Source organism: Rhinolophus hipposideros, assembly GCF_964194185.1.
Source record: "Rhinolophus hipposideros genome assembly, chromosome: 6".
NCBI classification, from domain to species: Eukaryota; Metazoa; Chordata; class Mammalia; order Chiroptera; family Rhinolophidae; genus Rhinolophus; species Rhinolophus hipposideros.
Genome location: NC_138052.1, coordinates 95652329 through 95940686, shown reverse-complemented (window position 1 = coordinate 95940686; position 288358 = coordinate 95652329). Strand labels below are relative to the sequence as shown.

Below are 288358 nucleotides of genomic sequence, written 5' to 3'. Positions count from 1 at the left end.
AGTGGCTTCCCTCCTGCGGGACCACCAGCACCTTGTCACCTATAGTCACGCCCCAAAGCACGGACAGGACAATCCCTGCAGAAAGACTCCAAAATGCTTGGAGAAGGCAGGCCATCCTGGCAGGAAAGTGAATAAACAGTTCACATTCACTAACCTGCAGAGCTTTGGGCAATTTTCCCCAAACGAGTTAATCCTCTTCACAGACCCCGCCTACCTCTCTTTGCTCTGAATTTCTCCCTTTGAAGTGCAAGAACCTAAATAAATATTTAATCATTTCTAAAAGCACGATAACTTGAACCGACATGCCCCTTATTGGCCTGTGCTTCTGGGTTTAACTTTTCTCTTCATCCCCACCAACCTGCCTCTTCAGGTTGAGGACACCTTAGAGTGGCACTCCCAGTGCTCTCTCCTGAGCAGTCTGGATTCCTCAGCTTCCGTGCTGACAACCAGGGCGGCACAGCTGTCAAGGCTTCGCCACTTCCATGTCAAGGCTTTCCTCACAGCAGAAAGCAAGTGTGAACAGATGCCAGATCCACGATTCCAAACAAAAGAGTGGAGCTGCTTGCTCCAAATCCTGCTTAGCACAGCGATGGGCGGATTAAAAGGGGGTCACAGGGAAGTCTGCTAGAACTTCCCACCCCCTCCTCTTGGTTATACCACTGTGGCTGGGGGTTTCTGTTGATCAGAAGATAGAATCTAATCCTAGGAGGTATGTGGTCTGAGACCACAGTTCCCACTCTGTGGTGACGAGCACGAATTCTGGAATGGGCTTGCCCCTTCTGAGCTGTTGTGACCTCGTCGCTGTGCTCCTGCATGTTTGCACTTGTCGGGGGGGGGGGGGCTGCAGCAGTACCTCCCCCAGAGGACTGTGACATGAGCAGAGTAGAGGTCCCTCACAGGGGCTCCCTCTGGCTCCAGCCAGGCCACCAAGTTCTATGTGATATGAACCGTGGGTTAAGCTGGTAGTCAAAAAGTAGCTCCTTAAACGTCTCACAACTCTTGTGCTGTGAATACAAGAACTATAGGCCCAGGAAGAGGAAACAGAAGAGGAGGTGGGAACTCAAGAAGAGAAGAGAATATAGAAATATAAAATGATGGGAAGGTATCAGGTGACAGGGCATCTCCTGGGCATGACTCGACCAGCCAACAGTTGAAACAAGAGGGTGGCTTCAGCATCGGGACCCCTGACATCTGCCGAATACGTTCTGGTTTATAAAACTATTTCCCATTGTCTTAGTTTCCTAGGGCCAGTGTAACAAAGCATCCCACACTGGGTGCCCTCAACAAGAGAGATTTTTTCACACCGCTCTGGAAGCTGGGAGTCTGAGATCAAGGCGTCGGTGGGGCTGGTCCCTTGCGAGAGCTGTGAGAGAGAATCTGTTCCAGCCTTCCTCCCAGCTCCTGCTTGTTTGCTGGCCATCATCTTTGGTGTTTCAGGGCTTGTGGGAACATCGTATCATCTCTTCTTTCATCTTCACATGGTGTGTCTGTGTCCAGAGTTCTCCTTTGTATAAGGACCTCCTTTAACTTAACTAATTACATCTGCAACGACCGTATTTGCAAATAAGGTCACGTTCTGAGGTACCGGGTGTTAGGACTTCAACATGTCTTTTGGGGGAATACCATTCAACCCATAGCACACTCATCCGTCATCTCATGAAGTACAAACCCCGGAATGCAGGGCTGACCCACATTCTACAGGTGAGAAAATGAGGTTTACTACCTATGGAAGGGGCTTATTTTTTGGTAACTTCTGCAGCTTCGGAAGGAAAATTGGCTATTTCTAATTCAGCCATTCTCAACATTTCTGGTCTCAGGACTCCTTTACACTCTCTCTTAATAATGAGTAAGGACCCCCTCAAAACTTTTGTTTATGTGGGTAATGTCTACCCAAACGAACTGTTTCAGAAATGAAAACTGACACATTGTAAAAACACATCCTCATTAATGTATTTAAAATAACAAGAATAAACCCATTACAAGTTAACATAAATAACATTTTTTTCCTGAAAAATAATTGTATTGCCCAAAACAAACAAAGTAGTCAGAAGAGTGACATTGTTTTGTCTTATTTACAAGTCCCTTTAATGTCTGACCTCATAGATGACTGGGGACTCTCCTACTGCTTCTGCAGTCACTCTGTAGCACTGTCACACATTGGTGGCCTCTGGAAAACTCCACAATACCATCGTGAGAAAATTAGCGTGGAAAAAGCAAATAGCATCTTCATACTATGATGAAATAGCATGCTCTCACAGACCCCTGAAAGGGTTTCAGGGATCCTAAGGGTTTCCAGAATACACTTTGAGAACCACTGTTCTAGATCATGGGCTGGCACATATGTTTTTTCTGTAAAGGCCTACATAGTGTGTATTTTAGATTTTGTGGCCCATTTGGTCTCTTTGGAGATGACTCAGTTCTGCTGTTTCACCAGGAAAGCAACCACAGGCAACACTAAACAATGGGCACGGCGGTGTTGCATTTGGCCCATGGGCTACAGTGTGCCAGTCCCTGCACCAGATAGTGGTAAAAACCAAGATGTCAACTGCTCTTTGCATGTCCACATGGCTTGCTCCCTCCCTCATTCCGGGTTTGGTCACTGTTATCTCACAGAGATCTTCTCTGATGAACCCATTGTCACATAGCTCAGCCCATCACCTGAAGCCCCGTCATTCTCATTTTGCTCCATCCCATTCACCACTACCTAATGTACTGTTGATTTCTAAGTGACTCCCCCAGCTAGAACGGGGAGCACTGTGAGGGCAGTGACAATTCATCTTGCTCTCTGCAGTATGCCTCGTGTCTAGAACAATGCCTGACAGACAACAGGCACTGAATAAAACTTTGCTGAATGAATGGACTTGCTTTTGATTTGTCTGTTTCATTCTCACATTTCATTTGCTTTCTTTCTTTTTGTTTTTTAAGTTGTGAGGATTCACACATGAAATAGAGCATTTAAGGAACCATGCACTCTTTTATGTGAAAAGCTGCTCAGTGACACTCTGGACATGTAATCTGTCCCTTGCCTGTAGGAAATTAAAATATGAGAAGTATAAGTCTAATCAGCATGCACTGAAAGCCCTGGAGTAGGAGTCCAAAGGCCTGGTGTTGCTTCTAGCCCTGCCACCCAGCCAGGGGCATGACCTGATTTTCAGGTTTCTCCACTGAGACCCAGGGTGAAAGGGTCACGGGTGTCCCACCCACATTGCTGAGGGAGGTCCAAGAGATTGAGGGATATGGGAACCAGGCTGTCCCAGTGAGAGGCGGTTCCTAGCATGGCCAGAACAGACCCGCCCATCGCTAGTCACGCACAGTACAGCTGGCACGTGAAGTGCTGTCCTGACCCATGCCTGTTGGCTCAGAAGCATGTTGAGATCTGGGAAAGAAGAAGACGCCCAAGGAACAAGGAAGGAAGGGACAATGCCAAGCACAGGATTAGCCCCAAGAATGCAGCCAAGACAGAAATTCATTGCAGCCTCCCTGGGAGAGGGGCGCAAGCAGGGTTTTCTGCCTACAACAATTAGAGCCAGGAGAGTGGCAACATCCTAGTTTGGGTCCATCTAGACAACAAGAAGAGCCCAAAATGGTCACAAAGGAGCACAGTACAGGTCCACCTCTCCAGGGCAGGCACGAGCTCAGCAGGTTCGTTCTAAGAACAGGACATCTGGAGGGAGAAAGGCTTAATCAAGGGTGTGCAGGTAGGAGAAGCAAGAGGTGCTATAAACCTCAGGTTCTTTCCTGACCCTACTCTGCTGAGAACCTTGGCCTGGCTCCTTCCTAGCCCAGCCTTGCTCTGGTGTTTGTGTTGCTAAAGAAGATGTCTGCAAAAAAAACCATGTGTGTCCTGTTCTTATTCCCAGCAGGCCCGAAGGGACATTCATTGGAAGCAGGACAAAAAAAAAAAAAAGAAAAAGGAACATCACCAGGGAGCTGTCTTGCAAATGAAGAAGGTTTTAGAGAACATTTCTCTTTGTCCTTATGAGGTTTGACTGTTTCTAAGAATGGTGTGTGTGTGTGTGTGTGTGCGTGTATGCAGGACAATAAGAAGAATCTGGCATGTCTGCCCATCACTGGTAGGGAGGTCCTAACCGTGAGCTGCCCTAGAGCGCCAGGCCTGCCCTGGGTGCTGGAAGCCTCGCAGTGTCTTCAGCATCACTGAGTGTCCAGGCAAAGGACAGACTCTTCTCAGGGATTCCTGCAGACCCAATGACCTAGCGTGGGACCTACATCAGGGGACAGAAGGGGATACACCTGGGATGAAACCTGAGATTTCCCAAACAGCAAATGGAGGATGCCAGGCATTTTAGGAAGAGGGGAGAGGGAACGGTGTGAGTGGGGATGATCTCATGATAGGAACAGGGGGATGGTTAGAAAGGTTGATCCTCGAATTACTCACAATTCATGAGTAATGGGGCCTGACCTACAAGATTTAAAGAGACCTGAAAAATGTTTGAGACCTGAAAAAAAGACCTACACTGAACCCAGCATACAAACATGGCAAATCAAAGTAATAAATGTTTTCTTAAATTGCTATACAAATATAGCTACACGTGAATTGGTCCATCCCCTATGGTCCAGCTCATCAAGTGACTTAGACAGTATATGTGGAATGGGACATGGAGGTAATTTCACCCCTCTGATAGGCGGTGGGGTAGGGGCTACAGAAATCAGTGCTCTGGTCCCAGGTCTTGGTACAGGTCCAAATGGTCAAGTATGAATCTCCCATGACTGGACAGGGTAGTACAGAGAAGTATGGCTTGCCTGGCCAGACATCTCCCGTGGACACCTGTCTTACCATGATGGCTGTGTCTATGACTTCCCATTGGGGGAGAGGGGGACATTGCCTTAATGTGGATGATGGCCCCAGGAACAGTGGGGAGGGACACAGGCCACTAAGTAGCCATGACAAAGAGACTATTCAGAAGAGACATGAAATAGGACTTCTACTTGCCTGCATTTACAATAATAAAAAGACCCTCGAGTACGGGGCTGAAGGGGGAAGAATATACCTGTGTGCTAAACATTAAAGACCTCACGCTATTTGGCCTCGTACCACCCCTGCTGTGTTCTCTGCTTGGCACGCTCTTCCCCCAACTTCTCAAGACCTCTCCTCTTCATCCTGCAAGGCCCCATATAATCACTTCTCTTTGTACCCTTTCTTTTCCTTCCAAAGTATGTTTCATAATTTGTAACTAATTAATGTCTATCTCCCCCCTGGATGGCAAGCCACGCACACAGAAGGCTCACAATGGGTACTTGTTCAATGAACAACCTTTTTGGTTAAATAACAAAAACAAAGGTCAACTGCATGTTATTCTGTAACACCACAAAACCAACAAATGTCATGTCCACTGAGTGATTACAGGCCATGTGACATAACTCAATCATGGCCTCGACCAATTTCAAGGCGTGTAAGTTCCCAAAAGGCCACAGGAAGGACACTTCCTGAAAGTCTGCTTTCTACAGAGGGAGGCATCCAGCGTGAAGGATAGACACATGGGCTCTAAAATCAAAATGTCTGGGTTCCGTGTCCTATGAGTATTCGTAGCAGAATTTTTCATCATAGCCGAAAAGTGGAAACAACCCAATGACCATGGACTGATGAACAGATAAACAAAATATGACCCATGCCATGGTATATTACTCAGCCATTAAAAGGAATGGAGTACCTTTCCTTTTACAAAAGGGATTTTGTGAACTCTAGAGTCAAGTCGATATCAGCTGAGGTCATCTTGCTCCTTAAGATCCAGGTAAGTTTGAGCCAAATGTTCATTCAAAGTCCTGTCCAGAGTCCCAGGCCCTTCCCCATCAGTGTGACCTTCCAACTCCTATTAATATTTGTAACTTCTGCTGAATCCTGGTCTTCCTTTCTATGCTCTCAGAATATTCTTTTATTTCAAAGCAAATGTAAGACCCAATCCCTGATACCACACCCTTATGGCAACTCTAAATGCCAGACTGTTTCATGGAGCAAAACTTTCATGAAGATCAAGGGTCCCTAAGGCAAGTGCTGTCTCAACACAGCGCGAAGAAAACTACTCAAAACCACACAGTCGACCCTCTCATTCCTGAAAGTCTTCTCAGCGCTAGCAATTTCTCACTTGTCCTGTGATCCCTTACAGTGACCAGTCTCATCTCTCCCTTCAGTAAACTGAGAGTTCCAAAGTAGATGCAAATAAATACGGAAATTCAACATATGATAAAGATGATTTTCAAGTCAATAGATGAAAGATAGACGTTTTAAATTAAATTATGTTAGAACAATGGACTATCCATTTAGAAAAATAATCAAATTAGGTTTGTATACTGTGTAAAATTCTCATTGTAAAAAAATAAAACTATTATATGGGAGGGATTGAACACATTAAGACACAGTGTGGAAAAAATATTTATATATCTTAGGCTTGGAAAGACTTAAACAAATTGAAATCCAGAAACCATTCAAGAAAAAGTTAACCAGTTGGACTACCCAAAAATGAAAATCCTGTCTGACAAAACATGAAGAATAGCCAAAGAAAAAATATTTGCAGCATATACAGAGCCATGTTTTAAAGTTCCTCATACTCAAGAGACTTGTAGAAATTAGCTATAAAAGGACAAATAGCCCTCCAAAACATGAATAAACAATGTGAATACATAATTCACAAAAGAGGAAATACAAATGGTCCATATATCTATGAAAACTTAAGCAGCTGTGGAGAATTTTTATACCAAAAAAATAAAAGTTTGAGCATATCTGAAGCTGGAGAGGGTATGGAAAAACTAGAACTCTCATATATTGTTGGCCAGCATGTCAGGTTGTTCAATATTTTGAAAGCAATTTGTTGAATTTATTAAAATGGAACGTGTGCATACAGTTAGACCCAGCAATCCTACCCCAGAGAATTCTAGCCTACTACAATAAGAGTAAGAATATGGAAATACATGAATGTAAAGACCTTATTTTAACATATCTAGTACCGTCTTATTTATAAAGGGTAAAAAAAAAAGCTTAACTATCAATCCACATTAGTTACTTGTATAAACTATGGTGCGTCCAAAGTACAGAATTTTATGCAACTCTTAAAGAGAATGTCCCAGGTTTGTATGTATTGACTGTAAAATTCCATAATTTATTGGCAAGTGAAAAAGCAAAGTAAAGGCAGTTTTTGAAGGTGTTAACCTGCTGCTTTTTCAGACAACTAGTGCTCTAACAATAAACATTTATTCTACAGCCACCATCGCCCAAATAAAAAGAAAAGAGAAAGGAAAAAGAGAAAAATCGAGGTAAAGAGCAACATGTCCCGTCTGATACCAAATTTTATTTTCATAAAACAAGTGTGAGAACTTATAATAGATATGTGCATATATGTAAAATAATTTCAGAAAAAAGATGTAAGAACATTGTCCTACAGGGATGACATTGGAGTAACCAAAAAGGAAGTTTCGTTTCTTAGTGTGTTTTTCAGTACTTTTCCACAAACAGTATTAAAAAAAATGCAGCCTGGAAATGGTATACAATTGTATCGATTGTATACACATAGACATCAAAGAGGACAGCTTTATAACATTTGCTAACACGCAATTAAATGAACTGGTACAAAATAAATTTGTTGCACCAGAAAGAAATTCCAACGTAACTTGTGTAAATGACAAATCAAGGTTCAGTAAGGAATCTTTGTTTTGCTTTTTTGTGCAAAGACAGATTATTCTGAACACGCTAAAGGAGAGATAACTTACCTTTGGCAATGGCTTTCCCGGCAGGCAGTTGATGCCTCCAACAAATATCATATTGGGCATCACTGGTTTGGGATAGTCCAAAACAAAGTCAATTCGTAACAACCAAATTGATGTATGGCTGTAGAGGTCATAGGCTGTGACAGTCGTCTGAAGAATCTCAGAGGCAACTTCTAAAGCCATCTTGAAAAAATGTCCACAAAATAAACGTTCCTCCAAGTAGAAGATGTGATTCCATACTTTCTCCCTGAAAGTCATGGCATCCGAGAAAGCGGAGAGATCTCTAGGAACGTAAGAAGGAGGGCTGGGGCACTGAGCACCTTCTTCAAGATAGTAGCAGAATATTCCTCTGGCGAAGACCACAGATGGGAGTGAAAAATATTTGGCTACAATTAAGCCACACGTATCAAAAGGATCTAGAAACACCGCATCAAAAGAACTCTCTTCTATATATTTTACTAATTTTGTGTTATTAAACAAACTTCTACAACGTGAAAAAAAGTATTCAAAAATTTCATTGGGTGATCTCATTAACAAAGAAAATAAACTTTTTGCCTGAGTTTCCCAATGATAGTCAGAGAAAATCCTGAACTGACGATTCATATCTTCCAGGGTATAGGATGTGGAATAAGTCTTTACTGTAAAATTGGATGACTTTCCCATGTGCCAACTCACCTCTGGCATGACTACAACCACCTCATGCCCTCTGTGGGTGAGTTTCTCCACAACCGAACGCATGGTAAACCAGTGACTCCCATCCATGGGTACAACCAGCAGCTTCCCTGCTTGGGCAAAGCCAGGTGTCAGCAGGAGACACACACACAGAGGAAGGAAGCCAGTCAAAATTGCAGGAGCCATTGGATAGGTGCAACCCAGAGCAGTTCAGCTGCTTGGATTCCAAGCTCGGGAAACAGAGTCGGCAGAAGATGTTCAGACATAAAACCTGCCCCAAGAGCAGGCGTGTTTTCATACATTTATAAAATACACGCACCATTCATTGCCAATGATTTACTCATAAGAAGATAATGAATAACAGCAATTGCTGAGGTACCTACCTCCCGGTGTGTTTTCCAGACAAGAATAGTTTTGATCTTTGCCTAGGCAGAGGTCACATGCTGTACTGCAGTGCCAGTTTAGAAACAGAATGATTAAGCAATGCTTTTGGACTCTGAGGACTCAGAAAAATAAAAAGGAAAATAAATTTCAGTATAGTTGGTATGTTTATGTTTGGAATTTGTCCCAAAGGAAAATTTGGATTTTATCCTCAGACCAGCAGGCTCTTTGCCCAGAAAGACAATGGCATCCCAGGTTCCAAGGAAAGACTGGAAACCCCTTACCACCAACCTCCTCACTGGCCGTGCAGCTGCGCTTCACAAGGGTCTCCGCAGTGCCTGGCTTCACGGCTTGTCTTGTTCCAGCTCCAAACCCTCCAAGGCATCTGAAAGGATGAAATGAGACTGACAACTCCACCTACATAGACAATTCTGGGGATGAGATGGGATGTGACTGTCATCAGTTTTAAATTGATATCCCTAGGTATGTCACATGCAATGGTGGTCACCTTCCCAGTGCTTGCCAGAAGCCCTGTGCTAAAACTCCTCTCTCTTTTCTCTGCTTCCACATTCCTCTCTTTAGACCTCTACTCTGCGCTTGCCCCAATAGGCCTGGCGTCCTCCTTCAGGAATCTATCTGTTTCCCACACTCTACCAAACACTCCTCGAGGTCAGGGGATACGTCTTCTCTGTGTTTGCACCCTCCTCTCAAAGTACCCATGCTATACCTCACACAGAGAAAGTACACAAGGAATGTTTGTTGCACTGGAGTGGATTTCACTGTGCAAGTTTTCTAGACACCTTCATGGCGGAGTCAGCGGTGTCCATTGTGTAAGACCCTGAGGAACATTTAGTCAGAGATTCCAGAGCCCATCGGGGGCCATAATCTTTGTGAGGAGCCAGGATGGCTTCTTCCAAAACACATAGACCGTTACTAGACATTGGCTCAGTCATCATCTACCTTAGTGATTGGAGGACTTTCAGATGAATGTCTGAAAAACAAAAATGGCCTTGAGTGAGCTTCCTTCGTGGGAGGCTTACTTCACGGTAAATATTAATAAACCAGAAAAACAATAGAAATTATCAGTGAACCCAAAAGCTGGCTCTTTGAGAAGGTGAATTAACTGGGTAAAACTCTAGCCAAAATGATTAGAAATAATAATAATAACAATCAATTTACAAATATCAAGAACGAGAGAGGTGGCGTTATTACAGATTCTATAGATATTAAAAGAATAAGAGACTATCATGGACAATTTTATGACAATATATTCTACAACTTAGATCAAATGGACAAATCCCTTAACAGATGCAAACTACTAGAAGATGAACAAACCAAATAGAAATGACATAGGTATTTTTTAATTAAAACTTAATTTGTCATTCAAACGTTCCCACAAATAAAACATCAAGCCAAGATGGTTTCACTGATAAAATGCTACCAAATATTGGAGTAAGAAATAATACATATGATCATTCCAGAATATATTCTGGAACACTGATCCAATATTTTCCAGTAGAAGCATAGAAAGCATCCTAATTCACTCTGTGACACAATAAAATTGGTACATGAGGCCAGCGTTGCCACATATCAAAACTAGATAAAGACATTAAAAGAAGGGAAAACTACGGACCTATACATCTCATGAACATAGATGCAAAAATTCTAAACAAAATTTTAGCAAATATGTGGTTGAAGACAGTGGCTTTCAAACCATTTGGTCCAGGGCCCACAGCAATAATTTACATATGACATAGAAATTCAGCACACAAATATGGACCTATGAATCTGAAATTAAAAGTTCCACATAACTACCTTTATCCTTAGTATGCAGATATTTTTTTATCCAATTCTATTCTATTCTCTTTCTTTTCCCTTTTTTCTCTCTTTCTGTTTAGGTATTGTTTACACCACCCTCTAAATGAATTTTATAACCCACTAATAAGACATGACCTTTAGTTTGAAAGGTTCTTGTTTATAGCATTGGGTATAAATTGCATAACAAATAGATTAAGTAACAGCATAGATAAGGAAACAAAAATACCACATAAAACTGCAAGTTTTCAAACCAGTGTTATGTTTTTTTTACCTTATGCCAATTATTTGAGGCAAAAATCCCAATTTGTGCAAAAGTAATCATGAACCTTAAAATAATTGACCCCAAATACTATTTGCAGGGGTGGGTCCCACAGAGATCTGCGGGGTTTCTGGGTAGTGGGGATGGGGGGCATCTAGGTGTGCAGGGGTTCTGTTGTATGCAGGAGGTCTGGCAACTATTTCAAATTTTAGTGAAAACAATTTTAGATGACTACTTAAAAAACAAGTGCGTGGTTTTGTAGCTCCATCCATCGCCTGGACCTACCAACATGCCCATTCTTCAACCCACCTCTGAAGCAAACTGTGTCATCTGTAGACATCTCAGTCTTTGGGGAAGCTCTTTCATATAATAACAATTCAAAAACTGTTCCCCGGTCTTAATTTATTTATTCTGACTGTAGAGATTATATTCTAATAGCATTGAGGTGCTGCCTCACTAGCTTCTAAAATGTCATGTATCTAAAACTCAGCTTTTGATTTCCTCACCTGAGCTCTTCTTCCTCTCCCAGTCTTTCCTGGGTCAGTAAATGATACTTTCACTTACTGGGTATTTTGAGTCAAAAAATGTACAAGGCATGACTCTCCCATAGCCCTTCCATTCTACTACTTTTTTCTTTTCTTCGTATCCCCTGCTGTCCCCTACAACCCAGCCTCTGGTAACCACTATTATCTGTTACTGTGAGTAAATTTCTCACCTCATATCTTCTAATATTTGCTTTATACATCTAGGTTCTCCAACGTTGGGTACACATATATTTACAATTATTATATCCTCTTAATGAACTTACCCCTTTATCATTATTTAATGATCTTCTTTGTCTCTTGTTACACTTTTTGACTTAAAGTTTATTTTGTCTGACATAAGTATAGCTAATCCTATTCGCTTTTGTTTGCCATTTGCATGGAATATATTTTTTCATCCCTTCACTTTTAGTGTATGTGTGTCCTTAAAGCTGAAATGTGTGCATTATAGGTAAAATATAGTTGGTCTTATTTTTTTATCCATATTTTGATTGGAGATTTAGTCCATTTATATTTAATGTGATTATTGATAAGTAAGGGCTTACTATTGCCATTTTGTTTTCTGGGTGTTTCGTAGATTCTTTGTTCTTTCCTTTCTTGCTGTCTTCTTTTGTGCACTGATGATTTTCTGCTTTGATTCTTTTCTCTTTATATTTGTGTATTTACTATAGCAAACCTAGTTTAACAACACCTTAAAAGGACCATACACCTTGATCAAGTAGGATTTATCCCTGGGATGCAGGAAAGTGAAACATACTCAAATCAATATATATGTGATATGTTCTGTGAACAATAAATGTGATAAGTAATGAAGGATAAAAATCATATGATCATATCAATATGATCATATGATCATTTGACAAAATTCAACATCCTTTCAAAGAAAAAAAATGAAAAACCTCTTAATAAATTAAGTATAGAAGGAATGTACCTCAACATGGTAAAGGTCACATATGATAAGCCCACAGCTAACATCATGCTCAGTGGTGAAAAACTGAAAACTTTTCCTCTAAGATCCGGAACAAGACAAGTGTCCCCATCCTCACCACTTCTATTCAACTAAGTACCGGAAGTCCTAGCCAGAGCAATAAGCAAGAAAAAAAAAAAAGCATCCAAATTGAAATGGAAGAAGTAAAACTATCTCTATTTGCAAATGGCAGGATGTTATATTTAGAGAATCCTAAAGACTCCACCAAAAAACTGTTAGAATTATTAAATAAACTCAGTAAAATTGCAGGATACAAAAATCACTTGCATTTGGGGCTGGCCTGGTGGCGCAGGCGGTTAGAGCTCCATGCTCCTAACTCTGAAGGCTGCCAGTTCGATTCCCGCATGGGCCAGTGGGCTCTCAACCACAAGGTTGCCGGTTCGACTCCCACAAGGGATGGTGGGCTGTGCCCCCTGCAACTAGCAACGGCAACTAGCAACGGCAACTAGCAACGGCAACTAGCAACGGCAACTGGACCTGGAGCTGAGCTGCGCCCTCCACAACTAAGACTGAAAGGACAACAACTTGACTTGGAAAAAAGTCCTGGAAGTACACACTGTTCCCCAATACAGTCCTTTTCCCCTTCCCCAATAAAATCTTTTTTAAAAAAATGAAGAACCTAATGTAAGCCAACAGACTAAAATCCTTGACTTTAAAAAAAAATCACTTGCATTTTATATATTAACAATGAACTATCAGAAAGAGAAATTAAGAAAACAATCCCATATACAATAGCATTAAAAAGAATAAAATATATAGGAATAAATTTAACTAAGGAGGTAAAAGATCTATACTAGAAACTGTAAGACACTGATTAAAGAAACTGAAGAAGACACACACAAAACATGAAAAGATATCCCATGTTCCTGGTTTGTAAGGATCAATATTGTTAAAATTTTTGTATTACCCCAAGCAATCTACAGATGCAATGCAATATGTCAAAATTCCAGTGGCATTTTACACACACACACACACACACACACACACTAAAATTCGTATGGAACCACAAAAGACCACAAATAACTAAAGCAATGTTAATGAAGAAGAGCAACGCTGAAGGAATCACACTCCCTGAGTTCAAACTATATAACAAAGCTATAGCAATAAAAGAAATCCATGCATGTATGTCAACTAAATTCTGACAAGTCACCAGGAATGCACAACGGAGAAAGAATAGTTTCTTCAATAGATGGTGTTGGGAAAACTGGACAGCCACATGCAAAAGAATGAAATTTGACCCTTATCTTACACCATACACAAAAATCAATTCAAAATGGATTAAAGACTTAAATGTAAGACCTGAAACCATAAAATACTTAGAAGAAAAAGTCAAAAGAGGACAAGGATTGGTGAGGATGTGGAAAAAGTGAAATATTGTGCATCGTTTGGTGCAGCCATTATGGAAAAACAGTATGGAGTTTCCTCAAAAAAAAAAACCTAAAAATAGAACTACTACGTGATTCAGCAATTCCACTTCCAACTCTATATCTGAAGAAAATAAAATCAGTATCTCAAAGCGATATCTGCACTTCCATGTTTATTGCAGCATTATTCACAATAGCTGAGATATGGAAACAACATAACTGTCCCTTGACAGATAAATAAAGAAAATGTGGTATATTTTACAATGGAATGTTATTTATTCAACCTTTAAAAAGAAGGAAATCCTGCCATTTACAACAACAGGGATGAAACGCGAGGACCTTATGGTAAGTGAAATAAGCTAGACACAGAAAGACAAATATTGCCTGATTTCACTTACATGTGGAATAAAAAAAAAAAAAGAAGAACTCACAGTAATAGGTAATAGTGGCTACCAGAGGCCGGGTCATAGGGGAAAGCAGGGGATAAGAAAAAAGTAGAAGAATGGTGGTGACCAGGGGCTGGGGGGATGGGGGGACCATGGAGAGATGGTGTTTAATGTGTATGGAGTCACAAATGTTTGGATTCACGGACAAAAGATGAAGTTTCCAATATAGTTCCAAGACTTTGATACTGGATGAGGGGTAGGATGGTGGTGTTAACAGGCCATTCATTCATTCAACATATATTTATTAAGGTCCTGCAATGAGCCAGGCGCTGTTATGGTGGCTGGGATATGCACAGGGGAAAGCCTGTCTTCATGGAGCTAACCTTCCAGTGCTCGTTCTTGATTAGGAAACGGAAGTTTGAGGAATAGCTACCCTTTGGAAGAGGGGGGATGAAGCACAGCCAACAAAGAAGCAGTTAAAGGGCAGAAAGAGAAGCAGCAGGACAGAGTGCTATGGAGTTAGGGAAAACAGTCATGAAGAGGAAGGTGCCAAGGGGGCAATGTGGCTGCATGAAGCCTGATGAGAACTGAAAACAGGCTTTTCCCACTGTGGTTTTCTCATCTAGACCTTTTGCTTCCTAGCTGGTCCTCTGTTCTTTCCCTACCAAAACTCCCTGACTGAACATTCCAGCCACAAGAACCTCCCTTAAAATGTTCCACATACAAATCCCTTAGACTGGCATTCACTTCGATTCCTGCCTTGCAGCCTCATCTATCACTATTGCTCTTCTCAATCTCTCAAACCATTAGCTGAAGTCAAAAGAGTTTTCTCCCTGTGGGGACAGAGTTCCAGAGAGCAGTTTCCAGGCTCTTGGCCTCACGTGGAAAGATGCTGGCTAGGGTAGTAGATGGCCGTCAGCTATCACTAGTTGGCCGTCAGCTGTAACCAGTTAACCAATTAGCCACTGATATAACTGCTGTGGCTGCATTGGTTGGTGAATCAGTGGGTTGGTTGGCAGGCAGAGAAGTGGACAGCAGGTTGCAGGTCGTGTGGCTCCAGTGAGACTATAGTGGTATGACTCCCCTACCTACGGCTCCGTGGGTGTTCCTTTTTGGCCTCACCATGTCCTGCGTTATGTGGGGAGTGGGACCAGAGACCCCACTTGACACCCTGCATGACACTCCCTCATTCATTACTAGATGGAGGCTGGATTGGTTAGGGGAGATGCCAGAAGCAGAGCCAAGATAGGCTATTAACACAGTTCACGAAATGTGCTCAAGTCAGCAAGAGAGGATAATTTTGAAGTATTTTTAGTATATACTTGCTGTCAGGCAGGGTCTCAGCTCCTGCTCCCTGCACAGGATATGGCGAGACACAGGAAGCAGGAGCCACACGATCCACAATCTGCCGTCAGCTTCTCTGCCAACCAACCAAACGCAGTCACGGCATTTATATCAATGGCTAATGGCTAACCCGTAACAGCTGATGGCCAACTAGTCATAGCTGATGGTCTACTACCCGAGCCAGCACCTTTCCACGTGAGGCCGAGAGCCTGGAAACTGCTCTCTGGGGCTCTGTCCCCACACTTGTTTGTGTATGCTACTTAGAGTTGGTGCAAACAACCATTGGGGGTATTATAAAGGTTCAAGGTTAAGTGGAATATTTTTCACTGAAGATACACTGAAAAATGTCTTTGAAAGTGCGAGGCAAACTTGAAGCCCTAACACAAACGTTGCTAATGCTTAGGTAACTTGGGAATTAGTCCTGCCAAAAGACAAGCGATCTTTCTCTACTGCGACTAGTCTGGGTTGCGAATAGCAATAAATACAAACTTTAAAATGTGACTGAATGACTAGCCAGCTGACGGAGCCACGGGACCCTCGAAGCCCCGAGCTGACAGGGAAGCAAGCAAGCCCTGCCCTCGCAAGGCGACTCCCCAACTCCCCCGGCAAAAGAACTACATTACCCACAAGGCCGCGCGCGGCGGGCCGGCGGCCCCGCGGGGCATCCTGGGAGGCGTAGTCCCCGCGTTCCATAAATCGCTCGCTGGGGGCTGCGGGAGACACTCCCGTGCCAATATGGCGGCGCCTACGTGGGGCGCGTCCGTTTGCTTCGAGTTTTGGCCGGGGCGGGGGTCTGGGCTTTAGGCAGTAAGTGGGGCTGGCGGCCGGAGTTCTCGGGAGGGACACGGGAGGCTTAGGGACCGTGTGGGCGGCACGGCCTGAGGAGGGCGAGGCGAGGGCTGCCCGGGGCCCGCGGCGCGCTCGTGGCGCCCGGTCGGTGGTCCCGGCCTCAAGGACCCCGCCGGGACGTGGAGGGCGTGAGGGCCTGGCCTCGCCAGAAGGGGGCCAGACGGGAAGCAGCCCTCGAGCTGGAGCTGGGACCTGCGAGTCCCTTTTCCCGGGCGGGTCCGAGGGACGGGTGGAAGAGGAGAGGAGTCGCAGTGCGGCGCGTCTGGTCCCGTAGGGCCTGTGCCGGGGGCTCCCTCCACACCCAGGGAGACCTTGGCTGCGGCCCCGCGGCCCCCGGGCGAATGTTCCCCGGTGACTCGGAGGGCGATCGTTTTGACCCCCAGGGAACCCGCTCGGTCCTCCGGCTGGGGGAGCGTGCGCCACGCTGCTCGGAAGGTTAAGTCGTTCCGCTTGGTTCATTTAAATGTCGTTATCTGGTCCCAGGAGGGTGAGAAGCTGAGATTCTAGGACGTGGTGGACGGTCCCTAGCCCCGGAATCGAGGGTTGCCTCTGCCGCCCCAGCAGGAGGTTAGACGCGGTGATGGGTGCTCTTTCCTCCGGAGTGATGGCAACGGGCCTTTTGAAAAACAGCTGTTGGTTATTGCGGGCTAAGCGCTGTGTGCTAAGTTCCTTTCTTTCATTGTGTCGTTTGACTGTTTAAGTGACCCTGCGGTGAAGGGTGGCATCCCAGCTTGTGCATAGGACACAGGGAAAGGAACCGGACCACGGTCACGCAGGTACTGGATAGTGGGGATGGAAAAACCCAGGTCTTGGCCCCTGCAAAGCCCACACTGTACACACCAAGGAACGATTTGGAATAGATAGTCCCAAGTACGAGATAGCGAGATGTGGGGGAAATTTGTTTTACACATAAACGCATTTCTATAACATGTCATTTTTCAAGGGGAGTATTTAGTGCCACAATGTTTGGGGACCTATTTGAAGAGGATTATCCCACTGTGTCATATAATCAGTATGGAAAAGGGAAGAAATTAAAGGCCAAAGCTTTGGAACCACCTGCTCCTAGAGAATTCACCAATTTAAGCGGAATCAGAAATCAGGGTGGAACCTGTTACCTTAATTCCCTTCTTCAGACTCTTCATTTCACACCCGAATTCAGAGGTATGCTATGTTACATGCATTTGATTGGTAATAGGTACCCTCGTCGCTGTGCGTAATTAATTATGCAAAATTACGAATAGACAAAGTATCTTAACAGTGTGTTCTACAGCATATGTTTATTGTTGATGTGAGACATAAATTGGTAATTCTCTCTGCAGAGAAATGTGAAGCTTACATTATCTTAAAAATATTCTGTAATTACAGTAACGTTGAGTAACAAAATAAAAATAAGGCAATGTATTTCTTTTCTAATTCTAAAATTTCAACTACAACATACAGACGGTTTTGTCATGAAGAGACAATTTTGTCACGAGTGCCAGCCTTCATTAGTGTTCTACTGTTTGTATTTTTGGTTTTAAAATTTATCCAAAGTAGTAATCACTTCAGGCAGTTACCCAAAGCAATTACATCCTGCCTTTTGGAGTGGAGAGGGGTCTTACATTATTTACACCGTCCACAATTGTATATGTACAATTCTGAGATTCAGAAAACTGACAGCCTCATCTGATCCGAACTTGTTTGGCCTCAGAACTTGACCTGATGTGAGGCCATTTATAGCCTTAATTATCTCACTTGGGGGAATAGTCTTATATTTATTACAGGAATATTAATTTCCTTGATTAGCAAATACTGTATGTCCCAGACCCTGCTGTGGATTTAATGTTAAGATATGTAACCTTTTCTTCATATTACCTTTCTAAAATCCCAAAATTCGGAATTCCAACGACCCAAGAAGTTAGATAAAGGGATTATGTGCAAAGCAAATTAGTTCAGTTTCAAAGTGGATTTATTGTAAGAATATAGGGGAATCTCCCAGGAAGCCAGCCTGACCTCCTTGGACCCTTGATTTCTTGCCTCTGTTTCTCCATGTTTTATCCTATTCCCATCCCTGTAAACTAGCTTCCCCCACAAGGGTATTAATCTCTGTATCCCCTTGATTTCAGGGTGAACATTACCTTCACATGGCCATGGTTGGGGTCCCCGGTTCTACATGGTTTTGTAGCCCAGCTCTCTAGTGTCTCCATATTCTGAGGGTAGCCAGCCTGTATCGAGGTTGCGACATCCCCCTTCCCACCACTACACATTTATCAAATCTTTGTGATGTTTTCTGTTGCTTCTAAGCTTAGAAAGACCTCCTGCCTCCAGAGATTTAGTAAATATTTACCATAATCCGCTGCCCAGGGCTCCTCTAATGGATTGGGCTGCATGTAGGATTTAAGCATGGGGCTTCTTGGCCTTGACTCCATCGCCTCCATAAAAATACCTCCCTGATGCAGTCAGTAATTCCACCATTAGAAAATTCAGCATGAATAAACAGATTCCTAGGGGGGTTAAAACTTTCCCAAGTTCTAATAAAGTTGACATTAAACGGCAGCGTGAAGTACAAAGTAGCCTTAAAAAGAGACTGAGACAGGTGGTTGGGGGGGTGGGGCAGACAGGTGGTGTTGAGTGCCTCTAAGTAAGAATACAGCTGAGAGGCCCAGGCTATCTGCCTTGGTAGCAAAGGATCTCGCTGGCCGACCACGTGGCTTGACAGTATGGAGTATGCCTTCCTTGTAAGGTTTAGCGTGATTCCTGATGCTAATTGAAGGGGTGATATAATTTGGAGAGAGTAAGGACGGGGGAGAGACATCTTGGAGCTTTTTGGTATATCACATTTTATGGAGTAGAGCTAAATCAGCTTCCATCATACTCCCCAGTTCAGTGTAGTTGAGCGCAGTGAGAGAGAATGGGAAGAGTCCTCGTGCGGTTTTTATGTTTTCACCTTTAGATTTGTAATTCATTTTTCCCCCATTCCTCCCAAGAACTCACGAGGAATCTAAGCTTCCTAACAGTAACCACTAAGGCGTAGTGGTTGTCAGTGGGAGACCACAGCCATCTCATCCCTTCTTTCCCTGGCGTATATCAGAGTTCCCCAGTGAGCCATTCCGATCTAGGTTTGAATACAGATTCCGATAGTCCCCCATTGGCCGGCATAGCCAGACACTGGATTGTAAAAACTTCTGGAGACTGTCCCTGGGTTGCCAAGTTATTTTTCTAGGTAAGATCACTACCATCTGTTACCACCCTCAACATAGGGAAGACATTTACATACCACAGAAAACAACCTGATTTCAGAGGTAAAGTTGGTCCTTCTCACGAAAGGATGGTTGGAAGCCTCACGTGTGGCTTGTAAATGAACACATGTGACATTGTCATATATTTGTGTTGTGTTTCCCAGTATGTTTCCTAATATTCCTTATGTGGCTTTAGTGACCCACAGCTATAGGCAGTAGGAAGTCATCCCAGCTTCCTGATGTTACTGTTTTTAGTTTTATATGCATATTTTCCTTTTACAGATCTTCCATACTTGGTATGACCCTCTATAGAGTCAGTGGTTAAAACTAATGTTACCAGAAAGTAAAATGTATAGAGTAAGGACATGAATATTGCCACAGTCACGTTTTTGAATCTTTAACTGATTTTACTTCCTGGTGGTCTTGGTTTTCTAAGATGAAATAATGTCATATCTCTGATTCTACTTTTTTGTTTAGAAGCTTTGTTTTCTCTTGGCCCGGAAGAGCTTGGTTCTTTAGAGGAAAAGGATAAACCTGATGCAAAGGTATTCAATCTGTGCCTTAAAGAGGTTTGGGGGAGTATTGAGGAAATGTTTTTTAAGGAAGGAATTCCTTTTTCATAGAAATCAATAATTTTATCAATTACCAGATATGATGCTTATTTTCCCAAAGTGACTTGGCCTATACCCTACCGGTAATGGAATTCTCCTTCAAAAAAAGAATTACTTTTCCAAACATGCTGCTGCTGCTGCTGCTCTATAGACAGCTCCCTCTCCACTATGCTTATTCTTCTGGTGAAGGAGAGATTTGCCAATTGGCCACACACTAGCCTATCAGAATCTCTCCTTACTGTACTTGTAACAACAACAAATAGAGACCATTATTCTTTCAGTTTGGTAGTCTGGAAATAAGTTGAGTGAGGAGTTGGCTTATTATAAGTGCAGATCGAATCCTGGCCCTCCCTTGCCTAAATATCATTCCCAAGTTTATCACTTGCAGGCGAAACTGTGCATCTTACTGCGAGTCTTGTACGATCCAGCCTCGTGCTCCTTAGTCACCTGTGTGGCGAAGGGCCAGGTTTTGTGTATTTTTTTAAATTCCCAATCGGTTGCACATCATATTCTGTAGGATATAATACAAATGTTGTGACAGTGTCGGGTTGCCATAAACGTTTCCAAAGGCTTGTTCTCACCTTAGATACTTAGACTCGGTTCACAGACCAGGCTCTGAGCAGCATCCTCACTCCGCCCAGCCCTCCCCTCCCGAGCAAGGCAGGCACTGGCTCGGAGCAGGCAGGAAGAAAGCTGTCTGAACCCCAGGGTGGGGTATTTGTGACGGGAAGATTCTTCATGGGGAGCATGTCTGTGTCAGATGTTGTAGAGAAGGAATGAATGATTCGAGACTTAAATTACTCTGTAATCACTTGGGTAGTTTATTAAGGCCTGTTTGGGTTTTAATATTGATCTGAACTGTGTCAAGATAGAAAACTCAAGAGAGCTAAAACATTTTGGATTGAACTTTCAAAGAAAAATGAATTTTAACAAGTTCAACCCTTTATAATAAGATATTTATAAACTTTTTCCTGAGCAAACTAAATGAACTAGGAGAGATGAGAAAACTGTTATGCAGTTGTTTCAAAAAGCCCCAACCAATATTGAAAAGACTTCATTTAGAAATGCATTTGTTTCTCATTTAGGTTCGAATCATACCTTTACAGTTACAGCGGTTGTTTGCTCAGCTTCTGCTCTTAGACCAGGAAGCTGCCTCCACAGCAGACCTCACTGACAGCTTTGGGTGGACCAGCAATGAGGTACGAAGGTCATCTTCTCTAGGAAAAGTTATCAGCAATCAAGAGGAAACACCGGTTTTATATGCTATCTCATTTCCTTTAATTTTGTTTTAGGGTCTCAAGATATTATTTAAATATTTACTTCTCATTTTAAATAATTACAAGCCAGAAATATAGTTTTAGGCCCTTGCTGTAAACAGGATTTTATGAATGGTTGTGATTTGGGGGGTGGGGAGAGGGTTATGGGTATAGGGAAGGATGTAAACTGATTTTTACGTCTACTCTCAGAATCTTTATGTAGTCTAGTTGAGATACAACACCTATTTCATGGAAATTATCATTTATATAGCGAACTGTTTAATCAGCTTAAAAAGCTGACTAGCAATAATTCTGTCTGCCTTTGTCACTTTTGTGTTTGAATCTGAGTGTTCTGATTTGAATATTTGCTTCAAACAAAACAGTGAAACCATCCTTGGCAGTGTCTTTTCATTTTCCCTGTCCTGCCTTTCTCCGGATTCTCTTCATTTTCTTTCTGTATCCTGTTGTAAGACTGTTATTTTTCTCTTTTGAGTTCCAGAAGGACATTTCACTATAAACAAACAGCAAACATTTTGTCACCAACAAGTAAAGGTGCTTGTCAATACTGAATGAACTGTGAGCTATACAAAATTAAACAAAAGCATGTCCGCGATTTTTTTATGGAATACATTCTTGCAAAGACAAGAGGTATGGGAGACAGAATTGAAAGAGGCAGTGAGAAGAAGAATGTTATGTTGCCTTCAACAATAAACTCTGAACTGTGGTCTTCTAACGGGAATGCTCCTTAACTAGACAGTGCTATGTGGTTCAAGTGGTAGAGCTTAGGAAGTAAACAGGGTAATAATCCATTCCCTAAACAGTGTATGTTACATTTCTGGTGTAGGGCAGCTGCTTAGGGTTAATTCCTTTTACTTTCCTTGTTTTAAACATAACTGCTTGATTCAGATATAATTCTCATGCCATAAGAGTCACTCTTTTAAAGGGTGCGATTCAGTGGGTTTTTCGTATATTTACAGAGTGTACAGCTAGCACTACAATCAATTTTAGAATAGTCTCACCACTCCAAAAAGAAACCCCAGGCCTAGTGGCAGTCTGCCTCCCCCAGCTCCTTTCTGCCAGTCCCTGACAACCACTAACCTACTTTCTAGCTCTAGATTTGTCTGTCCTAGAGGTTTCACAGAACTGGAATAATACAATGTGTCAACTGTTGTATCTAGCTTCTTTCACTTAATGTTTTCAAGATTCATTTCTGTTGTGCTATATATCAGTGCTTCGTTTCTCTTGAATGCCAAGTAATATTCTATTGGTTGTGCCACATGGGTTTTTCTTTTTAATCTAGTCATCAGTTCATGGATTCCCCTTTGTTTTGGATCATGAGCTTCCACAAATGTGCTGGTTTCATACTTCTTAAAGCCGAGAAAAGCTTATTTATGTCTAAAGAAAATCCTGCTGGGAATTCTTCAGGACTGCACCTGAGTGGCAGGCAGGGTCTCTGAGGCACCTTTGGCGAATTTAGGATTGTTTAGAAGCAGCTTAAAAACTTTCACAAGCTTTCTGTTCTATCAGAGCCAGTGATATTGAAGACATTTATATCCTCTAGTGTCTTGTATGTTAAAAACACAAGGAAAAGATCCTGAGTCCCACATCTCACTCCAGTTGCCGTCCGCTTTGTGGATGAAACTTATCTTTAAAGTTGTCTTCCCGCATTGCCTCTACTTCTGCACCTTGGGTTTGTTCCTCCGCCTCCTTTCTTGTCAGAGCCACTCATGACATCCAGGTGCCAAGTCCAGGAGACACTGCTGTCTCTCAGCGGGCTCCTAGTGGCACTCAGCGCCCCTCCTTAAAGCTCCCCGCTGCTGCTGATTCCCTAGCTCCCCAGGACCTCCTGTCCCTGCTCCCTTCCTCTGCTCCTTCCGACGCCTCCCCTTCACTCCTAAGGGTTGGTGGACCCCTTGGCTTTGCTTTCTAAGCTCTTAAAGAGTCCTCCCGTCTGTTCACAGCAGATGAAAGCAAGTTCCACTGGAAGTTTTCTCCGCTGTATTAGTCTGTATTCGTCTTGTTTTAGTTGGTCTGGATGTCAAAGCGGTAAATTCTCGTTCGTGTCATATGCTGGTGATTCAGACTATTCACGAGTCTGTCTGATCTGAGTGAGATTTCACTGTGCGGACATGGCCGGTACTTAGCGTCTGCGCTCTCCCTGCCCTGTTCCTTCTTCCTGTCTCCTCTCTGGTGGTCTCATGAGTGGTTCCCCATGAGAAGCAGTGTGCTTTCCTGTTTTCAAGTGAGTTGAATTACTTGGACACACTGAACACCGCCTGTTCTTATTTTCAGTTTGTAGTCAAAATAACAGTAGGTGGTGCTCTCTTAACCTGCCCTCAGCTCGTTTAGGTTAGTCATCCTTATATGTGATCAAGGCTTACCTTGGGATGTCTTGATAAATCTTGTGTTTTTTAACTACTATCACTTTAAAAATCTGTTTTAAAAAATCTGAAGCACAAAATTACATTGAAAAGTTACTTGTTTTATAGGAAATGAGGCAACATGATGTGCAGGAACTGAATCGAATTCTCTTTAGTGCTTTGGAAACTTCATTAGTTGGGACCTCCGGCCACGACCTCATCAATCGTCTCTATCACGGAACCATTGTTAACCAGATTGTTTGTAAAGAATGTAAGAATGTCAGTGAAAAGCAGGTGAATATGCAAGAGTATTTTAGTAATAAGTTATATGGTAAAGTGTAATACATGTCATTAAATCTGTGATGATTACCGCCTGAGGGTTAACGTGTTTATTACCAGAAATAACTGCATCCGTTTTCTCCTTTTAGTCTAGCCACACCTAAGGCGTAAGTTTATAATCCAAATATCTCCATGTAAACTGAAAAAAGCAAATATCTTAAAACAAAGCTTTACTGTTTTATTCAGTACTCTAATATTTAGAAAATAGATTTGAGGGATGTTTACAGGGAGAGGTCTGTGGCCTCATGAGAAAAACCCAATATCATCACGGTTGGTGGTTGGATTATTATAAAAAAAGTTAACTAGGGAAGTAATTAACATAGAAAATCGACAAATATCTGTAATTAAATATTGGATTTAGTTTATTAATGTCTTTGAGAAAGTTCATTTGTGTGTGCGCTTATGTTTAAATACATGTTTAAATATTATATATGTAAAAAATATATGTAAAGCTATTATAGACCTCTTGAAACTAGTGTAACCTTCAAGTCTTTGTCATAACACAGATTGCCCATTTAATCTATTGAGAATTAGAAATTGGAAATTTGTTCATGTAAATATAATAATCTCTGCTTGCTCTACAAATACGATACAGCAAATGATTTTGATTTCATCACTGAACAGTTGTCCCTTAATGAAATCTCCTTTTGTGATGGCACGAGTTACAGAAAGTTTCTGTATTTGACTATATAAGTAAAAAATTAAATACCGTTTTCTAAATGTCACATTAATTGCTATTTTGGAATATATATGTATTTTTTTTCTTTTTCTTTTTTTCTTTTTCTCTATCTATTTTTTATGAGAGTTGGGGATAAAAAGTACTTTTTGGACCTTATTGCCTGTGCTAATAGGTTTGGCCAGCCCAATTTGGAACTATTAAGATGTTGTGTGTCTTTTGAATTACTGTATGATTAACTGTAATAATAATTCACAAAGTAATTTCAAAACATAATGTATATGAGCGCAAATGAAAAATTACAGACATTAATTTTCACTTACATATATTATAAAGTTATGCAAATGTTTTATTACTTTAGGTTTCCACCATGAACTGATTAGTGCTCTGTTCTTTTACAGTCCCCATAACCCCTTTAGTGCTATTATTGCGCGCACACACACGCACACACACACAGACAAACACACAAAACCCCTATAAATATGCGTTAAACTTGTCGAATTGTGTTTATTACTAGAAACATGTTGTAATCCAAATGTAGCTGTAGAATTGATAGACTCCCATTTTGCAAAACACCCTCCTCTTAATTTTCATAAAAACACCTTTTTTTCCTGGCTCAAAATAGTTTTTTTCCTTAAAACTTCCGCAGTAGGTCTTAAACCAGCCCTGGCAGAAGCTGGGGAGGTGGAGTTTGCACTGGAGAATTCAGCCCTGCCCTTGCTCTTCTGGTCTAGGGGCTAAGACAGCACTTCTCAGTCAGAGTGTGTTCAGTGGTTTGTTTTAGCTCCTGAAAAAGCAGGTTTTATTCTACAGTGAACTCTAAGCTAGTTCCTGATGTATTTTGAGCTAAGTTGCGGTTTGACTTAGAAAGGATAATTTGGTGTTAGGGACTTCACAGTGATCTGTACCTTCATATGTACAGTGTTTTAGGAAAAATATATCTGATAGTTCCCAATATATGGATGAGTTGGTGATGTGTTTGTGAAACTTTTTTTTTAAATCTCTCATTTATGTGTATTTCAGGAAGATTTCTTAGATCTAACCGTAGCGGTCAAAAACGTATCAGGTTTGGAAGAGGCGCTCTGGAACATGTATGTAGAAGAGGAAGTTTTTGACTGTGACAATTTGTACCACTGTGGGACTTGTGACAGGCTGGTGAAAGCCGCAAAGGTAAAGAGAGATGCACTGCCTTTTCTTAGGGTGCCCGCTTAATGCTTGGTGGCTGGAAGGTCTGTCAAGAGAAGTCAGCTTGTATGAAACAGTTGGGAAGACAAACGAAGCCCTTAATTAATACTAAGGATTGAAAAGACATTTACATTATACATATCTGTATTTTAATTTTTTACAATAAAGAATTTGTTTAAGCTTTCAACCCAACAGTTCTCTCAACTTCTTTTTCTCCCAGGAAAAATGTGTTTATACTTGAGTGTTTCTTAAATATACCTGTTTTTGATGAAAGATTTAAAAAAAATTTGCTTTTTGCAAATTACCATTGTGAAGAAGGCTGTATGGTTTTATTGCTGCCAACCAAGAAACTTGTTGAGCTTCCCTTTCTCATATCCACTTTAATGCAGATGAAAGCAGATGGCGTTCTTCATTTTGCGCATATACAGTTATTTTACAGTCTGTGTGTGCACACACATGCACACGGTAAAGGTCTATGTCCTCCCTGTTTCCTCTCCCCCAGTTGGAGCAGGGAGATATATAATTTGCTAATTAAAAGGCTTGACAGAGTATGTCTGGGTTTCTTTTTGTATAGCAAAATAAAATATAGGACGAAAGGAGGACAAGATGTAAGCAACTGATTTCTTCTGCAAGAGAATCAACTCTGCTGCTGTCATTTTTATCTGCAGTCCATTTGCTGGTGGATGATATCATAGGCTCCTCATAGCATTGTAAACTGAGCATAATTCAGTTAGTGATTATTGTGCACTGGCTTGAACCACAAGAAAAGATACAGGTACCCCCCAGTATAAGACGGTTGTTAGGTTCTTTGAAAATGCCGTGTTATGCGAATCCGTGTTATATGAAACAGAACTAGTACAAAAAAGGGAATTAGGTTCCAAAAATTAAAAAAAACATACTATTGTATTTTTATAATTAGAAATGTCTTTATTAAAGCAATTTTCACCAAAAGTATAACATTAATATGTATTAAATAATGTTTTATTCGTCATCACTACTAAGTACCATAAACTGAGGGCATTTTCTTTTTCACAAGATATCTTCATCCTCTGAACTTAATACACCACGAACAAAATGGATTTAAAATTCTAATACATTTTAAAATTCTGCAGTCAAATCTGATACAACATCCACGCCGAATGAAAAATTTCAAATGGGATATCTTTTGTTCTTAAAAACTTTTATTACGTGTTATTCAGGGATTTCCCTAATTTCAAATGAGATATCTTTTGCTCTTAAAAGCGCTTATTATGCTCTGTATTGTTCGGGCATTTCTCTAATTCTCGAACCCTGTTAGAGTGAAACCATGTTATAGAAATGCCGTGTTATACGGGGATTACCTGTATATCTTTGCAGTTACTCTGTTATGACAAAGAGATAGCACTATTCCTAGAGATGACAATTACTGAATTTTCCAACAAAGGAAATGAGGATTGATTTAGATAACACACGATATTGATTTGGAGCCTGGTGATTGTAGGTGAAAATGGAATAAAAACAATAAACCCCATGCCCGTAGCTTTCATAATAGGATTTGAACCAGGGTGAATATTATATAGTTCAGTACGTATTTCCATCCAGCCTTTGCCCCTTTATAAAACCCAAAGAGGTTTCTTTTTTGCTTATTTGTTTATTATTGTATTTCACCTTTGGTGAAATTGTTACAACTACAATCTAATAAATATAAAATTCAGAGGATGAAGAGTCTTAGAAAAAGATTTAAATACATTAGTTTCACTTGAACTTAATTTGCACATTAGTAAAACAATAACCTTTTATTAAACAAAAGCAGTTATTTTCACCTTTTATATCATTGTTTTAAGTTCTTTTTCAGTTAATATGTTTTGATTTTGAAACCTTTAAATTGCCTTCTGTTGTAGTTGCATTAAATTTATTGTCTCTAAGTTTAGGTTCAGTTGTGCTGCCTAAATTAATGCAGATTTGCTTGTTCTGAGCAGTGTTTCTTTCCTCAGCCACTCAACTGAGTAGCTACTTATAGTTAAATTACTCTGTTGTGTGTTTTTTTTAGGTGTATTATTTGAGCTTGTTTGAAAATCTGCCATGTTGTTAAATTGCTTTATATCATTTAACTTTTTTCACCCACTGGATTTATGGAATTGTTTTGTTAAATATATTTTTAGGGATGTTAGATATTTTTGGTTTGGGATACTTTTATATATAGGGAAGGATATTTTTGCCCCTGCCCAACATGTGTTTAGTTCAAAGGGGTTGGGAAAAGCTGATGACTTTTAAATAAAAAGCTGCTTACTTTAGTATTTTGAATTAAAACAAAAAATATCTTCTTATCTGCTTTTAAGAACAGTAACTGTAAAGCCCCAGTCAGTGGATCTTAACATTTGGGAATTAGAGCCCTTTTGAAAGTCTAATGAAAGCTAGGGATCTCCCCAGAAAAATACATATACACATACAATTTTCATATAATTTCAAGGGTCTGGATCCATTGAGACAGGTTCCTAGGTCCCAGATTAAGAACTCCAGTAGTTGAGTAAATAAAAAGAACTGTGTCTGTGAGATCAAGTTCAGACCCCAAAGGAGGAAGGTGAAGGCCAGGCCTCGAGCAGAAAAGAAGCACGAGAGGGGGCCACCCAGTCAGCACGCTTGCCAGGTAGCTTTGATTTTAGGATGTGAACACTAAAAACATAAAACTGGGTTGTAAATTTTTAGTTGTAAGCGTAAATGGGTGATGTCACCTTTCATTCCATAAAATAAATACGTTTATATCAAGGGCTGTATTCAGTCCATGGTGATGAGTTTATGTGATTTAAGGACATATTTCACTTAAAACTGTGTCCAAAGTTGCTTTGTCATGTGTTAAGAAACATTATGTATTCTTTTATTTAACTGCATTTTAAAAACTTAAAAAATTTTTCTTTTTAACAGTCGGCCAAATTACGTAAGCTGCCTCCCTTTCTTACTGTTTCATTGTTAAGATTTAATTTTGATTTTGTGAAGTGTGAACGATACAAGGAAACTAGCTGTTATACATTCCCTCTCCGGATCAATCTCAAGCCTTTTTGTGAACAGGTTTGAATTATTTTATTTTGAAATTCTTTTTTTCCCCTCTCAAGATTGAATCTTTAATTGACTTGATTTTCAGTTTGCTCTTTGCAGAATCTCAGCCATGGCACTCGTGTTTAGAACTGGGTGATTCCTTGTTGTGGGGGCTGTCTGTCCCCTGCATTGTAGGATGCTGAGCAGCGTCCTTGGCTTCTACCTGCTGGGTGACAGGAGTGTCCTCTCCCTGCCCCCCACTCCACTGACAAAAATGTCCTCAGACCTTGCCAACTGGGGGGGAGGGGAGTGGGTAAACTCACACCCAGGTGAGAACCATTGGTTTATTACAGTCGTTTTGATTTCCAAAGTATGGATTTGTTCTCTTTGAAATAAAAATTTGTTCTTTTTGAAATAAAAATAAAAATTTAAGAACAAAATTAGAAATGATCCTGCATTAGGAAAAATTACCATTAATTGGTACTTCACTATCTAAATTTACTTTTCTTTAGATGTAATAAATTAAACATCTAGAAAGTGAACAGGTAATTGGAACTTCACTGTTCTAGAATTTGCAATCCTTAAAGACACAGGCAAGAAAACGTTTTGAAAACAAGTTAATTACATAATCAACCTACTCTATAAGCCATTTTTAAAAATTTTCTGTATGATTTCTACACATGATGCCAAGATCAGAATGATGAGACTGATGTATTTCTTATTATCATTTTTTGTATATTTATTATGACACCATTTATTAGCTAACTATTGTATTTCTATGTATAAAAGTTCAAATGGGCCTTCCTCTGCTTGAAGCCTAATTACCGAGCATTTTGGGGTTTTATTAATTACCATGTTATAAAGATGGCTCTTTGAGGCACATGACAAATCCAATTGGAGTATAGGAAAAATTCAACAGCTAAAGAGCACATTTATAAAACAGTATAATAGGTATAATACAAAGATGGGTCTGCTAAAACTCACAGACTCACTGATAGGGTCGTGTTTTCATTATCCCATAAGACTTACATGATCATAACCAAAGTACATAAAAATAACATCGTGTTGGGGTATAGTTTTCATGTTTAAGAAGCAGAATTTGGTTGGTGTGGTGTGATTGGTATTAGATCAATGATAGATAATTTCTATCTAATAATTGAGAATTTTAAAATTTAAAACCAAGTACTCAAATTTATCTTAATTTACCCTTAAATAACTAAAATACAGTGAAATTTCTTATTAATGACAGTAGTTGAAATTCTCTTTTCCCTTTGGTTATGTATCTTCCGATTTTGTGTAAAGTATATCAATGTTCATGTTCTTTTCTCTTGTAGAGTGAACTGGATGACGTGGAATATGTGTACGACCTCTTCTCGGTTATCATACACAAAGGAGGTTGCTACGGAGGGCATTATCATGTGTACATTAAAGACGTCGACCGTCTGGGAAACTGGCAGTTTCAAGTGAGCAGAGACAGTAGTTCAGAAGTATCTTTGCAATTGTTTTCCTTTTCTAGTCCTATTATTTGGTGAGGAAATCTTTTGCCATGTATTATGTATTCAGTCTGTAAAATACTTTCAGAGGCACTGAAAGTCAATATAGAGAGAAGTTTTTAAATTTTCGAAATAATTTCACACAGGAAAATAATCAGCGTAGTACAAACACTTCACCTAGATTCTCCAACATGTTGCCACGTTTGTGCAAGCACACACTGTAAACACACACACACACACACACACACACACAGAGTTAACATTATCATTGTTAGTGCTGAACCGTTTGAAATTAAGTTGAAGCCATCAGACCCCTTTACACCTAAATAATGTTTACGTCCTGAGAACAAAGACATTCTCTTATATAAGCACAGATCAAAATCAGTAACTTCAGCATTGCTCTAATGCTATTATCTAATATGTAGTTTATATTCAGATTTTATCAGTTGTCTGATCCAAATCCGTTATAGCATTTTCTTCCCCACTCTCATATCAAATCCAGAATCATGCATTACATTTAGTTGGCATGTCTCGTAAGTCTCCTTGAATCAATTATCGTTCCTCAGCTTTTCTTTTGTCTTTCATGGCACTGACCAAAGATGGTGAAGATTTTCCTCCTGTATTGTCTTCTAAAAGTTTCCTAGTTTTGCCTTTCTCATTTAAAGCTCTGTTCTTCCTGGAATGGTTTCCTATGAATGGTGTGAGATTTTTTTTCCATGTGGGCACCCAACTGCCCATTCCCATTTATTGAATAATCCATTTTCCCCACTAATCTTCAGTGCAAGTTCCCTTACATCCGTTGTTTGCTTGTGTGTGAATCCATTTGGGGCTCTTTTCTGTTCAGTTGTTCTTTTGTTCTATTCATTGGCAAACACCACATGGTTAATTTTTGTAGCTTTATCATAAGTCATGGTATGTGGTAGAACAAGGTCTCCCTATGTGCTGTGTTTCTGCAGGAGTGTTGTACCCGGCCTGGCTTTTTATGCTTCTGTGAACATTTCTAGAATCAGCTTGTCAATATTCATGACACACACAAAGTAGTGGGGTTTTGAATCTATGTATGAAAACAAGATACATCTTTTCATTTTTTTAGAGCTTCTTTAACCTCTTATAAAAAAATTTTATAATTTTCTCAAGAAAAGAACTTGCAGATGTTCTGAAGAAGAACCCTACCTACGAATCTAGTTGCAGTTATTTACAGTGGGAAAAATTAGAAGGTACTACACACCAACCCCAAACTCGCAACCAGTTTTCTAAATGTAACTGAAACACAGTAAAGTGTCAGTATGTAAGTTACAAACCATCATATTACGATGTAGAAGACTTAAAACATCTCTTCCTGATTATCAAACAGGTAGTGTTGGTAATGGATAGTTACTCACAAGTAGTGACGTGGCTTCTGTGGGTGCCGATGGCCTTCAAGCACCGCCCCTGTGGTGACATTCAGTTTGCTTTCTGGGACATCTGTGTGTTTCTGATGCTCTATAGGTTGTACTTGGAATGTCTTGAGAGATGTGTATGTTTTATAAAGTTTGGATATTAAAAAAAGCAAAACTGTTCCACCAGAAAAATGTTTCCCAGGGAGATGTTCTGTGTGGCTAGAGCTGTACATTGTATGTTTTGGACTGTTTGACTAGTGTGTTGAAATGGAGTTATCTTTGGTCTATTGGTTTTATAACCATCTTGCTAAATCTTATGTCATAGACATCTTTGGGAAAAGAGAGTTTTGTTTCATCCCTTCCAGTCCTTTGCTTTCCTTTTGCTTTATTACTGCGACTCCAGTTCTGGGTTAAGAAAGCCATTCAAGAGTCACTGTCGCTGCTTGTACCACGGGCACCCAGATACCGGTGTGCTGGGCCCGTCCTGATCAGATGGAGAGGAGCACTTCTGTCCTCCTTGGGGCGAGTGCAGCCTCAGTATTTCCATGCTCAGTGGAGCTCATTCTTATCATCCCCACTGCTCTCTTACGTTTCCAGGCCCTGTAGTAGAGTGTGCTTATTCCGTAGCGCATTATCTCCCACCCTTTCAAACAATTACATTAGCTTTATTCCACTCTCTCAAAAAGATGAAGTTGAAGCCGTGTATTAGATTCTGATAGAAGCTTGTGAACAGGACTGATAAGTACTTGTATTCTCTTCATTTATTTTTTTCTGTTTGCCTTGCCTGCTGTAGTTCTGTTCTTTTTTTTTCCCTTCTAGTTATACTTCCACGCGTTGTCACCTTTTTCCCAAAATCGCCATGTCTCTTCAGCCTTAGAAAGTGCTGCCACTTTAGAAAGTGCTGCCGCTTTGAAAGCTTACAAGCTACCAGTTCAGCCTTCGCCTCAGAGAGTGTGTCTCTGCTTTCCTCAGCGCCTGCTGCAGGTTTCGCTCAGCCAGTGCTAGATTTCAGGCACTTTTCTAGCTGGTGGGATTTATCCCCAGTCTTTTGATGTATAAAAATATTTATTTACAGTTTCATTTTCAAGTTTATCGTTGAGGTCATGGACAGACGGAGCTTCCCACTGCGGTGAGGCAGCGTGTCTCAAGAGTAGTGATTTATTCTGGGTCTTCCTTTCGGGTTGTGCTTTCTTGGACATCTCTGCAGGTGTGTGTTCCTTTCTTCAGAATTGATTGACTATTTCCTAGCAGGGCCAGGCTTTTCCTGGTTCTGTTAGGTGACTTGAGTGGGCAGGCAGGCATTCTCTCATTCTGCCCTCGTCTCTATTCTTGAAGCTTTGTTACTGTATCAAGGTCTCCATGAAGGCTTACAGAACAATCAGAAGATTGCTTTCTGTCTGTGCTTAGTAAATTTCTGCATTCATGGTTTCAGAGGAAGCACCCTGTTTGTGATCTTTTTTCTTACTCTGTTCTTTAAGAATTAGTGGCGTTTCATCCCGAGCTGCGTGGTGTTCAAATGATGATGAGTGCTTTAAAAGTTTCAGCTTCAGTAGGGCTTCCTGGACGCTGGTTGTCTCTTTCCTGCCAGAATCCTGAGCGGTCTCTTGTGCCTGGAGACAGGATTCCGAATGTTCTCGTCATAGCCAGGGGGTGTTCTTTCTGCTCCGAGTTGGATGAGTTCTTCCTTTTTGAGGAGCTGTTCTTGCATTCATGGGGTTCTTTAGTGGGTGCTGTCTGCAAGAGTAAGTGTAATGACCAACCTCATGTCATTTTTCCCTGGGTGAAAGGCAGCGTTTCAGTCTTGGTCTATCTAGAAGGTGAATCCTTGCTTGTAGAAGGCCATTAACTACTCAAAATGTGACTCGAGCTCTGGCTGCAAAGAGAAGCCTGATCTGTGCCTTCTGCTTCCTGCGGGGAAGGGGATTTGTGCTTCACTGACGGTTGGCATAACTTCTAATACCATCTTGTACATCTGAGGAAGTACGACAGAGAAGTCTTCACAACAGCTTCAGTAGGCGGCCCTGGGACTGATGCCCTCTGGACCAGCCTGTCCCCACAAGGCCATGGCTGGCCACTGGCAGAGTGGAGGAGGCCTGGGCCCCACCTATATGTCGCCTGCACCACCGTGTCAAATGCTGGGCAATGCCAGCCTGCCTTTCCCTTCCAGCCATTTTACAATTTCTTGTTCCTTAATCATAAATGTCTTTAACTGTGTTAAAGATACTATTTTATTATTCTATGTTTGATAATTGTAGTATCTAAAGACCTTGTGGGTCTGATACGGATATCTGCTGATTGTGTTTCTTTGTGACTTTGAACTGTAGGTTTGGTTGGTCGGTTGGTTGGTTGGTTTGTTTTCTAAGAACATGATTTCCAGGACTAATTTGAGGCCTGAGTTGAAAGTACCTTCCTCCAAGAAAGGCCTGTGTTTGTCTCTACCACATGCCTGGGGTCACTTCCAACTCTTAACAACATTAAAATAAGATCTTGACTCAGTGGTTTTAGAGCCTCGCAGCCACATGAGGACCTACTTGTGATTATAAATTATTAGAGGAAATGATTTCTCATCTTCATCTAGTGTTATGGTCAAAGCAAGCCAGTTCCTTGTTGTTCTTGATTGGAAGGTGGATTTTTTTCCTAGGTCATGCTTACATTGAGACTGTAGCCCTTCCACATGTCTAGCTTTTTGCTGGAGTCTATCTTGGTGGTGTAATGAAAATACATAGATTTGGTCTTTGTCCCAGGTTCCTGGCATGCAGCTCCTTGGAATTTCCTGAGGCATGTCTTCTGTTGTTCATAATAAACGCTTTTCAACCACACCTGAGTTATGCTAATGAGGTGACTCTTGGTGGCTCTTAGATACTTTCTGGGTGAGTGCTGGTCTCAGAGGAACCAACCACACAGTTGGAGGGTTGGAACTTTGAGCCCCAGCCCCTGACCTGGGAAGGGGAGAGGCTGGAGATTCTGTCCCCCTGGCCTGTGATCAGTCAGTCATGCCTACCAGTGAAACTTGGATAAAATCTCTGAAGCAAAGAGACTGTGGGAGCTTCTGGGTCGGTGAACACATCTATGTGCAGGGAGGGTGGTCACCCCAACTCCACGAGGCAGAGGCTCTTGCACTCTGCTTCCTTCCAACAATGTTGCCCTGGCACCTTCCTCTCGCTCTTGATTTATGTCCTTTAGAATAAACTATAGTCCTGAGTGTAGTAAACTCTTGAGTTCTGGGGGCTGTTCGAGGAAATTATCAAACCTGGAGTGGGGGTTGTAGGAACCTAGAATGTGCAGGGTTCCGCCAGGCAGAAGTGCAGGTAGCCTGTGCAGCACCCCATCTGTGGCTAGTATCTGAAGTGGGGACGGTCTTGTGGGACTTAGCAAAGTTAGTTAGCGTCAGAATTGAATTAAATTGTAGGACGCCCAATGGTGTCAGAGAGTTGGTTGTTGGGAAAATGAGTCATTCAACTCCCTACTTTAAGTAGGTCCTCAGGCTCAGTCTCCCAAATCCTGTCCTGTTTGAGCATCAGGGTGGAAGCTCTTTGTCAGCAAACTTGGCAGCTAGAGACCTCAATTCCTTCCCTTTATTGCCATTCTACTTGTTCTTTGAGGATTTTCCCCATGTCCTCTTGCTAGCTCAGCGTGTTTAAAAAGATGTTTTTGTTTTTTATGTTTTACTTTTGTTCAGCATTTTTCATAATTTTACAGCAGGATGGTTATGTGTCATCTGCCATGTTCTATTATTTTTGTCTTGTGTTAATTATTTAGATCTATTTGAATTTATGGTTTTAAGCCAATTTAAAATGCTTTTGCTTGATGGAATGTATGAAAAATCATAAAAATATAGCAGGAATTTTAACATGTTCAAAATAGAGTGAAAAATTGGATGATCAGGAAATAGAAGGGAGTGTTTAAGCTGAGCTTGCAAAGATGGGTAGGATTTTATTACGGCAACACAGGTGAGTGATGATAAAAGAAAATGTTTTGAACTGAGTAATAATGAAAACACAACATACCAGAATTTGTAGAATGCAGCTAAATTAGTGCTTAGTAGGGAAATGTTGGCACTATGTGTATGTTGTGCTAGAAGCTTTACTTATCTCACAGTCCTGATTTAAAGATGAGGCCAGAGAGATTTAAAAAAAAACGTGTCCAGAATTATTCAACTAGAGCTGGAATTAAAGCCAGGTCTGATTCCAAAGTATATACAAATTATTATGATGTTTTTATTGTCATTTCTCCATGTTGAAACCTCCATAGCACAAGCATTCCTATTTTGTTAACTACCTTTTAAAAGATTAGTGATAGAAACTTTTTTATCGTTTTCTTTCCTAGGAGGAAAAAAGTAAACCAGATGTGAATTTGAAAGATCTTCAGAATGAAGGAGAGATTGATGATCCACTGATGATTCTAAAAGCAATCTTATTACAGGTAGAGAGAGCGCATGTGTGAGAGAATCTGTATCAGAGATAATAAATGAAATTTAGTTGTGTGTGTGTGTATATATATCAGATATATATAAATGAAATTTAGTTGGTAGAACTTATAGTGTTACTTTTTATAGTCTTTTTTCTTTGGACATTTTCTGCCTGTTTTTAAACATTTTTTTATTGGAGACTTTCTGGTTATAAAATAAATACGTAATCATGGTGGAAAACTTGAGAGAGAAAAAAGACTAGAAAATATAGAAAGAAAATCAAAAGTATAAATAAAAAAACCAAATGCTCAGTCATTGTTAACACTTGGACCTGTGTTCTTTGCATTCTGTTTTATACACATATTATTATGTCATTTTAAATAGAGTTGGGATTTACTTTACATACTGTTTTAGAATTTACTATTTTCCCATATTATCCTTTTAATGTCTGTAGGACCTGAAGTTGTGTCCCCTTTTTCATTCCTAATATTGGTAATACCTCTGTATTGCCAAAAAATGCATACACATTTTAAGAAAGGAAAAAACTTAACCTTTTTTAAAATGACACCAATGGTAACCACTTTGAGCACCTCTTGTAATTGCAGAAGTCAAACGTGACTTGTGTTCATCTTTTGTTATCAGTATATATTGAGTATTACCATTTTAATACAGTTTTTTCGTTTCTTAAAATGTGTATACATTTTTTTGGCACCCTCTGTGTATGACATTTAATGTTTGCTTGCTACCTGGTTGTAAAGATGGTAGGTCTCCTTTCATTTACTCATTCATTCTTAATAAACAGTTTTTTCATAATTCTTTACTAGGGACCGAGACTGAGTCCTTTAAACTATATTAGCCTGTGGCCTCTGTATTAGTCTGCTGGGGCTGCCATAACAAAGCACCACAGACTGGGGCCTTAAAGCAACAGACACTTATTTTCTCTGGGGTCTGGAGCCTGGGAGTTGTAGGTCAGGGTTTCCGCAGGTTTAGTCTCTTCTGGGGCCTTTCTCTTTGGTGTGTAGAGGGCAACCTTCCATGACCTTCCATGACCTTTTCTCTGCACGTGTCCCCATTTCTTCTTAGGGTCACCAGATAGACTGGAACAGGGCCCACCCTCATGGCCTCTTTTTAGCTTAATCACTTCTAAAGGCCCTATCCAAAAATAGTCACAGTCCAAATTTCGAGGCTTAGGGATTCAGCATAATGAATTTTGTTGGAGGGAAACATTTCACCCTCTAACAGTCAGTTCTTACTCCCTTTTAGAACTTGTTTATGCTTTGAAACATTCAGAAAAGACACTGATAATCCTTTTTTGCTCTTAAATCTTCTAAAAATCCCACATAATAACAGAAATTCACCAAACCTCAGAATACTCTTGGGATATTGCTCTTTAAATGTTTAAACTTTGACACATGAAAAATGTCAAAATTCTAGTATGCTGAACTGAGGCTAATCTGCTTTTTAAAAACCTTTTAATTTTGAAATAATTATGGTTAATCCACTTACATATTTGCTGTTAGAGCCACCTTTAGCTATATAATCCTGTTGGTCCGTTTGAATTTATAAAGTTGCAGTTAGCTCATCAGATTTTCTTAAATGATTTTGTGTTTCTTTCATAAGGAGGAGAGTAATCTAATTCCTGTCGATCAGCTCGGCCAGAAACTCTTGAAAAAGATAGGGATATCTTGGAACAAGAAGTATAGAAAACAGCATGGACCACTGCGAAAGGTAATACATGACATTTTTACAGAAAGTCCCAATGCCAGGAAATTGTATCATGATCCCAGAGACATGAATTCCTTTGCAGAAGGAAATTTAAATTAGGTGAAAATAAAATTAGTATTTTTGCTTAATGGTTAGAATTCAGTTACTACTTATTAAGTATTTTATCATAGAATCAAGAAGTAAGCAAAAAAACGGGAGAGGGGGGGTTAATCTCAACAGCAAAAAAATGTCACAAAGTTCATACCCTAAAACTTACAATTTGACTTATTGAAATGTCTTCAGGTATTCACCCGAATTTCACTTGATCTTTCTTTTACACTCAGTTCTGGTAAACTTGGTGATCTGGTTTCCTTGGCTATAAGATTAGATGCAAAAACTGGTACCGCCAGAAATAAGAGACTTGGCTGAAAACAAGGAAAACAACAAAACACTTAGTAAATATTTTGGAGCTATTTCTTATAGGAGTAAAGAGCTCACATAGGAGGTCAATAGTGTTTAAGTTCATCTTTTAATTAGGCCGCAGTTCATAAGTGGATGTTAACTTAATGCTCCTGAATTCATAGAAGGTTTTAAGGTTTTCATTTAAAAAGATTGTCTCAATGTTTCAATATTTTACCTTTAAGTATATTAGCTGTGCAGGTTTTTAAAAAATACGTACCCTTTATAAGCTTAAGAATGTTAGCTTTTATTCATAGTTGACTGACCATTCCATCTTGAGATTGGGTTTTAATATCAAATGCTGTTTGTTTCATATCTATTGATATGATCACATGGCTTTTCTCTTATTCTGTTAGTGAGGTTAATTCTGTTGACTGATCTTTTTAATGTTCAGCAAATCTTACATTTCTGGGTTAAATTACACTTGGTCATGATATATTTTTAGGTATTGCTATGTTCATTTGGCTCATTTTATTAAAAACTTGTGTCTGTATTTATGTGAGCGAGATCCATCTTTAATTTTCTTTTTTTGTAATGTCTGTCAGATTTTATTACCAGGGTTATACATGACTTATAAAACAACTTGGGAAATATTTCCTTTTTTATATTCTTAGAATTTCACTAAGATCGACTATTATTTCTTAAATGTTTGATGAAGCTGTTTAGACCTAGAACTTCTTTGTAAAATGGTTTTTAAATTATAGTTTTAATTTTCTTGATTGTAGAGTTATTTCAGTTGTCTATTCTTGCATTATTTTGGAAAATTATATTTTTTTAAGGAATTTATCCTTTTATCTATGGTGTCAAATTTATTGGCATTGGATTGTTCAAAATATCCTATGTTATCTTTTTAGTGTCTATGGGACTTGCCTTTTTTTCATTTCTGATATTGATAATTTGTTTTTCTCACTTTTTTCCCACCAGTCTTGCTAGTGGCTCATCAAGTTTATTAAACTTTTCAAAAACCAAACTTTTGCCTTTGTTGGTTTTCTCTACTGCTCATCTGTTTTTATTTCATTGATTCTGTTCTTGTTTTAAATTATTTCCTGCTTTTTATCTCTGGGATTTAATTTGATCTTTTTTCTAGCTTCTTGGGTTGGTATCGCAGTTTTTTTTAAAACTTTCCTTTTAATACATGCTTTTAAATCTATAAATTTCCTTCTAAGCACTATTTAGCTGCAGCTATATTTGACATGTTCTCATTGTCATTTATTTCAAAATATTTTGTAGTTTCTTTGATTCTTTCTTTGACCCATGAGTTTTTTTGGAAGTGTGTTGCTTAATTTCCTAATATTTGGGGGATTTCTAGTTACCTTTTGGTTATATCTGTAAGGTGATTTCTAATTAATTCCGTTGTACTTCGAGAACATGCTCTTAGTTCTTTTGAATTTGAGACTTGCTTCGTGCCTCTGCTTGAACTCTCCTCCACCTTGCACTGCTACAACCTGGGCAGTGGTGGATTAATGTAGAACTCACTCTAGTTTGCTTCCTTTTTTTGAAGTATTGCATGCATTTCCTCAACTTTATGCCTGCTTTTGGTTACTCTCCAAACACTTGTTTTCATTGTTTTGTCTAAAGTTTGTTATTTTTATTAGGAGGGTTAGTTCAATAAAAGTTCTCTGCCTAAAAGAGTTCATCTTCAACTATCAAAGAAAAAATAGGCTATACAGAAAGTTCATTACTCAAAGGTTTCGAATTGTTGATATTTTATTGTACTTAAAACAAGTTAGCTGCAAAACTATTTCACCATCTGTTATACGCAATGTTAACAATACGTCTTTGTGTCATATGCCCTGTGCCCTTCTATTTGTGATAAAAATAATACTTTTGATTAGAAGATTGGTATTACCATACATTAGTTCTTTCCAAGAGGCAATATTCATCTTTCCCTAATGATTGATGAGCTCAGTGAATGTTACATATACCTCAAGTGCTTTTCCATGTAAAGCAAATTTATGCTGAGAGAAAAGGAGGAGATGCAAGGCCCCATGGAGACTAGGGAATGAGAGGAGAGGGGTTTAGGGGCTGGAGAGGGGGGATAGGCAGTGGGAGGGAACATTTTTTTCTACCTAATCCTTTAGCTAAAAGAACCTAAGAGTTTTGGGGATTATGATTTAAGCCTTTCCATGCTTTGATTTCCTGAGCTAGCCTGTCAACTTCCAGGACAGACAACATTCAATTTAGCTAATGTTAAATAATAATTTAGGCTTATAATTACTACCTTATCCCAACAGAATTTGTCTGAGTCACTGGTTTTGAAATTACCTTCTATAGTGCTTCACTGTGTGGTTTTTTTGTTTTGTGCTTTTTTAGCTTGCTTTAAACATTCCACAACTGTTTGTTCTACCTAAGGTTTCAGTAAAGCACTTTGTAAAAGCAGTGTTATTGATGTGTAACTAAAATATTTTTAGAATGTGGCATCGCAACTTTTTCTCCTGGTATAACTATTAGGCTATTTAGCAGAGAGAACTCCGAATTTCATTAAATGTTTTATTATGGCCTAAATGGCCAAAAACAAAAGTGAAGTTAAAATAGCTAAGCACAGAAAGGAAGATGATGTTTTTTTAATCATGCCTAATTTTTAAAAACTTCTTTATTAACCTGGTATTTGTTTTTTTGTTTCTGTCTAGTTCTTACAGCTTCATTCTCAGCTATTTCTGCTCAGTTCAGATGGAAGTACTGTTAGTCTATTGAAGAACTGTTCTCTGCAGGCTGAGTTCAGTTTCCAAAGGAATGATCCGGAAGTTTTCAAGACACTTACTTCAGAATCCCCAGGATTAAATGATAGGACCTCCTGTCCTCACTGGTTTGATATAAATGATTCCAAAGTCCAACCCATCAAGGAAAAAGATATTGAACAGCAATTTCAGGGCAAAGAAAGTGCCTACATGTTGTTTTATCGGAAATCCCAGTTGCAGAGACCCCCTGAAGGTATGGAAAGAGAATGTTCCTGTTTGTTTCAGTTGATGATTAGAAGATAGATATTAAATACTGTTTGAATTGATACTCTTTTTTAAAGGAGGTTTACCTTTGGAATATTTTAAAATATTTTTAAGCTAACAGTAATAAATACATGATGCCAGAAGGAATTCAACAGTCTATCATTTTTTAAAGATTATATATTTCTATTTAATATTTTCCTCCCTTTAATATTATGAGGTCATTGTCAGATTTTCAAAATTGGATTTTCTTGGATGACATAGTGTTTTCTTACTGTGTGGGCAAGTCTTTGTGTATCCTTAGGCTTGGCTCTGTCATTCAGCCATGTTTTGCCTTTGAGTTGTAAGTGGCCTTGGTCTTATTTTCATACGTTCCATTTTATTTTTGTTTCCTTTCCCTCAAGGTAATGTTTTCTCTGAGCAATTGAAATATCTTTGAAGCACTTTTTGTTGAACCTTCTATGAGAGTTAATACGATGGAGGGTAAACATTGAGACTCACAATGATACATTTTTGAATTGAAGCCACTCACGTGAATCAGTCTATAAGACTTTGATCACTTCCCAAAGTCTACTCAAAAGTAAAAAGAATGCTAACTAGGAACGCTCTTTAGATTGAGATATATCTGTGATTAAAGATGAGGATAGTGTTCTTAGAGAAGGAGAATAGTGGTCATTTTTATAAAGAATAAGAAAGCAGTTAATAATTTGCATGTGAGTCCAAGGAAATTAACTTACTGGATCTGAAACAGTTACATAACTATTTTGTCAACCAGAAAGGGCTCTGTATTTTTCTGAGGGGAAAAAAAGATACAGTAATGATTCTGATAAACATATTGCCAAGCAGAATTCACAGTTATAAACATACATATTAACAGAAAGAGGGCGTCTTCAGATGCAGTATTGTCTTTTTCGTTAAATTGTATTGTATACATAATTGGAATATGTACTAAATGACAGTTTTCTAATTAGCCCAGGAATTGAAGAAAGGTCCAGCCAAAATCTTGATGGACTTTTTTGGGAGATAAAGGAATGGGACTTGACAAAATCATTTTAAATTTTACCCAAAAAGCTAAGTTAGTGAAAATTGAAGAAGGGACTACTGAAGGAAAATTTGCGCTATCAGTAAAGTCATACTTACAAGCTATAGCAATTAAGACAATGTGGTGCTAAGGCAAAAAGGTGGGTGGACCATTGAAATAGAGCCATAAGCCCAGAACTAGATCTATTTTTTAGATTTTAATTCGTGATGAGGTAGCTTTTCAGGTAAGCAGAGAAAAAGTGAATTACTCAATAAATACAACTGGGCAGTTGGTTAGTAGTTAATCACTTAAATTAGCAATTAATATAATCAAGTGATTATACTAATCACTTGAATTTACTCTTTACAATTATACTAATCATTTGAATGAAATTATAGTTCTTAATGTTCATGTGAAAAAGGAAACTTAAAGTGTATAAAATGTAAATGTTTTTCTGATCTTAAGATAGAGAAGACTTTCTAAGCTTAAAAGCAAACAAAGGAAAAGTGATATAAACCTTGAACAATATTAAGAGGCAAATGATAAGCTAGTGGGAAACGATAAAATATATGACAAATACAGTTCCCATATCTGTAGAGTTTCCATATCTTACATATATTCCATTGTCCTCAGTAGTAAATTGGGAAAAGCATATAAATGAGCAATATACAAAAGAAGAAATAGAACAACAAATAAACTGCAAAAAAAAAAAAAATTTTTTTTCCAACCTAACCCGTAATCAGAAACGTGAATTGCAACCACAATGAGATGACGCTCTTTTCCAAGTTAAATATTACTACTAATCTGGTTTTTTAACAGTTGGCATTTCCTCTACAGCTGGTAGGTATAAAGGTAATACAACCTATTTAGTTGTATGTATTTAAAAATCTTAAGCCACTAATTCTGCTTCTGCAAATTTGTCTTGAAATAATCAGAGCTGTGTATAAATATTTATGTTCAAAGATGTGTTACCCACATTATTTTATAATAATGACTAATGAAAATCAACTAAATGTCTAACAGAAAAAGATTGGCTAGATTAGTTATGCTATTTATAGAATGGACTATTTTGCAGTCATTTAAAGCTTTGGAAAAATAACAGTATATGAAATGAAAAAGCATATTACAAATTTGTTGAATATAATCTCATTTTGTAGCAAATTTAATTGCTTTAAAGAAGTGTGTGTGTACATACACAAGATACATTGTGTAGGTATAGAAGAAAGACCAGAAGTATATAAATATCAAATTTTAGCAATATCTCTTAAGGTAGTGGGATTACATGTAATATCTATTTCTGTTACATTTTTTAAAATAATTTTTATAATTTTTACAGTGACCAGTTATTACATTTGTTACAGAAAGAAAATAGTGGGTTTTTTTTTTTAAGAAAGCATATTTAAAGAGAGTTGAAGAAATGGAATTCTTCTAGCTTGGCTTAAAGAACTGTTTACCTTTCATTTATTCTAATGGGTTCATTTTTCAGATGGAAAACTGAGATCCCAGGAAAATTAGTATTCACATAGATAGTTAATCGAAGCTTTTCCAGCTCCCAGCTCAGTCTTTTCTAGTTGCCCATGTTACCTCTTCAGCAACCAAATTTCATTCAGTCAGCACAAATTAATGAAACGTTTTGTTCACAGCTCGAGCTAATCCAAGATACAGGGTTCCATGTCATTTGCTAAATGAAATGGATGCAGCCAACATTGAACTGCAAAGAAAAAGGTAATTTTAACTTTTAGAGTTTGAATGGTTTTTCTGCAGAATGAGGATCTAATTTAGGTCTTAAGTATTTAATAATGAAAATTAAAAAGGAAAAAAGTCAACTAGTTAATGCAGTATCTCTTTCACTGCTAAATTTTTATATTTTACTTTGAAATTATCCTTACCTGAGAGTGAATGGAATAATGATACATAACTGGCCATTGCTCAGTGGGGGTTGAAGCCTAATAAAACTAGAGAAATCGGTGAGCACAAGTTGAATTAAATGAATTGTATCCTGGCCTGGGTTATTTCCTTGGTACAAAGAGAACCTGCATGAAAATCACCCCTCCTATTTCAGTATTTGTGGAGAAATGGCATGTAGTGACAGAAGACCAGCGGTGGGCAAAAGGAAGGAAATGTGGATTCTACAAGCTGTTGCGCGTAACATCAACTATAGGCAAAAACCTATAGTGGATTATTAAATATTAAAGGGATGATTAGTGAGAACTTAATGATCTCAGCTTTCTCTTTTGAGGTCTAACCTTGGACCCTGAAGAATTGGTTCTTTATTTGCTCTCTGACACAGTTGGTGGGCTGTTGGGTTCCGGAAATGGATGTTCCATGGTCTTTTTGTGGATCCAAGTGGCTGGTTATGTAGCAGGGATGTGTTCAACATTTTTAACACTGACTTGAGGCTGGGGCGGCAAAATGGCAGGTAGATTGAATGGCAAACCAAGATTAAAGGAAATCTCAACAAAAATCAAGACACTGAAAATATGAAAACAGAGTAAAATATCTTAAGCATGAAAAATAACCTGCACGAGTGGTATGGATTAGCAGGTATAAAAAAAAACACACAAAAGAAACCCCACAACCAACCTAAAATATTTTGTCAGCCAGCACTAAGCTTTGTAAATGTGGTCATCAAAATAGCTAACACTGTCTCTGAGCACAGTAATAGAATTGTGTGTGAGCACAAGTTGGTCACACGGCCTGCAGTGGAGTGTCCGGCGCGCTTCAGGAAGCCTGGGGTGATTCAGAGAAGGGCAGGCATTGTGGGCTGCTGCCGAGGACAGTTGACCTGGACAGAGGAGACTCAGAAGGATCATGAGATCAACTACAGATACTTTATGGGAGAGCCTGTGGGTCCAGTGGAAGTAAGGATGAACTCGAAGTTTGTAAATCTGACACTTACCACAATTATTAGGAGCAGGTTTTTAGCATTTTGTTTGTAACTGTAAGCTCAGGATTGGAAGATTTCGAGTGTCAGTTATCTGTTCAGAATAACATTGTACAGTGTACGTGAAAACCTGTTTTCCTTAGAATTCCTGGTAACAAGCTGAAAGTTTGCTATTTATTGAGAAACTAAAATGAGTCATTTTGGAGCATGGAAGGAAAGAATGTTAATTATAATTACTTAGGTGTAGTGAAGAATTTGTATTGTAAATCAAATATTTTGGTTTGAGATGAAATGTAGCATCTATGTATTTTTTATGCCTCTTTAAAGGGCAGAATATGATTCTACAAACAATGATTTTGAATTGCATCTCCACGTGGGCCCTCATTATCATTTCTTCAATGGGGCTTTGCACCCCGTCTCTCAAACAGAAAGTGTGTGGGATTTAACCTTTGATAAAAGAAAAACACTAGGAGATCTTCGACAATCGGTATTTCAGGTAATTTAGTCTCTTTTCCTCTCAATTTAGATATTAAGGTCCATCTCAGGATGGATTCCTCTTCTCAAAAATCCTATTTAGGACACTTGTATTTATTTTTCAAAGCTGCTTAGGAAAATCCTCCATCTGCAGCTCCATGGAGGAGTGGCACGGATGTCTTCCCCTCGCCTCAAGTGTTGGCCTCTGCACAGGCAAGCCTCTTGGTCCTGCCAGGAGGTTTCTCGGGAGAGGCAAGCCTGCTCTGTTTTATTTGGGGGAGAGAAAGAGTACCAGGTTGTCTCCTTTTTTTGAAAATAAATGAAAGAGAATTGTTTCTAAAGGGAGTGAAAAGGTAAACACGTGGACTAAAACCAGGAACTACTAAATAAGTAAAAGGAGCTAACTTTTCTACCTTTCAGTGCAGAGTAGCATTTATTAAGAAGGATTCCTAAGCGAAGGAAAATAATCTGCTCGTCTCTAGGAAAGACAAACGTTGTAGTCATTGTTTGCAAATAATTAACCGGCTGTGTTTTAATGACAACAACAACAGTGCTCTTTGTTTTCCTTCTGATGAGCATGTTAATTGTAGCAGTTGGCTCTTTAACCTCATGAGGGCAAGCGGACTAACCCCATTGGAAAGATGAAGAAATTGTGATTGAATTGTGATTGCCCGGATCAGACTTCTGGTTAGTGGTGGAGCCAGCTCTCCAGCCCTGTTCCCCCAACTCTTCCTTTCCTCTTAATCTCACGTCCTCACTCCCCGCTGCTTCCTGATCAAGGAACAGGGAAATAGAAAATGTACCTTTTTTTTTTCAGAAATAAATGAATTTTCTGAAAAACTAAATCAATTACCAAAATTATTAGCTTTCTTTTGATTTTCCTCTTGTACATAGAAAAGCAGGGCAATTTCTTCTCTAACTTTAGTTGATTTGACTCATATTTAAATGTTGGATCAGTATCAGGATTTCTAAAATTGTCTCATATTTCTGAACTTCTGCATTCAAAGTTCATTCCTGAGCCAGTCCTGGCAGTGTTGGTATAGGTGGACTTGGGGGTCTGACCCTGTCTAGGCTGACATTAGGTGACAAATTTAGACATTTAACTGCACATCTCTTATCGTAGAAGTAAGCCACTGGGAAGAGGCTCTGAGAGCAACACACTTAGCCAATCACTTGTAAATGTGGAATTTCTTTCTAAGAGAACTATCTTGTGGTATTGTGGAGAGAGACTAAAAAGGACTTCATCTTTATGGGTGATGTTAATTTGGTGAGATTACCACAGTCTCCAAAGTCTTGGATCTAGAAACTTGAAAAACAAAACCCTGGTAATCTATTACACTTCGTAAATTTACGGTGGGAGACATTCCTTTGAAGTGATGAGAATATCAGTGTGTGTTCCAGTCCTTACTGCCTTTCCCTAAATGGCACTGATTAAACAAATCATGTTTGCTCTTTCAGACAAAGATTCCTGGGCTGGCATGGGGATCACTTTGCCTGTGATAAAAGGGGACCTCCCATAAATTAAGCAGAATTGTTTCAGTGGTCATTGTGCTTTTTGTGTATGCCAAGTATTTCAGTCGCTAATGAATGAGATTCACCAGTTTTGGATTTGACTAATTTAACAGTGACTGATGTCTTCTTCCTTCGTTTGATGTTGGGTGGGGATGGGAGTATTCATTTATTTGTTCCCTGTATCATCTACATATGTAAATTGGCACGTTGCTCATCCAATGACAGGGGAAGTGGTATGTGTTACTTTTTTCATTGTTCTCTTTTCTTTCATTAATATTCTCTAGCTGTTAGACTTTTGGGAAGGAGACATGGTTCTTAGCATTGCAAAGTGTTTACCAGCAGGACTTCACGTCTACCAGACACTTGATGGTAAGATCAATATTAAGACACAGCAACTCATTTTATATATATTTATATTTTTGTGGGGCTCATCTGTGATTTTCTACTCTTGGCCAGTGTTTCCTCGTACCTACTACTTTCTTAACGATGTAATTTATCCAATTTATAATGTGTCCAATTTATGTAATGTGTGAAATTTTGCTAACATGGAAACATTTTATATTTTCTGATATTAAAGCTGCCTTTCCACCAAATTACTTTTTTTAAGGCTTTGGAATTTTTTTCATATTAACACCAATTTTTAAGCAAAATGATTTGGAACCATTTGAATATTATTTATATAGCTTGATTTTTTCTTTTTACCCAATTCTCAGCTTCACAAATGTACTCTGAGAGCTTAAAAGTATTTCTTTCCTTTAAATGACAACAAAACAATAATAGCAGTCACAGATGTAACATTTATTTTGTACTTCACTGTGCCAGATACTGAGATAAGTGTTTTATGTAAATCATCTCATTTGATTGTCACAAAATTCTTTTATCCCCATTTCATACGTGAGAAAACTGTTGTGTACAGACTTGAAGGACAGAAGGACATACAGCTAATTAGTGGTGGAGCTGGAACCGGTTGAGGCCTAAGCCTTATTATTACTGTTCACAGTGTCAAGTACAGTTGACCTTTATATTAGTTTTTGTTCTGCTCGCATGCTCACAACGCTTGTGTAGCAACATGGGGAAATAGTTATATAACATGAAAGGAAAATAACTGAAGAGCGTGATAGAAGGTATAAAGATAAAAATGATATCAATATAATCAGCATTATTACTGCCTTTTAATTTTTTTTTCCTTAATGGGAATGCTTTTTCAAAGAAATATTTAGGTGTCTCCGCTCTTTCTTTAGTTAAATTGTTTCTAATAGTCACAGTGAACGTTCTCACTGATAATCTCATCGTCCTAGGAGATGACCTGACACTGTGTGAAATGGAAATTGCTGATGAGGAAGACATCTTTGTATGGGATGGAGTGGAGGTAAAAAAAGTATTGAAGAAATAGTCATGACAGTTTCGGATTTTTTAAAAGTCATTGTAACGAAGTTTTATTCAGCATATGTGAAAGCAATTAGATATTAGAAAACTGCTGAAATGCAATGTGAGGTGCAGACAGTAGCAGTTACATGTTAAAAGCTATTTCTTGAGCACCTCCGTTGTGCCACGTGTCAGATGCTAGATACAAAAGTAAATAGTCCGAGTTTGTCAGGCGTTCGTGTGTAATCGCACTAAGATGAGGGTCTGCGCATGTGCCCTGTGGGAATTTAGAAGGGGGAGAATAGCTATGCTGAGTTAGGGAAGGGAGCTGACGTGTAGGAGCAGAGTGAGTGTTCTGAGCCAGGACAGGGGTGAGGACCAGCTGAGCCACTCAGTAAACTGTCCTTGGTGTTTCCAGGGCTTCATTACCACCTCTGAGGACTCATACATCTGTCTCCACTCCAGATTTCTCTCCTGAAAAATAAAAGATGACTAAGAGAAAGTTTCAAAATAAAAATCTAAACTTGGTTTTCTGATACTTAAAAGACACTTGTGAATACTTCACTGAAAAAAATGAGAATTATTCTACAAGAGTAATCTTTTACTGCATTGTCATGTTGACTTAATTTTGGCAAATGTGAACTGTACTAATGGTTGTCTCGATATTACTGTAGGTTGGTGGAATCCAGATTCCAACTGGTAGTGACTGTGAACCTCTGCTTTTAAATGTTCTTCATCTAGCAACAAGCGGTGAAGGAGAAAAGTGTCAGCAGTTGACAGAATCTCCACAGGTCTTTCCATCTAATGCAGAAGTAGGCTCTGTCTTCACAGCCTTAGCAATCCCAGTAGGTGCCATTTTCCTCGGCAGCACTGAATGCACAAATGAGGGCTGGACCGCCATTCCCCAGGAAGACTGGGGAAAGACATTCAGAGAGCAAGGCCTCACGAACGGAAGCTCGGTTCTGATCCAGGATTCCAGCAACAATAATAACAGGTAGCTCGCTAAAAAGAGAATTCTTTCTTATTTTAATTACAATATTATCTCATAGAACCCTAACGCTTTATTTTCGTAATAAGAGTTAAGTGTTTCTCTTTAGTTCTAGACATTGTGTTCTATATATTGTAAGTAGGAAAGTTCTAAATAGGCAACTTGGATAGAAAGATATTGTACTGGGAGTTTTTTGGAGGGAATTGTGATAACTAAATAATATAAGTATAGAGAAGATACAGTCTAGATTAATTGGCTATAAAGCAGAATCCTACCAAATGAATTGATTAGCACTCATTGTAAAAATGAAGACATGTTCTCACTAAGAAAGTTCCTGAAAATTTTCATGAGGGTGATATTAAGATCATGGCTAAATTTGTCTGACTATTTTGTCACAAGAATCCTATAAAGCAATTCAGTTTTTCATCACAGTCCTTTTTATGACTTTTGAGAACCTCCCAACTGCCCAGATAGGGCAATTACATGGAGAATGGTGCCCTCCATCCTGTAAATCACATTGGAAGCTCAGAAATGTTGCCTCACTTCATGTTTGTTATCCATGTCTGTGACATTGTGTAGAGTCTCTTTCTGGGGGTAACCCCCCAAATTTCCATCTACTGAAGACGAGGTTACGAACAGCAAATCAGTTGCCTCCCCCGTCCGTGCTGTGAGTACACTTAGATCACTGTCTGGATTACCATTAGTCGTGGCTGTGGCACAGAAGCGGAGCACTTACGAACTGTGTTTACTTTGTATAACACCGCGATTACTCTTTTGGACAGATGTTTTCCACGCCATGTGTAGTTAATAAAGCTTTTTAAGTATTTATTTGTAAGTAATATACATTTATTAGGACTTAGGAAATACAGAAGTGAAGACAGAGCCTCCCACAGCACCCCGGCACCACCCATGCACGTCAGTCACTGTTAGCTTTCCTGTTCTTCTGAGCTCAAAGAAATAGCTTTTTGTTTAGAAGGGTTTTTTCTTTTAAACATGATTATTTTGTAGATAGTTATATCCTGCCTTTCGCCCCATGTTTGTGGACTCTTCATAAACCTCATTTCATGGCTACATAACAGTCTGTTGACATTTCCTGCCTGTGCTCCTGTGGGAGGCAGTAGGCGTGGTGGGCAGGGAGCCAGCGGCCTGGCTTTGGGTCCAGCTTTCTCACTCCTAACAGTGTGGCCATGGGCCAGTTACTTCACCCCTCTCTGCTCACTTCCTTCTTCTGTAAAATGGGGATAATAATTAGTACCAACTTCATAGGATTGTAAGGATTGAACGAGTGAAGTGCTTACAAAGTGTGCACATAATAGGTACTAAATACTTTAGCTGCCATCAGCATCCCGTGTCTCACTATTTCAAGGTGCCATTCAGGGAACGTCTTTGTGCTTGAAACCCCATCGTGTTTAGGCTTGCTAACTTAAGGTGGAGTCCCACAGTGGAGTAGCTGAAATCCAGAGTAAAGTTGTGGTTCAGGGCTCGGATACACACTCCCCAAGAGGACTTCTGCTCGCCTGTTGTGTGCCTCTGTGTGAATTAGAAAGAAGTCATTCTTTCCTCACGCTCCTTTATACTATATGTAGGCACTTTTTGATAGAACAGGATGCTCTACTGCCATCTGCTCTCATAAAATAAAACTCCATCATAAACATACGAGTCTATGATGTGAATGACACCCCTTATGTGGCACTTTTATGCAGTGTCGGTCTGCACAACTGTTCATGGCTGTCCTCTTAGGAAACTCCGTCTAAATCCTGTGGGTGGGTTTCTGGCACAGGCGCTCCGTGAAAGGCCCCTAGAGATGCCCGTGTGCAGGTACAAGTCAACAGCGGGTTGGTCAGTCAAACAGTTCTCTTGGAAAGGTGTGGCACAGATTGTCTGCAGACGGCAAAGAATATTGGGAGTCATGAATATGATCGGCTCCATAGAATACTGCCAGCACTACCCTGAAAAGACAGCCAACTTCCACGGAGCCGGCTCCACGGAACGTGATCACCTTTAATTACGTCACATTAAATTAGTCACTTGCTGAATTGTAGAACTGGGGCCTAAGGGAAAATAATTCATTTTCTGATCCTTTCTGATCCATAAAAGTGCTGTGTAAAGACACGTTTTTGAAAACATCTTTTTACCTACAGTTTGTTGACCAAACAAGGCGAATGGATCACTACTGTGAATGAGACCGACTGGATCCAAGTTAAAAATTTATGCCAATCAGAATCTGAAGAGGAGCACGTTAAAATACCAGCAACTGCTAACACAGTGAGTGGGTTATAATTCAAGTTTGGTTGACAACTTTTTAGTTAACTGAATTTTATTTAGAAAGTAATGCCTTAAACTTTCAGAACAGTCTCATTAGACTTCTAACTATTAAGAAATCAACTTTTTATTTTTAATATTTAATTATTTCTCATTTACCTAGTATTAGTCCTTGGCATATCTCAAGAAAATATATGCCCTTTTTTCCTCCAAAACCTAGAATTGGAATGTGGGAATTAGCTATTATAGTACATGGAATCCTCTAGCTTTTTTGTCAAATATATATAGTGCTATATCAAAATACAAATATATATTATATTTATATTTATCAAAATATATCAAAATATGAAACGCTATTTTTAAGGGTCTTTTCGGCATTTTTTAAACCGGCATATATGTTTTGTTTTTGTGTTCTGTTCTTTTTTCTTTTCTTTAAGTTTAACTGAAATTGCCCTGCATTATACCCTGTGCTCTGTATAAAGCCAGCTTCTCTTTAACAGGGATTCCTTCCATCTTCCACTTGAAGACTGTGATACTAGTTTTTCCTTAAACATTATTTTAGGGAACATCTTTTTATTTTCATGTAGTCTCAATTCATTACAAAGAAACATATTAGAATGTTTTCTACAAATATAATTTCTTAAGATGCATTGATATTTGGTGGTATAGTCGAGGGGACAGTGAAAGACCAATGCTCTAACCTCGGGAGACCTCCTCCCTGACCCCAAGGGGGAGGCTTTGGTGAAGTTCCTGATCCTGCTTAGCCCATTGTGGGGGCACGATGGGTGGGGCAAGTGGATGATCTCTGACATCAGTTTCACCCCTAAATTTCTATCATTTTTATGCCCTTGAGGCATTTAGCCTAAACTAAAAAAGAAAAAAGAGTTCTAAACTAAATTTAAATAGGCATTTTAAATAGTGCCCTTGGACTAGTATTACACATTTTTATATTATTTATGCTTACTGGCCCTGAACTCATCGTTCTTACATAGAAAAATGTGACCACCTGCAGCTTCTTTTGTTTGCTGTCATCAGAAAGGTTAGTGGTTTGTCAGTTTTTTGCCTTTCTCTAGAATTGTTTCCTTGGTTTTCTATAGGAGTGCTTTCTGTTCCAGTTAACATCAGTTTGCTTAAAAACTTAACTATTAAGATCTAAGTTTTTGCTTTTGACTTTGTAGAAGAGAGAAAATGAATTTTGGGGATGGAAAATTTTTTTTTCAAGTAGGCAAAAACTACTAAATGTCAGGTAATTAATAACTCAGTCTGTATGTGCACACACAATCTTCATTTTCCTCTCCTCCCATTGTTTTCAACTTATACACAGTCATTAGTTTATTTCTCTATTTTAGGTGGTGTTTGATATTCGAATTAAAGCCATAAAGGAATTAAAATTAATGAAGGAAATAGGTAATCATTTACATTTGCTTTTGGTTTTTTGGTTCAATTTAGTTTTGTTTTCAATTGAAAAAATTATGGGAGAGTACAAAAAATGATTTAGGGCAAACTCATCCACCTACCACCCAAAATGGACAGACGTTAACATTTGTCATGTGTTTGTTTTTCTTTGAAACATTACAACGTCCTCTGTGTCCTCCTCCTCAGACCTGCTCTCTCCTTCCCTGGTTGCAACCAGTATATCTGATTCGGGTGTGTTTCTAGTCTATGAATTCATATTGTGCTGTATATATTTTGCTCTCATATATATATATATATATATATATATATATATATATATATATATGTATATGTGTATATTGTGTTTTTATACTTACATAAGTTCTAGCATATGGAATATAACATTCTGCAAACTCACTGTTCACTCAGCATTAGGTTTTTTTAATACCCTTACTGAGGTATAATTTATATACCATCACACACTCGTTTTCAGTGGTTATTAATAAATGTATAGAGTTGTACAGCCTACACTGTAATCCAGTTTTAGAATATTTCCATCACTCCAAAAAGATCCCTCTTTCCTATTCGCATTCCAAGCCCTCAACAACCACTCATCTACTTTCTGTCTCTCTGGACTTGCTTTTCTGGAACCATATAATAGGTAGTCTTGTGTGTCTGGCTTCTTTTACTTAGCATTCCATTTTTTGGTTCAGCGATGATTTAGCATGTATTAATAATTTGTTCCTTTTATTGCTGAGTAGTATTCCATTGTACAGAAATATCACATTTTGTTTATTAATTCACCAGTTGATTGTTTCCACTTTCTGGCTTTTATGAATAGTTCTGCTATAAACATTTATCTCTGTGTGGACATATGTGTTCAGTTCTCTTGGATAGATATATAGGATTGGAATTGCTGGGTCAAAAAGGAAATTTATGTGTAACTTTATAAGAAACTGCCATACTGTTTTCCAAAGTGGCTGAACCATTGATATCCACACTAGCAGTATGTCAGGGTTATGTCTCTCCACATCCTTGCCAATACTTGTAATTGTCTGTATTTTTAATTATAGCCATTCCAGTGAATGTGAATTGGTATCATTGCGTATTTGATTGTATTTTCCTTTTGCAATGATGGTGAGCGCTATCGATGTACCTATTGTATATTTATATACCCTGAGGATTCTATTTACAAGCCGCTAGAATTAGTGAGTTAATAGGAACTCTAATCAATAGACAAAAATCCATTATATGTTTATCTACTAGCAACAAAAACAAATGGAAAATGAAAACACTCATAATAGAAAAAAAATGTCATGAAATACTTGGGGACAAATTCAACGAAATATGTGCAAGGCATGTACACTGAAAACTAGGAAAACATTGCTGTGAAAAATAAACGAAGACCTGAATAAATGGAGCAATGTACCATGTTCTTGGATCAGAAGACACAATATTGTTAAGAGCTATAATTCTCTCAAAATTGATTTGTAGATTTAATGCAATCTCACCCAAAATCCTAGCAGGGCTTTTTGGTTGTTTTGTTGTTGTTGTTGTTTTTGGTGAAACTTCACAAGCTGATTCTTTATATGGAAATGCAAAGAACCTAAGTATCCCTAACAATTTGGGGGCCGGGGGGACAGTTGGAAGTGTTACACCTTCTGATTTCAAGACTTGCTCTAAGCTATAGTAGTCAAGACAGTGTGTTGTGGCCTAAGAGCAGACACACAAACCAGGGGTATGCAAGCTATGCTCACAACCTGTTTCTGTACAGCTGGTAAGCTAAGAATAGTTTTTACATTTTTTAAAGGGCTGTTTAAAGAAGATGTGCAGCAGGGATCGTAACTGGTTTCTGAGGCCTAAAGTCTGTACAGCGGAGCTCCAGTGGGAATCCAGAACTAGGTGCGAACATATTTATTTAGTCAGTTGACTTTCAACAAAAGCACCAAGGCACTTCCATGGGGAAAAAGTACTGGACCAGTTAGATAGCCATAGATGCAGAAGCGAATCTCTAGCTTTGCTGTACATCATGTAAAAAAACAATTCAAAATGGACCATAGGCCTAAATGTTGAAACCTAAAACTTATAACATTTCTGGGCGAAACATGAGAAAAATCTTTGTTCCTTTCATCATAAGGAAAAGATTGTTTTTAGATAGGACTCAAGAAATATAAACCATGAAAGAGAAAACTAGTAAATTGGACTACTTCGAAATTTGGAACTTTATTCTTCAAAAGGCATTTGAAAAGGCAAGCCACAAAGTGGGAGAAAAAAAATTCATGGAGCGTATTTGACAGTAGACTTGCATCAGGATATATAAAAAGTACTTATAACCTAATCAGAAGATAAAACCCAACCTTTCACAGAAGAGGTCCTACCTGTGAGTGACCCGCGTGCAGGGAAGGACGCTCAGCATCACTAGCCAGCAAACCGAACCATACGACACCCTCCGTGGAATGTGAACATTTTAAATACTCACAGAACCAGTGGTAGTGAAGATGTTGAGCAATTGCAACTCCCATTATTGCTGGTAGGAGCGTGGAATGGTTGGTAGTCGCTTTGGTTAAGAGTTAGCCTGTTTCTTCTGAATGTAAGCATTCACTTACCATTTCTCCTAGATATTTCCCCAAGAAAAATGAAAACATACATCCTTACAAACACAGTACAAAAATGTACGTAACCAAAACCTGGAAACAAGCCAGAGGCGAATGGAGGAACAAATCTCAGAGTGTCCCTACCATGGAGTACTGCTCACCAGCAAAAGCAGTGGACTCCCAACACATGCAAAATGTGGCTGAATCTCAGGCATTGTGCCAAGCAAAAGAAGCTGAACACACAAGTGTTCACTCTTAATCCTATTTATATGACATTTTCGAAAAAGAAAACCTGAGCTCGAGTCAGAGGCAGATCAGAATTGGGGGATGGGTGGGTGACTGCAAAGTGGCATGAGGCAATTTGGGGGGTCATGCAAATTATAGCTCACTTTGCCAAGTGTTTATATCAAACTCTTTGAACTGTACAAGTAAACTGAATGTGTTTTTTAATACATAAATTTTACCTCAAAAAAGTTGTTTAACAGGTGGACGGGTGGCTCAGTTGGTTAGAGCGTAAGCTCTGGTCAACAGGGTTGCCAGTTCAATTCCCACATGGGCCAGCAAGCTACACCGTCCACAACTACAATGAAGACAGTAAGCTGCCGCTGAGCTGCCACTGAGCTCCCGGGCAGCTGGATGGCTCAGTTGGTTGAAGCGTGAGCTCTCAACCACAAGGTTGCCTATTGGGTTCCCACATGGGATGGTGGGCTGCACCCCCTGCAACTAAGATTGAACACAGTACCCTTGAGCTGAGCTGTTGCTGAGCTGCCGAGGGGCGGCCGATGGCTCAGTTGGTTGGAGCGTGCGCTCTCAAAAACGGCTGCTGGTTCAGTTCCCACATGGGCCAGTGAGCTGCGCCCTCCACAACTAGGTTGGAAGGACAACGACTTGACTTGGAGCTGATGGGTCTTGGGAAAAATACACTGTTCCCCAATAAAGTCCTGTTCCCCTTCCCCAATAAAAATCTTTTTTAAAAAGTTGATTAAAAAGCACTTAAAAGCCCTTGGGGGAATATAAAGACGAATAAAGCCATCTCTGTCCTCGAAGCCTCTGTGCAGATAGTGGGCTAACCGTAAACCAGGGCAGCGTCAGCTTCCGCCCACGGCACATAGTTCATGGCAAGTCATTTTAATTATTGGTTTAATTTGCTGTATTACCTATATCTTCCTGACAAGCAGGTAGACTGGTAATGAGTGTTCTGTGACATCTGTGATTATTCCCAGAACATCAGCAACGTGTCTCTTAATTCTTACCTTCTGTTTCTTTATCCACATATGACTATGGGACTTTGGATCTGCTCTAAATTAAAGTCGCTTTATTAGTCTAATCTCCTTGATGTTTAAATGCACTTTTTAATCAAACTATTTATTTGGAGATTAAAAAGTATATGGTTTATTAAAACAAATAGTCTGTCTTCCCGTATAACAGCTTTCCTTCCCCTTCTACTTTGGCTCCCCTCCAAACCATTCTTCATCTGACACACAGTATTCCTAAGTATTAGAATCAGGTCATGTCACCCATCTGCTCAGAGCCCTGGAGTGCTTTGCCGTCACACAATGGCCGCTTCCTTAACCTCGCGGACAAGCCTGCTTCGTCTGACCACTACCTACCCCCCACACACACCCCACCCCCGGCCCCCTCTCCCGTACTCTGCTCTCCTGCTTCCTCACAGCTCACTGCCCTGCTGCCTTTCTGGGAGTGTCGCGTGCACAAGCCTCTTCCACCCGTACGACTTCTCAGTTCTGTCACCTCTCTGAACTCTCTCCCCTTTCTCTCGTCTCATTTCAGTCATTCATTTGGTCTCAGCTGAAATTGTATTTCTGTGGTCATCTCTGACCACACAATCTCAGTTAATCTCTCTGCTTTACTCTCATGATAGCCTGTACTTTCTGTAGCACTTACACTGTAACTGTCCATGTGTTTGTGTGATGAATGTCCCCCCACCCCATCGGACGAGGCTCTGAGCAGAGTCCATGGCTGTTTTACTTCCTACTCTGTTGTCAGCTTCTAGTACAATGCCTGGTGCGTGGAAGATACACAGTATTTTGAATGAGAGTAAGAAATTTTTAACAAGACAGTATTTAAAATGCATTTTTTAAATTGGAGAATTCTTCTCATAAGCCGATTCAGTTGTCAAGAAATTTGTATTAGAATTATATGCTAGCGGAGCCGGCCCAGTGGCTCAGGCGGTTAGAGCTCCACGCTCCTAACGCCCAAGGCTGCCTGTTCGATTCCCTCATGGGCCAGTGGGCTCTCTACCACAAGGTTGTCAGTTCAATTCTTTGAGTCCCACAAGGGATGGTGGGCAGCGCCCCCTGCAACTAAGATTGAACACGGCACCTTGAGCTGAGTTGCCACTGAGCTCCCGGATGGCTCAGTTGGTTGGAGCGGGCTCTCAACCACAAGGTTGCCGGTTCGACTCCCACAAGGGATGGTGGGCTGCGCCCCCTGCAACTAACAACAGCAACTGGACCTGGAGCTGAGCTGCACCCTCCACAACTAAGACTGAAAGGACAACAACTTGACTTGGAAAAAAGGCCTGAAAGTACACACTGTTCCCCAGTAAAGTCCTGTTCCCCTTCCCCAATAAAAAAAAAAAAAAAAGAAAGAATTATATGCTAGCTTCACATTAGTATAAGATATAGAACTCAGGAATCTCAGAAAAGAGGCTCTCCTATGGTCTGATAAAGTTAGAACTTCTAAGATACACGCGATTCTTGCCTTCTCAGAAGGCTCTCCACCTCCCAGCCTGCCCAGTTCATATCCAACTTTGTAAGAATTCTGTTTGGACTACACCTGGTTTGTTCCTTCCCACAAAGCAGGAATCTCTGCATCCCGCAAAATAGGGCACAATGGCCCTGATCCATTGATTAGGCATAAAAAAATCACCTAACATGTTTGAAATACAGGCAGTTTCTGCACAGTTCCAGTATGCACAAATTTCAATTATCACGGTTTATTATATAACATCAGTTACCCAGCAACATGGTCCAAATTTCAGCTACCATTGGATTTAACTGAGTGGTTGCATAAAGTACAAGCTTTGCTACTAGCTTCAGTCCACAGACCACTACGTAAATAACAGATGTAACAGACCAGTTATTTCACTCTTTGAAGTCTGTCGGTCATTGGTTGCTGCATATCTGATATTAATTTCACCACACAGATAGCAAAGCGTAGTTCTCCCCATTTTCTCCCAGTAGTAAATCCACATGACATTTTACAAGAATGGGTAATCGAATTGGCCAACAAAGATGCAAGTTCAGCAAAGAAACACAAGTATATGGAGTGATAACTCACCATGGGAATGTGGACACTATCATTTAAGAGACCAGATATGCAGCCGGAGGAACTTAATGAACATGAACTTATCGGCAAAAGTGAGGAAAGTGATTGTGACAAAGGGGATGAAGATATCGCAGGAGAAGTGTCGCTGGCAAGATCTAAGGAGCTCTTGGAAATAGTTCATGAGATTGAGAGCACAAAATCTGAAATAATTGAAAGCTAGTCCAGACTTAGAAAGGAGAGGATGGTTCGCTAGGAAATAGGAAAGATGTTCACTCTGTATCATACGCTACACAATGAGAAGAAGAAAGCAAGCCCAGTTTAAACTGGTCTCGATACAGTTTTTTTTATAAAGAAATAAAACATTTTAATTCTTAGTGTTTCTCATGTTTTAAATTACGGTGTAAAGACTAGTTTTACTATTTCCACTTCACTATGCACGTATAACTGACAGTTTTAAATGTTTGAACACCAATTTTTAAGGTCATGAACAGTTGTAATTTTTCGCATTGTTATTAAGCTTGCTTTGCACAATTCCAGCTTGCACAGGCATTCTTACAGTCTTGTACTACTGTGCAAAGGGGAAGATTGCCTATACTTGTTTTTTGGTTGTTGGGGGTTTTTGTTTACTTTTTGTATTTTTAGCTTATTGTAGCTTCCTGCTAATTAACACAATAGAAAATCTCTTTCGTTTTCCTTGTTTGGTACACTAACCAGCTTCTTTTTATTTATAGCTGAGAACAGCTGTTTGAGACCTATTGATAGAGACGGGAAGCTTCTTTGTCCAGGTACGTCTGTTTGGTAGCCTTCAAAAGCGGACACAGACTCATGCCATCTAAGTCTTTTAACACTTTTACTTTAAATAATGGCTTCCAACACCTAATATTCTTATATTTTAGAAACTGATTTGTAGGACATATTGCCATCCAGGTTTCTTCTTTGTGTATTGCAGAATATCTTAACCAAGAATTCAAACACTTCGGCTTTCTAAAGTGAAACACCTGACTTTGATTAGTTAATCCTCATCTTAGTCATGATTTAGACCTAATTATATCTTTCTAGATGTATTGTCCCGTTTTTATTTGTTTTGCTAACTTTATTGAGATACCTGCTATGGAAGAGTCTTTGTTCTTACCTCTGTAACACATCTTGTCATTAGACTTAATTTAGTCTAATTATTGATGATAGTCGCCATAGCAGTTTAAACGTGGAAGGAGCTAGTCCATCATGGATCAATTTGGAATATCTAACTTTTAATCTCTGTGAATAACAACTCTGATTTTTATTAGTATGACTCTAGAATACTCATAGCTGCCTCTTATTTCTTGGCATCATTGTACAAATAACAAGAATAATATATTCTAGAGTGTGGAAATCAAAAATCAAACATAACTATAATATATGTAATCCTTTTGCATGGAGTCCAACTTTTTTTCCTTTCTTGACTTTCTTGATTTTCAAAGAACGTATTTCAGTATAGTATTATTTTGCCCAGACAGGTAGAAATTAATAACATTCATTATGTTATCAAAATTCTTTATAGTGCCAGACAGTTGTACTTTGAAAGAAGCAGAATTGAAGATGGGGAGTTCATTGGGACTGTGTCCTGGAAAAGCCCCAACTTCCTCTCAGGTAACATGTCGCCTGACAGAATAAAATCAACTTTCCCATAGTCAGAAGTTCTTGACTTTGTAATTCGTACCTTCACTACTGCGGTAATATTGTTTTTTGTAAAAATGTTCTTAAATGGTACCTTTTGTTTTAGCAATGTATCCATATACTTCTGTGTTTAAATCAAAAACATTATATCAAAGCATATTCATAAGGTTCTTTTTCTGTGTAACTTTTGTGGTTAAGGGGCAATCTTTAAAGTTGAGTGGCTACCGTTTCAACTAGATTCATAAATTCTAAAATGCACCCTTTTCCCCGCACATTTTAACATCTGTGAGATTGCGCTGCATCTTCCAATCAGTGGTGTCCTGCAGATGGAGCTGGCACTGTCTTCTGTCTTCGTGGTACATAAAATAATGAATAACCAGGCATTTTCGATTGAATGAAATCCAGTACCTTGGTTTTTGACCTAGTTACTAACTGCAGTAATAGCGCCGGCTCACAGCAGCTTGTCTTTATCAGTCTTCATTTCCTGTATAAAAACCACCCGCTGACCTTTGGCAGAAGCCCGACCTGTTTAGTCAACTTGTATTACAGTCCAAAAGTCCTCCGTATGTCCTTACTGTTAAGACTTCATATCACAGTACTCTAGATTCCTCTCAGAATCCCCATGGTTCCTGGATCAGCTTCATTAGTTTCCCAGCTACCTCCCCTTTGATTTGTTCTTCCCCTGAACTCAAGCAAATTGTAGTAAATGACAAGTTGAGAAGAGGAAACACATGACCGTACAATCGAGTTAGAAAGGGAAAGTAGGTCTGGAAGGAACCAAACAGATGAGAGATCAGATATATGCGTTTCCTGTGGGGTCTTGGGAATTGTAGTACATGGAATCCCTGGACAGAAAATAAGAGCACAACCAAATGACTCAGAGGGAAAACACAGCTAATGCTCACAGTGTGTAGTAATTGCAAATCCCTAATTACAGATCCCTTTGAGGAGTGCCCAAGAAAGAGATGGCGATCATAGTAGAATAAGTAGTACCTGTGAGAGATGTTTATTAGGAGTAAAAACATGGGCAGTGAATGAAGCATCTTTCATTTCTAGGTAGTCAAGATTATTGTTTAAATCGTAACGTTCAATTACCCGATGTAGTCTTGTTTTTACATAATTGGAAATATTTATTAAAGTTTTGTGGACTATTGGCTCTTTTTTTTGGAAGTAAATAATGCATTTATAGAATTTTAAAATTTAGATTAAATTGCATTCATACTCTGTCTCGATCTTAGCTGTTCCTGTTTTTCACTGTGGGGAGTGACATTCAGCCTGGGACAGAGATGGAGATTATAGTAGAAGAAACGATAACTGTCAGAGATGTAAGTAATTTTACTTTTTTGGGAGGGGCAGGAAGGGGTTTGTGGGTGTTTGGTATGGGGAACAGTGGTTACCTGTGTTAGAATTTTGAGGTCATAAAGCTAGGATTTTCATAATATACTTTAAAGAATTCTACGTACTCACTGAAGGAATAGTTTGGAGAGCTTAAAACTTGGTGAATCAACTGGAATTTTAAAAATTCGATTATTGATATTATTTTTTGATTATCAGTAATGCTTGTTGATTGTAGAAATTTGGGATATGTAGAAATGGATTAAAAGGAACAATTAAAACCTCTCCATATCTCTTATCCCGCTAACATTAACATTCTGGCATATTTCTGTTCTGTTTTTTACCTTGTATACACACATAATTACTCCCAGCGGTATGAATGTTAGTATGCATGTGTGTGTGATAAAGCAAACGCATAATTATATTGGTGTGACTGAGAACTTCGACTTTCTGTGTTGGAATGTGGAGAGACAGAATAACATCAGTGTGGTTCAATGACACCTGTACTCCCGAATTTGAATTAGACGAGTCCAATAAACTTGATGTCTTTTTTCCTTTAAACAAATATTTTCTAGTTCTTTCCACTGCAGTAGCTTAGAAACAGTGACCAGCCTGAGAGCAGTGAGCACCCCAACACCCAGATTGTGGTCGCTAAATACCCTTTCCTGTTAGAAGGAACCAGGGCTTCTTGCAGTAATGGCTGGTTCTGTATCTAGGTCAGGAAAGTGTCATAGGGGTCTGGAACCTCTATTCAGAACAAAAGCACTGAAGCCAGGAAAGACTAGTGTTGGCAGAGAGAATCAGGAGCCAGCTCGGAGAGGTTCCCACTGGTTAAAGAGGAGACAGTTTGAATCTCAGTGGGAATAATAGGAAAAGTGATCACTACATGAGCTCATATGATCCTTAAAAATATCATATTCATTGGTTACCTGTGGGTAACGACATGGGTGCTTGGGAACCATACAGGAAATAAACATTTGTCCTGTTTTTTGTTTTGCAAACTATGCTGCAGGGCAACCAAATAGATTATAAAGGGTGTTTTTATAAACACATCTCAACTGATAAAATGCAAAGAATTTTACTGTGTCACATTTTCTAATTCCAAATGATTGAATGGATCTAGACACTGATCCTGAAGACTGTTAACACCCCAAAAAGAGCAACACCCAGACATTGGGAAAGCTTGACACAGTGCCCACGCTCTTCTTGCCAAAAAAAACCCCAAAACCCAAACTGGACCCGAGTCTGATCAAGCCTCTAAGTGCGAGTACCAGTGTATACAAAGTACAGGGGACAGAGGGACGTGTTCCATGCAGCGCGGGCCTGGAAAACCCCTCTTCAGGATGGCCTGCAGGTCAGGAGAGACTAACGAGAAGGGCAGGTGTGGCGAGGGGGCTTTATTTGGCCACTGATTCAGAGCAAACATTTTAGTAATAGATAAAGAGAAGGCAGCGAAATGTGAACACTAACTGAATATCTGCTATTAACGAATTCAATTGTTTTAGGTGTCATAATTATTTTAGGGTTATGTTTTTTAAAAGAATTGACATCTTTTAGAGATGAGTACTAAATATGAATAAATGAAATAATGTATCTGACAGTTGCTTCAAAAGAATTGAGGGGGGCAGGACAGGGGAAGTGGGGTGGGGTGCTGACAAACAGGGCTGGCCGCTGCAGTGAGATGGGTGATCGGTGCTTAAGGGATCATTTTACTGTTCTCTGCGTGTGTTTGAAATTTTCCGTGAGAAAACATTTGTTACAAATGTTACAATTTTTTGGCCATTTGTTACATGCTGTAAATATTTTCAGTTTTTCATTTGCCTTTTCACGTTAGTGTTTTTTAATTTCAAAGAATGAAACCACAAAACTTTCCAAAGGAGCAATGCGTGTATTCTTCTGTTCTCTGTTGAACCCACCAAGGGCAGACTTGTTCCCAACCCTCCACCCCAGACAGCGCTTACGGAGGCCGGCAGTGGCCTGCATGCTGCAGTCTTGTGAGCACCTCTCAGGCTCCATCTCACTGGCTGTCAGCAGCACTGGACGTGCTTGATGTCTGTTCTTTGAAACACTTTTGTCACTGTTTCCCGAAGACCGCAACTCTTCAGGGTTTCCTGCCTACCCCTTCTCAGTTCGCTGTTTCCTCTTTATCTCTGAGCACTTCGATGCTCAGTACCTGGCCTGGCCCTCGCCCCAGCACTCCCTGCTTGTATCACCTGCCACTGCCTGTCTGATCGTCCTCCCACACCCAGAACGGAACTCCTGATCTTCTCTCGCAAACCGTTCACTCACATTCTCCTCTTCTTCAGTTATGGCGGCTCCATCTTTCTCCTCGCTTAGGCCTAATACAAATCCTTGATTCTTGTATTTCTTACATCTCATCCAGTTTTTCAGGAAGTCCTTTTGGTTCGACCATCAGGATTTACCTAGGAGCTGACCTCATCTCATCCTCTGCGCTGCTGTCACCCTGTCATCTCTCGTCTGGATTATTCCAGCAGCTCCTGAGCTGCTTCCCTCCAACCTTGCACCTCCCAGGGTGTGTTCTTACAAAGAAGCTGAGTGATCTTTAAAGTGCAAGTCAGATCAGCCCCTGCTCCAGTCCCGACCCTCAGGGTCAGAGCAGAGGTCCCTGGGTGACTCACAATGCTGTGACCTCTGGAGCTCCTGTGTGTCTTTTTCAAATCCTCTGACTACCCTCCTCTCTCACTCACTCTGCTCCAGCTGCATTTGCCCCCTTGCCGAGCCTCAAACAGCTCTACCCCGCTTGTTTCCTGTACCTAGAACCCAAGTTGAAGGCTCAACTGTTTGTTCTTATTAAATAAAGGAAGCCTTTAAGACTGCACTTTTCTCTGAATACAGCCTTGGTTCCATTCCCTGTGTTTTAATGTACTGTGTTCTCATTGACATCATTTTCTAAATAACCTTTAATATTTTAAAGTCTTTTTTATTTTTAATCATGCAAGTAGTCGTGGATGTTTTCTTATCTTTTAAACTTCAGAGAGGAGCTAAAAGTCCCCCTTGGTCACTACCGTGTTATAGTTCCTTCCCCAGACGTCACTGTTGTCATTGAATAAGATAATTTTATCCAAACCAGTAGCGTGTGCACCCTTCCAGACCTTTGCCCTGCGTATCCAAACACGTGGCTGTGTCTGTACATATATAATAGAAAGAAAGAGCTTGACTTGTCTGTGTCGTTTCTTTTAAATCATGAATGGGATCATGCTGCAAATATTATACTAGGACTCTTTCACTTAAAATATTTTAAAGATCTTTTACACCAGTTCATATAAATCTATTTCATCCTGTTAACTGTTTGAAGACTTTTCATAGTTTATTGAAGTGTTCCCCATTGCAGGATGTTTCGTTTGCTCTTCTCTGTTTTCCAAGCATACAGCAGTGACTACCTTGCTCCCTTCTGCTTTACTGTAGTATAAATCAAACACTGTTTACTCTTTTGCCCTAGGTTTATTGAAGAATGTTTTTCCTCTCCAGAAGTTGAGAATTTTTAATTATTTTGTTTTATTTAAACTTCTGTTCATCGTGTCTCGTTTATTACATTGTTTCATGAGGTCACAGCTTACACAGTTCTTGGGAGTTCATATATGACCAGTTGTGTTTCCTGGGTGCCAGATAAAGGTTAATCTCGTTTGATAGGATTCAAAGTTTAATGTGTGTCTATTAAACCAGCCCAATTAATCATATCTGGCCAAAAATACACCATTCATCTTGATGCAGAGAAAGATCGGAAGTGGATGAACGAACCTTTGAGCTGAGTTCTGGTTGTGAACACAGGCAACTGGGTTTTCCCTCCTGGGTTGGCCCCACCTGGCCCTTAGGAAGGAGAGTTTACTTAATCATCTGCTTAACGATGTATGTCATTATCTGTTAGAAAATTATTACATATAATCAGTTTAATAGGCCCAGGGTCTAAAGAGGCTGTTTCTCACAACGGTGTAACTCAGAAACAGAAAACTAAAGAACATTCTTGTTTTTACAGTGTTTAAAGATAATGCTGGAGAAATCTGGCCTTCCTGGTAAGTGACAGACCGTGATGGTACATACTCTTATCCACAGCCTTTATTCATAATACAGGATTTATTTACGAGCCTATTTGTTTCCAGGTCTGTCAGTTTCTCTTTCTAGCCAAGAACCATGAATTCTCCTGGTTCTTGTTTGCTAGCTGACAGCTGTAGCTTAGCCTACCACTGAGGAAAGAGAACCTAGATAGGTTCCGACAAAGGCACAAGAGATCACGTTAAGATTTATACCCTCCGGAATCACCCAGGTCTTTCACTGATTTTTTTTTAACCTCATTGATTCAGAATTTCAGTGTCGTGTTTCATGCCAGTATTTTTGTGGTATAGATGAGGAAAGGTAGTATAAATGAAAAACATAAATACAGGATGTCTTGAAGGAGCTACTGGGTGGAGCCACGTTAGTGAGTTTGATGAAGCATCAGACTGCTTTCATCAGAGCGCTCTGCCCTTCTCAGACTTCATTCAGGTGGAAGGAAGCCCGGGGTGCTGTCTGCAGGGAAGAGAATGTGCTCTGGGCGAAGGCATTCTACTGGGAGCAGCAGACAGTGTGTTATGTCATCTCGACCACAGTCCTCCCCTGCAGGGATCATCACTCGTCCCCATTTTACAGACGACAAGACAGAGGCTGAGAATGGCAGAATGGCTTAGCCAGAGTTATACAGTGAGCAGCTAGGTCTCTGATTTCAGAACCTGAGTTCTTTGCACCATGCTGTCCTGTGAAGTAATGGTGTTCACCTTTAACTTATTGCTGTTTTTTCTTTTTAACATCCCTAGATTAAGTTATTGATACAACTCTTACTGTATTTAAAACTAGAATAGTGACAAAAAAGTGTCTGCAAAGAACAATAATGGTATTCAAAACCTGTGGCCTCTGCAGAATAAATATGAGATCTATGCTCATTCCTTTGGCTGCAGTTTCTTTTGGTCGGTAAGGGAGTTGACAAAGTTTGTAAGACATTGCTATTTTTTTTAATAACTGGGATTTCCAACTTTTGCTCCACTCAACTCCCTCTCCTCCTCAAAAAATTCTCTTCCCATTTTATCAGTGTGAAAAACAGAAATTTAGAGTATTTAACATTTATAAATGTTCATTTATACCAACTTCATTACATGCTATTCCCAAAGCACTGTTTTTTGTTAGATTAACTGCTAGTTGGATAGGAACAGTTTTGTTGCACGTAGTTTTATTGTAACGTTGCTGAGCAATGTTAGCGTATGCTTTCAGCAAAGACAGTGAAATGAAACTCAACTTCACAATGATTTTAGAAGGAATTCTATACGTACTTGTATATGTACATATTCTATACTCGTGTGATGTCTGTGTGTGTATACATGTAAATAATAAAGACATAGTGTACATATTGTATTAATAGTAGCAAGTGCTATTTTTATTTGCAACTATATGTTATATACAATTATACATCTCTTCTTGGTGGAACAGAGAGAAAATTAACCAAGTTGGGAGAACAGCTTAATTTTTCTCGTGCTCTGGATGAGATAGTTTACTTTAAAAATTAGTCAATTATTATTAGATCAAATCCTGTTTGCATCTCATTTACCCAGAAGGGTCATTCCTGACCCTGCAAATGCTTCAGACATATCCTTCTGAATTTTTTTTTCATCCTTATTTTGATTCCTTCACAGGAGACATGTGGCATTTACGAAAAATGGATTGGTGCTATGAAGCTGGGGAGCCTTTACGTGAAGAAGTAAGATTGTTTCTATACGTTTCACTCTTAAAATGATTGTATTTATTTGGTATTTTCATACAGGATACTCCCCCCACTCATGTGACTAGATTCTACAGCAGGCTTTAATTTTTTTAGGATACAGTAATCTGTATACATAGGTCTCCTTTACTTTTTCCTCCTTTAGCTTTTTGATGGAGTCAGAGGGTAAGTCTGAGCTGAGTGGCAGCGGGGCTACATGTGTTCAGTCCTCTTTGGTACGAGTGTGTCCCTAGGAATACTAGCTCTCCATCAGGAGGCAGAGAACTTCAGAGAACAAAAGACACTTGAACTAGTGAAAGAGTTTGAAGATACACTCTGAAATTTGAAACCTGAGTATTTTAATCTCAGAGTTTCTCTGTAAGTTGATGGCAGAATTCATTTTACCAGCCAGTTGCTTAGGTTCTGATCCAAACTACATCTCTAGATCCAGCCAAAGTTTTAGAGTAGCCTTAGGAACAATTTTATCATAGGCTAGTTGGGATCTGATTAATGTTATTATTGATCCAAGTAGCATCGAACCTCCTGTCCAAACCCGTGGCCTTAGAAGTAGACCCAAAATGAAGCTTTGTGAGACAGTTCAGACAATCGTGGTACCTGCCCTTCCCCCAGTCTGTCTGCCTGCTTCCTTCTCAGAAGACAGTAGCATTGAACATGAGCCAAGGCTGGTTTAAGTAGGTGTGCCGGGCTGTCCCTGGAGCGCTCTGCGGTACTGCCGGCAGCAACAGTGTGGAGAGGTCCCTCTTGGGTCTCGGCCAGGAATTTGACTGCTCAGAGGGAGAGGTGGACCCCAAAGAGTCTTCAGGACATATAGTTTGGATGTCAGAAGAGCTATCTAGTCAAATGGTTTCTGCATTTTCTTCTCTATTAATTCCCAAATTGGTATCAAAGAATTCTAAAATTGTTTAGTGCAACTCATTACCCTCAAAACTGGCTCCCCTTCCCAGATTTGCTGTCTTTCCCAACCTCATCTTTTCAGCCTGAGATGCACTTCCCTGCTTCCCTGCCGTCCTTCAGATTTGGTCTCAGCCTTCAGCGGCCTGTCAGTTTGTCCACTCCTTCCTGACTATTCCCACTGCTGACCTCCTGGTTCAAGCCCTCTCGCCCCTTTTTTTGCCTCTTACCTAAATCACTACAGCTGGCTTCCCTGAGTCCAAGTGTCCCCCTCTTCGGTATGTCACATACGTAGCAGCAAGACTGCTTTTTAAAACCCTTTCTCAGAAGTCTTAACTGGCTTTTTTCAAAGCAGCTTAAAACGCCTTGTGTTCTATTCCACATTCCTTCCATCTGTGACCACCTTCCAATCCGGTTTTCTTCCCTGTTACTCTCCAACCTACACTGCCTACTCTAACCAGTCTAGTCTCTTAGCTCTTCCCCAAAACAAGCCATACTTACTCTTGACTTAACCTTGACTTTGCTCTGTTCTCCTTCTCATGCGAAATTCCTCCTCTTCCAGTTTGCTCCAGCTTTCCAAATCCAACCCATCTTTTTAGGCTTAACAAAAATTTCATCTTCTGTAAATCAGTCTCTCATCATTTTTCTTCTCATCTCTGTCCCTTTCCTCTAATCTTTTATGATACTTAGAGTTCATCCCCCATAATTTAATACATAATGATAATACTCTTTTATAGTCTTATTTCCTACTCTTCAACATCTGTTTTACTTGGTATTTTGTTCTTGAAAGGCTAATAGAGGCATAGGGATTTTAAAAACAAAGATCCAACTGTCTTATCTGTTCCTTGAAGAAGTCGTAAGTGACAAAACAAAATTTCTGTATTCCCAGGATGCAACTCTGAAAGAGCTTGTGATGTGTTCTGGAGACACTTTGCTGGTAATTGAAGGAAAACTCCCTCCTCCGGTAAGAGTTTGCTTTTGACAATCTGGTAGGTGAAAAAATGGAATTTTGTTGTTCTGTTTTACATTTGTTTAATTGAATGGAGATTGAGTATTTGTTAATCTTCGCCTATTCAATAAACAGAAAAATATTCTCATTTTAATATGCATTTCTTGAAATATATATTTAAAGTATTTTTTTCTTTAACATTCCCATCTTCTGTTGGAAGTTGAGCACTGTAACAACATCTTTTATCTCGAATAAATCTATTAAAGTTGTTTCCTAACTCAAAAAAGGGGTGGGGAAAAACCAGTTAGATTTGTAAAACTGAAAGTAGAGGACATGTTTAAGGAAAGGGATTTCTTTCATGTCGTTTGTACAGGAATCCAACGTAAATTAACAGGTTATTGGTTCTCTATAAATAAATTTCCTTTAGGAACTTTAATAAATGAAACTGCTTGCAATCGGTGCATTGTGCTACTGGTGCTCTCACAGTGCTTGAAATAGTTATCTAGTCTGTCCTGTCGTATGTTTTGTGATTTTGTTTATACTTTTCATTTCATTGTAGCTACTAAGATACTTCTAAGCAAAAACCTATAGTTCTAGTCATTCCAAAGTCTGATTTTTATGACTTAAACTTTTAATTGTATAAACAGTTAACAAGTACAATAGATGGCAGTTTTATACATCTAAAAGGAAACATAATAAGTTCAGGAACATTGTCTGTTACCAAGACGTTTCTCCCTGGGAGAGTAGGAGTGGGCGTTCGCTTTACCTGTGTGCATCACAGCTGTCAGAAATGCTCCGTTTCCAGGGTTTCCTGAAGGTGCCCATCTGGTGGTACCAGCCTCGCGGCTGCGCAGGCCCATGGAGGAGTCACCAGGACCAGAGGAACGGTCCCCCTCCCCAAGGCGGGGTCTGGGGAGCCACTGCCACCCAAGGTGAGAACACACGCATCGCAGCAGCCAGCGTGCCATAAAGAAAAGGCGGTGCTGCCTGCCCTACGAGGCACTGGAAGTGTTTATTTTTAAAAACGTAAGATTGAAAATGAAAACCTGTTTATTCCCTAAGTCATTCCATAACAAACACTAGCCTGTTTTTTATAGTGCTTGGGAATCTCTCTGGGGTGCAATTTGTTACGAAAAATGGATTTTTATATTCTATCAGTATATTCACGTTTTCCAAGGAATTTCTATATAGCACCTCTCAGGATCCTCATGTGTGAATAGCTGTGAATAGCTCCTCATTTATTATAACCGACCAGGCGATTGAGGCTTCAGTCACTCACGAGGGCCTCACTGCAGCCCCCAGAGGCCGGAGTCCCCCCTGCTCTTTCTGTCACAGGGTCCCAGGGACTGCCTCAGGGGTGGTCCGCCTCAGCCCACTGACTTCTGGGAAGGAACAGCGAGTGTGATCGTATTGTTTTACTTCTGCGCTGCTTCTCCACAGACAAAATGCAGCACACGTCATGATGGGCAAGAAGTCCCCAGCAACGAGCTTGAATTGCCATTGGGAAAAGTAGATTTCTACTGCATTGGGTTATACTAGATACGCTAACTAATTCTCAAGATGCTTTCGTGATAGGATAATAGTTACAGAGAGGGTTGGCTAAGGACTCAAAAAGCATGTTTAGTCAGTGTGGCTCTCCATGAAAGTGAAGAAACAGGCTCATTTTTTGGTGGCCCTTCTTTATCACAACATATGGGGAAACAGTTTCCTAAAAGTGTCTCCCAGCTTGTGGTGTCCTTAAGATACAAGAAGCCTTTTCACTTCGTTTATTTATCATCTGATTTTTATTACGTACCAGCAGCGTGCCCAGCAATAAACGAAGACATTTAATTAAAGCACAATAATTCTGAATTTTTAATAATAGTTGTCCACTTTCATATCCAGAAGTTTAGATGAGAGAGCATGTTGTTTTTCCCCTTTTTAAAACAAACGTAGAAAGGCCTTCTTACTATCCAGGGTTCTTTCAGTCAATAAACGTTTACCGTGTGGCATCCACCAGACCAGCGACTGGGCAGACAAATAAGAACTATGGCCTGCCCTCTCTTGAAATCATATTCTTTGGGAGACAGATTAGGGGAAAACAATACATATATACCCCAAGAAAACAGACAAAAGAGAAACAAGGTGGGATAAGTGTTGTGAAAGAAACAGGAAGCTAATATGATGACTAAGGGCAGAGTATCCTATCAGCAAAGACCTCCTTAAGGAAGGAGAGAGTGTGGAAAAGAACATTCCAGGTAGACAGCACCAGTGCAGAAATCCTCACACCCATTACAGTGGGAAAGCCATGGTATTGTGCCAGCAGCGTGGCCCTGGTGGCTGATGGACGATGCAGGGCTCCCTCCCCTCCAAGGTCAGGAGGCGCGAGTTCCAGGAACTCCAGGTTCCAAGTTTCTTGAATGCAATTGGACTAAAGCTATTTACAACATCAAAACGAGGCATGCAGTTCAGAAATATGAACTGCATTGAAATAAATGCATTGAAAGCTCCTTTCAGACATCCAGCTCTGTCCTTTGTAGGAGCTCCTGGCGACACGTATGCAGAAGCTTCCCTCTGCTACTTGGGAGACATTGAAATCTCAGAAGACGCCACGTTGGCCGAGCTGAAGTCTCAGGTGAGACTTCTACCTGCAGCATCCTGTGGTGCCCTGGCTTCTTCCAGTGAGATATTAACATAGTCTTCTATTTCCTTTTCCCTCAACTACAGTCTGTTCTGACATGGCATATGCTATGTGCCATGTTCGATGGTAAGTACCCGACAGGCGGCACACACAAGGCTCAGACAGATCTCTGGTATTCTTTTCTGCCAGTTGCCCTGTGGCTTTCATTTCTCCCGACTCTGACAGGCACAAATATATCCTCAGTGACTTGCAGCCTCTGTTTTTTATTTTTTAGGTAAACATGATTTGTTGAAACACTTGTTACCCCTTTATTTACATTGTTTTTGTATCTTTGTGATCCGTGTGTTAAATGTTGTTAGTTAAAAGATGTGTTACCAGTTTCCCAGGAGGTCAGAATATTAGCTTTACATTAGGGTGTGAGACTAGGTATTCTACTGTTTTCTCAGGCATTACATTCGTAGGGAAAGAGTGTTTTGTCCAAACAGGGTGACTGGATTGAATACAATGAACACTAAATGCTTAAGAAGCACCTGTTATTGTGGGACTGACGTAAACATCCCTTCGTCCTCTCAAAGGATAAAATCTGGGGCAGATAATAGGAATGTCAGTCACTCATCTTTGACTAGTGTGTCCTCAGTGTATGAAGGGACCGTCCTCAGAAAAAGCAAACGGTCTTATTCTCATGAGGACAAATGGGAAGAGACTCTTTTTTCCCTTGTATTGGATTAAAAAATACAAAATTTCTGTTTTTAGGTAAAAAAAAAAACACTGGATGAATATTGGCCATTTTATATACTACAGCCTAAATATATAAATAGTTGTCTATTCCTACAGAATTACAGCAGTTTGGGCCTAGCAGTTGGATCCAAAGATTTTGAAATAATTTCAAAAGTTATTTCCTTGGCAGAGCAAACGTTGTACAATTACTGATGAAAGTTGAAGACGAATCCCTTGCTTTTATTAGCATGACCTCCATCCACTCTTGTGAGTTATACTCACATAGAAATTAATTTGAAAGTTTCCTTTTCTAAAACATATGAAACGGAGCTTTTGGCTCAGATTTAGAAATCAAAAACTCACTTATCTCTCAAGCTGATTTCAGGAGAGAGGAATACAAAAATTACTCATGATTAATTTCATTGAAGAGATACTCCTGCTTTTTTTATAGATATTATCATTCAGGATACTCGTTGCCTCAGCTGATATTGTGTAGTGCTTCATTTATTTCCTAAAGCAACATAGTTTTAAGAGTGCTTTTTCAAACCCTTGGACAAATGTTTGTTTCTTTTCTAGGCCATGACCTTGCCCTCCTTCTCAGAATTGTTCATCCCATCCCCAGCCTTCCTCAGAGCCTGGACAGTGGAGAGCAAGCGCCCCAGCAGGCTTTTACGAATCAACCAGCAGCAGCTCAGGTAGGTTTCTCATAGAACACTCAGTAACAGAAAACCTGTTCCTGGTAATTCCACATTTGGCAGTTAGACAATGCTTTTTATCATAAATCAAATTCTGGGACTTTAGTTTTCCATATCAAGTATAAAATGTAGCTTCATGTATTTTTACTGTGCTCCAGAGACTGAACAAAATTTTGAGTGTTTTTTCCCTCTAGCTTTATTGAGGTATAACTGATAGGACATTGTATGAGTTGAAGGCATGCAGCCTGTTGATTTGATACACTTACATATGGCCAAGTGATGACCAGTGTAGTGTCAGCTAGCACGTAATTACCATTCCTTTGTCATGGTGAGAGCATTTAGGATCTGCTCTCTTAGCAACTGCCAAGTATGTAACACTGTAGTATTAGTTCTAGTCACCGTGCTGCGTGTTAGATCCCAGACCTTATTCGTCAACTGCAAATGTGCACCCTTTGACTAACGTCTCCCCTTTCCTCCCCTGCCAGCCTCTGGGAACCGTTCTGGTCTCTGCTGCTATGAGTTAGGCTTTTTTAGTGAACACATATAAGTAAATAGCATACAGTAGTTGTCTTTCTTTGTCTGACTTAACCTTACTTATCATAATGCCCTCCAGGTCCATCCATGTTGTTGCAAACAGCAGGATGTCCTCCTTTCTCGTGGCTGAGTAGTGTGTGTGTGCGCGCGCGCACGCGCACACGCACACACATACACACACCACGTCTTTATCCATTCATGTGTTGCTGGATACTTAGGGTATTTCTGTATCTTAGCTGTTACGAATAACACTGCAGTAGACATGGGGGTGCAGGTATTTCTTTGGTATCCTGTTTTCATTTCCTTCTGATAAATGCCCAGGAGTGGGCTTCCTGGGTCATAAGGTCGTTCTATTCTTCATTTCTTGAGGAACCTCCATGCTGTTTCCCATAGTGGTAGCACCAGTTTACATTCCCACCAACAGTGCACGGGGTGCGCTTTCCTCTCCATCCCCGCCAGCACTTAATGTCTTGTCTCGTTGATGATGACCATTCTAACAGCTAGAGGGATACCTAGTTGTGGTTCTGTCTGTATGTCCCTGTAACTAGTGTTGTCGAGTACCTCCCACGTACCTCTGGCCATTAGTATTTCTTCTCTGGAAAAATGTCTATTCTTTCCCTCTGTCCATTTTTTTAATAGGCTTGTTTGGGGTTTCTTTGCTATTGAGTTATATGAGTTCTTCATATACTTGAGGTATTAACCCCTTATCAGATATATGACTTGCAAATATTTTCTCCCATTTCAGACATTGCCTTTTCATTTTGCTGATGGTTCCCTGTGCTGTGCAGAAGCTTCTTAGCTTGATGTGGTCCCACTTGTTATTTACACTTGTGTTGCTTTTGCTCTTGGGGTCACATCCAAAAAATTGCCCAGACCAGTGTCAAGGAGCTTAGGAACATAGCGCTGCACCCCACCATGTTTTCTTCTAATTGTACTGTTCAGGTCTTACATTCGAGTCTTGACTCCATGTTGAGTGATTTTGGTGGGTGGTGTAAGAGCCATCCAGTTTTGTGCTTTTGCATGAGGCTGCCCGGTTTTCCCAATACCAGGTACTGAAGAGACTGTCCTTCCCCTTGTGTGTTCTTGGTGCTTTTGTTGTAAGTTAATTGATCATATGTGCATGGGTTTATGTCCGGGGTCTCCATTGTGTTCCATTGATTTATGTGTCTGTTTTTACATCAGTACAATACTGTTTTGGTTACTACAGCTTTGTAATCTAGTTTGAAATTGGGGCACATGATGCCTCTAGCTTTGTTCTTTCTTAAGATTGCTTTGGCTATTCGGAGTCTTTTTGTGGCTCCACACAAATTTTAGGATTGGTTTTTCTATTTTTGTGAAAAATGCCCCTGAAATAGGGATTGCATTGAACCTGTAGATTGCCTTGGGTAGTATGGACATTTAACAGTAGTCTTCCCGTCCACTGACACAGAATATCTTCCCATTTATTTGTGTCTTTGTTTTCTTTCATCAGTGTCTTAGTTTTCAGTGTACAGATCGTTCACCTCTGGTTAAATTTATTCCTAAATATTGTATTCTTTTTGATGCCATTATTGTTTTCTTACTTTCTCTTTCTGATAGTTGGCTGTTAGTGTATAAAATGCACCTGATTTTTGTATATTGATTTTGTATCCTGCAACTTGACCTCATTTATTAGTTTTAATAGTGTTATTTTGGTGGAGTCTTTAAGGTTTTCTAAATATAGTATCATGACACCTGCACATAGAAACAGTTTTACTTCTTCCTTTCTGATGCGGGGGCCTTTTCTTTCTCTTGCCTAATTGCTCTGACTAGGATTTCCAGTCCTACTGATAAGAGTGGCAAGTGTGGGCACCCTGCCTTGTTCCTGATCTTAGAGGAAAAGCTTTCAGGTTTCACCGCTGAGTATGATGTGAGCTGTGGGCTTGTCATGTATGACCCTTATCATGTTAAGGTACATTCCCTCTATACCCAGTTTGTTGAGTTTTTAACATGAAAAGATGGTGAATTTTGTCAGACGCTTTTTCTGCATCCGTTGAAATGATCATACGATTTGTATCCTTCCCCGTTCATGTGGTGTCGCACGAGTTGCTTTGCAGATGTTGGAGCACCCTTGCAAACTGGCATCAATCCCACTTGATCGTGGTGTGCGATCTTTTTAATGTATTGTTGAATTCAGTTTGCTGATATTTTGTGGAGGATTTTTGCATCTGTGCTCAGGAATATTGGCCTGTAATTTTGTTACGGTGTCCTTGTCTGGTTTTTGACATCATGCTGGCCTCATAAAATAAATTTAGAAGGGTTCCCACCTCTTCTATTTTGGGGAGAGTTATAGGATTGCTGTAATTCTTTTTCAAAATGTTTGGTAGAATTCATCAGTGAAACCAATGTAGTCCTAGACTTTTCTTTGTTTTTACCAAAAGAGAGGGTGATAAAGGGAGAAAAGGAATAACTGGAGGAAAGAGAACTCAGAGAGACTGAAGCCTGGTGAGTTAGGAGATGAGAATGAAAGGGGGAGATTACACTCAAGGAGGTTTTTGATTTCTGATTCAATCGCCTCACTAATAATTGGTCTCTTTGGGTTTTCTATTTCTTCTTGATTCAGTCTGGGTAGGTTGCATGTTTCTAGGAATTTATCCATTTCTTCTAACTTGTCCAGTTTGTTGGAGTATAATTGTTCATAGTAGTCTCTTAAATTTTGATTATTCTTATGTGGTATAATATTTTGCTTGAGAAGAAAGCTTAAAATTGGCAAAAAGTGTTTTTAAAAATTAAATAATGTCACTCAATTTTATTTTGTTTCATTTATGATCAGGGAATATAAACTGGGAAGGAGAACTGAGATCTGCTTAGAGCCCCTTCAGAAAGAAGAAAACTTAGGGTAAGACATCCAACGACACCTATGAAATTACACATATGTCTTATGGATGGTTTCTTCAAAATCCAGCAACTTAATACTAAAGGTTTTTCTCACTGCTTCTGAGTAACCTGTCAAGTTAAAACAGTTTGTGTTCTAGAAATGTATTCGTGTGTGGGATGTCTAGAACTTGAAACTCATTTTCCCATAAAACAATGAGAACTGGTTTTCAGTAAGTCACAAAGGCATATGGACCCCATAAGGCTCCTTGTATAAGCAGAATGCACATGTCCAGGTCGTGCATCAACTGATTAGCTTATAATAGCACCTGTCCCTCTGCCCCGATTCTACCTTTTTCATCCTAGTATCATAACTGGGCATATTATATACTTACTTATCTGTTACCATCTGTGTCCCAGTACGAAGGTGTAAGCTTTGTGACAGCAGGTTACATGGTGTTTCTGGTCACCGCTGTATCCCCAATACCTAGAGCAATCCCTTTGTCATAGTAATTATTTACTGAATCAAGAAGCACCCCAGGGCTGTCTACAATCAAACTTTCCTATTATTGTTTTCATAGGAAAATCTCTATAAGACGTTTTGTTAATGTCACCAATATGAAGATTCGTAGGATTCTTTCTACTTGATATGCTGTGACTGTCATTCTCGTTGTATAATAACTCTAATAGCACTCTTTCAACCATGTCTAATCTTCATTTAAGGTCAGTTTTGTAACAATGAACTCTTGATACAAATTGTATTACGCGGAGTAGTTTCCTGAAGGGGAATTTCTGAATCAAATCGTATGGACATTTTAGACCTTTTAAAATAAATTGTTAAATTCCTTTCCAGGTAATTATACCAATTTATGTACCCACAAGCAGTGTTTCTGAGTATTTACTTCACCTCACCCTCAAACTAACGTTAAATATCATCATTGTTTAAATGTTTGCTAAGTTGATACAAGAAATATGGTTATCTTGTCTCATTTGCTTCGGTGCTTTGATTGCTATAAAGATTGGGCATCTTTTCCAAAGGCTTATAAGCCATTTGTATTTTATGAGCATGTGAATTATTTCATTGATTTTGCCTGTTTTTAATTCAATACATAATTATTGATTATGACAAAGGCATTGTTCTAGGTATTGGGGATACAGCCGTGACCAACTTGGTGTGAGCTCTTGCTGTGATAATGACCCTGACCCTTTGCCATGTTTGTTTTACGCAGCCTCGTCTTTTTTAAATAAGCAGTGTCCCTTTGGAGGTCCCTTCCCCATGGCTCCTCTGTCCTGGGCCACCCCCCAGAGCTCCTGGCCCCCCTCAGCGAGGCCTCGGGGCCCTCATCAGCCTCTGTCGCCTCCTCGGCCACTCCAGCTTCTATGCTGACCACCCGGCCTGCAGCCTGCCCTCTCGGCACTCGGCTCTGCTCACTGCAGAGAGCACCCCTCCCCAGCGGGAGGTCCCGTCTCCCATAGCCCCTCCTGGAGCGCAGTCTCCCCTTTCAGTCTCGGCTCCTAACTCACCAGGCTCCTCTCTCCCTGAGTTCTCTCCAGCCTCGCAGTGCATCACCCTTTCTTTTGGTAAAAACACCAACATGACAGGACTGCCTGGTTACCAGCACTCACTGTCTCACCGTCCTAAAAACCAAACAGTAGTTTTCATTTCTCCCCTCTCCCTCCCAGTTCTTACCCGTAGTTTTCACTTCATGTCCTAAAACAATCTCCATACATCTGTTTCTTCCGCCGCTCTGAATATTTCTCTTCTTTCAAGTCTTCCTCCGAGGACCTCCTATCCCTGCTCTTTTGTCATCTCTGTCTCCGATCTCTCCCAACTCAAAGCCCTGGCTTTTATTCCCCTGGCTACTCCACAGCAACTCAGATTTGTAGCACCTGAAATAGCTTTTGTTCTGGCCAGGCCAGCGTCTGCAGTCAGCACCTCCCATGGAGTCAGTGTCTGGGAACCTGCCAGGTTGCCCCTTTGAGCCCTGCCCCGGCCCTCCTCCCTCCATGCCCCCTTCAGTGTTGCCCGCTGCCGCCCCAGAGGACTCTGGCGTGGGCTCCCAATGGCAGCTTCACCTCCATTCCGGGTCAGGATTGAAGGAAATCTAAACAAAGAGGGCTTCCCGCTAGCACTGGGGGGGAATCTGTCCTTATAAAAATGAGAAGAGTTGGAGGGGAGGCTTCACTCATCACCCCCCTTCCAGTTATCACATATTTCTCATTTTGTTTTAAATCTGACATTGGACTGTTTTCTGGTACAGCCCCCAGGACGTGCTGCTGAGGACACAGAGGCGTCTCCCTGGGGAGAGGGCTTACGGACCACCTGTGGACTTGGTGTGGGACACGGCGCGAGGCTGGACCGCGGGCGCCCTGCGGCAGCGAGTGGCTGACAGCTGTTCCCTTCCGGTGGAGAAGATCGAAATCGCCAAATACTTTCCTGAGAAGTTTGAGTGGCTTCCCGTATCTAGCTGGGTAACGTGGGCTGTCTCAGAATTGGGCCTTCCCTGCAGTAAGTAGGTTACCTGTGAGTTTTCACAAATAGGGCATTTAGTTACGAATTTGAGGGTGAGTTTTCTTTACTCAAGATGCTTGATTTTTCTATAGAGCCAGCAAACTACCAAGAGGAAAAAGAAGAAAAAGCAAGAGAATTTGCAGGGGGCGCCTTATTACTTGAAAGATGGAGATACTATTGGCATTAAGGTAAGTGGTTGTTTAACAGCAAATTCACCAGTTGGACAAAACAGCAGGATCAGACGATTTTGTAGAGAAGTTTTATCAACTCTTCAAGGCACAGATAAGCCCATTTTGTATAAATTGGTTCAGAGAATGGAAAATAAAGAGGGAGAGCCAGACAACTCATTTCGATGAGGCCGGTAGAGCCTCAGTACAAAAACCTTAGTTTGGGGTCTGACTTAAATAAAAATGCTTTTGAAGTTTTATCACTAAGTGTGTTGCTGTAGGTTCTGAGTAGCTGGATTAGGTTAAGACATTCCCTTCCTAATTTGCTCTGAGTTCTTCTTTGTAAATCATGAGCACTGAATTTTTAATACAGAATTTTATTCTGTGCTTTTCTCTATCTGTTGAATTATCCATGTGGTTTTTCTTCTTTTCATCTGGTAGTGTAGTGCTGTTACATAAATAGTTCCTTGACAGAGAGCCATCCTTACTTTCCTGAACAAACCTACTTTGTTGCCATTTAATAATTTTTATGTTAATTTTATCCTTAATTTAAGAATTATTTATTGATAATAAATTACTGATTTAATCATTTAATAATTAATATTTTGTATTAAGGAGTAAGTATTCTTTTAATTACCACTTCTAGTCAACATTGTACTGGACAATTTACCCCCCTCTACCCCCAAAAAAAGTTAATAAAAAAAAATGAAAAAGGTAAAAAAATTCTAAAAGGAAAATATGAAACAGTTTTGTGTGCAGTTTTTCTACAAAGGAGACTCAGTAGACTGTGCAGATGAACCATTAGATGTATTAAGAGAGTACAAAAGATTACAAGATCAGCTCACAGAAAATCACAAGATACCCAGGAACACATCCAACAAAAAACATGTCGAAGACTTTTCTGGAGAATGTTTACAACAATGCTGAGTGGCATTAAAGCTTCAGTTGGACACAGAGCCATAGCATGTCCTTGGACGGGACCCTCACTTTAGACAAGGTATCAGTTTTTCCCACATTGGAAGTTCAGTGTCACCCCTCTGAAAAACCATGTAGATTAAAGAGAATAAATTCATTTAGGATAGTAAAGGGCCAGAGAGCTAAAGATGTGTTTGAAGAGCGAGGGCAGGGCACTTGCCTTAAGTATTAAGACAGATTCTATGGCCTTGGGGCAGGGGTGGAGGGTAGGGAGCCCCAGACAGACGCACACAGATAGGAACACTTAACAGGTATTTCAGCCAACATTAAAAATAGATTATTCAATGCATGGTTCTGTGAGAATTGCTTATTCATATAGGAAAAATGCAGTTATAATTTTGGTTATATTTTTACAGAGTCCTCAAATTTACATAAAGCTTCAGGCCCCATAAAATCTGTGGCCACCTGTGCCCACACCACATAGAACACTGAGTGTAAAGACTTATGTGTGAAAAGCAGTGGTTTTCAGCCTTTTGCAGGAAAGACACAAGAAAATCTTTGACTTAGGTTAAGAACTTTCTTAAAATGAGAAACAAAATGAATGAAGCATAAACAAAAGGATTGATAAATTTGACTACACTAAAAGGAAAACTTGTTCACCAAAGGAAACCTTAAAAAGCGAAAAAAGATACATGCAACAATATAATTAACAAGGATTACCTCCCAGAATATGTGAAGCACTTCTACAAACCACTTCGAGAAAGATAAACCAATGGGGAGAAATGGGCAAAGATCAACATCCAGCAATTCTCAGAAGAGAAAACTAAGTGACCAATAAGCAGCTGAAAACATGGTCAGCTTCCCGGGAACCAGGCACCTGCGAGTTCTGGCTGTGAGCGGCCACTTCCGGCCAGACCCCAGAACCCCAGCATGCCGGGAGGAGCGGGCAGCTGCTCTGGAGAGCAGTCGGCAGTGTTTAGTAAGAGAGAACAGACCATACACCAGGTGGGCCCACGCTAGGTCATTACCCTAGACCAACTCACACACATGTCTGAGGAGGCACACGAAAACGTCCACTGAAGCCCCATTTGTCATAGCATCAGCTGGAGAGGACTAAGGTGACCCTCAGAAAGGGACCAGATAAAAGGGGGGGGAAAGTCCGGCCCCAGGGCTATGGAACACAGCAGTTAACATGGGTAAACCACAGCTGCATACAGCAGATATTTAGTGTTGAAAAAGCAAAGCCAGGCACAGGATGATCATTTATGGAAAGTGTAAAACCGTTGAAAATGCTGAGCACTGCCGAGTAGTAACAGTAAAAACAGGAGGGGAGAGTAGCGCCAAACTCCACGCCCGTGGTGCTTACCTTGTGGGGGGGGGGAGGCTTCAAGGGAATCTGGGTCTTTCCCTCGAGAAACACTGTGAAAAGGAAGCAAATGTGGTGTAAAAGGTGAACACCATTCATTGCTAACTTGCGCTGAGCGTCCTGTCACATGCCACGCTCCATGTCCATGTCACTCAGTTTTCCTCCTGACAACCGGAGGACGCAGGAGCCATTTTAAGACGAGGGAAGGAGGTGCAGGGAGTGGGACTGGCGTGGCCCGGCCCCGGGCGCCCCACTGTGGCCTCGCTTATGCTGCCCCAAGGAGGTGGTGTCTGCCCGTTATCTCCGCATTTTATTTTGTGACATTTCAGTTTTTTAAAAGTACATCATATACTACTTATTGGAATAAAAATTATAATATTGCACCATTTATTGGACTAGAAGTGATATCTGTGAGGACATTTTCCTCACCTGAGTGGAGAAGCAGCACGGCCCTCCTGAAGGTGTCACTCCACATCCCTGCAGGGTCATCACTGGGTACCCCAGCGAACTCCCCCAGGCCCCTTAGGAATGTGGCTGATCCCTGGGAGGCCCCGCAGCCCCGAGCCTCAGCATTTCCTGACGTGCGCTTTCCTCCCGAGTTAGGTTTTCTCAGTTATAAACTGCTAAGTTACCACTGACGGAGAGGCGGAAGGGCCGGTACTTACGGTAAATGACACCGTGTGAAAGGCTGACTGCGGGTACTGGGAGGGGGCCTGCTCCCCCAGGAGCGCGTACTGAGCGTCTGTATTCATAACGCACTGGTAGAAGCTTCTGGGAGAGTCCAAGGAATTAAGAGACACAGAGCATGCCTTCCAGCAGCGCACAATGTGGCTGCAGACATGCACAGGTGGGACAGTGACAGTTGGGGTGGGATCCCATCTGATCCCGTGCACAGGGTCTCTGTGCCCCTCATTCTTGTCTCCCTGTCAAGCCCCTCGTCTGGGCTCCTTGCCCCCCCCACCCCCCATCCTGGGAGCAACTGTGTTGCAGACTCCGTCAGGTGGGTAAACCTACCTCCCCTTCTCAAGCTGCGCCTACGACTCGCTCAGTTTGTCATCTAGCCCTACAATATTCGCTGTCGGTCCTTATCTGGTTTATGCAGATTTGAGTATCTCCTTATGTCAATTTGGGTAGGTTTTTTACATAAATTACCTAAATCTCTACATACGTTTACATAACTTACTCTTAATGTAAGTTAAAAAGATGTCTCATTCGTTGTTTTGAAATGTAGAATCTGCTGGTTGAAGATGACGGTGATTTCAGTACAGTCGGAGATGACGCTGGAAAAGAGAAACAGAAACAGTTGGCCCTGGGAAGAAAGAAAAGGTGATCTTAGGATTCTCACTACGTGACACAAGCCCCTGGGAACCTCGCTCTGGCATGGAAGCCCCTGCTGAAGGCTGGGAACCCACTGCACAGACCGGGCACTGGGGCAGTGGGATGGGCCGCCTCTTAGGGCCCTCTGTGGGGGGGGGCTGGCCTCTGTCACCAAGGACCCCTCTGTCCCCCACCCAGGGCTTCTCCCACTCGCCACTGCTCCCACTTGCTGGGTCTTTTCCTTCAGACACCAACACTCAGGTCTCAGTCACCCAAAAATGTGAGTGCTCCCGATCACACATGCCACTCCAGCAGCGTGCGTCCTTGCTGCTGTCACCTGCCCGTCCGCTCCCCATTCCTCTCAGTTCCTTCCTAGGAGCAGGCCCGGTGGCTGGTCCTGTGGCCGAGGCTGCCTTACCACTGACCCTCCCCTGCAGGTCCCTCCCCTCTGTCTTCCAGCACTGGCTTCTGCTCCATCACTCTCACCTCTGTCACTCTCACCTCTGTCACTCTCACCTCTGTCACTCTCACCTCCACCTGCTCTGTCACTCTCACCTCCACCTGCTGTCACTCTCACCTCCGTCACTCTCACCTCCGCCTGCTGTCACTCTCACCTCCGTCACTCTCACCTCCACACTCTCAGCTCCGTCACTGTCACCTCCACCTGCTCTGTCACTCTCACCTCCGTCACTCTCACCTCCGCCTGCTGTCACTCTCACCTCCGTCACTCTCACCTCCGTCACTCTCACCTCCACCTGCTCTGTCACTCTCACCTCCACCTGCTGTCACTCTCACCTCCACCTGCTCTGTCACTCTCACCTCCACCTGCTGTCACTCTCACCTCCGTCACTCTCACCTCCACCTGCTGTCACTCTCACCTCCACCTGCTCTGTCACTCTCACCTCCACCTGCTGTCACTCTCACCTCCACCTGCTCTGTCACTCTCACCTCCGCCTGCTGTCACTCACCTCCGTCACTCTCACCTCCGCCTGCTCTGTCACTCACCTCCACCTGCTGTCACTCTCACCTCCACCTGCTCTGTCACTCACCTCTACCTGCTGTCACTCTCACCTCCACCTGCTCTGTCACTCTCACCTCCGTCACTCTCACCTCCGCCTGCTCTGTCACTCTCACCTCCACCTGCTGTCACTCTCAGCTCCGTCACTCTCACCTCTGCCCGTCACTAGCCTTGGGCACTCACTCCTTCCTGCTGGTTCACAGTCCCCTCTTCCGGCCTCCAGGCCACATGCACCTACCAGGACCCCCTGGAACATCCCTCGTGTCACCGCACGCAGGCCACCAGGGCCCCCACTTCAGTCTCCTGGAGTCTTACACCAGGAGCTCTATCGTGGAGCGTCCTTCCCGTCCTGGCTGCTCTGGGCTTGGTGGGGCCTCCTACCCCAGTCACTCAGAGTCTTTGGGGTGCTTGCCTGCCTGACCTGGCCCCGCTCACCTCACCTTCCTCTGTCTCTTCCTGCCTTTCCACCTATGGGTCCCCAGGTGTCAGGCAGCCTGACAGTGGCAAGCAAGACGTGCCCTCTGCCGCGAGGGGCGTCTGGTGGAGGCCAGAGCAGACAGTACAGGAAGAGGGCCAAGGGGCCCTGGTGGCAGCCAGGCGCATTTGTAGTGACTCCTGGGGCTGCACGTCTAAGACTGGTGCCTCTGTGACTTTTTTACTTTGATTCAAAAGGTGAAGCCAGATGACTGTCCTGGGACACATTTTTACCTCTGGGACTGAGTCTGACCCGCCGTGTGGGCAGGCGGCGGGGGTAAACCGAGGTCCTCCACAGGGCGGTTTGGAAATACTGTCCTCTGTGTGGTCTGTTCTAACTTGACCCCTAAACATTGCAGTGAATTTTCTAGCCATTCCAAACCCCTTGTTCGTGACAGTGAGGTGGTGACAGCCTGTCTCCCACAGCCAGGAAGCTCTTCGTGGGCAGAGCAGCAGCGTTGTCTCCGGTGCAGAGGCGCCTGGCCGGCCCCAGAGACCAGAAGCTTCTCTCTCCATCCACGTTGGGAGTTTCAGATAGCGTTGGCCGCAGCGGGTAGCGGGGCCCCTGCACCCGCCTCAGATCCTCGTGGGCCCCGTGGGTGGCTTCCTGCCTCGTGCAGACCCAGACCCAAGGCCTCCGCTTTATCACCAGTTAGGGGACACAGCAGGTCCCCCGGGGGCCGGCACAGACCTGGCCACGGCTTCCAGGCGCCCGTCAGATGCCACCCTCGCACCACACCTGACCCCAACCTCTGCGTTTATCAGGAAAGTCACTAGTTTTGCATTAACTGCAGGCATGGATGGAACGGCATGTGACAACCTGCCGCTTCAAATGCACTCTCTTGTCTACACTGTTCAGTGCTCCGGTCTCTGCAATAACCAGGCTCTGGCCGCTCAGCTCTCTGATGGCTGTGACGTAAAGAAAGCGTGGTCTGTGTCCTGGTCCCCACTGACGGTCCCCCTGTGGTCTGCGTGAACACAGGTTCTGAAGCGTTAGCTGTCTGCCCGGAATGAGCAGGCGGACGGGACACCCTCAGCTCAGGACACGCTGCTGGAAACAAGGACATTCTCGCTGCTGTGGCAACTGCTGCCGGGCAGGGACGCAGGGTCAGGGGGACAAGCCGGGCGCAGGCCAAGCTGATCGTCCAAGTAGCCTCGATGAAAACAGAACGAAAATGGAAGCTGAGATTGTTTGCCTCTTACCTCAGTGTGGGAACCGTCAGACTTCAAAGATTTCATGGGCATTTACGGCAAGTACAGCAGCAGCAGCTGACTTCAGGCGCTGGCCTGACCCGTTCTCAGACGAAAGCAGGATTCCTGAGAAGACAGGAAATCCGTACCTCTCGCGCCTGCACTGAGGCTTGGCAGCGACCCCTGCTAAGGACGGTCGGCCCTTCCATCACATGCTGAGAGCAGACGGGAAGCGGGTCTCGGGCTGCACCGCCGCCCTGCGAGAGCCAGTGCGGGGCCTGGCCGGGCGCCGGGCGGCCTGGCCCTGGAGCTGGACGCTGAGTGGCTGGCCCGGCCTTGCCTCTGTCCTTCGCCCTGTCGCAGCCGCTGGTAGGACCCTTGCTCTCCTGCCTGAGACGCTGGCTCTCAGATCGCAGAGGAGTTTGCACTGCAGGAGCTGCGCTGTGGACTCACACGCTGCTTCCGGGTCTGAACACAAACCGTCTTGGACACCTGCACACGCGGCGCAGACCGTGGTCATGGGCACCTTCACGTGGGTGATGAGACCAAACCCCGTGAGGCCCGTAAGTGTGGCTGGGAGCCCAGCCCTCTCTGGAAGCAATCTGTTCCTTTAACTGACACGTCTCCTTGCTGTGCCCCTTCGTTTCGTTGTAAGGTAATACAACATTAGTGCAATAACCGGAGAGCTGTGCTTTGGAGAAGCCAGAGGCCTCACTGGACGTGACTTACGGACACGGGCACAGTGCATGTGCCTTAACCTGTCCCCGGCAAGCGCCTGCCAGGGCCTGGGGGCTGCGGGGGGGGCCCGCTGGTTTGCCCCTCCCTCCTTCTCCTCTCTCCCTCCTTTTTTAATTCGGAGATGGGGTGGGGTTGCAGGGAGAGAGCTGTACAATTTCATTAAAAAATAAACCATCTTCAAGCTGTGTCTTGAGTTCCTGTCGGACGCCGGCTGCTTCATGTTCTGTGTGGCCTTTTGTGCCAAGCGGACTTCAGATGCTAAATACACATGGGCTATATTTAGAAATACTGTATCGGTGCCATTTTAGAAATAACAGAAGCATGTTTGGGTTTTAAATAAACTCCGACTCATGGGAAAAACTGTTGGAAGAAATGGAAGTGGTCTCCTTCTCTTTTTCCTTCTAGGGAAATAGAGCTGGCAGTGGGGTTGCCTTGCAGAAAACATTTATTCAAACGTGACGGTTTTCTGGCAAAGGGGGGGTGGCGTACAAAAATTCCCTGATGCAAAATGATGGCTTCACAGATGTCAGTTTCCCTTTGGAACAGACTTAACTATGAGGGACCCAAGTATTACGGGCCCTTCACCCTGCCTGGAAGGGACACAAACAGCTGCTGACTGTCACTCTCTTCTCGACTGTGTACTCATCCAAAGCATGGCCGTAATACAGGTCAGTAAAACACGTAACTTGCTGTGGGTGTGTTCTGGAAATTCGCTGCCCTTCAGAGGAGCATGAAGCAATGACATCAATACAGAACTAACGAGGAGCATGTTTCTAGCTCCCTCCAGTTTTGCCAGGTCCCTGCTCCCCAGCCCCCCAGCGGCAGTGTGGCACTGAGAAAGCCACTCACCACACCGCCCTGTGGCACTGGTGTCAGTCTGTTAGGACCCTCCCTCTACGGCCGCCTGGCTCGTGAAAGCGCAGAGCCCAGGCAGGAGGCCCCAGGGCCTTCCTCTCCACGGTGGTTTCCCTGTCATGTGGGCTTTTCCCCGGGTGACAAGATGCCAGCAGGAGCTCCAGAATTACACCCTGTGGGACTCACAGAGTGCCCCCTTCTAGGGACCTGAAAGGCTCCTGGGCCTGGCACCCGTTGGCTCAAAATGGGGGACTGCCCCCCTGCTGTTCAAATGGCACGGAGCAACCGGAGGGCAGGACGGGTTGCCCAAGACTCTCAGTGCTGTGAGGGTAGCCCACCATGCTCTTCCCCCAGGGAAATGTGGGGTGACAGCACCCACCTTAGAATTAGCAGCTAGTCCACCTGTCCCTTCAAAGGCAGGCACCCGAGTTCCCCCTCCCCCACCAGGTCCAGGGGCTGGGGGACGCACATTCCTCTGGGCTGGTTCAACCTGTGGCTAAATGACAACGGCAAACCCACCCCGGAACCAGTGTCCCAGGGCAGTGGGGGTGACCAGAGAACGGCGTGTCACAAGCCCACGCTGCTAGACGGGTCGCACACACTCCCTGCCCGCCGCGCTGGCCGCCCTGCTCTGCTCTAGAAAATCTGCATGTCCGTTGTCCTGTGGGTGCACCTGACGTGAGTGTGGGGACCACCCGAGTGACCACAGGCTTTTGTTCGTCAGCTCGGTGTTTGGCTGCTAACACTTCTTCCTTCAAAGCCCAGGGGGCTTCCGGTTCGTCTGCTTCTGTCCACGTGAGCTGGCATTGGCCATGTGTTTGCAACTTGTTTGTGCTTTTGTGGTCAAAACTCTGAAGGCTGCACTAGCTCCTGCTTGACACACGTGCTCCAAAGCCAGCACCCTGGGCGGGGCTGGAGTGGTCACAGCTGCAGGCCCCTCCCTGCGTGAGCCCAGCCCGGCCCTCAGACCACGTCTCTGGGAGGCCCCATGACACCTGCCCAGATGAGCCCGTGTGCTCAGTTTTCTCTGCACCATTTCACCCACCTCTCGTAGGGGCCCTGGCCCCAGTCTGGCCTCACACCTGCATAACAGGTGTAACTAGTATCTCTATAAGCTTTTGCTTTTCCAAATACAAAATCGTTGCCCAATTCTACCGTCAGGAGAGATGAGTATTTACAGGAATGCTACAGGGATTAGGTTCAACTGCGACAGAAAACAAGGCACACAGTTCTCACTCACGTAAAAGAAGTGCGGAGAGCAGCAGCACGGACGCCCTGGAGGCTGTGGGAGTATCAAGAAGCAGCTTCTCCCTCTGCCACGCTCACTACTCGCTTCCGTTCTCCAAGCCACCCCACGGCCCACGCTGGCTGCTGGGGATCCGGCCATCATGTCCATCCTCCAGGCCAGCAGCAGCAGGAAAGAGGCACTCTCCTATGTTTTAAAGGAAACTTTCTGGAAATCCCAGTTAATATTTATCTCTCTGACCCAAACTAAGTCACATCCTTAGTTTGTAGGGTCACATTTCCAGGGGCACATTTGGGCACAGTGCCTCCCCAGGCAATGCAAAGGGGAAGGAGCACTGATGCTCACAGGACCCAGCAGGGGCCTCCATGACCGCTGAGAGGAAACGAGCTTCCAACTTGATGAGACTGAACAACACAGGGCCAGGAGGAGGGTAAGGTGAGGCCGTGGGTGCAAAATTTAAAGGCACCCGAGAAACGCAGGAAGCTAGATCATTTTTCAATACAATCTTTTTAGAAATCAAAATTAATGAAAAAACCCACAATGAACAAAATATCAAAATTTTAAATAAAGACAGTTTCAGCAACAACAGTCAATGCAAACCTGGATACAGTCTTTAGAAAAAAAATCTCGTCCTTTTTGCCTCTGCACGCATGTGCACAGCACCTTGGCCAGCTCCATTCCCAGGGCTCTCCCGCAGCGGAGAGGTGACACTTGTAGTCAGGGTCAGAAGAAGAGACAAAGACCAAAGGTCTCCATCTCACGTAGGAAAAGGGGAGAAGGATGAGGTCAGACCGTCTCCTTTCCCCTCTCTAGCCTCCACGGCCCAAGGTTTAATCTCCGCAAGCCACCCTCAGTCTTCACGCAGTGTAGGCACTGAGCTGGGAGCGAGTGGAGTGTCCTCAGGGCCTGTGGCAGAGGCCACCTGCACCACCAGGGACAGCCCTAGGCCACAGACATCAGCCTCCAGGTGCAAGGTCAGCGTCCCAGCCAGCAGGTGAAGGCCATGTTGGCAGAGGGAACCCTGCTGAGCAGCCGGTGCCAAGGGCTCCCCTCCTTCCCTCAGGGACATGACTTCCTCTTTCCAAACACTTGGAAACCATCTCTAGGACGAAAGCAGGAATGGGTTAACTGGGGGCTTTTTCTTCCCCCTAAAGAGACTTCAAATCCCCCGAGGGGACTAGGTCAGGGACCACTGGCCGATGACAGCCCCTCCCACAGGGCAAGACTGCATTTCCCAGCGTCCTGTGCAGTCAGGTCCCTCAGGGGAGTTTTCATTTGCAGCCCTACCCGGGCAGGCTCAGGAAACCCCTTCTGAGCACATGGAGGGCACACGCCTCCATCTTCCCAACCCCAGCAGGAAGGGGGTGACCAGAGCCACACTGGCGGGTCCCTGAGTGCCTGACACATCTGCCCTTGACTGTTTTGGGGGAAAAGTAAACGTGGTTGTGTTGGAGCTGTGACATCTGGGAGTTTACTTGTTAAAGTAGCTTAGCCTGCCCCAATTTACAGCAATTCACGTCAGCAGATCAGCTCGAGCTGATGCTGGATGGAGCACTTACTTTCGTGGTGGATGAATTCACAGGAAACTGCTGTTAATCTTGCAGTTGCCTCACACCTGGACCCTTCCCACCGCAGGTGCCTGTCTGCTCTGACAGTGGAGCCCAGCAGAGCCAGGTGGGCCACACTGGTGCAGGAGTGGCGGCTGGCTGACCCACCGCCCCCCCAGACCCGCTTCTGCTGTCACCAAGGAGCCGCCAGCAGGAGCCCAGGCTCTGCGCCAGGACACAGGCGTGACTCAGGCCCTACTTTCCCACCTGCCGTGGGCTGGCTTGGTGTAAGGCCTGGTCCCAGCACTGAGGTATGGTCTCTAGTGCCCAACTGCCCGTGACTCCCATCTGCCACGTGCTGGCTGTGACATGGGACAAGGTGTGCACCTCTCCGAACCTTGCCCTCATCTGTAAAATGTATCCACCTGGTAGGGATGTTAGACGAGATGAGTTAACACGAGTTAAGCACTTGGGCCAGTGCCCGGCACATTACAAACATTACAGCGCCCAGGGCCTCGCTGCCTTTGCACTGACTTACTCATGAGTATGCGACTCAATTCTAGACGACGACACATTAGGGGAGGGCAGTGGAAGCCAGGGCTTCCTTTTACTTGGAGACACACACACCACACAGCCATCGGCTCACACATCTTATACGGGACGCGGTTAAGTTGAATGTGATGCCTGGAACAGTGGCAGCCATCTTGGAACCATGAGGCCTGATCCTGCATGTCCCCGTGGGAGGAGGGTACACAGCAGGACAAAACTGGGCTCGACGATGCAAGCAGGGGGCACAAAGCTGCTGGGGAGGCAACCTCCACGCCCAAGCCCTCGCAGCCCTAAGTATCCTGCCAGCCTGATTTTCAATTCCATATGCCAGTCCCCAACCCTCACCCCGAGAAACGGGGGGTGATGAAGTGACCTTGAGCTTGAAGAGGCAACTCCCTTGGAATAAAGGTACTATGACTAAACAGAGAGGTAGGAGACCTCCCGGTCTGCGGTTTTATACAGAAGATTTAGGTTAGACTATTAGCTAAAATGACCCATTCTCAGGAAGCAGGCCGGGCAGAGGCTGCATGGGATTAAATCTGAGACCCTAGGGCGAGCGGCCGGATGGCTCGATTGGTTAGAACACGAGCTCTTAACAACAGGGTCATCGGTTCCATTCCCACATGGGCCAGTGAGCTGCACCCTCCACAACTAGACGGAAGGGCAGCGACTTGACTTGGAGCTGACGGGCCCTGGAAAAAGCACACTGATCCCCAGTATTCCCACATAAAAAATTAAAAAAAAAAAAACACCTGAGAACCTCAGCTGAGCCGGTATCCCAGCTCCTTCTGAGTGTCTAATTCAACAGATCCTAGAGCCCCCCACACCCTAAAAAGTACAAGGGCGTTCTATTTTGCTTCTCAGCCACCACCAATTCAATGCATTTTTAGGGCAGCTGAAAAATGTAATTCTGAATCCAGTCTGGAAGGATTTGGGCAACTGACATTTTATGTCAAAGCACAAGGAATGATGACAAGAAATCTGACAGTGGAAGATCAAAAACAGGCTTGTTTTATTTATACACAGAACAACTATTTACAACCTCAGAGGTGGACTATGTACACAGCCATACAGGAGGCATTTGCTTCCACGGAGGGCACCGTATAAATTAAGATCATAAATATGAGGGTAGCCCCACCCGAGGACACAAAACCTTTTCTCCAAGACTCTCCAGGGTGCCTTCCTTCCTCCCTCCACAGCCACAGGAGCGTGAGACCCCGGGACCTGGGGGAACAGCCAGTCACACAGCAGGGTCCGGGGGCGGGCAGAGGAGCACCCCATGTGCAGCAACAAAGATTCACAACAAACGGGGACCTGGCCCTTCACCGACAGTTTCATGCAACATTCGTATTTACTCATTTCACTTCTCACTTACTGGAATTAGAAAAATGGCTTTTACATAAAGTGTTGCTTTAACCACTGACAACATATTAATTTTAAACACCATGCTTGACTCAAACCTAGGCTTCCCCACGGGGAGAACGCAGAGGGCATGGGGTGCCCCACGGGGCCCCCTCACCTGACTTCTAGCCTGTCCCGTCTGGGAGCCCGAGAACCCCAGGCGCCGCCGCCTCAAGCACCAGGGCGGCCCGTCTGCAACCGCGGGCACGGGTCCCCAGGATCTGTACTGTGACAGCCAGTGACGTCTGGTGCTAGAGTCTCGCTGCACGTTCACAGGGCGGAGAGAGTGACGCACAGCTGCCCAGCCTCACCTCCAGGGCGGCCGAGTACACAAGCAGGACACGGGCTCGTCTACCACAATCCCCAACACCATGTCGCACGCGGGCACAGGAGTGGGTGGTGGAACCCTGGGGCAGGGGCACGGCCTCTGGCTGAGCCCAGCACCCAGGACCCAGGACCACCAGTGGGGGCGCCCCACACGAGAGGGGGGCCTGGCAGGGAGCCGGCAGGGGGCCTGCAAAGCGAGTGGCAAATGCTGTCCAGCTACGAGCCCCCAGGGGCCTCCTACGGTGGCTGCAGGGTGCCTCTGCCGTCCTGCCCAGTCCCCTCACATGGTCAGCGGCCCCGGCCACAGGCACTAACGCCCAGCCCTCCCCCTCGGGGTGTGGAGCCCCGGCAGACCCAGGGGCTGGGGTGCCAGGTCACAGAACCCCTTTCCCGGGTGATGGGAGCCCTGTGAGGTGTGAGACTCTGAAGGGGAGAAGGGGGCAGAGTCCAAGGCAGTGAGGGCTGTGGGGGACGGAGGGCGAGGGCACCCCAACACCTCCAGGGACGCAAGGCCTGGCAGCGCGACAGCCACCCAAAGGTCAGGCTCTCACGACCGCCGGCCGTGCCCCCAAGACTGCTCTGCAGGGTGGCAGCTTGTTCTGCCCCAGAAATACTGAACTAGTGCCCACGCGGCCTGTCCCGCCCGGGGAGGCGGCCGGCGGGTGTGCCCGGCCCCAGGCAGCTTCCAGAAGCGGCGTCCACGCCCGCAGCTCGGGGGACTGAGGCATGGGGGATGTGGGGGGGGGGTGTCAGCCAGGCAACCCGATGGCCTGGTTCACAGGCTTGAACAGGACCGAGCTTTCTCTTCATGTTGCGTTCAAATGAACAGGACTAGGGACAGTCCCGCGCCGCTCAGAGCAGGAGAGGCGCGGCCTCCGTGGAAGACCTTGCTCACGCACCGGACATCAGCAGTGGGCGGCCGCAGGCTGCTGAGGAGCCACGCAAGGGCTGGTGGGCACCGACCTTCCCAGGCTGGGGGGACACGGGCTCCTGCGGGCCTCGTCTGCACGCCCGGGAGACGGGGCCACATGGGCCGCAGCCCCGGGACAAGCGCGTGCGGCCCAGACAGGCCGCTTCTGCTGCGATGCCCGGTGCCCAGGACGGGTCGGCGAGCGCTGGGAGGTGGTGGCACCGTGTACCCCCCACGCCAGGCTGAAAAGGCGCGTGTCCAAAGGTAGCTGTGTTGGTGTGCTCCAGACCGCGGAGGCGGCGGCCGGGCTGAGAGGCTCCTGTGGCGAGCGGGGTAGCACCATGAGAAGGCCCGGCCGCACCGCGCCCCCGCCTCAGTCGCAGGAGCGGAGGACGCAGGCCGAGAGCGCGGAGGCTAGGCCTCGGCGGCAGGGGGGCTCCGGCTCAGCTCCTTGATGCCGCACAGGATCCGCTTCATGTGGCCCACCTTGGTCACGCCCAGGTCCTGCAACGAGAGCACCGCCACTGACGCCGGGGCACGACAGGCCCACGTGGCTGAGCACACGGGGCGGAAACGAGGAAACGGCGACACAAGACGGAACCGACACTCGGAGTGGCAGGCAGACGCCCCCACATCACTCCTGTGACCCCATCACTGCCGTCGCTCAGGGACAGGGAACGAGACGGACACCAAACACAGGGCTGGCAGCAGGTGGACGCCAGCCGGGACGCAGCCCAGCGCTGGGCAGAGCCAGGTACAGGAGCTCACGTCACCTGAGCTGGGCCAGGTGCTGCCCCCGCCCCCGTCCCTCCCATGAGACAGTGACAAGCTGGCCCAGGCAGCACGTGGACCCGGGCGAGTGTGACGTGACTGCTGGAGGAACCGCCAGGTCTCCTGGGCTATAATCGACTCCGTCAACAACAAAGGGGACGCTGTATGCTGGGGTCCCCTTCCCCCATCATCACAGGGCTACTCAGTTTGACTTATCAGCGAAGGCTGTGTCCCCCCCCAGTTTTTAATGTAACACAGTTCACCGGCCACTCAGGCGAAGCAAAGCACGGTCCCACCATTAAGTCTGCTCTGGCTCTGCCTGGCTGTGGGGGGTGGAGAGTCACCCAGAGGCAGGGTCGGCCGCTCGGTGGCCAATGCCAGCCGTGACCCCCAGTCGTGCACGAAGGCCTCAGAAGTACTGTGACAATCTGACGCTGAGACACGGCCAGGTCAGAGGGAGGGGACCGAGGCCAAGCTGCAGGGACGCTAGGTGTGGGTACCCGGGGGGCGCTGTGGAAGTACCTTGAGGTCCCTCCGCTCCAGGTGCAGGAGCTCGGAGCCCCGGATGTCGTGCCGTGTGAAGGTGTCCTTATACTCACACAGACTGAGGTGCTCCAGCCAGGCAGCAACCTCCTCTGTACCCCAGAGGTGAGCTGTCGGAGACGGAGAAGCACGAGTGCAGTGAGTGCCCCGCACCCAGCAGGTGGCGTCCGAGACGCCCCAGCCGCCAGCACCCCAGCAGCCCACACCCCAGCAGCCCACACCCAGCAGCCGAGATGCCCCAGCAGCCAGCACCCCAGCAGCCCACACCCAGCAGCCGAGACGCCCCAGCAGCCAGCACCCCAGCAGCCCACACCCAGCAGCCAAGATGCCCCAGCAGCCAGCACCTGAGACCCTAGCAGCAGGTGCCTGCCACCCAGCCACAGGCACTGCCCCAAGTGGTGCAGAAAGCAGATGGGGAGCTCGCTCTCAAAAGGCAAGACTGCAGCAGGGCTGGTCTGTTCCTGCCAGGTTGGCCATCAGCATTCCCGACATTTCCCCGTGTCCCAGGAAGGACCAGCACCAAATCAAGGGAAATGTGGGTCTGACTGGAGCTGCAGCCAGCTTTCCCTCCACCTTCTAGAGGGTTCATTCACTTCAGGAAACAGCAGGAAGGGAACACGCAGCGATCTCATGTAATCAGAGCCACCATAATTAAAAGAAACCCAATTTCTGGACAAACATGCAAAGAAAAATCATGGGAACCATCCGGACTGGTAGCCAACGCCACCCCAAACCCAGGCGTGGGGCCACCTGGCAGCCGGGAGCACTGGGACAGCTGTGCTCAGGGCCAACCTTCAGATGGAGTTTACGCCCAATCTACTGACCCAAAGGGAAATTGTCCTGTAGTGCCATTTTCTATTGCTCTCATGGCCCACACTAGCTGGTGGCCCAGGATCCCGGTGTGGGTGGGGCTCTGATCACCAAACCAATCAAACAAAAATCAGCGCCCCCCCAGAGGAAGCCGCCTGAGGGGGTTCTGTGTCTCCTCCGTCTTGTCACCTCTGCTGTCCTTCCCCCACCTCACACCCTCCATCTAGGGCAGGAGGGCGGCTCCGTGGCCAGTCACACAGTCCGCATGGGAGCAGTTCAGGGTGTGACCAGGGCCAGCACCTGGCAGAGCAAAGCCAGGGCACAGATCAGTAGCTGCAGACAGGTGACTCGGCACAGGCCGTGGTGGGGGGTCGGGCCTGGGGACAAGGCCCAGGGAGAAAGCAGACGCGGAAGGGCACACAGCCGGCAAGGGCGGCCAGAAGGGTGGGGGCAGGTACCAGGAGCTCCCAGGCTGCTGTGCGCTTCTCTGTTCTTGTTGTTTTTCTCCTTCTTAAATTTGGTCACCAGGCGGAATTTCCCGCTGCGGCTGCGTTTGGAAAGATCCAACATCACATTCTGTGGTGGGAGAGGAGAAACACCGAGAATCAGACCCCAACCCACCAAGGCCTGAGTAACAGCTCTGGAGCTCAGAGGGGCGGGTGGGGGCCTAGGCGAAGATGCTTTGTCCGAGGTTTACTTATTCTCGTGTTCTTCCTTGATTTTAGTCCTGTATTTGTCATTCATTTTTAATGCCTTTGAAAGCGGTTTCACAGTGAGCACCGTGTATTTTCATCTTCTGTTTTTTTATTTTAGAACGTGCATTTCTCATGTGAATAGAAAGCTGTGTATGTATTATTTAAATATTAGTATAATTACAGAACTATAGTAAATAAGTTATTTAGCCAACCCTCTAGTGTCCCCTGGCCAGCTTTGACTGTACCACAAGCATCTTTCTAAATAAAGCTTCTCCTGCACGTGCACTTTCCTTGGATTTACTCTCAAAGGCAGCATCTGTGAGAGGAGCAGCAGTGACACGGGGACACTGTCCCGAGGTGTCCCTCCCACCCAACAGAGAACTCCAGGGGACGGGCAGAGCCAATACTGCTCGGCGTCACTGCAACCTTCCTTCCTGGCGGGCCTGGGACCCTTCCGCTGTGCACACAAATACACACCTGCATGTACCAGTCTGAACGCATCCTTTCCTTGTTTCAGGCACACCCCAGCTGCCTCCTGCCCCGGCTGCCTGGATCCTGCCCCAGGGCCCTGTCCCCACACAGACCCACAGCCTTATGACACACTTTCCGATCGTACAGGGACATCTGATCACACTGAAAACACCTCCACAGGGATTTCCACTGGAACAACACCATAGCTAGAATTTGGCAACCACGCGTCTCCCCATCGGGAACGGCTGCCGTGGGGCCGCTCAGTCCTGTGAGCCCCTCAGAGTTGCCTTCGTGCACTTCTTACCGCAGGCAAGTCATGTGTTTTATGTTTCCACTATTAAAGGGACGTGTCACAGCGACATTTGCTCACCAATCATGAGTACTCAAGAAAATTGTTTTCACAAACTTCCTATACTAGGCAAAACGACCCATGACGGATTCGCACAGCTTGATCCGTTAAAGCCCATTAGCTCCGGGTGACATCACAGCCACAGGCTCTTCTGTCCCCACAGGCTGGCGCCCCCCACCCCCAGTGCTTCCTGCAGGAGGGGGTGACTGAGGTGAGAGGCAGCCGTTCTCTAGTTTTCTACCACAATCTAAAGAGCACCCTACTCCCGACTATAATTTTCTTCTAATGCATACATGAGTATTCCCTTTATTTCTAACTTTTCATGCGGATCTCTTCATCCATTCCTAAGACGGAGCGGAGTACCACTATGCTCTTCATCTCCCCTGCCTTTTAAAATACACAAATTTCAGATTTCAGATTACGCCACCCATAGACACTTCAGTCAACTGTGAGACAAGAACACTTTGTAAAACGTTGTCACACGGACACCAGCACCAAAATCCATTTATGTCCAACGAGCTCATTTATATCAAATCTCCCCAACAGCTTCAACCGTTTATCCTCGGGGGTGGTTTGTCTGAATCAGGACCCTAACAAGGTCCACAGTGACACGCAGCCCTGAGCTCTGTGGCCCCCTTTCCTTCACCTACGAGAAGCCAGCTGTCTGTCCTGCAGGCTCTAACTGATGGCTCCCTGCGCTGTGGCTGGCCCTGCTCCTCCCTCCCTGTGTGGAGCTGCGTGGGCAGCTGGGGACGGGGACAGGCCAGTGCGTGAGGATGTCACCGGGCTGGCCCACTCCAGCCCCACCAGGTTACAAACCCGCCAGGGGATGCAGAATGAACAGCCTTTCAATCCAGTACTTTCCAGCTGGGCTTCTTTTAAAAAGGATTTCTTTCATCAGCTATGATTTGTATGGATGTACTGATAATACTGAATTTTGGAATCAATGTGCTAATTTTTAAAAATGAACTACGGAAAGTTCTGGAGATTTGTTTCACAGCGATGTGAATACACCTAACATGACTTGAACTAAAAATGACAAAGATGGTAAATCTTACGTTTTTTACCACAATTAAAAAAATATGAACTGGGACAATGTCCATCTTTTTCTAGCTTTGATACCGTTTCTTACATATGGAAATTACATATTCCTTGACATTTTTCCTTTGAAGGTAATATTTAAATTATTTTCTCAAGTTGTTCTGTGGCTGTACTTTTAAAACTTCTTCAGATTTCAATTTGTATAATTTCAAGTTTTCCTAAAAAATCAAGTTTCATCAACATTTTAAACTTCATTAGCATTTCTTTGATTGTAACTTGATTTACTTTCTCATCTATTGTTACACTCCCTTCATAACTTCATTTTGTTCATTTTTCCCTGATTATATTTGCCAGAGGGTGGTTTAATTATTTGCTTTCAAAGAAACAGCTCATACATTCATCACTTTGTTTTGCTTTCAAATAAATGACTTTCCTATTTCTATGCGAGTAAAAACGCAGCACCATCCCCTCCAGACCCCTCTTGTCCTTTGGACCTCACCCCATCTCTTCCCTTGGGTGGGTGGGAGCTGACGGTGGCCAGCAGAGGGGGCCCAGGAGGGAGCACGGCCCCCCTTGCCTCCCAGGACACCTGGCTGCGACTTCCCGCCCCAGCCGTGCGTGCACTGTCCTAGCTGCCTGCAGAGGGTTTTTGGTTTTGAAATTAAATGTGCTCTTAGGCGCCACCTGTACTATTTCCCACCTACTCCTGCAAGAACGAACACCTGCACCATCCCACCAGCCCACATCTGGGAACCCCCAAAACCAGGGCTGCTCTAGACATGGCTCAGGGGACCCCCTTAAGTCAGACGGCCAGGGGCACTTGTGTGGGTTTGTGTGTGTTCACGGCATTTGGTGATACTGGTTTTGGAAACATTTTTAGGTTTAAAGCACTGGAACCACGATCCCTGGGACATGGGCTAAGACCGGACAGTCCCAAACAAGCCAGCTGGTTGGTCACCCTGCAACCAGCTGCTACACGGCCGGCCCTCCATCCATCTTCAGAGGCACTCGGTGTGGAGGAGGAAGCTACCCGCCGTGGGCAGGACAGGGGGACACGGGGGTCGCAGCTGAGCACAGGCGGTTTCTACCTTCCGTGAGTAGCTGAGGTTTACTGCGGCCCAGGGTTTTGCTACCCAAACTACCCCTGGGAAAGAACCAGCTTTAAAATTACCAGTCCATAGTCGGCTGGACTAGAATGAAGTGTGACGAGGTAAATTACTAGAGAAATGTAACCGGAAAGGACATACAAACTGCCAATTGCTTAAAAGTTTCTACATTCTTCCTCTCAATTTCTATGATGAGAATAAAGCGTTTCGTACTATCAGTAGCCCTGGTTTAGAATACGATCAGATTTTGGAATCATCCTATGGGCAACAGAAAACACAATCCCTCTTTACAGAGTATGGCATTCTCTCTATATAGAAATAGGATACATTTGTGTATGTGTGTTTTTATATGTAAATATTCTACATGTAAATATATTCTTTCAACTTTCTTTTGTTCAGATGCTGTGATACGGTTTTATTTGATTTATCATGGATTGACAGTGATGGCTCACACCACAATTTGGTTTCTGTCACTTTCTCTCATTTCAAGAAGTTTTCGCTTTATATACTTTATGCATATAAATTCAAATTCAAATTTCGGGGGTAATAACTAAAAGACTAGCCAGAGAGTGTATATTCCCCAACTAGCAGAGGGGACAAACAGAATTGTGTGGGAGGAAGGAAAGACTCATCAATCAAAAAGGAGAAATTAAAAGAAACAAAAAGGACAAATACAAAGCACAAAATAGGATAAAAATATATCTATCTATCTATATATATATATATACATATTAGTATTCACTGATAATACGAATAAATGCACACAGACTGAACTCTCCAATTAAAACAGAGTACTAGACTGGATAAAAATCCAACAATATGCTGTTTATGAGAGACACTCCAAATAAAGTTTGAAAGTAAAAGCGTGAAAAATAATAGACCAAACAAGTAGACTTGAAAATAAAAAAGAATGACTGAAAGTCTTTACATAATAATAAAACCTATATGCACCAAATGACATAGCCTCAAAATACCTAAAGCAAAGATACACAAAAATCACAAATTGAGACACCTATATCCATGGCCAGACTGTTCAATAGTAATTGACAGATAGCTCAAGACAAAAAATAAATTTTATTACAAAATTATATTTTACCAATATAAAGTGATCCCCCTATATTTATTACCTTAGGTATGCAATTCTGTTTTTATGTTAATATTGTTAATTTGGGGTTTTTTTGTGTTTTCTTGAAATTATTTATTTTTAATCTTTTTGTATCCTAAGTTTTTACTGGGAGTACGGGAGAGAAAACAAGGTCTGTTTGTTTTTTTAATACAATCTGAGAATAATTTGCTTTAAAGAGGGGAATCTATAATATCACTTTCTGTTATCTTATTTTTATGTTAGCTACTTCTTTACTAGTCCCTTATTTTCTTTTACAATACAGACTATATTTTTTGTTTTTTGTAGTGATTTGGAAAGACAAATCTTTTCAGTTCTATTGGAAACTACCTTTAAGTTTTTAAAAATCATCACTGACTACATTTCCCTAATTATCAAAGTCAAGAACTTTTTTTGACTTTCTTCCACCTTTGGAGGAGGAATTTAACGTGCTTTCATTCCTCTGTCTGTGTCCTCACCCACCCTCCCCAGCTCACTGCCCACTTCTCAGGCTTTGAAAATATAATCTAGAATCACAAGGCCATGTTATTATTACATCTGTTCAATGTTTCATATATTATTTTAGCAATTTTCTTCTACGCAAAAGTTTTACTATATTTATAATTAACTATTTAAGCAATTGTGATGAGAGTGGCCTGTCTTTTTATACCGAAACGTCCTCCTTCTTAAGATGTTGAGTCTTGTTGCCGAGCTGGAAGGACAGGGTTTGCTTGTGTCAACAATGCCTGTGTATTCAGAGGACACTGGATGCTGGTGGGCCCTCCTCTGGCCCCTCACCCTACTGCTACCAACAAGTTGTAACAAACCAAGCTGGCAGCAGGAGTGCCCACTGTTCCTAGTGTCTAGCGGTTACCTTGTGAGATGTGTTACCCTAAGGGGAACTTTTCTCCTGATCCACTCTGCTCTATCCTGAGAGGGAGGCCATCTAGGGTTTGCCTTTGTCCAGACACTGCCCACGAAAACCAACCATTCAACAAGCACCTCCCCTATGCCCTGCTGCCTGCTGTCCGGTACAGGAAGGAGGTGACTGCATCTCAGGACGTACATAGCGGGGGTCCTGTCTGTCCCAGCTACAGGACCCGTGGCAGGCTGGGGTCTCTAAACACGTGTAAAAGGAAAGGGGGCTGTGCTGTGAGTCACACACACCCACTCTGTCAGAAGCGGCTATGTGTCTGACCGATGTGTCTGCACATGGGGGCAAACGGCGGGGCTGAGCCCAGCTTCTTTCTACCTATTTCCTGGTCAGCCGCAGCTCTGCTTCCGTGAGCGACATGTGCCTGTGCTCAGGTCATTCTCAATACCAGCTCCCACTGCTCCCTCTTGCCAGTTGTCCCCACACCCTGAGACGTCTGAACAGACAAGTCTTCAGAAGCCGTATCAGGGGCTGCAAGAAGGACCCCCCCACACTGCAAAGCTGCAGGGAGTGCACTGAATACAGGCCCTGAAGGGAGAGCCTGGGGCATCCAGGCGGAAGTGACCACATACCTCTTCGTCGCTGGGCTCCATGGGCTGGCACAGCCACGGTGTGTCCACCAGCTTCCTGAGCTGCTGGTCCATCTCGGCGAGGGCGGCCCCGAGCCGCTCCTTCTGAGGGGTGTCCAGCTGCTGCTCAGCGGGCAGGGGAGAGACACGCCACGTATCAGCATGAGGGCCCGGGTGACAGCCATGCCCTGTGCAGGCAGGAGGCCGGCCGCCGGCTGCGCTCCTCACCGAGTTCTCACAAAACCCTCCGTGGAAACTGAGTCTCAGAGCACTGGCTCAGGGGCCCACAGCTCCTGCCCTTCTAAGTAGCATCAGGCGACAGAATTAAACCCTTTCATAAATAAGGCAGCAAAGCGAGCTTATCTGAAAACCCCGTTCACAGGGCTGACACTTCACCGGCTTCCGTTTGCCTGGGGACCCTCTGTTGGAAAAGGGGGATAGGACCAGCCACCTGCACCGAGGGCAGAAGTGCTGAGGTGGCCAAGGAAACAGCCGTGCTACGCCAGGATAGCACGGCATTTTGGAAGGAAGGGCAGAGGTGTGAAACTGGGCTTCCGGGCGGCCCCCAGCCACGTGACTTTTAGCACGTGACAGCACCTCCTTGCCACCCCATCTCGTGCCTTTCCCTAGTGCCACCTCTGCAATCCAGTCCCCCACACCCCGGCATGCACCCCGTGCTGCCTCCTCAGCCAGGATCACAGGGCTGAGTGAGAATGGGCCACAGCACTGCTGCCGAGAACAAGCCACAGGCAGCTGGGCCCCACCTGCGGGTGTCTAAGGGTGACTCGTCTACAATGACAAAGGAGTCCCACGCAGGAGTCTGACACTAGGGGTGACGTGGCTGAGGTGCGGCAGGAGGGGCTGTGCTCCAACCACCGGTCAGATCACACGAGATCTAGATTCTTAAAGCCGGGAATCTGGCCTGAGCGCCAGCAGGCATGCCCCACGCAGCTCACCAGGGCCATCCTCCCGGCCAGCAGCAGCTCCGTCTCGCTGCGCAGAGCCTTGATGTTATTCACCATTTCCTGGACAAAGCTGCAGTTCAGCCCCTGAGAGGAAGCAGAACAGAGGCCCTGTAGGAGGCCCGAGGGCTGCAGGAGCCCCGAGAAGCGAGACCGCAAAGGCGAGGCACCTCCGTGGCTCTGGGCCTGCTGTACACGCGGTCCATGGACTTGGAGCTGGCGTTGACGGCATGGGCGAGCTCCTGCTCCACGTCTCGGTGGCACTCAGCGATCTCCCGGATGCTGGAGAGAACGGGTACACGGCACTCAGGACAGATGGAACCTCACCTCGCGGAACAAAAGCCCACGCTCCACCCAGAGAACCAATGTGGACCACGGCTTGGCCACGACGACCAGCATAGAATGACCCTGTCAATCATTTCCTGACCAATGGCAAACAGAGGAGGTCTTACGTGGAAAATGACGTCAACATCCAAGTTTTTCTAGAAACTCGATCGGGGAAGGAAATGCCCCACACGAGACCGACACCTTATAAAACGGCAAACTGGCAAGGAGCACGGTTTGCAGGCCTGCACGTGGACCCCTGACGCTTCCTGGAAGGGGACTCTGCCCACCCCGCTCTGCAAGGGAGATGACAGAACCCTCCCCTGACGGGGACAATCCTGGTTAAACAAATGGCTCAGGCACAGGACACGGCCCCAGGCAGCAGCCCCTCGGCCGAGGGACCCACACACATCCAAGGCTTAGGTTGGGCACGAGACCACCGGGGCCAGAGGGCAAGCACAAGGCAGGGAGCCAGCTGGGGGGGGTGGGCTGCGGAACCTATCCTGTATGTGGGGAAAACGGGGACTGCTGACATGGCAAGGACCCCACCCAGCAGGCCCCTGGGGCGGCCACAGGCTGGGAGGTCCTGAGCAGGAAGACAGGAGGCAGCTAAAGCCTGCTCCCGGCAAGGAATTGGACTAACACTTGAGGAGCAAAGGCATCAGGCCCGGTCACTGATCTGATCATGGAGAGCTGGTAGGAGGCCCGGGGGCAGAGGTGGTGCCAGCTGCCTGACATGGAGAACGCAGGGCACAGGACATGCTCGTGGGGAAGGACAGAGCCAGAATGGGCACCCAGAAGCAGAAATGCCTGAGGGACCCAGCCGGGTACGGCCTGCTGGCTGAGGGGCTGCTGCCTGGGGGGAGCACGGGAGGGCTGCAGAGCCCGGGACCTGCAAGACAGCACTGCTTCCGCCGAGGGCAGAGGACGGGACAGCCAGAGAGAAGCCCACACGGCCGGCCAGGGCGCACGGCCAGCGTGTGACCTCAGGCGGGGCGCTGAGGCAGGAAGAGAAGTACAGTGAGACAGAACCAGACCGCAGCTGTAGTCACTGGGTGTGGCAACGAGGGGCACAGGTCACCAGGCTGAAGCCAACTTGCTGGAGGGAGGCAGAGTGGTGGCAGACACACCAGGCGGGTGGGGAGGACAGAGGGCAGAGCGCTGACCACCGTGCTGGGAGGTCCACTGTGGCTCCAGGAGCCACTCAGAGGCCGAGTAAAAGGAGGGAAGGCCTTGGGCTCTTGTCTTTTTTTTTTTTTTAAATGTAAGAGCCGAGTGCAAACGTGCCCTGTGGGGTAGAACGGAAGTGGGAAGTGGACTGTTCTCAGGAGCCCAGGGCAGTTTTCAGAGCTGGAAGACAGCTCTGAAAACACCTGTGGGTTTCAGCGTCCATCCATGTAAACTCCGAGCAACCTCTGCTCTGAGACGGTAAGTGCAAACAAACCAAAGCCACGGGCAAGCAGCGACCCGGCGGGAGGCCGACCGTGGGGGGAGGGCGAGAGCCCACCTGTGGATGAGGGCCCCCGCCGCCTGCCCAAACTGGTCCATCTGGGTCGCCTCCTCCTCGGACAGCATCTCCGGGTGCAGACAGAAAGACGGCGGGCGGGGCAGCTCGCACTTCTGCTTGTCTTCCCAGGACTTCAGGGTGTTCTCAAATGCCTAGGGCATGGGAACCAGCGTTACAAACCACCTACCGCTCTGGAGAGGCCAGGCGCGTCTAACACGGACAGTGACGAGTGGGACAGCTGCAGGCTGACAGTGGGAAGGGGGAGACAAGTCTTTCCTACACTGGGGAGCAGGAATGGGCCCAGGAGTTACCACCACGCTGGCTTACTCCTTGTGTCTAAAGTGTAAACTCCTAGAACAAAACAGTAGAGCTGCGAGGTCTCAGAAGGGGCCTGGCGCCCGCAGGCAGCCCTTACCCGGTCTCTCGTGAGCATCTGTGCCCGGTTCTTGTGGACGATGCGAATGCAGCCTGGGGGCTGGACCCAGGCCTCTCCGTCCACCTGCACAGGCACGCCCTCGTCCCCCAGGATGGCGATCTTCACAGTCCGACACTGGACAAACATCACAGCCGTTACGCATGCCCCGGGCTGACCCAGCAGCCCGACAGCCGTCTCTGCCCTGCAGCCTTCCTGTCTTGTGCACCCCGCACATGCGGCTGACCTGGGGCGACCACACCACAGCCGGCCCCGCCTTCAGGGTCCCCTCACCCAGGGGACCCTGGGTGAGTCCTCACTGTGGACTCAAACACGAGTGCCGGGCCTGGGGGGGGGGCCTCCCGGCTCCCGAGAGCCCTGGGTCCCTGCGTACATGCAACACGCCCAGAGCAAACGGCCAGCAAGTGGTTAACAATGGACTGCTTGTCTTTTTAACATAAAATGCTGCCCGAGTTAAAACTGTCACTTCAGGCAACCTACTGTGTGGACAGACTGGGGCAGGAAGGGCTGGACAACACAGCCTGGGTGGGGCTCAGGTCAGCTGCTGTCCCCCAGGTCTGTGCGTAAGAGCACCGCCCTCCCCAAACCATCACCAGAAGTAAGTAATGGGGGGCCCCACCCTGCCTCTGCCCCCCAGCAGGGCCTCAGAGCAGCTGCGGGGGCCACACCTTCTCCACCCACCACATACACTCAGCCTCCGCTCCTGAGCTCAGGCTGTTGCTTCTGGAAGCTGCGGGCACAGGGCAGGGGCTGAGTCCAGGCCAGGCCTGCGTCACCTCAGCAGGCGGGGCAGGACACAGGGCACCCACAGGGCAAGTCAGGGCAGGTGCGGTAGGGTGGCCCCAGTTTTAAAGAGTAGGTTTTAACTGTCTAGCAGGCAGGTGAGAAGGGGCCTCTGGCCTAGGAGGCAGACCGGGCGGTCCTGCGAGAGTCAGTCTCCTGGGCTCTCTCAGGACACTTATCAGGGAGGGCGAAGTCTCTGGGCCAGGACCGGCCTCTGCAAACGTCTCCCAGGTCCCCCCCACCTCCAGGACCGTGGCCAGTACCTGGGCAATCCGGTGATGCTGCAGCCTAATGACCCGAGAGACGGCCATCTGCATACTGCCAAACACGGCGACCACCTCCAAGATCTTATCATCGAAGGAAGGAGCTGCGAAAGTCTGAAACGGCAGGGTCGGAGCTGAGGGGGGCGCCACCGGCCCGGGACACGCCCCCACGCGCGGGTGGGCTGCCGCACCGGTAAAGCCAGGCAGGCCCACGACGAGAGGTGATGTGTCCTAATTAAAGAACCCCTTCCTAACATCCAGGAACCCGCTACTCGGGATCAAATCCCGGCTCTGCCACTTAGGAGCCCTGTGACCTTGGGCAAGTTCCTGAAGGTTTCCTCATCTGTAAAGTGGGATAACACCGGTGTATTCCTCGAGTACTTGTTATGAGGGCGGATACTATGTGCACAGACTGAGAACAGCGACCAGCACACAGTAAGTGTACCGTGTTAACTATCTTGGTTAATTCTTATGTACAAAGGAAGCCATGCTCCTGGTTAAAACCCTCGGTGCCTCCCAGTTCTCGGCACAAATCCACAAGCTCTTCCCGGGCTTACCCAACCCTGAGGGAGCCCTTATTTCTCGGCACTCCCCACGCCTGCTGTGTACTGCCCTGGGCGGCCGCTAAGCCTCTCATCCGCTGCACCCTCTGCCTGGAACAGCCCCCACCCACCCACCTGACCTGGCCAACCCCACGTTATCCTCAGGTCTCAACACAGATGTCCCCTCCTCCGAGAAGCCTTCCCAGATTGCCCCAAGTCAGGATTGGGTCCGGCTTGTGCGGCACACCTGTGCCTCTGACAACATCTGTTCTGCCTGGCCCCCTTTCTTGTGAGCGGGGGATCCCATCGGTCTTGTTCTCCACTGTACCCCCCCTGCCAGCAGGAAGGCGTCCGTCTCTCTGCATCACTGACAGAGCACCTCCAGTGCTATGCTGACACTCTGTCAGGGCCCGAAGGGGCCGACGCTCCTTGAAGGGACTGCCTCTCTGGTTACCCCCACCCCTCCCCAAGCTCGGGCCCACGTCACCCAGCACCCGTACGTACGTCATCTTCCTTGGTGCCCCCCCAGAAGTTGGTCCCTCCGGCATAGCTGGGAATGTTGAGGACTGCAATTCCCTGGAGGCTGGGGAGTGGGATGGGCCGCCCGTCACACTGAGCAGTGGAAACGCAGGACAAGGAAAGAAAAGAGACACGCAGGGCATCAACCGGTCCTTCTCCACTAGCGACCCGCCCCCAGGGCTGAGGAGGCCACGGCCAGCAGCTGGGCTCCCACCGAGGGACCAAAAGGCCGGTGTCCACAAGGAGTAGTGCCCCCAGGAGACCAGATGGGCCCGACCGCCTGCTCCCACTCACCTCCAGCAGGACCTTTTGCTCCAGGTTCTTGTAGGTTCTGTGCAGCAACTCTTTGGTCCCGAGAACCCCATACCACATCATGTTTTTGGTGCGACTCCTGGAGATGGAAAGCAAAGAGCTGACAAGGGCTCTGGCTTTCTTCCTACAGTTAAGTCCAGTCATTGCTGCAGAATGTGGGGATGGCACCTGATCCAATGGTTAGACTCAGCAGTTCCTTACAGCGGTGACACCTCGGGGAAGGGCGAGCACTGGTGTGGTACCCACGTAAGATACGCAGAAACAGATGAATTTACTGACAGGACATTCTGCTAGAAAAAAGTATCCCCCAAGAAAGTAATCACACCCCGAAAGGTAAGGAAGGTAAGGCACAACACAACCTCACCAAAATTTTATAAATGATGGGGTTTTTCTGACTAAAATTATGCTTATCGTAGAAAATATGGAAAGCACAGAAAAGCACAAAGAAGAAAGTAATCTCCAGAATCCCCGATCTGCATGCTTCTGTGTCCTTAGTCTTTCCCAGGTATGCGATTTACCGGTAAGATAACCAGCCCGAGTCCTCTGCCTGACCCACTGCGCTTCCCCGTGTCCCAAGCACGACTGATCTCCGGAGGAACAGGTCCCTACGTCACTTATCGAATGAATCTTTGACCAGATGTGGCTCGTTCCCACTCTGAGCTCTGTAAATTACATGGCAGTGGGCCCTCTGCCCACATTTCTAGTCAGTTCTTTGGGACAGATTTGTAAAACTAGAATTATTCTAGGGAGACCTTTTGAAAGCTCTCAATAAAACTCAGGGAAGGTTCTAGCAAGGTCCAAAGGTTCTAAAAATATGTCACAGCCCTCACCTGTTTCACTCGCTAAATTCTATGAATTTTAATGCCCTTTTCAGTTATTTCTGGACCAACAGGGCACTGTGAATGACAAGTTCCCGCCTGCGGCTGCGTGCCAGGATGTGCGTGGCAGTCTCCTCCACACACGGCCCGCAGCTCCAAAGCTCTTGGAGTCCTGAGTACGATTTGATTCCCCCACGAATGTCCACCTACATACAACGTGGACAACTCCTCAGGTGCGAGTGTGACTCCCTTCCATCCAGCTCCCTGGAGGTTTCCTTCCAAGTGACGGTGGCAGCACACGGGGCACACGGGCCTCCTGACTCGCGCCAGTGGCTCTTTTCTGCACAACTGCATACCAGCTTCCCCTCCCTATTCTACGTCAGAGCTGAACAGTCTCCTCCTCCAGGAGATAATGGGGGGTGGGAGGTGGGAGGCATTAACGCCACACTTCTCAAATTTCCAGAGGGGAGGGAATTCCTACTTCAGCCCGGGAGAAAAGCTCCCCATTTCTTCCATTCTGTCTCCAGGCCGGGAAGAACAGAGAGATGGTAAGTTAGGGGGAGAAACTGAACATCCCCAGTGAAAGCCCTCAGGACCTCTCATGTGGCCGTCTTCCTGCATAAGGTGCATTCTTGTGGGGCAACCCACCCACGGGCGACAGCTGGTGTGATGAACACACAGACATCCTACCAACGAGCGGGGACTCCACACACTGTTACCTGCCCTGTTCCAGCTCCCCACAGACTTACGACTTGGAGACTTGGCCTGTTCCCATCGCCTACTCACAGTGTCTGGTGCTGATCTGCCCCGAGCTGGCCCACCCGGGCGCCCTCCTCCAGGCTGGCCTCCTGGGTTTCCCACACCTGTGAAAGCACCTCCACTTTCTCACGCATGGCGTTGGGGCTCGCCCTTGCCTCCTGCCTAAGGACTCTGCACATTCCTCTACCCCCTGGCTCTGGACAGTACTTCCCCTGCTCCAGAACGAGAAAGGACGCCGTGAAGGACAGGTGTGCATGGGCATCACCCACCTGCACTTCTCCGGGTGCTCATCACGCTTGTTGTTGAAGTCCAGGGATATCTTCGCATCCAGGCCAATGCCGAAGTAGTTGTTCATGACACACTTCTCGGTGTAGTACTCGCTGCAAAGGGGGTTTCGGGCCAATTACAGCAACCTGCTTATGAGCTGCTTCACTTCACAGCCTCCCACCCTCCAAGCATTTCTTTCTGAGGGCAGAGCTCATAGCTGTTTTTCGTTTGTTTTTTGGTAACAGAGTTATTGGGAGTGAACTCATACCATATAACTTACGCATTCAAAATGCACAATACCATTATTTTAAATGCACTCATGGACTCATGTCACCATCACTGCAATCCATGTCAGAACACTTCATCACGCCAAAAGGAAGCGTTAGCCGTCGGCCCCACCCCTCCCCAGCCCCCGCAACCACCGATCTGCTTCCTGTCTCTATGGACCTGCCTCTCCTGGACATTTCACATAAGTGGGACCACACAACACGGGGCCCTTCGCATCACGCTCCCTTCACTGAGCACACTTCTCAGGGTTCATCCGGGTTCAGCGCTCATCTCTTTAAAGGCCAAATATCAGTCCATTGTAGGAGGGACCCCATCTTGCTTAGCCGTTTATCAGTGATGGGCACCTGAGCTGCTCACTCAGCGCCAGGGTTTGTGAACATTCGCACACACACACTAGTGTGAACGTGTGTTTCGTTTCTCTTGGGCCTGTCTCAGGAGGGGAACTGCTGCGCCACGTGGAAACTCGAGGTTCTCAGGACCTGCCAGACGGTTTCCCAAAGCAGCCGCTCCATCTCACATTCCCATCAGCAACATCCCACCTTATGATTCTACGGCACACCTGAGACGCACACCAGCCTGAACTCTGGATCTCAGAATATCCCTCAGACACCTCGAGGCCCAGTCAAAGCAGTTTTCAAACGTGACACATCCATCCCTGCCCCTGTGGCAACGTGCTTCCCTTTCCCGTGTCCTCTGCTGGTAAGACTATTTCATTCCAGCTTCTCACCCGGCCCTCACCCTCCTGCCACGGAGCCAAACCCTCCCATGATCATGGCCCCCAGGTCACAGCTGGCGGTGCTCTGTGGACCCTGGTTCCTCTCCAGGACAGATGCGTGATGGCAGCAGCCCCCTGACCCTCGACCCAGAGGATGTAGCATGGAGAGAGTATGTCCTTGACGCTCATCGTGGAAGTTCCCCAGGAAGTCGATGGGGGCGGTGGGCTAAGGGACGACAGCTTGGACCAGAACTCTGTGCACTTCAAGTCAACAGGCTTTTGCAGCCTGACCCAAAAAGCAATCAACATACACACGTTCTTATGACGCATCTAACCCAAGGGCCTAAGAGCTTAGTGAGAGCAAAGCTCTGAGACAAACAGTTCTCAGCTGAAGACCATGTGCTCCCCAGAACTTACAGGTCCTGGGGGGAGACGTCATGGGGACGGCGGGGGGGTGGGGGGGTGAGGGGGGTGGCTGGACTCCAGGAGACCATCCAGGCAAAGGCCAAATGGCAAAAGTGCTGGGGTGTCAGGTGACGCCACGGCACACCACCCCGGGTAGAGGGAGGAGAGCAGCTTCTGTCCCCTCCCGTCTGAAGAGGAGAGGAGGAAAAGAGACCAACAGCCACAGCTGTAGACGTGGAACCTCGGTGATCTCAGGCGAAGGACTGGTTTCAGGAAGCCCGGGGGGCACTGCTCACAGAAAAACTACAGCTGCAGCATTTTTAAGAAACCACCTCAGGAAAGTCAAAACCAGAACCAGACAGCCCCGGGAGGAGCAGACAGGCAGGCAGCAGTATCGGGTCCGGGATGGGACGCCAGTAACGGCCAGGCCAGCACCTGGCAGCAGGTGTCTGAAGCGAGGCCACCCTCTGGCAAACGGGCATGGTGGCCACCCCGCACACTTTCAGCTCTGCTTTCCCGAAACTTCCAGTTTCTGTAAACCGTACATTTCTCACTGTTACTCTGACCCATCACACCAGACACATGGTTGGCAACTTTTAACCACTTGCCACCAGCCTCCAGCTGCCCAGCCCTTGCTGTCAGCCAGCAGAAAGGAATGCCTAGAAGAATGAGTTTTCAAACCGCCATCTTTCTCCACAATGGCCTGCATACACACGAGACTGCACCAACACTGCTGTACAAAGTCCTCTCTGCCTCAGGACCCGGCACAGAGAGCATCGGAACGTCCCACCCCACAAGTCTCAGAACGGGCGGTACTTCTGACGTGTGCGGGCTGCAGGGACCAGGAGTGAGCGGGACAGGCCCCGCCCTCCACAGGGAGCTCCCGCACTCCAGCTGAGGTCTCATGATTCCGGGGTTTTCCTTACAGGCTGCAAGAGGATCACCTAGGCAACGTTTCCGAGTTTCTCTAATTCCAGATCAGATTTCTACGCTCCTTTGTTCTACGCCCACATGGTTCACCCCATACTCACAGGTTTTCTGGTTCCGAGTTAAAGGGATCGGCATTAATTAACAAGCGACTGATGACTGAACCTCCAGGCAAGGAGCCAGACATCCCAGCCCGAACATCTGTGGGGAGATAACAGACGACACAGCGATGGTCAGCAGCTACTGAATTGAGGGAAGCTCGTGTCCTCCAGGCTGGCACTTTCCTCAGGACACTATAATTAAACTTTTCTGAAATAACGTATAAACATGTCCGAATTTTGACAATTAACAGTCTGCTCAGAAATCACCATCATCAACCCATATTCATGAAACAAAAATAAGCATACTGAGTGGCAGAAATCACACCTATGACAAATCAATACCTAATGGTAAAAGGGCTTATAAAGACAGTTCTCATTAAATGTACGAAACTCCACCAAAAGATTCATACAACTAATCTTCGAGTCCAGTCGTACACCTTTAGAAGGCTGAATTCATGAGAAATAAACATCAGGGAACAGTCAGGTGACCAGAAACTTCAAGCTACGTGCACCAATTTACATTTTTTAAATCAAACATTAAGGTAGAGATGGAGCCCTGCTTTTGCACATTCTGCCAATCCATCCTTCTAGTAACATCTCCAGCAGTGATTAACCAAATATTTCTCACTAGCCTCACTTCCCAAGGGCTTCTGGAATTTTCTTTCTGTTCAGTTGAGATTCACTAGAAATTGCCAAATCACTCACAGGAGCACAGGGTGTGGCTAGGAGGCCTCAGGAACCGCCCTGAAGCTGGTGAAGGGAGTCTTATTGGCAATTTCAACCCCTTGTACCATTTCTTCCTTTGAGGACACAAAGTACTGTCACAATTCCCCCTGAGGGCAGAAGCAACAGGAGTAGCCTCCACTCTCTCCTGGGCAAAATGAGAGCAAGGAAAGAAAGCGGGCTGGGCCCACCTCCCCCAGCAGCTGGCTGTGCTCCTGCCATCACGCTGGGAAAGGCAGGATGACCCCTCGGTCCGTCACCACCCGCCTGGCCCTCCCTTTTCACTCAGGGTAACTCCCAGTCATCCTTCAGCACCCAGCTCAGGTATTGCCTGCTACACGACACTTTCACGGGCCCGAGGTAGTGATTTGGGTGCTGTTTGCCCTTTGTAATAAATAAGGGCACTTGTCATACTGTGCTCTAACTGTGAAATTCCGTCCCCTTCCCCAAGGACCTACAAGCTCTTAAAGGACAGGGACCCAGTCTCATTCTTCCCACAGACCCAGCGCTGGGCCACGTGCTAGGCCGTGGACCTCGCAGGTCGCAGGGCAGGGCCTCTGAGAGCCTCCTGCAGGCAGGCCTGGCCGGGCCACTAGGCCGGCGGTGTCACCCTGCCCCCCGGGGGTGGGGACACTCACTCGGGAACAGGATCTTCGTGTTGAGTGCTGGCAGGCCATCCCGGTTTCCTGACTGGGGAGGAAGAGAGGCAGAGCTGCCCAGTGACAAACTTCCTTTGCTTATCAGCTTCTCACATGGGGATTTGGACACTATAAAAACAGGACAGAAGGCTGTAAGAGTCCAAAATAGGACAGGACTAAACTCCCGGGAAAGATCATTAGAGACGTGCCAGGTGGACGGGCCGAGGGACGAGAGGAATGGTTACAAGCCACTGGTCAACCCTAAGTAGAGTGGGCAAGATAGAGAACAGGGGACAGAGAGGCAAGTGGGTTTAGGTGCCCTGTAGAGGGTGACAAAGGCCACGGAGGGTGAGATTGGGGCAGAGCACAGAGGGCTGGGGGAGCCCATGCCAAGGAGTTCTGAGCAGCAGTGAGCATGGAGGAAATCCTCAGACAGACACCTGCTAGTGGCCTGTCCAGGCTATAGGAAGGGGCCACAAGCAGCCAGTGGGGAGGGGCGACTCTCCACTCAGGAGCCCAAGCTGGGGGCTGTTCCAGGAGGGTAAGGGTCCCTGGGCAGATGGCCCATGGAGCTGGGTGGTTCCCTGGCCAAAATGCCAGGCAAGGCCAGCTCTGGCTGGAGTGAATTTCACACGCACACGGCGTCAGGCTGGCTGCAGCCAGGAGGACCCACAGGCCCTGAGCCCGGCTTGGTCTGGGGAGCGCAGGGGGGTTCTGGGGAAAGCAGACTCCTTAGCAGCAAGGCTCCGCCCCCACCTGCCACCAGACAGACCGCACACATCCTGACTTGATACTACGAAGTGGCCAAAGCAGGGGGCAGGCACCCTGGAAACCCCTCGGCAAGCTTCCTGAGTATCCCACAGGCCCGACGGCAGCACAGAGGGTCATCCCGCCAGCTGGCACCTTTGCGGAGGCTCCTGCACTTGGCAATCCCACAGCTGTCGCCATGGCACACTCTGTCGTCCGACTTCAGGTCTTTTTTCTCCTCCGACTCAGAGAGACCTAGGACAATCCTCTCCTGCTCTTGCGTCTGGGCATTCTGCTCATCGACAGCTGTGCAGGGAAAGAAGGTTTGCCGCTCAGCAGTGGCTATGGACCCGCAGGCAGTGCCAGGCTGACAGAGCGCCTGCTGAACAGACGCCCTTCTTCGTCTCCCAGGTTGACGTATCTTCAAATGTCCTCTTGGCTAAAGGCTTAGACCTGAAGCTCCCACCTTGTCCCCACTGTTTCCCTGTCCTAGCACACTGCAAATAGGCCAGGCACCTGGGCATTCATGCCAGTGGGTGGGGGACAAGGACCAAGAGGCCGGAAGATGCGGAGAGAAGGTGAGTGAAGGAGCGAGAGCCCAGAGCAGCCTGGGGGACATGACAAGGCCCCATCTGAGCACAGCAGTGTGTGTGTGTGTGTGTGTGTGTGTGTGTGTGTGTGTGTGTGTGTGTGTGTGGAGGGGGGTCATGACCTGACTATTGTCACTGAAGCAAGACGCAAGCCCACTGCCCAGAGTGGAAAAGGTGAGAGCTGGGACTGTCTGAAGCAAGTGGAGTGGTGTAAAATGGTATCTGAGGGAAATGAGAGACAAGGCAGACCAAGGACAAGGACAGACTTGATCAGAGAGATCTGGGGGTCCCAGTGAGGTGAGAGGCCATGGAGTTCATAGGTCAGTGTGGTTTGTTAAGTGTTTTCAAAGCTTAGCAAACCGAGTCTAGAAAAAGGGAGTGACCAATCAAGTGGGACTTTCATCCAACGCGGGTCTACCTGCCTGCCCCAGGCCCGTCGTGGACACGGCATGGGCAGCCTGGACGCCAGGCCAGTGACCTGACCCGCGGCGCTCACGCTCCTCCCAGCTCTCTGACTACCTCCCCGGCTCCCCAGCCTCCAACCCCTCAGTGCAGCTGTAGCCTCGCCAGCCTCTCTCTTTGCCCATGGGCTTCACAGCCTCACCTCAGTCCTGGCCGGGGCCCACCACTCTCCTGGGCACAGGGCCCTCCTCACCGGGTGCCCTCAGGACACCTCAGCTCTAACCACCCAAGCTCTCTTCACAACTCGCTCCCTTGGAGGCAGCCCCGCCTCTGACTCCACAAAGCCCCATGACAATCTGCGGCTGCCACCTGCTCCTGGGGGCTGTTGCCGACATTTGGCAGTGACCACAGCATAGGACCCTTGCAGGGAGTGGGTCCCCTCCCCAGGGATCCGTCTCTCCCGCGTGCTCCCTGCCTGAACTCATGTGGGGCATCTTTTCACCCTCTCGACTCCACCTTCCACTTTCTAGAATCCCGGGGAGCCCCCGCCCTAGTCAGCAGCGTCTTTACATCAGACACAAGTAGGTGAACAGGGAGAAATCTCCGCAGCACGCTCTGAGGGAGGAGGTGCTGCCACGTGGCAGGCAGTCTACAGGGAAAGTGGACAGCTGGCAGTGACCTCGGGCCGTCAAGCTTTGGTTTACACCTGGATCCTTTCTATCGCCAAGACTGGGGGGAAAGTGGGTGTGCCCAGTGCTTGCCTGAAGATGGCTACTCATTCTTAAGAGACCAGCTACCTTTTTCTGTGTGTTCTATGATCTGACGAATCGCCTTCTTCAGGCTGTTGGCTCTTAGCATGAGTTGTTCCCGAGGCCGGAATATCTGCGGCCGGGCTGGGCACGCCGACCCCACTGGGCGTTCCATGGCGGAGCCACCGCCGCTGCCTGCCCCATCTCCATCTTCTGTCTCCTCAGCGATGGTGGGCGGTGGGGTGGACAGAGAGGATGAGGCCTGGGACTCGTCGTCCAAGGTCTTGAGGAGAGAATCCAGCTTCTCTTTCAGGACGGAGCACTGGATGGTAAACAAAGGGCAGGGAATGGAGTGCCTCTCCGTCCTGAACCCCTCCGCCCAGGCACCCGGGGACAAACCTTCTTGGCCATGACCTCCGACTCCTCGGAACTCTCAGTCGTCCTCTCGTAGGCCTTCCCCACTCGAGCCACGAAGTCCTTCACCGTCTCGCAGAGCACTCTGTGGGAGGAAACGCAGAAAGCTACTTCTAGAGAGACAGTTCTGGCTGGGCACCCGGCGCCCTGCGTGCTGGACCCCTGGCTTCCTGGGGGCCACAGGCACTTACTTTGCTGATGAGATCACCACTGAGTGCTGGTCGGAGGTCAGGATTTTAGAAAGATGAGCTGCGACCGAGTCTTCATAGAAGAGAATTTGCTGTACCTACAATTACCCCAAAACAGGGCGGGGTGACTGCGGGTCCATGCCTGTGGGGTCCTCACCCATTGCCTCGCTAGCCCAGCCTCAGCTCGCGTCCCTAATCTGAGACCCGCCAGTGCTTCCTGAAAGGTTCCGAAGGCTTCAGCAAGATGTGAACAGATGGATCGCAACAAAAAAAAAAGTCAATCAAAACTTACAAACCACTCGTGCTTCTTTAGCCCGAGATTCACCACCACCAGCCTGTGCTAAGAACTATAATCTTTTATCTGCTTCCACAGACAGGGCTCCTTCATTTAGGTCCCATTCATAGCAGACAACACATTTTGCTGCCTGACTGGGACTTGGCCAGTCCCTGCCTTCTCTCTCTCACCTCTGCCTGCTGAAAAGGGAGCGCTACCTCCGTGTGACGGACCTCTCTTTAGGCCCTAGCCCAGGGCTCAGCAGACTTTACTTTCGGCTAGACAGTAAATATCTGAGGCGTCGCACACACATTCTTCTTCTCTTAAAAGGTACCGACCAGCCATGTGAAAGCAGGCCTGGGCCGTAGCGTGCCTGGGCCCCTTGGCAGAGCCCTCGCTCTCCTGCTCAGCCAGCAGCCAGCTCGCCCAGGGGGACAAGCACAGCTATGAATCCAGCACTGTGCTGCTGCAGGACAGAAGAAAAAGAAGGCAAAGCCCAGGCCTCAAGGGACTCTTAAATCACAAAAATAATCATAGGACGAGAAGCAGAGCTAAACGCTGAGCTCGCACAGGCCACCTGCAAAGGCCAGTGACGTGGAAAGGGGGGCGTGGGGCAGCAGAGGTCACAGAGGGTGTGCACCGGGAGGGGGGGAAGTCCTTAGGAGACCACCATCACAAAGCACCCCAAATCTTGGTGAGAACCCAGGAAGCCCCCAAAGCCAGGGGGGTAGGGGTCAGAGGTCATGCGGCTCCAGCTCAACCTTGGGCTGACACTGCACTTCTGCGAGTCTGTCTAGGGCGGGCCGTGTTAGCAGGGGGGTCACCGGAAGTACCTCAGAACCATCGCTGAAGTCCTCGGTGACGACGGTGGAGGAGGACGCCTGCCGGGGGAGTTTGGTCTCATAGGCCATGACGCTCCACCTGCACATGAAGGCAGCTCTCAGCCTGGCTCCAGGGACCAGGGCCTGGGGACTTGCTCTTACGACAGCTCTAACTAGCTGTACGCCTTCTGTCTGGACTGCTTGTCCCATAACTTGGCTCCTCACTCAGCTGAGAACAAATGTCACACCAGGAGGGCAGGGCAGCTGCCCTGAAGGAAGCGAAATGAAGCCCCCAACAGAGAGCTGCAATCCGCAGCCAGCAGCCAGCTCCCCCAGGGCATGTGTGCAACGCACAGGCACCAGAGGCAGCCACCCCCCTTAAGTGGACGAGGAATGGTAGGGGCAGCAGGAGTGCGCTGGAAATCACACCTGCTGACCTGGAGAGAGCAGAAGCGTTCCCAACACCACCAACACCACCAACACCGCAGGCTGTGGTGAGTGGGGATGAGACGTGAGCTCAGAACGCAGGGAGGGTGCTAAAGGCTCTTCAGACAGAGAGTATGGATCCAATACATGAGGTTGTTCTGGGAACACAACGTGGGAAAAGGGGTTTGCTCAACTATGGATAAAGAGTGCTCTGCTGACAGGTATCAGAGGAGGGCTGAATGGCCAAAGGGGACAGAGTCACCTTCCGCAACAGCCCCAGTGGGTCAGGCTCGGCCAGACCACTCTAGGGCACGGTTCCTAACCTGTCCTGTTGGTTGTTATCTTTTTCATAATCTTGATCAAAAGTTCAAGACTACCAGAAAAAAAAAATTCCTGCTCAGGTCAAATTTTTACCACTACCTGCAGAGAGCCCATGGTTTCCAGAGACCCTGGGTAAGAACCCCTGGTCGAGGTGACCTGTCGGTCGCATGAGAACACGTCCCCACTCACCTGTCCAGCATCTTGGTGCTGGCCCTTTCCAGCTTCTCCAGGATCTGCGGGAGCTGCGTGTCATCATCACAGGCCGAGCCCCAGCCTAGCACACGAGCCAGGTCATTCCCTGTGCCAAGTGGCAACACTCCCAGCTGACACTGTCAGAACACAGCGGGGAAGACAAGGCCTGAATCCCCTCATTCCTACTGACCACAGTGGCTCAACTCAGTGTGAGAAACCTGGTGTAAGCCGGCGTGGCGCTGACATTCCAGGCAGAGGCAGAGCCACAAGGTAGGACAGACAGCCCACTGAACCCCACAAAAGACTCCTCGCTTTCCCACAGACCCTCGTTCCACCGGTCGCCACGTTCTGACAATCCCCTAGGGTCTCTCTGATCTACAGCGCCCAAATCCCTTCCCTGCCATTTTCATAGCCACGGCCACAGTCCTGTCCCCGACTGTTGAGCCCCTAAACCCCTGCAGAACCATTCTGACCCCCCACCACCATCTCTCCACCCATGATTTCACCTTACTCACTAATACCAAGTTCATTTTCCAAAAACACCACTAGTGTCATCACTCTTATGAAAACATCCCCAGTGGCTTCTAAGTCCCATCAAAACAGGTACCAGCACCAGGCTCAAGGCCGCCGAACTCAAGCCTGCCCAGTGCTCGGCCACCACCCCACCACCTGCTGCTCCCCGGAGACCCGTGCATTGCTCAGGCCTCGCCCCCACGCCCCCAGAATTCCCACCCCAGAGCCCCCATGAGCCCCACAGCCAAGTCAGTGCTGAGGAAGCTCCCTATACACTGGCTGCCCGAGAACTCTCCACCTCCCCTTCCGATGTGCAGTGCGGGCCGGTCCTCGGTCCTCCCTAAACACTGCACAGCCCAGGTCACCTGCCCTGGCCACCAGGAGGCCACGGGCTGGAATGGAAGGTTAGGACAAGGAAGCCTGAGCCCCAGGCGGAGAGGCCCCTGCTGCGTCCCTAGGGCCTGAAAAAAAAGGTGTGGCCAGTGGAGTAAAGGTACGGGAACAGCCCAGCTGGGGGGTGACCCTCCTGCCAAGCAGGGTAGTGAGGACAGAGGAGGTCAGAGGCACAGAAGGAAGAAGGAGCCAAACTGGGGGGTCTGTAATCTGCATTATGAAGTCTGGACTTGATCCTAAAGCCAAGGGACCACTAAGGAAAGCTCCAGGGGGGTGGAGGGGCTGCATGAGCAGAGCCGCTCGTGGGGAATGCCCCCAGGGAGGAGTGGACAGACAGAGGCCCAGGGTCAGCAGCATACGGGGTGGCAGGACTGAGCCCCAGCAACTAACTAGAAGTGAGGAGGGAGAGTGACGGAAGAAGAATCAAGAACAGCTGTCATGTCTCTGGCTCAGACATCTGCTAGATGACATTTTCAGACTCTCAGGAAAGGAATGTGGGGCCTGTGGGGCTGAGCAGTGGGCTCAGTGCTGGAAATGCCGGGCTTGAGGGTGGGGAGGGTGAGAAACACCGACCAGGCAGCGTCCTGGGGAGGCTGGGGCAGGGGGTGACCAGGGGATCAAGTACCACAGAAAAGCCGAAGGAGATAAGTGCTCACTGAAGTCAGCTGAGTGGCTGAAATCTGCCTTCCTGACTACTGGTAATGAACTTGCAGATGGTCGTGGAAGTCAAAACGGAACCCTGGACCTAAGTGTAGTGCTCTGACTTCACCACGAGGGGGCAGCACTCTCTTTCCTGAGCAAACGGCCGCCCTTAGCGAGCAGGTCACCCTCCACCTTGCGGCCTCACGGGGAGCCAGGCGCTAATACTGACAACAGACAGTCCACCCCACCTCCAAGGACCGCCAGCACTGAGAGTGGGAAGAGAATGCGGAGTCTCTGGAAACTACGCTCCAGGCAGGGCAAAAATCTGAAGAAAAAATATGATGGAAGCAAATGACAAACGCAGAAAAATACGACCAACAAGGAGTTTATATCTCTAATACGACAATAATCATTAGAAATCAATCTTTTCCAAAAGGTAAATACTCTAATAGAAAGCTAGACAGGAAACAAACAGGTGGTTCATTTAAAAATTCGTGGTTAACTGAGGTGGTTGACTTCACCAGTATTAAATAAAAAACAAAACACACTTTTTTGTCTTCGTCGGACAAAAAAGAAAAAGACGCACAATGGACAGCATGTGGGAAAGGACAGTTTTTCCGCAGCACCAGGACATTAAATGGGCACAGCCTGAGGCAGCGCGGACGGCAGTACAGATCACACGCTAAGTGTGGGCGCTCTTTGAAAGAGAGCAGCTGGGCGGGTGCACACATGGTTTTCAGCAGAGCTGTCTATGAAGCCATCTGAGCGCCCATCAGTGGGGAGGAAGCGAGGCCCGTGCCGCCCAGCAGGGAAGCACCCCCGCAGACCTCCACTTACTGCCAAGGAGCGAGCGCCCGACACCGCAACACACTGATTCATGGAGTGCGGGAACGGAGCAGCAGGGCAGCGTGAGCCCGCTGGACTCAACACTGCATTATCCTACATGCACAGTGATAGGTCTGAGCGACAGCTGCCCGTGTTAGTAGTGGGTAATTACGGGGGGGGGGGGAGAAGGAGAGGAAGCAGGAAGTGGAAAATCAATGAACACCTCTTTTCTTGCAATCAGAAAAACCTGTGTTTAATTCAATACAGAAATAAACTAAGGCCAAGGGACTGTAACCCTGACTTGAAGTTCAAGTCTACTTCTGTCCCCTCCTCACAAGCAAGAGGCATCAGGCCGCAGATGACATCACTGCTCAACAAGGAACCGGTGAGGGTGCGGCAAGGTGGTGGCCCCACTCAGACCTGCTCCCAACCTGGGACTTCCGGGGAATGGATGCTCTTTTTGTACTTCTCACTGTGACGTTCCCGTCCCTGCACCACAGCCCCAGCCAGTGCCCCAGTCCCGGCCCCATGCTATCAAGCTATAATACCTGCTCTTCCCCCAGACCTTCGCTGGTCTCCTGGGGAACAGTGACAAAGGGTGTCACCAGGAGAGCCAGGCCTCTCTGATGGTGGCCTCGCTCTCCCATGGTTGGGACCCTCCAGATTCAGGTACCTGTTTGTGAAGATTGAGGCTGTCGATTTCAGAGAGGACCCAGCCAACACTGCCATCCCCACCGCAGACCAGAATCCGGAATGTGTCAAACTTCTGGAATAAGCGTAAGCTGCAGAGAAAAGGGGACATCAGTGAAATGACATACATTCTGAAGGACAGATGGCGGCCACTTCATCCTAGGCCGAGGGGCCCCGTCTGCGCTGAGCCGGCGCTCCACCTGTGAATGAGCCTCTCAGAGGCAGAGCTCAGCCCGCTGGGACCCCAGGCACCCGAGGGCGGCGGCTAGGCCTCTGCGCCCAGCCCACTCCCTGGCCCTCAGCAGCCAGCTCCCACACGTCACTCAGGAGCCCAGGCCGCGGGGTTCTGCCCACACTGTACCTGTCCCTCTGGGCCACTTCATCTTCCCAGGTGACATGACCCACCCTTTCATGCCTCGTAACTCCATCTCCCTCCTGTTCTCCTCGTGGTCACCGTGCCCCTCGCATGCACTGCCCCCTCAGGACACCCCACCGCCTTCTGCTCGCTCCTCACCCTCTTCCCAAGTGGCCTCCTCCACATTTCGGCTTCAGGGACCACAGGGACGCCAATGACCCTGAATGACCCAGATGACTCAGCACAACGACCTCCAGGCTTCCTGAAGACACACCTGCACTTGTCTACCAAACACGCCCGTGGGGTGTCCCACGGTCACCTCCCTGTCCGAGGTTTCCCTCCTGGGAGGACTGCAGAGCTTCATCCACCCAGTCGCCGGCCACGCCCCACTGTCCCGAGTGCAGGCCACCACCGCTTCCCTCGTAATGGCTACAAGAGACTCCTGCATGCCTCACGTCTCCTGCGGGGCACCTTCAATTTCTGCGATCAGTGTGATTTTCCCAAACAAGTCTCATCGACTATCTAAGCAGTTACTGCCTTTCCAGGAAAGGTTCAAACCTCTCGGCCAGCACCTAGGGTCCTCCCTGGCCAGCAGCTCCCTGCCCGTCTCCGCGGCCACCCCACTATGTTCTCTCCTCTTTGCACACACAGCACCCTCTGTCTAGAAGGTTCCCCACCTCCCTCCCTGCCAAGACAACACTAACTCTCCTGAGATGCTGGCTCAGGGGAGGAGAATCTGAGGACAGCTCCCCCAGCCCCACCCCCGTTTGATTCACAAGTCCCTTCCCCAGGTCCACACAGAATCTAAGCATCTCCTTGTCAACGTGACAGATCACCCTGTCTTGTGACCTTGACTATGTGTTCGTGTGCCACACCCCCGGCAGGGGGCAGGGACCCCACCTTCCTGGGCCTTGCACCTAGCAGAGTGTGAGCCTCTAGCAGAGGAAGCCCTCAGAAGACAAACAGGAACGAGGGACATGGCCCAGAACTGAGGCTACACAGAGGTGAGGTTCTGCAGTGGCAAGCGCCTCACTAGAAAGGACACACATCAGCTCTCCAACTAGCTCATAAAAGGTGTAACTACTGTGCCTCCCACAGCAGCCCTCGCACACCTGCACGTGTCACTGCGCCCGCCCGGTGGGCGATCTCTTGTGGCCGCCAACGTGAAAAATCTCTGTTCTGGCCTCACTGGAGGAAGCAGCCACCCGAAAACACGAGGCAGGTCTGTAACTACCGACGTCAGAACATGTCCACAGCACGCCGCACGGCGACAGGGGACACATGACTACACGTGATTTAAAAATGTGTGCACACACGTTTGGAAGCTAGACGGACACGCACCTCTATTAAGAGTGGGTACCTCTGTGGGTGGAATTTGGTGAGGGGATGATTCGAGAAAGACAACTTTTATTTCCTGTTTTAAAATGTCCTTATCTTTGATCCTTGTTTAATAAACATGCATTATCTTCAAAGTTTTTTTAAACTCCAAGCAAGACATATTCCACAAGCTTCCTACCCGAGGTGTGGTCCTCCGTTCATGAGGTCAAAGACCTGGGCAGGGTTCAGCAGCTGTTTGAATCTTCTGAGGAACTTCACGCCCTGGTTATCCCCGCTTTTTGAATTGACAAAGACCAACAAGGGACTTGTGCAGGACGGAGGGCATGTGGCCTTCCAGAAGCCTGGAGGGAGGATGGGAAAGGATGGAAGAGAACGTGAAAGCCGTGAGGGATGAGGGGCACTCTTCATCGTGCAGGAAGTAGGCATGCCCGAGGGCCCTGCAGCTCCCAGGTGCACGCCCAGGAACCACAGAGATTCGTGAGCACATTTCCACAGGGCCGTCCCCCCAGAGGGAAGGAGTCCCAGCCCAATGTGACTTCACATTTACAAAGATGCTGAATTTCAGAAAGGCTGCGCCCCGTGTGCTCTGGCTTTCCCTCTTGTTCTAAACCTGGAAGAACTGACTTCCTGAGACACGTGCGTGTGCCTCAGTCTGCCACCTGCCCGCCAACACCTGGTAGCACACATCATCAAATGCCACCCGGACAGGAGAGGCAGGCATGGAACTGTGTGCCAATCAGTCTGCTGAGTCTCAGACAGCTGGCTAGCCCCGCCCCGTCAGTAAGGACCCCGCCTTGAGTCCTCTGCCCGTGGCCATCGGGACACCCTGCACAGCCGCTGCACAAACTCCTCTCCCCAACGAGGGGCCTGACCTCCTCCTGACCACGTCACAATCACCAGCACAGCCCCTTCTAGCGTGGGGGAGGAGAAAGCGCAGAGAGGGAAGCACGAGGAAAGGGACAGGCCAGGAGCGCGGGACCCACCGTCGGAATCGATGCTGTTGAGGGCCGTGGGCGGGATGACGGACACCTTACACAGGCCCAGCGGGCACTTGGTCAGCAAGGACTCCTTACACGCCGTGTGCACCTGAAACAAGCACCCATGGGCACGGGGGTCACGGCCCCTTCACACACACCGGGACGCAGGGAGGAGTGGGCAGCGCTGCTGTGCCCACCAGGGCATTTCCCAGACCCCCCCCCCCCCAAGGGCCGCACTCACCGTGACCTTGCACCAGAGGCAGCGCCAGTCCTGCAGGCGCAGCACGCTGCCGCAGGTCTTGTCACACACCGTGCACTTGGCGCTCACGGGCAGGTTCCCCTCCAGCCACTGGTGAGGCATGGCGATCTGCAGACCAAGCAGACGCGCGCTAGGGACGGCCCCGCCCCACACGGCCCAAGAGCCCTGGGGTAGAGATGCTCCCGAATGAACTCGGCCAGGACACTGTTCTCCACACAGGCAGAGGGAGGCGGGGTCTGCAAGGGCCTGCCCCATGCACGGCTCCCGCCCCGGTGCAGCATGACTCCTGGGGACGGGGCAGAACTCAGGAGGACAGAGGCCACCCGGGGCCCCCCAATACAGGGCGGGAGAAACTCAAACCCGCAAGAAGAGACCTGAGCACAGGCCAGTGGGGGCGGCAGAGGGTCCGCGGCCTGGGCGCCGGGTGCCGGCACAAGGAAAGGATGGCCATGCATGCAGGGTCGGCGGCCCCCTGAGCCTACCCCATCCTCATCCTCGATGATGTCCTTCCCGATGGAGGCCAGCGTGGTCCACTTGCAGTTATTGGTCGCGCGCACAGCACACCGCTTGTGGGCCTTGAACTTGCACACTGTGAGAGAATGAGACATGAACCCTCGAGCCACTGCCTGTGCTTGGAGACACTCTGGAGGAACTGCTCGGTGTCTTCTGGGGAAGTTGCAATGAACACACAGCACTCCCCATTATAAGCTAACTACTGAGGCACGCGCAGGCACTGGGCACGGTGACACTACATGCCCACTACGGCCAGGAGTCAGCAGACTTTCTGGAAAGGGCCAGAGAGCAACCAGCTCCGGCTTCGTGGGCCATGCACAGTCTCCATTCCAACGGCTCAACCCACCCCTGAAGCACAAGGACCGCCATGGGCCATGCTTCACATACAGACACTGAAGTTTAAATGTCGCATGATTTTCTGTGTCACAATAGTCGTCTTCTCTTGATTTTTTTCCAACCATTTAAAAACGTAAAACCATTCTAAACTTCACAGGCCGTGTAAGAGCAGGCAGCAGATGGGATCTGGTCCGGGGACCACCGCTGGCCTTTCTCTCCTCCTGCCCACACACTAAGCCTGCCCTCTACATCCGGAAGACACATGTTAGTCCATAACCCAATTTACCCAGAGGCGGGGGCTGACTACAAGGGAAACCAAGACAGTTCCAGCCCCTTTTCCCTCTGTGTCCTCTAGTCTCCTCTCCATGTGTCCTCATCACCACTTCCCCTCTTTCCCTCTGCTCCATTACTATAAAAAACTAACTTATCAAAGACTCCTCCATGGGTACAATAAACAAACATGGGGGCCACAGGAATCACTTGACTCCTGAGTGACTTGCGGTGGCAGTGTTTGGACTTCTAAGGTCGGGCTACCTCCCCAGCCGAATGACACATCGTTCGTACCTTCACAGGACAGTCCGTGGGACGTGACCCCAGACAGGGCCTCGCGACATACGTTGCAGTAGGTTGGCCTCGCGTGGGAACAGGCGTACCAGTTGTGCGTGCCTGAGAAGTGGTCCATGCTGTACTGGGTCGGCTGGAAGAAGGAATAAGATGGCCCAGATGAGGCAAAAATCTGCCGTTCTTAACGTGGTCACTTGAACAGGTCACAGGGACGTGTCCAGGAGGTTCATGAAGGATAAAGGATGGGGTCACAGTCTGATGGGCAGCCTTACTTTACAAGCAAAGTGCTGAGAAAGTGAGTTCCAGAACGTACAGTCCACACACGGGAGAGACTGGAACGGCAGGAACTTAAGGAGAGGGCAACGAGAAGGGCTGCTTTTCTTTTTTACCTCAAAATGCTCCCTGTTCTGGACAGTCTTTAGAGCGGCAATCCAGTCTTCCATTTCTTTTCTGTTATCAGCACATAAGATAAGTTTCCTACACGGAGTGATGACCTAGAGAAGGGAACAACGAATACACTCAACACACTCATGGACGAAGGACAAATGCTAACAACTAGAAAAAGAAGCTGAAACCCTACTTTCACTATGTATGTTTTAATGAAAAATGACTGTTTGATTCAGTCATTCAATTGAACAGAACATAAAAATGGTTACCATGAGTCACGAAAAATCAAGAGCAATCTCAAACCAAAAATACAAGTTTATACATTCACCAAAAATCAACTTACATGGACATTTATGAACTACTTACTACCCAGACCCAGTAAGAAGCTACATGTATAGGAAATTTTTTAAACAGGAAAAGAAAACAGCTGTTGCTGCTCCAAAGAGCTCACAAATTGACCCCCAGCACTCAGATCGCGCAGGGAAAGTCTGGCCCAGGTTACTCTAGGAATACGGAGAGCGTTTCACATGGACCATCCAGAACTGCTCTTGTATAAAACCGTCTGCTACTCTGCACCTGGCACCTGAGCAAATTACCTGGAAATGAGCTCGTGAGCCTGGTAATAACCTGCAAATAAAAATGACACCCACTACATACAAAAAGTTTTTGTAAATCAATTGAAAAATATCTTTCTTATAGAAAAAAGCCTATACATTTACATTTCACAGGAGAAATACAAAATGGCGAATACATGAATAAAAAGATATAACGATTCTAGTCTTCAGGGAACGTAAATGAAAATAGCAAATTATTTTTCACCTAACAGACTGGCAAAACTGTAAAAGATGATAATCTCCAGAGCTGACAAAAGCACAGAAGTAAAAAGTTCTCAAGCGATGATAGGAGGTAAACAGGGTATAAAATTTTTAGAGAAAAACCTGATCAAGACTATCAAAAATTTTTGAAAGTTATAGTCTTTTACTTTTGTTTTGTAATAATGTAAAATATCTCCGTAGTTCCCAAGTCAAATCCACAAAATAAGGTACAGTCAAAAGTCCTGCTCTGCTCTGTACCTGTCCCCTCCAGCCTGCTCCCCACCCCTCAAAGATAGCTCTAAAAGAATAAAAGCATGGTTCATCGTTCCATTTTTAAGATACACGCAAACGCACGTCTCTAGTCATATTCTTCCTTTTCAAACAGCAGCCAGCATAGACACGTTCTCCACCTGAGCTTTTTTCCCTTAGTTGTCCGTCCTGCCCATCACTTCTCAGCAGCACAGAGCGTTTCCTCATTCTTTCTTACAGCCCCGCAGAGACACCCAGTGTGGAAGCACCAGAGACTACTCAGCCAGGTCCCCACCCATGGATTCAATGTCACTGAGAAGCCTTTCATATGTCACATAGTGCCGCATGTACAGCCTTCACACAGGACCAGTGCTTCTGGGGGACAGATTCCTAGAAGTAGATAGAACGGCTCCAACAGAGTAAACACATGTATCACTTTACTAGCTATTGCCAAGTTCCGCTCCACAGGGGCTGTGCCGTTTCTGCATTCCCCATAGCAGGGTTAGAAAAATGTCTGCCTCCCAGGGATTCACAATAAAATGCTATTTAACGTCTGGATTTCGGCCTACCATATAGCTTTCATTTATTTTAGCAAGACCCAATTGAATGATTAGATGATCGTGTTTCTGGCTCAGAAACTGTTTTATAGATTATGTCTTCTGCGATTTTCCACCACTACCTAAAAGCTTAATCACAGAAGGGGATAATTACAGCGGGGTCACAGAGGCACGGTACCGTTCATTCTTTCACGTAACCAAGGTAACAGGGATAATGACATGTAGGGGCCAGGCTGGGTGCAGCAAGAGGCAAAGCTCGCAGAGGGTGAGGGGAGCCTGAAAGACAGAAAACAGGAGCCTGAACAGGCTGAGTGCCCTCCTGGGGTGGGAGGTGGGAGCCACTCTCCCCAGTGCAGCCCTATCCCGGCAATGGCACACCCGTCCGCCCAGCAGATGCTGAGTCTGCGCTAGGTCGGGGGTTCAAATCCATGACAGGCAGGGTCCTACTCACCTGGAACTCACACTGGGGAGAGACAGGCAAACAAGAAAACAATTTCAAACACTCACACGCTCCGTGAAGACAAAGGGGTCGTGTGGATGGGCTGGGCGGTGAGTGGAGGGCAATGGGGGAAGGCGATGGCAGAGCTGGCAACCGCTGATGGCCTGGGGTTGGGGCGTCAAGAATTCGCATCCGTAACTATTTATAGGGTCTCAACAAACACTATTATTCACTACAAGGTGAGTCTTAGTATTTGAACTTTCATCAGCATAATAATACAGTTACAGAAAGATAATGCACTTTATTTTGCATACCTTGGGGATTACATCAGGAGTTATGCAACATGATGTTTACAGAAGAGAACAATGAGGTTTTTCACATCCTGGTCTATTTTAGGCCTTGTTTCTACTACTCCCATGACAACCTGTACAAGACGAGGCCCACATTACTCCAGAACTCAGCTATGCCGTCTGAGCAGGTAGAGCTTTGGGTCCTCCATCTTCCACGTGCTGAAGGAAAGAGTCTTACTGGGACAGCTTTGGGGGCACTGGCCACCACGTTACAGACAAAACTGGTCTGTTTAAAGATGGTGAGTTAATGAAAGAAATGATCCTCGACGGCATTTCCTCAATCTGTGCATTACTTACAAGGAGCAAACACTGAGCAACAGATAAATGTCCAAGAACCTGATTTTCAGCCTGTTTTAGAAGCTCTTCCTTGCGCCATCTGAAGCCTCCAACACACGTGGCTCTGAACCCCACCTGGTCACCGACTGGTTGGGAAACGTGTGTAGACTGTCTTCATTTCCCTTCTGGCAAAGGGGATGACAGAAGCTACCTGACAGAGTTGTGATGGGATTGAATGGGACCAAACATGGAGAGGACCAAGCACGGGGCTCAACAGGGTTCAGGACACACCCTGGTCTGCAGCCCTGACAGGCTGTGTGACGTGGAGCAGCTGCCATCCCTCCCTGTGCCTCCATTTGCTCATCTGAAAACGGGCTGTTAATGGTGACGTCACGTCCTAGCAGGATGTGAGGTTTAGGGCAGGGACCACGTGCGGTGCTGAGAACAGTGCCTCACACTGCTCCTCCAGGGGCTACTTCAGGCTCTGGGTCCTAATGTAGGGTATTAGCTGTTTGGCAGAAGCAAAAGGGGCTCTTCCCTGTGGACACCAGCTTCCTGACACGTCCTGGTGCCAACAGTCCACCTCTCAGATCATAAACTTCGTCATAGGATTAAAAAATAAATCAGTTTCTGCCTTTCTCCAACCATACTCTGCCCCCTTTGAGAGAGAAACCACGTTTCTTAGCTGCCCACAGACTGGTCATGACTCCATCTCCTTGGAAGGCTTCTCCTCACTGGGTCTCCTGCCGGCCTTCTAGCCCAGGGGAAGCCGCCCAGACACCAGGCAGCTGTCCCGCACGCCCCGGGCCCGAAGCATGGGATAAGTGAGGGTGGGAGGGCCTCCCCAGGAGGAAAGGCAAGTGGGAGGCTGTTTCCGAGTCAGATGTCTTGACAGGGCTTCCTATTCAGTCCCTTGATTTTGGAGAAGAGCTGGCAGGACAAGACCCAGGAGAAAAGCAGGGCCACGTGAGACCTTCAGGTTATTCCCTCGTGGCCATTCATCCAGTTCATCAAAGCAAAAAGAAGGTGGGATTCAGGGGAAACACTAAGGAGTAATAAGAGTGTCTCTTTGTTTGGACTGCAGCCAATACTATAACTCCCAGAAACCAAGGAATGGTGCAAAAGAGCTAGAACTATCCCCCAAATCTAGCCCTCACGCAGAAAAAGCTTCAGAGACCAAAAGAAATTTGTAAGGTAAGAAATGGCTCACATACCTAAATCAACCTAAAAGATAAATGCCAATTAAAGTAGGGTAACACAGAGCACGTGACAGTGACATCACAGAGATTCGGCGGGCCGGGATCCATGGCTGGAATAGCAGACCTGGTACCAAGAGAGGCAGCAGAGCAGGGCTACGGAGCAAGAAGACGGCTACATGGAAACCCACAAACTCAAGTGAGAAAAAGCGCACCCCACACCTTGAAGTCGGAAGGGCAAGAAACAGAGTGAAACAGAAAGGGAGGAAAAAGAGAGAAAATGGTAGAAGCGTTTCTCACATAATCCTCGAGGCAAGCTAGAGGAGCAATAAACAGATTTAAATCCTTAGACTCTTGCTAAATTCTCCTGAAGGCGAAAGAATGTAAAAATCAGTAAGAAAAAAATAGACTGACTAACAACAAAATGAACAAGAGACCTGAACAGTTATCTCACCACAGTTATTTCACAGATGGCCAGGAAGGGACGGGGAAACGTACTCGACATCATGAGTCATCTGGAAAGGGGAATTAAAACCTTCCACTGTGGCTAAACTGAAAAAGACAGCTACACCCAGTGCTGGTGACGAGGCAGAACAAGTAGACGCCAGTGCTGGCGGGGATGCAGCTGGGTGCAACTGCTCTGGAAAACAGCGAGGCTGGTTCTTATTCATTCACCCTGTGGCTCAGAAATGCCGCCACACACCCAGCAGGGATACAGACATGTGTCCTGGTCGAGACACAGCAGGAATATTTGCGCATCACTCCTCTGAATGGGCCTGCCCTGCACACGGCCAGCACTGACGGGGAGGCCAAATACACTGCAACACGTTAACACGATGCAATACCACGCATGCGGCGATGAGAACAACCCACCACTGCCGTGTGCATGACGCGATGACTTTGACAACACCGAGACAGAAGAAGATGGCCTGTACAAATGACTGCGAGACTGGCAGAGCTCTATTAAATGTTAGGAATTGAAATGAAACATTAAAGTGTTAGAAGTAGATCTTCAACCTATGGAGAAGATGCTCAATCTCCAATTAAAATTACGAGACACCTTTTTCTCCACCAGATGGAGACCAATAGTTTGGCTCCGTGCTCTGCTGACTCTCCCACATTGCGGGCGGGGGTGGGGAGGGGGTTACTACAACTCCTCTGAAGAACATCTGGTGAAACCTAGCAAACTTTAAAATACACAGCTTTGGCTTAGCATCAGGACTTCTGTACATTTATCCTACAAGTGTGTCTCGTGCGAACTGACACACACTATATACATCGTAAAGAAAAGACTGGAAACCGTCAAATACTGCTAAGACCGGTAGAAGACTGGCTGCACAGAGTACGGCGCACTCCTGCAGCAGCTACTACCCAGCCACTAAAACACTAAGCTACTTACTCCTCACATACTTCTAGGGAACACCCTCTAAGATACATGGCTAAGTGCTCAAAGCAAACTGCGGGAACAGCAGGGTGCACCGGAAAGGCAGCCCCCGTCACCTCAGAGGGGACCTGAGCGGGGCTGTGAAACTTACTTTATACCTTTTCATCCTTTTCATCTCTATACCACGTACATGGATTATCTATTCAAAACATACTTTGAGACATAAAGCCTTAAGTTTAGAATATATACTAAAGGCAAAAAAAAAAAAAAGCTTTAAAAGTTCTAGTTGAATAAAATACAGTAACCTTACAACACATGGGTCCATTTTCCACCCTTCCTCCCCTTCTTTGAGGTAATGTTTATCATAAATATTACAACTACCTGTAGTTTAACTCCACAAGAGAAAATATTGTTTGCTTTAAATAGTTGTACTGCATATGGATATTTATTTAAGAAGTGATTCCTTGATTGTACACCTGAAATTAATATAATATTGAATGTCAGCTATAACTGAAAAATTTAAAAAAGGGGAGGGAAGGTAAAGAAGAATAAGAAGTTCAAAGTTCCAGCTATAAAACAAATAAGTCGTGGGGAATGTAATGGACAGCATAGGGTCATAGTCAGTAATATTGTGATAGCGTGGGACGGTGTCAGATGGCGGCTGGATTTATGGTGATCACTTCTTTGGGTATATAAATAAATGTTCAATAACTATGGTGTATACATGAAACCAAAATATTTTAATAAAATATTTTCAGAAAATAAAAAAAAGTTCTAGTTGAAATAAGAATTTTTGCTCCTTTCCTTTCAAATAATGCTCTTCCAGGAACTAAGAGAAAAGACCTAGCTGCTCCAAATGACTCGATGACACCCCAGCCAACAGGTACCTTCCGAATTAGCCAAGAAGGTTATTAAACCGGGATCTTTGAGAAATCCAGGAGAAAAAGGAGACACGCTGCAGACATACAGATGTGACTGCTGAAATGGAGAAGGTGGACTGTGGAATTATACACCTACCAGCTGATACGACAGGGAAAGCGACAGAAAGGCTGTCAGACTTCAGGGCAGCCCCACGGTGGGGCACTTAGTCCTGCGAAATCTGTTAGGTGTTTACAGGCACTTTTTGTTTCAGCTTCTCCACAACCTAGTGAAGTAGGAGGTAGCAAGAGAGGAAACTGAGCCCACCAAGCGACCTGGCCGAGGTCCCACTGCCAGTGAAGCAGGAGCCGGGAAGCAGACAGGCTGGCTCCTGCCCTCTGCCCAGCAGCGGCCTCCTACCTGGATTCCCGCAAATAGCCGCGTGCGCACTGCCAGGAATGGCGGGGCCGAAGGCGGGGAGGATGGCACTCAACAAGAGCTCGCTCCTGGTTCATTCAGAACAAGCCGTTTCCTTTCTGGCAGAAATAGCGGCTTGGCGGGTCAGTGCAAGGGCAATATGGCATCGCACGGAGTCACCTGACCGCTGCCCCGCCCACACTGCCCAGCTTTCCCAAGAATTCAAACCGAAAGGTAGAGGGGTAGGGTCTGGGGGACGATGACGAGGGCAGGTCATGATTCACCAGTGACGTCCTATCCAGCGAGTCCAAATATAAACGAGACCTTAAGGACAAAAGACCACGGTCCTGCAAACTGTCGTGCTGGAGCCACGGGCCAAACCAAACAACCTCAGCAGTAACGAACGTGGGGCCCTGGGCCTGGGGTGGTGCAAAGGCCACGCCAAGCAGGCAGGACAGGCACGCAGCCTGGACTGCGAGCTGCTCAGACACTCTTGCCCGTTTCATGGATCCAAAATAATGAAAGTAGCCAATAGACTTCTGCTTCTGGGAAGATGGTTAGGCATGCTTTTCCCTATTCCTCTGGCTAAGAACAACTAAAACCCTGGACATTAGATATGAAACAAGCATGAGCAGCCTGAAGGGTGGAGAGAAGAGGGCAGGCAGACTAAGGGCCTTGGGGCCCCAGTGCTGAATTCCCTGGGTTCTGCCTAGGACACCCAGGATGGGCAGCTGAAGAAGTCGCAGCCAAAAACACCAATGGACACAGAAAAAACTTTAAAGCCCTCCAAAAGCCTGCCGTCTCTGCCAACAGGACCAGGAAAGGAGCAGCGTAACGAGACAGAAATCAACAGTAGTAGAGTAGCCAGTAACCACTCTACTCCAGCCAAACACCATGGAAAACCTGTGGCCTCCATGCCAATGCCCCGCCCCGGTTGTAACCAGGTGCTCCAGCACCCCACTGGGTGGTGTCCACAGAAGGCCAAGGAGAGACATTCACCCCTGCAGGCCACACACCCATGGTGTCAGAGGTAGAGGCAAATAAACACAAGAAAGGGATTTAACATCATTAGCCCTTAAGGAAATGCTGGTTAAAATCACAATGCATATTACTATACACTCATTAGATGACTAAAGTAAAAAACACCACCAAATGCTAGAGAGTAAGTGGAGAAATTGGCTCACGTTGTTGGTGAGAATGGAAAATGGTGCAGCAAAACAGTTTAGCAACTTCTTTAGAAACCAAACATGCAACTATGAAACAGCCCAGCAATTACACACTTGGGCATTTATCCCAAAAAAATGAAGACTTATGTTCACACAAAAACCTCTGTATGCACGTTCAGAGCAGCTTTATTCGAAATCGCCCCCACTGGAAACAACCAGTGTCCTTCAATGGTAAATGATTAAATACTCTGTGGCACGCTCCTCGGTAATAAAAAGAGACAACGATCACGCACGCAACTCAGAGACCAGGAGGGAGTGCCCAGTTACGCTGAGTGCAGAGCGCCAATCCCAGAAGGTTCCTCACTGTGCCATCCCACTTATGGAACATTCTTAAGATGACCAAATTACAGAAATGGAGGACAGATTAGTGGTTGTCAGGGGTTAAGGAGGGGGGCAGGCATGGCTACAAAAGGAACCGGGGTCCTGGTAGAGATGGAGACGCTGGGACCCTGACAGGGTCCGTGTCAGCATCCTGGCCGTAATGCTGAGTTCCCGTTTGCAGGAGGGACCCGGCGGGTAGTTGGGTCAAGGGCACCACGGATGTCTGTATTATTCTGTGTGAGTCTACAGTGATCTCGGAACACAAGGTTTCATTAAAACGAAGGAACCACAAGCAACAGTTCCCAACTGCTCACATGTTTAAATGGGAAAACTGGGAGTGACTCCAGGACAACGTGGTTATTTCTGGACACAGGCATCTTGTTCAAGTTCTGATGTAGGTAGCAGAAGCTCATGAAACGTCTGACTTGCCACAGAAACATTATGCGACACACCTTTGGCAGACATTCTCAAAGAACACCAAATCCTCTTGAATTCCTGGTTCCTGAGCCTGAGTGCACAGCGGGTCACGGAGCTGCTATCGGGCTGTGGCACGTGTCCTGGCACTCGAGCCTGCACAGGACAGAGCACCGGAAATGGCAGGACTCGTTTCTCCACACAACGGAGCTGAGTCGCCAGTGACGCTATGCCTCCTGTCGGGGGGCTGTGACCCACAGGTCCTGTTCTCACACAGCACTGCGCTGCCTGGGGGGCTGGCCCCAGCACCCCCTTCACAGCAGGTGTGTTCCAGGAGCCACCAGAATGCCGCCAACACAAGCTGCCTCCCCAGCTCCAGACCCGCAGATCCCGCGGCCCCCCAGGCAGGCCCCTGGAGGGTCCCACTCACACCTCAACAGGTCCTCATGCTGACTACCCCCCACCCTGGGAGGCCGCCGTTTGGCAACCATACCCTCACCTTCACCTCCGACCTATGTGAGCAGAGAAAGTACAAAAAAAACGCAAACAAATGACAACACCAAACTCGGAATAGGGGTGACTTCCGGGAGGAAGGGCAGGAGGGGGTAGAGTAGGAAGGGGAAGACAGCACTCTGTGCCTACCCATTTTCTTTCTCAGGCTGGGAAGTGTGTGTAGTTGTTAACTGTGTTACTTTCTGAACGCCTCAAATAGGCAATGATTTTTAAACTGTTAAATGTTAAACTGTTAAATATGCTAAAATACCCAAGCCAGAGCTAGAGACACATAGCATGTCTCATATTTATAGTTTATTAGATATTTCTATATGAGGTATGATCAAAAAATATAGTGTTTAAATTTTTTAAAATTTATTACAGTAAAAGACACATGGCCATTGATCCCCCTCAAAATACTCCTCTTCACTTCAAACACACTTACCCATCGTTCTTGCCACTTTCTGAAGCAGTTCTGGAAGTCCTCTTTCGTGAGTGTCTTTAGTTGTGCTGCTGTGGCTGCTTCATGTCATGAATTGATTCAAAGTGTTTACCTTTCATGGTCATTTTGACTTTGGGGAAGAGCCAGAAGTCTCACGGCGCCAGATCTGGTGAATAAGGGGGAGGAGGACACACCGTAATGTTTTTATTTCACAGAAGTTGCCGTATCAGAAGCGATAGGTGACACGGAGCCTTTTTCGTTGTGAACAAAGCATATGGTGAATGCTACTGCCGAGTGCCATCCCACGGAAAGGCAGGGATCTTCAATATGGGAAGAGGCGCATCAAACCTTAGTAACAGTGAGTGACAAGTTTCAGCTCGGTGCAGTCGGGTGTGAGCTACAGTTGAGAGAAGGTGTATTTTAAAGTGTGCTGTAAATCATCCTCCATCAGGACAACACTCCGTGTCACACATCACTTCTGGTTTTTGGCAATTTCTGTTAAACGAAAACATTACAGTGTGTTCTCATCCACCCTATTCACTGGATCTGGTGCCGTGTGACTTCTGTCTCTTCCCCAAAGTCAAAATGATTGAGGACATCGAGGCAGCCACGACAGTGCAACTAAGGGCATTCATGAAAGAGGACTTCCAGAACTGCTTCAGAAAGTGGCCAGAACGATGGGATAAGTGTATTCAAAGCGAGGGGGAGTATTTTGAGGGGGATTGATGGCAACGTGTCTTTTAGTGTAACATTTTTTTAATTTAAACATTCACCATATCTTTTGATCACACGTCGTATGTGTGTCTGGGTGCATATATAGCATGTATAGTTTATTGCACTATATAAATGTATAGTTTCCCTGTATTTCTAGTTTAGCCTTACAGAAGGGATTGGGTCACCCTGAAGCCATGTGATGGATTCTGCTGGTAAATCTTGGCGTGGGAATTGGGGGGCGGGGTGGGGTGGGGGGTGGGAATGACTCCACAACCGGAACTTGGTACTCAGGCATGTATCCATTCACCATACATACCGCCTTCCCATGGCAGTTACACACTTGGCAGACTCCGCGGGCTGCCATGCATTTCGTGGCAGACACGACTGTGCCTAATTTGCCTCTCAGATTTCTTGGAGTAGATCCCTGGATCCCAAGGAGCTGGCTGAGTGTGTGAAAATAAGGGGGTGCTTTATGAAGGGAGGATGGGGGAGGTACTGGCTAGACCGCTCAGAAGGAAGCTGTTAGAGACCAACAAACAGCCTTTTCTCCCAACACCCCCCCTCCCCTGACTCACTGGGGTGACAGCCACCGGAAATTAACATAAAAACCTGGAAACTTCCTTTTTGAGGATCCTCAAAGCACACAGAGATCCGTGCCCTGCTTCTCAAAGGACAAGCCAGCTCAGTAAGCCTCAGTGAGGGTACGAGCATGTGGCACAGAGGGGCAGGACGGCGCAGCAGTGACAACAGACTGAGACATCACAGAGCTGCTGGTGCAAATGATCTGTCTCTCTAACCTCAGCTTCTTAACCTGCAAAATGGGTATAGGTTCTGGCCTGCCCCTTGGGTCGCTCAGGGGCAAAGGAAACAGGCCATTATTGCTGCCGGCCGCGGGAGCCATCACCTGTGCCTTCCAGGACAACACAGGTCAGGGCCTACGAGACGATGCGAGAGACAATGGCTGGCTCCCCAGGTGCTCCTGCAGTGAAATGGTAGTCACGGCAGACACCTGGGGGGACACGGAGCAGCCTGTGTGGGCATCTGGTCAGCAGCTGCCTGAAGCGCCGTACAACTCCACTGAGCAACAATCGCCCTCATGTACAGCAGTATGAGTGGGGTGAGCGCTCCGCCTGGGCAGGCTACGTCCAGGTGCCCAGGGCGGCTTTGGGGCTCTAGGGTGAGATTTCTCCTGGGACAAAGCTCAGACAATGGGAAGTCATCACAGAGAAGCTTCCCCAGCCTGAGGGCTTTCTAGCCAGGTAGGGACCTAAAAATGTTTCTAGCATATGGGTGACGTCATACCACCCAGCCTACAGCTTTAAAAATCCCAGCCTTCCACGGGTAAGAAACACAAGGCAAAAGTCAACCCTCCAGAGGCTTACCATAACCCACAATTCCTTCCAGTTACTTCATTGTAAATCCTGCCAGTTTAACGTCTTTCCCACACAGCATTCTGCGGACTCATCACCCACCATCACCTGGAACTCTTACCTGCAGCTCTGCTCTGCTTCAGACCATTTTCCAACCGCTCAAAATGGATCAGAATTGAAGTGGCCCAACAAAAACAGTTTTAAAATCGATGAACGAGAACCCGTGGCCACCAAAGCAGACCACAGACGCCAGAGATACAAATCAGGCCGTGTGGGCCAGCCACCGACCACAAGAGAAGCAAAGGCGAGCTCGGGGCAGGGTCAGGACCCTGGAAGCCCCCCCCAGCCTAAATATAGCTCCCCAGCCTGTGGAGCTTGGAAAGGTGGCCGACAAGAAGCATCTGGCACGCTCGGTAATTTCTGTCACTTCCTGTTACTCACATCCTGCTGTTCAGATGCTGCCTAAAATGCTGGGCTCGTGCACACGAGTCCCCACCGTGACGCCCCCTGAGACACAGGCTATTCAAAACAGCTGGATGTGCGTCGACAGCGGACGTCCTCACAGAGTGCCATATGAAACACAAAAATAGACACCACGCAACCAGGCTTGCCGCGGTCCCTGTGACGAGGCAGCCCCACGCTACAGGTCCAGACCTCCGGGCACTCAGCTCTGCCTGCTGCCCGACCCCGGGAGGAGACCCGCCATGAACTGCTGACGGGACGCTTTCCTCCCTGAGTCTGTACCCCACCTCCAGCCTCAGGGCCGCTTTGGGGTAAAGGGGGGTCGCCACCAGCACAGCTACAGACATGCTGAGGGGCTCACGGCGCACAGTCCCCACCCCCAACCCCCGAGGACACTGGCCACCAACAACGCAGGACGCCCAGGCAGGGAGCAAAGCCAACCGAGCCAGAGGTTAAAATCACAGATTTAAAAAAGCAACAAAAAGTAAAATGAAGCAAAAAGTAAAAGTAATACCTAAAATGGAAACGTGACAAACATGTTTGGGGCTGTTCATCTAGTCAGTATTTCAACAGTGCTTCATTAGGCTTTGAAATGTGCTCAGTGTCTGGGAAACCTTAGCGACCAGAGCGCGCCCTGAGAGGGGTGGAGGAGAGCCCCTGGGGTGGGGGGTCCCATCACCCACAAAGGGAACCAGGTGTGGAGATGGTGCCCCAGAGGGCGTTTCCCCACCAGCAGGCAGGAAAGGAGCACACAGAAGGCAAAATACAAACAAACAAAACCTAGCAAATCTCAATGCACTGGAAATAACCTAAATCTCCCAAAACTGGGGTGTGGTGAAATACATTATGACAAAATCATTTATCAGTATACTTTATAGCCAGTTTTTAAAAGGATAATGAGACTAGATATTTACAGACACAGATGTTCACAATGTAATAATACGTTTAAAAAGCAGGTTATAAATTAGGATGTGTATAATTGATCCCACTGTTTGTAAAACTAAATTATATGTACCGATTCTCACAGGAAAATGCCTAAAAAACCATTAGGGTATACCAGGCTTTTCCTACTTCGGTGCTACTGACATTTTGGGCCAAATAATTCTTTGTTGTCTCCCACAACACTGCAGGGTGCTAAGCTGAACCCTGGACATGCCAGCAGCACGCGCTCCCCGCCTCCTGCTCCCCTCCCAGCCCTCACAACCCAAAATGTCTCTGCCCAACGTCCTCCGTGGGCCGATCTCATTTCCCCATGCCCTTATCCCACCCATGTTTGAGAACCACAGGTCTCCATAATAGTGTTTATGTCTTAGGATCTCAGAGAAAAGACTTTTGAGTGTTTTTTGTTTGTTTTGGTTATGGTACTTATTCATAATGAGCATGTTATTTGTATTAAAAAGTGAATAGAAAACAATCTTAGTGTTGGTAAAACACTACAAGTGTTTTTGCTATAGGCAATATTTGAGTTGCAGCAAACCCTCACATTCTATGCAAGTACACAATAAAAAACAGTAAGTCTCGTGGAAAAGGATGAGGCAATTCTAATAAAAACACTAGTGATAAGGAAATGCTACAGTAAATATAGGCCTTTACCATCTAAAAGAGCGAAGGAGCCTGGTGCGTGCATGGGCTACAGCTCAGTTACGAGTTATGTGCAAAAGGCACAGAGGTCTAAGACACAAGAAGCGATTCCCAGGCAGAGCGTGGAGCGTCCAGTCCACGGCTATGCCCCTCCTTGGCAGGCCTCGTCCTGCAGCTGGTATCTGGCTTTCAGCTGCTGGGCCAGTGCCCTTTTGTTACCGAAACACGCCACAGCAGCAAGGACTAACTGGATCTCCTCCTTGGCTACTGCACAGAGGGAATGACGAGCTCCAAGCCGTTAGCTCCAACACCGGGTTACTATTAGCCCAGTGATCATGAACTCTAAATCCAAGTCCCCTGGCAGTGGGTCTCCAAGGGGCATGAGGATGGAGGGAGCAGGGCAGAAACACATCAGCAATCTTAAATCCGGCCACCACCGCGCTGTCATGATTGATCTGCTTGTATCTGCGATGGTTTGATGGTAAACCTGCCTACACCCAAGTGCATCTACGGTCACATTACAGTTAACAAGCATCAGGGAGGGAGGGGAAGAGAGAGGAGGGGAGGGGAGGGGCTCACAAGCAACCTCTGCAGCCCAAGGTCAGCCACGTACTTTTCTGACCACTAAAGGCCAAGCTCATTAGGCAGTAAGACGGCCCAGTAAGACCTCCCCAAGCACAGGGGCCCAAGGTGAGAACACCCACACCCCCACCTGCTGACTCACCGGGTGTCCACCCTGGAGGTCAAGCCTTGGGCACGTCTGTACTGATACTCGGACCTCAATGCTGCTTGCACACGCCCCACACAACCTGGAAACCTACCAGGCAGCAGGCTATGCAGCCAGAACGCAGAGGAAACACCCAGGGGGGGCAGGTTCACAAGGAATTGGTGGGCGGGGACGTCTACATCACAGTCCTGCTGAGGGGGGGCGGGGAGGAGGCGCATTTCAAGGCGGGACACAGCCTGGAAAACTGGAGGCTGACCTCTCCGGCGGGAGGATTCAGGGACTTGTTTCTGTTCCTTCCGGTTTTCTGTATTTTCTAAATTTTCTATAGTTATGAGTTTTAAAATATATCTATCCTTTTTTTCCTACAAAATAAATATCTGAGACAAACAAACAAACCCTAGCTGCCGGCATAACTAGCATTTTGTCCTTCTTTCCAACCTGTCCCTGCTGTTCCAGACGCCCCTCTCTTGGCCAGCCTCCACAGGACACTCCCGCTGCCCCAAGGATGGGGACGTCACTGGGGGAGCCCCGGGGACACTCTCTGAGGGGATGGAACAGCGGCCACCTCCTCCCAGTGGCTTCTGCACCGAGGGGACGCCTGGGTGCCTGTCCACTGCTGGGCCCTGGTCTTTTCAAGGAGAGAAAAGCAAGCCCTTACCTGGTTTAAACCACTGTTTCCTGGGTTTTCTGTTAAACCTCCCAAGCCTCATCTTAACTGAGATGCCATCCTCATCGTCTCACACAGAAGAAAACCCAGGCACAGAAATGGAGTCCGCTTTATCCTCCACATAAATGCCTCGACTTGTTTCGTTAGATGAGAACTGAAAACTCTCAACTTGGGCAACTGATAACAAACAGGAAGGTTGAAATAACAACACCGCAGATCAAATCTGAGGACGCAGTTACGTCAGGGCTGGACACACGCCGCCTGCCGCCTGCTCTCTAAACACAGCTTTATGGGAACACAGCCACACGTGCTCCTGTGCGCACGAAGGCGAGAGAGACCCCCCCAGCCCGCAGGCCCGCGACGTACGCTGGCTGCTGACCGCTGAGGTCGAATAGGAAGAGCACGCGCAGAATCAGGTGTGGAGCTGTTACACGCAACCTGCTGCAGGCAAGACGGACTGTGCCCACGAGGGGGGTCTCCGTTCCCTGCCCAGAGGAACCCGAGTGCCTGGCTGGTCGTACAGGCTCACCCGATACTCACGGGACTGACTACTTCCGTTTACGTGAAGGGTCAGCTCTGACAACTGCATGTGTGCTTACCCCCACTAAGCAATTCAGAATGAAAAGCTGCACAAACGTGAACAGTGCTGCACACTTCAGCACAAGTTCCCTAACACACCCCTCTTTCACGGGGGACAGATAGTTCATGGCAGTTTACCCTGTGGACTAAGGATTCCCGTATCATCTAACTTGACTGTGTTGCAGTCTGGGAGCCAAGCTGTCTGGACAACCACGAGGACCCACGCTGAGGCCACCCGGCTACCTGGGTGAGGACACTTCTTTGCTCCCGGGCAAGAAGGAGGCCGGCGGAAGCAGAATCTGAGGTGTGGTCCTTTCAGCCCCTTACCACTCCCTTCGGCGGGAACAAGCCTGACGGTGAGATGGATTCACTCCTCGCAGGTGATCCACCATGCAAGACAAAAGGGGCAGGCATCTGTGCCCCAGAACTAAGTCAGTCGGAGGGAGATGTCTTCCGACCTGTTACTGGCGCATGAAAAAGAAAAAAAGCCACAATGTGAAGGTTTTCCAATTTGATGGTTGTAAGGCAAAGCTGTAGGAAGAGACAAGACGTGGAGCTGAGCTGCTTCTCTTCAGAGACCAGTCGTCACGTGGTCCTACTCAGGTTCAGCCGGAAGGTGAAGTCACAGACGCTTACATGTGCCCATAACTGGAAAACCATTGGTTCTAACACCATTTCGGACACTGAAGAATGGACACCCAGAGGGGACAGGGACGGCCCAAGGCCACACCGCTTGGAGGAGGGCCAGAAGACAGCTGGTCAACTCACTCCATCCAGGGAACAGAGTGGCCATGGAGCGCCCTCTTGGAGGGACTGAGTGCCCAGCCAACGACACTCGTGGTCTGGGGAAGCCATGAGTGCCCGCACATGCACACAGCACGCTAATCAGCATGGGAGCCTGTCTCCTTCGTATCGCCACCCAGGAGGGAGAGGACCCCAAGGGGCAAGGCTGCTGTCCTCAGCTCCCGGCTCCCACACCTGACCTCTGCGGCTGCTGCAGGTGCAGCGCCAGCCCTCAGGTGCAGCAGGGGACCAGGCACTAGACACCCTCTGGCCAGTCCAAATCAGCCTGGCTTCTCACTCCCCGCCCGACTGATGTCCTCAGTCAGGATGCCATGTAAGTGGTCCAGGAAGGGGATCGCAGAACACATTCCCGTTGGGTAGGTCGGCCACACCCCAGGTCACCGCCTTTCAGGATAACCCTGCTCATCTACGACCCCGCTTCCCTGCTTCAGGCACTGTACCTCTTTCCTCTGACCAAGCTTCCTGTATTCCTCTGCTATTTCAAGTATATGTCAAACAGGAAGTCATTCCAACCACAAGATTTAACATTTTAAAAAACCAAAACAGAAAAAGGTTGCAAACATTTTTACCCTTGGCAAACCCTGACTCGGAGGGTTGGTCTACCAGGGCTGGGGACAAATCACCAGATATTTGAACAGCCACAGCGAGAGGCAATGGCACCTGGGTTGGCCAGGGCCAGCTGGCCTGACTCAGGAGCCACCTCCCTTTGTCATGGACCAGCTATGACAGTCCCTTGTAGATGGAAGAGACAGAAAAGCTCCCCAGAGATGCCAAGAGACAGAGACACAGCAACAGCAAACCAATGAATCCAACAAATATTTACAGGATGCCTGTTTTGTGCCAGGCGTGGAGAGAGTCAACAAACTCCAGCACATCCCTTCTCTCCTGAAGTTTACACCTCTCCCTCCAACAGACATCGGTGCGGAAAATGTCTGTGTAGACATAAGAAACAAGAAAACCTGAAGAGCTTATATCCATTAAAAATGTTATTTCATTATCAGAAAATTTCAAAGGTGTTATAAAAACCTTCCCCCAAAAAAACTCCACACTTAGACAGATTCACTGGTAAATTCTAACAAAAATTTAAGAAATAACACCAAACTTTATCAGAAAACACGGGGGTGGGGTGGGGAAAGGACAATTACCCTCCTCCTTTTATGATGCTAATTTATATGTTTAATGAGGCCAGCTTAACCTAAGTACCAAAGCCTGATAAAGACAAAAGGAAAGAAAGAAAATTAAAGACCAATATTTTTCACAGATATAGATGCAAAAGTCCTTAACAAAATAACAGCAAATTGAATCCAATAATAAATAAAAGGATAATACATCATGAGGAAATAGGGTTTGTCTCAGGAATGCAAGGTTGGTTTAACACTTGAAAGTCAACCAATATAATTTGTTCTTTTAATAAAATAAAAGAGAAAAACTGTAAGATCACTTCAATATATGCAAAGAAGTATTTGACAAAATTAAACACATATTCATAACAAAAATTCTTAGCAAACAAGAAAAGCCTTAAACTGATAAAGTACCTACAAAAAGCTGAATTAAAAAGCTGAATTGTTTTCTGTTAAGACTGGAAGAAATGAAAGGATTACTGCTTTCACTACTTCTAGTCAACACCGTACTGGCACTCTTAGCTTTTACAATGAGGCAAGAGAAAGAAATAAAAGCAATCTGGGTCAGAAAGAAGTAAGGCTGTCCCAACTTGCAGATGCTATGACTATATAGAAATTTCTGGGGAATCTACGATACCACTACTAGAACTAATAAGTTATTTTCCAAGGTCACAAAATCCATTATATTCTCATATGTTCACAGTACTGGCAAATGACTTTAAATTTCATTTAATAGAAACAAACTACAAAGGAATGAATCTAACAACAGTCACTAAAAATACACTGAAAACTACAAAAGTTTGCTGAGAGAAATTTTAAAGGAGCCAAATAAATACTGAGATATATCATGTTCATGGGAAAACTAAATGTTATTAATATATCAATTTTGCATAAACTGTGAACGTCTAAGTATTACCTTGTCTTGTGCACCTGAAACTAATAAAAAAAATTAAAAATAAATAAATAAACTGATTTACAGATTCGACACAATCTCAATCAAGATTCCAGGAGGCCCTTTTTGTAGAAACTGACAAGTTAATTTTAAAATTCACACAAAAACACCAGGACTTAGAATAATCAAAACAAGTGTAAGAAAGAATAAAGTTACAGGACCTGCGCTGTCTGATTTCAACACTTACTGGAAAGTAAGAGTAATCCAGAAAGTGGGATATTAGAGTAAAGGTTGACATATAAGAGAAAGTCTGGAAATAGACTCACAAATATATGGCCAACTGACTTGTGACAATGGTGTTGAGGTTATTCAATGGGGAAAGGAAAGTCTCTTCAACAAATGCTGTTGGAAAAATTTAATATTCATATAACAAAAATTGAAAATCAACTCTTACCTCACATGACAGACACAAATTAACTGTACACCAAGCATAATTCTAACTGTAAAACCTAAAACCACAAACGTCCTAGAAGAAGCTAAGGTAGAAAAATGCTTCTTGGATAGAACACAAGAAGCATAAAACCATAAAGGAAAAAATTGATAAATTCAATTTCACCAAAAAAGAAAGACCCTGTTCTTCTAAGGACGCTATTTTAAAAAAAAGAGAGAGAGAGAGAGAGGCAGGCCACAGATTGAGGAAAACATTCACAGCACATATATCACACAAAAGACTTATATATCCAGAATATGTAAAGAACTCTTACAACTCAATAATAAAACAAACAATTCCATAAAAAAAACGGACAAATGATTTTACCACACATTCCACAAAAGAAAGACAAATGGCCAAAAAGCACATTGAAAGATGCTGACATCATATGTCGTCAGGGAAACGGAAATTAAAACTACGAGATGCCACGACGCGTACATCAGGAAGTAAAATAAAAACACTGACCACACCAAGTGCTGGCCGGCATGTGGAACAACTGCAACTCCCACTGCTGGTGGGGCTGCAAAGCTCCAAGCAGTTCCGAAAACAGTTGAGCAGTTTCTTAAAAAGTTAAGCACACACCTACTATGACCCAGCAATTCTGCTACGAGGCATTTACCCAGGGAATGAAAACATACCCCACACAAAGCCTTGTATCTGAATGGTCATGGCAGCGCTAACAGCTGAAAACTACAAACAGGTAAATGGATCAATAAATGGTGGAAAAGGAATATTATTGATACACCTGACAGGGAAAATTTCAAAATCATTATGCTGAGCCAAAGAAGCCAGACTTTAAAAAAAAAAAGAAGACATACTACCACTATTTAATTTACACAGAATTCTAAAAAATGCAAACTAATCTACAAAAACAGAAAATGGGTCCACGTTTGCCTGGCACGAGGGTAGGGAGGACAGACCACAAGGAAACTGTCAGGGGACTGGAAATGTCTGTTATCCTGACTGCCGTGACAGTTCCAATGGGTGTGTGTGTGTGTGTGTGTGTGTGTGTACGTACTCACCAAGCTGTATACTTTAAATAGTGCAGTTCATTGTACAGCATCTATGCCTCAACTAAGTTATAAAAATATTTTAACGTTCACATATCTTAGTGCACTGGAATAGTCTTTAAAGGGCAGGGTGAACCTTTCTCTGAATGAGTAGAATGACCCTAGAATGTATCATCGGAGCCAGGAAACTTCTTCGTGGGTATGAAGTCCTGTACAACTGGGTGTGTGAACGGGCGGAGTCCTGGGGAAACCAGCACTGCGGCTCTGGGAACAACAAATACCCAATCTACAATATTCCTTGGTGCGATTAGATACTTCCTGTGTAAAGCAAAGCATGAAGTCCATTCCTCAGAAGGCCTGGACGATCAGACATGCCGGAGCCCTTGTTTCCTAGACCAGGAAGTGGTCCTGCTTTGCAGGGGCAGGGCAGATGCCAAGGCTCTGCCTCAAGGTATCTCTCCAGCCCTTGCACGGACGCTAATTGCTCTGAGCCACCCTCCTCAGACCTTTGCAGCTAGTGAGGCTGCAGAGAAGACGCGCCCTGACACTGACCAACATTCCCAACAAGCAGTCGCCGGGATGGAGGGGAGCCTGGGAGCGGCCAGGGAGAGGGTGGGGGGGGGGCGCTCCCTTACTGAGCGCCCCTACACTGGGCTGAGGACTCGAGATTTAGCTAAACATCCTGGTACAGCAGCTCCTACCATCCTCCCCATCTGAGAAAAAGAAAAGGAAAAAGGTGGGGGTGGGGAGGAGGAAGGGAAGGGACAAACGTTTCACTTGTGAGTTTACTTTTCAAACCAGGTACTTCAGCTGTGGAGGGGGAAGGATTACTGAGTCAGTCAACAAACAGCACAGCCTCTCCACCACAGAGCAGGGAATGATCTTAATTTGACAACAAGTTGTTTCAAGGAAATAAAAAGATCCCTCAGCTCTACATTCTCTGAAATACCAGGTCATTCTGGGAGAGAATACCATTTTCCTAACTTTCAAGGAAAAACCAGACAGACGGGAGTTGGCTCCATCACATCCCTGGTGTATTTACCAAATACCGGGAAAACAAGGACTACAATTACTCATTTCCTAGACACCCAAAGAAAAAAATTCAGTCAAATACATGCATCTTCTCCACTGTTAGTTTTGTGAAAGAACTTTACAAAAATATGTCAGTCAAACTACAGTCTCTCAACTGTCCAGTTTTCTTTTTTGTTTCCTCTGTCACTTGTAAGTAGACAACTGGAAGTGTAACAATTAACACCCATATACACACACACACCCTAACAGTATCGTGAAAATGGCTTAGATTCACAAATTTCCCTTCTCAGTAACAACACAGTCCAGACAAGTACAAGTACAGCGGCCTCTCCCACCGCCACTTCTACACATACTTGACAGACAGCACGGTTGGTCCCTCTGGTCCCTCAGCCAGGCTGCCAGCAGAAGGCAGCGCCCGCTCTCCACCGACTCGGACACCTACAGAACCGAATCCCGAGCCCCAAGCACTCACGTGGAGCCCCGGGCTCTTCGGACCATCTGTGCCACACAGGCAGGTGCCGCCTTCAGCAAAACCCCACACTTAGCAAACATACAGCCACCCACTGGGCTCCACGCCTGTTTCCTCCTGCGTCTTGAAACTGAGAACAGAGTGGATTATAACGCAGGGAATTCACTGGATTAACTTTCTTCTGCAGCTGTCCTTCCAGTCCTGTTCCACTGCCCAAGGCGTGTTTTAACTATCAGAGTATTTCATTCACTAGGCATCTACCACGTGCCAGGGGCCTGCGCCACCACCCTGTGCAAGGTAGTAATGCCCCCACTGCCGATGGAATGACAGCTGGCACAGCCAGGTCATGAGGTCAGGCTCTCCCACAGCCCTGTGCGTGAGCAGGAACCGCGTGGGCTCAATCGTTTGTGGCAGGGAGCCCAGATGGCAGGCTCTGCTGCCCTAATGTGGGGCTTCCTGTCTGGCAGGGCTTCTGGAGTAAGACGACTTATGGGACAGCCCAGCCCACAAGTCTGACTCCCCCATCTCAGATCCAGAAAAGTGGGGAGAGTTTTCCATGCAAGGAAATTTGCCAATTATATATATAGCTTTTCCTCTCTCTGAGCCAAAGTGACGGGCGTAGGGGTTTTGCCCAGGAAATATCTGCGCTCCAAACAAGCTGGGAAGGAAAAGTGATATTAAAATCTGGACAAAGGTCGTGGTTCCTCACCAAAGGAGCAGCCTGACCACCCCACAGGCTGACATCTGCTGGAAACAGCTGAGAAACTCAGATCCACGGTTCACCCTCCACAGGCTTACTAAGGCACTTTCACTCGACACACACGAGTGCCAAGCAACAAGATTTCAAACTAGAAATATTACTTAAACCATTACATAGCTTCCTTTTTATTTTGTTATCAGGCTGTAACTAACAAAATTGTAAGATGATTAAATACCGTGTTTTCCCGAAAATAGGACCTAGCTGGACCATCAGCTCTAATGCATCTTTTGGAGCAAAAATTAATATAAGACCGGGTCTTATTTTAATATAATGTAAGACCAGGTCTTATATAATATAATGTAATGTAATACAATATAAAATAATTATAATACAATATAATACAAAACATAAGACCGGGTCTTATATTAGTTTTTGCTCCAAAAGACGCATTAGAGCTGATGGTCCGGCCAGGTCTTATTTTCGGGCAAACATGGTAAAGGCATCTTATATTTTTAATCACATTTGGTTTTCCTTTACACTTTATTTTTCCTGTGTTGAGTAGTTATTGCCTGATAATCTTAAGGACACCAACTCTTTCTGGATATATACTCTGCAGCTGCAGATACTGTTTTGTTTTTTTAACTTTTATTTATTTTAAGTGTGTTTTTCCAGGACCCATCAGCTCCAAGTCAAGTAGTTGTTTCAACCTAGTTGTGGAGGGTGCAGCTCACAGTGGCCCATGTGGGGATCAAACCAGCAAGCTTGTTAAGAGCACTGTGGTCTAACCAACTGAGCTGACCTAGATACTGTTTTGTGTTTTTTTAACACTGTCTAGAAAACTCATCTAAAATCCTCTGAATCCGTATAAATAAGTGTTACCAAGTTTAACCCTATTACTTTTCTACTAGTGGTGATGAGTGGCAGGAGAGATAAAAATCAGGAAACATTTAGAGGGCACCCTTTGCCAACCCAGTGACCTATGAGATGGATTCAGCATTATCCCCATTTCACAGATGAGAAAACTTGAGTCTCAGAAAGATGAAGTATCTTGCCCTAAGTCACACAGCTGACAAAGAAGACCACCTTTATAATATGCCTCGTGAAACTTGTGGATATCATCAAATAATATTTCAACAACATTGCTTGGGGAAATGATAAATACAGACATGAAGAATCAGTCCTCTCCTCATATGGCACGGTTCTTCTGACCTGGTCATGTGAGGGCAATCATTGGGCTGATGCTACAAGCAAAGGCTGCTAGAACCTTGTCCCAACAGCCATATGACTGTGTAGCAGAAGTGCCATCTCATACTTGGGGGAAGTCGGGCAAGATTTCAACATGGTGTTTTACAGAAACAGCCCTCTAAACATGTATATCCTGCAAGAGAATGTAGCTCATTCACCTTACAGTGAAACGTGTGCGTATATATGTATATGTACACACACACATACACACATGTACACACACACGTACACACGTATACACACACGTACAAGCATGTACACACGTACACACACACACACACATAAAAAACATCTTTTTTGTGCCATGGACTCTTTTTGGCAGCCTGGTGAATGTCACCCCTTCTCAGAATGTCACCAAATGCAGAAAATGAAATACTCAGGATTGCAATGAAAACCAATTTTAATAAAGTAGTCATATCCATGGGCCCTTTGGAGAGTAGTGGGGGAGATCCATGAACCTAAGTTTAAAACCCCTGCCAGGCAACACATTTTCTTCTCTCCTCCCCTCCAACATCTCCCAAAAAGAGGTATGGGGGTGACTGGCACTCCCAGCCATCGTGGGCCAAGAGAATCAAACTGTGGAAGGACCCAGGTAACCCCATGGAGCTGCTGTACTGACCAAAGATGCTCTTCCTTTGTCTAGAAGAATAAACTTGACGTGTTCGCATCATCCTTAGTTTGGCATTTTTTTCTATAAGCGATGTAGCAGGTTGAATAGTGGCCTCCAAAAAGCTGCTCCAAGTTCTAACCCCAGAACCTGTGCAGATGAGCTTATCTGCAAAACGAGTCTTTGCCATCCTAATCAAGACTCTTGAGATGAAATCATCCCGGATGATGGCAAGGGGGTGGGGGTGGAGGGGCTAAGTCAATGACAAGTGTCCCTGACAAGAGACAGAAGACACGGGGGAGGAGGAGAAGCCACGAGAAGATGGAGGCAGACTGGAGGAATGCAGCCACAAGCCAGAGACGCCTGGACCCAGCAGACGCTGGGAAAGGCGAGCCGTGGAATCTGTCCTGGGGCCTTGGGAGGGAGCCAGCGCTGCCAACACCTTGATTCCAGACTTCTGGCCTCCACAAGTGTGAGCGAATACACTTCTGCTGTTCGGAGCCACATGGTAATTTGTCATGGCAGCCCCATGAAAGCAACAGAGCAGTAAAACTTATTTCTTAGACACATCTTTATGATTTTCCAAACATTAAATAGATACAATCATTAACTATAAACTCCCTTTTGTGATGCAGTGTTGAGTATGGTATTATGCAAAAGCAGCCTTCTAAACATGTATATCCTAAACTTCATTTTCATTCCATTTATACTGAACACCCTCTTTTTCAATCCCCATTATTTGGCCAATCCAGTTTTCTGAAATTTAATAATAAACCCAGGGCCTGTCCTTCCCTTCATTTTGTTCTTATACTCCATGTTTTCTGCCCTCTGCCCAGGCTCCTTCCGTTCCCTCTGACCACTCCCTCACCCTCATCCTAACTCTCACCCCTCACCCTTGTCCCTCACTCTCCCCTCACCCTCACCCCCACTCTCACCGCTCACTCACCCGTCACCCTCAGCCCTCACTCACCCCTCACCCTCACCCCTCACTCTCCCCTCACCCTCACCCCTCACTCACCCCTCACTCACTCTCCTCCTCCCTCCTCCCCCCAGCGTTACTCCAGCCTAGCTGCCCTCCAGGATATGCCGCCCAACTTTCTGCTCATGTTTCTTCCTCCATCAGCTCAGTCACTTACGCCAGGGTCCCTTGATCTGTCCACTTTCTCATCATCAAACCCAGTCCGGTCTCGTCCATTCCTCTAGCACAGGTGACATGCTCCCCAGAGATTCTGAGGGTTTAGGATACATTAGAGATCCCATTATGACCCATTTAAATTCACGTAAGCAGAAGTTGCAGTACGGAAGTACTCGTGCCCCAAAATGAAGCTGTAAACCAGAACTAAACCCGAGTCAAACAGAGCAGATTTTATGTTCTCAACTTCGAGGGCAGGCAACAGAGGTGAGAACAGACGCAAGACTGAGCACAGGCTGCCCTCGGCTTGCAGCCTCTCCTGGGCAAGGGGACTCAGCATGGGCGCTGCCCTGCGGGGGGGCCTTGCTCCCTTTCCCACGCGATCCTCCAGTGATCGAAGGGGCTTGCGCTAGCAACAGCTTCAGCAGGAAAAGCGGAAAACATGCTAAGTCCCAAATAATTCAGGAATAAATAAAGCTTAACTGATCATTTATGACACATCTATCCACACAATGAACTATCTGCAACGATAAAAGTGATCACTACAGAGACTCATCATGTGGAAACGTTTATGATGAAATAATAAAGCCAAAATATAAAATTATACATACACTGCTATGTGTGTAACATATGTAAAATTTAATGTTTGTCTACAAAAAAGTCTGAGGGGAACATGAAAAAGAAAACAGCTGCTGAGCTACTGTGGGATCTTGTTTTTTCTACTTTAAATGTCCCCTAAAATCATTGTTACGATTTAAACACTTCAGGAAATAAATGAGTACGCCGTTCCCCCATGGGCTCCAGTCCCTGGGGGAGGCACTCTCTGGGGGTCTGTCGCACACACGACAACGCCTGGCTGCCAGTCCCTGAACTAGGCCGGCCCTTCACACGCTGTTCCCTGCAAGAGACCCGCTCCCACGTCCAGCTCACACTTTCTCTTCTCAGAGGCTTCCGCTCCCCAGGCTGGCTGAGATGCTTTCTCACCACTCACACTATTTCGCACCTTCGTCTGTTCGAGTTGTCACAGGCCACTATAATCATTTCTTGTCACGTCCAGCAGGCTGTGAGAAGTCCCTCAGCTCAAGAACGTATTACCCACTTCTGTCCACTCTCAGGCACCTAATACAGGATTTGCAACAACCCAGGATTGTTGAAAGAAGGAAAAATAAGTCTTTCTAAAACATGCATTTTTTTCCAGTTGGTTTCTGCTTGATTTCAGCAATGGAGCTACTTGGGTAGAGCCGTCCTTGTTGACAGATTCTTCCTATATTCTCCTGGGGTGAAGAAGTTGTCAAGCTGTCACACTTGCTGGAAACACACACAAAGGAGGGAGCCGGCCCCTCCCACACCTGCTCCCCAGAGTCCAGACCTACGTGGCCGGCCCAGGGAAGCCCCACAGCCCTGCTCTCTCCACTACTCCAGGCACCTGGAAGTGGGTAACGCGAACATAAGGGGTCGGCCCACAGATCGGCCACAATAATGAACGTGTGTCGGTGGGGCTTCGCAGAGAGACGATTCCACATCCCGTCTGAACAGGAAGCAGCAGCAAGACCCACTCCCGAGCTCCCGCTGACCCGAGCTCTGGCTGACCCACAGTCATGTGTATCCTGCACTGGGGATAGCAAGTGTGAAAGAGCAGCCCTGGCCCTGAGTCAAGATGTAGGGGCGTGACCAAGAGCACAGGTAGGTTACTAAGGGGCCTGTCACATGAGTGTCCCAAAGGTGGCTACACCTCAAAATCATGGAAAGTTTGAAAACTCACCCATTTGTAGACCAGTGTCAGAATCTCTGGGGATGGTGCCAGGAAACTTTTTAAAGTTCCATAGGGTGCCAGGGCATACCCAAGTTTGGGAACCACTGCCGGAAGGCACAGAAGGTGTGAACTGGGCGATCGTATAGAAGACAGTTTTCACCCTACCTTTGAGGATTGGATAGGGTCTACGGAGAGAACTTGAGGAGAGGGCTCCAGACTGAGGAGCCCCACAAAGACCAGGGGGACCTGTGCACAGGGCTTGGCTGAGCAGGTCCATGTGGGGCGGGGCGTTAGGAGGGCACGGGAGCACCAGATCCCCTGGACTGTGTTAGGTGAGAAATGAGGAGGCACGCAGTGATTTACAGTGCTTTTCAAAATGGGCAGAATATGACTCTTTTTAATGGTTTTGTATTTCAGGTATATTCCAGCAAAACTCGTCTTTCCTGTTCCAAGTCCAACTCAACTGCAGTTGCTGCCATGACCCAAGGGGTAAGAGTAAAGCAGAATGCATCAGGCCTGCTAAAATCGGGAGCAACCGTAGTGGTTTTATTTAATTAGAAGTTATTATTCAGCAAACAGAAAATGCATGCAATGGTTCATTTAAGAAATGTAAGTGAACCAAACTAAAAGAAAATTTCTAATGAAGTGCCAAATGACACTATAAGTTCTACTTGGTTCACTGGATAAACAGTGAGTGCCCATAATCATGTTAATAATTGCAAATACGTGTCTACATCGTATTACCTCATTGAGTCTTCACAACAACCCCACAAGTGGGTACTTAAAATTATTATCCCCATTTCTCAGGTGAGGAAACTGAGGCTCAGAGACGTTAAGTGGCTTGCCCAAGGCCACTGAGCTAGGGAGAGGCTGAGATGCGAGTCACCCCTGGTTCCCCAGTCCCTGCCCTGGCACTGCTGCTCTGCAAGGCCCTGTGGTGAGTCCTTGTGGAGAAACAAAGAATTGTGACCTAGCCCAGTGGTCCAGGCTCTGACACCTGCATATTCAGAGACAGAGCCCCTGATTCCTCTGAGAAACCCCAAATGTAGAAATACCAAACAGCACAGAATTCCCCCCATAATGAAATGAAAGGTAACTGAACATGTCACAGCAGGAGCCCATAAACACACATCCTTTCCTCGGGTGCTTTTCCCCCACAGGGCTGGCTTTCTGGCTCTCTGCCTTCAGGCTGCTCAGCCAAATCTGACAGAGTGGGGGCCCCAGAGCCCCACTGACAGAGGGTGTCCAATACCCAGCTTGGGGAACTGGATGTGTGCCTCAGCCAGATCAGAGCCACTGCTTATCCCAGGGCCAACGTGCCACCCAGGGTCGGCACCACAACCCAAGGAGTCCCAGGTAGACGGCTCAGGCAAGGTCCCTGCACCACAGAGCCGTGAATGGGTGATGGGGTGACAGCAGGTTCCCAGGGTCATCTTGGACTAGGGTGAGGGCTCCAGGGAGTAAAAATTCCACGGAGAGCCACCGTCCTCTGCCAGCCATTGTGGGCGTGCATGTCTCACAATTGTCACGTGCTCTGGGCTCCCTGCCCTCTGAGGGACACGGGCCAGGGTGCCCAGCCTGCACCTGCCTGCCATCGGCCCTCCACCTGCTTCCTGCTGTCCATCAGGAGCACCTGTGTCCACCTCACCTTCACTACACTGGATTCGGCTAATTCTGCCTCCCTCAAAAGGACGAAGCCTCTGACACCAGCGACCATCACGACATCAGTCTCGGAGGTGATGGTGGTAAAACTGCAGCGGCCAGCGAAAGGCTCCCGGTAAAGCATGAGCACAGCCGCGTGCGTGTGGCCGGCCCGGCACGATGTGACACGGCTGTCTGGGCAGAGCCGCTTTCTAGGAACGCCCCCACTGTTGCTCAACCCCAGGCTTCTGCAGTGCTGTTGTGAATTCCCGGGGCAGGCAAAACAAAGCCGTACCGCGAACAAGGAGGCCGGTGTTTAACTAACTGCCTGCAACACCCGCTGTGCTTCCAGCCCTTGTCGCCTCCGTCCACGCTTCCACGTCTCTCACCTGGCCACAGCAAAGGCCCCTGGCCCACCTCCTCCCGTGCACTCTGGCCACCTCTTCCTGCAGATCCCGTCTCTGGCAACAGCCAGACTCATAACAAAAACCCACTGTTATCACCTACGGCTTTAAAAATCTCAATGGCTTCCCAATACATTTGGCAAAAAGTCCAAACTCCCCAAGGCCTGGAAAGGGCTTCCCCTCCAACCTCTGCTCATCCCATCACCCTCCCACGTTCTGCTCCTTCAGACAGGATCTCCTTCCACCCCACCCCACCCCATACTGGGCACTGCTGGCGAGCTCCTCCTCAGCCACGGAAGCCCTCCTGACCCCGCCCACCGCTGCGGCCCTGAGCTACTTCCTCCACGGCCTGCCTTCCCCGTGGCGCCCTATGCCGCCCGAAGGAAGGTCCGGTCCACTGACAGTGTTCTGCTGTGTGCAATCAATAAGACGAACAGAGCCCAATCATCCTGGAACCAGAGGGAACCGAGTCACTCTTCAACAGGTAGTTATGAGCACCTACTGGGTGCTAGCCCCTGGGGAAAGCAGTGAACAAAAGAGAAAAACCCTTGCTCCCATGCGGCATACATGACAGCATTGTAATTAAACCGAACGGACTCAGAGACTGACTGGCCGTCAGGGAGGGATGGCGGGATGGGGGCAGTGAGAACACAGCTGTGTGGGGCCCCACTGCTTTTGCTTTTGCTGCATTTTGAAACTTCAAATAACATTAGAGGAGATGATAACATTTCATCACGTCTTTATTAAAATAGGACATAGGTTAAAAATGATGACAACACTGACCTGGAGAATAAAAGCACTGATTTCGAACAGCCCTACCACTCCCTGTGGGCTGCTCCCGGCAGATTATAAAAGGCCAGCACAGGACTGGAAGATGGCACTGAGATCACTGAGGTGAACAGACCGCGAGAGGGGTATCCAGTCAATACAAACATTCAGAAACCCAAGAGAAATGGAGGCACGCAAAGGAAAATGCAGGGAAGGAACCACATTACACAGAAAACATTTTAAAAACATCTTCTCCATCAAACAAGAATAAGCCAGGGTAAAGACAAAGTAAAAAGAACATGAAAACTAAGCTGGAATAGGGATTTAAAAATAAAAATCCAAAGTAAATGTAATAAGAAACAAAATTAAAACTTGAACAAATAGAATTAGAGAAAGACAATAATTAAAATAATGCAGAAGAACATGACAGACACAAAAGATAAAAACAAACCCTATTCGCACAACCCCACAGCCCCCGGCCCACCATTCTCCGAAACTCGTTTAACCCACCTGCTACTCCAAAGCAGAACCCTGACACCTTCCCCACCTCACCTTGGGCTGAGCTAATGGCACCACGTGTCCCTGCCCAGCCTCCACCCCTCTGCTCTGACCCAGAAGCCACCATCTCCTATCACGTCCTGCACACCCTCCCTTCCTCCTCTAGTTACACTCCAACTACAGCCCGAGTAAAATGTTCCATCACTGCTAATCTGGGAATCTGTTTCCCAAAAATAAGGACCTCGCCGGACCATCAGCTCTAATGCGTCTTTTGGAGCAAACATTAACATAAGACCCTGTCTTATATTGCATTATATTACATTATATCACAAGGTCTTTGCACAGGCTGGTCCATCCACCTGCCCCACCCCAAAGTACATATGGACAGAGGACAAACACGCACAAACACACTCACAGATGCACTTGCACACATTCCCTTCAGTTGATTTACCACTAAGCACTCTTCACATCTCACAGCATCACACCTCAGGGGCAGTTTTCCCTCCCCTCCCCAAGAGCGAGGCAGGCGGCTTTCCCTATTCTATGATATGCCCCAAGCAGCCTTCCCTCCCGAGTCTGCCTCAGCCTGTAAGTTTGCCCTTCCATGTGCCCCCTGACGCCCCCACCAGAACACAAGCTTAGTGAAACTTAGTGAAGCCTCTCTCCACTAAAACATCAGTGCTGAGCATGGCATGTGGCCCAGGTAGGCCCTCAGTAGGTACGTGCTGAATCCACGAATGAATAAACAAGCAAAGTACACAAAGAACAAGACCAAGCACATGAATCACAATTATAGCAAAAAGAGAGCAAAAAAACTTTTTCAAAGATGGAAAACCCAAACGAAAGCCTGAAGACAGCAAGTTCACCATGCACCAAACTAGTAAGCAAAAACCAGTGTCACCTACGAGAAAAAGAGAATCCTGCAAGGTTTCAAGCAGATATGTACATACACCAGGAAAGGCTCCATGTCACATGTCACTTCTGGTACATGGCAATTTCTGTCAAATAAAACCATTACGGTGTGTCCTCATCCACCTTATTCGCTGGATCTGGCACCGTGTGACTTCTGGCTCTTCCCCAAAGTCAAAATGATTCAGGACATCAGGGCAGCCATGACAGTGCAACCAAAGGCATTCACAAAAGAGACTTCCAGAACTGCTTCAGAAAGTGGCAAGAATGATGGGGTAAGTGTGTTCGAAGTGAGGGGGAGTATTGTGAGGGGGATTAATGGCAACGTGTCTTTTACCGTAATAATTTTTTTTATTTAAACATTCACCGTATTGTTGGATCACCTCGTATCTTCAAAGATGGTATCAACATCAAGGCCAGCGTCACAGGCCTCCCTGCATGCCCAATACGGAAACCTGTATGTGGTTGGAGCTTATTAAGGACGAGTACCATATTTGATTCACCTGGGGAAAGCAGAACATTTTACGCTCTTTTTCTGCCCTGCTCTTCGGTCCTTTCTCATTTTCATTAGTTTGATACAAACAACTGAATAATGAGTGAGAGAAGGCCTGGAGCAGCACGTTCCATGTGGCTAAACACTCTAGTACAAGGCTTGACCATAAAAGGGACATCGCTATTTGGGAGGGCTATAAGCCAATATACCCCAAGAAAATTTGTGAACTGTAAATGGGTAAAAAAAAGAAAGGGGGGGGGTTCAATTCAAATCATTAACAAATATAAATGTAAATAGTAAGTATACCACTCACGAAACATAAGACAGAAGAGAGATACCAACGAAGCATTAACTCAAGAAAATACAGTGTATTTTCAAATACAGTGTAAGGCCGGCCCTGTGGCTCAGGCGGTTAGAGCTCCGTGCTCCTAACTCCGAAGGCTGCTGGTTCGATTCCCACATGGGCCAGTGGGCTCTCAACCACAAGGTTGCCAGTTCAACTCCCGCAAGGGATGGTGGACAGCGCTCCCTGCAACTAAGCTTGAACATGGCACCTTGAGCTGAGCTGCCTCCCGGATGGCTCAGTTGGTTGGAGCGCATCCTCTCAACCACAAGGTTGCTGGTTCGACTCCGGCAAGAGATGGTGGGCTGTGCCCCCTGCAACTAGAAAATGGGACCTGGAGCTGAACTGCGCCCTCTATAACTAAGACTGAAAGGACAACAACTTGAAGCTGAACGGCGCCCTCCACAACTAAGATTGAAAGGACAACAACTTGACTTGGAAAAAAGTCCTGGGAGCACACACTGTTCCCCAATTAAAAGTCCGGTTCTCCTTCCCCCCCCAAAAAAAGAAAAAAAATACAGCGTAGGCAGCCACAAAACCCAAGAGTCAGATATGCAAAACTCCTGACAAGCAGAAAGTATCTAAAGTTCACTATGACAAGCAAAGTGTTCCAAAATGATATAAAACAAATTCTAGTACCATGCTGCTTAGAAGAATTAAATCTAAAATCACAAGGAAAAATCAAAGAAAAAAGTGAGGGTGGAAGACGGGAAGTAAGCATATCAATTAAATTCTGAACAAAGGACAAAAAGTGTGGCGATATTAATATCAGACAGAGTATAGTTAGTGGCAAAGATCATTCAATATAAAAACAATGTTACTTTATTAATAAATGATTACTCAATGAGGATATTAACATTTACGTTCTTAAAAGAGCTTCAAAAACAGGGAAGGTGAAAACTGTTACAAATCTGAGACTAAAATGACAAATATAATTGTCCTGAAAGAGATTAACTCCTCCTTATCAGTCTATGGAAGATGAAATATAGTAAATAAAAAAATATGATCATAAAAAAACCTGAGCAACAAATTTCACAAGGCGTGATAGACAACAGCCAAACTTCATTCCCTATGTTAAACATATTATCTTTCAAGTAAATGGTATCTAACATTTCTCATATTTTATGATTAGTGATCTTAATGTCAGATATTTATAAGTATTACAGAGTGAAAAGATACAGAAAAAATTAGTGACAACTGCTGATTCATAAGTGAAAGCAAAAGAGGCTCAACAGAGCTTTTGTCAATACTACACGACTGGGAGGAAGAAACACTGGACTTTAGAGCCCACGGGAGAATATAAGTACCTGCAACTTCCAGCTGAGCGTCCTGAAGCTCCTAGCAACAGAGGAAGTACAAACAGACCAGCCAATCAGAAAAAGGAAACCCACATTCCCATCCGCTCTATCACAGGCTGGATTTAACATGATCCGCTGCTGCCTTGCCTACCCGCCAGAAGCAAAAGTAAATCCTCTCTGAGGGAAGCCATCCTCATCCTGAGCCTAAAATTATCTTGACTATTTTTCCCACAATGTCTGTCAACCAAAATTAACAGGAATACCAGGAAGAAAGACTAGCGGAACCAAAGCCAAGAGAAAAACCAAACAACAAAAAAAGACCCATAGAAGAACCAGATACACGAGTTTTCAGACACAGACTTTAAAATAAATATGTTTAATTTGGGGACTTTGGCAGGGAACTAGAAACTTTTTTAAAAAATCCAATATAAATTCTACAGCTGAAGATAAAAAAAAGGGACATTTAAAACTCAATAGAAGGATTAAACAACAGACAAGACCTGAAGAACATCAGAATAAAAATAATAAAACATCCAGAGTAAAGAGAATAGAAAATATTGATTAAACAGTATAAGAAACAGTGAAAAGATCTAATATACAAGTCTCAGAACAAGAGGAAAAAGTTAATGGGTAGAAGCAATACTTGAAGAGATAATCATTTTAATAGAAATAGTGGAAGCTATAATACAATGGAGTGGCATTTTTAGACTAATGAAAAAAAGTGCTAAACTAGAATTGTATAACAAGCAAAAACAGCTTTCAAAAAGGTGAAATAAAGATATTTTCAAACAAAAATAGAAATCTATACTAAAGAAATATTGAAGGAAGTTTTTCAGACACAGAGAAAATTACCCCAAATGGTTCACAGAAACACAGAAAGAAATGAAGAGCAAAAGAAAGTACATATACCCATTATAAATATAAATTACTGACTGTATAATAATGTCCTATGAGGTTTCAAATATGTGTAAAATTAAAATATACAACAAACCAACAGAAGGGCAAGAGCTGAGTACAGTTTTTTTTGAGTACATATTAATAACAAATTAATTGTAATTTCAATAGCAATGAAGAGTACAGAGAGTTTAAATGCTCCAATATCCTTGCATTGTCTGGGAAGCACGAAAAGTACTAATCTGTATTAGGATTTAAATAAAGGACATATTTTGTAACCTGTAAAATATCCACTAAAATAATGTAGAAGAAACAAGCTAAAAGAGAAGGGAAAATTAAATAATTATAATCCATTTTTAAAAAGGTGTGAAAAACATAAAATGTGAGATACAGAGAAAACAAGTAATAATGTCAAATTTATACCTAAGAACAAGCGTGTCTAAACTAAGTATAGGTTAGACATAATCCAGTGGAAGACATAATCCAATTAAACCAGACAATTTTAAAACCACACAACTAAATGAGACCTACAAGAGTCACACGTTAAATATAAACAAAAAGGTTTAAAGTAAAAGGATGGAAATTATATTCCATTACTTACAATAAAATGACTCTCCAAAATAAAGCTATTGTAGCTATAGTAAAATCAAAGTTAACTTTAAGGCAAAAAACATTGAGACACCGAAGTTATTTCATAATAAAAAGTGAATCTAGTAAGACGATAAAATAATTCTACATCAATATGGACTTAATAACCCTTGAAATATATAAAGCCAAAATTAACGGACTAAAGACAAAAAAGAGGTAAGTCAACAATCATAATAGCAGATTTAATTAATTTATTTTTTTATTAAGTGTTTTTCCAGGACCCATCAGCTCCAAGCTGTTTCAATCTAGTTGTGGAGGATGCACCTCACAGTGGCCCATGTGGGGATCGAACCGGTGACCTCGGGTGTTAGGAGCACCGTACTCTAACCAACTGAGCTAACCAGCCGTCCCGTAATAGCAGATTTTAATACATTTCACTCAATAACTAACAGAATAAGCAGAAAAACAAATCAGTAGGTTATAAAAGATTTGAGAAAAATAAGTAAACTTTTGTCCTAACCAACTGCATGCACGAACGACCTAATCCAAGCTCTGCTCAGATGCAAAGGGAACGAACATTTATAAAAACCGACAGGTCATAAAGAAAGTCTCAACAATTCCAAAGGGTTGACTTCACCCAGAGTATGTTCTCTGGTCACAGGAGAATTAAGCTAGAAATCAGTAACAATACAACCAGAAAATTTCCCAAGTGCCATGAAATTAGAAAATACTCAGATTAGAAACAGACACAAAAGACCATACATTATGAGTCCATTTACATCAAATACCTAGAACAGCCAACACTCATCTACAGGATTAGAAATCAGGCCAGTGGTTACAGGTGGGAAGGGGAGGTAGTAACTGGCAGAGATCATGAGGGGAGCTTCTGGGGACCTGGATATGTTCCATCACTTGACTTGGGTGGTACCTGCAACTCAAGATCTGGACTTACATGTGTGCACTTTTTGGTATGGAAGTCATATTTCAATTTAAAAATTCATTTAAAATATGTAAGGTTTCAGTGAAACAGAAATGCTGCTTTAACAAACTCCTTTGAAACGTCATGATAGTAAAAATACACCTTCAGCACATGAGCCTTGTTTGTGCCATTTCTTCCATCAAGCCTGTCTAAAAATCTCTCCTCTCCCCCAAATACCTCCACTCACCTCCCTTGGGAGTCTCTGGTCCCTCGGGGCCTTACTTCTTTAGGGCACAGTTAGTTCTCTGGCCATTTTGGGGAGGGATAAAAATGGAGTCTTTTCTAATGTGGAGCGAATTTATTCATGCTTCTCCAGCTACAAAAGGTTCCCATCTGTTGGCTGATTCGTTATAATAGCAGCTTTCACTGACTGTGTCTTGTGTCAGGCATGCAATTGTAGTAGAAGTTGTGGAGCTTGAAAATCACTACTGGAATAGCTGGAAAACCAAGAGATATTCCAGGAAGTGAAGTAGCTTCTGGACAAACCCATTCATTCATTCTGCACTCACTCCCTGATCAAGTACACTGCCTTCCAACAGGGCAAATGCAGGGTCCCTGCAGTTCGCACCCTCATCCCTGAGGTTTGCTGTACGGGAAGTGGCAGGTTCAGGGTCCAGACAGTAAATACCGCCGGGGGTTAGAAATGGGTCAGATCATTCAGTGTGAATTTTAAGCAAAGAAAATATCTGTAGCACCTGCAGCCCCAGTGGCCGGAACTTACTCTCTATGGAAGAATGACTGGGGGAAGTGGGCATATTCCATACTTCACTACAGATTACTCATGGGATGAACTTCCTGAGCTGGGAATACTTCTGGGGAACCTCAATATTAATCTTTCTCTTGTCCTTTCAGCACCTCCTCAGATGAAAAGGCAGTTTGAAAGCATGAACAAAATGGAAAATACATGTGTAAGAATCAGTGCCTCTGCTCTGAGGGCCCGGAAGCATCATGACTACCCGACATGAATGGAGTTCCAGAGGCCTCTCCAACCCGGAACCAGCTCTACATCTGGAAGTCAAGTATTAGGCGTTCTAAACACATTTTCCCAGAGACAATATACTGGGGCTGCCAAAAAAATGTATACACATGACTTGTGTTCATCTTCTATTATCGGTATATATCGAGTATTACAATTTGAATAATGTTTTCCTTTCTTAAAATGTGTATACATTTTTTTGGCACCCTCTGTATAAATCAGGGTTCAGTCTTGGAGCAGGCTGACAAAGCTCCACTGTAATTTGTATAGTGCCAAAACCATAGGGCCATACTATTTTTCCGTATTTTCATTGAGATACAAGTCACCCTTTTAAAGTATACAATTCAGTCATTTTTAGCTTATTTACAAAGTCGTGCAACCATCACCGATACCTAATTTTAGAACATTTTGTCACCTCCAGAAAATATCCTGTACTCGTTAGCAAGCACTCCTTCCCCTTTAGCCCCTCACAACCACTGATCTACTGCCTGGCTCCATAGATTTGCCTATTGTGGCATTTCATATAAATGGAATCATAAAATATGCAGCCTTTGGTGTCTGGCTTCTTTCACTCTGAATAATGTTTTCAAGCTCATCCAAATTCTAACATGTATCCGTGCCTCATTTCTTTTTCAAAACCCTTTTAAAAGTTTGTATTTTCTATGTCGAACGGAATTCCATTTCCAATGATTTACACTAGGGAAATATCAGAAATGCACCAAAGGATCTCTGTACAACTAACTGTACATTGCAATACCGTGTTTCCCCAAAAATAAGACCTAGCCGGACCATCAGCTCTAACGCGTCTTCTGAAGCAAAAAATAATATAAGACTGGGTATTATATTATATTATAAGACCCGGTATTATATTTATTATATTTATTATATTATATTATATATTATATTAATTATATATATTATATTATATATATTATATATTATATTATATTAATTATTTATATTTTATATCATATTGTATCATGTTCTATCATGTTGTATCATATTGTATCATATTGTATCATATTGTATCATATTATATTAGACTCGGTCTTATGTTATATTATATAAGACCCAGTATTATATTATATTAAAATAAGACTGGCTCTTATGTTAATTTTTGCTCCAAAAGACGCGTTAGCGGGGATTGTCCGGCTAGGTCTTATTTTCAGGGAAACACGGTATTATCTATGATGGGGAAAAATGAAATGTTCAATATAGGGACTGAATATATAAACTTATACATTTATATGATGGAATACTATGCAATATTAATAAACAAGATTTTGAAGAATATTGTAAGAGGAAAAAGGTCACTGTTAAGTGAAGAAAGAAGGTTAAAAACTGTATTTTATGAAATATATTTGATGGGAATGACATAAACCAAAATATATTACTAGGTATATTTGTGTAATAAGAGTGCGGATGGTTTTAACTTCCTATTTATATACTTCAAATTTTTCTTCAATAATAAATAATCAAAAAAAGTAATCTTTCTTTAATAACATTTTTCTACTGGGAAAAAAATCTACTTTTGGCATCTGAACAGAAAGGCACTTAGAATTAAATTCAGAGTCTCTCCTGTTTTTATTATATACAGAATTATATATGAAAATAAGAATAAGCCAATCAGTAAGTTGTAAAAGCAGAAAATAAGACAATAAATAGAAAGCAGAAATTGAATTAGGTAAAACCAAATAAATAGAATTTATCAATAATCCAATAACTGGTTCTCTTCTAAAAAATGATAGAATTTAAGAAATCTGACAAGAAAAAAAAAGGTAAACAAATAAAATTAGAAATGCAAAAGGTGATCTAACCAGAGACATAGGTGTTTAGAGTGCAAATAATATGTGCTATTAAATTTGAAGGTGTGAAATAAGTGAGAAAGTAAATTACAAAAATGCACTCAAGAAGTTAAAAAGCTCAAGTGATCAAAAAGCAAAAATAAACCTTTTAGGTTTATTCATAGCCTTACCTCCCTGAAAAGTCTTTGACAGATAATTTAAATTCTCTCAAACTTTCAAGAAATAATCAATTCTAAAACTATATAAATTGTGCTAAAACACATAAAATCATGGGAAGTGATTAAATGAATTTCATGGGGCTAGTTTAACTGTGAAATCAAAACACAACAAAGGCTACCTCCTACCTCAAAAAAAAGGAACACACGTGGATGAGGAAAATTCTAAATCCAAAATCGGGTTGTAAAATTCAACATTACCAAGAAAAATTTATTAGGAAATGCACAAATAGCTAAAACCAAATTGACCATCTAAATTAACACTCAAAACACTCCAATGAAATTCAACACCTATTCCTATTAAAAACTCTAAAAGCCACAAATCAAAAAATAATCATTCAGATGGTGTAGGATTCTCTCCCAGCCACTAAGTAAACAATGAAACTCATGGAGAAAAAGTGAAAACATTCCAAGTAAAATGAAGAATAAAATAAGAGAGACCATCAGGAAAGTCTAATTCAATAAGCCACAAAACAAAACCAAGAGCAGTTCGTTACATCAAAACAAAATAAGTAGAAATTTAAATGGAGAAAGGAAAATCCCATTTGCATCAGCAAATCAATAATCAATCCACTAAATAAATAAGATAAAACAAAACCTGAAAGTATCCGAAACTAACACTAACTCAAAAAGATCCTAAACATGAAGAAAATTACCCACATCAACTGTTATAAAAGAATTGAAAAAATCAGAGAGCATACGTTATTTCCAGATGAGATAGCTTAATAAGAAAAAATATTTGTAAATACTCCATTCCTGATATCAGAGTCATACCTTCAACAGGTAGGTTTTAAAGTCAGCCCCTGAAGCCAAGATTATAAAGTCATACAAGAAATGCTATACAGCCATTAAAAAATACGATGACCATTCAGATCAAGTGACACGGGAAAATAATCACCATAAATTGTCAAGAGAAAACAAGTGTAAACACAAAAGGATCACTATAGTCTCACGGTATCTGTGTATCTGAAGACAGATATTTAGAAATCAATACCTAGAGTGTGCAGTTGGCTAGCTCTGGGTAGTGATTTTATGCATTGAGAACTTTTGCAGAAAGTACAACATAACTTTTATAAATGGGGGGGTTTAAAGTAAAAATGAAATACACTAAAATATCAACATTCTGTGTTTTCAGGTAGCTGAATTATGGATGTTTGTTTCAACACACATTTCTGTCTTTTCCAAATGTCCTATAATAATCATAAAAAACAATACTCTGTGCAAAACTATTAGAGAAATGTACACTACGACACGTTAAAAATATTCATGTGGACCCTCTTTTCTCTTTGCTCTTTTCTGCTGTCACGCGCCAAATTCTCAGTTATTCTCCAACCACGGTATTATTTTCAGTATTAAATTCAAAATTTACCATCAGAGAAAAAAGGAGGCAAAAGTCTGACCTGCTCACATGCTTGTTCAAACCAAAAGGGAAGATAGGTGTGGGGAAGAATCACGAAAGCGGTGCATTCGGTCTTACCGTAAAACTGTTGTTGACATTTTTGGTGCTGGACTCGGCCACGCTGGCATCCGTCAGGTCCACTTCATCAAATATGATCGACTGGAGAGACACAGGGGCCACGTCAGCGCGAGGAAGGCACCCCCAAGGCAGGCCCGTTCCTAAGCCCCGGTCCTGTGCTGCCCACCACTCTCCTGGACCCCAGTCAAGCACCCAGAGATGCCCCAGCCCCCTGAAAACTGGAGGCCTGTGGGCTCAGTGCACTCTGACTACCTGCCTCTAACAAACAGCACACAGCCACGGGCACGGCTCCATGACTGTAATCCAAGGAGTGCATTAGTGATCGCATTAGTGGAGAAAATAATAATAATAATAATAATAATAATAATAATAATAATAATACTGCAATTTCTGTATTTATTTTTTATAATACCAGCGTTTCACTTTTAAATGTGAACTATATATATCCTCAGACGGGGTCCACCTGAGAGCAGGGTCCGGACTGAGAATCCTGTGTCCTTCCAGCTTTAGTTTCTCCTTCTAGCACATTTGGGGGAAAGGTCTCTGCTAAAATGAATGATTCTAGGGGAAAAGAGACCGACCCAAATAGAAGAAATCCAGCAGTGAAAGAAAACAAGGGAGCAAAGCAGAAGGAATCTAGTCCTAGAAAGAGATAGGCCCCAGAAAGACTGGGAATTAGGCCCATTTTCCTCTCCTCTCTCCCCTAAACTCCCCCATCACAGCCCCCACCTCCTGCTTACCTTACCGGCCCCTCTAAGAGGACTCAATCGGGAACCCCTGGAGAAAATACTAATAACTTAGAAAAGAGACTCAGCCTTTTAAGTAACCTGCCCCAACCCCCATCCTCACAAAACAAAAATAACTATAAGGGCTTTTTTTGTAATAAGGGATGTTTAGAAACGTTTCTGGAAAAGTTGCTCTGTTCAATTTCAAATTTTGATGCACTCGCTCTCTAGGGATCCATCTGAAAATGCAAATGACTCAGATTCCAGATTTTTTTTAGTACCCAAGTATCAGTATTGACAGCAATACGGATACAAAAATACTGTTCAGAATACCAAAAACCAGCTTAGCCAACAACACACTCGTGTTTGAAATGTGCAACACCACACACATTCTTTGAAACATGGCAGTCATTTAGTGACTTTCACTGGGTCCTCTGCTTTCACGAGCATCTGCCGGGTGACTGTAGCTTTCTGTCTTACATACAAGATGGCACAGTGACTGTAGCTTTCAGTCTTATGTACGAGATGGCACACAGGAAAGCGGGACCACGGCAAGAAAAGTCCAGAGGTAAAGAACTGCTGTTGACACACCAAGAAACCCAGTACATTTCAGAAATACCTTTCATTAGTTTCGTGGGTGTATACTTATCTCCAAACTCTCAAATTGTATACATTAATTATCTACAACTTTTTTTTTTTTTTTTTTTTTTGAGAGCCCACTGGCCCATGTGGGAATCGAACCCGCAGCCTTCGGAGTTAGGAGCACGGAGCTCTAACCGCCTGCGCCACCGGGCTGGCCCAATTATCTACAACTTTTTATGTGCCAATTAGACCTCAATAATTTTTTTAAAAAGACATTTTAAGTCTATAACAAGACATTTATAAATGTCTTATTGAGACCCCCCCCCAATCTTTCTAAAAGGAAGATATCCAGCTGTCATATGGTTATTTCCAAGATATTTTCTACCTCCCCTTTGGTGATATATGACATTAAACAAAAAGAAGATAAAAATCATTGTTTCTAAGAAATAAAAGATGCCTTGACACAAACAAAGCCTGGCACTCTAGAGCAGGGTGAACCTCGCTGGAAAGAACAGCGCTGAGTATGGGAGTTCTGCCCAGCTGAGGACCACAGCCCAAACCTCCCCGGATGGCCGGTGTTCTCCGCGGAGGTCTCCTGCATGCATCTTACCTTTGCAGTCTTTGCATAGTACAGCGTTCGCCCTCGAAGCTTGAAGTATCTCCTTTTGGATCGTTGGAATGAATTGTTCTGTTTGGTCAGCATCCCCTCTTTGATGATGGTCTGAAAGCACAGAAACGGACTCATGAGCGTGTGTTTTCACAGCGCCCTGTGCTCGTCCACCGCGCTGCACACTGGCGGTCTGCTGCATTCGCGAATGGAGAGGGCCGACAGCCCGACAGAAATATTTCTCACACTCTCCCCAGACCTTGACCTATGGACAGGCCAAGCCCGCTGCCGGGGGAGGGCTAACACAATTCTCTGTGGGGCGATGGCATGCCTGAGTGGTGGGGGTGTCAGAGACCCAAGGTGTGCCCTGGATATGCCGGGGGGCGGGGGGGAGTCCGCAGAAGGGGACACGCAGGCTGGAAGGAGCACAGTAAGCACCCGGGCCAGTGCAATCTCCAACTTCAGCATTTGGTCTTTTTCAGCTATTCTTGGCCCCGTCTCCGTGTTCTCTGGCCTCCTGCCATTTCTCAGGATCCTATTGCCAAAACTGTCTACGTAGGTTGCTGCGGGGTTCGGCACAACTCCAGGCCTGCACCCCACTCAGCCCTCACCCCAATTCACAGGCCGGGCACGTGCGCCTACCCACACTGTGAGAGAGAAATGCCACAGCCAGTCATCACACTCATCTCATCCTGTAAATCTGACCAGTCCACCAGGAAACAGAAGTTCCCCTAAGAGAATCAAGAGGCGGACAGACAGCAGTGCCCTACCTCAGCTCGATGGACGCCAAGAATGGGGCATGGCTTCTCCCACAGCTGTGTCCCCTCACGTTGTGTCCCATGTGTTGGACACCTAATGAGCCGAGGGAGCCCCACAGGCCACACACAGAAGTTAAATGCCCCACCTGTCTACTTGATCGTTAAGACACATGGACCCACATGAGGCCGCTAACAGTCAAAATTAGAAAACAAGATGTGTAAAACGAGAACCTGGCTCTCCCCTCACGTAACATGGCATGTCTCCCCCCATGTAACGGAAATGTCCGTTCTCCACGGACTCAGCACGGAATGGAGGTAGGATCTGCCCACCTTCCGTTCGAGGACAAGAATATAGGTTCAGAGAAACTTTCGCTTAGTCACCGAATCCCGCACAGCTCTGCACTGTAAGTACCTTTCTGTACAGAGCACGGGCATCTGTGGCCACTTAAGATGACACGAGATGAAACCAGACACAGAAACCTGCCGGCACCCAAGCACCAGGCGGCAAGAGCAGGGCATGGGTGCCGTCTGGTCCCCCTCACAGCCAACTCCTCACCGGGGAGGGTGCAGAACCTGGGACACAGCGGTACCCTTTGGAGAACAACACTGAAGAAAGCCCCCAAGGCCCTACACCCCCCACCGCTGGCCGTGCAGCCTTCTGGGGTGTCCTGGGGACGCCGGTAGCGTGCTCCTCTCCTGTCCCCAACACAGGACGCCCCCTCTGGGAGCTTCCTGGGCAGGATGGGCTGCACATGCCAGCTCACAACCACGGGCCAGGTGTGAGGGAATCTGTGCCACGGGGCGGCCTAGTATTACCAACGGCAGCACTCTCCAACTCCAGAGAGAATCGACCCAGAAGAAAAGTGACTGAGGCGACCACCCACTCATTCTGTGCTGTATACCTGCACCTTTACTCCTGAGGAGCTCACCCACCCACTGCCCCAGGTAATTGGCGAGCGCCTAGAAAAGAGAGGAACACACCACCACCCAGCGATCGAGGGACGACACACACCGACTACAGTCACAGAGTCTGAAACCACCATCCTTTACTGAAAAAAGATGGGCTTCTCAGAAGTGTGGGGCCACATGCCCAACCTGAATGCAGCTGCTCCCAGGTGGAGAGAAAGCCCCAACCTCTAATCCCAGCAGCTCCAGAGAGAAACCAGTCTTATGGAAAAACTCCCGGGCTGCTTCCTAACATTCCCTGCAGACCCAAATACACATGGTGACGCTCATTTCAACGTGCTCTTCAAAGACACGGGACAGCTAGTCTGTGCACAGCCGTGCAGGGCCACAGACGCCTGCACCCCATGCCAGGAGAGCCTCGCCCCTTGACCCCACAGGACCCACTCATGGGCACAGGCACCTCTCCTTGCCCACACGTCTTCCTTACCTCTGCAGGGGAAGTAATCGCTTCCATCTCTTTCCTAAATGCAAAAAAAAAAAAAAGGACGACACAACCAACAAGCACCGACCCAGAAAAGTTATAGTAAGTTATCTTTAAAGGAGAGAGACTAGAGCATTTTCTCTTACGCCTTCCGCTACATGTCTCACAACACATAAAAGAAAAGCAGAATTAAAACACAATCCACTACACACACACACACACACACACACACACACACACACACACATCTTTCAGAAAGCGGATGAGAGCTGATCGCGGGCTACCCAAGGAGAGCTGCTGTTCTATTTATAGAACAAGAGAGCTCAGAAAAAGACTCTGGTGGGTTTCAGCGGAAAAGGCTGGGAAGAGATAAAAACCAGTATTTCTTTGAAGCTTTCTCAGAAACTGCATTTCTTCTGATTCGCTGCTCATGAATACTACAGATATGTTGCAGAATATTTTTAAACAGTCAAAAGCGATGATCTAAAAGTGGTCAAGAAAATAACACCCCTGAATAATCCGCTATGTTTTGCATTTGGCAGCCTGTAACTGGCACCCACAGGAAACGCTGCTCAGCTGGCAGGCTCCTCCTCACCCCCTCCCCCCGCCCGTCCCCCCCAGCAGAGAGCCAGACACCCAGACCCCAGGCGCAGCTCGCGCAGGGCGTGCTGGGCGGCCAGGCTCGTATAATTGTCTTGTCACGTTCTTTGCACAAACTAAAGAGCCAACCCTGTCCTTCAAGCAATCCCAGGCACCTTCGTTACCATCAGGGACAAGAAAGGACAGGTTTACGACACACACCGGCACTGAGAACCAGAGTAGCAAGTGCGCGAGTGAGCACTGGGCCCTCCAGACAGAGAGGAAGCAAATCCCCGAGCTGGACTCCAGTGGTGAAAGTGGCAGTGTTCAGCCTGAGCCACCACTTCCCAGACAGACCTGAGCGCTCCACAGGCTAGACCGCCAGGTCACCTGCTGTAGGGAAGCGCAGGTCTCTTGGTCACCGGGTTCAGGAACAAAGAACTGAGGAAGGCAGATTCCCCTCACAAGAGGCTTAATAAACGAGGCCCCGTGAGCCCTGGTCAAACCCTCCCGCACAGCAGGCGTCCTCTGTCTTCCAGGAGCCACGTGTGCCCAGTCACAGGGTGAGGATGTCCCGTCTCTGGAAAGGCAGCGGGAGCCCCCTCCCTCATCCCTCCCCAGACATGGCCACAGCACTGGCTCTGAGGGCTAAGGGACAGCTCAGACAGGAGCAGGCAGGGGGCACGGGGAACCAGGAGCAGAACAACTGCCCCGAGACGAAAAGCTTCACAAACCAGGTCTCAGAAGAAGAGCCAGGGTCTGAGCGGACCAAGCAGAGGCCCCTGAGACCCTCAGAGGTCACACAGAGCCCGAGAGGGCCCGGAGCGAGGGGGACCGGCCCCCATCACTGACAGCCGGGCTGCGGGTTCACAGGGGCCCCAAGTCGAGGGGTGGAATCTTCCTAACGTGCATTTTAGAAAGATGATTTTGGTCACAATGTGGAGGAAATGGGGAGGGGTGGAACTTGAGGCAGGCAGAACACTCCAGAAACTCTTGTAAGAGGGCAGCGATGAGCATCTGAGAGGAAGGGGACATGCCACAGGCACGACCGACAGAACCCAGGATGGCTCTGAGGGGCCTCCCAGGGGAGGATGTGGGCTGTGTTCAGGGCCCTGAGTGGAGAGCCGGCAGCAGACATGTGGTCGGTGGGAAAGAGAAAGTTTAATAGGGGAGACAACTCAAGGCAGCTGCTTATGAAGAAGGAATGGAATGGGAGGGGGCCAAGGGACCCAATCAGGAACCCCCGACACGAGCGTCGGGTGCAGAGAGTAGGTGGAGTCCAAGCAGAAGGATGAGAGGAGAGTGAGCAGAAAGCCAGGGAGCAGAAGACAAAGTGCTGGGAGGACCCCTTGGACGCCTAACAGCGGCCAGGCCACAAGTGGGGACTGGGAGAGCCAGGGAGGGCCCTGCCAGCGTAGACCCGGCGGCCTGAACCAGGCAAAGCCAGATCGAGTGCACTGAACGGGGTTTTTATTTTTTGCTTAATTTTTTTTTATTGGATAACTGTTTTTTCAGGCCCCATCAGCTCCAAGTCAAGTCGTTGTCCTTCAACCTAGTTGTGGAGGGCGCAGCTCAGCTCCGTCCAGTCGCCTTATCAATGTTAGTTGCAGAGGGCGCAGCCCCCCATCCCATGTGGGAATGGAACCGGCAGCCTTGTGGTTGACAGCACGCGCTCTAACCCACTGAGCCATCCGGCCGCCCCGAACGGGTTGTTTTTAACTTGCATGTTTCTTAACGTTTTATAAACATGGAATCAGACTGAGCGCGCTGTACTTTAGCTTCCGCTTTTTCTGTCCTGCTATACTGTCAGCAGCTTTCTGTATCAGTAAACATATTTTTGTCAGCTCCAGAGGACTTCACTGCACTGACGTGTACATGTCAACCTCGTCACCCCACTGCTGGGACATTCAGAACGCTTTCCGCCAACACTATCAACAATGAATGCTTCAAAGCACACTGCTGTACCGAAATCTCAGCACAAGTCCTGAGCTATTCCCTACAGCAAGTCACCAGGAGTAGAACGTGGGGATCGAAGACAGCCCAGAAATAGACACTTGCAGATTGGCGACAAAGCAGTGTGACAGTGGCAGCATCACAGGCTGGGGGAACACAGACACTAGTCAGTGAATGGGGCTGAAACACGGGTTATCCAAGGGGGAAACGTAACGGGTCCCTTCCCTCACAAGTCACCCCCCCCCCAGTGGACTACGGATTCCGTGCAAAAGGCAAAACTTGAAAAGTTTCAGCAGACGATACAGGAGAATTCCTTATGACTGGGATTGGGGAAACTTTCCTAAATAGGATTAAAAAATACTAACCATAAGCTATAAGACTGCTTAAGCTAACAATATTCCAACTGAGAAAGAGAAGCCACATTGTGGGAGAAGATAACATGAGATACTGCCGACAGCCAGAGCCAGCTTCCAGAATATTCTAAGAACCTCAGCAAAAACGATAACAAAAAAAAAGAAATCACCACAAGGAAAACTGGCAGAAGGCATGACTGGGTGTCAGCAGAATGGTGACGAGAAGACGTTGAGCCACAGGGGGCTTCACAGAAATAAGGCCTGAGGCTGACGTCCTGGCACTGTACTGGCTGGGGTGGGGGAGACCCGTGTACAGCTTATTACATGCATCACGACTTACATGTATGTTGTGTGTGTTTATTTTTTTAAAAAAGGGAGGGGACAAAGTTAATCAATAAAAGAACAGTAGTAAAATCTCAGGCAGGGCTTTGCCAAGGCTATCAGTGCCTCGTCCATGTGAGTGTGAGATTTCCACCTGCCTGAGAGGTGGAGACGGGCTGCAGGCAGGCCAGGTAATGAAAGGGGGAAGGGATAAAATAAAAGGAGAAAGGAGTGGAAGTTTAGCCGAATGTGCACTTCAACCATCTATTTGTGCTTAAACTTTAGTCCTTCAACAAAAAAACCTACGTTAGGCAACACCATCCAAATTCACAAAGTCCAAATAAAAGTGGGGATATTAGCATAAAAATGTAATATCAAAAGGACTATTGAAATGTTCCCATGGAAAAAGCTAGTACAACTTATTACCTGAAATTTGCATAGCACTTTTCATGAGCATTTTCGTATCTATTTGCCTTCTTAATAGAACAAACACTGTGCTCTACGAGACAGACACTAATATTCTAACTCACAAATAAGAAAACTGGTTACCAAGAGACTGAGTAATATGTTCAAGGTTAAACAGCTAATAACAAACCACAAAAGAAATGTCATGCCTCCTTCCTCTTATCTAGAACCGTCTATGGTTTATAGTCTATAAATACCAGAATTCATAAAAAGGAAACCACCAGAAAAGAATCTGTTCACAAAACATAAAGCACGTACAACATATTCAAAGAGCCACACGTTACTTAACCTGTGGAACGGTCCACTGACTCATTCCTCTCGTGGCTGGCACGGCATCTATTCTGAGTGGGCTGGCTGCAGCAAACGGAGCCAGTCTCCCAGTGCTAAGCCCACTTCCCCGTGCTGGGCACAAGACTCAGTCAGAGACCAACACAGACGTGCTGCCGGGGCGGGGAGGTGGGGGCGCTGCTTCACTGACACGTGGGAACACAGGTGGCTCCCACTCCCCGTTCCCCTGCCTTCTCGCCTTGAATGCACACACCACATCTAGAGCGGTGGCAGCCATGTTGAGGCCCTGAGGTGACAAGCCAACAGTCTAAAGTCGGTAATGCAAAAAGGCAGGCACAACCTGGGTCCACGGGTGTCATCGGCCCGCCACATGCATTCCTGGCTAGTAAAGGTAGGTGGGCTGAGTTAGCTCCTGCTGGGTCACCATCAATGGCCACTCTCTCACGAATACCAGTGTCCCAAAATCTCAGGGCTTTCCATAGATGATCCCATTTCATCTACACAACGCCCCTAAGGGAGACATGGTAAACATTCCCATTTCACAAAAACAGGGACCAAGAGATGAAAGTGTCAGTATTTGTCGAGTGCTTACTCTGTACCAGGAACTTGGTTTTACCATCAGTATTTCATTTCATCTTCACCACCTCGGTGAACAGTTACCACCCCATTTTACTTAGGAAGAAACTGAGGTCTAGAGGGGACCCCTGTCTATAGAAAAGGGACACAGGTGGTGTTCAAACCCAGGTCTGTCTGATTTCAACTCTCTCCACCTTCATTATCAAGTAAAACGGGAAAAAAATGCATACTGGAGGAAAGGTTTTCATTTTTTGTTCTGTTTTGTTGTTTTTACAAGTTAAGCAAGACTAACTATAGTTCTAACTAATCGTCCCACTTTTCTGGGTGAACATACAGACAAGCGTGCATGTATCAAGGCACAACCCATCTCCACTACACACGACAAGGGCAACCCCGAGCCACCAGCAGCAGGAGCAATGTCCCAAACACACAAACGCTGTGGTTCAGTTAAGGCAGCAAGGCGTCACCCAAGGCTTCTGTGAGCCTGCGCAGTGAAACCCACCTCTCTATGGACTATGGAATGAAACACACTCTTTGTTTCAACAAATATTTATTGAACACTTAAGTGCAAGCACTGCTGGGAATATGATGATGAAAGAGATGAGACCCTTGACCTTTAGGGAAATTGCATGCTGGTAGAGGGATACTTTCGCAAAGTAAAAAGTATCGTTAAGAATTTGCTTTAATTACTCAGAAAAAAGTGGGGCTGGGGGATGGGGACAGATGAAACAAGAAAGACACGAGGCTGAGGACTGTGCAGGCTGGGTGATTAATTCAACTCTTCTCCTACTTTTGTGTACATTAGGAAATTTCCATTACGGAGGGAGACAAGGAGCTTTGCTAACCCAGAAGTGAATGAAACACACCAGAGGGCTGAGTGCAAGGCCTGAAGCTGGTACCGCTGGGGCTGAAAGCAGCCCCGCCCCTACACCCCAGTTTCCTGATCTGTCTACGCCGCTTCAGGGGGTGCTGTACAAAAGGCAAATACCTAAGAAATGCTCATATACAGCAAAATGCACAAATGTAAAGCACTAGCATAACCATCGTTACCCTCTCCCTGAGCACACGCCCCACCCTCTGTCCCCTGCCCATTTTCAGACATTAGGTGGAAATGAAGCCCTGTGTGAAACAGCCTGACTCTCGGCGGCCGTGTGTACTGGCGGTTACTTTCCTTCCATGAGAACTGAGTCCAGCCACTGCGAACACCTGCCACCAATATCCTTCCAACGTGTTTCAGTGTGTAAAGAAAAGTAGGTTACAGAACACACAAATTACTTAATAACCTGCTTTTCCAAACGATGTCTTGTCACCACCTCTGCTTTTATTTTGTGTTTTGTTTCTCTCTAGACTATTCGAATGCTTAAGGACTCTGACATAATTACGAACCTATCTAAGAAACTGACAACTTTTCATACATCAAATAGTTACAGTGTCAGGCTAAAATATATCTTAGTCCTATCAAGACCTTGAACTCCCTGCCTAGATAAGTTCAGATTTATTTTCAACACAGGATTTAAACGTTTAGACAAAGGCTAACACAGCTAAGACGCTCCATAGAATGTATACATTTATTAGGATACTCCAAAATTTAAATCCTACGTTCTTACAAGTCACGCCCCTTTGTATATCTGACAGTCGGTACTGTTTCAACTGTGTTTTAGGACATTGCAGAGAAGAGACTGAGGGCAGACTCATCTCCACCTTCTGTTACTAAGCACAACATCCTAAACCCTCATGTCAAGACAGCCACTCTGACCGTCAGGAAGCTTCAATTGAAGGGCAGCATGTATGTGATGCTTTTGTTTTGTGACTATAAAATATTATAAAATAGTAACACTCGTTTTAGAAAAATGCAGTAAAGTAGAAACAAAAATGATCCCGGCTGCACCACCAAGCGCCAAGTTGGGACACTGCCTCCTCTTCCTCCCCGCGCGGGGCTTTGCACACAGCTGAAGGACCCCACGCCTCTCGCTTCCCAGCACCTCAAAGCACTGTCCCGTTACTGCCCACACGGCTGCATTAGGCAGGAGCGCCGCACCTGGCTCCCCCACGTCCCAGCTGTGTGGCCTGCTGCCGGCCACCTCCGCCACACGGCAATTGTCACGCCCTGTGACGGTGAAGTAAGACCACTCAGGCGCCGAGCACAGCACGGGGCCAACACCAACACGTGTCAGCGACTGTTCTTAAACTGGAGTGCTTCCCAGTTTGCAACTTTTTATACTTAACAGTGCAGTAGACACCCTGGCAATTATGCTTTTTCATATTTAAGATAAATTCCTCAGGACAGGATCCCATGGGTGAAATGACTGGGTCGAGAGCATGCACTTTCTTGGAATTTTTCACACATGTCTGAAGCTATAGTTTCTATAAGCAGCAAAATTCCAGCTCATACACAATATTAGTTAGACATAAAAATACACTTAGGTAATACGTCCATCTTGACACAGCGGGGTTTTTGTTTGTCTGTTTGTTTTTGCCCTCTTAGAAATACATGCAAACCTTCAGCCTCCACAGAGAGAAAGGGGATGCAGAACAATTTCCCAGGCTTCCTTTTCGCTCAGCTTCTGAGTGAAATCTTTATCAAAGATAAACAACCTTTATCAAAGAAATCAAAGACTATCAAATGGGAATGGATTTAATGAGATGAATATTTATTTCAAATTTTTTGAAACCATGAAAAGAACTGAATTGAGTCCATACTCTCAAACATGAAATGAAGAAGAGTTCTATGGCGGTAAAAATTCTGAAATGCAGATATTTCCTTTTAAACTGTTTAAAATGTGTAAATGTCTCATAGTAACTATACACAGGAATGATTCTATTAGGACTCACTTTATGAACTCTACCGAGACCAATCCAAAATGGGCAAGATTACCAACCAATCCTAAAAAGCTCATTGGTTGGTTTTTAGTATTACAAAGTATATAAAGCTTGAGAGGCAGAATCCAGCTTTAAAAAGTGGCCCTTGGCAAATAGTGCTGAGATAACTGGCTACTCACATGCAAAAGAATGAAGCTGGACCTTGCCTCACATTATACACAAAAATTAACACAAAATGGATCAAAGACTAATTATAAGAGCTAAAACCACAAAATCCTTAGAAGAAAACATAGGCATAGATCTTTTTGACCTTGGATTTGGCAATGGTTTCGTAAGTACGATACCAAAATCACAAGCAAAGAAAGAAAAAACATGAACCTGACTTCACCAAAATGTAAAACTTTTATGCATCAAAGGACATTATCAAGAGAGTGAAAAGACAACCCACAGGATGGCAAAAATATCTGCACATCATATATCTGATAAGGGTCTAGTATCCAGGATATACAAAGAACTTTTACAATTCTACAACAAAAAATAATCCAATTTAAAATGGGCAAAGGACTGAAACAGACATTTCCCCAAAGAAGATATACAAATAGTCAATAAGCTCATCAAAAGATGCTCAACATAATTAGTCACTAAGGAAATACAAATCAATGCCATGAGATACCACTTCATACCCACCAGGATGGCCATATTAAAAAAAGGAAGGAAGGAAGGAAGGAAGGAAGGAAGGAAGGAAGGAAGGAAGGAAGGAAGGAAGGAAGGAAGGGAGAGAGAGACAAAGAAAATAACAAGTGTTGGCAAGTGTGGAGAAACTGGAGCCCTTCTACTTGCTGCTGGAAATGTAAAACGGTTCAGCCCTGGTGGAAAACAGTTTGGAGCTTCCTCAATAAGGTAAACACAGATTTACCCAGCTATTCCACTCCCTGGGCACACACCCCAAGAATTGAAAGCAGGCGTTCAAACAATAACTTGTTCATAGCAGCTCTATTCACAACAGCCGCAGGTAGAAGCAATTCAAATACACATCAGCAGATGAACTGAGAAACACAACGCCGGCTATCCATACCGTGGAATACCACCCAGGCATACAGAGGAATGAAGTGCTGAGACCTGCTACAGCATGGATGGGCCTCGACAACATGCTACGTGAAAGACGCCAGACACAAAAGGCCGTTGATTGCAGGAGTCCACTGATATGAAATATCCAGAATAGGCAAACGTGTCGATTAGGGGTTGCCAGGTGCTGGGGAGGAAGAGGGAATGGGCAGTGACGGCTCAATGGGAAGGGGATTTCACGTAGGGGATAGAAGTTCTGGAACTAAGCAGTGGCTCACCACATTGCACATTGCTAACATGCGTAACGCCACTGAACTGTGCATTTTAAGTGGTAAAAATAGTTCAATTTTTAAAAAAAGCAACAGAGTCGCCCTCTTCCATCTTGCCACAAGGACAAAGCACTGTTCCTCCTGGAGCCTGGGGTGTACCTCACCCTCGTGGGGCCAGAGGAGCTGGGCTCAGGAAAACCACCAACGCAGAAGAGCAGAGCCAGTCGGAGTGGGTGGCAGGTGGCCCAAAACAACCCAGCACCGAGACCAAGGTGACGCGGAGAGCTGCCCAGAGCACTGGCGGCACAGCCCTGGACTTGTGGCCAGTCTCACACAGTACAGCCAAGCTCACAGCTAATAGCAGTTCAAACCCACAGACTCATTTTAATACACCCCCAAAACGGAAAGCAAAGGCCTGCCAGCCTCATGTGCTGCAATCACAGACCACTGCCAGCACAGGAGGAAGAACGGCAGGGTCACGTGTGGGCCCTGGGCCAGCCACCTCAGCCACAGGACACATGCTGTCCCCTCTGCCCGCAACCCCACCTCTGGGCTCCATCCAGAGTAAAAGACAGCTTGCGACACAGCGAGCAAGACTCAAAGACCTTAGAGCCAGCTTGCAGGGGCTCTCCTGGGAAAATGGGGACAATTGAGAACATTTTCCCTATTTTCCCAGGAGAGCCCCTTCAAAAAGAATGACGGTAACTGATGTAAAACACTGATTAAAAAGTCATGAATCCAGAGTGGTACAAAGAGAGAGAGAGACTCACACACTCGCCTCCTCTGGGGAGACTATTCTACCAAATCCTTGCTTTGAAAATTGGTGATTAATCGGGAAGAATCCATCCATTCCCCTGCCTTTTACAGAGGAACTGTAGTCCTTCCCCAGGGGGAAGAATTCACAGAATAGCATCAGATGAATGTGGAAGGAACGACAGAAGGGGCGGGACCGCCATATGCCGACTCGCACTACAACTGATGCAGGCAAGTATGAGGTATGGGTGCAGGAAACCGCTGGGAGACACGGTGGAGAAAAGGATATCTGTGTGTGCCCTGGAATCAGCTCCCAGACACTGCTGACTGCGAAAGGGAAACCCACAGATCCAATGGAAAGGTCTAGCGTCTCCACAGAAGCCAAATGATGACAGCAGACAGGACAGCCTGACAGGACTCAGAGCGTCTCAAATCAAGGTTTGCCCGAAGCGTCCACCTGGACATAACCCAGTCTTCAAACCGTGGCAACCCCGGTTCGCAGCAGGCACAGAGGATGAAAGAACAAGGCAAAAGAAACCAGGAAGAAACCGTCACAGAGCTAGAAACAGACTTTACAAGACAAGTGCCCGTCTCTTCAAAAAGCCAGTGTCACAGTGAGGAGGGGAGAGAAGGTTGGGGTGGGACAGGGAGCTGACCTCGGAGACGAGAAGGAGCCAACCCAACACGATGCGTGACTTTGGCTCGCGGACCCCAGAAGGGGGGCTTCAAGGACGCTAGAAATATTTTTGGTTCAAGTTGGGGAAATCTAAAAATGATGTGGATGTCAGATATTAGAAAATTACAATTCATTTTGTAGGTATAACAATGGTATTAGAGGGAAATGTCCTTATTTTTAGAAGTTTAGATGCAATAATGGTACATAGGAAAATGTCACTTTTAGGAGAGGCACGCTGAGCTATTTGGAGGGTACACTGTCGTGATGTCTACAAATCACCTGCAAGAGATTTAGCAAATTATTTACTTACATTCAATACGTATAGATAAGGCATGTCTGGCAACATGTTCAGTACTGAGTCTCAGGAGGTGTATTAGGTGCACAATGTACTGCTGTTATTTTTACATTTTTCAGAACAAGAACCTGGAAAAAAAAAAAGGTTTCCTTGCAAAGATAATGTCACACTGTATGGTGCAACCATTACAAAGGATAATAAAGATATTTTAATTCCATGGAGGAATGCTTATAACATTAAAGTGAAAACTTAGTTTCATTTCAACTAAATTAAACATATCCAGACAAACAGTCCAGAAGGAAACACTACGGTAATGACAGCGGTAACGCTGGCGGACCCATGGGTGCTGAACTCAGGGTCTCACCTCCTTCCCCTTCCCGCCTTCTCCCGCTTCTCCCACTTCCTCTTCTGCCACTTCCTGGAAGCCAAGGACCCCAGAGCCCGACCAGGCCCTCTTCCACTGTCCCCTATTCTCACTCAGGCCCAGGGGAACCGTTCCCACCTTCCGCATGCTTGAGGGGCTGCGTGGGATACCCCAGGAAGGGGTGCGATCTGGAATCACGAGACCTGGGCAGCCTCACAGCGCACTGCCTGCTGAGTCTGTCCCTCACCTGTGAAAATGGGGTAGCTGAGCAGAACAGGATCCGAATACCAGGCAGCAGAGCTGTGACAGCAAAATTCTGAGTGGTCCTCAACCACAGCTCCTTTTCTCAGAGGAGGCCCCATTACCCAGCCGGTCATGTGAATCGCAAGCCTCCTCTTCCCAACACCCACACCAAACCAACACCGACTTCTCACAATGTCAAACCCAACTAATTCTCTCCAGGGCCATAATCCTGGCCCAGGCAACCATCAACTCCTACCGCATGGGGCAGCCAGCATCCACTCCAGCAGCCACAACACAGCTGGAGTGACCTTTACAACCTGGATCCGATTACGTCTCACTCCTCGGAATCTTAAAGCAGCAGGATCCCACGAGTGCAGAGCTCCCCATACGGCCCCCCACGCAGCTCCCCGCCGCCTGGCACAATCCAGGTCTCCCCGACTTGCTAGTTCTAGCTACACCAGCTTTCTTTCAGCCCCTTAGTTTCCCCAAGCTTCATCTGGCCACAGGACCTTTGCATACCTCTCTAACCAGCTACCTCCGCCAAATTCTTTTATTAATTCTTTAACAAAATTTTCGTCATTATAAAATAGTGCATGTAAAGTTAAGTCCACAAAACAAAAATGCACAAGTTGAGAACCCAACTAACCACCACCCAGGTCAAGAAATAACATTGCCAGCACCCCAGAAGCTCCTTCTCTCGTATGCCATCCAATCGCCTCCCGTCCCTTGCCAGCACCGAGAATTCTCTGGTCACCAGTTCCTTGCAGACAAGAGCTTAAACACACACGCAGACAAGCCTACACCCCGGGGCGTCCCTTCTATTCTGACCTGGCTATAAATGGAACACACAGAATGTATTATTTTATGTGTGGCTTTTTCAGCCAGACAGCTTTAGTGCTGTGATTAATCCTTCCATCGGCAGGTAGCACTGGCTGGTTTTCACGGATGTACTCTCTTGGAAGAACATACCATAATTTGTCCATTCCACTGTAGGGAGTCGTCTGGGTTGCTTCCACTTTGGAGCTATTACAAATAATAACAGTAGTAATACGCTTGCACATGCCTCTTGGAGTACATTTGCTTACATAAACTGTTAGCAAGACAGTATGCTGAAAGAGTATACATTTCCTCAACTTTCACAGACACTGCCAAAGTGTCTCCTAAAGTGGTGTCACCAATTTAATATCCCACCAACGACAGATGGGCCCTTGCTCCTGGAAGACACGCCAAACGACAGAGATGCATAGGGCAAGGGATGGGGAGCTGGGGACCGAGCATCCATGCCCTCTCCGGGTGTTACCCTGCCGGCAGAGTAATGGGCTCACCCACCCAGAAACTCCCTAGTCCTCCTGAAAAAGAGTTTTGATAACAATCGGCAGACCCCCTCCCCACTAGGAAATTTGGGGGCAAGGCGGACCTTTCATACCTCTAATCATCTGTTTGGTCCTCTGGGCCATCAGCCCCTAACCTGAGGCTATCTAGGGGCCCCACCCCAGTCACCTCATTAGCATAACATCAGGTGTAGTCCAAAGGGGCCGTCATGAATAGCAAAGACACTCCTAAGTCTCAGGAACAAAGAGCAGATATATTTTTTATTATACCACACAAAGACAGATTTTTGTACACTGGCCTGTATCCACCAACCCTGCTGTACTCTATTATATATTATACCTTATCTGCATACGTGCAGGGCTGAGGAAATAATTCTATCATCTTCCTCATATTCATTGCCAATCCTTACACCGTTTCTTTCTTTTCCTTGCCTTACTGCAAATGTTGAAGTGGCAATCATGGCATCTATTTCTTGTTCTCATGGTGGGGAGTACGGGGGAGCTATCAACATGTACCATTAATTAAGCATGAGGTTTGCGGGTTTTGTGGCTGGTCTCAGATTGAGGAAGTTTCCCGATTCCAGGAGAGGGCAACACAGTGCAGGAGCACAGCCCTACCCACACGCTCTGTGCAGCTTTTACACGGCAATGCAGAGTAGTCACAGGAAGGGGGACGACGGCCCACCAGGCCTAACTCTACAGCCTGGGCTCCACAGAAAAAGCTTGTTGACACCCTCCCTGTTTCAATGTGAATGAGTGTTGAATTTTATCAAAATGTATTTTTCCACATCTGTTGAGACAATCATACATTTTGTTTAGGAAGTTTTCAAATTTTGTTGGTCTCATAAAAAGAGATACAGCGTGTTTATTGCTTTTTCTATTTCCTGGAAGCATTTATGTAAAACTGGTGTTATTTTTTACTTAAATGCTTAGACTTCACCACTAAAAGTCATCTGGATCTAGATTTTTATCCTTGTTGAAAGCTTTTAAATTATGGATTCAGTATCTTTAATGTGATAAAACGATTTGCATTTTCTATTTCTGGTGTCAGTTTTAAGTTGTTTTTCTAGGAACTTGTCTACTTGGTCTAAAATTTCAATTTTACTTGTGTAAAGTTGTTTGCAATACTTTTTAATTATTTTTAATGTCTGTAGCATCTTCGAAGATGTCTCTTTTTCATTCCTAACATTGTTTGCCTTCTCTATTTCTTCTTGATTACTCCTGCAGGGGTTTGTCAATTTTATCCGATTTTTCACATCAGTTTTTGCCTTTGCTGATCCTTTTTAATGAATGTTTCCCCATTTCATTAACTCCTGTTCTTCATTATTCCCTTCATCCCATGTTCTTTGCATTTATTGTGCTGCTATTGATCTAACTCCTGGTATACATGCCTAGACTGTGGATTTTCAGCACGTCTTCTGTCCTCATATAAATGCATTTAAAGCTATAAATTTCCCTCTAAAAATGACTTAAGCTGTACCCCATTAGTTATGATATATTTTGCTGTAATTCAACTCAAAGTATGTTCCAGCTTTCTTTGACTCGTAAGTTATTTAGAAAGAGATTTCTAAATTTTCAGATACGTGGAAATTTTCATTTTCCTGACTTTTAGCTTAACTCCATTGTTGGTAGGGAACAGTCTGTATAATTTCAATCCTTTTAAATTTGTTGAGCATTGCCTTGTAGCCAGCATTCAGTGAATTCTGACAAATGTGGCTTGTTCATTTGGACAGAATTCAATTCTGCAGTTGCTATATATGTCCATTAGGTCAAGTTTAATACTTATGTTACTCAAGTCTACATTTTTACTAATTTTTTTTGTCTGCTTATCATAACAGCACCTGAAACAGGGATGTTAAAATATCCCACTGTGATTATCAATTTGTTTATTTCCATTACAGTTGAATTAATTTTTCCTTTACATATTTTCAAGTTATTTTATTAGATACATACAGATTTTAAATTATATCTGAAGTAAACCATTTATCATTTATCAGTATATCTTTATCGCTAATAAATAAATTTTGCCTTCAAAGTCTATTTTGTCTGATAGTAAAATAGCGACACCAACTTTCTTTTGGTTAGTGTGTGCATAGTATTCTTTCCCATTCTTTTACAGTCAATCTTTTTATATCCTTTTGTTTTAAATATGTCTCTTTTAAATAGCCTTATCACGTTTTCTTACCTGTCTGACAATCTCTGTCCTTTAACTGGAGCATTCAAGTCCACTTACATTTAATGTGGTTACTGATAAATTGGGATTTAAGTCTATCAACTTACTGTTTTGATCTACCTATTCAATGTTCCCTTTTCTCTCCTTTTTTGCCTTCTCTTTTAGAATTTCTTATTATTCCATTTTCCTTGCGTTTTAGCTAAGATATCATATAGCCATTCACAATTTAGTGGCTGCCACACAGATTACATGTATTTGGGACTTGTTTAACATTAATTGGTTCATTTTTCTTCTTGGTGGAAATGCAAGGACCTTACCTCATTTACTGCGTTAATTGATTTAATGGTTTTTTTTCCAAAATGTGTCAAAACTGCACAAAAAATAAAAAGTTGATATTTTGACTATTTTATGCATTTAAGAACATTCTGAGCTGCTTTGTACATAAATGACATTGTTTTTATTTTAAACCTATGTTATATGGTAATAAATTTACCATTATATTGAATGTTCCCAAAAATACTCAAAACATACTGGGTGGCGTCAATTAGATTTACGTCTAATAGATAAATTAGAATCTAATGGCATTGATGACATAAAAAAAATTGTTACCAAATACGGAATACAAAACATCTTTTGATAGTGCAAGCCACAGGAAAACATCCGAAGCAAGGCTTAAAACAGTTCTATTCCATTTACCTTCCTTCTGACTTACATGCCATTGTTACGTACTTTAATTCTATAGGTATTTTAAACCCAAAGACAATTAAGTTTCACAGTCGATACTCATTTGGTCTTTTCCATGTCGATACCCTTTTTGTTGTTCTCTATTCCTTTCTGCAACTCTAACCTTTCACCTGAGATCATTTTCCTTCAGCCAACAACAAACAAACAAAAAACCTTTACTGTTTCATTTAGTGTGGATCTGCTCACAAAAAAGATGTCTTTGTTTCTTTGAAAATGTCTTTATTTCAGTTTGATTTCTGAAGGATCTTTTTGATGAGTAAAGAATTCCAGGTTAGCAGTTTCTTTCAGCACTTAAATTTCAGTTGACTTCTGTCTTCCTGGGTTTCTGTTAAGAACACAGCTGTCAATCTAACTGTTGCTCTTTTGAGGGTGATCAGTCTCCAGCTGCTTTCAAGTCTCTTCGTCTACGGTTTTCAGCAGTTATATTAGGAAGTGACTGGGTGTGGTTTTCCTTGTGCTCATGGGGCCATCGAATCTGTGGATGGCACCTTTTAATAACTGCTGAGAGATTCTCAGGCATTATCTTTTCAAACATTGTTTCCGCCCAATTTTTTCTCTTCTTTCTGAGATGACAAACACAAGTTAGAGCTTCTCACTGTTATCTCTGATTCCTAACCTATCTAATTTTCCCATTTTTTCACGTATCCAGGCTTCCTTTTGGATATTCTTTTGCGCTATCTTCTGGGCCACTAAATTATTTCTCAGCTGTGTCTAATCTGCCCTTCCTTTGAGCACTTAGCTTTGATTATTCCATTTTTCAGTTGTAAAATTTTCATTTGGTTCCTTTTGAGTTTCTAGTTCTCGGCCAAACTTCTCAGTCTGGTCTTTCATCTCCTTAAACATAGTAAGCACAGTTGTGTTACAGTCTCTATCTGCTATCCGGAGCCTTCATAGTCTCTTGTTTCTATTGGTATTAACTCATGTGGCCGTGCCTCCCTCCCGTCTATTTTTCACCATGCCCAGAACACTGCATTTCCAACAGGGCTTGTGAAAACAACGGGAGGACTAGATGAGGTTAACTCCCTCTACAGAGCATTCAAGTTGCTTCTGTCAGAAACCTGGAGACAGTAGCACTCCAGGATAGTTCAATCTAATTTCAGAGACCAGATATGATTTGAAGCAGGGCTGCGACCCTTTGGAAGTCCTGCTTCTGGTTCCTCCGCATTCCCTGGAAGTGGCTTTTTGGGATCCCAACCCAAATTAAGGGATTCACCCAAGACTGCTGCCCTCTGGCAGAGCCTGATGCCCTGGCTCCACCCCCAGCCTTACCCCCATCAGGGCACTTTGGACAGCCTGGGAGCTCAGCCTCTCAGCTTCCCTTCAGAGTCAATATATGGCCCCGTATTCATTTCCTGTGGCTGCCCTATAAGCAAGCACCGGAGAGTCGGGAGGCCTAAACAACAGAAATGGTTGTCTCACAGTTCAGGAGGCTGGAAGGCTGACATCAAGGTATCGCAAAGCTACGCTCCCTCTGAAGGAGCCAAGGGAAGATGCCATCACCTCCTCTAGGGACCCCACCGGTCCTTGGCTTGTGGCGGCATAACTAACCTCTGCCTCTTTTCACATGGCCTTTTCTCTGTGTCTCTCTGTATCCAACGCTTCCTCCCCTTTCTCTTATAAAGACACCAGACATTAGATTTAGAGTCCACTCTAAATCCAGGATGATTTCATCTCAAGATCCCTAACTAATGGTATCCGCAAAGACTCTACTTCCCAATAAGGTCACATTCTGAGGTTCCAGGTGACTTGGGGTCGGGAAGTAGGGGGGGACACTGTTCCCACTATACACCCTACTACTGACCCCAAGGTAAAAAGCAGCCCCAGGTGCCATGCTCACTTCCACAGCCCATCGTCCTCCCCCATTCTAGCCCCGCACGAAGCGTCATCTTACTAGCTCTCTCAGATTAGCAGATGGTGCATGGCAGGATGGCTAGTCAGTTACTCGGCCCCCCATTACCGGAAGTCACTTTTTCTTACCCATCTTTCAGATTGAGCCAAATAGTCCCTTCATCAAGAAGCCCTTCCAATAACTCCCTGAGTATCAGGTCACATTCACTTATTATATCCTCCCAAAGTACTCCGGCCCTCTCCTGTTTAGCACTCATCACTGTCACCACTATACATTAAATGTGTGATTATTTTAGTAATGTCTGTCTTGTCTTCGGACCATTAGCTCGAGGGGGGCTTTTGTTGTTCAGTAAGATGCCCAAGTGCCCAGCACACTTAATTTTCAGGTCTCCAACATTTGCTGAGTTAAACGGGATCTGTGAAACAAGGAAAATAATGCCTATCCCAAGGTATTCCCACTAGTATTCAATAAATTAACAACTTTTTAAAAAACGGTGTTCACTCCTAATTGTCTGCCAGATTCATTTTTCTTTGCGCTTCTGCATGACAGACATGGAGACTCACCCAGATCAACTTGAGCTGGGGGAGGAGGGGGTCAGGGAGATGACTACTGTTTGAAACACAAAAAATGAACAATCAGAAAGACAAATAATCATAAAAGCAACCCTTTATTTAATGCTTACAATATGCCAGGCAATACGCTAAGTGTTGTACATAAATTATCCCATTTAATTCTGTGAGTTATCGTCATTTCTATTTTATGGATCTGAGAACTATTATTATCATTTCTATTTTGCAGACATAGAAACTGAGGCTCAGGAACACACACCTAACATTTACTGTCACTACTGCCAACCCAAGAACTAATGATTTGCCTGTTTACAGATGAGGAAACCAAGTCTTAAGAGAAGTTTAAAAACTCGTCTGTGATCACATGTCTTTTAAACAGGGGAACAGGATGTGAATCAACTTCATTTGAGACCAAAATTTAGGCTATTTAATATGACTACACACTAGCTTTAAACATATTTTATACCATTTCACATCCACTAAGAAGGCGGTCATCAAAAAGACAGCCAAACTGAGGACGTGGAGAAATTGGAACCCTCCTCCACTGCTGGGAAGGATGTAAAATGGTGCAGCCACTTTGGAAAACAGTCTGGCAGGTTCTCAAAGGTTAAGCACAGTTACATGCGACCCAGCAATTCCACTCCTAGGTATATACCCCAGAGAAACGAAACATGGACATGCGTGTTCATAGCGGCGATATCCTGAACAGCCCGAAGTGGAGCCAACCCGAGTGCCCATGAATGGATGAATGTAAGTAAAATGTGGTACATCCGTACTGTGGAATATTATTCAGCAATCAGAAGAAAAAAGTACCGGTACATGCTACAACATGAATGAACTTCTAACATATCATGTTAAACGAAAAAAGCAGACACAAAAGGCACATGCTGCGTGATTCTATGGATAGACGGAGACAGAAAGCAGACAAGCAGTTACCTAAGGTTGAGTGAGTTGGCAGGAAATGGGGAGCGAATGCTAATGGGGATGGGTTTCTTCTTGGGGGTAATGAAAATGTTCTAAAACTGATTGTGGCGATGGCTGCACGTCTGTGACTATACTACAGACCACTGAACTGTACACTTTAAAGGAGCGAACTGTGTGGTATGTGAATTTTATCTTAATAAAGCTGTTGTTCTTTTTGTCTTTTACCACTTGAACATTTTACATAAAAATATCAGACATGCATGAAATGCTAAACAACCAACCATCCCACATCTGCACACATCAAATTCTCAGTATACTAAAGGCTTGGGAAAAGTTTTAAAAGCACCTCATAAACGAGAGATTTACTTGGAGTCTGGTAAGGCTTCTTTTTACACACGTCACACGGTCTTGTTTCTCAAAGTCTGGTCCACCGAGCAGCAGCAGCAGCAGCTGGGAGCTGATCAGAAAGGCAGACTCTCAGGCCCTGCCCCAGACCTACTTAACCAGAATGTGCATTTTAACTAGATCCCCACAGCCTGTGTCTGCACATGCAAACTTGAGAAGCACTGTCATCAGATACTTCCTTTTCTTTTGCCATTAAGACAGCTGGAGCTTGCACTAGACTAATATTTCAAAACGGAACATACATAGAACTCTGGTCCTGAGCCAGCTTGTCCTCGGTTCCATTCATTCCTCGCTCTTCTGCTCTGTCCCAAACGGTGGAGGGGCTGATCCACGCAGGGTGGGTTTCCCAAGCAAGGGGGGGGATGGGGTGAGTTCCAGCAGCAGCTGTGCTCCAGCTCCTGCCAGGCGACCCAGGGTGCTTCCAGGCTCTGGGAGGCAGCAGGAGCTCCCGGAGTCTGATATGCCACCTCCTCCCTCAGTCCTCCAGCTTCGGGGTGGCAGTGGTTTCCTGTTTGTTGCCTCATCTCAGGGTTGCCTCACTGCCCACTGTTTGCATTCTCAGTTCTTCATCACCTATGCAAGCATGCCCCTAATCAAATTCCCGCTTTTAAATACTTACAGTGGGTGTGGTTTTCCTTTTTGGACCCAGAATGATACCCCATACCACTCTGGATATTTCTCGCATGCACCACATATACCAGGGTTTTCTGAATGGCTTATCTGCACATTTCCTACATGTAAACCTCACATTCCTACATGTAAACCTCACATTTCCTACATTCTAACGACCTCTAACAACCCAAAAGAAAAATCAGCCTTAAGCTATTTGTACAGCAGATGTGACTGTATTCAGAAACCCAAGTCCTCACAGTGTATTTTTAACACTCTACCCATCACTCCTCCTCAACTACAACAGCTGGCATAGCAGCTATTGTTTTGTTTTGTTTTGGGGGGGAGGGGACCTGCGTCCTACGAACAGAATTCTGGACAAACACTGACATCTGAGACATCAAATCTTAATCATACTTATAAATCACACGGTCTACCCCAGACTAGGCACGCACCATGCTGGAGAACCGATCAACAGGACAGAACAACTCCAATGAGCACCACTTAGGGTTACTTGGAGATCTTCCTAAAAGCACATCTGACCCTGTCACTCCCCTGCTTTAAACAACCCTCAGCGGCTCTCTCTTGCCAAGGCCAAAACCCAACTCCTAAACTAGCGGTTCAAAGTCCAGCCCATCTACCTTTTCAGCCTCTTCCTAACTCCTCTCAACCTGACACCTCCTGACCATTCCCAGGCAGGCCTAAACCTTTAGACACAATATTCAACTCTGTGGAAAGCCCTTCCTTCCCACTTAGCCTGGCAAAATCTTCCCCGCAAGATCCCGCCTTAAGGGAGACCTCTTATCTGTGCCTCCCAGGGTAACAGGATTCTCCGACGTCTGAGCTTCTCCAGCACTTACTATGCCGTACAGTCCCCTGCACATGTATCCATCTCCTACAGACTGGGAACCCCTACATGGAGAAATTGCCCTCCATCTTGGGATCCTGACCATGGCTCAGATCCAGACCCATATTTACTAGCTGTGATACCCTGGGCAAGTCACTGAACTTCTCTAGCTCGGTTTCCTAGTATTCCATAAGATAGGGATGATGGGAGTAGATAACACCCAACTGTACATGTAGGGGCTTATCACCAAATACTAAATGAGTGAACGCATGTAAAGTGCTGTCAAGTTAACCCCAGAAAAGTGCCTGGCACATAGTGAGCACTAAAGAACTGTCATCGTTATAATCATTAGTTACTATACCTGGAACAAAACAGGTGTTCAATATACCTATTTGCTGAATAACCGGAGCACTTCACAATAAACCTGTTTGTAACAGGTTAGGACCAAAGGCTACCAGAAGGTAACGGCAAGAAACGGCTCCCAGGGCAAAAGGAACAGCCGAACCTAACTGGCCCCGAAGACAAAAGCGCACTGCAGCAGACTGGGAAAGTCTGTGCCAGCTGGCTCTGCCGGGGCTGCCCACAACAAAGCCAGCCTGCCCTCTGCCACCTGTCCAGCCACCTGCTCGAGGAAGCCCTCTTCCACCAGAGAAGGGTCACCTGTAGCAAAAACCATCGGCAGTTTTCAACAGGAACCGTAATGGGAAAACAAAGGGTGCAACTTTCCTCCTGCAGAAAGGAAATGCGTCTTTCTGCAGCGAACACTTGGCGCCTGGAGTTCTGCACGGGGCGTTCGGTGCCAAGCGGGAGCGCAGCCAGGGAAAGCCCCCTCTGCCCGCTTTCCCGAGAGCGAGGGCGAGGGCGAGACGGTCACAAACCGCGCGTCCCCTCCCTGTGGGGCACGAAAACACACGCGAGTGAGGAGGGGAAGTCTCCACACTTGGCTCCAACTGGGTTCGTCGGGGGACCGCCGGGGAGCGCGCAGAGCCCCCGGCTCCCGCGGGAAAGGGCCCGACCCGTCCTCAGCAACGCGCCGCGCCCGGGCTCGGGGAGCGCCCGCCCCACGTCTGCGCGCTCGCCGGCCCGAGGCCTCAGTTTACGGCGGGTCCCCGCAGCGCGGGGCGCCCTCACAGCCCAGCAGGCGGAACCCGGGCCCGGGCCCCGGCGCACGGCGCCTCCTGCCCGGGGCCCCGACGGCGCCCACCTGCACCCCGGGCCCGGGGTCCCCGCCGCCACCGCCCGCCGGGAGGGCGTGCTCAGCCCGGGCGCGGGTCGGATGCGCGGCCCGTTACCCCGCGGGGCGCGCTCCGCCCGGGCCGCTGGACCCGGGGCCGGGCCGGGCCGGGCCTGGGCGGCTGCTCCGGCCGCGCCGCGGGCCTCACGGGGCCGCCGCGGCGTGAGGGGCGCGCGCCCGGGCCGCTGCCTCGGGCTCACCTTCTGGCGGATCTGGCCCGACGTGGACACCTTGCGGATGAGCTTCTGCGGGGAGCCGGGCTCCGCTTCGGGCTCGCTGTCTGACGACTCCTCGGGCGGCGGCGGCGGTGGCGGCTGCGGTGGACCCGGCGGAGGGGCACCCGCCGCCGCCGCCATGCTGCCGGGCCAGCGCGCTCCCAGCGGCCAGGGGCGGGGCCCGAGGCCGGGCTGGGGGGCGGGGCCTGTGCGGGCGAGGGGCGGGGCCGGGCCAGGGCGGCCTGCTCCGCCCCCTCCGCGCCCCCTGCCGACCGCTCGCGGGACCCGCCGCCCCCACGCGTCTTGTCCACAGGCCCGGGTCCTAACCATCTGTCTATCTCGCTAGGACACAATTTGTGTTCTTTTGGTTTCTACGTTCACTTTTTAAAATCTTTACCCTTACCCTTCAAGAATGTAAGTGACCTTCAGTTGGCCCGGGACCGTGTCTCTCTTGCCCTACATTGTGTCGTCAGCATCGGAAGCAGCGTTGGGCATTTAGTAGTTGCACGATAAACCATTGGGGAGTGGATGAACGCATGCACAAATGCAGGGGAAAGAAGAAACGACGTGGACGGTCCGCTGGGTGCCAGAACGGGCATGCACAATTCCATCTGGTAAGGCTTCCTGGAGAAAAGATGTTTGAGGAGAAAAGGAAATGCCAGCAGGACTTGTCCCTAATGGGGAACCGTGCCGTACGGAGAGACCAGATTGTGCAGAGCACTGGAAACAAGCAAGTACAAGCTCCAAAAAAAAAAGGAAACTGTCGCCTGAAGGGAGGAAAATAACACGAGGAGATAAGCCTGGGGAAGGGCAGGTCGGACAAGGCTTGTGAACCTGATAACAGGGTTGGTCTTTTTTGCTGAGCCCTAAAGGCCAAAGGAAGCCTACGGTGGGATGGGAGTCACAAAACTGGAGCCTGTGATCCAGGCTTTGAGGTAATCAGGGCAGGTAGCTACCCTGGATTATTGGGAGGGGCTGCAGAGCTGGAGAAGCCTGGGGAAGCAGCAGCGCCTGGGATGAGGAGCCGTGGTGAGTGGGTGGAGCCCTTCCCTGCGGGCAGCCGGAGTGGAGTGCAGTTGGAGGTGAGATCAGTTGAGTTTCTGCTGCCCTTGAGGACATCCGGTTGGAGAGGGCTTGGTGCCATCCTCCGAAAGGGGCGAATCCTTAGGGTGCTGCATAAGTGTCCCCTTACCCTTTCAAAGGACTGCTTCTAGAGACTGAGTGGCCCCTGGCCTATTGATCTGCAGGGTCTGGCCTCCACTGCACTTGGCAATGCTTTCCAGAGGCCAAACAAGTGCAAACCCTCAGGAGCCACTGAGTAGAACCTAGCACAGGGACAGAGCCAGAGAATGGACTCACAGCCATGACAGCATGTCAGGGCCTAATGCGGAACGCTCTGGGACAAGCTGAGGGCCCTCGGTGCACGGGGCTGAGCTGCCGAGTACTATAGCCACTGGCCATATGTGGCAACTTCAATTTCAATTAATTAAAATTAAATGTTCCGTTCCTCAGTCGCACTAGCCACATTTCAAGTGTTCAATAGCTGTGTGTGGCTTAGCAGCTACCACACTGGACAACACAAATATAGAACATTTCCATGTCACGGGAAGTTCTGCAAGGCACAGAACAGTGACAGCTCCCATGTACTGACCCTCAGGCACGTGCTGGACGCCACCAGCCAGTCTAATCCTCACAGAAGCCCCACCAGGCCACCTCCATGGTCTCATTCTGGAGATAAAGACTCAAGGCTCAGATATCTCTCCCAAGGAGTGACAGAGGCAGGACTTGATCGTGGACCGTGCAATTCCCAGATCCTTGACGTTGCAGGGTTAGTTCCCCCAGGAAGCTGAGGCCCAAAGAGCTTGTCAGAAGGAGGAGGGAAGGGCCCTGTTACGGGCTGAATTGTGTCCCTCCCCACTCCCCACCTCCCCAGCATTCATATGTTGAAGTCCTAACCCTCTGGTTTAGGATTAAAGAGGCCATTTGGATGGGCCTTCATCCAGTATGGCTGGTGTCCTTATAAAACCAAGAAATTTGAATACAGGCACAATGGGAAGACTGTATGAAAACACAGGGAGAAGGCAGCCACCACACACCGAGAGGTCCTAGAAGAAACTGACTGCTGACACGTTGATTTCAGACTTCTGGCCTCCAGAATTGTAAGAAAGTAAATTTCTGTTGTCTATGGTACTTCCTTATAGCAGCTGAAGGAGACTAACATGGGCACAAAGAAAGGATGTCCTGATCCCCACAGAAATCGGGGGGTGGGGGAATTTGTATAATTAATTACAATACAGTGCGATACATGAATGCTAACACCTGTGGGAGAGGGCTGTACAGGAAAGAGTTAACTGTCAGGGGGTCAGGGGAGGCTCTCCAGAAGAGTCACCCCCACGGGGTTAGGAGATTTGAATAGAAAAGCGAGGGGAAGGGGACCTGAGGAGATTTTCCAGGAAAACACAAAAAGGCAGGAGACCACTGGGCAAGTTGAGAGGATGACAATGGACTTTGGATTTGCGGGTGAGCGAGGTGGTGGGGAGTCTGGGAGGGTGAGCAGCTGTGGAAGGACCCAGAGCCGCCTCTGTGCTGTCCTCAGAAGCAAGGACGTCATCTCAAGGACAGAACCACAGAAGGGCGTTTGAAAAGCAGAAGAGCTAATGCATCTGGGCGGAGAATGATCCAGAGGAGAAAAGACTCGAAACAGGACATAAAAAAGTGATTTACCAAGCCAGGCAATGTTGCTATGGGCCAGAACCTAGGTGGTAGTCATGGAGGTGGAGAGAGGAGATGACAGACAGAAGATGGAGAGTGGAGAAGACACAACCAAGGAAGGAAGAAAAGGGACAGCTGCTCCTACCCAATAAATCAGGGAGCAGGACAAGTCAGGATGCCTCCCAGATATGGGGCTCCCAGGGGGGCGATGTCCCCACTGAGTACACGCGTGCCTAGAGGAGATGAAGGAGATGAACTTGGTTTTGAACAAACTGAGTTGGAGGTGCCCGTGTGTGCTGTTGCCTATACCTGACTGACTGCACCGAACAGGTTGAAACTTGTCACACACTGTTACTAAGATTCGACATGCTGCTTCCCATATTGAAGATCCCTGCCTTTCCGTTGGATGGCACTCGGCAGCAGCATTCACCGTATTTTGTGATCACAATGGAAAGGCTTTGTGTCACACATTGCTTCTGGTACAGCGACTTCTGTCAAATAAAAACATTACGGTGTGTCCTCCTCCCCCTTATTCACCAGATCGTGCGACTTCTGGCTCTTCCCCAAAGTCAAAATGATTCAGGACATCGAGGCAGCCACCACAGTGTATATTTGCAATTATGAAGAAAAGCACTAGAAATTGTCACAGCCAAAAGGAGCCCAAGGAGCCATGACAACTAAATGTCATGTGGGATCCTGGAACAGAAAAAGAACATTAGATCAAAAGTAAGGAAATCTCTGAAGAATGGTCTTGTTTAATATGTCCATACTGATTTATTAAATGTGGCAAATGTACCCCTAACGTAAGATGTTAATAATGGGGAACGTGGGTGTGGGAGAACTGGACTATCTTGGCAACTTTTCTGAAAATCTAAAACTATTTGAAAATTAAAAGTGTCTTTTTAAAAATAGTATTAGGCTTGGTAAGAATTATATTATGTTCCGAAATCAGAGAAGCATAACGCTGAGATATTTCTCTGATGAGCAAAGAAGCCTTTATGTTCTCTGGTGACTGCAGAGTGCGGTTCCCTTGGAGATCTCCCTTGAAGTGGCGGGCCTGCGAGGGCACATTCTCTCCAGGGCCTCTCTGGGGCGTGAGTCACGCTGTGAATCACCTCTAACAACATGCTGCTCCGAGTTTACCCCACCTTAAGGGCACATCAAGGTGGCAGTAATGACACATTTCACATCCTACCTAATCCTTCTCAACTTGTCACCAGGGAAGCTCACCTTCTGTCAAAAAGAACCGCTTCCCGCTTCCCGTTAGAATAGGAAATCGATGCACTTGAAGGGGGGGGCAGGGCGCCGGATCATCCTATTCTACCCTGAACTTATGATTGACATTTGGAGCGGGACATTTCTTCACCACGTGTGACATTGTTTCCCTGGCTCCCAGGCATTGTGACAACCCCAACAAGCCCCATATATTTCTAAATGGGCCCAACTCCCCATCTACCCCACCCCCAAGGATCAGGAAACCAAACCGTTAGGGCTGTGACATCAGACTGGGGAGAGGAATGAAAAATGGTGAAGGAGCAGGAAAACAGACATTCTCAAAAGAAGTTCATTGTTTGCACATGTGATAAAATTGTAGAGCACTAAATACACACATGAATACACATCAAACTGGGGAAATCTGAGTAAGATGGGCAGATTGTACTGTCAAATCCTGGTTGGGGTAGCATACTAGTTTTGCAGGATGTTACAGGATCTCTCTGTATTGCTTCTTACAACCACATGTGAGTCTATAATGATCTCAATAAAATGTTCAATTTAAAATAAAAAAGAACTTTAGGGTAGCCATTGTAGAATCATACGTGCTAATCTCCCCGTTCTGCCCCGCCAAACTCTCTTACACGTGTTCCGCATCAGAAGGTGAGCACAGGTCTTGTTATATGGACTCAGAGACGCCAGAATTCAAGTGTTGACTAGCTGTGTGGACTCAGGTAAGGTACACAACCTCTCTGAACTGCGATTTCCTCATCTAACAAGTGGAATGACAGGGCTGACTCATCAGCCTGGTTGGAATGATGACATATAATATGGAAAGTGCCCAGCACAAGGCAGGGGCTCAAGAAATAGCAGGGATCCCTCCTTCGCCAGCCCTGTGTTTGCTGGTTGCAGAACTTTGTCCCAGGTTCCCAGCTGCCACCACTTTTCCCACACAGCACCCTCACCTCCTTTGTACCATTTGTTCCACGCATCCACCTGGAAAACCCTGGGCCGTACATGCGACCTGTTCAGGGACATCCTGCCTCCTGACACCAGGGAGCATGCCAGCAGGCACATGGCCACGTGTGCAGGCCCAGCCGAGGCAAAGTTCCACATCCTGTTCGGGCGGGCTGGCTGGCTGCTCACTTCCTGCTCCCACCCCCACACCCTCCCAGGGTGGCCAGCTGTAAGCCATAAACTCGTCAGCACCTGGAAATCTGAGAGTCTGGGGTTTTGATACCAAAATAACCTGGAGGGCAAGGGCTGTTCTGACCTCTGGTCTCCCGGGGAATGGCCGTCCAGCTCTTCTCTCCGGCTCTCTCACCCACACAGTTCCAAAGGTCAGGCCTATTAACGTCCACCCTGACTTAGGATGTCCTGGGGTCAGGCAATGCAGGAACCAACAGGCTGATCCTCTTGCTGGGCACTGCCCAGCAGACTCCCAGGTCCCTGGCTCGCCTAGGATCTCCAGCAGGAGCCAATCACAGCTGGCCTCTGGGCTTGGTGTGGTGGGGGGCAAGGGAAGGGTTCAGAGCTCCAGAGCAGCAGCTCGCCCTGTGCGTCCCTTTCCTGAGTATCCTGAGAGAGGGGCATGCGCTGGACTGGTCACGTGCTGTTCCCTCAGCACTGGAGAAAAAAATGAAGGAACTGTCTGACCCTGCAAACCCATGGGCCATAGGCACAGTCTTCTGCCTGTATCATCATCATCATCATCATCATCACCCCTCTAGAAATGAATCTTCATCCCATCAATATCAGAATGTCTCAAACTCCACACACGCATCCAGACCTTGCTCTGTGTCTGTGGGCTCCCATCCATGGTCCCCACAGGGAACCTCTGGTCTAAATCCCAGTCCCCAGGACACAAACCAGCCTGGCCTCCTGTGGAACAACCCCAGTTGTGGGAGCCTTGATGTGCGTGGAACCCACGCAGCTATACAGCTTTCTGCCACTGTTCCTGGCTGGAGGCCTGACCCCAAGTGTGCACCCCATACACAACCCCCCCATTCACCCTCCAACCTCCTGTGAGTAGGCTGAACTGTGCAGAAGTCTCCAAACCCCTTTTATCCTGCTCCTTGAAGCATGGACCAGAGACTACACATCCCCAAGCCCCTCTGTGACCACCATGAGAGCCGTTCAGTCTGTCTGCATCGGTAGCAGGCCCCCGGGCTGGGGGGTACCACGGGCCAGGAAGGGGACTCCGTGAAGGACAGGGCCCTGGCCTCAGCTGGGTTCTCCTTCCTCCCCTCCACAGCTCCCTTCCTCCCTGACACAGAGCACTCTCTCTCCCACCCTTCTAAGCCCAACCTCCATTAAGACACTGACCACGACGCCCATCCGGCACAAAGGAACCCCCTCTTCTAAAACCACCCATTCCTCGGGCTGGGCTCTGCTACTGCTGGGCACTGCTCCACCTGACAAAGCGGGCCCGTCAGATTCTCCCACCCAGCAACGGCACACTGGAACCAGAGACACAGAGACTGGGAGCATTCGGGCAAATGGCGCCCCAGAGGGCGGGACCTTGAGCTCCAGGGCAGGGAGCCCTGGAGCCTTTCCGATTTCTGCACACCTCAGGCTCCGAGCTCAGGTTCTTCCTTCAATTGAGTTCTCTGAGCCACTCCAAGTTCCTTCCAATGCATTCTTTTCCTCCCCCTTAAACCAGCCAAATCTGATTTTGTTGCCTCCATTCAACGGAAACTTAACCACCAATCCAAAGTTCAAACTGGGACTGGCCCCCAAAGTTGAATCAGTGATAAGGTGTGAGTAGCCCACAGTTGTCCTCTGCCTGGTTAATTTCAGGAGGCTCTTTTGGGGCTCTGGAGCCAAGATTGGTCAGGCCATCAGAAACGCTACACCCCGCCATATGTTTCCAGGCAGCCCTTACATGGGGCCCCTGGAGGAAGCCCAGTGAGGACAAAGCCCCAAGGGTGAGCACGTAGTTTTCAGACGCCTTCTCACCTCGAAGGGCCAGTGCTGCTCCATGAGGCTGGCCTCCTTTCTAGATGCTTCTCTCCCCCTCCCTGAGACTCAGGAACCCCAAAGGTTACCTAAAGCTTCCATGTCGGTGATGTCACTCAACCTCCCCAGCAAGTCAGCCTGACTCACGACCAGGCAGAACAGACAAACTTTATTTCTGTGAAGAGACTCACACTGTGGTATTTAGCATAAGTATGGGCTAACTGTGGAGGGCTGCTCATTGCAACTAACTGTGACCCCACTTCCTGGAGTCCTCAGCCGACCTCTTCACTCATCCACAGCGGCCTTCTGCTCTTTCTTCCCCTCCTCAGGGTCTCCTGAATCTTTCAGATTTTGGCGAGCAAAGTCCTCAAAAACCAAATTTTCATCCTGAAAACTAAAATGAAACAGACACCATTTTGATCATGGCACGCCCTTTGAAGTTTGCAATGACATCTGTAGCGAAACAAGATTCTTGATCTTCCTTTTGCAACAAAGGAACCAATCAAGAATGGAACACTGAACCACGACACTCTCCTTGTAGAGGTTCACGGAAAATCTCTTTAACAAAACAGAGAAAACCCACAGAGCAGATGTACATACCCAGTGTATCCGTGTGTATGCACACACACGTGTGTGTGCATATGTGTGCACGTGTGTGCATGTGCGCATGCGTGTGACTTAGTACTAGGCAGCAAAAGAAAAACCAGGGCCAGAGCCGGTGTCAAGACCATGGGTTTTGTAAAACAAGACCCAAAAAGGGGTTTGTGCCAAAGGAGGAAGTCACGAACACCGGGTATCGTAGGGCAGTGGCTCACCTTTCCTTTGCCATAGCTGTAGCATGGAATGAAGGAGAGAGAGAGATTAGCATACATTCTGTATAATAGCCGTACCTGGAAACTTCTTCTTTATTCAGTGATTTAGTTGCAAGGATAGAAGGCCTAGATGCATGCGTTTCATGACAATTGCACGGAATCCCGCTTCTTTGCCTTTCCCACTTGGAGAGCCTTTCTCCCTGCACTTCTAACCATCACTTCCTTCATAAAGTGCCACACCCTCACCTCCAGGACCCTTTCCCTGGTTAGCCTCACCCCCTCTGATGTCGCACTTGTCTTTCAAAGCACCTCTCCCTCCATGTCCCTTGGGCCCAATCTAGATCAGAGACCCAAGGTGCTGTTAGGACCCAGGCTCCAGACCCACCTCAGACCTTTCACATCCGGGTCCCGAGGAATGAATCCTGGGATGCATGCTTATCCAGCACCCCTAGTCACCGGGTTGTGCATAGAGCTTGAGAGGGACCCCTAGTCCCTCAGGGCTCCATTTCTGTTAACACATCAATCTTTACTTTGTTGGGTTATTTTTCATGTATGTTTTGCAGCCCCGGGTTAACTGCTATTAATTTGAGTGGGTTTTTTTTGCTCTTTTTTGCTTTCTGCCCCCCTAGTAAAGTATTGGTGTAAACCTCGCTGGTGAGCCAGACAGAGCTAACTGATGCTAAATAACTCCAGATGGTTTTTCTGGGAGCACCGTGGTGATGGCAGGCCACTGCTCTCGTCTCTCGTGCCCACCTGGAAGCCAGCCCTGGGAGGGAAGTGCCTGTGTGGGCTACTAACCACACGGGACCCACAGAGAGGCTGACTCATCAAAACATCCCCTGGGCAAGAGCGTCCTGGACGGCTTGGTGCTAAGCATAAAATTATACTAACTGGGACCATCAGCCTCGAAGAGAATCAAATCAACAGCCAGCACTCCCTCTGGACGCTCTGGACAGGGGCACCAAAATGTGGTAGCATTTCTGTACCAATTACGATGCACAGATTACTTGGCCCTGGCAGGGCTCCTCAACCACAACTTCTGCTTTCTCTGCTTCGAGTCTACCCTCCAGAGCAGGCAGGTAAGACGTGAGCACGCATCCGTGAATACAACTTGGTGACATAAATCCCTGGAAATCAGAATTTCAAGGCCATGGGGTGACTTGTCCTTTCTCCCTGAAATCTCACAGTGTTAAAGATCATTGCTGAGTCTGGACATGTGATATGTTCACTGTAAGGGCCAGAATGACTCGAACATGAAAATGTCACACCCAGAAAGGGAGTAACGCCACTTCCCTCAAGTTCAGTCATAAAGTCTGTTCATAGCTCCAGAAAACAAGCTAACATAAACTGTGACATCTCCTCAGGTCACAGTTTTAAAATAGCCTTTGAAAGTCCTTGAAAGAGACCAGAATGCATCTCAATCTCACACAGTTACAAAATAGTATTTTAATGACAAAGCATAAATGAATAAAAAAAAATATATGGCTAGACTGTATTTTTCCCCCGAGGGAAGGTTCTGGCAAACTACACTGAGCATTTGAATTCTAACCATTTGGAAAAGACACTTGGACACAAAATATTTTTGAGACAAACCCAAAATGAATCCGGGGGTTTACTCTACTGTTTAAATGCCATTTCATTATCAGTGTAGAAAAGCTACATATAAAGTATAAAACAAAAAGAATCCCTGCTTCTTTACACCATACTTACTTAAAATATTTTTAATTACTGTAAGTATGGAGAGTTCTCACTCAGGTCCATTTTTTTGTCCTAAGCCACTTAGTTGTCCACAGCGTGGAGAATTTTTCCTCAGAATTTCTGAGATTCCACCTATCTTACTTTTGCTGCTTTACTTCTCTTTTTTAAAAGAGCTATGCTGAGATTTAATTCGCATGCTATACAATTCACCTATTTACTCATACAGCCCAATGATTTCTAGACCATTCAAGGAGTTGCACAACCATTGCTCCATTTACTTTAAACATCCATACAAAAGGATTTGCAATTCAAAGGAGCTAAGGTGTCAGGAACCCAGCCTGACCTTCTTTTCTAGTATTTTCTGCATTCCCATCACAGAGGACCCTGTCAAAAATCCTCCTCATCTTCTAAATGCCTGTTAAGGTTTCCAAAGGCAATACAAAAACTTCAGGCTGTCTAATTTATTTTGCACCTCAGATTTCTTTAAGTCTCAGTTCAGGTCTGTTCACAGTAGAACCTCTGCCTTACATCCTTCCTGATGGAGCCTAACGAGGTGGCCTGCGTCCACGGGCAGCTGCTCTGTCCTCCTCGCACTGACTGAAGGCAGACAGGTACCAACCGGCCCAGGAGAGAGCAGATGAGCACCCCTTCCCAGCCGCCCAGGCGCCTTGAGGATGACATGGCCACACCCATGTTCACAGGTGTGGTCGAGAGACAGCACTGAAAGCGTCATAAATCTGCACGGAGTGAGTGACGAGAGAAAGCACTGACCTGGATCCTTCGGATGGGGGTGCATGAGGCGGAATGGTACCTCAGTGGCCACTTCACTGGGAAGAAAGGAGAATGCAGATTGGCGAATGCATGGCACAGGGTTCAGTGCAATCCCAAACAAACCAGAAAGCAGGACGTGGTCAGGTGGGAATTTTAAATGTATTCCCTGGAATGGGTACAGAAACCTCACTTACGCATGGCCGAGGTGGCCAGGATTTTTAGGGTCCTTTCCTCCTGGGCATTAGTTTCCGTAACATGATATGGTGGTAGGGGACAGGTAGAAAGAAGATAGTTTTTAAAGATATCCTTTGTGCCACAATTTTTTCTGTTAAATCCAGGTAAGGCTGGTGCGTCGGGGACCAAGCAGAACAGAGATGAACCGAGTCCGCCAAATTCTAGAAGCTAAGGTGTTAGGAGGCAACTTGGAATTTATACAAAAAGACGGAAGGAAAGGAGTCAGGAAGGAAAATGGAAGGAAAATCTGGACAGAGGAAGAATGGAAAGGGGTGTGTGTGTGTGTGTGTGTGTGTGTGTGTGTGTGTGTGTGTGTGTGTGTAAATAAGGGTTACTCCCTGCTTCACTCAGGACCCACCGCCTCCTGCCCTGGGTTACTGCTTTGGTCAAAACACACCTGTTTATAAGGCTGCTCTCATCAGACCCCAGTGTAGACGGGGTTTAGGAGTAGAGGTGTACCCTGAGTTCCATGCAAGGGAAGGAGATGATAAGGGTCAGGGTGAAGAAGCAGGGAAAGTCAGTGCCTGCCCCCCACGTCACACCTGCCGCCTCTTTGTACGTGATGTAAAAGGTAGTTGTCTCTATGCACAACAGCCAAAAGGTGGAAATAACCCAAAGTCCATCAGCAGAAGAATGGATAAACAAAATGTGGTCTGGCCACACAGTGTACTATTACTCAGCCATAAAAACGAATGAAGTACTGACACACACTGCAGCATGGATGGGCCTTGACAACATGCTAAGGGAAAGAAGCCAGACCCTAAAGGACAAATACTGTCTGATTCCAGTTACATGCGATGTCCAGAATAGGCAAACCTATAGAGGTAGACAGCAGACTGATGGTTGCCAGGGGCTAGGAGAGGGGACAAGGGGAGAGAGTGTCTACGAGGTAGTTTTCTTTTGTGGTGGTAGAAACGACAGGAGCTAGCGTGATGACGGTGCCACAGTACTGTAAAATACATGGTGCCACTGAATTGTACACGGTCAAATGGTTAAATGGGAACTTCATGTTATGCATATTTTACCAAACACACACACACACACACACACACACACACACGGGCAGCTGCATGGAGTGTGCCCGTTTCTTGAGCAGGCGTGTGTGTGCGTGTCCTTGCCCAGGTGTAGGCCCCGTGGTGGTCTCAACGTCCTTGGTCTCACAGCTATTCACCACAAGGCAGTGGGCATCATTTCCTTACAGCTCTGAGCAGAACTGCCAGGAAACCAGATTTCAGTACTCCTGTTGTGAAACCCACATGTGTTCCTTTGACATCCTGGGAATCAGGCAGAGAAGGAAGGTAGTGAGGCTTACCTGGAGGTGAGCTCTCCCAGAAAGCTAGGGAACAAAAGCAAACAGGGCTGTGGTGACTGCCCACAAGGGTAACATGGCCTTACTTGCCATTACTCAGAGGCGGGACACGTCACATGTCCCAGTTATGTCCTTCACTCCCAACTTCCAGGACCTTTGCATTCCTTAATGTTTAGTCCAACGATTCCTCTCCACTTGTGACTTCACCTCTTCCTCAAATGGATTAGTTAGAAAGAGGAGTCGCTTACTTCAGTCAAGCCCTACTATTTGAGACTAAAACCATAGATCAGAATTTCTCTCTTGGCTGCAAAGGTCATTGTGAAATGTCTGTTATCACTTATCTTAACTGCTGGAAGAAACCCTATCCAAGAAAATAACACACTGTGCACTTTGAAAAATACAACACAAACGCTGCATTAAACAAAATTTGCAAAAATCAACCCATGTTTACTTTGTTGCCCCAATAAAATTTGAGGAGCTCTTTATCTACTCATAATTATGGAATACACACCTGGGCTTGCCTTTGGTGGCTGAACTACCCCAAGGCTCATCAGAGTAAGAGGCCAGAGCCTTTGACAATGGAATTTGAAAAGGAAAATAAGAATTTAGGTTTTTCCTTTTGATGACTTTTTAAAAATGGAAGAAATTCATTTCATTAAAAAAGGGAGGGCCGATCTGCTGGCTCAGGTGGTTGGAGCACCGTGCTCCTAACTCTGAGGTCGCCGGTTTGATTCCCACATGGGCCAGTGAGCTGCTCCCTCTACAGCTAAGATTGTGAACAATGGCTCTCGCTGGAGCTGGAGGTCGCCATGGGCTACTGTGGGCTACCGTGCTGCCAGGAGCGGCCGGCAGTTGGCGAGAGCTGCCGTAAGCTGCTGTGAGCAGCGGACCTACGACCGGCGACCGACTGCCTCAGCCGGCAGGAATGCAAGGCTCATAATACCAGTGTGGGCCAGGGAGCTGTGTCCTACACAACTAGACTGAGAAACAACGGCTTGAACTGGATGTGGGGGTGGGGGGAGGTGGAAGAAGGGGAGAAAAAAAAAAGTCCTAAAACCATTTAAAAAAAAAAAAAAAAGGAAAGCCATTTCCTCAAAACTTTGAGATATCCGTGTTCTTGTAGGAAAAGGAGACTCCCAAATCCTGCGATTACATGTTGGGAAGGGAAGGAAAGGTCGCCGCATTATGGATGGATGCCTCCCTAAGATGCATGGAAAGTTCACCTGAGAGTCGCTATTCTTGTCTGAAATCCAATCCAACACTGAAGTGATTTCCCTTTTTTGTATGTCATCTTCCACCACGTGAGCATATGCACACCTCCTCTTGTCAAGTGGTACTATTTGGGCACATATTTTGTCATCTGCTTCTTTAGCTTTTTCCACGAGATGTTCTATCAGACTGAACTGTGAAACCAGACCAACCAGAGTCTCTCCAGAACTCTACGTGGTAATCAGTAGGATTTGTGGACCTTCCCTTGCTTTGTCCCCCAGTCATTCAGGAAGGAAAGAGTTCGCCGAAGGCAGACAGAGCATGGAACTTGCACACTTACCCTGACACCGTGAGCTTCACCTTGATCTGGTAAGACACCAGGATCCCCAGGACCATCCGGTCTATGCCCTCCTTTACGCTGTGCAAACAGAAAGGAAAAACAGAGGCATGAAGGGGAGCAGCAGAAAGCAACAACTGTGTGAACCAACACCTCATCTCCCTGCAGGCATGTCACCATGGGGGCATCTTCTCCAGGAACTGGTGGACTCAACCAAGCTGTCAAAGTTCTAGAACTTTCCATACTCAGGTCAAGGGGATTCCTTTCCTGCAGTATAGCGTAGTGTTTCCCCTCTTGAAGTTCAGAGGGCAGGATGTGCTTCGTGGTTCTCCCCGCTCTGCCTCCATTGATGCTCATCCACCTGCTTATCAGCCAGAAACTCCGTCCTCCTCGGCTCCTCCCTCTGCCCCACCTGCCATCGCTACCAGCCACCGAGTCCTCACAGGCTTTTCCTGCCTGGATTATCTCAATAACTTACCTCCCACGTGCCTGAGCTCTCCGCCCCTCTGCAGCCAGAGAGTTCTTCCAGGGTCAAGCCCTAGTGTGGCCAGGCAGGCAATGTGTGAGCTGACCTTTGTCTGCCTTTGCCACCTCATACCCTGCTGTGGCCCCCATGTGCCAGCCTTGCCAGATACAAAGCTGCTGCAGAATGCTCTCCTCCCCCACACCGCCCCTCAAGACCTCAAGTTGGAGTTGACCCTCCTGTGTGAAGCCTTCTGGACACGGGCCAGGCAGCGCCGTCTCCCTCCTTTGTGCTGTTGTCCTGTACCCCATGTTGAGGTGAAGCAACACACCACCATGAGGTGGTGTGCGATTTGCCCCAAAGAGAGTGCATTATAACTGTCCTCGACAGAAAGTTCAATCCAGATTCCACTAACACCACTGAGCTCCTACTGGCAGGTGCCAGCTGGGTATTTGAACACAGATGATTATCTCATGTGACCCAACGTGGGGACATAAGGATTTCAGGATGTCCAATAACAGGAATGAAGGTATAAAAAAAAAAGCATGAAATACTAGCTAAGCCCATGTGAATGACGACAGACAACCTGGCCGAGAAAACTGAAGGCTGGAGGCAGAAGGCAGGGCGGGTTGTGAAACAGATCTGAGAAGGGGGCTGAGAGGGAACGGGAGGTTCTGGGCCTGGAGAAGACCCCCCCAGCCCAGGCAGCCTCCTGGTGAGGGACACCTCGGACACTGCTTCCAGGACAGTGCCCCCACAAACTCCATCGGCTCCTGGGTGCCTGGAGTTCCTTGAAGCATGCCTTTATCTGGAACCCTGGGGTGTGGCCAAGCATTCACTGGAGAGGGGTTGCCACCAAAGGGGGAAAAAGCGGGAGCAAGTCGGAGACCCCACCGTTTGCTGGGATCAACTCTCTCCCTTGAACTGAATGGGCTGAACAGCTAGGGAAGAAAACGTGCTTCATCTCATGCCTGAGAACACTCCACATGCTTTCTCCCTGCCCTCTCCCTTGCATGGGAGGGGGTCTCTCTCTCTCTCTGTCTCTGTCTCTGTCTCTCTCTGTCTCTCTCTCTGTCTCTCTCTCTCTCCCTCTCTCTCTCTCACACACACACACACACACACACACACACACACACACACACACACACACTGGTTAATCAGGGTTCTGCTGCGGTTGCCACTTTCTAGGGCCCTGGAAGTGGCCCAGAAGTTGGGTGTGAAACAAGGGGCTCCAGGTTAGGAATGGACTTTGCCATTAACTAACCAGGTGACCTTTGGACAGGTCTCTCATTCTGGCTGAACTTCAATTCTTTATCCATAAAATGAGTATAAATTTACCTTCCTCACTAAAGTGTGGAGAGACTTATGTGTTTGTAAAATGCTCCATAAACCATGAAACGTTTTTACAGATGCAGCGTGCCACTGTTGATGCCATGATTACGTCCTTGAAGCTGACCTAGGGAGTCAGCCTCCCTCTTCTCTCCCCCAAAGTGTCACAAATGTGCTGTAGAATCTAGCATACCAACTTGTCAAGTTTATCCTTGGAAAATCCTTTGACTCCCATGATCCTGCTTTCTGTCCCCTACAGTTTGTCTCCCCACCACATTTACATGGATTGTCTCACATAATCCTTATAATCTATGTGAAGGCATTCTCGGCACCCCCACTTTACAGATGGGAAAACTGAGATTCTCAGAAAGCTGGAGTAATTTGCCCAGGGTGGCCCACAAGGGAAGCAGCGGAGCTGGGGTTTGGCACAAGGCTGTCTGCAGAGCTCACAGCTGTAACTGCCACGTCACACCAGGGGTGGGAGTGGGGTCCTTGCCTGTGAGCCCAGAGGGTGAGACAAGAAGGGGAGCGGAGCAGTGCCACCTGAGCTATGAGAGGACTCACATGGTGCTGGAGGCAAGGTTCGTATCCTCGTGTTTGATTTTCCCATCCAGGGCGATGCCCCGCCTTTCGCGGTTGTTAGCCAACAAGGGTACCAGTGTCAGCGTTGTGGTGAGAGTGCTGCTCGGTGGTACTTTCTCTCTGCAGGCAGCACATCAGAAAGGAGAGCTGGTTAATTGCTCTTATGGCCGTAAAGCCATCATTGACCCCATGAGACCCCATCTGCCACAAGCATTTTCCAGGATCCAGGTTCCGTGTGACTCACTGGAAAGACACTTCAAGTGCCTGTGTATTTGCCTGCCAAGAAGCAGGAGTGTATTATATCACTGAATCTGAAAGCAGGCTGCCAGCAACATCAGAACATTTCTTCAAGTCCCTCAGCCTGCTTTAATGGCTGAATTTCTAGAATGTTCTGTGGGGTAAAATGAGACTGACTGGCCCAAGGGTTAGGGATCACACCTAGACGCCTCCTGAGACTGTGAACCACGCCGTAGGCTGCAGAGCCATCTGGCCAGTGTCAGCAACAAGACCAGGCTGGAAGCCGCCTGTCACCCAAAACTGTCACTGTAAGGGGGATCAGTGTGTGGCCAGGGTGGTGGGTTGTTGAGGGGGCAAGGCGGGGTCCTCATTTGTGATCTGTACAGACTGGATTGGCTTGGGTTCAAAGTGGCCTATGCTTTCTCTCCCAGATCTTCTCCATCGATAGTTGGGGCGGGGGTGGGGGTTCCCCAGCATCTGATCTGACAGAGGTAGGGGACCCCGGCCAAAGAGTGGATCTGGGATGGAGCAGCGTGGGTTTCTCCAGGTCGGGCTGCTCAGCCTCACTGAGCAGCGCCTGAGGCTGGAGAGTTGGCTCTGCCACTCACCCACCTGACACCAGGCATGCCTCGCGCCTCACCCGACCAACCCTATGACCGAGTGGGGGCTCTCAGGACCTCCACTGGGCAAAGCCCGCGGTCACACAGCCGCACACTCTCTGACTGCAGAGCCCAGGGGACCCAGCAGCCTGTGTCAATGCTCCCTGCACACTCTCCACCCCTGTACCCGGCCAGAAGACAAGGCACGGCGCAGAAAACACTGCCGGGAGCCGGCCTCAGGGCCCTTTCCTTCGCTTGCTCCTACAGAAGCTGGGAGTCTGAGCTTCTACCATCGGAAGGGCTTCCCTGTTTGAGCCCCGGGGGAGCTTCAGCAGCCCTGACTTCTCTGCCTCCGGAGTATCCAGGACGCTGCTGGGCGTGCTCAGTACGGAATTCTGCTGGAGCCCAAGGGGGCCCGCACCTCCCCACCTGGGCCCTGGTGGGGCCTCTCTGAATGAGCTTGCTTTGGGCAGCACAGGGACAAGAGCAGAAATTACACTATAAAGCTGACGTTAGCAGGAAGCGGTTGGCCTTTCCTGCAGCCAGGATGGCTGTTTCCCAGCACCTCCAGGATCTGGGACTGGACAGTGGGCGGCAGCCCGGGAGTCAGGTCTGACCGGGTTCCCAGGAGCCCTTTGCTTCGGGGACGATGGCTTATGCTCTGCAGCCTTCGGAGTGGCCTCTGGTCTGAGACCTGCTAGCATGTTCCTGTCCAGGTGTCAGTCTCCCTGCCACCCTTGGGATGGACCCTAGAATGGTTCCCAGTTTCCTGGGAATCATTTGGTCCGAAATGCACCCAAGAGCTGAAAAGAGAACCAGATAATGGTGTATATTAGGGGAAAACTCAGCCAAGGACCATTCTCTATCATGGTTGAGCATCTGATAGGAGAAAAGGTGAGCCAGGAAGCTCCCCGGGATGCCCTCTAGAAGAGACCGGAGGCCTGGCACCAAGGAGGCAGTCGGTGAGCTGTGCTTCTCTCCTGCCTGCCTCCCCTCTAGACCTGGATCTAAACTTAAGTCTGGATCTGCTTTCGGTAATAGTTTATCCTAAGTTGCTTTTTAAATATTATCTTGCTGAATCAGTTTCTCTTTCCTTACCACCCCCTTCCTCTAACTGTGCTAACATGTTTTACATACAACGGCACATAGGACATGCCAGCTGGACAAAGACCTTCCCCAGGGATCCTCTCTGGGGGAAGGGGTGACCCCCAGAAACCTGTGTGTTTAATGAATCTATCTGACTGCCAAGCACAAAGCAAAAGTGGGCAGGTCTCTCACTCCTCTCACTCCACCATGAAGAAGCCGTCGAGGGATTCTCCTTTGGTTTTGATTCTAATAAAGGGAGAGAAATCATTCATGACAACGGGCTGAGAACTGACGGAGGTAAGCGAATCTGGTTGTCATTGGAACGAGATTTTCAAACTGAGAAGAGTAAAAGGTCCAGCTGTTCCCGCTGTGACATTTCCAACCTCTTTCCCCTCCTCTCCACCATGCCTCAGCTTCACTGATCTCTCAGAACTCTTGGGGGTGAGAACACAGGGAAAATGCTAACTTTCTTCGCAGCCCTTGGAGTGAGAAAAGGGGAAGGAAGGGACAGGCTGGAGAGCTGGCTGAGCATTCCACTTCTGTCAAGATGAACAAAAGGGGAACTTGACAAAGAAGCTTGGGCTGCCCAGGAAATAGAAACCCAACCGGTTACTCACTGCGCTTCCTCTGCGGCCACCGGCTTGACGTAATAGTCACTTGAGTAGAGAACCACATTGGCCACTTGTTCCACTGCAAAGGGAGGACAGAGGTGGGTGATTCACATGGGATCTTCCACGCATGTGCCTGGGGCCACCTGGCCTTCTGGACACACAGTAGGTCTTCCCTTTCCAATGACTGTCTGAGTGTGCTTCTCAGGTTTGGCTTTCTCAGCTCAAAGCATAAAGGTTGAGATTTCTGAGGCCACTTCTGTTCACCAATGACCTGCTCTGTGTCAACGCCCACCCAAGAGCTGGTCTCCTGGTCTTGGAGACCAGGAGCACACACACAGCAACCCCTGGGAGCCTCCCGCTCCCTGCGCCCATGGTATGCCCGCCCAGCATCCCAGAATACGACACTTGCTCTCGTTCTCCAAACCTGCCTCCTTCTTATTTTTTGTCTTAGTGAATGAGCATCTCCTTCCGGGTGTCAACTGTGGCGTGAGTCACTTAGCTCCTCTCGGCCCCAACTTCCCCATCAGCAAAATGGGGGTGATAATTGCATCTAACTCATAGGGGTGCTGTGATGATTAAGAAAATGATTTTTAATCTCCATTAAAATCAGATTTGAGAATTGAGAAAAACACTTTGGGGGAAGCGCTCGGCACAGTGCGCAGCCTAGAGGAAGCTATTAGCAGCTTGCTTCAGAAAACTCCACAGCTTCTCTCCAAAATCAATGGCTTAGATGTTAGGATTCATAAAACTTTGAGAGATCGTTTTAAATCAAAGTATCAGACGATCCTTTCTCAATCCTGCTACTTGGTGGAACATTGTATTGGACACTACACACCATGCTCCATAAATAAGCCAGGTCCTAGGAGGACTTAGGGGCATCTGAACTAAATAAACATAAAACAAAGCCAGAAATTAAGCATTCATTACCATCAGGAAAAATCTAGAATTCGTTAGCATGCATGCATCAAAATGCCTGATGCTTCTCTGTGATGGACGTGCGGGGAAAGAGGAAAGCAGTGCAGGGTACCCACGGTGACCGGCCGGTGACCCGCCGTCCTGGCCTGCTGGGACTGGCCCCATTTTAGCACCGAAAGCCCTCGGCAACCTGGACGGCCGGTCACCCTGACACACTACGTCTGTCTTTGTCTTACTCATCAAATGTTTGACGGAGAAGTGAACGTGGAGGTCTCCCTCCCGGGTCATTCTATCGTGTCTTTTTAAAGTAGCCCACATGGGACCATCATATGGGACCATGCCCTGCAGTTGGATGCCCGCTGAGCAGAGCAGGTGTATAGAAACAGCCAGCAGAGGCGCCTCTCCTGCCGTGTTCTCGGGGCGTCGCCATTAGTTAGGGGGAGTCAGCCTAGGCAGCTTCACCATTTACAAAGCAATCCACATGTGACCAACCCAGGGGGCAGAGCATGGGCCACTGGAGTGGGTACCAGGGAATCCAGCGAGGCCTCTCACAGCACCAGCCCCAGGGACGCCCCCACACTGTGCTCATGTGTCGACAGAGCTCATCACTGATCCGAGGAAGGAAACTCCTCTCCTGGCTTCCCCTGAGATGTGGCCCGGGGGCCCCTCCAGGGAGGCAAGACACGGAAGATGGAAGCTCGCCTGGGGGGATGTTGTCCCCAGACCACAGTCCTCTGCTGGGCACGAGGTTGTACGACATGACACTGAAGGGCTTTCCTCCCTCAAGGTCCCGTCATCCGTGACAACAGAGACAAACTGGCAGTTCCAAGGACCCAAAAGGGCCTATCTGACCAGAGGGGAGACCCCCCCTCCCCCCAATATGGGACCAGATTGAGGAATTCTAGAAGACTCCACCCTCCAGCTTTAAGCAGAAGGTCCTACCGAAAGCTTTAATTTTCTTCACGGTCTTCTCTGTGTTGTTGGTCACGGTCACGGTCACAGGAATGGGCTCCCCATGGAAGTAGATCTGAAACAGTCAGCAGATAACCCAGAAAAGGGGCAGAGTGTGGTGGCACCTTTAATCTCATGGCTCTCTAAATTCACAGCAACCCCTTAACTCGAATAAAAGCGGCTGAACTCCCATACTTTCAAGGAAGAGAAAGTGACAGCTCCACCGTTCCTTTAGAGAGGGTGGGCAACACGTGCTGCCCCGCCTGCGGGGTACTGAGAAGGGTGATGGGGAGCGACGTGGAGCGGAGCGAGGGCGCTCCTGCCCAGAGGCCGGGGCCTGGGTGTCACCACAGGGTTCGCCCAGGTCTTCAGCGGAATCACAGGTTAATTGGGGCAGGTGGTGCCCGTGTCACCTGGGCCCAGGTGGCGCATCCCTGCACACGTGTGCACACACGCATGCACAGACTCTCCTGGCACATCCCTGCACACTTGCACACACACGTACATGCATTGTGCACACAGGCAGGCACACACTCCCCTGCACACAGAGCATGTTAGGCTCTTCCCAACAAGTGTGCATGACTCTTGGTGACCAGAGGGGCCAGAGACAGCCTTGGTCGGTGGTTTTTCACCTTTCTCCATTATGACATCTCATAGGTGACATTTACATGTGACATGGTCACCCCCTCGTGGTTACGGTGAAACCTGAATTTTCCAACCAACAGTTTGCAATACCACACCTATTGGTGCCACAGTAGTAAACCAGGGCCACGGGGCCGGGAGGGGCAAAGACAGCCTGGGCTGGGCTGGGGGTATGTGAAAGCACCCCACCAGCTGATCCGAACTGACCGTGAGTGGAACGCAAGCCAATGTGACCTTACTCTAAAGGTCACCTCTATTAGCTCCAAATTATGGGGAAAAGGCGATCATCTCAAACACTGGTGCTTCAAGTATCCCTAGAAACACACCCACAGCGTTAGGGGGCGGGGCCTGTCCCCCAGGCCTCCTTCCACGCGGGACATAGCAACACCTGTGGGGTACCTCTTTGCTGAGGGAGACCGTGAGGTGCAGGGGCTTGTCCGACATGAAGAACTGCCAGGCGGCCTCGGCTCGGGGCTGGGGACCCATCACAGATGGTGCGTGCTGGACTTTACGGATCAGTAAACGCACAGAGCTCCTGCGGACGGAAGGTCAGAGAGCCCTGCCCTTAGCACTGGCTCCTTCAGGACAGCCGCCAGGACTCTCTCTCCCAGACTCATGCTGGGGCCCAACAAAGGCACCAGGTGAACCTAAAGACGGATGGGTCCTTGGTCTGTGGGAGCGGCCCGAGGACCTGGTTGTAGATCCTTTCTCCACAGTTTCACTGGCTGGGTCGTGTGGGGCCGGTCAGCGCTCCCGAGGGTCACTCCCGTCATCTCTCTTGGTTTTCTCCCCCCAAATAATCAGCCATTGACTGTCCTCACCCCTCCATGCCCACCCCCACCCCATTTGGAGGTTCTGTCCTGACCGCCCTGACCTGGGAAGGCTCCATTACCGCCACGCGGCCCGGTGGGAAAAGTCCTGCCATAGACACAAAGGGAGCAGCGGTTTCTTATTCCCACTCCTTGCTCCCCGGACCCCTCACCTATTCCCACAACTACAAGCTTACTTCTTGGGAATTTTGTCCTCCTCGCCATCCGTGCTGTCAGTGGCGAATGCTTTGACCTCGAAGTCTACCCCACAGCACTGCAGGGATAGAGAGCAGACAAGGCCGCAGTCAGCGCCTCCCTTCCTGGGACATGTCAGACCTACGGTTTCCAGGTGGGAATTCCTGCCCGTTCTCAGGAAAAGTTGGTCAGGAAATCGGGAAAATTGGCTCCTTGAACCCAGGTGGTATCGGCCGTCACTTTGTGGAAAAGATTCATCGTGGAGAACAGAAAACAGTTTATATCTCAGGATTCGAGAACGGGAAAGTGAAAAAAATTCCTGAGAACGGGAGGGAATTCCCACCCGGAAACCCTAGTCATACCTCACGTGGTGGTGTTACCTGGTACCTTCTCTTTTTGTTTCAGCCTTACTCACCCTTTTCAGGGTTCACCGTTAACATGTCCTTATCCACCACCACCCGGCATTCTTAGCCATGCTACCTCTCGCTTCCGCCCCCACCCCCACTCCCACTGCACGCAGCTCCCTGCACAAGCCATGCCCCACACCAGTCTACCCTGAGCACATACTACTTTCTTCCTGAAATCAATGCTTCTCTCTCTCTCTCTTTTTTTGTATTTGACAAACTCCTACTTATTCTCCAAGCCCTAGCTCAAAGGTTCCCCCAGCTGCATGGCCCCAAGGCCCCCAGGCATGCAGACACCCCCACACTGAGCTCTGATACCCTCCTCTCCTGGGACAGACAAAAGGGTGGCATTTTAGATGGCACAGTGTCCCCCATTCTAATTTGGTGACCTTGTCTTCCTCCATCTCTGGACTAGTGGCTTTCAAATGTTTCACTACCCATGGTAAGAAGTAATGTGGCCCAGAAAATGGATATGCATTTGAGAAACAGCTTCCATGAAATAACACTGGGCTTTGCTATGTGTGAGACCGTCCGAGATTTCCCATTCTGGTCTGTTTCATTACGTCCCACTTTTCTTAAGTGCCATTTCTGACCCACTGCACTGAAAACACAAACCTCTAATAGGGCAGGCACGACCCCCATATTGAAAATCCCTGCCCTAGACTGTCTCCATCTGTCACCGCACCCCTCCATAACGCAGCTACACAGCTGTCCCCCTCTGCCATCACTGGGCATCTTTTGCGCTCCCTCCCTCATGAATGCCGACACCAAAGACTCTTCGGCCTGTAATCCTGGGTCCTAGCACCTTTCTCTCTCTTTTCCTGTCCTCACTGCTGCCTTCCTTGCTTGGAGTTCCTGGCCCTCCACAGTCATTCAGCCCATTTGCCTCTCTGCCTGTTCAGAGCTCATGCTTGGCCAAGCCAACCCCACTCTCAGCACAGTGACCAGAACGATCCTTTGGGAACCTAAGTCAGAACATATCGTTCAGAGCCCGCCAGTGGCTCCCATCTCATTCAAACAAAGCCCACAATGGTCTACGAGGCCTTTTGTGATTTGGCACACCACGCACACCTATCTGACCTGCTCCCACGATTCCACCTGCCCTAGCACACAGCACGCATGGAGTCCCCTCTGCCTGGAAGGCTCTCCCCTAGGAGGGCATGGCTCCTCCTTCAGCCTATTAGAGAAGCCGCCCTTAAACATCCTCAACGAGCAGCCCTCCAGACTCTCCCTTTGCCTCACACAGCCTCTTGCTCTCCACAGCGCCTGCCGTCCTCGGATGTGCCCTTAGGTAATTGTTATTTGCTTTTTGCCTGTTTCTCTCCATTAACCTGTAAGACCCCTGAGGGGAGGGAGTCTACTATTTTGTTCACAAGGTTGGTCAGGATTAATACTTGCTGAAGACAAATAATAGACTGTCTCTCTACTTTTGGGTACATTTAAAATTTTCCATGTAAAAGGCCATTTTTAAAAGTTGTTTGAAGGAACAAAGAATCCATGTCATTTCTTCTTAAACCAACCTTGCCCGTGTCCTGCGGAGCGGGCTGCAACATGACTGAACAGGGTAAGTAGTCGGGAAACTGTGGAAGGAAACGACAAATCATTTCTTTCAGAGGTGTCATTCCACGTGTAATACATACTCGTCATACAAAACAACTGGCAAATGAAGGTAAGGAGCAAACAAAAGGGAAAACACGTTCACGCATGCTTCTAATACCCGGAATAATGTCGTGACGTAAGTACCCAGGTGTCCTGTGTGCACCCAGGCACACGAATATGGATGTAGAGGTGTGTTTTTCAGAAGTGGGACCAAATGATGTATGTGTCCTGTCATCTGGTTTGCTCGCGACACTAACCTTAACCCTAACCCTAACCCTATTGGGGTTGGGGAGGGGGGAGTATTACGATGATTTTCATGCCACGAGCCATGGTTCTGCAGCACCGTTGTTAGGGCTTCTGCAAAACCACATTTGATTTCACCCAGCTCCCTTGGTTGGCTGGTCTTTACTTTTTTTGCCATTATCAACAGTGCTGCAATGAATACCCTTCTTCATCCATCTCAGCACAGTTTTACTCAATTAACTCCATAGGCTCCACTGCTAGAAAGGGGACTGTCAGGTCAAAAGTCCTATTTTTGAGGTTTTGATACACATTGACATGTCTGCTCCAAAGCGCAGCACCAGTGCATGGGAGCACCCAGGACCAGGAAACTTTTTAAAAGTAATTTTTAGAAGAGTTGTGGTAAAATATGCATAACATAAAACTTACCATATTAAGTGGCATAAAGTACATTCACATTGCTCTGCACAAGTCCCCACCATCCAGCTCCAGAATCTTCTCATCTCCCACACTGAAGCTCTGTCCCCATTACCCATGGACTCCCCACTTCCCCTCCCCAGCCTCTGGTGACCTCCATTCTCCTTCTGTCTCTATGGATTTGAATACTCTAGGGACCTCGTGTAAGTAGAATCACGGTATTTGTTCTTTAGTGACTGGCTTCTCTCACTTCTCATGTTTTCAAGGTTCGTCCATGTTGTAGCGTGTGTTAGAACTTCCTTCTTTTTCAAGGCTGAACCATGTAACTTTGGAGGAGTATATAACCTTCACACACACACACACACACACACACACACACACACACACACACACGCTCGTAGAGGGCAGCAGTGGCTTTCCCCATCTCGAGTTCACTCCAAGTCTCAGAGGGCATGAGGCTGCCTGTGGGTGGCTAGGTTTCCCCAGGGGAGACCAGGCCTCGAGAGAGAGGAAGCGACTAATCTATGGTGACGCACAGAGCTGCACACAAGCCTTCTTATTTCACTAAGTTCTCCTGTCTGTAGGGAACTCTTTTCTGTTTAGAATTTCTCAGGGCCAAACAAGGGGCATGTCTTTCTTTTTATAGATGAGCAAGTGAAGGAATCACGCACGCATGTAATTAGGTGGTCGGATGAAGGGAAATATTTAAACCGTAGGTTCAAATGGTGCCTTCAAAGACTCACAGGCTATTTTGAAGGACTTAAAAAAAGACAATCACAGCCCGTGAATCTAAAATTTCCTCCAAGGGTGCAATTTGAAGGCCCACAAATGTGAAGTCATTCCTCTATCCCCTTTCCTTCACTCCCGGTCACATTATAAGGTGCTGTGGCTGAAGGAACCAGGGCCAGGGGAGTGCATGGGGACAGCGGTCACCCACCGTGAGCAGAAAGGGGTACGTGTTGTCCCCCAGCTTCTTGATCAGGCTCTCCTGCAGTTTCGTAGGGGCGCTGGCAGCCCCCACAGGTGGGAACAGCTGAACGCGGGAGAAGTACAAGTCCCTGCGGAAGCTCAGGCCAATCACATCGATGTCTTCCTGGCCATAGCGGAAGGCGCATGTCACAGAGACAAACACTGGAAGGGAGATGAGAGAAGGCTGGGCTTGCCCGGCCCCTGAGGGAGGACGGGCGACTGCTGGCACTGTTGGTCATGGCGCCCACCTTGAAGCGCCCGAGTGTGTGGGGGCTGAGAAGACTCCCACTCAGCCAGGCCACACACTCTTGAAGAAGGAGCACCTTGCCCTGGTGTGTGTTAATTAACCGACAGGGGCATGTCAGAGACTGGAAGGCATCGCCTATGAACCACGCTATTTTGCCACCTGACCCCACGGTTTCCTCTATGCCACTATCCCCCTTGACCCACACAGCTCTGTGACCTCAGGAGGCTTTCAAACAATGTAGGTCTCTTGGGCTCTGAGGGCAGGATGTCTGGATGGAGCTGAGAGTGAGGGTAAGAAGTAGAAGGAAACTGTGCCAGGGAGTCAAATGGGTCTGTGCCAGAGCTGGACATGGACAGGCTGTGAGAGAAGCTAGATGGGGCTTGTGGGTCAAGTGGGGAGATGACATTAACTCTGAAAAGAAACCCTTCGTTTCCACACCTCTCAGAAACAAGCCTTCTCTGAACCACCACCACTTCTGAAAATGCAGTTTGATTAAAAAGGTGTAAATAGTGCCCCTAGTGGACCAAAAGAATTATGACCCTACACGATTGAGGATGGACTATTGACACCTTCTTTAACATGGTAAATAAAACCACACGAAGCACATTACTCTTGAATTCTTGAACGGGAAGCATAAGGAAGCGGTCCCCAGCTCCTCGGGAGTTATTGCCTGTGTCCGCCCCAGGGGTAACTGGCCCTGGCCACTAAGCTCAGACCATATGCCTAGCCCTGATCTGATGTTTGTTAGAAGGTGCCCAGAGATGACCTGGCTTTATCCTCCTCACCAGGCAGCGCTTTCCGTCAGAGCAGGTACCCTTTCCTGGGGAGGGGGAGGGTGATCAGGGCTCAGGCCAGGCTCCTCCTGGTGCTAGAGAGAAGCGAGGCATGTCAAGGGGACGGAGGCAGGAGAGGGGGGCATTTCAGCCCCACTTCTGTCAGGCCCCCTGGATGCTGACGGCCCCACACCTGGCACACTCCCGTGGGCACACCCAGGGTTGGAGCATTTCCAGTGGTGGCCAGTAGCAACCACTCACAAAGGCTTCTTTAGGATGGAACTGAGTCCATGACATTATCATAAGGATAACTCAGATCTGCTCCAATTTAGCTAACAAATTGTTATTAGTACCATATTACCTGCCACACACATACCCACTGCCAGAGAGCTTCAAGAGTGTTGTGACGCTGTGGTTCAGAGCCACCACAGTAAGCATCCCAACAAATTCGGCCTTCCAGAAGGTTCCATTTCCCCCTTTCCCTTTAAACCCACCAAGGAGCCCTCCTGCGCTTGCTCCTGGCATAGAACTACACGGCACAGGGATGCACGCACAGCTGACGGAGCAGACAGACCTGGGCTCTGCCCACCTGTCACTTACCCTGCCACCCTGGAGCCATGGCTTCGCTGAGTCCTCACCCTCATCTGAGAAATGGGGACAGTGAGCTCTGCTGTGAACAGGACTGGTGTCCTGAGGACGGTATGAGGGGCTGTGGGTGAAGGGGCCTGGCAGCTGCCCCGCCCTCCCACCCGAATGCCTCCCTCCCTGCACGAGCCTAGACTACACCACTGTTTCCGCCTCACCTGTCTTCCCCTTCACGAGCTCCGGGTCCACTAACACGACACCATCTACACCAAAGGAGAGAGAGCAGTGAGGGTGGCGGAGATGAAAGGGCCCAGAGACCTTCCTCACAGATAGAACAGATATGTTATTTATATATAGGAACCCGTTAAAAAATATAAATATATAAATTATATGTATGTATATGCAGTTTTGTAATTGCACATGTAATCCATGTTCATTATAGGAAAATTAGAAAGGAAAATTAAGCAAAGAGAAAACAAAGTCACCAAAATTTCCACTACCCAGAGGTACCCATTGTCAAGATATTTGTGCAGAATGATTTTCCAGACGTACTTATGTGAATGTTTTTACCAAAACAAATGAGACCCTGCTATACATATTATTCTGTTAACTGCTTTCCTCATTCAACTATATTGCAAACATCTACACACACACACACACACACACACACACACACACACACACACACACAAAATATGTATTAATCATTTTAATGGCTTCACAGTATTCCAATGAGTGAATGTAGCATAAATTTTTAAATTAATCCCTTCTTGTTAGGGGATTTACATTGTTTGCAGTTTAGCTTGCTTCCTTTATAATTAACATTGCAATAAACATCCTAAGAGATAAATCTTCCTTTCCATCCACGCACGAACTGGATTTGGCTTTTGATAACATGCATCCAATGACCTTCCAGGAACGGTTTTGCTGAGTGACACTCTCATGCTCAGTGCTTAAAACTGCCAATTTTGTACACTTCTTTTTTTAAAAGTAAGGATGTGAGTTGAAATACTTGTGGATTCACAGGAAGTGACAAAGATAGCACAGAGAGCTCCTTGTGTTTCTGTCATCCAGTTTCTCCTAGTGGTTACATCTTAGATAATTACAGTACAATATTGAAATCGGGAAGTTGGCATGGGTACGCTGTATGTGCAGTTCTAAGTCACCGTATCACATGTGGAGATTTGTGTGACCACCACTACAATCTGGGGACAGAACTGTTCCCTCACCATCAGCCTCTCCCTTTATAGTCACACGCGCACCACCCTTAGGCCCTAGCAACTGAGAATCACTTTCCTGTTTCTACAACTTTCTCATCTCAACAATGGTACATAGGTGAAATCATACAGCATGTGGGCTTTGGAGACCGGCTTTCCCCACTCAACAGAATGCCCTGGGGACCCACAGGCCGTTGTGTGTGTCATTCATTCATTCTTTTTATTGCTGAGTAGAATCCTACGGTGTGGATGAGCCTCACCTTGGGTAACCTGATTCATCCTCTGAGAGACATTTTGGTTCTTTCCAGTTTGGAGCTATTACAAATAAAGCTGCTACGCTGTATTTGTAAAATGCTACGGCATTTTACATTCCTGCCAGCCACGTATGAGTGACCCAGTTTCTCTGAATCCTCACCAGCATTTGGTATTGTCACTATTTTTCATTTCAGCCATTCTGACAGGTGTAGAATGATATCTCACTGTGGTTTTAATTTGCATTTCCCTAATGACTAATGACGCTGAACATTTTTCCATGCGCTTATTTGCCATCCATACGTCTTCTTGATGAAATGCCCCTTCGTGTCCTTTGTCTGTTTTCTAACTGGGTTTTGTTTTTCTTTTACTGTTGAGTTTTGAGTATTCTTTATATAATCTAGACAGGACTCCATAAAATTGCTTCCAATCAGTGGCACCACACTGATGTTTAAATTGTCCTTTCTTTGATTAGATTATCAACAGAGCCAATTTAAAAAAATAAATAACAGCTGTCCGATGATGTAAAGAAAATACAGTGTGGAAAATCTGATTCCAAACTCAACTCACCCACAGGCTCAACCTGATCAACGTGGTCTATATAGTCTCTCTTCCCCAGGTAGATGGTCACCTACGGGAAGAACAGGTATGGATTCTAAATGGCCAAAGAACACTCACCTAACACACCACATGAAAAATCAGCAACAACTAAAACATTCTGATTAGTCTTGAGAAGAGGAGCTACCTGGCAGCAGCCCACCCATCCCCTTCTCTCCCCCGCTGGGCTGTGGGCAACCCCCCCATCCCCTTCTCTCCCCCCGCTGGGCTGTGGGCAACCCCATCCCCTTCTCTCCCCCCGCTGGGCTGTGGGCAACCCCCCCATCCCCTTCTCTTCCCTGCTCAGCTGTGGGCAGAGCCAATGATGTCCCCAAGGTGTGCTGTTTCCTCCACCTCATAGATCTGCTCTAAGGAATTCTTCCCACCTTTTTGGATGGTCCCTGTTCTCTCTCTTTCCCATCAAGCCTAGTTCTGATATCAACTAGTTAAATTTGTTGAATTAACTGATAATACTTTTAGTGGAAATCTATCCCTATCCTATGCAAATGAGGCTTCTCCCACCCATTTGCATGTGAAGACTTTCATTTCTAGCTGTGAATGAAAGCTTTCCCCTCCTTGTTAAAAGAATTTTTAGACTGAGCAAAGAGCTGGGAGATTTGTGTCAGTCCCTGAAATCCCACCAGTGAGCTTCTGTACAGGTACACCGGAACCCATGCTCTGAGGAACGGGGGTGGGTGGAGATGGGGCGGGGCATAATGGGGGTGGGGGGTGAGAGATGACCAGTGTCTCCGTCCTGTCTTCCCATTTGCAAGTCCCTGGCAGCAAAGGTCTTCATCCACCCCCTTTGCGGGAGGGCATGGGTTGGTTCACCACCACTCGCCACTTTACCCCATGGAAGTGTGAGTGCTCTGATGGTAAGAACTGTCTTTCATCTATCTTTCAGCCATCACAGTGGCTAGGACAGTGTCTGGTACCTAACAGGAAGTCAGTGAACGCGGGCTAAGGGCACCAGTGAATATGTGCACCCTGGCCAGCCCCCTTCTTTCCTGAGCCTCTTAAATTCATATTTTTAGATTCAGAAACACCGGAAGTCATTTTTGTTGGCATCCAATCATCTCCTAAATTGACATTCTCACACTGGATGTCCTGGAGTGCATCCCTGTGCCTTCTGGATTATTTGAATTACTGATGCCGAAGCACCTGAAGAACAGCAGAGCCAGGCGCCTGAGGGGGGGGCGGCGAAGGGACGCTTCTGGGCAACAGCAACAACAAACTCAGTGTATGCAAAGCCCAGAGCCAAGAGGATGCTTCTGGAGCGGCCAATGGTTTCATCTGCAGGTGAATGGCCGCCAAACAGGAGTGCAGTCTCATGCCAGAAAGAGTTTTAGAGGACCTGACCCTACAGAATCCAGGAAGCTGTTGAAGCGTTTTGAGCAGGATGAAACACCTGCCCTTAAATAGCATTTAGAGTGTTTATCATGCACCAGGCACCAAGCGACATCATTTAATCCTCACAGCCACTCTGGGAGACAGGAATTAAGCCCATTGTATAGAGGAGAATACTGAGACTTCGGTCACCCTAACAGCGAAGTGGAGAGTGCACTGGCGGGGGAAAGCCAGGCAGGCAGTTGACACAGCTGGGAGGGAGCGGACTGGAGGGGGAGTGGGAGGTAAGACGGCAGGTGAAGAGGTGAGCGTCTCTTGTTTTTCACACTTCGGCTGTGAAGGAAGGAGAGCTAGAAAGGGGACAAGGTCAAGGGGAGTTGGTGGTGGTGTGTCTAGGTGCATGAGTTTTTTGTGCTCAGGCCAAGTCCAGGAAGAGAGGAGCCGCTGCAGATGCAGCCAGGAGGGAGGCTGATGGTGGAGGACCTCACAGAGGTGGTGTGAGTGGCCTGAACTTCAGATGGGAGCGCAGTTTGGGGCCAGTTCTCTTCTGCTGCAAGTGGAAGGGAAGGGAAAGGACGGGGGCAGGTAGAGAAGCGGGGCTGAACAATGTGGGGCTGCAGCCGACCGCTGCTGGCCCACCCAGCAGCCAAGTGCTCCTTCGGCTTGGACAAAAGTCACCCACTGTGTCAGGGTCCTCCAGCCCTCCTGTGGTCACGTGCTAAGATGAGGCTAGCCCCAGAGGATGATCCTTGATTGGCCGGATCCAATTATGATCATCCAACTCCTTTGACGCAGGTTTGGTTTAGTGTGGGCATGTGACCCAGTTTTGACCAATAAGCTATGAGAGAAGTCTGCTGGAGGGCTGCTGGGAAAATATTTCCTCACTCCTAAAAAGAGACCCCAGGAAGCAACAGCCTCTTTCCTCTTCTGGGAGAAATGAGGGTGAGACACCTGCTGCTGGGTAACCTCGTCACCAGTTAGACGACAAAGATCACAGAAGAAGGCAGAGTGGAGAGCATCAGAGAAATGGCCCCAGGGCCCTGGCACACCACACCCGGAGCCATACAGAGCTTGCAGTTGGAATGATCCTAATATGTGAGACATTAATTGATGAATTATTTTTCTCCTATATACAAAAAATTCTGAATTTCTTGGTTCAAAGGATGTCTCTTAGGTGTGAGGAATTAAAAAGTGGGGAAACAATATGGCACAGCAGGTGTGGGTTCTCTCTTCCTCTTTCAGACGTCAAGAGAAAGTACGCTGGAAAGACACAAGCTGGAAAAGAGTTCGGAGAATGAAAGGTTGAGGGGTACCCAACTTGTCACCCCCCAAAATTAGAGTACTTGATGAAAATGGCGGAGCTCCTCAGCTAAGAGAAGAGAGGGTAGAGAGCGCCTGTAGGCAGCCCTACTCTCTTTGGATCAGAGTTTTTTGGGGGGCCCAGTACAGGTTTCGGAAGTCAACTAGAAGAATGATTTAGGTCCACATGGAACAATACAGTAGCTACTAGTTTAGGTGGCTACTGGACACTTGAAATAGGGCCATTCCAAATTGACAGGGGCTATAAATGTAGAATACACAGCAGATTTTAAAGACTTAGAAAATGCACGTGAAATATGTCATCAATAATTTTTATATCATCTACACGTTAAAATAATAGTTTTTGGATGTATTAGGTTAAAGTACAATGTGAAAATGAACTCCACCTCTTACTTTTTAAATGTTGACTACTGGAAAATTTAAAAATAAAAATTAAAATATATGGTTTGCATTGACAGTGCTAAGCTAGACCATTGGCCCCTAAGAAGCCATCATGTGGAGCAAGGAGACCCCATCCATGGAGGCAGGGGTGGACCTTCTCTCGGGTCTCCTATGCCAGGAAGTTCTTGGACACATCTAGACCATCTAACATGCCCCCGATAGAGCCAACAGTGGCCTTGTCTCTGCCGAGTACGCAGGTTGCCAGGATACTGGTGGCCATGTGGTCACAGGGCAGCGTGGTGGAAAGGGAGCAGCTGGGGCATGTCCCTTAGCCAGTGGCCCTGAAGGTGCAGGGAGGTTGTGAGCACAGAGGCTGGTTGTGCACAGGAGGTGGAGAGCTGCATCGAGCCAGCTATAGGGCTGTTCTCAGGCAGGCAGGTAAGATGATAGGCAAAGGGCCAAGTGAGTTACAGGCATTGAAAAACAGTATTTGAAATGGTTAAGTCATGGGTTCAAGGCTGGCTAGGAAAAGAAGTGAAGTTGGGGGTGAGGGGGCGGGGACTGAGAGATTAGGGGAAAATTAAGGGTCTCAGGACTAATGTCTCGTTGCGAGTGAAGAGAAGTTGTATTCTGCAATTTGCTCATTTGTTTGTCTCATTCATCGCCCATCCTCAGACAGAGATGGAATATAGACTTAGAGCGTCCCTCAACCTCAGAGGGCCTTGGACTTGATCATGTCTATTCTTGTAAAAGCTTTCTGAATAACAAACAAAGAAAAAAACATTTCCATCAAATCACTCATTTCTGTAGCACTTACGGATTTGTCCCGGGAGGTCTTCTTGAAGATAACATGGTTTGGTGTAGACTTACTGGCTGCCATGTTATCTGTCCCTGGCAGCTTCTTCCACCTTGGGATGGATGTCAGGTGTTAGAGGGCTGGGGAAAGGTAAAACAATTCTTAAAATAAAGCCAAGAACATTCTGGGTATAACACCTACTCATAAGAGAGACGCTATACATCTATTCCCTTCTACCTGCCTTACTATCCATGTTTGATGAAATAAGATCTTTGTCTAGTTTGTATTGCATTGCAGTGTGCTGTTCTTAAAAAGATGTGTTTTATTTCTCTTGAGAAGCCTCAAACATTTCTTAGTAAACCTCACCAGGAAGTCCAGCTCAATTCCAACGAGAAGGTTTTACTTTCTGACTAACCTCTGGTATTGTCACACTTAGCCAGGTGGAATTTAAAATTCTGTCACGATGTCTTCTGGCAATTAAAATAGAAAAAGTTCCTGAAAAGCACAACATACCCACCTCACAAATATCATTTTCAAAATATATTAAATCCCCAAAAGTTCTCTTCAGAAACTCATACTAAGTGGTACTTTCCTCTTCCTGCCGTGTTGTTACACCCCCCCCACCACTACCACACACCCCCAGCTGTATAGACAGTGAAGAGGCCATATTAGCTGTGTGGAACTCAGTACACTCCGAGTTTCTTTAACAAGCAAAGTGCATGGAAACTACATAGAAAAGGAGAAACGGGGACAGACTACATGAAAATGCCCGTCATCCTGACCCTTGCCTTTCCCTGTACCTGCCCCAAGTTTCTGAGAAGGCTTGTACAAGGGCGGTCACATACCTTGTGCAACCAGCTGGATGGGCCTGGGAGGCGAGGAGAAGGTCTCTGTGCCCTCTGGGGTGGCAGCCAGCCGCTGCTGTCTACCCAGGTGACCCTAGCGTGGCCCTAGGCTGATGTGTGTGGGGCATTTGTAGGGAATCTGGCCCAGCACCCAGATCTCAATGTCTCGAAGCCAAATCCCATCTAAGGAGCAGAGTGGAAATTGGATTAGTGTTGAGACAGGTGAACTGGTAGTTTCAGCAGTTCTAAGCATTAGGCAAGGGTCTCCTCCCGGAGGGGCTCAGATGCAGGACCTGTCATGCTCGAGGGGGGAAGGTATGATGGGAGGGACAGCCGCTAAAGGAAAGCTACTTTTTCTCCTAACCCTCTTTGGGTTCTGGAAATAGACTGATTATCCCTCCACAGGACAGGATTTTCTAGTGCTCAACACACTTGATTAAACTCAGCAGGCAGATAATGCAACCTTAGGGGCAGAGATATAAACAAAAAGGTCAAGGAGAAACATCAGCCTCAAGATGAACCTTGGTACCATGCAAACCAAATTAGATGGGTCCCTCCCCTCCACCCCGTGTCCTGATTACATCACACGTCCTGTCTGTTTCCCCCCAGAGCCTCTGGAATCTGTCCATGGCTTCCCCCGAGTCCATTCCAACCCCACTGCTTTCCAGGATCAGAATGTCCCCTGCTGTCTGACTGCACCATCTTCACCCTCCAGGGCCCTTCAAGCCCCGCTGTCAACCCCTGCACCCTCTCCCCAATGCTCTCAGGACACAGACACACGTCTTTCAAACTCTAGCTGCCTTTCACATGGCCCTGCACCACACACTCCCACTGTTCCTGCCTGAACAACCCTCTCCTCACCTCACCGACTTCACCCTTCAGATTCCTGCTCGGGGGAGCCTTCCCCAACCCCCGGGACTAGGTTAGACACAGTGCATTTGACACTTGGGTGGGAGATTACTCCACGTCTCTTCCCGTACTTGACTATCAGCTTCATGAGGGTAGGACCCACAGTGTTGTGCTCCCCTCACTTTTGTATCCCAGTGCCCAGGACAACGGCTGCTCCCAGGAACACTCGGGGAGTGAATGATCGCACGCTGTGGCCACTAAACACATTTCCTCACACACTGGACTTGACCTGGCATCTGGGAATGAGGCAAGTCGAAACAGAAGCTTGTTTGTGGTGTTAACATCCATCAAAACTCTGCACTGGCTTCCCACCTAAGCCTGGAGCACGCCTACAAGGCCCTGCATGACCTGGCTCCCGTTATCTCAGACCTTATTTCTCACCACCTCCCCCACTTTGCTCCGGTCCACTGGCCTCCGCTTTTCTTCAAACCTGCCTCGGCGACTTTGCACTTCTCTTTCCTCATCCGGGGCACTCTTCCCACAGATAGTTCCTTGGCTCACTCCCTTAATTTCTTTGGGTCTTTACTTCAATGTCACCCTATCCATCTACACCCTACTTTATTACACCTCAGTCAACACTTCTGTCCTCCTTCTCTGCATTTTTTTCTACAGCACTCATCACCATCTAACATAAAATTTACCTTTATTTAATCTTGTTTATTGTCTGTCCCCTTACCCCACCATTACTAAAATATAAGTTGCAGGAGTTTCGAGATTTTTCAGTTTTGTAGCTATCTAGTAACGAGAATAGGGACCTCAATACAAGGCTAGTCAATAAGTCACTGGATGACAATAGTGTAATGGCTGGCAATAAAGTTGGGGAATTTTTTTTTTAATTTCTAAGGGAAAAACTTTTTTTTTTTAACAGAAGCATGCCAACTGATACATGTAAAAGAAATAATAGAGAAACATCATTTGACAAACTAATTATATTAATCACGGCTTTTTATTTTCTGTATTTCTAATGCTTTGATGTAGAGGCCTTCCAGCCCCTGGAGTAAATAACTGCCTTTAGAATGCAAACTAACCCATCCAGAGCCCATTCACCTCCACACCTGTCTCACAGGCTGAGCCACTACTGTCCTGGCCTAATCATCCAGGGCTGGGGACCAGACACCTGGAGACAGCCTCCACACCCCAGAACCTGTTGCAGTTACTTAAACTTGCCCATTTTAAGCCTGCTTATCCTGCCTCACTAGTTCTTTCCCCTGGAAATCACAAAACGATCCTTGCCCATGTTTTCCCCTTGAGCCTTCAGCCTCCTGACCAACCTGGGTGCTTCCCCACATGGCCCTCTATGATGTGGCCTGACCCCTTTTTGGAAATTGTAACGAACTATCTCTTCAATGGCAATCATCTCTCCCAATCTGTGGGATTCACTATACTTGAATAATACCAAAACTTGAATAAAACACTGATGAAATTGACTCAGACAAGAATTATTCATTGGTGTCAAAGCCATTAGGTGAAGGGTTGATGGGGAAATGGCTGTCCCTCTAGCACCAAGGGGATGCCGTATGGATTCTGGGCTCATTACCAGGGACAAACCTTTCTGCGCAACTGGGAGCCAGGATGTCCTCGGTCAATCTCAGCATGACCAATGGTGCCGATCAGGAGAGATGTGTCACCCTGGGGTAACCAAAGCCTTCAAGCTTTTGGCATGACTTCTGGTTTACGAAAAATAAAAGGAATAGGGGAACAAGTGAAATGACCCAAGAGCTAGCTACCAGATGAATCCAGAAAGTAGCTGGTGTGTTTTCTAAGTCAACGTCATAGAAAAGGGACATACTAGAGTAAAAGACACTCAGGACTCAGTATCAGACGTGATGTTTGGTCCCAGGTTGATACCCAAAGGGACAAACAGGATATATAAGACATTTTGGGTCCATTGGGAAAATCCGAATATGATCTAGGTGACAGGTAAGATAAAAATATCTGGAAGAGGGAGGCAGACTGTGAATGAACAAATGTGGTCATGGGATGGTATGTATAGTATGATCAGATTTTCCAAACAGCCTATGTGTGCATAGATGTGCACACATATGTGTATATTTATATATGTGCATGTTTTCACCCCCATTACATGTACAATCGGCAAAGATATACACTGAGGAGCTAACACTGGTGGTCTGTGTGTTGGGAATGTTAGGTTTTTAAAATTTTTGTCTGTAATTTAAATTTTTTCTCAATCATTTACTACTCCTATGACAGAAAAGCTAAAATATAACACTGTTATAAATTTAGAAGACCATCTCATTTTTCCCTAAAAAATACAAAAATAAGACCCATGACTAGGGTGTTTCTTTTATTGTCCCCATCGGAGGGGCTGCTCCGAGCCGTTGCTGCAGGTCTCAGTAGCAGTGTGCAGCTGTGGGGGCTCCTGGGACCGTCCTGCTGTATTACTACCCGGCCGTCAGGGGGGTGCAGACCTGTCGCCAGCCTGCTGGGGCCCGGCAGGTAGGGCAAGCAGGTAACTGGATGCCAGGTCTCCCTCTTTTTGAAAACAGTCTCTGATAGTCATTCCCAACCCTTGGTCTGTGATGAATTTTTCTCTGCTTAGTGGAGAAATTAGAAAAGTTGGGAGTTTTTCCATAGAACCAAATATATTCAGTATACAGGATTGTCCTTTTTTCTAAGGTTATGAGGTTCTCGTTTTTTTTTTTGTATTAAAACGTCCTGTTTCTTCTTCTCTATCTTTATTGAGGTGTACTTTACATACAACCAAGTTTACTCATTTTCAGTGTATAGTGTGATGAGTTTAACCACCGCTATGATGAAGACATAGAATACTGCCATCACCCCAAAAGTCCCACGGCACCCATGTCAACTCCTCCAACTCCCACAACTCCAGGAAACCACTTATTTGCCTTCTGTCATTAATTTTGCATCTTCTACAATCCACCACGAATTTTATAATAGCAAAGCTGAAATAATAAACACCCAGTCAACAGCGAGACAGGATTACAAACATTTTGGTGCACATGCTCATCTCTAGCGCTTTTATCCTTTTCAACCATTTGAAAGTAAACTGCAGACATCACCACACTTGACCCATAAACACTGCAGAGTGTAGCTGCTAAGCAGGACAAAGTGTGGTTTGTTTGTTTTTCAAATCAAATAAAGATGGGAGTAGTTGGTAGTTTAGAAAAAAACATCCTTACTTGGCCAAAATAAAAAGTTGCCACCCCTCTCCTGCGATTCTTTTGGAGATTTATTGGCCTATGAATTCTCCGAGTCTGGGCACCACCAGCTCTAGTAACACTTGTTTCTCAGGAGTCAGCGCGACCAGTGAGACGGTGCTACAGGACCCGTGTACCCTCCCCCGACACCCAGCACAGAGCCAGCTCTGGGGGCGCTGGAGGGGAGCAGGGATGTTCAGCTAAGCAGCTTACGAGCTTTGGGGTAAGGCTATCGTCTCCAAGGTTTACGAGGGCACATGCATGAGAAAAACGGGTACACTGTGCTGGACATCAACTACAGAATGAAAACCGCGTGTCCTCCCTCTGCCTTAGTTTGACGAAGCTGAGAGCTCTTGAGCAGTTTGAGGCAACTCTATTTATGAAGAGTACCAGGGAATCGGAGCTTTGAAAAACCACCTTAATTCCAACATGTACCACTTCGTCCACTGGTCTAGAGAACAGAAGGGCTGTCTGTTGCAGTTTATACCTGAAATCATACATGGAATCCTGTGGGTTCTTAAGGTGGGCAGGTACCCTTAAAAAGCATTTAATCCACACCTCAGTCCTTGCTTGGGTCTCCTCTACAATAGCCACAAAAAGTTGAATGCTTCCAGGAATGGGGAAATCACTACTGCATTCTTTGGAACAGCATGAAGTGTGAGAAAATTCTTTGTCAGGATGGAACCAGCCTCCCTTCTTCTCTCCGTTGCTCCAAGTTAATCTATCCTCTTCCCCATGTCAATCTGTCATAATTAGAACACAGCTGCTCATTTCCCGTGGGTATTAAAACCCTCTCGACCCTGGGGTCCTCTCCCAAAGCGGATTTCAGACGTCCATCTTGAGGCATCGTGCTGGGAACGGCACTTCATGCTCAGGTTCTCTGCGCCAGGAGTGTGTTGTACGAAGAGCCCGGCAGGGTCCTGGGTTCTGTGGCTCACTGGTGAATCCACTGCACCCGAGAAAGCACCTCTGCCTCTGTTGTTCTCTTCATCTGCAGAGGGGGAGCCCCGACGTGCCCTGTCTTGCAGAGGTGGGGATATGCGTGGAGTGTGCAGACGAGTCCTTTAAAAGAACGATGAGCTGTGCAGAGTGGAGGCTCTCCAACGTCCCGAGTGAGGGTGCTATCTGCCTAGGGTGCCGCTTCACCCTCCGGTCATGCCACATGCACACGGGGGCAGGAAAGTGAGTTTCCCTGGTAACGAGGCTGCTTCAGCACGGGATATTGGGAGTCGACCACAAATCAAGTTGCTTACTCCTGCAGGTGGCAAAGTTAAGTAGATGCCTTTTGGAGAGGCCTGTCATGGGCTGAAAGTTTGTGTCCCCCAGAGTCACACGTGAAAGCCCTAAGCCCCAGTGTGTGGGGATCTGAGACGGGGCCTTTGGGAGGCGACTAGGGTTGGAGAGGCCACGAGGGTGGGGCCCTGATCTAAAAGGATTCGTGTCCTTACAGACCCCATTCTCTCCACTCCCCGTGCACAAAGCCATGCGAACACGTGGTGCCACGGCAGTGGCCGGTGGGCCGAGGCCTCAGAACGAAACCTATGTCGCCGGCACCTTGATCTCAGACTTCCAGCCTCCAGAAGTGTGGGAAAGGAGTTTCTGTTGTTGAAGCTGCTCAGTCCACGGTATTTTGTCATGGCAATGCGAGCTACACCAGGGCCCGAGCTTTTCTTCAGATAGATGGGACTGCTATACATCAAAAACGTTTGAGAGAAACTGCCACTAACCCAGTGTGAAAATATACTCTTTCTGTTGGAACCCGATCAAGGTGGTGGTTGTACGACACTGCAAATGCACTAAACGCCACTGTATTCCTCCCTTTAAAATGGTTAATTTTGCCGTGTGGTTTTCAACTCAATCAATTTAAAAACAGTAAAAAAAAATATATCATGATCCTGTACATACACATATGTACAGAATAAAATTTCTACAAAACATTTACCCTTACTGTGTGGCTTATTCTTACGTTTTTTAACTACCTCCCTTCCCTCTTTGTCACTGTTCCTTCCACCTGGTTATGACCCACTATCATGGGGCTGGTTTGTTCTTTGCTGATTCAATTCCACTAAATACAAATTTTACTGAGTACCCACTCTGTGCCAAGCTCTACATGGCCATCAAGGATACGGCTGCTCCTGAGACTTCTGACATCTCAGAACCCTCTGGGCATGTGCTCCAGGGAACAGGACTTACGGCGTCCTAGCTAGAAACCAGATGTGTATTACAGCCTGTCTTCTTACCAGCCTGGCTCATAAACATACCTACCGATTGTCTCTGAAGTCCATTTCCCTAAAAAGTGAAGCCCGAATTCACGGGCTCTCTTCTCCAGCCAATGGGGTGTAAAAGGCAACCCAAACAGTGACACGTGCTTTACAGTGCCACTTGTTTTCTTGCTGTGTCCCCCTTGCTCCCCTAGCTGACTTGCACATCAACAGACATGAGTGAGGCCAGCCTCTACCATTCAGCCCAGCCCACTAACAGAGTCATAAGGATGGTTGGTTTAAGCCATTACACTGTAAGGCAGTTTGTTGAGCGGCGGAAGCTACCTGGATCCCAACTCAAATAAGTCAATCATACAAACACATTGGCGAGACAATCAGGAAAACGAGACTATAAACTGGATGGTGAACGGCACTGAGCGACTGTCCATTCCATGAGGTGGATCTATGACATGGAGCCCTTACTGGTTTGGGATGAATGCTGATTTATGGGGACAATGACATGCTTGATTTGTTATAAAACACTCACAAATTGTTGAGTGGCAGGTAGGTACGCCGAGCTCATTACACGAGTGTTTCCTCTGCCCCCTTAGGTTCCAGGCCCAGCCGGACCTGGATGTTCAGAAGCATCTGGAGTGAAGACAGGGAAGGGTTCAGAGGCACAGACGGAAACCAGGACACCATGCTATGAAAGTCCGAGCTGCCTGAGGTACGAGATCAAATGGTGCTGAGGTGAGGCAGCTAAGAATCATTTTCTGGACCAGAGTCTAATCTTTTACTGGCACGTACCACGTATTCTATGTGTTTTTACAGAATCTATGCCAATACAGGCATATTTCACTCTACTCAAGATTTCCGAAGTTTATTGGCTTGAAAATTTGGGATGCCCAGCACGACTGGTATGTACTGTAGTAGGAGACACAAGAAAAAGATGCAGTGGAGCAAAGGCATTAACACAGCGACTCTCCCCGCCACCACCACCCCCAACGCCCCAAGAGGCACTTTGACATTGGCCTCCTGCTGCAGGCCTGGGGGGCTAGGCGGATCTGAGGTGGCCGTCACTGACCCCTCCATTGCCCCCCATGCCTACGGAGGGGTCAGGATCTAAGACAGCTCCTCACTTAGCTCTGAACCCTTCCCCTAGTTGCGAAATAGGATACAATTTACAGAACGAGAGCCAGACTCCTTCTCTGTGTCCAAGGCGTCTTATAAAACCAGAAATGCTTGGTTTCTGCAGCCCAGCAAACAATCTCGTATGAGATGCTTTATCAGGATCCCTCTTCTCACTGGTGACTCACACAGGTGATGAGCTTCAAGTCCACATTTTAAAGTGTCCAATGCCCCAAGGGCACGGTCATGTTCTAGATGTGAAGACACACAGGTAGCTCTGTACACCTCGGTACACTCTGCAGTCTGGAACTCCCCTACCAACCCAAGCTTGGGGCTTGCGCTGCCACCCCTCACCCCCCACCCTGGCTGAGAGCAGCATCCTCCATTTACCTGTGTCCATATAAAACCTCCCATGTGCCACAATGCACAGGAGCAAAGGGGCTTTACGAGCCACAGGACAAGGGCTACTGTGTGCAGTCCGTGCTTTAACACATCCAACGTGATTTATTAGTTTTGGGAAACGACCTGAGAAATACAAGTTCATTAAAAAGATGTTTTTAAGTTCTCAGCTTCGGAGGCTTATTAACACCTGGTTCAAAGCCGACAACACTTACAAGGACGCACACTGGCTGTAACCACCCAGAAACTGTCTAGGAAATGAAAAACCTCTATGCCCACCGCTCCGCATCGCACAGAACCAGCAACACTAGGGGTGGGGTCCCAGGTGATCTGTCAGACGGAGGGTGAAGACCCAGAGCCGGATGAAGTCAGACTCCACTGTAGCAGAGTCCACACCACCAGCGAACTTGGCAGTCAGGTGGCCTGCAGAGCTTTACAGTGTGGATGCTCCTCAAATTGAAACATGTTACAGAGGAGCCGCCACGCTCGCCTCTAAGTTCAAAGAGAATGGGATAATCGGAGGCTACTGCAGAGAGCAGCCTCACTCCCCTCCAAGTTCAAAGAAAACGGAGGCCACACATCACTTACTTTTGGCCTCCTTTTATAACGACTCACTCACTTCTTTCAAGGTGACTTGCAAGGGGCTCTCTCAGCTGTTTGGAAAGTGCTGGCTGCTGCCAAGACTTCAGATCCTGACGGAATCTTGACTCAAGTTTCTGGGCTGAGCAGATGTTCGGCCAACCCCTCTGTAAACACAGTGCGGGGACAGTCCAGGTCTTTTGGGGGATTCCAGGAGATCTGAATTTGTTAATGGCACAAGGCTGCCTGCTAGATACCTGAGCTCCCAAGAATAAATCACTCCTCAGTGAGGTAATTCGTGCCGTTCTGCAAAGAGGATGAGTGGAGGCCAGAAGGAGACATGTAGGGTGCATTATCAGTGCTATGGACAGTCTCCCATGCAGAGACCAGGAACTTCTGCCTGCAGCAGGCCTAACAGTGCGTTGGGCTCTTAGATGACAGCTGCTCAAATTCTGAAGAGACCCTTTCCTGGTTTTGGTTAACACGTGCAAACAATGGGAAACTATGGAATGTTGACAGGCAGTGATACCCTGGGCTTAAGTGATGAACGAGGAAGGACACCAAAAAATTATTAGCCATTATTTACAAATGAGTAAATACCAGGGAAATAAATGAAAGAAACAGATTTTTATCCCCCTTGAGGATAAAGGAGAATAAAAGAACCACCAAGAGACACGGAGTTTGAAAAGTATATAACAGATTTCTTTTTTATTTACATCAAGTTCTGTTGGGCAACACAATTAAATAAATAAGACATGCCCTGGCCTGTGAATTTCAACTCCCCTTGAGTTCTCTGAATGGCAAACGGAAAAGGGGAGATGAGGGCAGGGTGAGAGAAAGGAGGACCCCCAACACGGGACAGACACCTCACCGCTACCCACTCCAGCACTCATATCCACAGCTGTCCAGAGGGCAAGTATAGAAGGAAACAAGTAAAGTGCAAATTAAAAAGTGATACAAACATCAGTGTTTCAGTCACTTGAGGAACTAAAATTCTACACACAGGTAAGATGGGAAAGATAATTTTTTTAAAATGCCACAGGCCAGTATTTCCCCTGCCCTAATCACAGCTCCTGAGATTGAAAAGGTGACATTCCCTGGCCTCCTGGAACGGGTTCCTGCGTGGAAGCATCGAGGGGGTATTGCATGGAGGCCTGGCAAAGGGCCTGGGATGAGCTGCTGGCTGGAGTAACGCATTCCGGCCCTCCAGTCCCATCCCAGCTGTCACCTAGGCACACCTGGAAGGACCGTGGTGTGCGCCCCCTTTCTGGGAACTGACAGATGGCGACAGGAACACACCCTTTACTTTCCTGCAGCACACCCACTTCTTTGCAAAAAGGTTTTTGTACTTCATTTCAAAAAAATATTTGTTTAACCAAGTTGAGATTTATGTCTTGACCAAGAAATAGATATGTAGAATCAGAAGCTTTGAAGAATAGTTGCTATTCAAGGACAGTTTAGGCCATCTAAGAAAATTCCAACCATAATCAGATGAGATGGGAGGAAGAGCCTAGTAATGATACAAAACAGCAGGGAGGACCACAGTCCCAGGTCTCCTCGGAAACCAGGGTGGTCGCCACGGGCCACCTGAGGATGGGGTAAGCCTGTTTGGGTTTCTGTGAATTCCATGATTAAAGCAAGTTCACCGAGAAAATGAACCCCAGGTGACATGACATGCATTAGGCCAGAACTGACTTTGGAAGGACGGGAGCAAGCGCAGAGTGAGAACCCCCCTGCCAGGTGGGGGTGTTTTTGGCACAACCGTGCAGTGAGGAGAGCGGTGGTGCCTGTGCCCCCCGCTTGGGTACGGAAGATCAGAGCCAGTAGTGTTTCCCACCTGAACTGAGGCAAGAAGCTGCGCCTCGGCTAAGGGACCGCAGTGTCAGATCTTTTTCAGTGTTCCTCTTCCAGGTCACGGGAGACCGCGGCCCACATCCTCAGAAATCCCATTCAAAGGAAGGCCACTGCCACAGGGCTCGCGCTGTCCTCTGGAGGTCAAAGCTGCAGGCAGCACCACCTGCCGACAGAGCTGCGGGCCCGAGTGCTTCTCCGGCTTCGTGTCTGCTCTCCCGAGGAGGCGCCGTCAATATTCTGACCACAGCACAGCTTTGCTTCCTTTGTCAACACTGACCACGTGGGAGCCGGAGGGCGACCACGCCACCGCATTGATAGATGAGCTTCAAAGGGAGAGGGTGGAAGGCCTGTGAGAGCCCTGTGAAGCTCACACAGGCTCCCTTGCAGTCAGGCTCTGGCCACTCACGGCCTGCGTTACTCGCCAGTGCTGCTCCCGCTCCCCGGCAGGCACTTCAGCAGAGCAAAGGAAACTAGGAGGACCCTGCACTGTATTTTAGGACGTGCTTTCGGGATGAAGGGACTTGGGCCTTCTCGAGTTTGCCCTAAGGAACAGCTCTGAGTGAATAAGACAGTGAGTAACATCACGTGCCTCTGACAAGCTCCTGAGGACCACGGACAGGACCACTCACTGCTCGAGGCCCAGACAGAGGTGGTTCTGCAGGAAGCCGGCTCCGCAATCTAACTAGCAGTTGGGCCTGGGTGATGGAACAAAGCTAAGAAAACAAGGAGCCATGGGGAAGGTAAGAGACAATGTTTCTGTAACCTTTTCTCCAGCAGCTACTGCTCTAATTGCTCGAACAGGAATATTCCGTAACAAAAATCAGCAGAACACTCGTCTGTTGTACTGTGGGAATGGCCCCGGCTTCTCTCCTCTGACCTAGCTCACAGCAGAACACGTGAGTGGAAACTGCCTTCGTGGGGCAGACTCAGGTCTATGCCTCAAGAGGCCATGACCCCGGAGGAAGTCACAGGACCCGCGCACCACCTCAGAGGGGCTCGCAGAGTTCATCGTACCTGTGGTGCTTTGAAAGGACCTTCTCCACTTTCCCCGAGAGCACGCTCCAGATGTAGAGCGAGCCCTCGGCCGAGCCTGCTGCCACATAGCTGCCGTCGGGGCTGGGGAACACAGAAGACAAGGCGTCAGCCCCCCCGCCAATTCCGCATCCCTGCCTCTTTCCAAGTCATGTTCACTCCTCACATGAGTCAAACATGACTGTTCCTGGACCCAGAAATCAGAAGGCGCCACTCACTGTTCCGACCAAAGCTGCTTCTCCCTGTCATCTTGGCCTCGCCCACCCACTGCAGAATGGTGCCATGTTACTTCTTGGGTCCACAGGTCCCTGTCTCTCAGACTCATAAACAGCACACAGGGTGATCAAGTCAACCCCCAAATGGCAAAGGGAGTCTTTCAGCTGATGGACCGCCTGGTTATATGGTTCAGTGACAGCAGGAAAGAAGGAAGTGTCAGCTGTGGAGTTTCGGTGAGCTTCTCAACAGTATGGGAACTGACCACGGCAGTGCACGTGGGAGAAGCACCATGCACAGAAACACGGAGAACCAGGAAAGGGAAACTGCTCTTCTCCCGAGAGCCCACCCAGCTCTGTCCAGGGTGCGACAGTCCCCTTCCCTAACTGCTCTCAAGTAGTTCTGTGCGAATGCAGGAAGGACGAGGGAAGCTGCTATGCCCAGAACAAACTGACTAGCCAACCTCTGTATTTCAGTACAACTCACTTCTCTTCTTGTAATCACAAAGGAACACTAGGAAGGACCTCCTGTGACAGGGACCTCCAGTACTGAACTGACAGGCTCACCCCTGGACACTCAGGTCGAGACCTGTATAAACCTGGCTGTCATCCCACTGGGAAAATGCCCGTGTTCTAACCTTTGAGATGGACCACGCTGGGGGTAAGGCGGGGCGGCAGGGGCATCACCACTCACCTGAACACAACTCTCGTCCAGTCAGAGCCACACTTGAACCCAGGCGCGCTGAAACAAACAACAGGGCACGGTCACCCCGAGAGCTCAGGGCACTGAGGAGCTGAGAGCGGGCTGGGGGCCTCTGATCTTCATGCAATCCTCAGAAAACCAGCAACTCAAACGAAACCCAAACCAGCGTGTCTTCAGTTACCTAAATGTCTGCCTGATAGCATTTATTCGGAGATCAATAATTTTTAGCAGGTCGTCACGGGAGCAGCTTAGGAGTTCAGTTCTTTCTGGGTTTAAGTCCAGGGCAGTGATCCTTCCCAACAGCTCCATCTCTTGGACGATAGTCTCTGACCTGCAGACGAAATGGAACGTCTGAGCAAATGTAACAGAGAAACGGCAGAACTCCCCATTTTAACTAGGATGTCGTGCATGGAGAAGGGGGTGGGAAAGCAATTCAACTAGAATGCGGCACTCTCCAAGGGCAGTGAACGTGTCCCCAACCGTATAAAAGTAACCCCAGTGATTGCTTTTTTAATTCTTTCCATCAATGGACTCTATGGTAATAGTTTTGAGTACTAGAACTCCAAATTTGGTAAGAATTAATCTCCTTGTCCATTTCTGGAGTAATGCAATAACTGCCAATCAGTGATTCCGATCGGCATGTGCTAACCAGGGCTACTATCCCATTAGTGTTATATTATTCCAATTATATCATTTCAACTTATCCAAAGACATGTGAACTTGCTGCGATGGGACTGGGCTGCCTCATATGGACAAATGTGTGGTTCCTCCACACACAGTTCGGCTCAGGGGCCCTCCAACTCCCTCGGTGACACTAGATGTCACACGGGACTCCAGGGCAGAGTCACCACACTTCGCAAGTCCCTCTTCTTCCGTTTAGCCTCCCAGTTCTTTCTGGGCCCCAGTCCACACCCAGGTCCGTGAACAGCCGTCTGTTGGGGTTACGGCCAAAGGAGGCATGGACCCCACTGTAGTCATTTTGTTGTAAGATTACAAGGAAATGATTTCCTACCTCACCATCCCTAAGTAAGAGTTTATCTTAGTGTTTTTAAAATTTATTTTAAGTGTGTTCTTTTAGGACCCATTAGCTCCAAGTCAAGTAGTTGTTTCAATCTAGTTGTGGAGGGCACAGCTCACACTGGCCCATGTGGGGATCAAACCAGCAACCCTGGTGTTACGAGCATTGTGCTCTAACCTACTGAGCTGACCAGCCACCGCTCTTAGTGTTTTTAAATACGTGGGGGGAGGCAAGCCACTCCCACTTCACTGCCTTGGGACTCGGGGTCTTCATCTGTCAAATCAGGGGGTGGACCAGGAAACCTCGAACATCCAGCTTAACTCTTGAATTCCATGCTTCAGGTTCAAATTTCAATTTTAAAAAAGCTAACCGAAGGTAATGGCTAGGAGCCAGAGGCTTCACACCAGGCCTTTCTTAGCATCATCTGGAACCACAGGCTGTTCACTCATGCTGCCCCAGCTGCCCCCCATCCAATCAGATCACCAGCTATCGTGTTCCCCCGAAAACAAGACCTAACCAGAAAATAAGCCCTAGCATGACTTTTCTAGCCCTTTACTCCCCTCAATCTTGGCCCACCAACAGGCCTCTCCAGCGTTCTGGCCACTTCTCCTGAGGCAGCTCCCTAGATGCAGCCCTCGTCCCGCTTTATATGCTATCTTTGAGTAATCCGTTCTCACACCGTCAAAGTCCTCCTTGAAGACTCCCGACCGCTCTCAAAAATTCTGCTCCCATTTCTCCAAATGTCTATTAGAAACTACAAAGTAATGTCCTTAGCTGAACACATTCTCTGGACCCTCTTCCTAAATCTGTCATTTATTCTTCGTCTTGCTTTAATTCTCCCCTTCCTCACCCTCTACCTCCGACCTGTCAATAAGTCCTGTCCGAGCTCCCCTCCACCTAACTGTTCCATCCCTCCACACCTCCCTCTCCTGCTTTGAGTTCAGATCCTCCTCACTCTACTGATTCCCTGCGCCCCAATACACCCTCTGAAACTGCCACGGCGTAACATGCTAGACTCTCGTGTAGCAATCCTTTGCCAAACACCCAACAGCTTCTAAGATCAAGTCACTTTCAAATGGCACAAAGCCTGAGGCAATCTGATGGCACCCCACCTGTTAGTCTCCTCCCACGCCCCACCCCGACTCACCCTGTTTCGGCCCCAGCAGGCTGCCCAGCTGCCAGTGGCTCTTCTGCACTGTGAGGCCTGCTCACCTCGCGAGAAGAGCCTCGAGGCCTTCTCTTGGGTCCTGGGACAAAGGTGCCTGGCTCACCTCAGCGCACTGCGCAGGCCTGTGTCTGTCCTACCGATTACACTGGAACTACCTACCTAGCTCGCTGTACACCTAGGCTTATCTAGCAGCTAGCGGAGCACCTCCTCAGTACACAGTGCGTGCGTGCTCATACGTGACTGTTGAACGCAACTGTCTACTTCATGGTGAAGAAAATCAAACTTCAAACAAATGTGCACTGGAGCTCACCATTTCTAAGGAATTTAGAAACACAACCCAGGGACACGTCATCACAGTTCTACCACGTACAGACCCTCTCATCTGCCTCCCCCCCAAGCTCTTGGGTATTATACCGGATGTCCCAGAAACGAATCTTCTTGTCGAAATGTCCACTCATTACACACTGCTCTGTGCAGACAATATCATTGCAGCTGGATCCTGCAAACACTGTCTTTATGCCTGAAAGAAAACCGAACATCAGTCATCTAGCAGAGGCCCCTCCATGGCTGCCCACACACCACTGCCCTCTGACGCCGAGTAATCAGAACTACCCATTTAAATGAAGCCTCAAGCACGGAAAACTGCCACCATCTCAGTGCCACTGTGAATCTGAAACTGGACTTGAAATTCAAACTGTATGGCACTAGACACAGGCTCTGACGAGGCCCCGAACACCTCTGCAGCTAGCGTCCCATGGCACATATAGACACAGAGAGACTGAATCTCCTCACAGACTTTGCTGCGCAGATCCCAGAGTTTGAGGGTCCGGTCGTGACTTCCGGAAACGATCCTCGCGTTGTCCAGCAGGAACTTGGCGGATAGCACTTTGCCGCTATGTCCCGTGAGAGTGTGCTAGGAGAGAAAGCACAGCCACAGTCAGCCTGGGGGCACCGTGCTGGGAGAGCCAGCGGCAGTCCCAGTGCCGGGGAACGCGCATTCTCCACACACCCCGGAAAGCCTATCTCTGGGTGTCGCTAGAGGGGAGGTATAAAGAGGAAGAGGATACGACTCCGACCACGAACACCATTGAAAAGCAACAACCCAACCTCGCCAGTGCAAACTTCAAGTGCCCCTATCCTCAAAACGAGGGACAGTCAGAGCACCTTTTTGAAATGGGCTCACCTTCTTGTACTGCTCTTGCACCATTTTTGTAAGTCTGGATTATATCCAATTACAAAAATTGTAAAGCGTGGGTCTTACCCAGTGCCTCTGAAAATCAGTTCCCTATTTAAAGTCAGAACAGACACTTTCGTTCGCTGCAGGCATCATTTACAGAAAAAAACATCAGGTCCCTTTAAATAATTACCCGCCCTGGGGGTTTTCCATCAGAGGTCTCAGCTTGAAAGCCAGATCATAACCCCAGACTCCAGCACCCCAGCAAATCCCGTCATGACTGGCTGTAGGATGCCAACTGCACGTCCTCCCTGGGCTCGCCAAGGAACACAGACCCGGGCATCACCGAGTGTCAGCCGCTCTTTTGCCCGTCACAGCACTACTGGAGCCTGATGGCAGTGAGGCGGCTGGGGATGGCAAGGGTGCTGGGAGCGGACCTGGGGAGTCAGCCCTTTTACTATTCATCATTGACCTCCGGGGCTCAGAAGGTAATCACTGATGTTTCTTTCTAATAAAAAAAGCCTTTCAAAGACCCTAAGATGCCTACTACCGGGCTAACTCATGGGTTCCAACCCCACTCCCAAAGACGAGACCTCAGAGTTTAGCGTTGTGTTTTTCGTGTTCACATTTTAGAATCCACTCTGTCCTCTATGCTCAGAGCAGCAACTGCACTTCAGGACAGAACAGAAAACTTACGGTCACACGTACTTCTCCCTTTCTAAGGAGCAGTTTGCTCGGATTCTAAAACTCATCCATCCCACATTCACACCAAGACTGCGTCTTACACGTGCTGCCAGCCGGGGGTAGGGGTGCTGCAGCCTATGAAAGGCCCCACTGGTCCTGCTGGTAAAAGCAAGACAGCTCCGGGAACAAAGCTTTATGAAATACGGTACAGGAATGAAGACTCCACTCGGCGTAACCCATCCAGCCTACAAACCACGGGGAGACAGGAAATCTCGGTAGGTCCTTCTCCCACTCTGTAATTAAGCAAAGAACTACTTCATCAAAAAATGAAAGTTCTGTGTACATGCAGTTTTCTTTTTTACTGTGAAAGTAAAACCACATTTCACAAACATAGGGAGGCAAAGACGTTGCTCAGAAATGGGTTACGTGAACGCACTCATTTTTATGGACTCCAAACGCATACGTTCATATTTTCATATATGTCATGTGAAAATATTCCTAAAAAGGTAGCTGCTGCTCTTTTAACACTATAGCACAAGCATGTTTCATGTGATGGCTGAAAGTGCACGGGCCTGGGGGGTGGTCCACTGATTCGGGTCTCTAACATCTCTGAAAGACTGATCTCTTCTTCATGCTGGTTTATTAGTAGGGACCAAACAAGGCCCACAGTTGAGAGCATTCATTCCCTTCCTTTCTGCGCCCCCACTCCTAAGAGTCTCCCTTAATGTTTAATAGCTAAATCATCTTCGAGGGGTGAGATCACACTTTAATTGAAATTTCCGTGGCAAGCGGACAGGTGCTCAGGGCACCTTGTTTCGTGATCACAAACGACGGTGTATGAGCACCTATGAGCACACGGCCTCCTCTTGACTTATTTCCTGGAATGAAACTATTGGACTAATGAAATCAAGGAAAGGGATGCTTTTATTTCTCAGCTCTTCATAAGTACTACTAGCTTACTCTTAAAAGTACGGACTTCTGCTCACGTTGTTCTTGGTGGGAACCAGCTGGACCTGCCTGAGGCCAACTACGCTCTTCTCCAAGCCCTCCACGGTGGAACTGAGCCTCCTACAAGCACTGAGTCACTTCTATCATTTAAAAAGTCCTTGCTTTAAGTGGGTCAGATTTAAGATTATTTTTTCCATTCACTGTTTTTGATACTGATCTTTAATATTTAATTCTAACACAACTGTTAGGTTTTATCTTCCTCTTTTAAACTGGGACTCCCAAGCGACGAGGCCGTGGATTCAGACGTCACAGCAGCCAGAGCCCGCAAATGGGGAGGCGGCTCGGCGTTCTTCTCCAGGGCTCCGCACAGGCTCCCCTGTGTCATAGGGCAGACCCCGAGGGCAGCCTACCACGCAGGTAGCTACCGTTAACACCAACCCAAGACAAAACTGACTGCAGAAAAATACAGAACTGAAAGAGGAAGTTCCTAAAAGCCAGTCGTCCCTGTGGCCACGTCTCTCCGTCACCGTTAGAGAAGCAAGCAGGGTGGGTTCTTCAGCCTACTTCCTCAAGTCACATCTCAGAGAGCAGCTGGGCCATTCTGCGCTGACCTTTTAGACTTTTAAGAGGTTGAGAACACCTGGTAATGCAAGGACTCCCGTCATGGGCTGCTGTCGATGGCAGGCTGTTTCTAGGATACCTTCACTAAAACGATTTTAAAGCAAGCACTCCACCGGCTGCTCCGTGCTTCCCATCTCTCCCAACACCACTCCCTCATCATAAAAGCTACAGATACTGACCAGAACTTGGGACCTGAGTTTCGGAACACGGATGTCCATGCAAGTCCTCCAATGGCCACTGTCAACTAGGGTCTAAGTGGAAGCCACCACCCCACTGACATCCCTAACTCTGGCAAGTTTCTTGCGGGTTCTCTGGGGACGGAGCTGTTTTAAAAAGGCCTCCTGATCTCTTCACTCGTTCACCTCGGGGTAGGACATGGCTGTGAGCAGAGGGGCTCACACCTAGTCCAGCTAGTCAAGCAAAGGAGCCCCCACAGCTCGAGCACCGTGACAGCACCCTCGCCAGGGAAACTCAGCCCACCTGTGCAAACAAGCACACTTGAAAAGTTTCCCCACAGTATGACTTCTGTCTTCCAGATCTATCCGCCCCACGTCCCCTTGTTATGTCGGACCCAAAGGCTGACGCCCACCTGTACAGAACTCTTCTACCAATGAAAAAATATCAGCCTGCGCTGGTTGACTCCTCAATGGCTTGCTTTTCTCCTCCAAGGGCCTAACACGTGAGGAATGCTGTAAGTCCCTCTCCACTATGAAACAGTTTTGCTGTCCTCAGTCTGGAATAATCCAGGCCAATCCAACACAAGGAAGGGCACAGGCCTCAATTCCAACTCTCATCATTTTGTTAATTGCGTGACCTCAGGCAATGGGGGTTAGGAGTGGGGCCTTTTCTGAGCCTCAGTTCCCTCATCTACCTACCTCACCTGGTTCCCCGAGGACTGAAAGCAGTATGTACATATCTCAGAAATGTGTCTAACACATAGAAGCCGCTCAAGAAAAGTCCCTTTTCCTTGAGGGAAATTAATAGTTGCATAAGTGTTCAACTCTATCCTAAAAGTACAATAAGTCACAGACGGTTACAGAATACGGCACACCACAGGATGGATTCCACGGCTGCCATGACAACAGGCTAGGCCACTTTGTCCACGTTTAGGGCGCAGGACACAGGACTGTAAACTTGCTCAAGCATCTGAACAGCTGTGAACTATTTCCTGAGGAAGAGACCAGCCATGCCCATGGGCATCCGGCAGTCCACCTCCCTGTTCCTTCATGCAGACAGAACACAGGCAGGCTCTGCAGCTGTCACAAGAGAACGTCACCTTTGTCATCTCACATTTTGCATGCAAAGCCCTGGATCTTCTTTAAACCCAGAATAAAGAACAACCACCCTCCCTTTCAGTCCAGCTACAGTATTTCCTTGAAAATAAGACCTAGCCAGACAATCAGCTCTAATGCGTCTTTTGGAGCAAAAATTAATATAAGACCCGATCTTATATTTATATTACATCATATCATATCATATCATATATCATATCCGGTCTTATAGTAAAATAAGACTAGGTATATTATTATTGTATTACATTACATAATACCCGGTCTTATAATAAAATAAGACTGGGTCTTGTATTAATGTTTGCTCCAAAAGACGCATTAGAGCTGACTGTCCAGCTAGGTCTTATTTTCCGGGAAACACAATAGCGTCTAATGCTGGTCATTTGCCACAGAACTCAAGAGAACGGAAGGCCTACGTGATGAGCTAAGTGTGTGGCAGCATTGCCGCGCCACCGGTCCAACCACCGCGAGCCACCCAGGGACCACTGCCGTGCAGCTCCCACTCCCCGAAGCTCTCTCCATAGGAACTCCACTTAACATTATGCCGTGCCCGTGGGTTGACATCCAAGAGCTGGTGTCCAAGTTTTTTGGTGAAATGCCTGTTAATGTCAAGTTCATCCTCCACCTTATCTTTCAGTAGCCTTTATTTAATGAGCTCACGGGAAGACTCCTTCAAGCTTAAGGAGGAAAACCTGTCTCCAAATTAAGCTGTATGTTTTTCTTTAGAACAAAGGTGAACCCTGGAGTTTTGGTCTCTGTCTTGGAATCCAAGAGACTTCTCGGCAAGTTTGTGTTCAGAGGCCGCATTGCTCCACAGGTGATCCCATTACTCTCCTTTCCCTTACACTTAACTCCTAGCTTTTGTTGTTTTATCTCTATCATAAGCGTATCGGTAAGTACGTACTTTCCAGCTATGCTCCGTGAGGTAATGATCAAGTCTTGGAGCCCAAAATGAACACAATTTATACCCTGGCACTAAGACTGCTGAAGTTAAGCTAAAACTGGTATCTACTGAAAGTATCTAGTTCTTATCAACAGGAGTATCTCAATTCTTTCATGGAAAGGTGAAGGTTTCCTATTGCAAATATTCTGAAATTGAATCTTGGACAAAATGAGAGTATAAAGTGGAAATACAAATTTTCCCAAGGCGGAAAGGAAAGGGCAAGGAAATCAAGTATGATTTCAGGCACACACACACAATTTTCCTAAATGAACTGACCCGCCATTGCCTACATTTTTGTGCCCTGATAACCATATGAAGTTTGGCAATTATACTAATTTTGTTAACTGGGTCTCACCCGTAATCGATAATCATCCACTGTCCAGATTCGGCTTGCAAAATCATTTGAAGCTGCTAAGAGGTAAGATCCCTATAGGAATAAAGGGGGGGAAACAAATTTCAGCCATAACAGAAGTAACCAGTTCACACACTACAAACTCCCCAATAATGTCCAAAGTCTCGATGTCTAAAACTACACACTTGACCGAATACCATTATCACCCGTGTTCTGTCAACTCACGCATCCCATTCCGTTCAGACGTTTCTCCTTAGAGCGCTGCAGGCCCTCCAGCTCAAAATGGAACCCCTCCTCCCACACTCACTTCCCCTGCTGCCCGCCTTCAGTAACACCGACACTAATTCTCTACACACCGCCCAAGCCAGAGCGCAGAGGAACCGACTCTCCCCTCGCCTCCTCTCCCAACTACCCTCTCGGGGACCGACTCATCTCCGCTGCGTCACCTCAGCCCAAACCGGGGCCCTTATCGCGTCTGCAGACGTGGCCCAGCTGTCAGTCTTCAACTTGGTCACAATCAGCGCATTTGTAATCTACCTGCATCCTTCTCTAACATTGATTTTACTTAAGATAGAGAATAGCAGAGAAACCAGATAAATTCTTTCTAAATTTCAAGAACCAGATGTCTTGAATTGTTTCTAAACACCTCAGAATTCCCCTGTTTCCCTGGGTATTAGATACTTACAGCACTGTCAAATTCAATGCTTGTAATTCCTGCATTACTGCCAGAGAGGGCACCCTTGAACTCACATTTTTCTGGATAAAAAGAAAAATTCAGAAAGACAGGAAGGTAAAGCCAAAACATAAGTTAAAATGGGGCACCTGAAACACAACAGAAGCCAATTACATTGTCAAAACGGGAGCGTTCCTGCATCATCACAGAATCAACTAGTGGAACAAACAATGTGAGACGGCGTGTGATAAAAAAATAGTGAATGTTTAAATAAAAAAATTTTACTACAGTATAAGACACATTGCCATTAACTGCCCTCAAGATACTCCCCCTCGCTTCGAACACACTTATCCCATCGTTCTTGCCACTTTCTGAAGAAGTTCTGGAAGTCCTCTTTTGTGAGTGTCTTTAGTTGCACTGTCGTGGCTGCCTCGATGTCCTGAGTCATTTTGACTTTGGGGAAGAGCCAGAAGTCTCATGGTGCCAGATCCCGTGAATAAGGGTGAAGAGGACACACCGTAATGTTTTTATTTGACAGATATCACTGTACCAGAAGTGATGTGTGATACGGAGCCTTTCCCTTCCATGGTGATCACAAAATACGGTGAATGCTGCTGCCGAGTGCCATCCAACAGAAAGGCAGGGATCTTCAATATGGGAAACGGTGCGTCAAACCTTAGTAACAGTGTGTGACAAGTTTCAACTTGTTCGGTGCAGTTAGTCGGGTGTGAGCTACGGTTCAGAGAAGGTTTGTTTTCAAGTGTGTCATAAATCATCCTCTATCATGACAATGCTCCGTGTCACACATTGCTTCTGGTATGGCAATTTCCGTCAAATGAAAACATTACAGTGTGTCCTCATCCACCTTACTCACTGGATTTGGCACTGTGACTTCTGGCTCTTTCCCAAAGTCAAAATGATACAGAACATCGAGGCAGCCATGACAGCACAACTAAAGACAGTCACAAAAGAGGACTTCCAGAACTGCTTCAGAAAGCAGCAAGAACGATGAAATAAGCGTATTTGAAATGAGAAAGAGTATTTTCAGGGAGGCTTAATCGCAAAGTATCTTTTACTGTAATTTTTAAAAATGTAAACATTCACCGTATTTTGTGATCATACCTCATACTGTTAGTCAGTTTCTAAGAGTGATAAATGTATAAGCGGACACAGAGCCTAGCATCTGGCCTATGTGTTAAGCTGTTCTTTTAAAGACACTTAGTGCCACCCATTCCCTTTAAAGAGAGGTAAGTGCAAGAATTTATAAAACATGTCAACTGACTTAGAGACCATGTTTAATTTAGTTCTGCTTTTTCTCAGTAAAATTTTCTAGTTTACATAAATACATCTTTGGGTCTGATCGGTACTTATGTCAAGGAACACTTCTGCAGAACTAAACAATCAAATTTTCAGAATCCAGGTGGGATCATTTTCATTATGGTCTGCAAAAAATTTTTTTTATGTGTAACTGGCTAGTCATTTGAATGCCAGTTATGCCAGTTTGGAATTTCTGGAATTTGTCCTTACACTAACTCTATGTCCATGAACCCTGAGATTCTGGCAATCCAACTGTCTGTGCCAGTGCCCCCTCCCTCTATCCAGCCACAGGCTACTGGGCCCTGCTCTCAGACAGCACTGGTCCCCGACATGGAAATTTCAGTGATACAGTCCCAAGCTTAGAAGAGTGTAAGTCTCCATGATAATGAGATTCAGTTCCCTTTTTAAAGAGTAGCTTAAGGATGACCTATATAGAAATGCTAGGAAAACAACTACAGAACCACTCTAATCAAATTCATAAAAGGGGAGCACAGAATAGGAAACATTTCAATGAATAGCCTTTATCTCTCATTCAGTACTTCTAAATAGTAATAATGATGATATGAATACTGGTTCGGATCTGTCAAATACATTTAGGGCCAGGATTATTAATTAACCTGGCTGATGAATGCCGCCTCTGAATTTATTTGCAAAATACAGCATATTAAAGGCCTCCTTCTGGATCCTAGCTTTCATTTAGATTTTTAGGAGTCAAAAAAGACCGACATCCACTAATTAAGGTCTTTATTTAAATTAGACCTGTAAAGACAAAAATATTACTACAAATTCTAAGAAATATCGCTTTGGCTTCTGCCCAAAATACTGGTCTGTTTGGACAAATATAAGAAATGATCAATAAAATGTTATTCCAGACAATAGCCCAAACACCTTGTTCAAGTTCTTTTATCTAGAAGGTACCGGGGAAGCTACATCAACTGCATTTCTGTAAGTAATTCCCAACGGAGCCTCTGCTTTTGACAGACTGAGCAGGGACAGGTGTGCCTACTGGGTACAAAGTGCCATTCTTCTGAACTTCTAAAAGGGTAAAAAAAGCAGGACACCGTGAACTATTTCATAAATGGACTCTTGGACTTGGTCTCTTCCAAGATTCAGCAAATATTAGCTAAAGTGAACAAAACTATGGACTTAATAAGCTGTTTGTAGAAGAAAGGCCATATAATTAGAATATAACTGATATAAAGGTAACACTGTTACTAAAAGTTGGTGTCTCCAATTATTTACAGGTGCTTTTACTGACCAAGGAGTAAACCAAAAATATTTCTAGTGTTACTTCTTTTTGTACCAAAGCTTAATCAAATCAGATTATCTACTTAGATTTAAGAATCAAATCTCATAAAATTGCTATTCTTATGCTATCGTTTTATTATTATTTTATAACAGTTCGGCAAGTATCACTCCTAAGGTGTTTCTGGGTAAAAGAACACAGATTCTCAGGGCCGCGACTAGCTGTAACTGCCAGGGACTTAACTACTGCTGAGTCACCTTCCTGAAACTCAAAGGCCCGCAGACAAGTGCAGCGCTGTACTGATCATCTGTTCTAACAAAAGGGATCAACACACCATTCTTGGCCTAAACACACCCAAAGCAGTAACCGGAGGCCTCTTCAGCAGCTCTCCAGCTTAGAGGCTGCAGTGCCAGGAGCAAAGCACGTGCAGCCAGACCCCTCCCAACAGAGGTCACCCATCTACCCGCTGTGTGAACCAACCATGCAAATCCAGTAGTCTCGAGTTTTCAAATACAGGCAATACCCTCCCTTCTACCTGCACAGGATCCTGTGAGGATCAGAGGGAACTATTTAGTGCTAGACAGAGAACATGTACGTGCCGTAACTATGGAAACTTAACAAAGTGGTTCCTCTAAAAACCTACGGCCTAATCTTTGACTTTGCTTTATGAAAAGTATGTGTATATTTCACTGAATCTCCAAATGTTGAAATTGGGCTATGGCCCAGCTTCAGAATTCTAAGAGCTGATTTCATAACTCCCATTTCTGGTTTCAATGCCATCTCATTTCTGAGTGCTCTGAGGTCATTTCTGAAACAATGTCTAACCAAAGACTCAGTCTTGACCTTAGGGCCTTTGGCTGATAGGCTGTTAAATATGTTTTCTGTTAGGCTATGGCCACTGGCATTAGTGAACGCATAAACGACAGTTCGTAGTTTAATCAGAGTCTACAGCTGTTGGATTTTTAATTTTCCTTCTAAAACCTGTACTACCTTGGAAGATTTCCAATTAGTGTATGTTTGAAAAGCACTAACACAAACATATCCATAACTTAACAGCATTTTCTAGTCACTTGTTGGAAATTCAGAGCCAACAGCCACTCAGCTGCAAAGTGTAACTGAGATGGTTACTGACGCTCTGGTGGGATTCCTTACGCGACACAGCTTCCTTCTGTCCACTCCAATGAGCTCTCACCTCCGAACACTTCCCAAAGCTTCACCCTCCGATCCATGCCCCCGGTGGCCAGGAGCCGGGAACCCGGACTGAACTGCACGGCGTTCACCTCCCCATCGTGGGCATCCTGCAAGACAAGCAGCGTTTCAGACCCAATCACCATCATTCCCACAAAGGAAGAGCCCAAAACCAGTGAGCCCACTGGATGCCAAACCAAAGGCTGAACATTCACTCTTAGAGAGACGGGAGCCCATCATAAGCTAACTGGGGTTCCTAGCCCAGGCTCTCCTAAGGTTCTGTAATCATTTTACTCTTACACAGTCCTACTTACTTAAATACGGTATAACCTTCTTAAAGAGGATTCAAAGTCTGGGTAAACTAACTGCCTAAAGTCTGTCTGCATTAATTTTACTTCTTCTAAGAGGAAGAAATTTCAATCTATACTCTTTAACAGCCTCTTTTGTCCAGACTGCATTTGTACTATGTCTCCAACGATGTATCTAATTCATGCATAACACGGCTTCTCCTGCTAGAGGAGGCTTGTATGCTTTCCTTACACATGCAGTCCTAATATGAGCACATGCCAGTCCTATCGCCACACATCAGTGTCACACTGGAATCCTATTGGTTCTTTATGGAAACAGCATGCCACTAACGTGTATCAGTGGTGTGACCTCTGCCAAGTTTAACTTCCTGAAGCCTCAGTTTGCTCGTCAATAAAAAAGAACTCCTACAGGTTTTGTGACCTAGGACTGTGCCTGACCACAAAGACTTCAATAAAAGTTAGCAGCTATTATTTGGGGAAGAATTTAAACTCTTGATAGGGAAATTCCTGAGGCTGGCACCCACACTAGAACACATGATCTGAAAAGATGGCCTTTGTGTTCAGGATAAGGGAAAGCGAGTAAAAAGCATCCCATTCTAGAACGAGGAGAGAATACTAGAAGTTGTCACTGCAATCACCTCTAAGTCTACAGATACTGAAATAGTTATGGATGAAATACGATGTCTGGGATTCTGCTCCAACCAAAATGTGTGGGGGAGAGGTAAGGAGATTGGCAAACGTGCCTAACTGACGCTGCCTCACAGGATGGTGGCTCTCTAAGCCCTTTTATTCTCCACTTCTACGTTGGAAGAGTTCCACGAGGGAAGAAAGAAAAGGCCGTGGAAAACACAGATTGTAAATATATTAGATCATTAAACAGGTCATCACCCATTGCCCAAAAGGTCATTTTGAGAAGACAAAAAAATCTGATCTTCACACTTGCTTGGGACTGAAAAAGATACTTAGAAGAGTATAGAGAGCACGACTCTACTAACTGACTGGGATATAAACATCACTTGATTCTGTCTTTGCTGGGTGATCTGATTTCCCACTCCTTCTGTGTCCCACTGCTGGAAAGCTGTATGACAGGTGACCACACTTTTTGGCTCCATGCAATTCTCTGCCTTTTCTATGGTATCTTTCTACTAAACAGGTCTCAGATTGAAAACTTCAGATCATGCACCATCACACCCATGGCTGCCGCTCATCAGTCTCCTGAGAGCTGGTGCTGTTGGATAGTTGTCAGCTGTGAACCGTTCACTCTCAGAAACACACACTGACAGAAATCCCAAATTATCAGCTGCGCCATTACCCCACACACATGACTTAAATGTGACAGGCAGAAAAAATGGGCTGCTGGGAGTTGAGGGCAGCGAAGGGACTGTGACATCAAGTGCAATCAGACCTTTCACCAATCATCATCGACCGCTGTGAGGCGCCCAGGCCGGCCAGGGAATCATAGGAGTGGAGTAGGATGGGAAGGGGCTTTAACGGTACCCAGCTCATCCAGAGTGGGACTCTCTTTAAATGTCCAAAGTTCATTGTGTGCAAATAGCTAATTATTCACGTTCCTTCTTATTCTGCCTGGAACTGAAAGCTGGCCCATATAAATTCCATCCCATTTGTATCAAGTCTCTCTCCCCTGAAAGCTGGCTCCTCTAACTCATCCCACACAATCGAAGAGTCAGCCCAACTCTCTGGGCTCTGCGCTTTCTGCTCTGCCTTTGCCCCCCTCCGTTGGACAGCCCTAGCCAGGTACCCTACATTTCCTAGGCGTGTTCAGTTCCTGCTCAAGCACTCCAGCGGGGACCCGGATTCTCCGTTCGGACTAGAATCCAGGTCTGAACTCCAGCTGACAGTCCTGGTATCAAGTGGCTTCTGCCCAGGACTGTCTCCTGCTTCCAACCATGTGGTCAGAAGTCACACAGATAAACGGGTATAAATCATGAAGCCAACAGCTGCCCTACTGACCCTCCAAAACACACTACTGACGAGACTCTCACTATCTTGGAGCAAGTGGTGACAGAAATTACATGAATTACGTCTCATTTCTCACCAGCGCTAACCAAACTGCCCGCCCCATCCATCCCTCCTGCTAGCAATCCTCTCATCCAGTCCTCTATCACGGAGGATGGCTGTAATCAAGTCTGTCCTCTGAAGCTAAGCAAACTGTGTCGATCCCTTCCAGCGGACAGAGCCAGCGGGTGTCAAGGCCGATATAAATAAAACGTCAGGCTCAGCTAGCTGCAAGAGGAGAAAGGATCCTCCTTTAATTATCAGGCTGCTCTCAGATGAAGCCTGGTGGTGGTGGTGGGGAACCATACTTACAAAGACATACAATGCAGTTGTTGGCACCCTCACTTCTTTACTAGAACCAGGATGAGTATCCACATTGTCCTGGGGAACTGGAAAGGAAGAGACAGAGCGCCTCCTAAGAAGTAACATAAAGTAGAACATTAGACAGGACTGTCCATTGAACTCAGAACAGATTCAAAGACATCTTTTATCAATGGCTTCTTTCCCCTCCTAGGCCCTTCAAACTACAGAATGATTCACCAGATCAGAAGCATCCTCACTCAAACAACTGGGAGGACAGCCAGCACATACTCGTACTCTCCTGCTTGCTAAGCCATGGATTCCAGAATTCAACACTGAGAAGCAACCCTGAACAACTCTTCCCCCGTCGATACACTGCAGGAAAACCTTCTCAATGTAATGCACCGGCCAGCTTGCAGGGAGCTCACTGGTACTCTCAGAAAACAATTTAAGATGCGTGTATGCTTAGTCACAATCATCCTCAGCACACACCGTGGTCAAGGCAGAGTCGAACGCATGCCAAGAAAGAGCGACGAACATGACTGCTGTACAGAGCTCAACCTAACGCCCCGCTCGGAGGGCGAGCAGCATTCCTAGGAACATGCAAAGCGCCCCGGTTAGCACAGGCGTTTGATGACTGAGGGCAGTGAAGCAGTGAGCAGCTTGATTATCAATGACCCACACTCACATGCTGGGGCAAGAGTGGATAATATTTTCACCTGGCAGCATCAGAAGAAGAATGATGTCCCAAAAGGGGAGACTCGGACAGACTAAAGGGTAAGGCCAGAGACCAGCACGCAGCGAGAGTAAGAGAAAGGAAGTTGAGGGAAAAGGAAGAAGCGAAATGAAAAAGCTGAAATTAAGGCATCTGTATACTCTGCACCACTGAAATTCTGGAGTACGTTTAAAAAATGGTAATAAATCATGTACATATACTTAGGTATATTTATACACATATTAACAAGGAAAGGTGAAGGTTTTCTAACCTACCCAAAGATATTAGTGATAGAATCCAGAAGGCCTCCAGCAGGCTGCGAGAGTCGCTTACTAAAGAGGAGGGGAGGATAGGTTTAAACCTTAGAAACATTTTGCCCAAATAATCAATCAATAAAAACAGTCCACAAAAAAGGGTACCTGGGATTATGTTTCCCACTGAGTCCCCGAACCCCAGCCAGGAAACCCATCACAGTATGAACCGCCAGAGGACAGTGGGAAGGTGGGAGGGAAACCCAGTCTCGAAGTTTCAAAAGAAATAAAGTTCCCTAGCCTTAAATTAACTTCCCTGCAAATAACGCTTTAGACAATGACACTAGATGTCTAACTGACCTAACAATTTCCGGCTCTAAATAACCAATCCCCACTCCTTTAGACCTGCCTTGGTAAATAAATAAACAAACAAATAAACAAACCCTGGAGCCCAAGTAAGAATTACACAGTGTGATCTAAAATCACCCTGCATAACCAGGTGGAACTGCCCATCGTTTAGGAAGCCACTATGCTTTTTCCCGCTTCCCTTCACAGCCAGTGGCAGCATCAGGGGACAGCTCGCCTCCCATGAAGTAGAGGTGCAAGGTGAGGACACTCAGGAACCCACTGATCTCCGTGGCTGTGCCAGAGGGGCTGGGCTTCCAGAAGGAGGCTTGGGTGTATCGAACCATTCTTCTGTCATGGCCACAGCTGTGCTCGCCGGTCATGGCCAGACCTGTGCACTTACGTGGCCGCTCTGCTGACGGTTCGCATGGGGGAGGTCTCCTCGGTGTGATCAGAGGTTTCATCCACAATGACTTCAATGTCATCATCCCTGGAAAGAAGGGAAAGAGGCCGAGTCTGATTCAGCTCAGTAGCAGCTCTGTGATGAGTCTGTTCTGCAAATACCAAGGGTTCTCTGGAGAGAAAGGAAGAGCTGCCACGCTCTGAGCAATACTAAAAGAAACATTCAACCTCTTCAAATCAAATCCAGAACTCCAACTGAAAATAAGCTTAGAAGTGAGCGTGTGATCCTTTGAGGCCTACACAGGTTCCCACTTGGAAAGCCACGAAATGATAGCTTATTAAGTCCACAACCACACGACCGGTACCACGCAGACTCCTTCCAGCAGAGGTCGGGCTGGCAGAGAAGGGCTCCTGGCCTCAGATGACTGGACTGTACTCACCAAAAACCAGTTCCCATGAGACGGGCCGAGTGGCACAGAGGATAGTTAGGGGCTACTACGAAGTCAAGAAAAGGGCAATGTGGGGACAAGACCCAGGTGAGTAAGAACAGGCACCGCTATAAAGACCATGAAATCAACGGTTGCATGAACCCAGTTTTAAATGCTATGCAGTATAAAACAGGAAAACAAAATCTAAACACAATTCACTTTTCCCTCTGGCTATTTTACGTGTAAAGGTTAAACAATTGGTGCTTCTGACACCTGTCAGTCACATTTCACGTGAAATAATCAAGTCAGAGGAACACACGCCCCTTTGTTGTTTATCCCACTGGATGAAAAGCTCCCTTGGAATTCCCTTTCCTCCCCATTTTCCTGGTGGGGGAAGGTAAGTCCTTATTTTGGTCTTAATGACGTACCGAGTTATAATCTTCATGGAGAAGTAAAATAATAAAATGCATATACCTAACCCAAGACTATCACCTAATTTTTGGATTCATAAGAACTTGAAAGCAAGATTTTTTCATGATTAATAATCTGGATTGAGTAAATGTGTACTTAATAACTTGTTACCAAGCAAGTTTGACCAAGTCAAAGTAAATTTATTTTCCTTGGCTACTGAGTCTAGGTTCCGTGTAGCTGAACCCAGTCTGGGTCAGGATGGCCTGAAGAAAGAGAACAGGGCTGGGCTTTCTTTATGGTTGTGGTTTGGGGGAGCCACTTCTGTTCACACAAGGGCGATGACAGAACGGCAGAGTTGGTAGGAACAGCAGAGCCTATGTAAATGCTTTCAGGTGGAATTTCACAGTCATAAACGTACCAGGAACTGTGCAAAGGCCCAGAGCCATGAGAAAACAACAGGGGTTGGCAACTGGTTATCAAAACCCTTCAAAGATGTCAATGCCCTTTCCACCCAGAAACTCCATAGGCCAGAGATGAAGAAGAGGCCTGTACAGTCAGACACCCCCAGCTCTGCACCCTAGCTCACCCCACCCTGTACGATCTGGGGCAAGATGCTTGATCTGTCTAAATCGAGTTACACCAGTCACCGGTTTATGCTGGTAAACGGGGTGGACAAATGCTGTTATTTTTCAGAAACAAAATCTCATTTCCATAATAATAAGTCAATTACTTATTTTGTAGTTTTGGGGAATATACTCGTGAGGTTCATTTTCCACATCTGAGAATACAGAAGAAATGTACATACTCTGCATCTAAAGCAAAGGCTTGATGTGAGAATCTTTTTGTTTTCTTATAAATTAAGTCATCAGGCAGATGACTCCTTCCTGAATTTCAACCGCTCCTCTCCACTAATATGGAAGTAACCAACGTTTTAAAAACTAGAGGGTCATAATTCTAATGCCATATTTCAGAATATATTTCAGTAGCAAAGAAACACACCCTGAACTAGAGATAAAGGGAATCTAGTCATGAAAATAGCCACGGCTCTCAAAAAAAAAGCTTCAAATCTTAGGGAAGACCATCCATCCCAATCCCAGACCAGGAAAAGCTCCAAATTGATTCAATTCCTTTCGTTCCAGGAGATGCTCGTCTTCACTTGTTCTTCAAAAGTTTGCCCAGACCTCCACTTAAAGTCATAAACCAAGAAGAGAGCAAGAGAAAGAACAGCAGCCCAGCATTACATTGTAGCAGCCAGTCAGGGGTAGAAAATGGATCAAAGCATCAACAGGAAAACAGTGAGGCTGTCATTTGTTAGGGGTGCAGGAAGTTAGAGCTCACAGCTCATGAAGAGTGTAGACAGGAACTTTCTGGAAGGTAGTGAGTGTTTTTTTTAATCTGGTAATGAGTGTTTTTTAAATTTTCTCCCTTAAATCTTTTAGTTTTCTTCTGACAATCTAGAAAAGTGTTTTACAGAAAATAAAGGGGACAAAAACTATTTAAAAAGAGTGAACCACATTACTAAGAGCACAGGCTTGGTTGGCACGTCTCCACTTACTGTTCAACTGGTAGAGGCTCCTTTGCTGCTTCTGCGAGCTCCTTCTGCAGCCGGGCCTGTCGCCTCCTAGGAAGAAAACGCCCATCATTTATGTCTGCTTACAGACAGCATGAGGCTTCGGCTCTCAGCACACTCGCTCTGATAACATCTCGATGTTTAGTGCATTCAAAATAGCACAGCCTGGGGCAAAGACACCGGAAGGACCCCCATTACCAAGGACTTCAGAGCAAAGCCTGGAGGGTTATTGCTAGAGAAACCAGTGAAGCCACAGGGCAGAAACCTGCCCATGGGACCCAGGGCCTCTCAGGAGAGAAAGGCCCCTCGGTGTATCATCCAGGGTTAGTTTTCTGTAGTGCAGTCTCACACTCCGATACTAAGAGCATGAAAAATGGCTAAGATTTACTTAGAAGTTACTTGTGCCTGGCTTGGTTTTATTTTACAGGTGTTAACTCATTTAATCCTCATCACAAGGATGTGAGGTTAAGTGCTATTACTCCCATTTTACAGATGAGGACACTGACACTCCTAAGCCATCAAAATGTACACGGGGCTGGACACAGACGTCTATGCCACGGCGTGGTCAACAGTCACCTCCACTCTCAGAACCATTTCTGTCTCTCCTCCCCAAGTCCTCAATGCAGGCGCTCCTGAACTTTTACCTTGTCCTTATTCTCTCTTCTGTGGCAAATGCACCTGTTTTACCCTCTCTGTGGAGGGCCCCCGACCCAGAACTCTAGCACTGCTACCGTTTCCCCGAAAATAAGACCTAGCCGGACCATCAGCTCTAATGTGTCTTTTGGATCAAAACTTAATGTAAGACCCAGTCTTATTTTATTGTATTATACTGGGTCTTATATTAATTCTTGCTCCAACAGAAGCATTAGAGCTGATGGTCCGGCTAGGTCTTATTTTCGGGGAAACGGTACTGAGCTCGTCAAGAATGCTGCTGGCATTTAAGCTTTTACCACGATGAGTTCTCAAAACGGGAAAAGTCCTCCAGATGGCATTATTAGAATCTTGGGAATGGAAGAGGCTGTAAGTTGAAAAAGTATATGACCATCTTAATTTTATACCTGGAAGATGAAAAGTGAGTTTTACAGGATAAATGACAAAAAATCCAGTTTGACAAATTCGTCTAGCTGGAATACACACACTGTGAACTGTCTCTGAGGGAAAGCAGCATCTCGATGTGGGTGTGTAACACTCCTCTACAGGAAGGGACCTGTCGGGGCATGGGTGTGGTTAAAGGACAGACCTGGGGTAACAGGGAGAAGGAAATGCTACACCCAGCCTTCATTAGAACAGCTCACAGGAAATGACCTTCGTTCAAGTTCAAATATTCCACAGCAGCCACCTTGCCTGACTGGGGACATACCTTGGCCTAGTGAGGGACACAGAACGTAAACAGCTGTTTCAAAACAGTATGCCGCGCTGTGACCCAGATAACCAAAAGCTGCTAGGAGGAGGGGGACTGGCACGAAGGGGAAAGCTTCTACGGTGGAGGAACTACCTGAGGAAAGGAATGAAAAGAATCCCCAGACCCCACACACGCAATCAGATGGTGACACATCCGCTGCACATCCCCAGGAAAACATTCCAGAGGAAGGAACAAGAGCAGAGATGGGGCCTCACAGCCCATTTTCCTGTGGAAGTATGTGTATTCTGCTGTGCACTGGGAGACTGCTGGGCTCTTCTCAACATAAGCACAGGCATGCCCCCTCTCCCTCCAGCAGGTTCTCCACAGGCAGCATGACGACTTCCGGTAACCTTGATGTCTTCACTACCCTTAAGCTGCCTAAGAGCACTATGGCATAAGTCAAGCTATTTTAAAGTAAACGCGAGACAGGAAGAATATAAAAAGGACAGCTCATTTTTTCTTAATACAGTAGAAACTTAAGCAAGTTAGAAAACATAGAAAAGTAAAAAGAAAACAAGAACCATATCAGACCAGTCAAATTAAATATTGTAATATAATCCCTTCCTTCCAATTTATTCAAAATTTGGATCACGCTGTGTAAAAAGAATGTCTACGCTATTTTCAGTTATGTTAATTTTATGCATTTTCTCACATCACTAAGTATCTTTAAAACATCTATTTGTAAATGACATTGTAAAATGCCACTGTATGAAAACATCACAATTTATTTATCCCTTGAGCGATATACTGCTAATTTTTCACCACTATGAATAATGTGCTATCACAAAATAATATCTGTAGGGGCAGCCGGGTGGTTCAGTGGGTTCTGAACAGGGCTGCCGGTTCGATTCCCGCATGGGGTGGTGGGCTGCACCCCCTGCAACTAAAGATTGAAAACGGCGACTGGACTTGGGCTGAGCTGCGCCCTCCACAACTAGACTGAAGGACAACTTGGAGCTGATGGGCCCTGGAGAAACATTGTTCCCCAATATTCCCCAATAAAATTAAAAAAAAAAACACACACACAACAAAATAATATCGGAGAACAAGTCTCATGACTTCCAACAAGTGGAAGTTTTAGGCTCCCGGTCTCTCCCCAGGAGCCTTCCGGCTATAGAAACAGGCTTTCTATGGGCACCCTTTTGTCATCTGCCTTCCAACCCTTTTGGCCAATTTACTGCCCACATTCACTTTTATGAACCACCTATGCTTTCCGGCCATCTGTCTGAGTGCTCACCTATTCCCTACAGACTCTACATTGAAAATACTGATTTGATAAAATACTGATTTGATAACATCCTCATTGACTGTTTCAGTGTTCTCTGATGTTGAGAAACAAAAATTTTATACTCCCTCCTTATTTCCATTCCTTTCAATGTTTAGAAAGTCCTCCAGTACTTGTATTGAGGAATTTTTCATGAAATAAAGAGCAGACAGTCACATTTTCTTACTTCTACCTTATGGTTTCAGTTTTTATAGAGACTTTGAAATCTATTTGATATGTTATTTGGTAGGGTTAGTGCTCATTATTAAGCCTCATTATTTTCATTTATTCATTTTCTTAGGTTAACTGCAATAATCTTTTCAAATTCTAAACTACTGACGTGGGGATGTAAAATCATGTTCTAATCTCTGTTGAACTCTTATTACTGGTTTCTCAACCAATTTTCTTAGGTTTTTCTAGGTGGATAACCACAGTGTCCCCAACTTCTCTGTAGAGGCCCTGCATTCGCTGTCCTCGCCGGCTGGATGGCCAAAACATCATCAGTTGAGAGAGAGGGCCCTTCCTTCTTGTTCTTGGCTTTGATGGGCGTGCATGTAGCACAATGGACCCTCACCATGAAGGGACAGCCTCGGGATTTCCATCACACAAAAATTCCCTCCACTGAGACTACCCCTAGTGTCGAGGGTGGGGGGAGGCTTTCCTGTTGTGGGGCCGCAGTGAATTTTTTAAAAAGTACCAATGAATCTAATTTAGGAATTTCACACCTGTATGCGTGTTAGGGTGGCCTATTGTCTTCTCATAATCAGAATTTTTGGTATGGGTCTGAATAATTTTATAAAAATGGGGGTGGCTGGGTGGGAGGAATTTCAATCCTATTCTAATTCTGGTTTTATTTATACTGTTCAAGAATTAGCTTTTCTCCCCGAAACACTGAAAGAATTCACTGGCTAAAAGAGGATGGGTTTGCCCAGCTGCAATAGTGTTCTTATAAATGCAGATCTCTATAGCCACCACTGCTATTTCTAACTTTGTTAAGTGTTTTCCGGTTCGCCCCCTCCCCTCACCCTGTGGTTAGAGCTGCCAAGTTTGTTTCTTTCTTTTCATAGACCTGGCTTCTACTTTACAAGAAAAGGAAACCACCAACTGCAGACTGATCTCCCACCTTGAATCCTTTTCATTCTCTGCATTGAGGCGATTGGCTTCCTGGGCTTTCTCGGCCATCCACCTGGTGACCAGCTCCTGGTTCTCCTCCGAAGTTTTCCTCAGTTTCTCCTCCAAGGCAGTGAAAGTGATCTGCAGGGCATCATATTCATCCTTCAGGGTCTGGTTGGCTCTTTCAAGGTCCTGCAGCTTACTGCGTAGTTCTTGGCACTCCGTCTCCAGGTCAGAGATAGTCTGCAAGCATTCTGCAATTCTGAAAGCACGACATGCAGGAGGAATGGTGCCGTGCAGGAGCCCTGCACTGGGGCCAGAGTACCTGGCCAGGTTCTCGAGCTGTGTGAGCCCGGGCACCAGCAATGACCTTGGCCATCACACCAGGTACCACGCGGCAGACTTCCTGGTTATTGCCCCTCACTTAGCCGAGCCCAGCCCCATTGGGCATCCCATTAGGAGAGAATGCACCTAGGGTGCAAGTCATCCAGACTACAAATGACTAGTTAAAGCCCATTTCAGAAGAGCAGGATTTGAAAAAAGGGGGAACTTTCGGTGCTTAAATACAGTGGTTAACAGGGGCTTAAAAGGAGGCTGGAAATCCTGTGTCTTCATTCCATCAGCTCTATCACTGAGCAGAATTCCTGAGCAAGCCTTCCACCTTTCCAAGCCTTTCAGGATCCCTCTCTGCATATTAAGGAAAAAGGCACAGATAAACCCAGGCTCCCTTCCAGCTCAAAGGTCCTAGATTTGGAGTCCCTCTTTATCTTCTCCCTCATCGAGAATAATCCTGCCCACAAACTCACCCCGTTCCCAAGGGCCACACACTCGGTATCTTGGCCCGATCTCCACCACAAAACATACCAGCTCCCATATGCAGAGGCCACAGGGAGAATTCTGAACGCCTCTGGACACTAGCCAGGGTCTAGGTTACTTCCCAGGGGTATGCTAGGAACCTGCAAGACTGAGGGCACTGTTCTTGCCTTTTCCATCCTTAGAGCAGGTTAGATCCCAGGCTACGCATGCATAGAAATGCAACTCTCGCTGAGCCCAGTGTGGCCCTGCTCCCAGGAGCACAGTAAATAAGAGTGACCCCACGATAGTCCCAAAGGAGGTGTTCTCTCTACTCACTTTGCTTCATTCAGCTGCATCTCCCTGTCCTTCTGCTGCATTTGGTTATTCAGGTCAATCACCAACTGAGCTAACTGGGAGAAAGAAGAACACTTTCATAAATGAGAGTATTTTGGACCCCATCTGAAAACTAATAGTGGTTTTAATTTTTTAAGAAAAGGTGCCTGCAGTGTTGGGCCACGGCAAGAAGAAACGAGCGAGGCGGCAGAGAGGAGCTGAAGGGCCTATGGGGGTGCTCACGGGAACAGGGTGTGCTGGTCCCCGCCGAAGGCAGCCTTGGATGGATGAGAGGAGTTCCAGATGACTGTCAGGTCCTGCTGAGGGCACCTGTCTACCCCTCCACCCGGCTACCTTTTCAGACTCCTCAGCTGATAAAATGATCAATTCAGCTGATTTGTAAAACATATTTTTTCATAATTTGCCATTACATCACCATCCAGAGTAAATACAGCCCAGGACTTGGTTCTAACGATTTTTTCCCCTCAAATAGCAGGGTTCACTCTCAAAAGTTTTTGTTTTTAATTTCTTTATTGAGATAACACTGGTATATGACATTATAGAAGTTTCAGGTGTGCAACATTGTATGTAATCTGACAACTGCATGAGCTGCGTTGTGCTCACCAGCAAGGCTAGTTTCCATCCGTCACCATACAACTGAACCCCTTTACCTGTTTCACCCTTGCTCTACCCCCTTCCTCTCATCTGCCTCTCTGAGTTCTCTCAAAAGCTTTGTGAAGGTATTAGTAAGACCTTCAATGGACCAAACAGCAGGCTTCTTTCCTTTAAAGTTTCTCCACTTGTACCTTTCATGCCATCTTGGAACATGACGACGGGGTAGTTATGTCAATGGCGTGCCTCCGTGCTGATAGAGGCAGAGATCTTTCCCGCTGATGGAGGCAGAGACCAAAGAGCTGGTGATGCCACATGTAGCCAGAATGGCTGCAAATTCCAGTGGAAGTCCTGCCCGCCCATCCTCCCTACCCTAACACCCACACAGAGCGGAAGACGGGAGGAGAGCAGTTATCTTTACCTCCCCACGTTTCTTGTGCAATTCAGTCAGTTCTTCCTGGTGTTTCATCCTTAGCTGGGCCATTTCTTGTAGCTGACTCTCATTCCACGCACCATCATGTCCAGGACTAAACCCCCAAATCAGGCAGGTGAGAATGAAAAGGAGAGAGAAAAAAAAAAATCAGACCCAAGCCCCTTTAATCAGGCAGTGGAACAGTAACTTCCGAATTTCAAACCCGTACACGGCAACACAGCCAATAAAGCATGAAGTAGAAAGTAGGAGACATGAGAGACTTGAATAAAGGGTAGGCTCCAAAATGAAGTTTACATAAACACGGAGGAGGTAAGACGGCCCCTCGCGGCCCAGTGTGTGAGCACCAGCCACGTGCCAGGCACTGCTCTTGGAGCTGGGACAAGGCGGTGCACACAAAGCTGACGATCAGTTAAGAGCAGACAGACACCAAACAAGTGACTGTATGAAGCCAGGAGATCAGCTGTGCTGGGAAGAAAATCGAAGCAGGTAAGGCAGGGAACAGAGTGACGGGTCCTGTTCTATGCATGTAATTAAAGAGGCTGCTCAGAGAGGTCACACACAACTGAAGCCAGGAAGGAGGTGAGGAACAAGCCATGCAGCCCCCGGGGGCTGGGCCCTACTGAACAGAGGGAACAGCAAGTGCTAGAAAGGCCTCGCGGAGGTGACACAGATGGTGTACTCAGGGGGCAGCATGACTGGAGCCCGAGGTGTAGCAGGTACAGGAGATGGACAGGTCAGGGGAAGTGGGGAGGTCATGCAAAGCCTCGTAGGCTTTTACTAGATGTGACTGGAAGCCATTGGAGGATTTCAGCAGAGGAAAGACTTGTTTTAAAAGCATCACTATAGTTGCTGGTTGGAGAGCAGACTGCAGGGGGTGGGGGTCAAGGGCAGAAACAGGAAACCAGCTAGCAATTATTATACAGTTCCTGCTCGAGACAGTGCAGCTCAGAAGACGGCAGCAGTGGAGGTGCTGAGATGTGATCAGGTCCTAGCTACATCCATTCTGAAGACAGATGATAGGATCTGTCTTTGCACTGTATGTGCGGTATGCGAGATGACTCCAAGGTTTTTGACCTGAGCAACTGAGAAAATGTAGGCGCCACCTACTAAGATGGGAAGGACTACAGGCGGACTCGGCGTCGGGGAGGGCTGAAGAGTTCAATTTGGACATCCAAGTGAGTATGTTGAGTGGAAATTGGGTATTAGAGCCTGACCTTCAAGAAAAGAGGTGCAAGCTGGAGGCTGACGTGTATGTAGAAGCTGTACGCAGACAGATGTATCTGAAACCACGGGATTGAGTTCAGGTTGCTTTGAGAATCAATGTAGTTTGGGGAACTCTGCAGGTGTCTGCAGACCATCTCAGAAATAGCAGGAAGTGACTAGAACAGCGGATTTATAGTTCAGGACAGAGGTCGTGGCTGGAGCCACAGACATGAATTATCGGACTATAGTGAGTAGCTGAAACAATCGCCCAGGAAAAGCACATAGATGGGGAAAAGGAAGAAAGCTGGAAAACCAGGATGCCCCCACCTGAAGAGAGGGGGAGAACTGCGTCCTCCAAGACCGATAATGAAATAAAAGAGGGCAAAGGGGGGCAGCATGACACTCCCTCCTGATCCCACCCTCCATCTCCAAAAGTGTTTTTATTACACGTTCAAGCACAGACTAATACCCCAGCCTTCAGGCAGCCTGTGCTTCCCCAATCGTAGCACACAGAGTAGAAGCCAAGCGATGAGAAAGTGGATCGTACCTCACAGGAAACCATCCTAAATTAGGCAGAACAATCAACAGGCCTGGGTGACTAACTGCATATGGGGATTAAAAAGTATTTTTTTATCAAATCTTATTTTAATGCAAAGCAACGTAGAATATGCAAGGCTAGTCCCTTCCGATAAGGAGCTGGCATTCTACAAGAGCTTCAGGAAACTAAGGCACTTCCATTTTTATTTCAAACTCTTTACAACATCCCCCCCTGAGCTTCACTAGGTAGACAAGAGAATCGCCTAAACGGCATGCTTAAATTCCGATTCCTGGGCCCCACTCAGACTGCTACAATAGGCCTGAGACAGAGCCCATCGCCTGCGTTTCCAGCAGGCTCTCAGGATCTGACACAGGGTTTTCAACAGTTCTGGGTCATCAGAACCACCTAAAGGGTTTCTTAAAACAGGTTACTGGGCCCACTCCCAGAGTTCCTGAAACAGTAGGTCTGTGGTTGGGCCTGATACTTTCCATTTGTAACAATTTCCCAGAAGCTGCTGTCCAGGAAGCATGCCTAGAAAACTACCAGAATCCACTGTTTCCAGGCTGAAGAGTTTAATTTTATTTAGTACTGTTTTTCCCCGAAATTAAGATCTAGCCGGACAATCAGCTCTAATGCGTCTTTTGGAGCAAAAATTAATATAAGACCCGGTCTTATTTTACTATAAGACCAGGTATGATATAATATAATATATATATGACATAATACCGGGTCTTATAGTCATTTTTGCTCCATAAGACGCATTAGAACTGATTGTCTGGCTAGGTCTTATTTCCGGGGAAACAGGGTAAGCAAAGGGATTAAAACACTTAAGAGGGAAGTCAGATAAGTGATCTAGATAAAGCTTTTTAAACACAGTGTGTTGTAAGATTAATTAGAATAAGATAGGCAGGACTTAAGAGACAGAAGGAGGGAAAAGAAACTGTTAAAACAAAAAAAACTACAGGCCCTAAACGGTGTGGCTTGTGCTAAAAGGCCATGACATCAAACCTAGTTTAATACCTGATTTAACTGCAGTTAAAACATACTGATCACTGCAGTGTACACCTGAAGCTGAACAATAATGAATGTCAACTACAATTTTATACATATATAGTTACAAGAAGTGGAGTACATTATTAGGAATAGAGGCAGTGGAAATGTAATGGCTGTGTGCGATGTCAGAGAGGTAGTAGATGGGAGGAGGGGGTTATCACTGTGTGAAGGATATAAATGCTAAATGTTTAACTAGTACACTGTTTTGCACACCTGAAACTAATTAAAAAAAAGATAACAAAAAACAAAAATAATCTGCCCAAAACAAAACCAACCAGTTTGGAAGTTGCTAGTCAACACCAATGAAGTAATCTGTCACGTGGGCCCTCTCCATTTCCTCCCTCCTCGCGTAGAAAAGAGATAATCTACATGAGAAAAACCCTTGGTAACAACTCTTTCTTCTTTTGTTAATAATATAAGTCCCCGACTCCACTCTTTCCAAAAAAAAAACCTTCCATTCTGTGTAATGCCTTCTAGTTGCTAGATGGGATGCTCCCTGATTGATGAATTGCTTAATAAATCCAATTACATCTTCCAATTTACTCAGTTAAAAAATTTGTCTTTTTTTAAAGAAAACCACCTACATAGCCATCTTCTGTGCCTACACTTACCACACTAGTAAACACCCCCTCAACTGGTCGCCCCCATAGACAGTTCCTAAAGAGCAGGGACTTGGGCTTAGTCGGCTCTGCCTCCCTAAGGCCTGACCCAAGCCGCAGGCAGACATCGAGTGCAGAAGACTCCTGCCATAGTCCAGGAATGAAAGGACACAGAAGAAAGGAAGGGAGTAGTAAAATAAATGTAAACCAAGGGATACATGCACAAGGACTGTGGGCCAAGAATCAACAGGCCTGGGTGACCGACTGCACATGGGGAGGGACAGGGTACCGAGGGAAAAGAGACTCACAGATGACTGGTGGAAAATAACATGCCATTAATAGAAACGAGGCAGTCAGGAGGAGAGGCCTGATACAGACATGAGTTTGTGGGGAAGGAAGTACCTCCAATCACACTAGCACCCCAGTGATATTCAGCCAAAATTGTCCTATATTTACTTATAATAAACACCTTTCCAAGTAGATGAGTTTGACTAACAGATAAAGGATACAGTCACCAAGAGTGTAGCCTGGTAGAAATAAAAACATTTTAGACAAAGGTGAAATGGCATTCTCTACCCCTAAAACAGGCCACAGCACTACAATAACTTCAACACTACCGAAGGCCTTTCAGGGCCACATCCAGGTACTATCTCCTGGACTGTTATTAAGCCAGGATGGAGCTCTGGTTTGCCAGGAGGCCATCTGCCAGCTGAAGAAACATGGATGGCAGACAGTTTCAGAAGATTCAGCTATAGGAGTAAAGAACTTAAACTACACCTAGCACTCTGGGATTTTTAAAGCCCTAAATTACTGTCAACTTTGTTCTTAAAATTGCTAAGTGTTAACTGATATGCAAATAAGAATGGATTTCAGAGCAAGGATACTGTTCTGATACAAGCAATCAAATATACAAACATGAACATATGGAAAAAGGAGACAGTAAGACTGTACAATGCTGCCATTTAAGTTACTCTGTGAAGCATGGCGTACAGGTTTTTTGAACCATGCCTCTCAAAAAGAAATATTTTATAAGAATAATCCAAGTAAACACATCGACCCACACTGGGAACACATACATATTTAACGAGACAATACTTACTCTTCCTATTAAAATGCAGGTTTTTTTTCTAATCTTTCTTTAAAACAAGGCTTATTGCAATCTGCTAGTTTAATTCCGTATTTTACTAAAATATGTTGAAAAACACTGAACTGAGAAAGGATCAAACAGACCTGTATTGTATAAAAAGCAACTTACGGCAATCCTGTATTAACAAAATCTGTGTAAATCCACTCAAGAATGCTTGTCTGATTATCTAGAAAAAGGAACTCTGATAGGCTAGAGGAGGAACTGGCCTAGGTACCCACCTCAAACAATTTCTCTAGCTTACAGCCTCTTACTAATGATAACCCTTCTAGGTCGGTAGGTAAGTACCTTTAAAAACATGACTTTAGTTATTTGGCTTTAGAAGTTCTTAATTGAAAGGAGCTAACAAAAACTGGAACACAGAAACACTACTTGGTTTGCTTCTAAATTAGAGACGTGACAACTGAACTGAGACAAATTTCAATTAAGGAGGAGACACAAATAATACAAGATAGTTCCAAAATACCTTATCTCGTGCCTGTTTGGTATGTCCGGCTTTTCAGCTTGTAGCTTCTGGGTTAGCACTGAATGAAAATCTGACTTTTCCAGCAACTTGTTATCTATCCAAATAAAAAAAAGAGAGAGAGAAATCGAGTTATTTATTATAATTTACGTATACTTTATTACTACTTAATGCCTTACAAAGATTTGGACCAAAAAAATAAATAACCAGAAGACGACTGGGTATGTTTCACTTTTATTAGGTGTCCAAATTACCCGGTACTGTACTTTGTCACTGATTACAGCAATCATCCAAAATCCAGGAGCACACACTGCTTAGATGCTTCTGGGCGTAAGCAAGGACAGCCTAGCCAGGAACCTGTGGAAACGATCCTGCAAGAATGGCTCCCTATTATTCAATCCATATTTATTTCACAACCTTAGTATAAATGACTTTATAATCTATTATATCTATTATAATCTATATGTAATGTATTATACGTATTATAATCTATACGTAATCTGTTATATCTATACGTACACATTTATTAAACTGTTGGGCAATTATTTTTTTAAGAAAAAAAGAATGTCCCCCCAATTAACAGTTGAAAATTTTTTCTACTCCCACAAGTTACCTATTTCTACCTCAGGACAAAGGGGTAAGAAACATACCAAAACCCAATGAAAAAATGAAATGCTATGCACCGCTAAGTAATACAGAACTTTACCTTATTATTACATTTGGAAATTTGTTTTTTAGATCAGGGCACAGGGATACAAATACAAATGAGGGCCCCTGACCCTGAGGAACTCAAGTGTAATGGGGAGGGGGAATCAAGTATAAAAAGGAAGAGAAGAGCGACACTTTTCTCCTTTTCTCTGATGGCTTCACGGGTGAAGACGACACAGTCCAGGAAGGAGGACGAGCAGAGCTGTCTGGTAATAACAGTTAGAGCCAACACGTGAAAGGGCATGATGAGAAATCCAGCCCTTTTCTTACTGGCAATGGTGAAATAACTGATTTTAAAAGCAGGCAGTGACATGATCAGATATTTATTAGTAAGAAGTCAAAGATCATTCTGAGGTTCCTTCCTTGCCCAGGCAATGGGGTGGAAGACGCTAGTGCATCAGTGAACACAGCACCAGCGAGCTCACGGGAGAAAATGAGCTCTTTCTGAATGCAATGAATGTGACAGGGAGCATAGTGCAAGAATGCAAAAGAAAAGCCAGGGCTAAAAAGGACACGTAGTGAAGAATGACAGGCAAAAAAGGGGGCCAGCTAGATCAGATGTGGGGGGATACACTAAGCAGAACAAGAAAGTGACCCTAAAAGTCTGACATTAGAACTGCTCAGAACAAAATTTTACTAGATTTATGCTAGAGACTCTTCCTGTTAGAAGAGCTTATGTCTTCTCTTGAAGAGTCTTATCTGAAAATGGGATTCCTGGGCAGAAAGAAAAACGCTATCTTCATGTATTTAATGAATTAGCCCAGAACAGGGAAGTGGTTCCAACCTCGGATACTCGCCAGTGTCAAAGGCTCTAGTGAGACCTTCCAAATGTTACATGGGAGCTGGATGCTCTACGGTAACACTAGGTCTTTCAAAGGCCACGAGGGTACGAGGGGTCCTTCCTAAAAGTTCCTCTCACTAAAGAGAAGGATGGAGACGGTAGGAAGGTGTCCTCTGACCCCACAACCTCTTTTCATCTTTCTCTTCAGGCTCAGAGGCAGGGACTGAGAGGGAGCCGTGGGCTGGTAAATAGTCAGAACTTAACTGGGAAGGCCGGCAGGAGGCCCGGGGTGTCCGGTCAAACCGGACGTGATCCCCCAAACGGCAACCCCGGCTTCAAGAAAAGGTTTTAACGGGCACAGATGGCCTTCCCCTCGTGCCCTCTCACTGCCTCTCCCCCCAGGTTCCCCCCCAGCTCCTCAGGTACGCACTACGCGCCACAGCTCTTTCAAGACGTGTTCCCTCTCTAGGACTGATCTTCCCTTCCGATTTTTCTCCTTCATTCTCCCACCCCGTCAAGATGTCCATTTTCAAAGTGCAGAAAAGCATTGAAATTGTGCCAATGTGATGACAAGCACCTGCCACGTGTAGACCCTTATTACGCAGAGGGCTTGCGAAGCACTGACGTGCACAGCCCCGTTCTCACGAGGCAGGCGGAGCACCTTCACCCCCGTTTTACAGCCGCAGCAAAGCGGACTGAGAAAGCCAAGTGGGAAGGTTGGCAGGCGGCCGAGTGGGACCTCCGACCCACTGTGACTTCCAATATGTACCAGCTTTCGGGGAACCAGCATTCGACGAACATCTGCAGCCCTGAATTTAAGTAACCTGTGAGGGCCAGCATCTGAATGAGGGCGGCCTGTGCTTCGCTTTCTGAAGCAGCCGGGCCGGGCCGCTCCGGGCACAGGAGGCATCAGCACGACAGGGCCGTCAGCGCCCGCCTCTTCCCCCCGTAAAGGACGGGCTCGGCCGAAGCACAGGGGGCCGTTCTTGGGGCGCCCAAAGAGAGAAGCGAAGGCCGAAGCCCCGAGCCACCCCGTCTGTGTTCCCACCCGGACCCCCCCGTTAGTCGGCGGCGCCCACAGAGAAGCGACCTCCTCTCGCAGCTTCCGGTGTCGGAAGGCCGGCAGCAGGACCCGCTTCGCACAATTTCCGGGAAGAAAACGTGAAAGAACGCGCGCCAAACATCGACCCCAGGACTCAAACGCACTTGCGCGCGACAGTGACTCGGGGCGCACCAGAAGCCACGGGCTCCCACGCCGCACGGCCGCACCGGTGTCGCTTCGGAAAGGTCCCCGAGGACTCGAACACGCAGGGGCGAGAACCACTGACGCGGCACAACCAAAACCCAGTCCCGGGCAACCGTGACTCGGAACCTCGTCACTCCTCGTAACTCCAGACACGGCCGTCGGGGTCACCTCCAGGGGCGGGGGGACCGCGGGACCGGAGGCGCCCACTCCTCCTCCCCGATGCGCGGCCGGGAGGGCAGCGGCGGCGAGGCGGCGCCCTGCAGAGCGTCCGGGCACAGACGTTCCCGCGGGCCCAGCGCACGGGGCGGGGACGGGGACGGGGAAACCCACCTTTCCCGGCGAGGTTTCCCTGACAGGAACCACCGTGGTGTCCCCCCGGACCAGCACGGTAAGACCCGCAACGTGCCCACGAACACACGGCGCCAGAGGCCCGGCGGTCTGAGGAATCAGCGGCCAAGCGCTTCCTCTACCCACAAGACGACGTCCGCGGCGCGTGAACGCCGAGTCGGCGCCCGCGTCAGTCACCCGACGCCCGGAACAGGCCGTTTCCGGAGCCCGCCCGTGGACACGAGCGCCGTGCGACCGCCGGGACGCACACGCAAGCGGAGACCACACCGTGTGGTAGAGAAGGCGCCCCGCAGGTACACCCACACATAAAGGGAAAGAAGAGAGCTAAAAAGGGAGGAGGCGTCCGCCTCCGGCTGTCGCCGGCGCCCCCCGTGCGCCTGCAGGACGCGTCTGCCCGCCCACTCCCGGGGACCGCTCGCCGCTTACACTGCAGAATGATCTCTTCGAACGCCTGCCTCTGCAGCCGATCCCGGCGCCTCAGCTCCTCCGAGATGTGGCGCTTCCAGCGGGGGAAGTCGGCGGCGCGGAGACCCGACGACATATTGCGCGCTGCCCGGGCGCCTCAGTTTCGCCGATCCGAGCGGGGACTGGCGGCCGCGGCCCGCCACATGAGGAGACCAGCAGGCGCCGGAAGGCCGGCGGCCCCACAGCTCACCTCCACGCACAGGCCGCCCCCGACGCCATCCGGAGCGGTCTTCCGGCTCCCGCCGGAAATGGTTTTGGCTAGGGCCGGAAGGCCCGCCTCCTCACCGGACGTCTGACTCCACACGCACACACGTGACCTGCGCCGACACAGGGCACTTGTTAATGACGCCCTCCGGAGGCCGGCGGCACTGCGGGCTGAGAGGCGGCCGCTGGGAGGCGTTGGGACTTCGCTGGTGGCTCAGCCCGGGTTGGAAAGCAGACCGGAAAGGGGCCGCTCCGCCCGCCTGCTTGTTTCCTTCTCCTGTACCCCTTTTACGTTTTCTTTCTTGATCTGCCTCCCTTTTCTTCATCTACTCAGTTGACAAGCAGAAGTGGGGTCCCTGTTCACATAGTAGCTCTGTGACTGTGGAGGAGTCGCAAATCTGTGAAACGGGGACCGTAATGATACGTACCTCCCAGGGCTGTCACGAGGATTAAAAGGTATAGCCCATGTAATGCAGTCAGCGCCGCGCCTGGCACGCGGTAAGCCGACTTTTACCTGTACAGCCGGCGTCCTGTCAAGGTGTGCTCCCACTGACCTCGGAAACGGGTTTTTTTCAATGAAGAAATAGGATGCGAAGAACAGTTCAAGTGTGAATAGATTGGTGATGTACAATCACTAGAAACCTAAAAAGTATCTGCAACCTAACAGTAAATGGCTCCTCAGAAGGTAATGTAAGCAAAGGTCAGGATCCAAGCGAGACTTTAAAAAGAGGCAAAGGACAGTTTGCCAGCAGATGTTGAAAGAGGGGAGAAAGAAGACAAAGACCCTGGAGAAGATGGCGTCTGTCACTTCAGTAGAACGGAAATCCTCAGGCTCTAATAGAATCATCTGCGCTCCATCTGCTTTTCACAAGTTAGTGAATTTGCATGAACACGGCACTGGACAAAGTAGGAGACGAGAGGGAAGGAATGTCAAAAACTGCCTTCTCTTCCAGTGTGTCTCAAGCCCAGAGGAAGATCTTTCGGAGACAGATAAGAAAGCCTTTCATCTACGGAGCCCAGCTGTAGGACGGTCAGGCTTCTGGAGCGGTCGTAAAGGAGAACGTTGTTGGCAGGCAGTGCTGAGTGATCTGAACTCGTGAGAAGAACCCTGGGGATCAGAAATAGAAGGGATTTCCTCGCACACTGAAAAAAATGAAAAAGCAGGTTCTGCAAGTCACTGAGAATGCCTCCAAATAGTGGTACCAACCGCCAAAGACCGTAGAATCACGTCGCATCAAACCTTGACAGTTGAATATGCTAATTTTCCAGACAAGACTCAGGTTGAAATATCCTAACAAATTCACGGAACCAGCAATTGCACTTGTAGGAATTTATGCCAAGAAATATTTAGACAAATGTCCATACTGCTGTCATGTTATTGGTAACAATAGTGGGAAGTTGGAAACAATCTATATTTTCAACAATAAGAGTTAAAATAGTGTATATTTAGTGTTCAAAAAATGTTCATAATAAAAGCAATGTATGGTGTTAATCCAATTTTTGTAAAGTATGTGTGTCCCTGGCTCCTCATAGGCAAAGTTTGTTGAATGAGTAGCGAATATGATTTCTAAACTAAGGATTCTAAGCTGTGTGAGGTCTGCCCTCCCTAACTCAGCAGCTTCGTCTCATGCACACTCGTCTCATTAGGCCCTCTGATTCCCTTCTATGCTCCCTCACTCAGCAGGGCCTTTGGACTTACTGTGCTTCTACTGGGCACACTTCCCTTCTGAATTCCCCGAGTTAACGCCTTTGAGTTGAATCTCAGCTCAGTAGTCACTTCCTCACAACCTTCAAATAACAGACTTTCAGAACTTGGTCTGATCTCTCTACTACACATGAACCCTCTTTTATAGTGTTTACCACAGTTGCAGCTTCACATGTATTTACATCATTACTTGATTAAGGTGTGTATTCCCCCCCACACACACTAGACTAAATTCCGAGACCTATGTCTATTTATTACAAACATATCTCCAGCAAGACTGTGAAACCTTTCATATATTAGGTACTCAGTAAATGTGTAATTAATGAATAGAATATATGAAAATACTAATGTATTATCTCTGGGCAGTGGCATCGCTGGTATTTTCATTATATGTATTTTCTATATCATGTATTTTCTAATGGTTATACATGATACATGTACTACGTAAGCAAGAAAAACTTCACAGAAATGAACATGTATTTATTGATAAAACCGTTCGTACAGCAGGATGTTAAGGTCTGTGAGAGATAACTTATAAGCATGAACCTTCTTAAGCACAACGGGCCATGCATTCTTCTGAGAATTTCACATTTTGTAACTATTTTAATCCTCCCAACAACCCTATTCAGTAGAGTTATTGTTAGCTACTGCTAGCATCTTCATCCTCATTTATAGATGAGACTTCTGAGGCACAGAGAGGTTAAGGAACTTGCCTGAGGACACCAGGCTAGTTAGTGGCAAGACCTGGGTTCAAACACAGGTTGTTTGACTCTCATGTCTGTGCCTTTAACCACTGCCCTCCATTGTCCAGTCTCTATTTCAGCTGACTGTGCCACTTGGCTCAACTAGAATACATAAAACAGAGAATAATTTGAAAATATGTGTAATTAATTCCTAAATTGGCCAATAGTGAAGACATCCTGGTGAAAAGCAGTCAGTGATGCAGAGGCCTTACGTGTGATCCCAGGACCTCGAGAGAAATGGGGGAAGGGGGAAGGGGTAATAGGAAGAAGGAGGAAGTAAGGTTGTCTGAAGATTCTGGAGCCAGATTATGACTCTTAAAGAGTTTTTATTCTGGTAAATAATGAGTATTAAAGGATTCTGCATGCTTTGTTGGAAAGCAACATCTATGAAATGAATTCTGACAGACTACAATGAATGTAAGATAAATGTCACATATCCCAAGATTCTTGTAGCGGTGTGTTAAGCAGCTCAAATTTGCTCCTGGAAGAGTGGAAGAGACACCCCTCATCAAAGAACATTCTTTGTGGAAAGTCTAGTTTCACTCAAGCAAAGTACGAGCAGATTTAATATAACATCATTTCCACGGCTGAAATCTTCCAGGAGATTTTCACCTTCACCATCAATGCCTACACATCTCATCTGTGAGATCCTCTAGCAATGCCCCATTTCTGAGGAACTCAAGTCCAACCTTCAGATGATCGTCCTATTTCCTCTTGTCCTATACCTTTTTATCTTTATCCTTCAATTGGCAAGTGCAAACAGTGGGGTCCTCATGTGGGTCAGGCACAGGGTGAGCACTTGTGTGGGAGACACAGCCAGCCCAGACTTGGATCCTCAAGGAGCCCACTCTTTATTAAGGGAGATTCAAATGTACGTTATTTAAAAGTGCAAGGAACAGGAACTACAAAAGGGCCATCTAGATGACTGCCAACAGGGTTTGATTCTCTTCTTTTTTCCCCTTGCTTTTATTTGTTTTTAAATATAATTTCTTGTTTTAAAAAAAACTGCTCTCGATCTTTAATTCTTTATTTTCACTCCTATTCTGCTCTTCCCAAAATTAGATTGCTAAAAGTGAAAGTAAACTAAGTTAACTGTGTTAACTATCTACTGTATAAACTAGAAGCTGCTAGAGTAAACCAAAGAATAGTCGAGACGCCGACCAACATAGATTTCAGACACAGCGATGACTCCTCCAAACATTGCCTCACAGTAGTCATGCTCCTTTAAGGGCCTATGTCACTGGACATTTTCACCCCTTGCTTTTCTTTGTTCTCTCTAGTGTTATTGCCTTTGCATACGTATAAATACTACAGGAACATTTCATTATAAAGAATCTCTGCACATAGATTAAACCACATTTGGGTTTCATCATCCTCTCCACATATATGTTGACACTCGGATTTTAAAAACGACAGCGTCTGAGGTAAGGATTATCCTTACACCCCAATACAAGCATTAGAGTAAAATTCAGCTTTCTTAGAGGAAGTGCTGGTTATCTCCCGTATCTAAAGGAGGTTAAGTGTCTGGAATGGTGGCCAGAGTCTTCAACATCCAGCAAGCGGTGGATATGATCCCTGGCTAGACTGTCTCCCAGGCTCTATTGCCTTTTCCTACTATGAATAATAGCTAATGACTACTGAGTGATTTTTACATGCCAGGCACTGTGCTTTACATGGATTAACTTAATTCTTACAACACTACGACTGCTATTAATGTTTCCTTTTACAGATGAGGAAACTGACACACAGAGGTCAAGTAACTTATCTGATGTCACAAAGTTAGTTAAGAGTCAGAGCTCAGGTTCAGTCGAGGAAGACTGGTACCCGAACCCACCCATTTAACAGTGCCACTGTGCAGTGCCAGGGTTGAGGCTAGTTTTTTTTAGAATGAGACAGAGTCTCAGAATGCTTTTGGTTACAAGCAACAGAAGTGCAATTTGAGTTTCTTTAAGGGGAGGGGGCGTTATGTGGATAAGGGGTGTTACACAGAGCTGGCAGCCAGGATGTGATTTGATACAGGGGAAATCGCTGAAACCAGGACACACATCCCACCAGAATGCTCAGCCCTTTGCATCTGCAGCTCTCTGTAAATGGCTGCTTCCTTTCCCTCTTGTTTGCTGCCCCGCTCTTTCTGTTTCCTAGCCCTCCCACCCTGGTGGTGAAGAAATGGCTCCTCCTACAGCTCCTCAGATTTCAAGCAAGCTGTGGGCCAAGCCGGCCTCTCCAAGCCCTCACTCTAAATTCCTGGAAGAGGACTCTGATGGACTAGCATTAGCGTCTAACAATTGATAGGGCAAAGGCGTCATTCTTCCAGGATGCTTTCCTCTAGACGGAGGGGAAGGGACAGTTTCCAGAAAAAGGAGATGTAGGACACGTCTTATATTCAGACTGCCCGGCCCCCCATTCTTTTATTAACAGATTCTACTCTCCTGGCTACTGTTATGGTATTTCCTCGTCCCTTTGGGCAACAAATTGGTCCCAGCCTTGGGCATAGAAACTCTTGCCACTGTCCACAGGAATTTTTAAACTGGCTCTAGGAGAGAGTGACCCCTTTGTCCTTGGGTTAGAAAGTCTGAGGATATTCATCTACTAGAGGCCATGTTCCCTCCCATGTCTCATGAAAAGATTAATTTGAAAAAAATGGAGCAAACATATGGGAAGAAGAGACCAGAAACCAAGAATCCCAGTGGCATTGAGTCCCAGGGTCCAGTAACTCCTGACAGCAGCCAGCCCTGCTCTCTTCCCCATCTGGTTACCTGAGCCCATCTGTCCCTGTGTTTCACTAAAGCTGGTTTGCACTGGGTTTTTATCTTCACCTGCCACCCAAGAATCCTGACTAATACAGCAGTGAAGCCCAAGAAAAGTCCAGGGCTGGGCAGACAAAAATGGCAGTGCCCCACAGCTGGTCACTAAGTCAGGATTTTCCACTTTAAAATATTTATGAGATGGGCGAGAGCAACCACTGCTCTTCTGCTCATGCGCTTTTTGTGTTAACCAGCAATCCATGTTCTAACTTCTTGGGGAAATTTTCTGATCTGAGATCTCATGAACTTCTAAATAATAGTATCTGTTGGTGGGAGAAACAAATTAGTAAGTCCAAAGTCACAAATAGAAATATTAGAATAGACCTGGGATATTGGAAAATACTGTTGCCATATGTTAGAACTATTTTCTCTTTCCCTGACTAAACAGAAAGTGAGGGACATTATTTCAAAAAGCACTGTTCAAATGACTCACGGGATATTAATAGCTCTGCAGGGTGTCTTACGGACACAGCACTCTCTGCAGTAGAACCCCATAGAAAGCACATAGAAGTGGGATGGGACTGTGAGTGAGTAAGTACATAAGTAAGTAAATAAGTAAGTAAGTAAGTAAGTAAATAAATAAATAAATGTTGCATGGCATGAGATATGGTTCTTTGCTGAGGTATCAAGCTGACATTTGGTCTTTGCAAAGGCCTAAAATTGAAGCAACGGTTTCTTCAACTTGCTCTGAAAATAGTTATTCACATGGCTCCAGGTTAATAAGAGCCAAGCACAAGGGAAGTATTGGAATTATGATTCAACTGTCAAAAGTACATGAAATCATCAATTCCAACTAGGAAACTCAATGCCAATATTTTATTTGTTGGGCCACAGGGTAAATGTGACAAAAATTGTCCATGTATGCACATGCATACATGTACACACACACACACACACACACACACACACACGCACAATGTTTCCTGAAGTCTGTCTCTGGTATATTCGACATTTGTATCCCAGGTGAAATGCTTTGCATATTTTTATGCTGGGTTCATATTCATTATCTGACTCATGGGCAAAGTCAAGTTAAATGAAGAAAACGTGTACAAATGGCATTTCAGCCTGAGTGAATAGAATATGTTTTTGACAGCAAATGACCTTTCATCACACAATTATCTGGGGATTTATAAAATGTCTTAGGGACCTGAAAACACGTTTGTCATCAGGAGTACAATTTCTCAATAGATTTGTTTAAGAAAGAAAACATTGTCCTTGTGATAAAAAGTTAAACCCAAGAAAAATTTTGAGGGAATCTATCACCAGCTTACCCAGGTAACCTACTTCTTTCCCTCCCTCTTCCTGCCATTATAGTACCACTATAAACCTCTATGGCTGGTTTCAAAAGGCTTCTCCCCCGAATTTCAGATTATTTTGGGTAGGATAGGGTTCCAGCAGTGTTCTGACTCTGTTCGGTCAAAGATTAGGAAAATAGCAAAGTCTCTGAATACAGCTAGTCTCTAAATATAGCTTTCCGCTGACCTTTAGCACTTTACACTTCCACCCATGTTGTAGAATGGTCATTGTAACCACATCTTCACCAGTTTTGGTAGTACAATTAAAAAAAAAAACAACAAAAAAAGAAAACACCTTTTCTCATTTGGTAGATGACAATCGTATCCAACTGTTGTTTTAACTTGCATTTCTTTGGTAAAATCAAACATTTCCCCATCTATTTGTTTACTCCTCATCCATTCACTTTTGAGTGATATCTGTCTTAATTCTTTGACTATTTTGTCTAGGCAAGGAGTAAACAGTTACCTGTGAATTGTTTGAGGGGTAGGCCCAGAAGAGATGATTAAAAAAATTATTTTTCTTTTTCAGGGTTTGTTTAAGTTACCTTCTCTGTAAGGCAGATGAGATGTGGGTATCATCTTGGTCACTCAGCTTCACATTAGTATAATAAGCATCCTCTAAGGAATTCGTGAAAATTCCTCACTTAGTGTTTATGAAGCATTGTCACATCGGAGTGTTTCCATACCTTAGCGTTTCCCTATCTTTGGGTGAAAAGTTCTACTAACTAAGGTGTCATCATCGGAGTGGTCCCAGATGAGACTTGTGAGGGAGAGTAAAGACAAAGTTATCTTAGAAGGGCAAGTGGAAACCTCATGAGTCCTCAGGACCGCACCTGTATTGGGCGGGACAGCTTGGAGCAGCCGCACTGAGCACAATGGCAACTTTGCACTCATTGGGACCCCAACACGATATTCTCCATGTATTCCTGGAAGTGTTGGTACCCCTCCGATAGGCCCTGAGACGGCCTCATGGATTGGCTAGTGCCCTTTTAAAAAAAGAAGATGGTGATCTTTGCTTTCGGGTCTTGATCTCCTCCCTTCTATGGGTCAGGACCACTTTGAGACTTAATTAATAATTCAACAAGCATTTATTAATTGTCTAGTTTATGTCAGGCACTATTCTAGGTGCTAAGGCTAGACCAGTACCTCCATCCTTAAAGAGCTTGCATGGTAATGGGAGAGTTAGGCCATAAAAAAACTGAACATGCTAAAGAAGTAAACTATGTCTGCAGGTGATGAGAACTATGGACAAAAAGAAAAAGTGGAGCAGAGCAAGGGCGTGGTGAGGGGGTGAGGTTCAGTGTGCACGACAGTGGGCTGGCAGAGACCTCGCTTAGAAGGTGAGACCTGCAGGAGGCGGGGAGTTAGCTAAGAGGGTGTCTGGGAAAAGAACACCCAGACAGAGGGGTGGGCTACGGCAGGCTTTGCAGCAGGTGCAGTGGGGCACCCCAATCCTGTGCAGCAGCCAGTGTGGCTGGCTCCCTGTCGTAGTGGCTGCTGAATGCTCACACCTGTCCCCTTGGCTCACTGGAGCTGCGCTCCTGCTGAGAGAAGCCTGGGAGGCGGTCAATGACTGATGGGAGTGGGCAAAGATGCCCTGTGCTCTTGCCTTTTGATGGGACACTCTCTGTGATGTGGTGTACATTCCAGAGCCCCCCATGGGACAGACTGAGGCAAGACTTCTCCGAAAACTACAGTTATGCCCAACTTACTCCCCTGACATATCCTGCCTCCCTCAACGCCTAGCCTGATGGCCTGATGGAGAGCATTTCTCCAATAAATCGCTTTGCCCAAGAATCCCAGCCTCAGGCTCTGCTTTTAGGAGCCCAGCCTAAGGCAGCGCTAAGGCCAGACCTTGCCTGAGTTGTCCAATACCAGCAGGAAAGCCACTGTGGCTAAAGCATGCCTCCCAGGAAGTATATACATACAAACGGATTTGCATATAATTCTACTCCAGACGCTGTGGAACCAGATTCAGCAGCCACAGTATTTTTGGGGGGGCCACCGCCCAAGAGCTGGTAATGACACACGTTGACTTTCTGATACACCATCCATTTCTCCACAAAAGGTTTAGAAGGGTACCTTCTGAGACAGAACTTTCTGTCTTTAGTTAGGAAAGCTATTCATGTACATCTTTCCAAAGCTGCTTTCCTGAATCCATTTGCTATGGCCTGAATTGTATCCCCCACACCCACCATCCAATTCATATGCTGAAGCCCTAATCCCCAATGTGACTGTACTTAGAGATAGGAGATAATTAAAGTTAAATGAGGTCATAAGGATGGGGCCCTAATCTGACAGGTGGTTGGTATCCTTTCCTAAGAAGAGGAAGAGAGATATTTCTTTCCTCCTCCTCGCTCTGCCATTGTGAAGACACAGAAAAGATGAACGTCTGTGAACCAGAAAGTGGACTCGCACCAGAAACTGAACAGTGTGGTCATTTGTTTTGGCACTCTGAGCAGTCCATCAAAATGACAAAACCATCCAAACTACAAACATCAGTTCTGAAAGTTCTAGAATTAGGTTTGTGAAGATCTGGTTTCTGATCCTGGGAGGAAACAGGTTCCACAATGCCCGGCCCAGCTCCAGGGAGCAAAGTCAGGCTGTCCTTGGGTAGGGGACAGAGGGTCTGAAAACCAGGGGCAAATCAGGTTTCAACTTACTTTTCTATTTTCATATCTAACCATAAGATGGAAGCATTGTAAAAGGTCTGAAGATCAAGCCTGAGGGAGACTTTTCTTAGCATTTTAATCATTTTCCCGTGTAGCTGCTATTCTATGAATACAAAAGTGGTCTCCTCTTGTATAGAAAATTAATTCTGAGAGGTAACTAGTTAATTTTTTTTAATGTAAAAGGCTTGCCCCACCTCCACATATCCTGGCAATACACCCAAACCAACCTCTTAATAAGTTGTTGGAAAGAACAGCTTTGAAAATTGGAGACACAGCTCCGAGACTGGTTCTCCACCTTTCTTGTGTGACTTTTGTTAAGTGCCCCGGCTTCCCTGAACCTCAGTTTCTTCCTCTATAAAATAAGACCCTACCTTGGTGTGGTGAGGATCAAGTAAAGAACACAAATGAGGGGCTGGCCCAGTGGCTCAGGTGGTGGGAGCTCCGTGCTCCTAACTCCGAAGGCTGCCAGTTCGATTCCCACGTGGGCCAGTGGGCTCTCGACCACAAGGTTGCCGGTTCGACTCATCAACTCCCACAAGGAATTGTGGGCTGTGCCCCCTGCAACTAACAACGGCAACTGGACCTGGAGCTGAGCTGCGCCCTCCACAACTATGATTGAAAGAACAACTTGACTTGGAAAAAATCCTGGAAGTGCACACTGTTCCCCAATAAAGTCCTGTTCCCCTTCCCCAATAAAATCTTTAAAAAAAAAAAAAAAGAATACAAATGACAGAGCACTGTTATTTGGCCCAAAGACATCCAGTATTAGACCCTCTCTGAGCAATTCCTGAGATAGGATTTTCGCAATTTTACCTTGTTTGTGAGTAGATAGTCATGTGGTCACTCCCAGAGAATCTCAGGAGCTCAAAGAACATTCGTTAATCCTAGATACACACCTGCCTCCAGGCCAGTGCTAAGAGAATGTGTCTGGGTTGGGAGTCTGTTCACAGGTGAGGGGATGGGCAGGTACAAGTGAGGGAAGAACACCTCCAGGAAAAAACGGATTAGAACGTCTCCAACTAAGCTACATCAGCGTCGCCTGGTGAGTTCTTTAAAACACCTGTCCCAGGTTTCGCCTCTCCCCCACCCTCAGAACTACTGAATTAGACTCTCTCTGGATGGCCCCAGAACCTGCATTTCTAAGTGGGCTCCTTGGGTGGTTCTATGGATACCTAGTTCAGATTTATAGTCACTGACAAGTTACTATAGACTTTGTACCTAAGTTTCAAGAAACTGTTTTCAATGATTTGCTTGGAACAGTTTGCAATTCAAATCTATTCCCCATAACAAGCGGTATTCATCGGCTATTTATTGACCAAACTATTGGAAGCATATTATATATCATCTAGGATATGTAATTATATTATGTGAAATATCAAGTCACATGTTATCACATACTCATGTCCATTTAGGATGATTTAAGAGGAGCAATTGGAAACTCTTTTTACATGTATTCAATGAAAGCTGGTTAAGTAAATGATTAGGAAAGACCCAGAGTGGTAGTTAGTTCTGGGCATAATCAAGACTGTTGCATTATAAAGTCTGATTTTTGTTTTGCTGCTTGTGGGGTCTGATGCCAGGATGGACAGCCAATTAAATGTAACGAACGCATTTTGCAATGAACAGAGAGTGAAGGTTCGCTTCAATTTAGCATCCTGACTTCACTGAACATTTTTATTCCAGCACATAGAACATGCTGTGAAAAAGAAATCACAGAATGACATAAAACAACCCCTCTGTCATCTGCGAGTCTATATTTAGAATCATTTCTAAATGATTCTGCACCACTGGGACTCTGTGAAAGATTTTCCTTCTCATTATGCTACATTATGAAACAGAATCAAAAATTTAAGATGGCTAGTTTTAATATTTTTTGTTAACACCATACTGTTGCATGGTATGATGCCAACGGCAAGAGAGAATGGGTAAGAAACCTGTTGTCCATATGCTACAGGATGAGTAATAATTTCTTGAGTGGAAACAAGGAAAGAGTGAGCCTCAGAAACTCTGAAATATCTGAGATCCAGTATCTCAGGATAGTGCTCCATGAGTGCAGGGTCCAGCGCTGGGCATCAGAGCCCACGTCTGGCAGGTGCCATCCTCATGGGTCTTTGAAGGTAGGACTCCCAGAGCCCTGTCATCCTGAGAAAGCCTCGCTCAAGAAGCTTCTAGATACAAATTGCAAGTGCCACTATGTATTAATCATGGTTTTCACTCTTCAGTTATTACCTCTAAGTGTGTACTCTTTCGTGCATTTTTGACCCTTCTTGCAAATGACAGTCAGAGAAGGTAACTGGCCTCAACTTATCAATGGTGAAGTTGTCATTTGAACCCAGCTCTGACCCAAAAGCATTTCCCTACTGCATCTGTTATACTACTTTGCCTTGTTTGTGTATGAATGTGTGTCCAGCCTTTTGAACAGTATTTCCCCATATATGAGGCCCTGACCTCTGGCATCAGAAAGATCTGGAATGCTTGTTGAAATTCAGCTTCCTAGGCACCACCCAGAGCAAGAGAATGTGTTACTCTGGCGGAATCTGCATTCTCACACATTCTGCAGGTGAAGCTTACACATAGCAAAGTTTGAGTGTTATTATTTTTGAGGAATCCAGAAGAAGCATGAGATACAATAGCTGCCCTTTATGCCTTTACAAACCAGCTGGAGAGCAGCCCCCATGAAACCAAAGCAAAAACTTCCATTTACTTTTGCATCATCTGCAGCAAATGGCAGACCCCCAGCCTGGCTCCCACCTGGTGTTCAGTGTACTTCCAAGCCGTCTTGCTTTGTGATCAGGTGGTGTTTACTTGAGGCATCAAATCCTCGTATTAACATAAGCAAAACATAATTAGAAAAATCTGTTATAAAAACCATTCTGCTTTCTAAGCCAAATATAAATTACTTTGGAGTAAGTCATGCCAGGAATCCCACTTCATTAGCTCATGTAATTAAAGATGGCTGTCATGCCAGTTGCTGTTAATGTCTGTTTTTCTTAATTATTTGGACATGTGATTCCTCCAACATCTTTTACTCCCAGTGTATGTATATTTTGAAAGAGTTGCCATCCGACGGTGATCTTGTAAGATTTGATTTCTGTAAGAAGCTGTGCTATTTTTTCACCATTTGTCCATCCTCCTTTGCCCTTCTCAGTGTATCCTATGGGGACACCTACCCATATGGACAGTATCACCTCCTGGGCTCCCTTGCCCTCTGGCCTCTGGCTGGGTTTGGCCAATGGGAAGAACCAGCTGGGTATAAAAGGGAAGTGGGAGGTCAAGGTAACTTTAACCCACATCTTCCATGCCTCCTTACTTTTCTTGGTTTCTTTTATAGCTGCAGCTTCTTGACTCCAGCTCTCATTGCCTTGGGTAACACCCCTCTGCCCCCACTTCAGATCTAAGGGAGTTGATGGCTTCCTGCTGTTGCTAGTTGCTGGGTATCTCAACATCCTTGGGTAGTTCTCATAACTCTGCCTGCACCTCTCTAAATAACCTCTTCATTAAGGTCTCCTTTGAGTGTGCCCTGTTTCCTATACATTCAGGCATATCTATTTATTTTCATGGGTTATATGCACCCAGAGATGTCTAGTCTATTCAAATTACTGAGTTAACTACAAATATATATATACATGCATGTCTATATACGTATGTACATACATACATACATACACACACGTATACGTGAAAACATTAAAGAGTAACAACCTATCCCCTCCCACCTTCCTCAGGAGGAAAGACTTTGTTGGTTTCGCTGAGGAAATTGATGGAGATGGTTCAAGGGGAAAGGGAAAATGTGAAAATCTAAATTTAACTTGATAAAAAAGGGATTGCATGAGCTAGGACAGAGAGAGGAAAGTGAGGAAGAATGGGTGTAGAGGTGCATGGAGAGGGGAGGGAAGGAGACAGGGCGAGTAGAGGAGCAGCAGGCTGCTGTGCAGTGTGGACACATGGTTTTGGTAGAGAAATGATGAGGATTTTAAAGAAGCCTGCTGTGGATTTTGTAGTCAGACTCCTCCCCTTGCCACCCATCAGTTATGATTGGCATTTCTCTTCAAGGCTATGGGGTTTTAAAACTTGTCTGCAAGTTCTTTGACACGTACGTCTCCCATCAAAAGGTGGAGTCTACTTCTCTCCCCCTGGAATGTGGGCTTACTTCAAATAGAACGCTGCAGACGTGATTCTGTGTGACTTCAGAGGCCAGGCCGCAGTATTTAAGCTGACAGCCAGCATTAAACCACCAGACCCGTGAATGAATGAACACTCCAATTGTTCTGCCTCCAGCCTGGAAGCCCACCCAGTGAAGGTGAGTGGAGGTGGGCCAAGCCCTGTCCTAGGTACAGATTTTTGAGCAAAATAAGTGTCACCATTGTTTTAAGCCACTAAATTTGGGGGAGGTTTTTTATCTAACAATAGATGACTGGAGCAAAGCTTTTACAGTCAGAATTGGGTTTCTTTTTTTTTTTTTTGTAGTCATGACCATATTATTGACTATATTCCCTATGTTGTATTTTACATCCCCGTAACTATTTTGTAACTATCAATTTGTACTTCTTAATCCCTTAGCCTTTTTCACTTCTATCAATTTCCTCAATGGAACCAACAAAGTCTTTCCTCCTAAGGAAGGTGGGAGGGGGTAGGTTGTTATTATTAAATATTTTCACGTATATGTGTGTGTATATTTGCAAAGTAACCCAGTAATTTGGATAAACTAGACATCTTTGTACGTCCCCCAACCCCCCACCCATCTGGCAATCATCAGTTAATTCTCTGTATCTGTGAGTCCGTTTCTGGTTTTTTTTTTTTAAGTTTTTTTTTTTTTCCCGTTTCTGTTTTGTTTGTTCATTTTTGGTTTTTTAAAATCCATATATAAGTGAAATCATATGGTATTTGTCTTTCTCTGTCTGACTTAGTTTACTTCGCACAATACCCTCTAGGTCCATCCATATTGCTGCAAATGGTAAGATTTCATTCTTTTTATGGCTGAGTAATATTCCATTGTACATATGCTCCACCTCTTCATTACCCAATCATCCATCAGTGGACACCTAGGTTGCTTCTATATCTTGGCTATTGTAAATAATGCTGCAATGAACATAGGGATGCAAAAAATCTTTTCAAATTATTGTTTTGGAATTCTTTGGATAAATACCCAGAAGCGGATTCTGGCTCATATGGTAATTCTATTTTTAATTTTTTGAGGAACCTCCATACTGTTTTCCATAGTGGCTGCAGCAATTTGCAATCCCACCAACAGTGTACGAGTGTTTCCTTTTCTCCACAGCCTTGCCAACACTTTTTTTTGTTGTTGATTTATTGACGACAGCCATTCTGACAGGTTTGAAGTTGTATGTCACTGTGGTTTTAATTTGCATTTCTCTGATGATTAGTGATGTTGAGCATCTTTCATATCTGACTTGGATTTCTTAAGGTGGCCTTATGGTGACCCAATATTTATCAATAATGAGGAGATGATACCATGTTTCCCAGAAAATAAGACCTAGCTGGATCATCAGCTCTAATGCGTCTTTTGGAGCAAAAATAATATAAGAACTGGTCTTATATTAATTTTTGCTCCAAAAGACGCATTAGAGCTGATGGTCCATCTAGGTCTTATTTTCGGGAAAACATGGTATGAAGAGAATTTTTTTTATCCTCTTAGCGGCCTTCTGAAAAGCCCTTCTTAGGGAGAGTTATGTATGTAATATTATGACAAGCAATGTATATCTAGCATCTAGGAAAGCTTAATACATTTATATTTTGGATGACCGAATAAGCCATGTGGAGTGGGCATTGAACCCAGTGGGGTACTGCAGTACCATAGCCATCGGAGGTAGGTTTTCAAGCCTCTAAGATACTTGTTTGGCTCAGAACTTAGATAAATAATTTGGGCAAGTTTGGGTGGGAGCTCATAGCTCTGTTTAACAGAGAAGGGAGCCAGCAGAGAGCTCAAAGGCATATCTACATGTAGAAGTGAAGGAAAAAAATGGTCAAAAAGCTGGTAGTAGAATTTTTCGGGGGGAAAACTTTTTATAGCAGAACATCTTGGAGGGTCATGGCTCTTGTACAATGATGACCCCAAAGGGATGGCCAGGACAGTTTTGAATGAGACAGAGAACCACGTTGCCCAGTAGGCCAAAGTGATAAGATTGTAGACGGTTCTCAGCAGAGGCAGGGCCAGTGGACCCCAGAGAAAGGACATCAGAGAGAAATTTCTGGTGGTCAGGTGACTGAAGAATTTTAAGAACAAAGCCATCCAGCAGTTATGTGTAAGTTGTGGCTGTGATATTCTCTAGCAATGATCCATTGCCCCAGTTTTCACTGGTGATGGGCTTTCATTGGTGATGTTTTGTGGAATGAAGGAATTGGGGCAGGGACCAGCATAGGACAGAAAAGGGTCAAAAGACCAGGCATATGCAGGAAATAGGGATGTGGAACAAGAGACCACTAGAAGAACAGCTCCTTAAGAATTCCCTTCTTCAATGGTTGCTCTAGAGATTAAAATATACATTTTTTTAAATATAACACAGTCTACTTAGAGTTAATATTGTTCCACTTCATGTAAAATGTATAAACCTTCTAATCATATAGCTTCATTTCCCACCCTTTTCTATCCTTATGCTACACTTGTCATAAGTATTACATCTACATAAATTATAAATCCTACAGTAAAATGTTATAATTATTTCTTTATATAGTCACATTTTAAAGAAATTAGGAGGAAGAGTCTTTTACATTTATCCATATATTTACCAGTTCCAATGCTTTTCATTTCTTCCTGAAGAGCTGATTTTCTACCTGTTATCATATCCCACCAACCTAAACAGATCTCTTTCACTTTTTTTTGTAGTAGATCGGATAGAAGGAAGTTCTCTCACTTTTCTTTTATCTGAAAATGTC

General features: G+C 46.3%; 5 protein-coding genes across 24 annotated transcripts in view; 1 reads left to right on the top strand and 4 right to left on the bottom strand.

Annotated features, from left to right (window-relative positions):
• The window catches only part of LOC308499202 (UDP-glucuronosyltransferase 1A6-like), a gene marked incomplete at both ends in the record, with an annotated part of 41023 nt that extends 32357 nt beyond the window's left edge, over positions 1-8666 (bottom strand). For 2 of the 5 annotated variants that reach the window (XM_081052208.1, XM_081052204.1), the window contains one exon: positions 7720-8666. In XM_081052208.1, coding sequence (XP_080908334.1) covers positions 7720-8574 — 855 coding nt within the window. Of the gene's footprint in view, positions 247-7719 lie in introns of those variants that run through there. The other 3 variants (XM_081052206.1, XM_081052203.1, XM_081052209.1) reach the window with 2 other exon arrangements.
• A 7497-nt stretch (positions 8667-16163) lies between these two features.
• USP40 (ubiquitin specific peptidase 40) lies at positions 16164-87208 on the top strand. Of its 12 annotated transcripts, XM_081050892.1 has the most exons (33): positions 16164-16277; positions 17021-17095; positions 17263-17480; positions 20015-20082; positions 21234-21347; positions 23894-24058; positions 25803-25949; positions 28866-29009; positions 30311-30439; positions 36175-36270; positions 37877-37984; positions 41050-41350; positions 44023-44104; positions 45591-45759; positions 47534-47618; positions 48548-48618; positions 49289-49608; positions 51744-51867; positions 53214-53271; positions 59873-59926; positions 60682-60770; positions 62036-62122; positions 66127-66163; positions 67811-67875; positions 69677-69751; positions 70542-70668; positions 72256-72350; positions 73650-73768; positions 77094-77159; positions 79396-79606; positions 79739-79834; positions 83326-83420; positions 85330-87208. In XM_081050892.1, exons 3-33 carry the CDS (start codon positions 17282-17284, stop codon positions 85439-85441), a joined length of 3708 nt encoding a protein of 1235 aa, XP_080907018.1. In that variant the 5' UTR covers positions 16164-16277; positions 17021-17095; positions 17263-17281; the 3' UTR covers positions 85442-87208. The 12 variants fall into 12 exon arrangements, 9 of the variants coding, with proteins under 9 accessions (XP_080907018.1, XP_080907022.1, XP_080907024.1 ...); XR_013993487.1 differs by lacking the exon at positions 17021-17095 and having other exon boundaries at positions 16183-16277; positions 79396-79643; positions 85330-87199; XM_081050896.1 differs by lacking the exon at positions 17021-17095 and having other exon boundaries at positions 16183-16277.
• A 4816-nt stretch (positions 87209-92024) lies between these two features.
• On the bottom strand, positions 92025-192482 carry DGKD (diacylglycerol kinase delta). 2 transcript variants are annotated; one of them, XM_081050738.1, is made up of 30 exons: positions 192304-192482; positions 168257-168367; positions 166340-166420; positions 126263-126367; positions 125874-126006; positions 124943-125049; positions 124443-124568; positions 124208-124310; positions 123403-123565; positions 121515-121623; positions 118466-118605; positions 117542-117629; positions 116438-116532; positions 116232-116331; positions 115881-116154; positions 114248-114397; positions 113345-113473; positions 111987-112083; positions 109550-109660; positions 107686-107782; positions 107377-107484; positions 106331-106444; positions 105267-105401; positions 104852-105003; positions 103191-103302; positions 103015-103107; positions 102062-102181; positions 96250-96367; positions 94961-95091; positions 92025-94171 (listed from the first exon to the last, which is right to left on the bottom strand). In XM_081050738.1, exons 1-30 carry the CDS (start codon positions 192457-192459, stop codon positions 94082-94084), a joined length of 3648 nt encoding a protein of 1215 aa, XP_080906864.1. In that variant the 5' UTR covers positions 192460-192482; the 3' UTR covers positions 92025-94081. The 2 variants fall into 2 exon arrangements, with proteins under 2 accessions (XP_080906864.1, XP_080906865.1); XM_081050739.1 differs by lacking the exon at positions 192304-192482 and adding an exon at positions 189355-189440.
• A 6950-nt stretch (positions 192483-199432) lies between these two features.
• SAG (S-antigen visual arrestin) lies at positions 199433-233618 on the bottom strand. The gene is made up of 18 exons (XM_081051578.1): positions 232815-233618; positions 228436-228554; positions 225979-226161; positions 225155-225273; positions 221263-221323; positions 219442-219486; positions 217587-217780; positions 215914-215973; positions 213992-214068; positions 213385-213520; positions 212335-212419; positions 210484-210556; positions 207927-208064; positions 205574-205651; positions 204028-204051; positions 202482-202537; positions 200016-200031; positions 199433-199594 (listed from the first exon to the last, which is right to left on the bottom strand). The coding sequence occupies exons 4-18, from the start codon at positions 225215-225217 to the stop codon at positions 199486-199488; spliced, it is 1215 nt and encodes a 404-aa protein (XP_080907704.1). The 5' UTR covers positions 225218-225273; positions 225979-226161; positions 228436-228554; positions 232815-233618; the 3' UTR covers positions 199433-199485.
• Positions 233619-235053: 1435 nt separating this feature from the next.
• ATG16L1 (autophagy related 16 like 1) lies at positions 235054-272303 on the bottom strand. Of its 4 annotated transcripts, none has more exons than XM_081052602.1 (19): positions 272003-272288; positions 268497-268590; positions 263482-263587; positions 262452-262525; positions 261331-261582; positions 257527-257592; positions 255134-255220; positions 254410-254466; positions 254139-254189; positions 253432-253534; positions 250800-250905; positions 247057-247127; positions 246375-246446; positions 241153-241273; positions 240775-240880; positions 238356-238505; positions 238166-238213; positions 237242-237343; positions 235054-236550 (listed from the first exon to the last, which is right to left on the bottom strand). In XM_081052602.1, exons 1-19 carry the CDS (start codon positions 272115-272117, stop codon positions 236457-236459), a joined length of 1875 nt encoding a protein of 624 aa, XP_080908728.1. In that variant the 5' UTR covers positions 272118-272288; the 3' UTR covers positions 235054-236456. The 4 variants fall into 4 exon arrangements, with proteins under 4 accessions (XP_080908728.1, XP_080908730.1, XP_080908729.1 ...); XM_081052604.1 differs by lacking the exon at positions 272003-272288 and adding an exon at positions 271559-271716; XM_081052603.1 differs by lacking the exon at positions 254139-254189 and having other exon boundaries at positions 272003-272303.
• Between the last annotated feature and the right edge of the window lie 16055 nt (positions 272304-288358).

What these genes read in the sequence shown, in the direction of transcription:
- USP40 (XM_081050892.1), top strand. Translation starts at nt 17,282, where the DNA reads ATGTTTGGGGACCTATTTGAAGAGGATTATCCCACTGTGTCATATAAT. An exon ending in GTTGCAGAGACCCCCTGAAG is followed by an intron (nt 41,351 to 44,022) that starts GTATGGAAAGAG and finishes TTTTGTTCACAG; the next exon opens with CTCGAGCTAATCCAAGATAC. An exon ending in GGCTTCCCGTATCTAGCTGG is followed by an intron (nt 79,607 to 79,738) that starts GTAACGTGGGCT and finishes ATTTTTCTATAG; the next exon opens with AGCCAGCAAACTACCAAGAG.
- DGKD (XM_081050738.1), bottom strand. Translation starts at nt 192,459, where the DNA reads ATGGCGGCGGCGGCGGGTGCCCCTCCGCCGGGTCCACCGCAGCCGCCA. An exon ending in AGAACAGGGAGCATTTTGAG is followed by an intron (nt 126,007 to 126,262) that starts GTAAAAAAGAAA and finishes TCCTTCTTCCAG; the next exon opens with CCGACCCAGTACAGCATGGA. An exon ending in GCGGGGGCCCTCATCCACAG is followed by an intron (nt 103,303 to 104,851) that starts GTGGGCTCTCGC and finishes CGTTCTCTCCAG; the next exon opens with CATCCGGGAGATCGCTGAGT.
- SAG (XM_081051578.1), bottom strand. Translation starts at nt 225,217, where the DNA reads ATGGCAGCCAGTAAGTCTACACCAAACCATGTTATCTTCAAGAAGACC. An exon ending in TGATCAGGTTGAGCCTGTGG is followed by an intron (nt 219,487 to 221,262) that starts GTGAGTTGAGTT and finishes CCTTTGGTGTAG; the next exon opens with ATGGTGTCGTGTTAGTGGAC. An exon ending in CGTACCCCTTTCTGCTCACG is followed by an intron (nt 215,974 to 217,586) that starts GTGGGTGACCGC and finishes TTCCTTCCACAG; the next exon opens with TTTCCCGACTACTTACCCTG.
- ATG16L1 (XM_081052602.1), bottom strand. Translation starts at nt 272,117, where the DNA reads ATGTCGTCGGGTCTCCGCGCCGCCGACTTCCCCCGCTGGAAGCGCCAC. An exon ending in CCAAACAGGCACGAGATAAG is followed by an intron (nt 263,588 to 268,496) that starts GTATTTTGGAAC and finishes TTGGGGGTTTAG; the next exon opens with TCCTGGACATGATGGTGCGT. An exon ending in GCTTTGGGAAGTGTTCGGAG is followed by an intron (nt 247,128 to 250,799) that starts GTGAGAGCTCAT and finishes CTTTTTATCCAG; the next exon opens with AAAAATGTGAGTTCAAGGGT.